The sequence below is a fragment of the Ctenopharyngodon idella genome, chromosome 22, assembly GCF_019924925.1.
Source record: "Ctenopharyngodon idella isolate HZGC_01 chromosome 22, HZGC01, whole genome shotgun sequence".
Classification (NCBI taxonomy): Eukaryota; Metazoa; Chordata; class Actinopteri; order Cypriniformes; family Xenocyprididae; genus Ctenopharyngodon; species Ctenopharyngodon idella.
This window is the reverse complement of record NC_067241.1, coordinates 14,358,407-14,620,525: the sequence shown is the minus strand read 5'-3', so window position 1 is coordinate 14,620,525 and position 262,119 is coordinate 14,358,407. Positions and strand designations below refer to the sequence as shown.

The 262,119-nt window shown below is 36.9% G+C and overlaps 3 protein-coding genes across 10 annotated transcripts; 2 read left to right on the top strand and 1 right to left on the bottom strand.

Annotated features, from left to right (window-relative positions):
* The first annotated feature begins 15,724 nt into the window (after positions 1-15,724).
* LOC127505130 (specifically androgen-regulated gene protein) lies at positions 15,725-25,656 on the top strand. Of its 2 annotated transcripts, XM_051880479.1 has the most exons (4): positions 15,725-15,872; positions 22,180-22,361; positions 22,918-23,104; positions 23,187-25,656. In XM_051880479.1, exons 2-4 carry the CDS (start codon positions 22,257-22,259, stop codon positions 24,731-24,733), a joined length of 1,839 nt encoding a protein of 612 aa, XP_051736439.1. In that variant the 5' UTR covers positions 15,725-15,872; positions 22,180-22,256; the 3' UTR covers positions 24,734-25,656. The 2 variants fall into 2 exon arrangements, with proteins under 2 accessions (XP_051736439.1, XP_051736440.1); XM_051880480.1 differs by lacking the exon at positions 15,725-15,872 and having other exon boundaries at positions 22,920-23,104.
* Positions 25,657-36,062: 10,406 nt separating this feature from the next.
* scube3 (signal peptide, CUB domain, EGF-like 3) lies at positions 36,063-148,342 on the top strand. Of its 2 annotated transcripts, XM_051880598.1 has the most exons (23): positions 36,063-36,556; positions 64,410-64,532; positions 69,258-69,383; positions 80,725-80,859; positions 95,253-95,399; positions 97,576-97,692; positions 107,134-107,184; positions 112,460-112,576; positions 115,978-116,103; positions 125,466-125,582; positions 130,091-130,213; positions 130,442-130,558; positions 130,662-130,757; positions 132,740-132,856; positions 135,488-135,646; positions 136,463-136,666; positions 138,343-138,504; positions 138,876-139,043; positions 139,563-139,724; positions 140,097-140,294; positions 141,080-141,232; positions 141,386-141,465; positions 143,864-148,342. In XM_051880598.1, the coding sequence occupies exons 1-23, from the start codon at positions 36,448-36,450 to the stop codon at positions 144,014-144,016; spliced, it is 3,060 nt and encodes a 1,019-aa protein (XP_051736558.1). In that variant the 5' UTR covers positions 36,063-36,447; the 3' UTR covers positions 144,017-148,342. The 2 variants fall into 2 exon arrangements, with proteins under 2 accessions (XP_051736558.1, XP_051736559.1); XM_051880599.1 differs by lacking the exon at positions 107,134-107,184.
* A 2,114-nt stretch (positions 148,343-150,456) lies between these two features.
* nhsa (Nance-Horan syndrome a (congenital cataracts and dental anomalies)) lies at positions 150,457-255,836 on the bottom strand. 6 transcript variants are annotated; one of them, XM_051880146.1, is made up of 11 exons: positions 255,118-255,834; positions 170,244-170,396; positions 168,510-168,649; positions 168,377-168,421; positions 165,219-165,281; positions 160,321-160,516; positions 158,957-159,004; positions 157,325-157,456; positions 154,327-157,179; positions 154,101-154,224; positions 150,457-154,012 (listed from the first exon to the last, which is right to left on the bottom strand). In XM_051880146.1, the coding sequence occupies exons 1-11, from the start codon at positions 255,395-255,397 to the stop codon at positions 153,394-153,396; spliced, it is 4,653 nt and encodes a 1,550-aa protein (XP_051736106.1). In that variant the 5' UTR covers positions 255,398-255,834; the 3' UTR covers positions 150,457-153,393. The 6 variants fall into 6 exon arrangements, with proteins under 6 accessions (XP_051736106.1, XP_051736111.1, XP_051736109.1 ...); XM_051880151.1 differs by lacking the exon at positions 255,118-255,834 and adding an exon at positions 177,408-177,484; XM_051880149.1 differs by lacking the exon at positions 165,219-165,281 and having other exon boundaries at positions 255,118-255,836.
* Positions 255,837-262,119: the final 6,283 nt, after the last annotated feature.

Sequence of the window (262,119 nt, the reverse complement as noted above, 5' to 3'; positions counted from 1 at the left end):
TTTCAAGAACTAGATTTTTACATTTTCTGATGAAAATGTGAGTGGTGTTTTTTTATTGCGCAAAATGCAAAAAGTGAAAATATGGAAGCTTGTTTCTGCCACTGAATAAAAACAAAAAAAGTAACTGTGACTTTTTATCTCCCAATTCTATCTCCCTACTTTTTTTCTCAGATTTGCAAGTTATGAAGTCAGAATTGCGTGATATAAAGTCGCAATTGTGAGTTATGAATTCTGAATCACGTGATATAAAGTCGCAATTGCGAGTTACAGATTCTGAATTGTGTGATATAAAATCGCAATTGCGAGTTACGAAGTCCGAATTGCTTGATATAAAATCACAATTGCGAGTTATGAAGTCAGAATTGCGTGATATAAAGTTGCAATTGCGAGTTACAAATTCCGAATTGCTTGATATAAAATCGCAATTGTGAGTTACGAATTCCGAATTGCTTGATATAAAATCGCAATTGTGAGTTACGAATTCCGAATTGCTTGATATAAAGTCACAATTACGAGTTATGAAGTCAGAATTGCGTGATATAAAGTTGCAGTTGTGAGATAAAGTCAGAATTGCGTGATATAAAGTTGCAGTTGCGGGTTACGAAGTCCGAATTGCGTGATATAAAGTTGAAATTGTGAGTTACGAATTCCAAATTGCGTGATATAAAATCGCAATTGCGAGTTACGAATTCCGAATTGAGTGATATAAAATCGCAATTGTGAGTTACGAAGTCCGAATTGCTTGATATAAAATCACAATTGCGAGTTACGAATTCCGAATTGCTTGATATAAAATCACAATTGTGAGTTACGAAGTCAGAATTGCGTGATATAAAGTTGCAATTGCAAGTTACGAATTCCGAATTGCTTGATATAAAATCGCAATTGTGAGTTACGAATTCCGAATTGCTTGATATAAAATCACAATTGTGAGTTACGAATTCCGACTTGCTTGATATAAAATCACAATTGCGAGTTATGAAGTCAGAATTGCGTGATATAAAGTTGCAATTGCGAGTTACGAATTCCGAATTGCTTGATATAAAATCGCAATTGTGAGTTACGAATTCCGAATTGCTTGATATAAAATCACAATTGTGAGTTACGAATTCTGAATTGCTTGATATAAAATTGCAATTGTGAGTTACGAATTCCGAATTGCTTGATATAAAGTCACAATTACGAGTTATGAAGTCAGAATTGCGTGATATAAAGTTGCAGTTGCGAGTTACAAAGTCCGAATTGCGTGATATAGTTAAAATTGTGAGTTACGAATTCCGAATTGCATGATATAAAATCGCAATTGCGAGTTACGAAATCCAAATTGCTTGATATAAAATCACAAGTGCAAGTTACGAATTCCGAATTGCTTGATATAAAATCGCAATTGTGAGTTACGAATTCCGACTTGCTTGATATAAAATCACAATTGTGAGTTACGAATTCCGACTTGCTTGATATAAAATCACAATTGCGAGTTATGAAGTCAGAATTGCGTGATAGAAAGTTGCAATTGCAAGTTACGAATTCTGAATTGCTTGATATAAAATCGCAATTGCGAGTTACGAATTCCGAATTGCTTGATATAAAATCGCAATTGTAAGTTACGAATTCCAAATTGCTTGATATAAAATCGCAATTGTGAGTTACAAATTCCGAATTGCTTGATATAAAGTCACAATTACGAGTTATGAAGTCAGAATTGTGTGATATAAAGTTGCAGTTGCGAGTTACGAAGTCTGAATTGCGTGATATAAAGTTGAAATTGTGAGTTACGAGTTCCAAATTGCGTGATATAAAATCGCAATTGCGAGTTACGAATTCCGAATTGCGTGATATAAAGTTGCAATTGCAAGTTATAAAGTCAGAATTGTGTGATATAAAGTCACAATGATCTTTTAAGTTGTTTCATTCCGTGGCAGAAACAAGCTTCCATACGTGATTGGGAATTTGAAAGCGAAAGTGAAAAGCGAGCGTGCGAGTTTATATACCGGTGTACAAGTTTCCTTACCGTGACATCCCTACTTGCTAGGCTGTTGCTTTGGTTTCTTCTGGGTGGCTGCTGCCGTGTTTGTTTAAATCACTAACCTTAAGCATGAGCATTAGTAATAGTTAAGCTGCTCTAGAAAACACCAATAATGACACATAGAATGTGTCCGAAAATCGCCCCCTAAACCCTCATTCATTATTTTCTACATTACTCCACTAATATAGTCCACTTGAGGGAGTGAATGAAAATGAGTGAGTGAATTTGGACACTGAGTGCACTGGAGGGGCTGGTACTTTTGCATAGTTTGTGCTTGCTGTTTAATAATCATTTGAAACTGAGCAAACCGGCAGCTCCACTAGTAATGGAAGGAATTTATACCTGTATGATATTACGCTTTAGCAACATTGGACCAGCAGTTTGGAAAATGGATGGATGGATGATTCAGCTGCGGGCGCTATTCATTCAGCGCACGACTCGCAGTGCATAATGGGTATTCTCTAGCTGTTGAGCGTACATCGGTTGTACACTCGTTATTGCGATGCATTGTGGGATTGAATGAGTGCACTCGATAACGTCCACTATGGTTTCAGACACTACAAATGGCTGTCCCCTCAATTAGTGCCCTATTTAAGGGTATAGGGGGTGATTTAGTTGAAGTGTGTCTTTTATTGTTCTTTCACTGTTGGAGTGATTGGCATCCGCATGTTAGGGAACTCATTTTCACATTATGATTTCATAATGTGTCCTGTGTTAATGACCTAAACGGATGTCTTCTTTTATCAGTTGTTACATTCGTAATTCACTTGCATGTGGCTCTCCAGTGATGCATTCATGTTGTACTATAAAGTTTTTACTACTGTTTTTGAAAGGGAAAGGGTTGATCCTCCTTGTGTTGAACTTGTTATTTTCTTTCTGCTGTAGGGCGTCGTTCTAGGCGTGGACCATTTTGCTGTTCAGATATTCATTTCCAGCAGCCAGATGTACAGGCATAGCAACACCAGTCTCCAAACACCATAACACTGCACATGTGAGGCCAACATCCAATAATGTATTGCTGCATTGTACAAAAATGCACCAAAATCCCCCAATTTTCTGAACCTGTTTTGTATTTTAAAATTGTCACTTGTCATTCAACTCTTTTTATACTAAATGACTTCTTGAATATGTTGCAAACAAACATGCTCATATATTCATAATACATATTCATATTTAATGGGTAATTTGTTTAGTGGACAGAGATGCTTAGAGATGAGAAAAACACAGCTCATGTGAGCAAAAACCCATCCAGACCCCAGCTGAATCTCTGCTTTGTGTTTCCCAGATGTGTATCACTCATTTGCTCATCCGTTTTCAAGTTTTCCGGTTTTAAGTGGATCTTCATTTGAAATATGTGGAGTGGATTTTATGCCCACAGGAATAGAAATTATCTTTGCACAGCATGTACCAGTAACCTGTAGAAAAAGATAAATTGATTGCAATTATAATATAAACCCGATTCCAAAAACGTTGGGACACTGTACAAATTGTGAATAAAAAAGGAATGCAATAATTTACAAATCTCATAAACTTGTATTTTATTCACAATAGAATATAGATAACATATCAAATGTTGAAAGTGAGACATTTTGATATGTCATGCCAAATATTGGCTCATTTTGGATTTCATGAGAGCTACATATTCCAAAAAAGTTGGGACAGGTAGCAATAAGAGGCCGGAAAAGTTAAATGTACATATAAGAACAGCTGGAGGACCAATTTGCAACTTATTGGGTCAACTGGCAACATGATTGGGTATAAAAAGAGCCTCTCAGAGTGGCAGTGTCTCTCAGGAGTCAAGATGGGCAGAGGATCACCAATTCCCCCAATGCTGCGGCGAAAAACAGTGGAGCAATATCAGAAAGGAGTTTCTCAGAGAAAAATCGCAAAGAGTTTGAAGTTGTCATCATCTACAGTGCATAATATAATCCAAAGATTCAGAGAATCTGGAACAATCTCTGTGCGTAAGGTGTCAAGACCAGAAAACCATACTGGATGCCTGTGATCTTCGGGCCCTTAGACGGCACTGCATCACATACAGGAATGCTACTGTAATGGAAATCACAACATGGGCTCAGGAATGCTTCCAGAAAACATTGTCGGTGAACACAATCCACCGTGCCATTCGCTGTTGCCAGCTAAAACTCTATAGGTCAAAAAAGAAGTCATATCTAAACATGATCCAAAAGCGCAGGTGTTTTCTCTGGGCCAAGGCTCATTTAAAATGGACTGTGGCAAAGTGGAAAACTGTTCTGTGGTCAGACGAATCAAAATTTGAAGTTCTTTTTGGAAAACTGGGACGCCATGTCATCCGGACTAAAGAGGACAAGGACAACCCAAGTTGTTATCAGCGCTCAGTTCAGAAGCCTGCATCTCTGATGGTATGGGGTTGCTTGAGTGCGTGTGGCATGGGCAGCTTACACATCTGGAAAGGCACCATCAATGCTGAAAGGTATATCCAAGTTCTAGAACAATATATGCTCCCATCCAGACGTCGTCTCTTTCAGGGAAGACCTTGCATTTTCCAACATGACAATGCCAGACCACATACTGCATCAATTACAACATCATGGCTGCGTAGAAGAAGGATCCGGGTACTAAAATGGCCAGCCTGCAGTCCAGAGCTTTCACCCATAGAAATCATTTGGTGCATCATAAAGAGGAAGATGCGACAAAGAAGACCTAAGACAGTTGAGCAACTAGAAGCCTGTATTAGACAAGAATGGGACAACTTTCCTATTCCTAAACTTGAGCAACTTGTCTCCTCAGTCCCCAAACGTTTGCAGACTGTTATAAAAAGAAGAGAGTATGCCACACAGTGGTAAACATGGCCCAACTTTTTTGAGATGTGTTGATGCCATGAAATTTAAAATCAACTTATTTTTCCCTTAAAATGATAAATTTTCTCAGTTTAAACATTTGATATGTCATCTATGTTGTATTCTGAATAAAATATTGAAATTTGAAACTTCCACATCATTGCATTCCTTTTTTATTCACAATTTGTACAGTGTCCCAACTTTTTTGGAATCGGGTTTGTATTATATACAGTGACTTTTTAAAGCGAGATATTATTAGATAGAGATAAAATTATTTAGAATAATAATATTATTATGCACCTGTTAGTGGGTGGGATATATTGGGCAGCAAGTGAACATTTTGTCCTCAAAGCAGGAAAAATGGGCAAGCGTAAGGATTTGAGTTTGACAAGGGCCAAATTGTGATGGCTAGATGACTGGGTCAGAGCATCTCCAAAACTGCAGCTCTTGTGGGGTGTTCCCGGTCTGCAGTGGACAGTATCTATCAAAAGTGCTCCAAGGAAGGAACAGTGGTGAACCTGCGACAGGGTCATGAGCTTTCTATTTATCAAAGAATCCTGAAAAAAAGTACACAACTGTTTTCAACATGATTAATAATCATAAATGTTTCTTGAACAGCATATCAGCATATTGGAATGATTTCTGAAGGATCATGTGACACTGAAGACTGAGTAATGATGCTGAAAATTCAGCTTTGATCACAGAATAAATTACATTTTACAATATGTTCAAATAGAAAACAGTTGTTTTAAATTGTAATAATATTTCACAATATTTCAGTTTTTTTAGATTTATTTTAAAAGGCAGTGTGTGTGTGTGTGTGTGTGTGTGTGTATATATATATATATATATATATATATATATATATACACTGTATATATACTGTATATATATGTATATAAAGGGCTTTCAGATCAAGCTAGAAAAGTTTTCCTAATGGCAGAATCAGCCATACATTAATTATAGCTGATTTGTTTTGAGCTGAAGCACGTCAGAGCAAGACGTCTTTAAACGAAAGTGATTCACATGGGTGGAGAGCATTTTACCCAGCATCCTTCACTCATGATGAATCACATAGTACATTAGTATGTCTTTAAACGACTTCACAAATGACATTAGGTGATGTCATTCACTAATGACTTCACAGGGCTGTTAAAAATATCTACGTAACATTATTTAACACATTCTAGTATGTTGATATTCAAATTGTGTTACAGGGCTGTTGCTTAGAAGTGCGATTGGGATTGTTATTGTGAATATGGGAATGTTCTGATGGCCGAGTGTAGAAGTGTAAAAAACATCCAAGAGCAGTTCCAGATGTGTTGGGAGGGGAGATGGAGGTCTCTCTAGGGAACTTATGGCCGGGGTCTCCATGATTTCAGCAGCTGCCTGTCCCGCCCTGATGTCACGATCTGAATATTCCACCCTTCAGCTGCCTGCATTTTGATTTCACATGCAACCACAAATGATTTGAATTGGTCAAAGAATCTGATCAAAACAAGATCATTATGATGTAATATTTGGGCTGGTAACAGAGTGCAACAGTCGGGTTCCAGACGTAAAAACAACTCATAAACCTTTAAAGACAGCCTTACTGTGAGCTACGATGATATTTGCCTTAGTTGAAGCCGTCAGCCGTTGTTAAACTTAACCCTCTATGCAACATCGTCATTTATAAATGATGCTATGAAAATTACAATTAAAATACAATAATAATGTTTTTTTTAGTAATATCATATGACATCTTCAGCCAATAAAATTAAAATCTATTTGCCATGTCCTTGACATTTTTGGCAACAAGGAATTGAAGAGGACATTAGCACGTTAGCTCACATTTTGTCATTTTAGACTAGAAAATGCATATAAATTCCATTTAAAAAAAATATCTTTGCGTAAATGACGAAGTAATACATATTTTCTGTGTAGCTGCACTATTGTTCAGTACTGGCATGCAGTATAATAGTCTTTTTGCCTGTGTTTTAGGTTGATGTTATTAAGTTTTATAGAAGACAGAGAGGAAAAGCTGCACCTTTTCCAGAAAGTATTGATGATAGTGACAGCAGTGCATCAGAAAATGAGGTCATAATAAGAAAGGAAGAAGTTGAGGATGGAGGAGGATAGATGCAGTGAGGGTGAGGGCAGAGATGAAGAATACAGGTGCTGGTCATATAATTAGAATATCATCAAAAAGTTGATTTATTTCACGAATTCCATTCAAAAAGTGAAACTTGTATATTATATTCATTCATTACACACAGACTGATATATTTCAAATGTTTATTTCTTTTAATTTTGATGATTATAACTGACAACTAAGGAAAATCCCAAATTCAGTATCTCAGAAAATTAGAATATTACTTAAGACCAATACAAAGAAAGGATTTTTAGAAATCTTGGCCAACTGAAAAGTATGAACATGAAAAGTATGAGCATGTACAGCACTCAATGCTTAGTTGGGGCTCCTTTTGCCTGAATTACTGCAGCAATGCGGCGTGGCATGGAGTCGATCAGTCTGTGGCACTGCTCAGGTGTTATAAGAGCCCAGGTTGCTCTGATAGTGGCCTTCAGCTCTTCTGCATGGTTGGGTCTGGCATATCGCATCTTCCTCTTCACAATACCCCACAGATTTTCTATGGGGTTAAGGTCAGGCGAGTTTGCTGGCCAATTAAGAACAGGGATACCATGGTCCTTAAACCAGGTACTGGTAGCTTTAGCACTGTGTGCAGGTGCCAAGTCCTGTTGGAAAATTAAATCTGCATCTCCATAAAGTTGGTCAGCAGCAGGAAGCATGAAGTGCTCTAAAACTTCCTGGTATACGGCTGCGTTGACCTTGGACCTCAGAAAACACAGTGGATCAACACCAGCAGATGACATGGCACCCCAAACCATCACTGACTGTGGAAACTTTACACTGGACCTCAAGCAACGTGGATTGTGTGCCTCTCCTCTCTTCCTCCAGACTCTGGGACCCTGATTTCCAAAGGAAATGCAAAATTTACTTTCATCACTCAGCAGCAGTCCAGTCCTTTTTGTCTTTAGCCCAGGCGAGACGCTTCTGACGCTGTCTGTTGTTCAAGAGTGGCTTGACACAAGGAATGCGACAGCTGAAACCCATGTCTTGCATACGTCTGTGCGTAGTGGTTCTTGAAGCACTGACTCCAGCTGCAGTCCACTCTTTGTGAATCTCCCCCACATTTTTGAATGGGTTTTGTTTCACAATCCTCTCCAGTGTGCGGTTATCCCTATTGCTTGTACACTTTTTTCTACCATATCTTTTCCTTCCCTTCGCCTCTCTATTAATGTGCTTGGACACAGAGCTCTGTGAACAGCCAGCCTCTTTTGCAATGACCTTTCGCGTCTTGCCCTCCTTGTGCAAGGTGTCAATGGTCGTCTTTTGGACAACTGTCAAGTCAGCAGTCTTCCCCATGATTGTGTAGCCTACAGAACTAGACTGAGAGACCATTTAAAGGCCTTTGCAGGTGTTTTGAGTTAATTAGCTGATTAGAGTGTGGCACCAGGTGTCTTCAATATTGAACCTTTTCACAATATTCTAATTTTCTGAGATACTGAATTTGGGATTTTCCTTAGTTGTCAGTTATAATCATCAAAATTAAAAGAAATAAACATTTGAAATATATCAGTCTGTGTGTAATGAAGGAATATAATATACAAGTTTCACTTTTTGAATGGAATTAGTGAAATAAATCAACTTTTTGATGATATTCTAATTATACGACCAGCACCTGTATAAGTCAGATTGTTGTGGGAGTCAGGAATTTGGGTACATTATCCTAGTTTGGAAGACATGATCCATACTAAAAAGAGAGGTCAGACGCCATTGCCTATTGGCCTCACTTCACTGACAAGCAGGGATGCTCCAAAAACGATGACTGAACAGGTCAAATCGAGTTATGCGTGTGGAAAGTGTCTTGTTGATTTTCACTTGTGCTACAATCATTGATTTGGTCTTCCAAGAAAGAAACAATGTTTTTAATTCTTTTTGAAACACTAAGACATTTTGTGTCAAGTTTTTGACATTTTCACATGTAAGCTCCAAATGAACACTAAGATATTTTCACTCCTTTTAAGATTTTCACTCCTTTTGTTGACGCATCTCTTTAGCCAAGCATTCACATAATGCATCTCATATCAGATCAATTGCACATGACTATCTTTGCTTAATGTTATGAACAGCAACTATGCTAATTATTCTCCATTTGTTTTTCCATTTTACCTCGGCCGTCCCGAGGTGACATTATTTGACGTAGTTGACGAGTTGGCGCTGTCTCTTCAAAAGTGTTGGTCATCTGAGGTCTTCTTAAGAGGCTGGATCCAAACTGAAGCTGATGTACTCTCTCATCAGCTTCAGTTTGGATCCAGCCTCTTAAGAAGACCTCAGATGACCAACACTTTTGAAGAGACAGCGCCAACTCGTCAACTACGTCAAATAATTATCACAATAAGTTAGGCTCCATTGTGTAACAAGCAAATTAAAATGATACACATTTATTATTCACAGTATGGAGAGAGGAAATAAAACATAGTTCATTAAGAGCATGACTCAAACATGCCATTGGGCTTATTCAAGTCCTCTTTTATTTTGTGAGTTATTTTTATCCATTCCGCATCTCCCACGTGTTTTAGCAAGGCAGTCTGTGTTGCAAGTTGGTGAATTAAGATACTTGCCAGGTTACGTGTCACTACTCTGCTTTATTGATTTATCCAGAATAAAACCTGGACACCGCCACACAAATGTGGCTTTTTGTTAATGACTGTCCTACAGGATTTAACACAAAGTAACAGCTCACTACCAGTTACAAAAGACAATGTAACAATGTAACAATTCTAGTTTTTTTTCATCAATTATCCTTTGACTATGTTCTGGCCCACCAACTAGTGGCAAATTTTTTTTTTGGCCCGATGCCAAACTTACTTGTTGACCCCTCACTCAAAAAAATGATTTTTTGATGCTGTTCACTTTATTTAAACAACTTATTTTGATTCAACACCATTTTATTAGTTTTCCGCTTCAAATTTAATTGCTTCATGTTAAATTGACTTGAAACGATTACTTTTTGATTTAACTTGATGTTTTCATATTAAAATAACATGTTTCAATCAAGTAAACTCAACCAGGACTCAATCAAACAGGACTTTCACTTCCCATCATGCTTTGCAAAGGGGCTGATTTGGGAGAGTAAATGTTGAAATAAAGTGTTATTTTAAGCAGTTTATAGCAACATGAGAAAATGGAAAGATTTTTTAATGTTTGCTGTTCTATTATGTTGGTATTTAAAAGTTTCTGTTATGTTAATAGTTTTTGGGGTTACCATTGTGGTGAAGTGTAGAACATGTGCTTGGGTTGAGGACCTGCTAACAACAATTAAAGTTGTTTTAATAATAAAAACAACTATTTTGGGCATGCCATAGATGGAATAAAATCATTTTCTGGCTAACACCTAACAATAAGAGTCTTTACAGAGTAAAGATTGTGTGAAAACTGTTCTTGAATGCATCCACTAAATAATCTAATCAATTAAACTGGATTACTTGTTTTAATTTCTGTTTGATATTAATTTTAGGATAATTAAACTTAATGGTTTTGGACAAAATTAAGAATGTTAACCTGATTCAACTAAATGGCATTGAGTTAACCTTATGTAATAAATTTAAATTAACTGAAATAAATAATGTTAATTAAATGCAACATAACCAAATTATGTGGAACCTGTTGACATAAAAAAATTAAGTAAATCCAACGTATCATTTTTTTGAGTGCTGCTTTAGGGTCTCTGAGGGTGTCGAAATGACTTCTGCAAGATATGTGGAGTTCATAACTGGCCATTTTCAGCTTTGGTATAAAAAGGAGGATAATGCCTTCTGAAATACAATGCACTATGCACTATCCCATGCTCCAAAAAACACCACAGCAATAAAACTGTTTGAAAATATATTTCTACAGCCACTGTAAATGTTTCTCTTTGTGAGGTTTGGTTAGAGGTGGCTGAAATGCAATTTTACACATAACTGCCAGCCTGCATAGAGAGGTTCTTGAGACTCCAGAGACACCAGGAGCTTCAAATACCTGTTTGCTGCTCAACACTGGCTTTTTTACAGCTGTCCTTTTAATACAATTAACTTGTTTGACAGAAACTTTAAGCCTTTATCTGACCGAGTTCTGCTGTGCTCTAAATCACTCACAAATCTTATGATAGTTCCATAATCTCCATTCACTTTTCACACAATATTAGTTGTTTTCATGCCTTTACGTAACATTGCACCATTTCATGCTTTTCATCTTCAGAAAGATCTTTCTTCCTCTCCATATTGCATGAGAACTGTGACTTGCTTAATAATGTGGAACAACATCTATAAGTAGGGTTTCCATTTACCTAAGTAGACCTGGCAAAATATTTAACAAACCTGTCTGAGATTGATACCAGTTACGGAGAAATAAAACAAACAAACACTTTCTTTGAAAAACTAAAATCTGAATGTTTATTGTACTGAAATCCCACTGATACGTCACTTGCATAATAATTTGGAACACAGTGTAATCAACATTTTAAAAGAGTAGTTTTATATTTATCGTTTTTAATTTGATTATGCTGTTCGCAGTGCTTCGTGGGATTGTAGTTCTTTCCCTCACTAAAGCCATTAAGCACACAGTCTTTTACCTTTGTATTTTTGTCTGATTTTCAAATACTTTTTTGCTTCAAATCAAATTTTGTAGTGTTGTGATTCACCTCTCAGCTGGTCGACACTGGTCTTATAACGCTTTAACAAAGACTTTTTTTAAATCCCTAAGGGAGAAATGAGTGGACAAAAAACTTCCAGAAAAAGGAGGGCACTGTTGCAATCTATAGACCTGAAATGTGTTTTTTTCTTTTACTTGTTAAAAAGGTGCTATGACCTACAAATACTGTTTCTAGAATTCACACTAAAGCCTTTTAAATTATATTCCAATATATATTCCAATTATATTTAAATTTTGCCTTGTAACTTGGAATATATTCCAAGTTACAACAAGGTGAAATGTTTATTGACTTATTTGAACATTTATTTTAAAATATTAATATTTTAGAACTATAAATATAATATATATTTATATATACTAAATGTTTTTAATTTTATAATATATACTTTTTAAATATTTTAAATGTTAGGTAAAAATTAGATAAACAAGTTAAAAATTAGTTAATGGAAATTTCTAATCTAAAATTTTTACACAATGATTTTTAATGATTTGCTGAGATATTCATCATGCTGCTTTTAATTTTGTTCTTTCATTTCTTCTCCTCTAGATGTCCCTATTGGGTTCACGGACTAAGGTAAGGAAAAGGTCTTGATGGCTCCAAATCGAGATCCTTCCCATCCGTCTCAATGGCATTTGCTCGGCTGATGCAGGAACACCTATGAATACATGATTTGAAATCTGTGGTCTTTGCTCATATACTTGAGTCATAATAGGGGCTAATGTTTAAAGGAGCTCAGTACATTTTTTAATCTGTATCTAGTTGGTTCTCTATTAACTATCACAAATTAGAAACCCACCCTGATGTACAGTAACTAAAGCTAATGCTGATATTTGTGACTGTTTGTGCTTCTGTTTTAGCTCAACAACTGCCGTGGTTCACTAATTACAGGGATAGTTCACCCAAAAATGAAAATTATCCCATGATTCACTCACCCTCAAGCCATCCTAGGTGTATATGACCATCTTCCTTCAGACAAACACGATCAGAGATATATTTAAAATATCCTGGCTCTTCCGAGCTTTATAATGGTAGTGAATGGGGGGCGCGATTTTGAAGCCCCCCAAAAAGTGCACCCATCCATCATAAAAATAATCCATACGGCTCCAGGGGGTTAATAAAGGCCTTCTGAAGTGCAGCAATGGGTTTTTGTAAGAAAAATATCCATATTTAAAACTTTATTAACTATAATAAGCAGCTTCCGTCAGACGACCGTACGCATACTGTCGACTTGTGCCACAATAAGAGTAACTCCTGACATGATGTATGACGCAGGATGTAGGAGTATCGTAATCTTAGACGCCTCTTGCGGTCCAAACAAATATGGCTGTGCAACAAACTCAAGATCCTCTTCTCTTATATCAAAATCCTCCGACATTTCTCCTTAAAATATCTTGTTTTATACTTCTAATTCATGACCGGTGTTTTGATTTGCTCTATCCTCTGAGCTTCCACGTTCATCATTGCGTCACGCGTCAGGTCAGAGGTCACTCTTCCGCCGCAAATCTATGTGTACGGGCGTCTGCCGGAAGCTAGTGATTATAGTTTAAAAAGTTTTAAATGTGTTTTTTTTTTTTACAAAATCCCATCGCTTCACTTCTGAAGGCCTTTATTAACCCCTAGGAGATGTGTGGAGTACTTTTGTGATGGATGAATGCACTTTTTTGGCTTAAAAACTCCCATTATAAAGCTTGGAAGAGCCAGGATATTTTTAAATATATCTCTGATTGTGTTCATCTGAAAGATGATAGTCGTATACACCTTGGATGTCTTGAGGCTGAGTAAATCATTGGATATTTTTCATTTAAGGGTGAACTAACCCTTTCACAAGCCACAGGTAAGTACTCAAAACACAGTTGTAGTTTCAGCAGGCGGTGGGATTAAGTCACAGTTGGTTAAGGTGGATGGAGAGAGGTTAATTCAGGCTAATCCTTGGCTTGAAACTGTAAAAGAAAGAGTGTTAGGGGTTAATCATGTTGGGACCGGCCTGACAAGAGACATACGCATTGTCAAAAATCGTGGTCTGTACTTCCTATAATAATAAAAATTATTAAATGTGATTTTTTTTTTTTTTTTTTTCCTGGTTTGAATATTTTTAATTTTATACCACGGATGATTTACGTCATTAATAATATTTTCCGACTGTGATTCCAGTTCTTGCATTATTTTTCAATAGTACAAAAGGAACTCTAAAGGGAAACTCCCTTATAATTGCCTGATCTTGTCCTTTGCTTTGTATCTGTGATGAAATCGAGAGTGAGGCCACCTAAAACATATCTGTGACAAATAACATGACCCATACAGTCAAATCTTTATAAATATTCTTTAATGGTTATTCCAGCACCTTAACTTCAACAAAGAACCGCTTTGTCTGATATAAACCTGAACTTACACCCACAACTCAAGGCAGGTTTACATTGATTACGCACCAAAAACTCTGTAACCAAGTCAATGAATGACCAGATGGAATGCCATCGTTAAACAAAAGCCATGAGCTGATTACTCAAAGTATTGCTTCTGTTTGTTTTTGCTAATAGGGAAGGTTGCAAAATATTTGACCTATTTCCCTTCAAAGGAAAGAGCATTTGTTCAGTCCTTGGAAATGAAAATTAATGCATATTATTCTACAATAACAACATAATAAAACATGAATCACAAGTCTGACTCTTTAGGGTGTTGGGGAAGAAGTCGTCTGGCCTGGAATTATTTTTTAAAACGGTTGTGTAATTGAAACACACTAACGAGGTACAGGCATAATGCTTGTACGATAATAACTTGTACAAGTTACTTGCACTTATATACTTATATACAGTCAAACCAAAAATTATTCAGACACATTGAACATTTCATTCATTAATACAGTTTATTCACTATAGTTTAAGAGTTAAACTGTGTCAGAAAAAAAAACAGTCTTAATTATGTCAGATAACACTTAAGCAAAACATGATCAGGTCAAAGTGTCTGAATAATTTTTGGTTCCAAATTTTTTATCAATTTTACTGGTAGTCCACTGTATGAAGAATTTTTGGGTATAATATGTCACAGTTTACTTTATTTTGCTATCCTCACTTACATAAATGAACTATAGTGTCCTGCACCCACTAGTAAAAATATATCAAAAATGTCTGAATAATTTTTGGTTTGACTGTATATATATATATATATATATATATATATATATATATTCAGTATACCAGTCAAATTTTAGGTTCCAGGCTATTTTTTTCTATAACTTGTCCTCTGAAAAACAGATATGAGAATAAAGTTGGAAAAAGATGTTTAGAAAATGTTTATATTTTTGCGTTTTGTATGCATACTAGCGCCTGCATTTAATGCGTTTAATGTAAATCAGGGTTTTCAGGACTTCAACAGCTCCAGGAATCTTCCACCTGAACCACACTATGTACAAAGATTCTCAGCTATGGTATGAAAGATATTAGAGAATGATTTGAAATACTATTTTACTGAAATACTAAATTGGTTTTCCCATTATATACAACGTATCTATTCATTGTCTCTAATTTGCACATTAATCTTTGGGCAACATGTAATGAAAAAAGAAGTAGCTATAATAAGAGATGAGAGTAATAACTTGGCAAGATAATATCTCATATTTCATAGAAATATATATTGATAATTTTTTTCCCTATTCACTTATTATGTCTTCCTAAAATGTAAGTCCTGGTGTATAATGATGCATGTCTCATAACAGAAAGTCATATTCTGATTTGAAACCCCGCTAAAGTTGTCTTGAGACGTTAATTTACGACAAACAATATGAAAATTAGACAGATTTAAATGATAATTACAAAATATTCCGATATTTCCGAGTGCTGAATTTAGACATTCAGTAATATTTAAAGACAAAGGAGAGGGAGTTGTCATGGTGAAACCTACAAACATTTGGGTATGTCTGAAAAGCCCTGAATGTGCTCTTTACATTAAGACTGTGGCTTATATGTTCTCAAAGGAATTTGCTACAATATGTCCTCTACCAGAGGAAAAAATTTCTGAGTGTCAGGGGGATATTTTCAGATAATGTTTATGACACAGTACGCTACTATTTCATTCAAAACAGCAGTGTTTACCGTAAACTGTTGATGACAGCGTGTCACAGGCGTTCAGCCAATCAGCTGCGGCTTTGTGTGTGACGCATGCTCAGATTAGCTCAGAGCGCTGCGCCGTTGAAGAGACTCCCTCACGCGCTGTTTTAGTTCAGAACAGCTATTAAGAGAGTCACGTAGGTGAGCCACTGCAATTCCCGAAGGACAGGTAAGACTTAACTGCCTTTTGATACATTTTTGACGGGTTTTCAGACTCTTATAATGACAGCGCGTTGTATATGTTTTAATAATAAAATAAATAGGCTGAAAACTTAACTATCGTAGCGTAAATGTAGGTAACAGGTTACCTGTGTGTCAATAGCAGTTTTTATGTCAACTGTCATGGCAGTAGGAGTTTATGTGACAGATGTCAAATCCTTATAGGCTACATTATATGTGAAACACTTTGTTTCATAATTAAATGTAGTTAGAAATTAACATTTGATTTAATGTTGTGTTTAAAAAGATCATTACTGCTTAATCTGGTCATTTGGATTTTCTTTATTCAGTATTCAGAAGTCATTTAATCTATATGTACTATTTCAGTGAAGTCTCTATAGTAATTTTTTGTCTGGGCCAGTAAGTCAGAAATATATATAGCATATACACACACAATTACTGTTTACTATTAAATTACTACTAAATTAATGTCTTAGTTTTTATTTGCACGAATAACTGGAAATTATACTGCTTTAATGTAACTCTAATGAACTCAACTTTTGCTGGGAAACTTTTGCATATTGTCCAAAACCTTTATGTGATGCTTCCAGGATTATCATAAGCCTTTCTTGCAAAAGCTCATTTGTTTAATTCGTCTGATGAAGTCGAAAGCGTGTTTCTTGTGGGTTTGTTTAGTGTTCAGTGCACTTGACAGCTAACCAGCCAAGGGCTGGTCATAAATATTTCCATGGCTTAGTGTTGTTAGATGGGTGGTGTGTATGAATAATGGGGACAGTGTATCGAATTATGCAAACAGAGAGGTTGCTGTTTTCATGTGTACTTTGCAGGTGGATTCGGACTATGTGTGTTTGTTCTCTGTAAATGATTGGCCAGGGCCGCAGATGAGTGGCCTTCATGTCATATAGGCCAAATATTTAACTTTTTTCTCTCTCTCGTTTTGTCACATTAAGCTTGTTGAACTTTGTATAATAGTGCAAGTTCTGCATCATTATGCTAAAATATAGATCTTATGTAGCCCCGCCCCCTTTCAGTGCTGCGCTCGTCTTTTGACTTCCGGTTTGTATTTCCACAGCGATCTTACGTATTTATGAATGAACTGCGCGTTTTAAAATCTTCCCGGTCTACTGACATTTGTTAAGACATCTGCTTTAAACGTTACAATGCTCATGATAACTTTTTTTTTTTTTTAACTCTACAATAAGTAAATTCACTTCACCAACTAATTATTCTTTGACAGCGATGACATGGAAATATACACGGCTACCGCAAAAACGGAAGTTCGAAGACAAAATTCTAAAGATGGCGGCGCGCACGTTTCTCTGTCCCATAAGGTGTATATAACCACAGATTGCTGCTATTGGCCAATCAGAATCGATGCACATAAATTCTAAAATGTGCTCAATTGATAACTTTATTATATTATATTCATTTTATTTATATAATATTTTTTTTATCTGATAAGAAGACATGCACATGAACAATTATGGAAACACATTGACCGAATAAATTAAATTCCTCGAACCTTGCCAGGTTTTCACAACAAAACCCGCCCAATTGCTCCTCAAAACTAGCATTCGCATTTCAGGGGGTGTCCCATGGTAAAAAGCATGTAAAAATTCCACGTTTTTTGGCGGGGCTCCCCTGGTAAAATTCACATTCCAGGGGCTAAATATCACATTGTTTGGGGTCAATTCAACCTGTGGCAACAGTGTAAAAGCAGCCCAATTCCACAGGAAAACCGCAGACTTGGCAACACTGCCCTCAATGCACAACAAAAAAACTCATGTGACTTTGCCTCAACAGAGGATGTGATTGGATAACTGGACTGACCAGCGGACCAATCACATCACAGCTTCTCAAATGTTGGTTTGGTCATTCTTAAATGCCTGAGCCAAAGTCTGTCATTAGACAGCTGTTTTGTCTGCGCTCTGAAGTGCAAGTCGTTTACGATGTAGGAAAAAAGAGCCACATTGGCTTCCATTTTGTTTGATATTTCGCATTAATTTTTCAGGAAGTGACGATTTTGTTCTCTTGAACACATGATTTTAAACAACAAATTTAAACAAATGCTGGTTCTACTTTGTCACTAATGTCCTTTTCGCTGGTCTCTTTCTATTTTAAGCTGCCACTCCTTCAAATAATCATGAACACAGTCATTTTATGAAAACAAAAGTGTGTGTGGGCTCAAGGGCAGACCTAATGATACTCCGCAGAACCTGATTACTTCATGCTATTTTAAAAGGTTCATTTAGCTCAGTTGTCTCATATTTGATTTCACTTGTTTGCATTCTAGTCATAGTCAGAGTCAAACCATCCCCATTTTGTTAATACGTGAATAAATTCTGTGAACATCTGGAATTTGCAGCAGATCCAATCAGGCACAGTGGCATTCCAGGGCAAACCCAGCTTTTCTAGGTGTCGGCCGAAGCCATCACCTTCTTCATACTGTTGTTTCTCTCACGGAGTCACGGAGAGGTGTGTGCTTTCGTGATTACCTCACCTCTGTGAGGCACAGCGGCCTGAAATATGCTGAACAACTTGAAAACTTTGACAGTAACAATGGCTGGCATTCACACCTGTTCATGTTTCTCAAGGCACTGCTGTCCTTTTTGATTTTCTGTCTCTCATTTTTTGCTCTCGAGTCTCTTGGTAAGTTAATTTTGTAAGGAAAGTATAGTTAAAGGGTTAGTTCACCCAAAAATGAAATTTCTGTCATTAATTACTCACCCTCATGTCGTTCCAAACCCGCAAGACCTTCGTTCATCTTCTGAACACAAATTAAGATATTTTTGATGAAATCTGAAAGCTTTATGATCTCCCTATATGTCATTACCAATTTCAAGGTCCAGTAAGGTAGTAAAGACATCGTTAAAATAGTCCATGTGACTACAGTGGTTCAACCTTAATGTTATGAAGCGACGAGAATACTTTTTGTGTGCAAAAACAAAAAAATAACGACAAAAATATCTTCTCTCCCATGTCAGTGTCCTACGCAGTTTACGTTGAAGACAGTGCAGAGCTTCCGGGTTCTACGTCAGAATGCTGACTCATTATTGCCCGGCTCCTGCGTCAGCATCACACGCATGCATCGTGCTGATCATGTGATCAGTGTCAGCCAATACTAAGCCCCTGTTCTGACGTAGAACCTGGAAGTGCTGAACGTAAACAGCATTCGAGAATGACACAGATGAGAAGATATTGTTGAATAAATTTGTTATTTTTGTTTTGTTTTTGTGCACAAAAAGTATTCTCGTCACTTCATGACATTAAGGTTGAACCACTGAAGTCACATAGATTTTAAAGATGTCTTTACTACATTGACATTAACGTCCACCAATGATCTTATTAAGATGGAGACAGGAGCTTCGCTGCAGTTTAAACAGCTACAGATTACCCCAAGAGTTGTCGTTGACTGTGCTAAAATCAAATGCTTTTAAGTAATAATATTTTTAACTGGCTGTTTGCAGTCTGGGCACATTGTGTTCTCTGGGCGTAGGCTTTCAGCTGTTTCATTCAGTGTGGTTTTATTCTGATGTGCTCATCTGAACAGGTGTGTCAAACATGCTTATATTTTTTATGTAACAGTGAGCTTGTGTACAGGGTGGATGCAGTTTACCTACAGGTGTTTAGTGAACATCTAGCCATCTGTGCTTAGAGATTCAGTGATGAACTAATCGATTCACAGCCTGTGCAAATTATGCAAAACGTGCAAATCATTGTCAGCAGGGTTGGTCTGCATAACAAACCTAGCCCAGTGGCCCAAAAGTAACCTAATGACAATATCCCAAATATCAAAGCTCAAAATATGCCATTCCCATACCTAAAATACATATTTTGCAGTCACTGTTATGCAAATTGAAAACCACTATATCATAGTGATCATAAACACAGCTAAAAGGCTCCCTACCAGTGGCCAGGGTTAATTTTTATAAAACAAATTTTATGCGCAGCTTCTCAGTGAAGCACGGCTCTGTGATCAGTAGTAAATGCTTCTCCATCAGGGCGCTCTTGCACAGAAACTCCAAATATACCCCGCAGAAGAAAGATATCACACGTCGTTCCAGGAAATCCCTATGGTCATCATACTATCACTGTAGCTGAATAAACAGAAGATTGAAACGCTTTGATTGATTAAACATGACTAATAAACACACGACTACAACAATATATGGTTTGTCCGAGTTCTTCAAGCCTACTCGGGTATTTTCATGATAATAAATTATATTTATAATGCAATGCTAATTGACATAGCCTTTATCACTGTATAGAATACTATGAAATAATATGTGTGCCACATCATCTCACAGAAGGATGTTATTTCAAACACTCAACTGACGTTATGAAGTGAGTTTGGAGTAAAAACATGTTATTAAATGTTGGTTCATAAATGCTTCTCATGTTTGGAAAGATGTTTGACGTGTGCACGTTATAAGCGACTCAAACTCGCAGAGCTTTCAGATGGAGCAGCATTTATTACTGATCACAGAGCCATGCTTCACTGACAATCTGCGCATAAAATAAATTGCAGCCTTCACGATTTCATAATCGCACTAATCCAAATTGGTTTAAGCGCGATTTCAGGATCATTTCGATTAATCGTGCAGCCCTAGTGGATAGTTGGAAATAGGCTTCCTACATCTGATGTCAAAAGCTGTGTGTTCAGTTAAACTGTACAGCATTTTTGCATAAATGTACCTGCCTTTCAGTATAATCTAGTTAAATTATACAGCAAACATGTACAAGATGCATGTGTAACCCCTCTGGTTCTACTCACACCACTCCAAGTGGGATTCGAACTGGTGTTTCCGGCATGAGAGATGGGCATGCACTAACGAGGATGCCAAAGACCGCAGGCTCTAGCATCAGTTGCTAGCACAGCTCTTTTGAGGCCAAGGGAGTAAGGTTTACTCATACAGCTCTTACTAGCTGGCCTCCGATACACTCCCCTGCCTAAACCTCACTCCCATCTGGGTCACGGCACACATGTAACCCCTTCCGGTTCTACTCGCACCGATTTGAGAAGGATTTGAACTGGCATTTCCGGCATGGGAGGAGGGTGTGCTAACAAAGGCGCTAAAGACCACAGCCTCTAGCATCAGTCAATAGTGCAGCTCTTGAGGTGAGGGCAGTGAAGTTTACTTGCACGGCTCTTACTAGCAAGCCTCAGTTACACTCATCCGCCTAGACCTCACTCCCATCCGGGTCACGGCACCAGTGTAACCCCTTCCGGTTCTATTTGCACCGGTTCAAGCTGTTTCAAGTTTCCGGCATGAGAGGAGGGCATGCTAACAAGGATGTTAAAGACCACAGCCTCTAGCATCAGTCGCTAGCGCAGCTCTTGAGGCCGAGGGAGTGAAGTTTACTCATGCAACTCGTACTAGCTGGTCTCCATTACATATCCTCGTGCCCAAAAATATGCAAGATGAAATCAATTTCGACCCAGACTATGTTAAGAATTCGTTTGTGAGCTTGTGAGTCTGTGCCAAACTCTTGACTGTGTAATTGTAACAGTGTATATCACTATTCATATCTGTACAGTGTGGCGTCAACAAGAGTTACACCAGTCATTTTTACCAAGATGATCCTGATAGGGACATTCCCTAACAGAAAAATGCTGTAGCGGTAAAGTGATGTTATGAGTTGGGGAATACCATTATACTTTGAAATAAACCATGGCACAGCACTGAAGAAAATTTGATGTAGGATTTACTTTGAAACAATTTTCACTCAAAAATTGCTAGTAAATTTCACAAATAATTACGAAGAAACATCAAATTTTGAAATAGAAAAACTGACACTTCATCTGAAATCACATACTGTATATAGTAGGTACTACATTTGGTTTGAAACTTACTTCACAGCCGTTAAAAAAGTATATTCTACATAGTATGAATGAAATTCGGACATATTACAGTACATCCACTAAGTGTACATCTGATGTGCACGCTGGAAGTAGTAAGTCATCCGGGTATTTTTCGCCTACTGTTTCTTGCATACTATGTATTCGGACATACTACTCTGTTGGCATACTGTTTTTCGCATACTAGTAGGGAATATTAAAATTCAGACATAGCGACATAGTGTTTTTACATTCTTTGTGATTAGCATAGCCATATACTATGGTATTAATGTGATACTACAAAGTACTTGAAACAAAATCATCATAGTAGTGTCCAAAATACAATGTCTTAAAAACATCATATCATATATAATTATTGTATATTTTTAGTAGTGCTTGCATTATTGTTATTAATATATGTCATCTGATTGTTATTTATTTGTTTATATTTTTATAGATTGGTCCTCTATTGTCCATCATTAAACAAAGCTCCTGAAAGACCTGTGTCACTACCTGACTCGCACTTTTTGTGCGATGCCAAAAAGTGACACCTGGCCAGGGGGCGTTGCCATTGAATCTGTGTCTGGTATGGACAGTGCAGGAAGCTGTGATAGCGTGCTCAGCATCAACTCTGGATTTGTGAGTACCAAGACATTTCCTAGAATATCTTAAAGGGACAGTTCACCCAAAAAATAACACTCATTTACCCACCCATCCACCAACCCATCCACCAACCCACCCCCCCATCCATCCATCCATCCATCCATCCAACCAACCAACCAATCAACCAACCAACCCATAGGTCTTTTCCATACAATAGTGGCCACATCTGTTATGTTCCAAAAAGGATAAAAATACTATAAAAGTACTATAAAAAAAGTTCTCTATATGACTGATTTGAGTATGAAAAGTTGCTTTTTCCTTCAACACATCTCAGAAGAGGAACAAGGAAATGCAATGTGATTTTTGTTATCTTATTCGAACTAAAGTTATTTAAACACTTTAAACACTGACCTTAAGGGAATAGTTTAATAGTTCTGTCATCGTTTACTCATTCTCTTCTTATTTCAAACCTCTCTGACTTTATTCTATTGAACACAGAACTACAAAAATAAGATACTTTTTGAAAACCAAGATACTTTTTGAATAAAAGTATTAATTTATTTTAAAAAGCACACTTTTCTTTGTGTGATAGAGTGATGACAGTCTGGAGCACCTTTCTGCTGAGGAGAGAGCATGCCTTATGTTTCTGGAGGAGACCATTGAGTCTCTGGAGGTAGAGGAGGACAGCGGTTTGTCTAACGACGAGCCCGATGGCCCATCTAATGGCCTGGAAGGAAAAACTGCTCATCACACATCCATCTACCAGAACAATACTGAGGGTAAGCATTAACACTAGAAATATCTAGAGGAATAATGTGGTCTGTTTCAATAATGGCTCATGCAGTAAATGTTCTCTTTCAGAGCTATCAGCCCATGAGGATCCAAACAAAGTGATTGGAAGAGATCATAAACCACCTCAGAAGTACCTTGTGCCAACCCCATTGCTCCTTGCCAGTGGGAATGCTAAGATAATCAGCAAACCAATGGAATCATCTCACATAGAAGCACCTGTGGCATTTATTGATGCACCTGATGGGTTCAGATCAAGCCCTGACCATCAACAACCTGGACGGACAGTTTCTGAAAAAGCTGCTTTGAAAGTAGCAACTGATAAACCAAGAATTGGACTATCAAGTGATGTTGTGGACTTGCCACCTTCTTTCATACCTGAACCTCCAGTTAGAACAAGCTTGCCTAGTGACTCTAAAGCCAAAGATGGCGTTCATAAAAGTTTGGATGTGAAGTCTCAGCCAAAGCAGCAGAAAGTTTCCTCAGAGGTGCCGCTGGAATTCATTCCTCCACCCTCAGACTTCATGGATGAACCAACCAAGAAGATAAGCCTGAATTATTTGCCACCACCTCCACCTGCTTACGATGAGCCACCAGAATGGATTCCCGAACTCCCCAAAATGGAGCCGCATGTTTCTGGTGGATCCATCAAGCCAACCGAGGTGACCAAATCAAAGAGTGTGGACCCAGAAACGTCAAGAGGGCCATTATCCCACAATGATATCGAAAACCTGCGCAAGAAGGCCTCCGTGAAGAAAGCACCTCACTTGACACCGTTAATGGTTACGCAACATTCTGCAGCAGACAAAGTGAATACACCTTCGCCATCATCAGAACATGTTCCTGCTGTGCCAAAAGAGTACAGCGACACCAAAAACCCACCAGCTGTGGCACCCAAACCCAAGAAACTCCCATCTAATATCATCATCAAAAGCCACAAAGACACCGGGACCACGCATCCGTTACTTCTGCAGAGCGAGCGCACTCAGATGGATCCCCAGAAGATCCGAGTGGAGGCTTTGAAAAAATTGGGCCTGCTGAAGAACGAAGAGGTTGAAACAGGCCACGGCGTATCTCCCTCTCATTCACCAACGTTCAAAAATAAAGCTCGTCCACAGTCTCCATGTAACCCAACAGCACATGTAGAACCCGTGCAAGAACTATCTAGACTATCTGAAAGTCCCGTACCAGGGGACATGCAACTACGTGCAGACACTCTAAAGCACCAAGACACAAAAAGCAGGGAAGGTTCTTTGAAGAAGCAACCAATAAGGTCCTACGAAATCAAATCAGCATCCCTGGAGCGCACAGGGATTGGAATGGTCATTGAACCCATGCCACGGATGACAAACCCAGACAGGACCCATGTTGAGTTGTCGCCAGGTCAGTTACGAAAGAGTCAAGCTCGACCTTCATCTCTAGGTAGTGCAAAGGACTTTGGTATTGGCCATCTGGCTGATGATTCAACCAAATCGCTCCACGCTGCTGTCGTTCAGCCAGGCAACGATGCCCAAAAGTTGCCCCGCTCCAATGGAATAAGCGTGATGATCTCCCCGCACGGTAAAAATGGCGAGAACCGACGGGAAGCCTTGAAGAAACTGGGATTACTGCGGGACTAATAGATGGTGGCCTTTCTCTGGGAAGTTATTTCACAGTTTATTTTGGGTATTTGGACCATTAGCATTGAAAGGAAGAATGCTGAAAATGTCTCAATGAAATGGACTTTGACATCATTCAGGATGCTTTTGGTTTCAGCTTGGTGGTCAATTAGCATCCTTAAGTACCTTCTTAAGTAATTAATACAGTTTAATATACGCACTTTCTTCTTAATTGTTTTGGTAAGGCTACATCCACATGAATCTGGATGAATTTGAAAATAGCATTTTCATTTCAAAACGCTGTCCATCCATCCATCCATCCAAAAGTTGATCGTCCACTCGGAAACATCTGAAAACACAGGAATGCTAAATGAAGATTGTACAACTTAACATTTATCTTATCTTGCTACTGGCTTTCATAGTTTTATCTCTTAAGTGTGTCACAAGTAAAAATGTGTCATCATTTTGAAATACCTTCATTTTCAAAGGCCATACTAAAACTCGAAAATGCCATTTTAAAATGGATCCACTTGGGAAAAGCTCTGTTTTTGCTGGACAAAAACATTGTTTCAGTGTGGGCCAAAACATAGAGATGCCTCAAATTTCCTCAGAAGATGTGTCTTAAAATTTGTCCTGATTAATGTGGATGTAGCTTAAGAAAAGGAAATGTAAATACATTTTATTTTGGCACAGAATTAAGATAATTATGGCTTCCAGCTCACTTTCACTTTTTGTATTATGTAAAATGTAAATGTAGTTTGCAGTATTTTCCTCCTAAAGAATTGAAACATTGCATTCCAACAAGACGAATATTCAGTTATTCTATATTCTGATTGTTTTTCAGTGGCTCAAATCTAATCGTTGGTGTATATATTTCTTTGTGCCGTTCTCACTTTTTAAAAAACTTTTAAATAAAAATAAAAGTTGTTATTCTTGTAAAAGAACACTCTCTTCATAAACATGAATACATGCCAGTAATTAAATTCATAATATTTTTCATATTTATGAGGAATTCTTGTTGAAGGTTTAGATTACACTGAAGAGTTCAGACATCTACATTTTGGAGGAGTTGAGGAAAATCTGTAAATATGATACGTAGGCCTGTTAAAGTGTTAGGTTGACATGACTAATTCAAAAATAGGATCCTGTGTGGATCCATGAAATGTTTGGAGTCAAGTTCACTGCACTCGTCTCTGACGCACAAATACCGATCCATGTTTTTCTTGTCAACAGAGTCTTGCTGAGGTAACATTCTGAGAGTTCCTTTCGCAACATCAGCTGCTTCTTTCAGACAAGGCAGGAACTCGTCAAACCTGTCCGAGACAGGAGGGTTTTGTGATCTGGGTGGTTAATGACCTGTTTGTCTTTGTCATCAACCATTTAAGCCTGCAATGAGTTGAACTGATCAGGTTTTCAGCTCATTTACGTGCTTCGTCAAGCATAAGAATATCATTTGTCATTTAAACAGGTGCAGGAGTTTATTTTACAAAATATCATAAATAAAATGGCACAATAAGGGCAATAGCCTATACAAATAGACGGGGCGACAATACAATACTCTGCAGTACAATACAACGGATGCAACGATTTAAACACTGAGGAACAAATGACAAAAGTCATCAAAAAGTAGTTATGTCAGACTCTGGAATGACGGCAAATGAAATGCCTTTGAGAGTGAAAACACGCTTCAGTTGATTTTAAATCCCATTTGACATGAGAACTGATAAAACATACCTGAAATATTTTACGTGTGCACGTTTTGTGTGTTTGTGTTTTAACAAACTTGTAAGACTAGATCTATTAATTATGATTTCATTATTGAAATTCATATAAATTGCACAATCATATATATGATTGTGCAATTTATATGATCCTAGCTGGCCAGTGTCCTGAATATATTCCTCAGTGTCTTACATAGATGATGAGTGATAGTGTCAGGAGAGATCCATGGTGATTTTTGATCATATCTGACTGCAGTTTCTTAAACCTGTGATGCCCTCTAGTGGAAATGTTTATGAAATGATCCATGTGAACAATGTGTCTTCTTACTCATTAGGACATTTAAGCAAGTTTTATAAATGTGCCTTAGAAAAAAAAAAAAAAAAAGAAACATTACTGGTGTTCATCTTGAGACAAAATAATGGCACTGACATATTTTAAGATATGTCAGTGCAAGTTGCTTTAAAACAGCTCAAACATGCATTTTAGCCTAGGACTTGTCTGTGAAAAAGGGGGTTAAGTAAATTGAACTAAGGCCTAATCCTGGCTTAATCTAAACCCTGTCTGTGAAACCAGGCCTAAATGAGCTAAAGGAACAGTTCTTGAACTTTTTTGATTTGTAAAAATAGAAATTAACTTACATTCATGTTTTTTTGAGAATTAAAGATCCCAGTATGCTTTGCATGGGATTTGATTGTGAGCTTAAATGCAAAATTAAGGCTCATCAGAAATATTTTGTGGGCACAACAGTGTGCTGACTTTACTGTAGGCCTACTTTTTATACATTTATGGGCATGTACCTGTGTTTCAGATATTTTGGATGTGCAGGCTTCCTTTTTTTAAAAGTAATAAAGAGACTTGTTAGTGTTTAATGTTCAGCTATGTCGCAGGTTTAGAAGACTTTATATTGGTGTTTTTGTGGTTAGCATTGCGGTCGGTAGGCTACAAGTAAAAGCGTTTGAATATTCATGCGGTAATTTGAACGCATTGATCATTCACTACTTACTCATAACAAAGATTACATATATAGGTAGGCCTACCGTCACATTTATTGTTGCTTGGCGAAATTTCGAGAGCAAAATTAATTAATTAGCTACAATAAGAATCCACGCGATCGGGAGCTTCGTGAGGTCGAAACGCTCATTTGCTATGCTGGCCACCAGAAAGCTGCTTGTTTTGAAAGTGAGTTCTCTGAGAGTTGTGCTTTATACATCGCAGTGTTACTGAGAAGAAATTATGGACCTTTTTGCCCGCGAAAATTTTGCTGAAATATCGCTAATGTGATCAAAACATTAGCCTATTAATATAGTTATATTTAGCTTGCTAACATGTGACATTGCTAGCTATTGTTGTGGTTTCTTCTTTTTGTAAAAACAAAACACTTCTCAAAGATCTTTGATTCAGAATACACGCTTTATTTCAAAGCCGGAGCTGTTATGTCTGCAGAGACAACAACTGCCAGCTCATATTTATACTATGTGATATGAGCTGAGGCCAGGTTATGTGACCATATTTACCTCATTCTTCTAGCCTAAAATAGAATTTTCCATACTTATAGACACATTCTTTAAGATTCATATTTCTTATGTATACAGCAAACTTTTTCTTGGAAACATATGTACAGGCCTTATGCTGTCATGTTCTCCACACATGAACAAGCCTCATACTCTTCATATTATTATAACTGTAAAGTAAAACACATCATATTATGCTATATTATACTCAATTTTAGCATAATAAAATCTTATACACTATTAAACTGAAAAAATTACTGGAGATTATAGCTAATTGTTTTGATATTTACTAAATTCAGTTTCCACGCTTGTTCCACAAAATTTTATTTGGACTTGCTCTTGCTAGGTACAAACTTAAATTAATTTTGTGGAAAAGTTTTCCTCAATTTAAGTTAAGTGAACAAATTATTTTTGTGTGTACACTCCAAAGTGAAAGATGAAACTCTAGGTGCTTAGCTAATCTAAAATGTAATCAATTAAAACAGACTACATTAGAATCTTCTGGGGGTGGATTCGGACTGCCGAATATCTCCGTCAAAGTGAGGGTGGGGGGCTGAAGCGGACCCCCCCAAAAGTGCCCTTATCTCCCCACCCCCTGTTATGGCGCCCCTAGTTTTAGTTAACAATTGCAACACTGGCTGAATTTGAAATAGCATGCTAGCATACTACTTTATTATTTCTGCCATTAAAAAATGGTAGTACTCCATTACAAATGTGCATACTCTCCATAGTATACATGTATACGATAGAGTACAATGCTAGTATGATATTCTGAACAAACAATCCTGACAGTGGAGTCAACACTGGCCAGTTGGTCGCAGACCCTGCAGAGAATATAAATCAGTGTAAATCACCATAGCGTTGTTGTATCCTGGTGGTTAACGGACATGTGTGCTAACCAAAAGTTTTCAGGTTCAAACCTCCCGAGGACTGGTTCATCATTGTGCCCTTGAGCGAAACACCCCAGGTTACTCCAGGAGGATTGTCCTTGTAAAACTGTAAGTCACTTTGGATAAAAGCTTCAGCTAAATTAGTAAGTAGTAATTAAATATCCACAGGAGGTCCAGATGGTCTGTTTCTAGGGGTCAGAGCTGTTTCCAGCCTTGTTAATGATAAATGAAGGGAGAGCAACGTGTCTTTTTTAGGTCGCTGGTGTTCAGTTGTTAAACAGCAGAGCTGATGCTAGCTGTCCCGCTAACTTATGCTATTAGCAGTGGCATTCATCTTGATTCAAGTGAAACATGTACTATAATGTATTGAAATGCTTTAATTGAGTAGCTGTTTGTGATATTTTTATTCAGTTATTCACTTTTTCAGTCTTGGTTTTGTTTTTGGGCTCTACTAGAATAAGTTTTAATGCTTGAATTTTCAAAAACACATTATTTTTCACATATTTGACATTGTTGCAGCACCTCTCTTCCCAGTCTGTCAGTATCTAGACCGGTGTGTTGTGATTGGTCAACCGCTTTGAGCGTGTTTGGGAAATGTCCCGCCCCTTTCCATAACCGTGAATTTCAACACACTGCTAACTAACTCAACCAGGCCCCGCCCCTTTATTTTGCATATGACTTGGGCGGGAATTATTTAAATGAGGAATATTGTGATGTGTTCGTTCTTGGAAGAAAACTCAAGGCTACAATGGAGGCGTTTCAGGGAGTTCAGAAACAGTGACACTGATATAGAGAATTACTCCCGCTGGAGCAGAGCTTTTTTATGCAGAAACAGCAACATTACACACTAAAGAAAGATGAACATGTAAAAAAAAAAAAAAAAAAAAAAAACATATGACCCCTTTAAAATATTTTATTAGGTCTAATTAGTAGAAGAAGAGAACAGTCTGCAAAAGTACATCTGTAATTCGCCCCCCTCCATCACATCTGAAGAAGAGGAAGCAACAAATTTGAAGAGAATGCCTTTTATTGCAACATCCTAGAGCGCTTTAACCACAGAGACTCGGCCACACATCTGGATGAAAATGGTGAATCAGACCCACAGGATGGCGGCGGTGTTACGTGCCCGACTGCCATCATGATCTCCTAAAACAGAGGTTCTGGAGATTACTGCGGTTTGCAACAACAAAGTTACGAAACTTTGAGGTTTACCAGCAAACCCTTCAATGGCCTCCCAGAAGAACTTGCACTAATAATGAAACAGATATTCAGACATTTCTGTGAAATGACTGCACAATTAGATTTAGAGCTGATTTATTTGTTTTTCTGTTTGTTTGTTGATATGCTGAGGGAAGCAATGTCCTATATAGGGAATAATAGTTAAGAGCCAATTATAGCCTGCGTCAACAAAATTCCAACAAAATGCTTTTCATGTGAGTGTTGTAACAATTGTAATAACAATGAAACCGTGCTGTAAATGCCACATGACTGATCATGGCATCATTAGCCTACTTATTTTATATGTATTTCATATTTTATTAAGTGTGTTTATAATATAATTTTTTTTTTCATAATTCTTTGATGAATAGAAAGATCAAACAGCATTTATCGCTTTTGCATCTCCAAAACTGCAGCTCTTGTGGGGTGTTCCCGGTCTGCAGTGGTCAGTATCTATCAAAAGTGGTCCAAGGAAGGAACAGTGGTGAACCAGCGACAGGGTCATGGGTGGCCAAGGCTCATTGATGCACGTGGGGAGCGAAGGCTGGCCCGTGTGGTCCGATCCAACAGATGAGCTACTGTAGCTCAGATTGCTCAAGAAGTTAATGCTGCGTGTGTGTCGCTTACCTGGGGAACACATGGCACCAGGATGCACTATGGGAAGAAGGCAAGCCGGCGGAGGCAGTGTGATGCTTTGGGCAATGTTCTGCTGGGAAACCTTGGGTCCTTCCATCCATGTGGATGTTACTTTGACATGTATCACCTACCTAAGGATTGTTGCAGACCATGTACACCCTTTCATGGAAATGGTATTCCCTCTTTCAGCAGGATAATGCGCCCTGCCACAAAGCAAAAATGGTTCAGGAATGGTTTGAGGAGCACAACAACGAGTTTGAGGTGTTGACTTGGCCTCCAAATTCCCCAGATCTCAATTCAATCGAGCATCTGTACAAACAAGGAACAAACAAGTCCGATTAATGAAGGTCCCACCTCACAACTTACAGGACCTAAAGGATCTGCTGCTAACATCTTGGTGCCAGATACCACAGCACACCTTCAGGGGTCTAGTGGAGTCCATGCCTCGACGAGTCAGGGCTGTTTTAGAAGCAAAAAGGGGGACCGACACAATATTAGGAAGGTGATCATAATGTTATGCCTGATCGGTGTATATTATTTGTTAAGTCATCTACTAAGTCATCTACAGCTAAACTCCACACCCTTGGTGTTTTTCTGACATCCGATTTGCTGACATATCCTTGTAGGGCGGGGCTTTGGGGAAAAGGGTGTGGTCAAAGGAATTGGGTGTGGCTTCTTTGGCAATTTAACAGTATGGCTAACCCTTCATAGCTGCTTTAACTAATAGTTGAAGGCTTGAGGAGACATGTTGTACTAGAAAATCACCAGAGGGGAATGATATCATGGGATTACTTTCCTTGTATGCCCGTATGATCTTTGCAGGCCCAAGTGCCTCATCCTACAGGTAGGTTGAGACCTCGTGAGAACATGTAGGCCTACTTACAGTAGCTGATTACCAGTGCAATCAACAAAGATAATCTTATGAGCTCATATCTTTAGCAATTACCCTCACAGCTATGAACTCAGATTAAACCCTTCTTCAGCCTTAAGGGTGCAACACAATTACAGCTTACTTTGGTTTATTGGCCCATTAGAGACAAATCGGCCTCATATAAGCTGTATTGGAGCTGCTTCATTGTGTTTTGTCTTTATAGTCAGCTGCCTTCTATGGGAGCATGTAATTGAAATGGAATCTAAGTGCTACATAGATAGTGATGCAGACAAGAGACAACAGTTTGCCATTAGTATGCATGCAATACTTGGAAGTATATATATATATATATATATATATATATATATATATATATATGTATACAATTCTAGTTTATTTAAATTAAAAATGCATTTCTTAAACCACTATTTGACATGTATGTGACCTGTGCTTTAATGTACTGGGGGAAAAAACAGCACTGCAGCTGATTCTAGGGCCTATGATGCCTTAAAATGCTGCCTAGGTAGGTTCTAGAACAGAGCTTTAATCTTGGTCAGATGTTGTTTAATTGTGTCCAGAGAATTTTCCACCTAATCTTTTCAGCCCTGATTGTGATACCAGACAATGTCGTGACTATATTCTGGCCAAAACATGTCACATCATCTTCTGATCAAAAACAAACCCACATCTCATAGAGGTCTACATCATACCTGTATCTCCACCAAACACTGACTTGTAACTTATTTAATCCTGTATTTTTTGAAGAATTCATATGGACATTTTTTATGATGTTTTTTTTTTACAGATGATCACTATGAACTGCCACGCATCAACACCCTGCCAAAGACCTGCACATTTTTTGAAGGCGTGTAAATAAGGACAGAATGTTACTTTTAAAGTTTTTTTTTTCTTCACATCTCTATCTGATGCTCATCATCATCAGTTGTATGTTGTACTGCTCAGTACGACCTCTAGATGTCCCTAGAGTGCACCTGGAGTTTCCATCAGATTATATAAATCCGCTTGATACTTTCCGCAATCTTTCGAATCTGTTTCTCCTTTGAAAAGATTAAAGTCAGATGAGTCAGAATCCCATCAAGCAGATAAAGAGGGAGTTGTGTCGGCTTTCTGAGTGTCTCTTTCTGAGATGTAGTGAGACTGCACTTGGTTTAGTCTAATTGCATGACTCAGACTCTAGTATACTCAAGAACTGTGTGGGCAAATTCAGGTTGATGAAGCTTACAAGACAATCAAAATATCCTGCCTGACATTGCAAAACATCTGTCCACTGGGTGGTCCAATCGACCGGTGTGACTAATGTGAAAGTATGTGGCAGAGACATACAGAAAGTCTGAGACCATGAGTGAAAATGCCTCTAATTTTCATTGTTTTCTCATTTATGTTTAGTTACAGATTATCAAGAAAACAATATGAATTCAAATTAAGAAATATTGACATGCATATCTTTCCATTTTGCTTTAATGACAGCAGTAGGCTACTAGGTCTACACATCTTGTCGTGTTCTATAGAATGATTTGAGCTTAAATGGATCTGACTGTAGCCTATAATATATACATTTCTGTCAAGACAACTCTCTGAGTGGTTGGCATGGTAATGGATATGGCAGTGTTGATATGTTTGGTCTAATGCTGCTGCTGTTATTGCTGCTGCTGTTGGTTATTGCTACTTCTGCTGCTGTTATTGCTGCTGTTGGTTATTGCTCCTGCTGTTTTTGCTGCTTCTGCTGCTGTTGGTTATTGCTGCTGCTGTTACTGCTGGTGGTGGTGGTGGTGGTTATTGCTGCTGCTGCTGCTACTGGTTATTGCTGCTGCTGGTGGTGGTTATTGCTGCTGCTGTTGGTTATTGCTGCTTCTGTTATTGCTGCTGTTGGTTATTGCTCCTGCTGTTTTTGCTGCTGCTGCTGTTGGTTATTGCTGATTTTGCTGCTGCTGCTGTTATTGCTGCTGGTGGTAGTTATTGCTGCTGCTGTTACTGCTGGTGGTGGTGGTGGTTATTGCTGCTGCTGCTGTTACTGCTGCTGGTGGTAGTTATTGCTGCTGCTGTTACTGCTGGTGGTGGTGGTGGTTATTGCTGCTGCTTGTTATTGCTGCTACTGTTGTTGGTTATTGCTGCTGTTGCTGTTATTGCTGCTGCTGCTGCTGGTTATTGCTGCTGCTGCTGCTGGTTATTGCTGCTGCTGCTGCTGCTGCTGTTGCTGTTATTGCTGCTGCCATTACATACACTACATGCTGCTGTGAGCAAGCAAGACAAGACTGCTGTACAATATAGCATACATGAATTACGCATAGCAGATCTATACAGGTGGAGCTGGGAAAGGTGGAGGGCTTCTGAAAGCGTGCTGCAACTGCTACAGCAAATGCTGACCAAGTATTTGAAGGTTGAGCAGCGAGCTAATTGACTGCTGATACAGCAGTAACCAATCAGCTGTGCCCTACAGAGAATGATGTGATTACAAGCAGATTGAGTTAAGGACTTATCAGCCTGTGCCATCTAGAGTTTCATAACAGAACTTTGTATTTTTCAAAAGTTTAATAAATGAATATTTTTCTTAAGCAAAGATTCATTAAATTAATCAAAAGTGACTATTACAAATAAATGCTGTTCTTTTGAACATTTTATTCATCAACAAATTTAAAAAAAAAATGTAATGTTATGTCATCACTTTGTATCAGCTTTTATTTAGAGGTTTATGTAGGGAAAACCTACAGTTTTCTCTGATCCAGAGCATCAGTTGTTCATGAAAGCATGCATAGTAACTAAATTAAGCATGCTTTTACCAAATTTCAAAATAAATGTGTCTGTGAGGAATAGATTCTGTGCTGAAGGGAAGGTGTTTGAAAGCTTTGTGTTGTGACCCATTTCTCACATGGTGACAAATGCACGCCACACATCGAGAATATTACAGTGCACAGAGAGGTGAAGTCATGCGAATCAAGCAAGAAGCAGTTCATTTAAAAAAGGTGAAGCATAAACACTAAACAGTAACTTCAGCGAGTGCAGTAATGATGGAGTGGGACAGGCTGAAGCTTGCCTCCGTCTGCCTTTGTTGAACTGTACTGGGGCTTGACAGGACGAGGAAGTTTGGAAAAAGATTGAGCAGAATGTTTAATGAAAGCATGGAATCTGTTATTCCATGAACACTACGGAGGAGTGACCTCGTGTTAACGTGAAAGCCAGAGGAATGCAATTATCTGGCAATATTGAATGCACACCGGTTGTCCTTCCAAAATAAGACTGTGGATCTCATTCACTTTGTTTGGATGTGTGAATAATGAGACGACTTGTTCTCCAGGACAAAAGCTGTGGTAAATTCCCTGTTATGAAACCGTCAGAAAGGCCAAAGGTAAAATCGAGCCATAATCACACCAGATGTCTGAAGTCGTGAAGGACCCTTCAGACAAGGGTGACTAAGTTTCCTTCCAGAAGTTTCTTTTTCCATCTGCCTGTAGTGAAAACGCAAGCAGTTTTAGCATGAAGTCACACCTCTGGCATGCTTTTTTAATTGTTGCAGGGGTTAATTGTCTGCTGTCAAAAACACAGAATCATTTTTGTGTTTGAACAGGCCTGTTCTGACACGATTATTCTCGCGGCCTACAGTCTTTCAGTACGTGGGATGCGGTGCACACGAGTAGCTCGAAAGCAAATGCCTTGAGGACGTGAATCTGGGAGACGGATCGACGCAGCCTAAAAGCCAAAATATGCAACCGAATATTAATTATCAGTTGCCCAACGTGACTCAAGTGCCCCAGAGTATGCAAAGCGTCCCTGCTGCACATAGTTTCAGAAGTTTGTGGTGAGATGAGAGGGAATCTATGAATTGCACGTGGCTCCCGGAGTGTCTGACCTCTGTTGCCCCACGGAAGCCGTTTCCATGGCAACCCCCCACTCACCCGCAGTCCGGCCCGCTGCTGAATGTGAATTCCTGCAAGGTCAGAAAGAGGGAAACTCGTCTATGCACTTGGAGACATTGATAAAGCAAATTTTGTTGTTGTTTACTATGTCGTTAACTGCTAATTATTTCATAATGTACTTTGTGCTATGTAACCCCCCCCCAAATTTGTAACTGAATGTTTAAACTGACAGGATGCGCATTTCAAAATATAAAATGGCGTCATGCTTTAGTAAAGAGAACTGCTTTTGTTTGCTGCCATTTGAACTTAAAAGAAGTATATTTAAGTTTGCTGAAGCAAAATAGTCTATTTGATTATTCTTTAATGGATACTATAACTTATAACGTCGAAGTGACATTCACATCACAATGAACAAGACGAATAACAGCCATTTAGAAATTAGCATGCTAAATAATTATGCAGTTTTGTAGCCTCACCAATTAGCAGCCAAATGCTAATGGTCGCATTTATTTGTTTTACACTCTGGCGTGTTCTTAGATTTAACTTACTGGCAAAAGCATTAAATAGTCTATTAATTCTTTTTTGGAACTTTTAATTTTTTTTTTTTTTTTTTTTTTACATTTACCAATACAGATCCATTGAGTGAGAAAGAGAGAGAGAGAGCAACGCGTTTTTGTGCATCTCTCCTCCCCCTTCCTCTCTCTCTCTCTCTCTCTCTCTCTCTGTCTGTGTCTCCTGCAGGACTGAAGATCATGAGCGCTCTACTCGACCGTGTTTCTCCTCCTGATCTCCGCGCGCACAGTCTCCGCAAGACCAAGAATTAAAACACACACACAGACACACACACAGACACACACACACACACACACTCTCACTCTCTCTCTCTCTCTCATATTCACAGCAGCTCCGTTTCCAGCGCCGGGAATAAAGCTTCATCCACGTCTGGACTCAAAGTCTCGCAGTTGTGCGCTTTTATTTAATTAGTCTCTCTCTGTGAAGGTTCAAGGTGTGTAATATGATGTTCATGTATGTTCTGATGCGCGCTGGCTTTGGATTATTCAGCGTCGCTCTGATCGCCTTTGTCCAGCGGCCAGCCGGCGCTTCTGCCAGCAGAAACCCGCAAGGTAAGTTTCCCTCTCGCCCTCCACATGATATGTACCTTTTGGCTGTGGAATTAGTCGGGGAAAAATAACTGTTTGATGATTTGTGCTTAGCAAGAACAACTTATGGGACACGGTTTTCCCCAAACACAGCGCTGAAGTAGACTTAAACAGGTATTTTTTAACTGTTTATTAGTTTATACTGTGCAGGTGTGCTTATTATAACGCTCTTTTATGCCCGTGGAGAATTTCATGATGGATTCATTTGCTCCTTGACAGCAATAATGATGCACCAAACTGTAAAATATACTGTATATTTACTAGATGTTGAAGAAACCAGTCCTGTCCAGTCATGAGTCGCTTTTGTACGTTTTTGCTCATTGCATAGGTATGCATCTTGTCTTTTTTTGGGTTTTTGTTCTGCATTTTTGAATTTTGCAATTAGGGGTGCTTAACTGGATAAAACTCTAGAATATCTGTAAAATGAAGCTCTAAACCACCTTTAGATGTGTTTTTGAGTAAAGCAAAATCCTATAAAGTTATAATTATAAACAAATAATCACTAAGGGTTTTCTTAACCTATGGGGTTTGTTGCAGTCATCTAAAGCACCTGTAGAACAGGGTCATGCACCGCTCAAACACCTCTAGAATTAAATGATCTATTATTCAAATGACGCAGATTCTTTTCCACTGCAGGGTACTGATGATGTGGAACCATCCCATGCATATTATTAATATGGTATTTATGAATTTTACTAGTTATATATTACATTTCTAACTGTTGCATCGAAAGCAGCCTGTGATGGCATAAAGATTCTGAAACAAATCACTTCAGATGTTCATAAAACTCAAATCCAGCCATGCACTTTTATTTCCCCCATCTGTTTAAATTAAAATGTAAATGGATTGATATGGATTTTATTAGTTATATATATGTTTTCGAACAGTGATGTATTATGGTTTTTTTTGTGAGCAGGTTAATGAAGTAATGTAGTTATGTCAACATTTGGCTGTAAAAACAGACTCACTCTTAAAAATAAATGTTCTTTATTGGCATCAATTAGCATTTAACATCCACAGAACCTTTCCATTACACAAAAGGTTCTTTATAGTGGAAAAAGGTTCTTTAGATTATTAAAATGTTCTTCACACTATTCTTACAAATAAAGGTTGCAAAAGAACCATTTTTTTCTTAGTATGAAGAACATTTTAATAATCTGAAGAACATTTTTACTCTATAAAGAATATTTTGTGCAATGGAAAAACAAAGGTTTCAATTAAGAGGGTTTGCGATGCCATAGAAGAACCGTTTTCGGTTCCCCAAAGAACCTTTCAGTGAACAGTTCTTAAAAGAACCATTTTTTTTCTTATAAGAACATTTTAATAATCTAAAGAACCATTTTCCACTATAAAGAACCTTTTGTGAATTGGAAAGATTCCATGGATGTTAAAGGTTCTTCATGGAACCATCTATCAGGGTTGCCAGGTTTTTTGACAACAAAACCCGCCTAATTGCTACTCAAAACTAGCCCAATCGCGTTTCAGAGGAGGTCCCCCCCGTAAGAATTGCGTCCCATGGGGTAAAATCCATGTTTTTTGGTGTGGTTAGCCCATTCCAGAGGCTAAATATCACGTTATTGGGGTCGCTTCAACCCACAGACATGAAAAACAACCCTGTTAAAGCAGCCCAATTCCGCAGGAAATCCGCGGACTTGGCAACACTGCCATCGATGCCAACAAAGTAGCTTTATTTTAACCTTTTTTTATTTTTAAAATGGTCCTTTTTTTTAAGAACTGTTCACTGAAACGTTCTTTGAGAAACCAAAAATGGTGTTTCTATGGCATCGCTGTGAAAACTTCCTTTTGAAACCTTAATTTTTAAGAGCGTAGAACCAAAACCAGCATCATATTGGTGACAAAGAGGCGAAGAACAGCTCTGAAACTGAGCGATTTTTAGAACACTCTCAGAATAAAGACATCTCGATGTCAGATGATCTAGATCCCAGCTGAGCACTCATTCACCTCCATTCCTCATCACTCACCGACATGCTCTCCGTACAAACAAACGTCAACAAATGGCGACTCCTGGGGCTCAATCCATGCCGACCACATGTTGCACAGTTCCATATGTGGCCGAGAGCTGGAAAAAAGTCTCATGGAGGCTATTTAAAGGTATTTAGCACCATAAAGTCAAGTATTTGACATTCACCTGAGACTTGATCATGCTACAGAGCCTTTGTGCGCTGAAACTTCTGGGTATTTACCATGAGGACTGGAGGAATAGATGTTGCATTTTGTTTCATTTGGAGGTCCCGGCTAATGGACTGGTATGCAAGCGTGACTCAAAGATGTCAGTGGACGCTCGTGTGCTTATGTGCATGTCTGGTATGTGTGCATTTACATTTGGTGATGCTCAAAAGGTTTCCTTTTCCTGTCGCACTGACAGGCCGTGTGGACGACAGAGAGAAAGAGAGGGAGGGAGCGGGCTGGGGGTTGTTGTGCATCTTGGGTGGTCTGCTTCCCATTGTGGGAAAACTCAATATTTACATTTTGTAATTAGAACTGCTTTCACTCTTTCATTTTCCACAACAAGGATTTACACACATCTTACAGGGGAAGGTGGCAGTGTCGGGCCTAATGTCCTGCACCTGTTCATCACCGCTAGACGCTCAGGTCAGCGCTGCATGTGTGTTTGTGATGATGATGCCGAGAGAGAATCATGACGAAGGCTTAATGTGGTTCATAAAAGTTGTTCTGCTTTTTGAGTTTTGTGCTCCAGATGTCATGGCAGAGCTGTTGAGTTTGTGATCTATCTATGTGATCTATCTACTGATCTATATCTATCTATCTGGATCTATCTATCCACTTTGACTTGTCTCTCCTTTTTATTTATTGGTTCTTTTCTTCTTAATTTCTTTCAGTTGTTAATTTACTGTTGCTCTTTCATTCTTCCTTTTCTTTTTAACTCATCTGTTTGCTTTATCTTTTCTTTTTTCCTCTTAATGTTGCTCTGACACCTATGGAAGCTTGTTTCCACCACTAAATAAAAAATAAAAAAGGTATTTGCGACTTTTTATCTCACAATTCAGATTTTTTTCTTGCAATTGAGAGTTATAATGTCAGAATTGCGTGTTATAAAGTCAAAATTGCATTATAAAGTCTTTATAACTCTCAACTCTGACTATATCACACAATTCTGACTTTATAACTTTATAACGTGTTATAATGTCCAATTGTGAGGGAAAAAATACGTTTTTTTCTCAGAATTGCGAGTTTATATGTTACAGTTCTGACTTTATAACTCACAATTGCATGTTATAAAGTCAGAATTGTGAGATTTAAACTCGCAATTCTTAAAACGTCTTTTTTCCCTCACAATTGGACATTATAAAAAGCAATTGCGAGTTTATATCTCACAATTTTGACTTTATATCTCACAGTTCTGACTTTATAACTCGCAATTCTGACTTTATAACTCGCAATTGCGAGAAAAAAAAAAAGTCAAAATTGTGAGATAAAAAGTCGCAATTACCTTATTTTTTATTTCATGGCGGAAACAAATTGCATAGACACCGGTTCGTTGGTTCATTCATTCATTATTTTGGTAACACTTTACCATAAGGCTCCATTAGTTAAAGTTAGTGAATGCATTACATTTGTTACAGAATTTAACATTAGTTCATTATTCAACCGTTCATTGTAAGTTTACATTAGGCCCATTAAATAATATTTATCTGGTCCATTAAATAACATTTATCAGATAAAACTTTTGAAATGAATAATGCATTAGTAAAAGGTGAAGTAACATGAACTAAGATGCTTTATCAGTTCTTTCTTTTTCATTCAGTCTGGAAGTGAACGTTTTGATCGTCAAACTCATCAGTAGCAGATAAAACAGTGAGTGATTAAAGCGTGCCGTTTGTCAGGTCAGTTTTTATTAAATGCAGATGTACATCTCTCAATAAGATGATCATAGTTCATTGCAATAATCATAATTAAGAGTAAATGTAATAAGGAGGCTTTTAAAACCCCATGTATAGTAAATGACTAAAAATCCTCATATTCTTGAGGTGCAGAAGGAGAGCGGCTCTGTTTTACTTTTCGCCGTCCACCACGTCTGAGTCTTTCTGGCTCGGAGCTGCTGGCTAACAGTGCCAAGGCAACCGGCGGTGAGGATGTGACATGCCGCAGCGGGATGTGTGTTGATGTAACCTCTAGTCCGTCTCCCCGTTCACCCCGAGGCAAAACCCCTGCCGGGCAGACCCTGCTGGACAACTCCAGTGTGGGAAATACACATTTCCCTTGAATAGCAGGAGCCCGAGAAGGAGGGGAGAGCAGGAGGCCTGCAGGGGAGGGGTGGCGTGACAGCGGTTTGGGGGTTTGTTTGCTTTGTGTTGCCTTTCACTCAATGAAGTTGGAGTATTCTTTTGTGAGTCTGGAGCAATGGCCTTGTCAGAGGCGGGGACAGATGATCTCTCAGCGCTTCGATTTTAGAGGATATGTGGGACAACCTTGTAAGAGAGAAGTAGTGAATGAGATCTCATTATTTCTGTTGCTTCTAGACTGCCAGATTAAGTGGAGAAAATGTAGTTTTATGCTTCTCGGATGTTTCTCTTGAGGAAATAGACCTCACATGTCTCTAAGATTTTTCAAAGAACATCCTAATGTCCAACATTTTAGAATCAAAAGTCATTTTAATGTTTCTCCTAGACTGCCATGAGATTGAATGGAGAAAATGGAGACTTTTGAGCAAGTTTCATGATTCTCAGATGTTTCTAATGTGTTAGAGTCCATGTTTGTCTTCTTAAGAGTTTCAGAGGACATTTTAATGTCTTAGACTGTGCTTATTTGCCAAGACACTAAAATCTAGAATCAAAAGTAATTTCATTGTGAACTTCAAAAGTGTATCATCAAATTCTCCCCAAAACAAATGATATGAGCATGCATTTGTACAGAAAAAACACTGAGATCTCAGTAAATTTCTCCTAGACTGCCATGAGTTTGAATGGAGAAAATGGAGACTTTTGACCAAGTTTCATGATTCTCAAATGTTTCCCTTGAGGAAAAAGCCCTCAAATGTGCTTCCTAAAGGGTGTTGGAGGACATTTTAATGTCTCAAACTGTGCTCAGATACTAAAATCTATAATAATCAAAAGAATTTCAATCTGAACTTGTTAGTTGTTTCTCCTAGACTGCCATTAGATTGAATGGAAAAAATGGAGACTTTTGCCATAGATGTTTCTCTTGAGGAAAAGAGTCCATGTTTGTCTTTATTTTAGTGTCTAAAATTGTTCTCAGACACCAAAATATGTAACCAAGAGAATTTCAATGTGAACTTCAAAAGTTTATCATCAAATTCTCCCAAAAACAAATGATCTGAACATGCATTTGGACAAAAAAAAGTAATCTCTCATTTGTTTCTCCTAGACTGTCATGAGATTGAATGGAGAAAATGAAGACTTTTGACTGAGTTTCATGATTCCCAGATGTTTTTCTATTGTGTTAGAGTCCATGTTTGTCTTCTAAGGGTTTCAGAGGACATTTTAATGTCTCAAACTGTGCTCAGATACTAAAATCTATAATAATCAATAGAATTTCAATGTGAACTTGTCAGTTGTTTCTCCTAGACTGCCATGAGGCTGAATGGAGAAAATGGAGATTTTTGCCAAAGTTTCATGCTTCTCAGATGTTTCTCTTGAGTTAAAAGAGTCTGTGTTTGTCTCCTTAAGGGTTTCAGAGGACATTTTAATCTAGAAGACAGAGGACACCAAAATCTAGAATCAAAAGTAATTTCAATATAAACTTCAAATGTTTATTATCAAATTCTCCCCAAAACTTATGAGTATGAATTTAGACAAGAAAAAAAAAAAAAACACTGAGATCTTGGTAATGTCTCAGTTGTTTCTCCTGAGTAATAAGACCACAATATTCTCACACACACCTCCTCTAAAGTTTCACAGGAGTTTTTAATGTCTCAAATAATGCTCTTAAAGACTTAAAAACTGTAATCAAAAGTAATTTCACTGTTATCTTCAAACATTTATCAAATTCAACTTATCTGAGCCATCAATTGGAAAGAAAAACCACTGAGATCTCTAATACCGCAGCTGTTTCTCCTAAACAGTAATGACAGTACATTCACAGCAATTGGAAATTTTTTCTGCTTTTCACATTTTCCTCCTGAGAAAAAGACTACAATCAGACATCAGAGATCTCAATATTTATCATCAAATCATTAGCACTTATTAACATTTGTATTTATGCATCTTGTGAACTATATTTTTATGACACCAATTTTTACTTCTTTCTTCCAGGAGAAGCATCTCAGGCAAAGTTAATGCTTAAATAACTGTTCCATCCTGAGCAATGACAGAAATTCCCACTATGATATTTTCATGTATAGTTGTTTTATTGTGCCTTTGGCAAATTTTATTGTGTTTATTTCGTGGATGTTTTTTGTTTAATGCATCTAGCCAGTCGTTTTCCCCCTTATTGTTTAAAGGTTTTAAAAGTCTCTGTTCTTACACAAATGCCTCGCTTTCTCTCCATTTAACCCACAATCCAGAAAGACTCTCACCAGTTTTCTTCTTTTTTTCCTCTCAATATTCCATTTTGTCACAAAGTGGAGTGTGCATTTTTGAGGCAGGAGTTAAAGCGTTGTATAATTGTGTGTATAATTGGCCACATGGCGAAATATGTTTACTGTTCATGTGTTGAAGTGTACAAAACCCGAAAAGCACAGACTTTCTGCTACTATGAGAATTTTTTGTAAGGTTTTTACCGATTGAGGACGCAACAGCAATGAGCGCAATTGACAATGGAAAGTGACGAGCCTTGCACTGTAAGTCGATCAGCTATTGTATTCGTTTGCAATGTTTTTATTGGCGAGGCTTTTTAGGTCAGGTAAAATCTGCAATCTTTGACCCAGCTTGTTTGCTCACTTTAATGGCTGCAATACGCTGTGTTTTTTACCAGCTGGCGTCCCGGTGTTTCGACATACTATTGGGTAAATTGTCAGTGGGCGGGAGCACACAGACCAAAACAAAAACAGATATTCTGACACAAAATGCACATTTCAAAGTAGAATAATTGGCTGTGGCTGTAGCTGTAGTGGAGACATTTTTTTTTAGCATTTTTCCTAAATATCTGCAAACATATTATGGTACTTTTATGCTTTAGTACAGTCAAAACAACAACAACAACAAAAAAAACAGCACCTTTAAGCAATGGAAAAACAAATGTTGTCATGACTTATTGGTCTTTGACTTATTGATCATTTTTTACTGTAAATGTATACTTTGAGATATACACATGGTACTGAATTACCACCATATTCATAACATGGTACTACACCTTTGTACTTCATAAATCTAACAAAACATTTATCTATAGGGAAATTGACTTTTAATGATAACTTATAAACCTTTAAAGACAGCCCTACTGTGAGCTACGAGGTTGTTAATCAATAGTATTTGCTTCTGTTGAAGCTGTCAGCTTGCATTATTTCAACTTATTCCTAAAATAATCGTGTTTAACAGCGGAATTCGTGGTGAAAACTACATTACCCATGATGCTGTACACAAATTCCACCAATCAGAGTCGAAACAAAAGATCTCTTTAGGCCCGCCCACTCCCATGAAGCACTGCGAATGACATAATCGAGACTACACTTTCAAAATATTTCAATATATATGCATATTTTGTAATAAACCTAAAATATATTTATATATATAATGAACATTTTTAAATGAGTAGATTTATATTTCTCCATTTTTAATTCAGTTATGCTGTTCCCAATGCTTCATAGTTCTTTCCTTCACTAAAGCTGTTACATCTTGTACTTTTTTGTCAGATTTTCAAATATTTTTTTTGCTTCAAATCAAGGTTTGTAATGTTATGATTCACCTCGTAGCTGGTTGGCTTCATTCATGGCTTATAACGCTTTAAATAAAGACTTTTTAAAATCCCTATGGGAGAAATGAATGGAAAAATACTTCTGGAACCAGCGTTGCTGAAAAAGGGGGAAATAAAGGTGCACTCTATTCACAATATATTCTCTCAAATATCTCTTAATATCTTACACAATCTTGCTTCTCAAGTAAATATATCTGGTTTAAAAGTATGTTTAGATATTTTTACTGAAAACTAGACAAGATAATAAATAAAATGAAATAAAGATAATAAATAAAATGATTTATTGCAGTGTTTAGAGACCATATCATGAAGAGTTAAGCGTATTTCTTAAAATGAAAGGCAGTTGGAGTGCAACAGCTTTTCTCTCTAATATAATTGTTGGTGACTGTTAGCAGGCAGTCGCAGGCATCGTTAGGAGACAGAAGGAAAGCAAACATGCCTCAGCTAATTAGCGGGTTGGGCTGGAGGTATATACATAGCCTGTGCGCGCTTTATGCTCTAACGTACAATTACTAAGCCAGAAGTGACACTGCTGGGTTTAGATCATTAAGAGTTTACACTGATGGTGCGGTCAGCTTCAGAGGAAGTGTGGAGACCACATCTGTAGGTGTTAGCGAGAGAGCGTGAATGCCTTCCTAGTTAAACGTGTGAATGTCACATGAGGAGGGAGGAAATACATCTTAATTGAAGTCTTTTATGGTGAAAACAGGGTTGGATTAATGCATTAAATGACGGCGCTTTGTGTTTTTAACACCGTGCGTTTTTAGGTGTTCAGTTTAGGAGTAGTAGAAAATATACCAAGCTAACATAAATACTGTATGTTCCAAGAATGTTTTGCTAAGTTATAAAACATTATTTTGGAATGTTCACAAACATCCAGTTTTTTAAAAGTTCTAAAAAAAAAAATTCTTGTTATGCCAATGTTAATGGAACATTCCATTTTATCATTTTGAAAACATTACAGAAATGTTCTTTGGAATGTTCAGAAAACATTTAAAAGTAACAAGTATAACATTTAAAAAAACATTAGATGAACATCCAACGTTTCAGGAAAAAAATGTTCCACGAAGGATGTATTTTTGTGCTAATATTTTGAGATCATTATTAATGACCAGATCAAACAAAGAACGTTCTGTTAATGCTACTAGAGGAACGTTTGTTCTTAACTTTGAGAGAACCTTGCCAGAACGCTCCAAAGTTCTGAGAACGAATTCCCTGTTAGCTGAGTAGTCTTGAACCGTATGATATTCTGAATGTTTTTAACAAAACTTGTCAGTGTCGCACCTCATGCTTTCCTGAATCTTCGCATGCATGTGTAAAATCCAGAGTGTCTTAGACAGGCGTCTATTTTAAGCGTCTCAGTGGCAGGAGTGCAGTTAACACAAGCTTATGGTAAAGACCCCATAAAAATACAGAAAAAAGAAATATGTATTTATGCTAAATATCTTACACTTTTACAAATGTGCAATTTCAGTTGAAATGGCTTTATAAAAAAAAACTCAGATGCTTGTTTTAGGTAAATTAAAGATACTCTTTAGTGTTTTGATGTTTTATGATGTGGTGTTTCACTAGTATATGATGCTTTTTTGCATGACAATGAGATCATAGAGACTAAATACTATAATAGTTTCATGACCAGTTAAAAGTAGCACCACTAAACTTTCTCCAGTCATTGTCAGGTGTGGCAGAAAGTTAATTCTGGACCCTTCCTGTAAGAGTTTCATGAGAGCGAGGCTTCACGTCTGCCAAAACAGATGGCAGGGAGGGAGACGTTCGAGAAACCTGATGTTGAGATCATCTGGCCACAGCTGCTTCAATGAAGTGAGAGAACAAACTGTAGGAGATGGAGCTCTCCTCACCCTACAGGAGAGATGTTCAAATATAGAGAGATGTCCTTTGAGCTTCACTTTTTTGATATGATGATATTCACATTTTCATCTTTGAAATGTCTGAAAGCGTACATGAGGTCACTGTTCACTGTCTGCTAAAGCTGTTCTCCATATTGAGGATGAAATCAGGCAATATGGAGCCTTTGATGAGACTCACACTTGACACGGTGAGCCTCATCAAAGGCTCCATATTGCCTGATTTCATCCTCAATATAGAGAACAACTGTCTGTCTGTTATTTTAAATATCTATCTATCTATCTATCTATCTATCTATCTATCTATCTGTCTGTCTGTCTGTCTGATCATCTATCTATTATCTGTCTATCTGTATCCGTCTGTCTGCTATCTATCTATCTATCTATCTATCTATCTATCTGTCTGTCTGTCTGTCTGTCTGTCTGTCGTTCTGTCTGATCATCTATCTATCTATCTATCTATCTGATTGTCTGTCTGTCTGATTATCTATCTATCTGTCTGATTGTCTGTCTGATCATCTATCTATCTATCTGTCTGTCTGTCTGTCTGTCAGTGAATTGTGCACAGTTTTAAAATATTTTTTGTACATTTTGTGTAAAATAAGGACTTTGTCATCATTAAATTAGCATTTTTTTATATTTATTTAAATGCACTGTTAATTTACAAGGCTGTCAGCAGTAGAACTGATGCTATCGACACTATGACCACTTTAGTTTTTTGGCAGTGTTGATCAACCTCTTAAAAACATAAAATATCATCTAAAAATAGCCAAGTATTGGAAGCTAGTATCCACAGTATGCATAATATACGCAGATACACAGTGCAAAGTAGCAGGCAGCAGAAGTGTTGAAAGAATGAGTTTGTTTTGGTTGTCAAATCTTTAAGCCATGAACAGAATTAAGAAGGAAACATTCGGTCCTCGCTCACCTTGTCTGAACATCCCAGCCTGACTGGCTTCATTTAGCAGTGTACATAAACTCTCAGCCGGAACTAGTCACAACCCTGAACGGATTTAACTGAAAGTGGATAAGAAATCCAGCCTCATTCTCTTTAATTAGGCTTTTCTTGCCTGCCACGGATGGCCGTGTCCTCAGACGAGCCGTCAGAGCCGTGCTGGAATCTGAATTGGTTGTCCGTCAGCGGCCCTGCAGGTACCGGTGCTGTTTGTACAGAGGTGTTTGTGATAATCCCACTCCTGTTAAGAAAACACAAGCAGAGCTGCCGGAGCAAAGCACAGGCTTATTCACAGTGATGTCAGGCACCGAGTGGGATTATACGGCTGGAATGTCAGACATGAGGAGAATCTATATTTAACAAGAATTTTATATATATATATTCCTGTAGAGCCTTTTTGTTATTCCTCGAACATCAACATTTGTAGAAGCAGCCGCACAATGGCTTGTTGTATTCATTTTAATTCTGTTGTAGGTCTGCAACACATTGTTCCCGCTCAAGGGAATTAATTCTTTTCATGAGACTTCCTTCCATTTGTTGTGGCGCATTTATCGATATCAGGACTCAGACGCCGAGGGCTGAGCAGCCGCAATGTCAGTATAAAAACCCTCTGACTCACATTTTCCTTCATGACATCAAATTAATGCCGTCTCGATTCCCAAGAACATGCAAACCATGCACACGTAGGACAAAAGTCTTGCATTAACCTCGATGTGATTGTGAGCACTCTTTTGTATTATTTATAACTAATAGTGGCTGGTTGTTAGCAGTTGAACACTATGCACCAAATGAATGAATAAGGTCAGTTGAGTTGTCAATCATCTAGATGATGATTTTTCATCCATCCATTATAAAAAATAATCCATATGGCTCCCGGGGGTTAATAACGGCCTTTTGAAGCATACTGTGCAGCCAAAAGAGTAACCCGTGACACGATGTACGACGCAAAATGTAGGAGTATCGTCAGCTTAGACGCCTCTCGCGGTTCAAACAAATATGGCTGGGCGACAAACTCAAGTTCCTCTGCTCTTATATCGAAATCCTCTGACATTTCTCTTTAAAATTTCTCGTTTTAGACTTCTAATTCATGAACGGTGTTTTGTTTTGCTCTATCCTCTGCACTTCTGCGTCCGTCACTACGTCATGCGTTGGGTCAGGGGTTACTCTTCCGCCGCAAATCAATGCGTACAGCCATCTGCCGGATGCTAATTATTATAGTTAATAAACTTTTAAATATGGATATTTTTCTTACGAACTCATCACTTCGATTCAGGAGGCCTTTATTAACCCCCTGGAGCCATATGGATTATTTTTATCATGCATGGATGCATTTTTTTTTTGGGCTTAAAAATGCGGCCCCCATTCACTACCATTATAAAGCTTGGAAGAGCAAGGATATTTTTATATATATCAATGATTGCGTTCGTCTGAAAGAAGATAGACATATACACCTAGGATGGCTTGAGGGTGAGTAAATCATGGGATAATTTTCATTTTTGGGTGAACTATCCCTTTAAATACTTTGAACTATATAGAGTGCTGCAGGGATGGTGTATTTTTGTAGGCCAACACCCAGAAACAAGTTGCATTTTAGCACTTCCAGTTCCATCATCCTGAAGTCAATGGTTTTTTTAAAAGGGTTTTTGGTTAAAAGCCTGAAATAAGGTCTGTGGTTAACAGAAGCTCAAGATATTTTCACGTTTTATTATATGACATAAATTACATCAGTAATACCCCCTTGTGATTTTTGTTTGAAGGCAGTTTATGCTTCAAAACAAGACTTATGCTTAAAACAATAAAAAATGTCTGCCACTTACAGATTTTTTTTCTTGTTTTAAGAACATCAGTTTTTGCGATGAATATAGTTCCATTGTCATCATACGAGTAAAGAAAATCTAAATTCAACTGTCAAATTATATATGTATGTATATATTATCTTGACACTATACTATTATATTATTATCTTAGCTTGCATTTCCAAGAACTGTGTTGAATCTTTTGCAAAGGTGGTACATTTAAAGTCAAACTATTCATCCACAATGCCCCATAAGCTCAATATTTCCTCATCTTCCTGTCTTTTTTTCACCTCATTTGTACTGTAAGCATCAGTGAATACACACAAGCATCGAGTCCGGATTCTCCCTGCTGACCCCGGCCTCTCCAAAAGCACATTTATTTATTGCGTCGTAATATAAACAGCATGCCTCAGATTACGTCCGCAATGTTACTCTTCTGGGATTCAAAAGTCTTTTGAGCGTAGCCTCTTTTCTTTTCTTTTTTTTTTTTTTTAGTCCAGATGGAGCTGAAACATGAGACTTTTGGATTTTAGGAAACCGATTCAGTGATGGCCTGTTGATGGTGCAAAGCATTCTGGGAAGGCACTGGGTGGCATATTGATGCCAAGGTGATGGTCAGTGTTTAAAGTAGCATAGTTTATAGAAGCTCACGGCTAGTTTAGCTCATATGATTCAGTACTGTGAACGATGTGGTGAGTATCCGATGGTAATACAATGGCACTTTTTGGCATATTAAACACCATATTTAAATCATAATCAAAGGTATTCAAAACAGTACTTTGTATTACCGTGAGGAAATGTTGATTTAACTAGTTTTTATGAGTTCAGTAAAACTGACAACATCCTTGTCCAAGGAAATAGATAGGCTAAATCTAAGCTTAATTTTGGTTGTTTACATTATACCTTTGTTCAGTTCAATATGAGTTATATACAAATATTGACATTACATTTAAGGCAGTTTTTATGTTAACTTTTTAATGATGCAATTATATTTTTACTCCAATTCGTTGTTGAAATATAAACATTTAAACAGTGATTAATAAAAAACTTTTCTAAATAAATTTATTCAGACATACCATAAATGAGATACATTTATCGAAATGCTCCTCTCTAGAGTTAATAGAGTTTAGAGTTTTTTCTAGCTAACTATCGAGTTTACGGTCATTGAATAGATTTTCTGAGGTAAACGTAACGTTACGTGGCATACGCCTATTATTAATGGAAGGCGAGTTTTGTCCCTGTCCGCCTTCCATAATTGTTTACATGCTGTTTTATTGACGTCTTTCCGCGGTTGAAACGTAGCTACTGATTGAGCGATTACAAGAGACATGAGTCATTTTGGTAAGTTGTACTGTCTTTCAACATGCTTTTTGATGCTCATTCATGTTTATTTCGTGGTCTATTTAGAAGTCGAAGTCATTGCTTGTAGTAAAGCGGAAGGGATGATCATTTCACGTCACGTGCGCAGCGATCTGTCACGTCACATTAAAGAGCGCCAAAACGGTATTTACTGTTTGAATTTCATAATAAAAATTAACAGAATTTGATAGCTTTTATATAAAAACTAACAAAACACAAAACTTATTGCAATTTATTGGATGGGAGGTGCACTGCAAATAATGTTTGATGAAGTTTTGACTAAAGAAAAGCTTGATTATTGGGATTTAAGAATGATTAAAATTGATTCATCCATATTGTCAACCCAGCTCTTATTTGAATCTCTGGATAAAACATGGATGTTTTTGTGTATTCGGCATCAGTTAATGATTTATCAATATAAAACAGACTTTTTCTTTTATTATTTATGGGGTTATAAAGAATGGACAGAAAGTGATGCCTGAGGATTTGACATGAGATAATCATTTAAAACCACTACATATTGACCAAATTATTCACAATGTCTTATTTATTCATCAATGTTGTTAGGGTAATTCAGATGGCGAACACAAAACAGCACAATTCAGACAATGTTGTTGTAGGACAGCAAGATGGATGTGTGTTTGTGTGTGTATCTGAGCAAGTGTGTGTTTGTGTGAGTCTGTTTACAGACTGCATGTGTTTACATTCCGGGGAGCCGGTCCAAGCTTCAGAGACTGCACTAAATGAATGAAAGGAAATGCTTTATTCTGCTCGGTAATGGAAAAACACTCCACAGATTCGGCTGTAGTGAAAATGAAGCTCCGTCTGCCAGCTCGCACCAAGATGGCACGATGTTCCCCGACACCATAAGAGGAGACCCTGGGAAAGGCCGGGAAACTCTTACTAATGCACCTGTGTTCCAAATCCTAGTGTTCCGACTCCATAGGCGGCGTTTTAAAGGCATCATAGGTGTCAAAGGCTTTAAAGGTAGGCTTTGTAAGTATGCTGCCACCTAAGAGACCTTATTTTACCCAAATTGTAGGGCAGCATTGCAGGTTTCCTTTGTGGAGATGAGCTCATTAGAGTACTAAAATAGTAGCTTAGACACGTTAAACAAAAAAGTAGTTTATCAAAAGTAAAATATCAACAAAAAATTCGTTTTATTTAAGTGACTATTTTACCATGTATTTGTGTGTTTTACAGTATGTATTGTTATGCTTATTATACTGATACTGCGATTTTAATGAGTTGAACACATTAGTCTGCATATCGGCAGAAACTGTGAAATTGTAGGATTCTCACATCTCACCTGCCAGAATTGTTTGTTATGAGCAGGGCTTGACATTAACTTTTTTGCACACCAGCCACAGTGGCTAGTGGTTTCACAAAGTTATTAGCCACTTAGCATTTTCACTGGCCACAATTTTGACATTGATGCCATGGAGAAAAACTGCCATATAGATATTTTTAATATTATCTCATAATTTGGCAGCAGGAATATTAGGCTGCTGTCACTTTAAGACCTGGCGCACGGATCCATTATACTGTTAGACATGTGTTTTCTTAACTGTTTACATTCACTTAAAACATAACTGACTGTTTACATGAATAAACACACCAAGACCGGCATTATGACATTATTTTGTGTTTATTTGACTGTTTACGCATAATAAGCAGTGGAAAAAGAACTCAATTTAGTAGAGAGGCAGCTTTACTTATGTGTGCGCACTTTGGGTGTGAGCACAAAATCAGCGGGAACAAGTAAAATTATGCGCAACCCCACGTCGAAATTCAAGCCCTGTAACACCAACAATATTCATCCGGAACAAGCCCTGGTTATGAGCCAAACATTCATTATGAATATATAACTTGCATTTCATTTGCATTTGCGTTCTCTTTCACCATGTGAGAATATCTGTAGGAGTGCACATGCATTTTTTTTGTGTGCGTGTACAATTTAAGTTAACTCGATTAAGAACTGAAAACTTAAATATTTTTGTGTATCTAATGAGTAACAATCAGTCTTGAGTTTAAAATTTCTGTTGTTTTGCTTTTAGCAATTGAAGAACCTCATTCTTTCATCTACGTTTTTTTTTAAAGCCTACTACATGATATTGGCATTATTTGACTGTTAAAACTAGAGGCAAACAAATTACATATATTAAATCCAACAGTTGCAATGACATGCTCATTCACATATTGGATGATTTAGATGTACATCTTTTTAAACGAAGCTCCTGGTTTTATTGTGCATGACCGAATTAATTCCTGATGCAAAAAAAAAAAAAAAAAAGAAGTGCAGACTATTTTTCTTATTGCATATCATTCTTCACTTTGAATATGGATGTAAAATAGTTTGCGAGCAGCATTTCATTTGTGCCTGGAACAACTGAGAGCTGTTGATGCCTCGATTCATACTCTATTCTGTGAAAATGATCTCTCTATGATCTGCTCAGTTTGTCTGGATGCTGTACTTCACCTCTGATGGAAACATCCTCTGGCTCTTTCAGGCGTGGACTCTTTTCATGTCTGGATTTTGGCATTGCTCGTCGTTGTCTGTCGGATGTGCCTCGAGGGCCGTGAGATTATGATCAGTGATTTTGTCAAAGATAACGTTCTTCTTACACTTGGAGATTGTCAAAAGAAAGCCTTTTGTTGCCTAAGCACGCATTAAACATCAAAGTTATGATAAAGTGATACTGTCAGTTTATATTATTAGTATGATGATACGGCTTATGAATGAACCGAAGAGACCAACACTGGAATGGTGTGTTTGTTCTAGAACAAACTTTACATTATTAAAAAAATATAGACATTTTCATTTAAATGCCTATTGCTTAGCAATATAAATAACTTTAAATCTATATAAGACTTTAAAGCATAACCTAAATGCATCTGCAATGTGGGATGCAAACTATGCAAAATGTAAAAGTGACTAATATTTGTGTGTTCTATATATTTAATATTGTTATTTATTTTAGCAACGTTAATGTCAAATTCCATTGGAATCAATTGTTAGGTCAGTTTGGATGCTGCTTTAGAAAGCAGCTGCCTGTATAGAAAGTATTTAAATATGGTAAATGAATGACTGAGTAAATAATGAGATTGATTATATTAGCCTACATTCATTAGATAGTGTGTATTTGTTATAGAACTGTGGTATGCAAAAAAGATATTTTATTTGAATTGCTGTTGCATATTTATATTGCTAACTTCCATTCTATATGCAATTTTAAGACTTTAATGCATAACCTAAATGCTTCTGCAATGATATTAACTATGGTGATAAATATGAATCAAAATATGGCCTTATATCAAGCTCTCAGTGCTTCAGCTTGAACTCAAAGAGAAGTTAATTTGCTGGAAAAACTAGATGGCTTTTGAATGTCCTTAAAGGTCAAAGAACAACAATATAGCACCTTGATTAACTTGCTGATTTCAGCTGTCCTTGAAGCCATTGAAGTTACTTTCAAGAAAAACTTGTTCACGTCAGCAGCTCAACAATTTGTGAGCTGTAAGTATGCTTTGAATCGTTCTTTTGAAGCCCACTTAGATGATCATTTTTGAGACCCTCACAACTGATATATTTTTTTTAGATCGAAAAGTTGACTTCTTAAAGACTCCCTCGAGTCCAAATTGTTCTTAAATTGGCCTGTTAGCTTTGAGGTCATCTATATAGGGTATGTCAGAATGCCGGCTCAGTATTGGGTGACGCTGTTCACGTGAACAGCACGACACGTGTGATGCAGATACAGGAGCTGGCCAATACTAAGCCGGTGTTCTAACGTAGAACACGGAAGTGCTGAATGGAAACAACGTAGGAGAATGAGTCATATACCTCTCAGATTTCATCAAAAATATCTTAATTTGTGTTCTGAAGATGAACGAAGGTTTTACGGGTTTGGAAAGACATGAGGGTGAGTAATTAATGACAGAATTTTCATTTTTGGGTGAACTAACCCTTTAACTAAAACTAAAACTATAAAAAAACAGTTTATTTCAGCTAGTTTATTATTTCAACATTTATCATTTTAATTTAGTTTAACTTGCTGTGCTAAAATAACTAAAACTAAAATACAAATGACTAAAAACTATATGTAGACATACACATAAAAACAAAAACTATAAAAATTATAAAGCACAACAAAATAACTAAAACTTTCAAATAAAAAAAAAAAACACTAATTCAAAATAATAAAAACTATAATAGTATCTCAATGATATAACATTGGCTCAAGGTTTGGCTGGTTGTAAACATGTAAAATCTATATAAACTAAATCTGTAAAAACAATCTGTAACACTTTACAGAAAGCCGTTATATATAATGCATTATAAAAGTATTTTTAATGCTTTGATTATGCCTTGTAAATGCATTACATGGTCTTGTTATGAATAATTGTAACCACAGTTATATGTATTATAATACTTAAGTATTCATTGAACATATCTTTAAAAAGTTAAATGCATTAAAACACATAACAAACAACCAATTTCAGATGCAACAAGGAATCTGCAAATATTATAATGCATTTTAAATTTGGTTGCAATAATTTATGCATTACACATTATAACATGCATTATTAATACCTTTATAATGCATTATACATAAAGGCTTTAAGTGAAGTACTTGAATGTACTAAAAAACTGCCACACTCACATTTAAATAACATATTTCAAACCAGCAACAAAATCTGACATGAACCGTCCCATAAATGCTGTATCTTATGCTCAAATAGCATTAAAAAAGCTTTTATTTCAGACTGGAGCAGCCAATGCGCATGTGCAACCAGAGCTTCTTACGGCAGCTGCGGTGATGCGATGACTTTATCAATCAGCGATTGGCTCTTTTATTTAGAAGGCGGGACTTATTCTGCCATACTGTGCTCTGCGCTTTCTCCCATTCATAAGGGATATGAGTGCACCATCTTTCTATATATGCAGTCCTTGATATAAGTGAGATATGTCCTGCCCAAATTCCTTATTTAAATCATAAATTCATAGGGTCTTTTACAGTTAAATGTTCTTGGAGTTTGACTGGATGTCACTTAACAAGTTGAGCTCAGTTTGGAACGGTCAGAGTTATTCTAAACCGGGCCAGTGGCACTGGGTGCAGATTTTATGATCTGGTGAAAAGACGACAACCGTTAGCAGATCCTCTGCCAGCCCTGAACCTCCACCCCGACCGACTCGTCTGGTAATTCGTCTGTTAGCAGGCTGCTTTTATTCTGACAAAGAAAACCTTGATCACGACCCGTACTGGAGCTTTCCCTGTCTGTAATTAAAGGTTATGAACTGCCATATCAGCATCACGTCATTTGCGTTTTGCATGCACTGCAAAATTTTCTCTGTGTAATTTCAATCATACCAGATTCCTATTGGCTGTTGTTGTGGTTTTTTTTATACAACAGCAATATTTTAAATGCAAGCAGTTGTCTATTTAGTCTGTCTAGACTAGTCTTAGATGACTAAAGAAAATGTGCGGGTTTCACATTTTGAGCATTTCAGCATGAGTTAATTGTATTGACCCTTCGTTGGGCGCCAACTTTTTGGGTTAGTGATGCAAACTCAGACAAGCTTTACAGAACATCTCAAAGGAATGAACTGTAGATTTCTGTGATTTTTCAGTAATATGTACTCATAAAGTGGTAAGATTTTGAATGGATATTATTCTTACATTTGCGGGAATGAACTGCGACATTGCAAAGCATTTTTATCACCCTTTTTAGAAATAATGGTGACACTTTACAATAAGGTTCCATTACTTAAACTAAGTATAAAAAATACTTACACAGCATTATTAGTTAACATGAACTAAAAATGAGCAGTTGTATTTGTATCAACATACTGTAACAAATGTTTTGCTTGTTGTTAGTTAATGTTAACTAATGGGGACTTATTTTAAAGTGTTAACGAAATTGTTAAACTAATGCATTACATGTTTAAAAACAGTGAAACTGCAATTGAGAATCAATTGAAAAGAGAAAAATCTTATTTTTAAAAGTGACTACATTTTTTTTATTCACAGCATGAACATCAAGATTCATTTAATTTAAGACGAACTAGAAAAGATTGTCAGATGATGTTTAAAACAGTTGCTAAATTAATGTTTTTAAAGGGATTGTTCACCCAAAAATGAAAAATCGGTCCAAAACTGTACATGGTAAAAAAAAAAAAAAAAAAAAAATATATATATATATATATATATATATATATATATATCAAAGTTGTAAACAAAACAAAGATTATTGGAGTATATTTTACAAGAATATTTCAGACTTTCAACTTCAAAAATCCATGTTTAATACAATGTGTATACTTGCCGTTTCTTTGTAATTTTTGGCGAAATTTACTAGCAATTTGTGAAAATTGCTTCAAAGTAAAACCTACACCAAATAGTTTTTCTTCTTTGAACATAAAAGTAAATATTTTTAAGAACATTGGGGTCCAAAAAACATTGGACCCCATTGACTTTCACTGTACTTACAAAAAAGAATAGAAGAAAGAAATTCATACAGGTTTGGAAGGACATAATGATGACAGAATTGTTATTTTTGGGTGAACTATCCCTTTAAGACAAGGCTTAAGCAACGGATCAACTGCACTGCAATTTCGGCAGTTCATAAACTCTGAGCTTTAAATGACCGTCGTTGTTGTTTGAAGACAGCCACATTCACTCAGCGCTTACAGTAACACGGCTTTTCCAGTGCGCTAAGGACGCCGGGCACAAATAGAAGCAGGCGATATTTCTTTTACGAGCTGTTCAGAGGACAAACAGTGAGTTCCTTCATTAGATGTAGGCAATCTGGGAAGAGACGGTGGGGGAAGGATGCTAAATTCTGCTCTAATGTTGACGTCTGCATTTCATCAACACCCTTTTTTCTTTCGTCCCGTCTGTGCGTCGCCTAATAGCCCATGAGATGAAGACTTTGTGCTGGCTTTGCATGTGACGGCCTGCCAGCCCGCACAACCAACACCTCTCTCTCTCCCTCTCTCAGAAGCAATTAAACATCGCTCCGCCACATGCTAACGGATGTTTGGCCAGAAATGAGAGGTTGTCTCAGCGCTACTGTATCTGGCTTTCCACCAGCTCGTCGGATTGGCTGCCAAACTTGTGAGGGCAAAGTTAGATCCACTTGCTAACATAATATTGATTTAGTTGGTGGAACTACCTGAGAGTGAGTGTAAAGTGGTCGGGGTGCTTTTGGATTTAGCTTTGGATAAATTTGGATCACTTAATCACTGAATAAATTACTGCATAAACTAATACAGTATTACTGTCAGTTTATCAGGTGTTGTCGAACAGGTTCATTGGTTTTACTGCACTGTCCAGTGCACCCTCCATGGACAGCTGTTGATGCAGTTATTTTATTTCATTTTTTTTAATGTTGCTTTATTTTATTTTATTTGGTTATTTTATTTTATTTTTTATTTTTTAAATATTTATTTTATTATATTTTATGTTGCATTTTAATATTTATTTTATTTTGTGTTATTATTTTATGTTGCTTTTAAATATCTTATTTTATTGGGTTATTTAATTTTATTTAAATTTTTTAAATATTTTATTTTTTATGTTGCTTTCTAATTTTATTTTATTTATTTAATTCGTCGCTTCATTGCCATACACAAATCCACTCCCGTGGCCTCATGGGATAATAAAGTGTCCATCATATGTACGCTTCAGGATCTTGCTGGAAGTAGTAGGTCATCCTGGTACTTTTTGCCTACTCTCTTATGAGTACTGTAACTTCAGAAATACTTCTTTTGTCGCATACTGTTTTTCACAGTATGTGATTTCCAATGCAGCCATGGTACGCGTAGTATGCTTTTTCAAATTCAGCCACCATGTGTTCTTGAGGTGTCTTCAGCCAATCAGAATCAGTTATGTCATGACATCATGTTCCTGCCACTCTTAAGTGATTAGTCACATGGTATTTACAACTCAGGTGATTGACTTGTGAGAAAGCTAGCTGAGAAGCTGCCGTTGAGATGAATGGTAATGCTAACGGTTAGCTCTCAGTTAGTACAAAGAAAGAAATACAAGCCTCAAGCTCTTGAGTCGAATCCTCAGATGTGTTGCTAGTGGAAACAAAATCTCATAAACAGAGAGTTCAGTTACATAGACGATTACAGCAGCCGTGAATACTTTATTGAGGATTCTTAAAGGTTTATGTTTCTAGGTCAGCAGAGGAAAGTATTCATGAAGTCACTTTCATGTTAGCCAAAGTAATAAAAACATTTTATGATCTGGTAGAGCACATAAATCTCTCTGAAGTATGAAATAATGTGGATCTTCACAACATTTGACACATTTGGAAAAGTTTTGACTCGGTCTGGTTTTCTTGTGATAGAGTGGTTGAATTTGAACACAAAATCAACAAAATATTGTTCAAACATCTTTGTCATGAGTTTGAGCTCTTTGAAGGGATAGTTCACCCCAACATTAAAAGATTCTGTCATCATTTACTCATCCTCGTGTTGTTTCATATCTGTATGACTTTCATTCTTCAGTACAGCACAAAAGGAAAAATGTCAAGATTAAAAAAGGAGTCTTCAGAAATAGGAATGCAACCAGGCCTTTAAGTCGGTCGACGATCATTAACAAATCTCTCAGACATGAACCAGATTAACTGATTCTTTTAAAATATCGAACTCAAAAGAATTATTTTTTTGTTGATGAATCTGATTTCTGATTCAGCAACTTCTCTCATTAACTCCCATGAATGTGCCAAGGAGAAAATTCATACAGGTTTGGAACAAACACAAAGGTGAATAAATGAAGGCAGAATTTTCATTTTTTTGTGAACTCTCCCTTAAAAAATCTTTCAGTCCACATGTTTTCTTTATATCAATCAATGTAATCAGTGACTCGTTCTTAAATCTCAGCCTTGGTGTTGTTTCCAGTTTGAAACGCACAAAAGAAAGAACAAAACAGCCAGAAAAATAGTTTGGCATCATGCATCTCTTAAAATATGCCTCCCTTCTCTACAAGAGTGCCGTGGAAGTTTCCTCTAAACTCATAGACAGATTAACAGTGACATGTTTATTTTCTCTGTAAAACAGCATTTGGGTTTACAACCACTAGAGCACTTTGTGATTGATTTAGCAGTAATAAGGAGTCTGTTTCATCCATTTTATTACATGAAAAATTGTTTTCTTTCTTCTGGGACTGAATGGAGACGCTGATTGATTTTGCTGTGCGAGCGTGATTGCAGCTAATTGGTCTCATTGGTTCTGCTGTGCGACTTTGATTGTGGGTAATGGATCTGATTGGCTCTGTTGAGTAAATGTGATTGTGGTCAGTGAAACTGATTGATTATGATTGGCTAGAGTTTTCACTGGTGGACTCAAGGGGTTAGGGTTTGACTGGTTCAGTTTGCCTTTGCTGGTAAATTTTGTAACTACACCATGCTGGACTAACTAGACCAAGCTAACCAGCCACACCATGACCATGATTTTATTAGTTCTGTTGTATAAAATGTAAAAATTGACTAATTAATCTGATTGTCTATATTGTATTATGACTAATGAATCTGTGTTGTGTGGGGATTGGATTGTGGGTAATTGGTTTGCATGTGAAATAGGGTTGTAATTACGTAACTTGTCTTTGAAATCATTTAGGATTTTCCAGCCTCCCTCCACTTAACAAATGACTTTTCATTTTCCAGCTATTGGAGGGTTGAATTGGTCTGACCTTGGTGTTAAAGCCTGTTTTCTCATTTACTTAAGTGTAAAAACTCATTGTTCTTTCACGCTGAACTTCAGCCGTGGTTAAATTGCCATTCCCCAATAAAAGAGCTTTTATTGTTATTCATTTTATATCAAACCAAGCATTACTGTTGACCTGCGAGCAGTTTTTGGTTCTCTCATGTTTTTTTTTTGTTTTTTTATGTGCATTTTAAGATTGCTGCTTTAGTGCCTGCTGGGTACATTTTATCTTTCAGTAGGAATAGTTCACCTAAAAATGAGAAGCAGTCCATTTGCACTTTTCCAAGCATGCGAGTCATACAATAGCTTTGTGTGATGAGCACTGAGCAGACTGAAATTTAAGACGTTATTCAGTGAAAACCTCCTGCAAAGCGTATATGCATCAGTGTTGAAATGCAAAAAATGGTGTGTTGAATGCCATATTTGATGTTATTGATGCCAAATGGCGTTGGTGTTCATATTAAACTGAATTGGAAAAAAAAAAAACATTTTGGTACCTTGAATAATGGCTTTCATTTTAGTCTGTTCCTCACACAAAGCACTTATATAGATTAAGGGGCCATTTACACAATGCATATAGTTGTCATGTAAACGTACCCTAAAAAAAGACTTTGTGCATAAGTCATATAGACTTTTATTGTGTATTTTGTTCTTTTTTAAACTTGACAGACGTGGCCATTATGAGCTGTCGTTGTACTGTATGTAAAAAGCTGTATGAGGATTCTTCTAAATTTCTCTATTTGTGTTGCATGGAAAATAGAAGGCATAAAGAAAGATATGAGGTGAGTAAATGATCGTTGGTCATGGTCTTCAGGATTGGGCATTTGGACTAATGGGTTTCTGACTTTAAATGTTGCTAAATGCATCATTTTCCTTTTTTTCACTGGCTTCAGCATGAGATCTGATGAATAGTAGGTTTTATAGTATTAGGGCTCTTAAAGAAAAGAGCCAATTTGTTGTCTTTTTTCTGCAGAAGACAGACACTTCAGTAATGAACAAGCGCTCTGGGTGCTCTACTAAACCACTAAAAGCTTTGTAATGTAAACAGCATGTGAGTAATTCAATGACTAATGCCACCATAAGGAAAATCCATTGCTTTCCGTCAGCATCAGCAAAGAGATTCTCGCATTTGTAATGATTTCTTTAGAAGAAATGTGGGACATCTGTGGATTCTAGAGTGAAAACTGTGGATGCGTTAGAGGTTTCAGCTTGATGTGATATCAGTACCAGAGGCGGCCTTTGCAATTTGGAGGCCCGTTTCAAAGAAACATCCGGAATCTCCACCCCCCAGAGGAAAAAAGACACTAATATTGTGCAATGCGACTGCAGTTACCTTATCTCTGTTATATTTACAATGTTATCTCATATTTCGCTCTTAATAGTCTATTTATAAACACATTCTATCTCTTTAACCAGAACTATTGTTACAATCACGACTGAAAACAAAAACAGCATTTAAACGTCTACCCTCAGTCCCTCAGCTAAAATGCAATAAAGCTAAAACCACCAGTAGGTGGCGGCAAATCATTGTCTTAACGAGTTAGTCATTGTATCATTCAGTCAAATGATTTGTTTAAAACGACTGATTTATTCAGGGACAAAGCAGAAGTGAGTGAGTTGTCGAGTCATTCCTTAGAACGATTTGTTCAAAAACGCGGATTCATTCAGTAATGAAACTGAAACTGTTGCTTGGAGATGCGCAATGGCTCTTCTGTTTGGAACTATTTTTGTTGGCAAAATAGAGGAAAAACAGACAATATTGTGTCTAAAATGTAAGTCACGTAATAGCCCGACTTATTGTTTATTGAATTGTTCTATAAAATCAATATCACATTTACAAACGTGCTGATATTCGGGAAAACAGCACTTTTGCTTGTGTGATAATACTTATAAATATCAAAACTAGAACTTTTACTGAGTTTTTTTTGCACCATATCTTTTTGGAAGCATTTTTATTCATTTGGTAGCATTTTTGCCGCAATGCCCCCGTTAATTTACGACCCTGGTGTGTGTGCACTGCGTAATGGCGGGGCTCTTTTTCGAGTGCAAGTGGAGGCCCCTTATTTTGCAAGGCCCTTTTCAAGTGAAATGGCTGAAACATAGCAAAGGCCATTATTGATTAGTACTAATGTTGGCCGACAAGTGTTCAAATTAAATGGTTGTCATTTCTTACCAGCAGCTTCAAGGAGACTCTGTGGAAACTGGTTCAAGATTGTTGGACCTCTAACCCTGTAATAAGCAGTCTTCTGCTATGGGCATCTGTTTTCTAACAGCATTCACAGAAGACAAGAGCAATGAGACAGAACTGTGTTGTGATGGATTCCAGAAGGAGAAAGACAGATTTGACTGTTGAAACCATGTGAAATCACATTTTTTTCCTCAGCCAATGCCAAACAGTTTTGTAGTTTAGTTTGATTTTGCACAATAAACCCTCATGTTCAATGCATACTTGCCAAAGAGCTGTTAGAATTTATGGCATAATTCAATTTATGGCAGGGTGGTATGACTTGGGCCTGGAAGAAACCACCCAGAACATCCTTGAAACTGTGGAGTACCTTAGCTATTTCATAGCAGTGCAGCTGTAACTGCATAGCAACAACCTGGCAATCACCAAAACACCTTAGCAGCTGTACAGCAATATGCTGGCAACCAACCCAAAACAACTTAGCAACTGTATAGCAATACCCTTGCATTCACAAAAAAGAGCTTAGCAGATGCATCGCAATATCCTGGTAACCACCCAAAACACTTTAGCAAACTGCATAGCAACATCCTGGAAACTACCCAGAACACCCTAGCAACTCCCTGGCAACCACTCAAAGCACCTTAGCTACTACATAGCAATGCACTGGCAACCACCTAAAACACCATAGTAACTGCATAGCAACATCCTGGCAACCACCCAAGGCACCTTAGCAACTTCATAACAACACACTGGCAACAAAAACAGCATAGAAACACCCTTGGAACCACCTAAAACACCTCAGTAGCTGCATAGCAACACCCAGGGAACCACCTTAGCAACTGCAAAGCAATGCCTTGACAACCACCCAAAACACTTTAGCAGCTGTACAGCATTATGCTGGCAACCACCCAACACAACTTAGCAAGTGTATAGCAACACCCTTGAAACCAAACAAAAGTGCTTAGCAAATGCATAGCAGCATCCTGGCAACCAGTCAGAACACTTTAGCAAACTTCATAGCAGCGTGCTGGCAACCACCCAGAACACCTTAGCAAGTCCTTGGCAACCACTCAAAGCACCGTAGCTACTACATAGCAATGCACAGGCAACCACCCCAAAACACCATTGTAACTGGACTTAGCAACTGCCCTCGCAACGTCTTGGCAACCAGCCAGAACAGCCTAGCAACTCCCTGGCAACCACTCAAAGCACCTTAGCAGCTACTGTACATAGCAATGCACTTGCAACCAAACAAAACACCATAGTAACTGCATAGCAACATCCTGGCAACCACCCAAAGCACATTACCAACTGCATAGCAACACCCTGGCAACAAAAACTGCATAGAAATGCCCTTTGAACCACCTGAAACACCTCAGTCTGCATAACAACATCCAGGGAACCGCCCAGAACACCTTAGCAACTGCACAGCAATGCCTTGACAACCACCCATAGCACCCTAGCATCATCCTATTGAATTTTACATGAGCAATAACACTCTTTTTGTTTGGAAAACATAAAGATCTAGTTTTAACTCTGTCATGGATTGCAACAGCATGCCATGGTAGATTTATAATTAGATTTGTATATTTTCTGAAGAAAAAGAGTATTAGAAGACTGTCTTTTGTTAGGGTAACCATGACAATGTTATTGACCTTTGATGGGGACAGAATGTATTCTTGTTGTTATGGTTTAGTCGAAGCGATACGTAGCACCAACTGAACTGCAGGAAATGCCAGAGCGCTGGTGAACTATCCTAGTGCGGGAAATGTTGGGTTTGGCTTTAGTCCCAGAGGTCACAGGAATATGAGATTCTGAAGGCCTTAGAATTGCGTCCTAACTGGGAACAGCTCTGTTTTGTTCTCAGGTCTGGTTTGGAGATGCTGGTTTGTTGTCTCTCCACCTCTGACATGGTTCTTGGTGGAATTGTGAAATTCATTTGTTGTCACATTACTGTTATTCCATGCTGGATCATCAAGTTTTCGCTTGAGTGTTTCTATGTACTTGCCTGAGGCAAAAACATGTGTCGTTTTTTCTCAAAATAGAGCATGCCAAAGCTCTTCTAAGCCTCTTGATTTCCTTTTCTCTCTGCAGATGTGGACGAGTGTGTCGAAGACAAGGACAGCTGCAGTTTGGATGCCATCTGTCAGAACACCCTCAAGTCATACAAATGCATCTGCAAATCAGGATACAAAGGTGATGGAAAACGCTGTGAAGGTAAGAAACCCTTGCCAAGAGATAAAGATACAAAAACATGCAGGACTTGTGAGGTCAGAATAATGAGACAAACACTTGATTCTGTATGTTTAGAATACACACTGCAAAAACATTTTACTCAGTATTTTCGTCTTATTTTAGAGTAAAACTATTAAAAATACAGTGAAGTTGATGAAGCTTTCTTGTATCCAAGCTTAAAGGGATAGTTCACCCAAAAAGAATATTAGTAAACTGTCTGTACTTTATTTTGATGGTGCCCCAACAGATATTCTACTGAATACAAGTAACTTTGCAACTACATGTCAACCTACTAACCTAAACCCTAACCTAACAGTCTTCTAATACTCTAATGAGAGTTAGTTGACATGTAGTTGCAAAGTTATTTATAGTTAGTAGAATGTCTAAAGTGGACTATAGAAATAAAGTGGAACCAACTGCTTCTCTTGTTTTAAACACAAATTTAACCAAACTTGAGATTTAAAGCATGAGAAAACAATTTGCCTGTGGGGAAAGAAAAATAAACCTATCTCATATCTTAATTTCTTGTGCTTCTCAAATATATTTATCTTGTTTAAGGATAGTCAGATATTTTTTACTTGGAAACAAGACAAAATTACTCATAAGAAACTGTTGTTTTTGCTATGTAGTCTATAATAAGATCACTCTGGTTGATTGTGTGTGTGTGTGTGCACGTGTCTGTGCGTGTGTGTGTGTGTGTGTGTGTGTGTGTGTGTGTTCAGACACTTCAAGGTCTAATTCTCCAGGTCTCATTTCTGCAGTTCCTTGGCTTCATTTTCAGACTTACCTGAGGGAAGGGAAATAGGTGTTCAAATGCAAGATTAAAAAGATGACAGATTTAATTCTTTACCCTTTGGACGTGAAATAGAGCATGAAATATCTTACACATTACCGATAATGACTTGGCCTGGTAATTACACAGAGATGTTTCCACCACCAAGAGCAGCTTGCATTTCCAATCATGTCAATGTGAGTTAACAGCGCTATATTGCTCGATGATAACCATATCTTTGAAAATATTGTTTTCTTGTGGCCGTTTGCCTTGGGGGAAGTTTTTAAAGCTCAGTTGTATTTGGAGAGGTGTATGCTGCTTTTGGACACACTTAGCCAAAATGATCCTTTCTGGATACAAACATCCTAAGCCCAGGCAAAACATTGGAAAGTGAATGGGTTCGGAAATGTTTGTGCTGTGTTAAAACTGCGCTCATGACTAAACTGGGATAAGGACGTAAAACCATTGATATGGTGTGGAAACACAAATGTATGCTGGGGAGATATGAACATCGTTGTTCAAATATACTTCTCCACGCGCTGAATTTCTGCACACACAAAAAGACAAGCACCAGAACCGGATCCTAATCCTCTGAAAGCTATTGCAAAACTCTTGATAGCTATTTGCTACAAATAACATGGGTTTGGAGTAAATAACAGTCCTTAGCCTTGAGAAAGCAGCACTCGCTGGTTGAAAAGAACGGCACGGCTGGTCACACTTCTTCTCAACTAGCTTAACCAGCAAGATTTTTATGTCTTTATATCTTTTTTTATTTAAATTTAGTCACAATTTATATATCTAATATCTATAACTAATATCATGCCTTTTAAGCATAAAGAGCTTAAGAAACAATTTCAGTCCAGTACTTAAGCGCTATATATATATATATTTACAGTATATTTATCTATCTATCTATCATAGATATGTTTTTTTTTAACATGAAGTATATCATGTCACACTGCAGGACACTTCTGTCACTTTTTGAATCGTCATGTCAACTAAAAACCAGCGTTAACTTTAAAAATGTTGGTCTTTCAGCAGGCCTATCCATGCAGACAGTTCTAGATGGTTTTCAGGTTAATTTTGCATTGTTTAACCTTTACTGTAAACTCCATCATTCGAGTCTTAATAGGCTATTTATTATTTTTCTTGGATAAGGAAAGAACATTTATTCCACATCTGCAATCATCTCAGCATGACACGAATGACCCGTAAACAATACAACTGTAATGAACTGCTTTTTTCTTCCACTTCTCAAAATTGCTCGTCCAGTAGATTGCTTGGCCTCACACGGAGACGCATTAGTGGATATAAAATAGCTTGTAATTTGATGGAGTGAAGCTGGTGTTGCTGCTGTGCAAAACCGAAATAAAAATGAAAAGTGCAAAGACTTTGTACTGTGTTGGAGGTGGGATAAAAAGCATTCAGGAATAAAGAAAAATAAAGCGCTGTACTCCAGGTTGTGAGTGCCTCTCCATACTCACTGAGCCCCGACAACTACAAAGCAGAGCAGAGGAGTCTGGGTAATTAGTGCTCAATTGGGCGTCAAATGAGAGGGGATGGCCTGCGTCCCCCCACCACAGTCATCCACTTCTCTCTCTGGCTCTGAGATGTTTATTCAGCTGCTCTCGCCATCCAAACATAAGGCATAATTCACTATAATCACCACAGTTACCGGCACACAGAAGCTCATATTGACCAAAATAAATTAATTAGGAACAATTTAAAGGAGTTTGAGCAGACAGTTTAAAGGGGTCGTATTCTACACATTATAATTCAACTTATAATGTTAGTCAAGGTTTTATCGGCAAAAAAGCTTTTTCAAGCCCAACCTATTTGGTTACTGTACCTTTAAGGGCCGTTTACATGACACCGTTTTCAACTAAAAAACTTTTTATGTGTTTTGGCCGTGACAATGGCGTTTTGGGGGCCTGAAAACGCAAACTTTTGAAGACCAGTTTTAAAGTGCAAATGTTTGGAAACTATACCATTTCCAGTTCCCGCTGGATTTTGTCCGCCGCATATAGTAAGCTTAATAAAGCATGAACCTTGTCGTCGGTCCATCTGTCATATTTTTAAACTCCAATGTTGATTCAAATAGCAAACAACTCTTACTGCATGCATCGCAACAGACTTTTAAAAATGGTGGTTGAAATAAAATGCAGCATTGAGTCAACCAATCAAAATGCTGCATGAACTCAACCAATCAGCATGTTCAACGCCCAAGTACCAACCCCGAAAGTTCCTGAACTTTGAAAAAGTACTACCTCACGTAGAGGGACATTTTAAGGGCAGAATCTTTTTTTCCGGTTCCAGTTAGACCCTGGTTCCTGTGGTTGAAACCCACCGAGTACCACCCCAAAGTCCCTAGTTCCTGGGGCAGTATATATATATATATATATATATATACTGCCACTTTATTAGGTAAACCTGTTCAACACCTTGTCAACTGCCAATCATATGGCAGCAACTCATTTAGGCATGAAGACATGGTCAAGATGATCAGCTGAAGTTCAAACTGAGCATCAGAATGGGGAAGAAAGGTGACTGAAGTGACTTTGAATGTGGCATGGTTGTTGCTGGTCTGAGTATTTCAGAAACTGCTGATCTACTGGGAATTTCACACACAACAATCCTAGGGTTCACAGAGAATGGTCTGAAAAAGAGAAAATATCCAGTGGTCTGCAGAAGAGCATCTCTGAACACACAACACGTCCAACCTTGAAGTAGATGAGCTACAGCAGCAGAAGACACACCGGTGACAATCCTGTCAGCTGAGAACAGCAAACTGAGGCTACAATTCACAAGGCCTCACAAAACTGGACAATAGAAGATTGGAAAAACATTGCCTGGTCTGATGAGTCTCGATTTCTGCTGCAACATTCAGATGGTACGGTCAGAATTTGCCTTAAACAACATGAAGCTTGGATTTATCCTGTCTTGTATCAACGCTTCAGGCTGCTGGTGGTGTAATGGTGTGGGGGATGTTTTCTTGGCACACTTTGAGCCTCTTAGTACCAGTTGAGGATCATTTAAACACCACAGCCTACCTGAGTATTGTTGCTGACCATGTCCTTCCCTTTATGACCACAGTGAACCATCTTCTGATTGCTACTTCATCTCAAACTGGTTTCTTGAACATGGCAATGAGTTCACTAAACTCAAATGACCTCCACAGTCTCCAGATCTCAATCCAATTGAGCAGCTTTGGGATGTGGAGGAGATTCGCATCATGATGACAAATCTGCAGCAACTGCATGATGCTATCATGACAATATGGACCAAAATCTCTGAGGAATGTGTCCAACAGCTTGTTGATTCTATGCCATGAAGATTTAAGGCTGTTCTGAAGGCAAATAGGGGTCCTAGTTTAGTCTGGAGTCTAGTGAACTCATATATATATATAGATATATATTATATATATATATATATATATATATATATATATTATATATAGATATATAGATATATATATATATATATATATAGATAGATAGAGAGAGAGAGAGAGTAAACTGTTTTTTTAATGTAATATATTTTAAAATGTAATTTATGATCAAAGCTGAATTTTCAGCATACTCCAGTCTTCAGTGTCACATGATCCTTCAGAAATCATTCTAATATGCTGATTTCCTGCTCAAGAAACAATTATTATCAATGTTAAAAACAGCTGTGCTGCTTAATATTTTTGTGGAAACCGTGATACATTTATTTTCAGGATTCTTTGATGAATAGAAAGTTCAAAAGAACAGCATTTATTTGAAATAGAAATAATTTGTAACATTGTAAATGTCTTTACTGTCACTTTTGAACAATTTAATGCAGCCTTGCTGAATAAAAGTATGAAGAAAAAACCCAAACTTTTGAACACTAGTGTGTGTATATATAGTACATGATATGACCCCATTATCTTTAATTTTCCATCTGTACTACAGATATCGATGAGTGTGCCAGCGAATCTAATGGAGGATGCGTTCACGATTGTATCAACATCCCTGGAAACTACAGATGCACGTGCTACGATGGCTTCCGTTTGGCCCACGATGGACACAACTGCCTGGGTAAGCTATCGCTTCTTTCATAGTCATACATTTGGGCCAAAACTGCTGAAAAATATCCATAGACATTCAGACAAAACCTTTTGCTAGTGGGTCAGTAAGTGTGTGTGCAACCAAAGCAAATCTCCGTCCTCTCAGGACTTTATCCCACACAAACCATACAAACAGAAGTTTGTGGGTCTTGCCGTCATTGCTGGAACCAAACTTATAATGGTTGATGTTCTTCAGGCATGTCTAATCAAACTCTGCACTGACCGCCAGAACGCTGTCACTCTATCCTCCGTGTCAAAATGAAGTGGGTTACGCGGTTAACCAATAGGAGAGGGCGATAAATCCGTCAGATTTGTGCGCTAACTGCTGAGCACACTGTTCTGTGGTATTAATTGTATTTTCAGACTGCGTGAGCTCACGTTTTCAACATTCGGTGGCTCATATGCCCAGTCGTTTCCAGGTCAGTTAAATCAATCTAAGGGAAATGTGTGTGTTTGTCTGGGAGATTTACATCGGGTTACAGTTTTATACTGACCCTGGCTCTTTAACTCAAAACAGATGTCCGGTGCTTCGAACAATCGGCCCAATGAAGATGTGCTTTTTTCCAATCGGTGGTTTTCAGTGAGTGTTTGTGTGGGTTATGTGGGTTTACTCGCACTGCGTGGTGCTGAACTGCATAACTGAACCCTGGTATTTTAGCCCTTCGTAGACATTTAAAGGTCCCGTCTGCAGTTTTTAGAAACACATTTTCAAGTATTGAGGTTTTCTCTGGCAGCTTTAGCGCTCTGCTGGAGTAACTGGATCGACTCGTCACCTGCGGTTCTTCTGAAGAGTTCAAACAATCTGATTTTTATCAGAATGAGAGTTAGGCAAAATGCTGCATTCGAGAACTGAATCCCATTTGATTCATACCTTTGAAGCAAATTTAAATTCAGCTGATTATGTGACAATTTTGCATTGGATTTTAATGAAGAAAAGTTTACTAGAATGCAATTGAAAGAAATTCTAAACAGAGGAAATTTTGTGTACTTCAGTGGACCTGTTACCACAATTTAAATGCATGGTTGCAAGTTAAAAAATTCTAATTTGTTGTTTTAATTAAACCTTTTAAGTTGCAAGCATTATTTTGTTGAGTTCTGTTGATGTTGGTCATTACATCAGCTTAACATTGTCTGTAATTTAAACTGCGTTTCTGCGTTATTTCTGCATTAATTGGCTTTATTTATTTATTTATTTTTAAATTTGGTTGTAGTAATGTAGTAAACCTAATGAAATTAGGCAGTTTCTAGTTCTCAGCATGTTTTACTGTATAATGAGAATAAATGTTGAAATGAAGTGTTCATTTATTTGTTTTTAGTGAAGGGAAACACCTGTTAGTGTTTAATGCTGTTATGTTTGACATTTAAGAGAGTTTCTGTAATGTTGAAGTTTATGTGGTTATCATTGTGCTGAAGAGTAGACACATGAAGGTAAACACTACATTGACTCTATAAGCAATGACTGTGCTAATGCCAATGACAAGAAGTATCTTACTTGTTTATTAAATATACATGTAAATAAGTTGTTAGCATGTACTATGATAGCTGTTGATTTGAACTGAAATAGATAAGATTCATTGATTCCAGGGCTACAACTAGGTAGTTGGAGCGACTTAATTTTTTTTAAGTAATCAACTTGAAAATTTGTGTTCATGCTACAAATTAAGTTCCTCTAACTCAATGTAGCTTGTTGGTTGAACATAAATTCACTCAAAACTGCCATAACTAAAAAAAAATTGATACAAACTGTTGCGTTACATTTATTTTGTTGAGCCAACATTATTTTTTTAGCGTGTGGGAATAAATTGACAGGATTGATTTGTATAATGTTGTTCAAGCAAATTTAACTGTAATTTAACTCTAACTTTCTAAATAAACAGTGCCACTGCATTTTTAGATTTCATGTTTTTAGATAACTTTTATCATATTAAATTAATATTTGGGGCAGAATCTACTGTATTAAAGTAAAATTTGGGATAAATATAAAATAGTGAGCACTATAAAATAGTGCTCAGGGTGAATATATTGTATATATCAAATAAAAAATGATTCAGACATTTTTGATATTTTTGATGTATTTTTACTAGTGGGTGCAGGACACTATAGTTCATTTATGTAAGTGACAATAGCAAAATAAAGTAAACTGTGACATATTATACCCAAAAAATCTTCATACAGCAAACTACCAGTAAAATTGATAAAACCAAAAATTATTCAGACACTTTGACCTGACCATGTTTTGCTTAAGTGTTATCTGACATAATTAAGATTATTTTTTTCTGACACAGTTTAACTGTTTAGTTCTTGTCATATTGTATTACCATTTTTTAAACTATAGTGAATGAACTGAATTAATGAATGAAATGTTCAAGGTGTCTGAATAAATTTTGGTTTGACTATATATATGTATATATATATATATATATATATGTGTGTGTATATATATATATATAATGTATGTATATATGATGGAGGAAAAAATGCATTTCCCCGATTTATCGTGTAAAGTTTTTGGAAGTACCCCATATGCTGTGTATAATAACTCTAATTAATATTTAAAATATATATTGAATATAAATATTATATTATATTAATATTAAATATATTCAGATTAGATATATATGATAGCATGTTTAATTCTCAAAAATGTTCTGGAATCGCTCTTGCCTCATCTTGTTACACACACAGATGTTTTGTTCCAATCGATTTAGCGTCAGTCGCATGTTTTGCCGTGGATCATTTGTGATGCTGTATGGATGAGCTGTACTCATGTATGTGGGTCTGAAATTATCTATATCTGCTGTCCCGCGGCCCACCGCGGCCTGTGCTTTTGATATCTGAGCCTGTCTGTTATCTTTCATACACCCTTCACTAACTCTTTTGTAACTCTGCGTTCTGTTCTTCACAAATGAATGCTTTACACAAATGAACTGTGGGTAAAATAAACAACCCACTTCTAGAGTATCTTTATTCTATTGACTATGAGTCTCTCCCATCCCAAGGTTTCTTTAGGATACCAAATAACTTTTGCTCCAAGGTTAGTGTGATCTCGGTTTGACTCTGATCTCGCACAGAAGAAAGACTGAAAATAACATGGTGTTTTTTGAGGGAAGGAAAGTCTAAACTCTTGTATCTATGCAGAAAAAGACTCTTTTTGTGTGAATTTTGGACCCATTTGCTCTTAATGTTATCTTTGCTTACCTTCATACTTAAGGCAAAATAAATATGACCTTGCTCATTGGTCTCATTTTTTATTATTATTCATTAAAGCAATAGTACTTGAGTACTCAACTCTTTCTCCCTTTAATGGAGTCTCAACTCAACTCAGTTTCGAAAGCACTCTCAACACCATGATAAAGAGACCTATTAGACTGAAACGGACTGATTAAGTCAGAAACATATCTGATTGTAAGCCATGCAAAGCTTCAAAAACATATATCAGCACTTTGTAATGAAATATGTATCGTATAGCACAGGAGTAATCTGCTCTCTCTTCTTAATACAAGTTAAAAACCTAGCAGCTGAATTCTGAACAATACTCACTTACTCACACCCAGATACAATGCATTACAATAATTCAAGCGGGATGAAACAAATCCCGCTTGATGCGTAATGATGATTTTCTTCTGTTTATTTCATGCAATCATTGTGCAGGTTGCTCCTGAATGGAGCATTTAACGGATTGATTTACAGATTGATTTGCTCACAGATGCTTCTTTGAGAAACCGTCTGATTGCAGCGCTTGTGTTGTATTGATGTCCTCGTCCTTCACAATCTTCATCAATTATTTCAGCTCGAACAGCACTCTTTTCAAGCTTTTTGTAGATAATTTCAGCCGTAGCTGTGCCATCTCTATTTTGTGCTACATTTAAAAGAAATTCTATGATTATAATTTGAAAATCTCCCACTGATTTTTTTTTTTTTTTTTTAAATTCATCCATCATTGATGGCAACAACATACAGTATCTCACAAAAGTGAGTACACCCCTCACATTTCAGTAACTATTTTAGTATATCTTCTCAAGGGACAATACTATAGAAATGATACTTGTATATATTTTAGAGTAGTCAATGTGCTGCTTGTATAGTAGTACAGGTGCAGAAGCTGGCTTCAAAAAACAGACGCATGAGTGCTGCCAGCATTGCTTTAGAGGTTGCAGAAGCGGAAGGTCAGCTTGTCAGTGCTCAGACCATATGCTGCACACTGCAACAAGTCAGTTTGCATGGCTGTCGTCCCAGAAAGAAGCCTCTTCTGAAGCTGGCTCACAAGAAAGCCCGCAAACAGTTTGCTGAAGACAACCTGTTCAAGAGCATGAATTACTGAACCATGCCCTGTGGTCTGATGAGACTAAGATAAACTTGTTTGACTCAGATCCCTTCAGAAACTGGGCCAAACGGCAGTTTTCCAACATGATAACGACCCTAAACACACCGCCAAGATGACAACTGAGGATGCCTTGCTGAGGAAGCTGAAGGTGAAGGTGATGGAGTGGCCAAGTATGTGTCCACACCTGAACCCTATTGAGCACCTGTGGGGCATCCTCAAGCAGAAGGTGGAGGAGTGGAAGAGGATCCCAGCAACAACCTGTGCAGCTCTGGTGAATTCCATGCCCAGGAGAATTAAGGCAGTGCTAGATAACAATTGTGCTCACACAAAATATTGACACTTTGGTCACAGTTTTGACATGTTCACTTAGGGTGTACTCACTTTTGTTGCCAGTTATTTAGAAAATAATGGCTGTATGTTGAGTTATTTTTAGAGGACAGTAAATCTGTACTAGTATACAAGCTGCACATTGTCTACTCTAAAGTATATACAATTTTCATTTCTATAGTATTGTCACTTGAGAAGATATACTAAAATGGTTGCTGAAATGTGAGGGGTGTACTCACTTTTGTGAGATACTGTAATATCTGCATAATGACTATTGCATCTTTTTCATCTGCTTTAACTAGTCTATTTTGTTTCACCTGACAGACAAAAATACCAATATCAATTTAATTTATATTTATTTTACATCAATTTATTATTATTATATTATTATTATATTATAAGTTTATGTAAAACTAATATAAAATAAATTGATATTGCCATAAAAGGCCATTTTAGCTGTCAGCAGAAACAGAAAATAGGCTACATAAAATAGATGAAAATGCAGTATTCAATATGCAAAACACATAGTTTAGCCAATAAATACATTTAAATGAATGAATAAATAAAATGAATAAATAATTTATTTATTTAAATTTGTTTATTGGCTAAACAGTGGGAGAAGAGCTTAATATTCGCATATTAAATTAACAAAGTGAAGAAAGTGAGCAAAGACAGTCAGGGTTCCAGACTGCGACCTTTCTTCCTGCCGGTGCAACTAACCACGTTGGCCAACTGATAAGAGCTGCCATTTCTGCTGCATACATGGAACATCAAACGACAAATGAAACAAAAATGAAATGAAACCACGCTACTTGTTTCAGCCGTGCTGTGCGGACCATTTACTACTGTTACTACACACTGCATAGAGATCCAGTAAGAAAGCGTTTGAATTTGCCACAGAATTAACAACATCGCAACGAGATCTAGAGAAAAGCATTCAAATTCAGCACAGAATTCTCTGTTATAAACCATATCAGGTCAAACAGTGCTGAAGTGGAAGCCAAGAGAAACATGAACGGACAAGTTTAGAAGGCTTTTCAATCCACAAATCACCAACATTCACCATGGATTTAAAAGCAACGCTGACTGTAACCATGGTATTGTGGCAGAAATAGTCTAATGTTTTTACATTATTCATTTCATGGTTTGTACAACCTTTTAAGAGTGAAATTCATGCACTTTACAAGGGCTTTCAAGTGCTTCAGCACTTCAAAGCTCTAAATATTATTAAATTTGAATGTTAATTTAATGATGATTTGTAAAACTAAAAGTTTAAAGATCTAGGAAAACTAAAACTTTGTGGCAAACAAACACTTTTATTTTAAAAAAGGACATGGAATTACCACTATAACCAGTAGATGGCAGCAGAGGAGCACTTATTGACTTATTAGCCATTTACACTCCCTAATTTATGGGAAAAAAAGTAGGAAGCCACAAAGTCTCATGAAAAACAAAAACTTTTCTTCAAATTGTGAATGAATTACACAGAAAACAAGGAAAGAGCGCTCCTTTTATAATCACTGAAGCTGTCGGTCAGTTCAGTATGATACAATAAAGGAACAATGGTACATTTAATAAGAGTAGAATATTTACATTTTCCCTATAAAAATTTAGGTTTTTGCATGTTACTGTTGTTAATAAAAGTTAATTTTATCTGCATCTCAGTTCAAGCTCTGTGCTTTACTGTCAAATTTCCAATAAACAAACATGCAGTATTATTAGTAACTGCACTTATTAATGCAAAACAATAGTAATTTTATGATTAAATTAACTTTATGATTAAAAATCTCCCCAGCGCTGCCAAATCAGGTGCTGGCGCCACCAACTTAACCTCATAATCTCTTCCTGAATTTCAGTGATTGATTGTCATTCAGTGAGGCACACAGGAAGGGATAGAGTGCGGAAAAGGTAAGGAGGGACTGACTGCGGAAAAGGACCGGAACGAGGTATAAGAGAAAGAAAAAGAGAGGAATTTTTCAACACTGAGGAGTCCTCTCAGGAGAATTTTTAAGAAATGTTTTAAGTGCAAATAGCATGAGCTCTGCTCCGGGTTTCACCAGAATCCTGTTCCTTTTCCAAATATTTGCTTTGGACGCCGGCCGCGGCCTGCACATAACACATGTCCCTAATGTAGTCCGCTGACCAGGAGAGCTTCACAAAACTCAACGCGGCAGGAAATCATTGGTTTGTTTATGCTCCGCGAGCAAGGTGTTTGGGGTTTGAAGCGTGAGGGTCTCGGTGAAGTTCTGCACATGCAAATATACTAATGCAAGTTCTGTGGAAACGTTTAACAGTCGTTAAGGATGTCGCCATTCGTTAAATGGTTTCCAAATGCTTGGAGGGGCGACAGATAAGTAGACACGCACCTGATTGCCGTCGATAGTAATACTTCTATGCAAATCTGTAAATATACCCTGATAGAAAATCCAGGTTAAGCTCCTAGCTGTGTTTTGTAGCTGCTTTTGATGCTCAGTTTCACTCATGGTGTTCTGATATGTCAATATGCAATTTGTAATGGAACACAAGTGCGATTTCATTCTCAGCACTGCTAAACTGGCGTAAAATTGTCACCGTTTACTGTCCGTTTTCTCATTGCAGAATATATTACTCGTTTATTGACTTAATAATAACAACAGATAAAATATTATGACACATACATTTAAAGGAAACTCTAGCACCCTGATTTTTACTGCTTCATTAATAAAAAATGCATGTTAAGACAATGCGTTGACTTTTTGTATTCGCATAGAGTACATTTCTGGCCTTTCTAATTCTGATATGTTTGATAGCCACGCCCACAATGACATCTGATTGGTTCAGAATCCTGCACCACGCAAATTAAACATCCAGTATGCTGATTAAAATTGATTTTTGTCTTTTCGGCATTTTCACTTCTAGCGAGGACAGAAAAATTTGATGCAGGTAACTTTGTGACACAGTTGTCCAATGACGGGAATGTGAGACTGTGTGTGTGTGTGTGTGTGTGAGTGAGTGTGTGAATGTAGGAGAGTGAATGAGAGCGCTGGGAAATGGTTATATTCCCCCCCTTGGCTGGGCTGAAAATGGTCTAGATTGGAAACTCTATCCCAAGGCCTTAGTAACATTGGATAAATAGACAGAAAATTAGTTTCACATGAGGGTTTATTAAGCGCAAGCTTGTGTATACAGCCTGACACTGATGCAACGTATCTAAGGGAGAGATCAGGTTGCAGTCTCATCCTCAGAGAGGCAGACGACACACAGAAACGTCTGGAATGAGAACAAACACACACACATACACATTTGTCAGTTTGACAGGAGCCAAACCTGCTTTTAAAGAACACAGTTGAGTTTTAGTAGTAAATGGGCTGAACTTGATGCAACACCTGCTGTCAGTGGTACTAAGGTCTCTCATCATGCATTATACAGAGTGTTTACATGTCTATCTATCTATCTATCTATCTATCTATCTATCTATCTATCTATCTGTCTATCTATCTCTTTGTCTATCTCTATCTCTCTGTCTGTCTGGAGGAAAAGTGTTTGGGACATGTTGCTTTAAAATAATAATAGTAATAATATATATATACACACACACACACACTGATCAGTCATAACATTTTGAGCACTGACAGGTGAAGTGAATAACACTGATTATCTCTTCATCACGGCACCTGTTAGTGGGTGGATATATTAGGCAGCAAGTGAACATTTTGTCCTCAAAGTTGATGTGTTAAAAACAGGAAAAATGGGCAAGAGTAAGGATTTGAGCGAGTTTGACAAGGACCAAATTGTGATGGCTAGACGACTGGGTCAGAGCATCTCCAAAACTGCAGCTCTTGTGGGGTGTTCCCGGTCTGCAGTGGTCAGTATCTATCAAAAGTGATCCAAGGAAGGAACAGTAGTGAACCGGCGACAGGGTCATGGGCGGCGGAGGCTCATTGATTTTGGTAGAAACATAGTTACCACAGTAGTTTTCAAAGAGGCTTACTGTAAAATCATGTATCAGTCAAAGACAGACTAATCCCTAAAGATAATAAAATAATTCAGTTGAAATGTTGATTTAGGATTAATCCGAGATAGGGAAACTGGCCTTCATGTCATTTAACATTATACTGCAGGTTTAAATGTATTGGCTTTTAATCAGCTGTTGAATGATCACGTTATGTAATAATATACCATAAAGCCCAAACGACGACGAGTCTATCAACACACACAGGTTTGTTTTTCTATCACGGTTGGACTTTGCATTGACCTTTGTTGTTTTTATACTGAGCTAATGACATTTCTGTCCCCTAACCCTCATGCAACCTCTCTGCATTTGTTACGTTTTCATTAAGACATTATTTGTTATGAAGTTTTCCTTGTGGAGACTATTGCAAAGCAGAGGTGCCAACAACATCAACACGAACAGAATCAGTGCAAGTTCACACGAGCAGGTCAGCAGTATTTGTAAGCCAGAACATATACACACTAAAGTTCACACAGACTGGCAGAATGAGAGACTGTATCTACAGGACATACTGATTAATGATCCAACCGCGTCCGTCCTGAGCGAGTCACATATCAGCACCACAAATACACATCAGAGCTGCAAGAATGTATCAAAAAAACTCTGAAAAATGTCTCTGTGGACTGTTTAGACTGAGATAGAAAACAAACAGCATCAGAGAGATGTTCAGATTCATGAGGTCTTACCCTGTAATTCACTCTTAATCAAGATTTTATAGTAATTTAGTTTCACATGAGCATTTTTCTATATGTAAATGAGTTCTGTTATGATTGGCCACCCACTTTGCATGTGAAATGAGAAACTACACCACAACCTAATTGAATAGGCGTTAATATGTAAATGTGAGTGGTCAATAATAATAATAAATAATTGATAATAATAATTTGTAGTTAGGATTATTTCTGAATGAGGCATTTTTGCAGTTTTATAGCTTCAATAAATGTTTTATATTATTATAAATGGAATAATAATTTTATACTTAATTTTATATGCCCCTTCATTGGAATGGACATTATGTGATTTTTGGTTTAAACCGAAACAATTTTTTTATAATATGAGTAATGTCTGGTCACTGATTGGCCCCTAATCAACCAATCACAATGAAGAAATGACCCCTAACTTAATCTGATTGAGATTCAGGCATCACAAAAGACAGGCATGGTAGCCTCATCAACTAGCATATTATAATTGTCATGGTATCAAGTGATTAGAAGATCTTTCAGAGTTGTAAAACACAGGATTTTTTTGAGTTTAATGTCCATCACAATAGACATCAGGTGTTGAAAGATATCAGCAGGACCCTCATCATTTAGTTGTGTGCCAGGCTGTGAAATTTGTGCAAGCATTTCAAAGCTTATAAAAGGGGACCCATTATGCCCTTTTTCACAATATGTAAAATAAGTCTCTGGTGTCCCCAGAATGTGTCTGTGAAGTTTCAGCTCAAAATACCCCACAGATCATTTATTAGAGCTTGTCAAATTTGCCCCTATTTGGGTGTGAGCAAAAACACACCGTTTTTGTGTGTGTCCCTTTAAATGCAAATGAGCTGCTGCTCCCGGCCCCCTTTCCAGAAGAGGGCGGAGCTTTAACAGCTCACGCTTCGGTTGCTCAACAACAACAAAGCTGGAGAATCTCACGCAGCCAAAATGAGGATTGTCAGTAACGGTGTTCAGCCTTACATTGTTCAAACCGGAGTCGACACTGATGGAGAGACTCAGGAAGAAGTTACAACTTTTAGAATGAAACTGGACGTTTCTGAATGGTTAGTGGATAAATTTATGTAGTTGCTATGGAGTTGATTCAACTCATCGACTAGCATGTGCTGTCATGTTAATCTTTTGTGCAAATCCAGCGTTGAATTGACCCTCGTTTGTGAAGCAGTCCGGCGTAAAATGACGGCAACAACTCTTCCTCTTCTCTAAAGCAGCCCAACATGGCCTCACCCCCTTTGTTGCGTGTTCCCGGGGGGCGGGGTTTATGTAAATTTGGGGGTTGTGATGTCACTAACCCAGGAAGAAGCTTGTTGTAGTCCCTACCAGCCGTTTGTTGTAGTCCTTAAAAAGCGATTTCTGTCAAAGAAAATATCTCTCTTAGCATTGAACTTTGACCGTCATAACTTTGCAGATGTTGTTTATGCTCAAACAGCAACATTACACACTAACTAAAGTTAAAAAAGTGAAATCATAATCAATAATCATAATCAACAATTCTGACTTTATAACTCGTAATTCTGACTTTGTATCACGCAATTGTAAGAAAAAAAGTCAGAATTGTGAGATAAAAAGTCACAATTACCTTTTTTATTTTTTATTTCATGACGGAAGCAAGCTTCCATAGAGAAAAGCAAATATCAAGTGGTTATAACATTTTTTGCTCAGTGGAAAAAAATCAGGTCTGAAACTGGAGGAATGATGCTGAAAATCATTAATGAATAAATTACATTTTACAATATATTCACATGGAAAACAGTTTTTTGAATTATAATAATATTTCAAAAAATATTAGTGATTTAACTGTATTTTTGATCAAATAAATGCAGATTTGGTGAGCATAAGAGACTTCTATCAAAAGCATTAAAAATATTACAGACCCCAAACTTTTTATGTATATATTTATAAATGAAGCATAATTATAATGATGTGACTGTTTTTGCATCTTGTCTCCCGTCAGATGTTGACGAGTGCGCAGAAGGAAACGGCGGTTGCCAGCAGATCTGTGTCAACATGATGGGGAGTTACGAATGTCGATGCCGTGACGGATTTCTCCTGTCCGACAACCAGCACACCTGCATCCAGAGGCCCAAAGGTGAGAGCATGATCAGCTTGAATACAGTCGTAGTTCAGAAGAGCATGATAACAGGCTACTCTCACTATTTCTGCAGTGTATAGTACTGTATGTATACTGTGCACAGGATGTCTGCTTTCTGTGGTCATAGAAAATTTGGATGACCTACTAAATTTGTTTAACGGTGTATTATACAACAGAGCAAAACTGCTTGGCACACGACTGTATCTCATAATGCAATGCGCTCAACTTGATGAATCTCTTTTTTGATGCATTATTTGATTGGAGTATCAAATCAAAGATGTAAAAGAACTATTTCATTTGCACAATTAATTATCTGGAATCCATGATGCAATGGTCGTGTGACAACCAGTGTTATTTTAGTATTATTTATATACTATTTAAATATTTATTAATATTTTGATTTCGCTTTTATTTTTATATGTTATTTTTCATTTTAGTTTTACTTTAGGTTTTTAGTGGATTTATGTTCTTTTGTCATTTTTGTTATTTATTTGTATTTTTTATATTCTATTTAGCTTTTTTATTTCAGTTTTAGATTTAGTAATTTTAGTACTTTAACTTAAACTTATTATATTTCAGTTGGTTGTAAAGGCAACATTTCTAACATTCATTTAAGATTTATAAGTATAGGTTTTTCATCTATTTTATTTTATTTTATTTTATTAATTTTATTTTGGTTTGATATATTATATTATAGTTTAGTTTAGTTTGGTTTATTTTTTGTTTTATTTTTTTATTTTTTGGTTTATTTTATTTAATTTTTAATTTTATTTAATTTTATTTTATTAATTTATTTATTTTATTTTATTTTATTAAAGTATTTTATTTTTGGTTAGATTTTTAATTATATATTATAGTTAAGTTTGGTTTGGTTTGGTTTTATTTTTTATTATTTATGTTTTTATTTTATTTTATTTTATTTTATTTTATTTTATTTTATTTTATTTTATTTTATTTTATTTTATTTTATTTTTAATTACTGAAACCGGTTTTTAATATTTTTATTATTCATTTTAGGTAACAGTACAACCCTGGTGACAGAATGCTGTTTTTTCACTTGTTATTTTTAAACAATAGTAGTCTGTATACATGACATACTGCTCAGTATACAGTAAGTAGTATGTATTTCATTCTGAACACTGTGCCGTTTACGTTGTGATTTAACAATGTCAGTGGAAAACCGCTGCTCTCTTCAAAGCCGAATCTCAGGAGATGCTTTTGGCCCGCTGTACTTGTCAATGTTTGCGTTTCATAAGCACACTGTTATTTGAGTCTTGGATCGTATGTTTCAGACGCTGCCCCTCTGATTCAAGGCCTTTATTGTCTATATTCTGTCGTTTTTTTCCCTGTTGGAATGAGTTTGATAAATACCGTTGTTAATCCCTCATATTTCATGTTAATATTAGTTTTATTACTCTCAGATTAAAACCTCTTGGACGGAGAGGTTAAGGCACCATAAATCCAGAAACGTTTCGATTTCGAAAAGCCGTATACTTCAGTTGTGATCAGAAGGAGAGCCTGTCATCTGTTTGCTATTACAGTTATTGTTGCAGCACAATGTGCTTCAGATAATTGCGGTCAGGGAAGAGATGGTGTTGGACAACCCGACTGCGAGAGTGACGTAATTCATCATCCCTGGTGATGACGGATTGACGGATAGCATGTGTAGATGATAGTCAAACAGAAAGCTCACCCAATCAACACTCCTGGAACGAGAGGAATTGAGTTATGTGAACGTTGTACGCCACTGGTTTATTTTCTTTAAAAGCAGGGATTCCCAAACCAGGGTTCATGAGTTGACAAAAAGCTAATAATTAATAAACATCATAAAAATGTTAAATTAAAATAAAGAAATCATTTAAAAATAAAAGTAATTTAAGAATAAATAATTTTAAAATGTATATTTTATAAAAAATAAAATAATGAATAAAATAATTTGAATATGAATAATGAATAAAATAATTGTAAAACGTTAAAAACAATTTTTTAAAAAATGATATTTTAATTTAAAATGTTTTAATTTAAAAATAAAAAATAATGTTTTAATTGTTTACCTGCATGAAATGTGGCCATTAACCAGCATTAGAGAATACTAAAATTATTGAAATATTAATATTATGGAATATTTTAAACTTTTTAAATATTATAAATATTCTCAATATTAATATAATATTAATAATTATTATTATTTTGCTAATATTTTATAATATTAATAAGCAACTTTTATAATATTAATATTACTTTTTAAATATTAATCTTACTTTTTAAAATACTTTTATAATATTAATATTACTTTTTAAATATTAATATTAATAATTATTACTTTTTAAACAATTTTCAAATATTATAAAAACCTTTAACTTTTTACATTTAAATTGAAATTGTATTATTAAAAATTTCACTTTTAAAATATTTTTTAGAATATTAATATTACTTTTTAATATTAATAATTACTCTTTAATTATTTTTATAATATTAAAAAATAAGTTTTACTTTATTGAAATATTAATATTATTAAATTCTTTTCACTTTTTTAATATTTATATTATTTTTAAATATATTTTAGAATATTAATATTACTTTTTAAATATTAATATTAACAATTATTTGTATATTTTATATTTTTATTGAAATAATGTTATCAAAACTTTTTTTTATTGTTTAGCTTGTTATTTTGGTTGCTAGATTAAACTACATAATTACTACGTAAATGTTTCTTCAATTTAAAAAAAAAAAACATAAATTCGTAAATGCTTTTAATGAAACAATTCAATCTCAGATGTTGCAAATAGGGACGTCTGCAAGGAAATTTATTGGTTGATATAAATCCATGTTTCTAATTTTCTCCCAGATGCTTCTGTCAATGATCTGTGTTTTGCAGATGAATTCCAGACATATCAATCTATTTTTTTGCGTATAGAATTTGTTTTGACTAGTCATCGCAGCTCAGTTGATACCTGTGGTGGTGTGCGCTGTCTGGTTGTCTTCACAAACACTTTCTTAAATCACAGAGAAAGTCTTTCAGATGGACGCAGAGCAAGTGGAGAATAAACCTAGAGGAAATGAAGTCCCTTTAGTGCTTCAAGCTGTGCAGAAATGTCACAGGAAGTACTTTCTAATCAAACAAAACAACGTTCACTGGGTGAAGCTGCAGAATTGCGGTTCTGGTGGGTGACGAATGCAGAATTGGGGTCTGTTCTGTCACGGGCCGCAGGGAAAATGCATCCTATAGCTTTTGTTGTTCATGTCAAAGGTCGTGCGCCCAATCAAACTCTACGACACACATTCATCTTCTCTCGGAGATGCTCTGGAGGGTGAACTTGACCTTCAGCATTCACGCCTTGGTCAATAATCCACTGCAAACTCAGGACTATTTAAAAAAAAAAAAAAAGTTTTGCTAGGAAATGTTACATTATAGAAGGAATAAAAGGCTTGCGAATGCCATCATGTCGATTTTTGATTTGTCTCAAGTACTTATTACCTATGATGGCTTTTATCACAGTTTTGTGACTTTCTGACTATGTCCAGCAAAAAGCTTTTTCCTAAAGCCAGTGTATTTTTTCAGTCGTTTTCAATGGGAGCACTTGCCATTTTTTTCCAGACGGCGAGAGTTGAAAAAAGACTTTTGAACAGTAGTGTATGTTCACATGTTTATTGTTTGTAATGTATGAGAATAAGTATTCATGTTTTTACCTGATTTTTAATCTTTCATAGTGTGATTTTTGGTGAATTGTATTGAATCCAATTAGGGTCAATTTGACCCCCTCCATAAAAACCGTACCCAGAATTTGAGCCCAATACAATAATAGCACTAGAGTTTCACACAGTCATGGTCTATCAGCTCTGATTGCTTTAGTTGATAATGCATCACAGACACGGTTACAAGTTTTACTGTAGGTCCCGTTTTGTTGCTTTTTTCCTCAGTTTCTCACACCTGCACAGTACAAATAGCTTTTAAAGTTCATGAATGTCAGCCCATGTGTTTTTTTTGTTTTTTTTGTTGCAGTGGTCTGGGAAATGTTTGCTTAGTAATAAAAAACTGCTTCCTTAGTCTTAAAGTCTCGTTTGTTTCAGAGGGTCTCGCTGGACGTATGGCTTACATAAGCACACACACACACACACACACACACACACACACACACACGCGTAGTATTGTTCCGTTTAGTGGATGCGTTTCCATAAACTTAAAGAAATTGAGAGACTTTTTGTGATTTCATGTTGATGTTAAGTTGCATATTAACAGATTGATTAAAAATTCTGTGCATTTACAACATGAAACTGCATTCGCAACATTTAACTTCTGTAATGTGATGTTTTGTTGCGTACAAAGAGATAGTCATTGGTTTTTGAATGGAGAGGAGAGAATATGTTTGGCCATGATATAGTAGTGCTGATGGTGCTTATAGTATTATAGTTTTGCGCATATTTTGTCATTTGAGCTACACAGATGATTCTTCAAATCATGTGTCTTGTTGAGCAGAGATGTACTTTTACTATTGTTAGCGATATGACTTAAGATTTTCACCTGGTGGACATCTAACCAACAGACTTGCATTGAAGAAGGGACCTGAGCCATAAAATATTTTGATTTTGCCAAATGATGACACTTTTTTTTGCACAAAAACTTCTGCACAATAAGACCAGGGGCATTGATGCAAAAGCAAATGTGAACCAGTTCGTTTTGAAATCTGAGTGAAGTAATGGTGTTTTTTGATACTGAAATTTTCTGCACCAGTCATATGAATATAATATAGCAAATTTTGCTGCTTCATGACTGACTCTATCTGATTTAGACTTGGCGATTCATCAAATGTTATTTTCAATTATGAATTTGGTTTCCAACAATTATGATAACAAGATAAGCGAGATAAAATTATTATAGTGCCACTGTCTGGTTTGCAGTAATGTTCTCGATATGTCTTGGGGTATAAATCCTGTACACCCCTTTCTTTACAGCGACACACTTTCATCACTCCCTAAATGTTTCACTGTTCTCAGTATTTTTTGGAAACGCACTATGGTTAATCTCAATTATTTTGATTGAAATTTCCTTTTACATGTTTAAAAAAAAAAAAACAGAAAAATCTGTAATATTGTGAAACATTAGAATTTATAATAAATACAAAGTTCTGTCATGAAACTCTAGATGGCACAGGTCCTTAACTCAATCTGCTTGCAATCACATCATACTTTATAGGGCACAGCTGATTGGTTCCTGCTGTATCAGTAGTCAATGAGCTCGCTGCTCAACCTTTAAATACAGCGCTTGCTTTAGCAGTTGCAGCACGCTTTCAGAAACCCTCCACCTTCCCCATCTGCTATGGGTAATTCATGTATGTTATATTGTACAGCAGCAGTGTGTAGTGTATGTATTGGCAGTAGCAAGTCCCGTACTTGCTCTGCAGTAGCAGCAATAACCAGCAGCAGCAATAGCCAACAACAGCAGCAGCAGCAGAAGCAATAACAGCAGCAGCAGCAATAAAGGCAACAGTGTAGCAGATCTATTCCACCAAGTCCAAACATATCAACATTGTCATATTGCCAATTGTCATTGTCAAACACTTAGAGTTGTCATGACTGAACTCTTTTCTATGTGAATATATTTTAAAATGTAATTTATTCCTGTGATCAAAGCTGAATTTTCAGCATCATTACTCCAGTCTTCAGTGTCACATGATCCTTCAGAAATCATTCTAATATGCTTATTTGCACAAGAAACATACTATATATTTTTTTTTTTTCAGGATTCTACTGACCCCAGACTTTTGAATGGTATATATTATGCTTTATTTATCTAATTTTATAACTTATATAACAATAGATGCATGATATTTCCAAAGTAAATGAGCAATTATGGTCAATAATTGTGATCTCACTGTTGACCAAAATAATTGCAATTATGTTTTTTGTCATAATCGAGCATGTCTAATATGCACATGCAATGTTTTTTGCACATTGCCTATTCAAGAAAAACCCCAGTGAGTGTTTCCGAGGAAAACATGTCTTATCGGGTCATTCCAATCGCAAATATTCCAGCGACGCAGGCTGGAGTTCAGATCATTACGAAACCATGTGAGGATTGTTTTTGGAATGCATTCTGTATATAAATAAGTTCATAATTGATAGGCATCAAAGGTGCTTGTCACATGTAATCACAGAATTTCCAGGATTCCGTGCTAAACCAAGCCTGCAGGACTCCAATGACCTAAACGTTAGTCAAACTCTATGCTGGAAATCTAAGTTTACCTCGATCCCTGAGGTGTCAAACAGAAACCTAGTCATTTTTTTTTTCAGATTCATAACCTCATCAAACTGAAAAAGCCCATTGCTTTAGGCTAGAAAGAAGAGGAGATACAGCTCTGCCAAGAGCGAATGGCTTCTGATTAAATGCAGTTCTGTAACTTAGAGTAATCAAACCGAAATGCAAATCAAATATCTGTTTTCTTCTGTTATGTCCTTGTAGAATCAGATCTGCTGGTGTATTTGTTGAACAAACATAATTTAAATGGTGGATAGGCTTTTCTGCTGTCATTTTTTTTTTATCCAGATAGATTACACTCATCTAAATGTTGTTTTGCTCCTTGCTTTCTGTGGAATTGCTTGTAGACAGAAACCATCCAATAACAGTCTCTTCGTCTCCATGTTTCCACTCATTGGCATTTATATCAACTTGTTAAATGTTTAATGGTCCATTAGAATTGTTTAATTGTCCTAAAGTCATGTGCTAGATGCTTTACCCCTGCGTGCCGTGCGCAAATTTTGACCTTTACAGCTACATTAACCTTTTCCATTTGATTACAGCGACTGTCGTCAGCTAGGCCTAATAAATGTGTTTTCAAACGTTTTCCAAATGAACATTAATTCGTCATTTAGCCTAAAATACATGTAATACATTTAATATATATATATATATATATATATGTATTTATGTATATATATGTATATATATGTATTTTTATATATATATATATATATATATATATGTGTGTGTGTGTGTGTGTGTATATATATATATATATATATATATATATATATAAATATAAAAATATATTAAAGATTATAATAGTAATATAAATATTTAAAAGAATTAAAATGATATATATTTAAAAGAATATAAATTATATTTTGAATTTTTTATTTTTAAATATACTATAGTATTGCATAGTATATAGTGTATTATTATAGTATTGTATATAGTATATTTATATTTTACATTGTATGTATGGATTATATAAATATTTCTTACAATAATATTGCTAATAGGATTAAAAGATTGATCTTGACACATGCAGTTACCACTTTTTATGTAAAAAAATGTTGTATATAAAAGGTTGTATGCCAGAGTAGTTTATCTATCTAATTAGTTTTGTCTACAGAAAGCATTGTTAGACTTGTTACAGGTTACCACAGTGTACTCTATTCTTGGAAACTGCAGCAGACTGGCCTCAATATAGTTGACGTTTTACAATATACACCCCATAAATTAAATTTTATATGCTTCAGGAGCAAGTGTTGGGGTTTAACTGTTCACAGGTAGTGTTAATTACTTCATCTGTAAAACTGTGAACTGAGACTACAGCAGCTAAAGTTTCACAGAGGAATATATTTGTTTCATACCTGCTAATATGTTATGTTTATTTGTTCTTTTCTTATGTTCTAGCTGCATAATAGGTCAATCAGAACATGAAACAGTTTCTGTGCTGTTGAGCGTACTTCGATTTGGCCTTTCATGTTTGTTTGGAAACAACTTTGTATTACACAACGCACACAAAACACTCCGCAGGTTTGTTGTTTGGCTTGTGGGAAAAAGCATGTCTGTAAATGAACTATATATGGTTCAGGGGACTTGAGAAGAGTCGTGTTTACACATCAGCCAACGACCAATCAGTGCAGCTTTTCACTGCGCCAACTCTTCCAGAAAGGTGCTAAAAACCTGAAGCTTACTCAAGAATACAAGGACGTCAGAGAGCGTCCTTCATGTCAGATCGCTGTTATTGTTGGCAAGCCGATCTGAGACCTGGATCTGAGAGTTCCTTAAGAGATAGCTTTGATATTACAGTGGAATTTTTACTCTTTTCTTTGCAAGAAGAAAATATGCCTTAGGCTCCAGGTAATATATTGCAGTTTCCAAAGGGAAGAACTGAGCTGTTTAGAGATCAGTTAAAAGAAAAAAGCCACACTCTAAAAAATGCTGGGTTAAAAACAACCCAAGTTGGGTTGAAAATGGACAAACTCAGCAATTGGGTTGTTTTAACACAGCAGTTAGGTTAAATGTTTGCCCAACCTGCTGGGTAGTATTATTTAACTCAACTGTTGTTTTAAAAATGACCGTATTGCTTGCTTGAAATGAACCCAAAGTATGTTGGAAATCAACATTTATTAAAATGTTTAATAAATGAACATTGAACAATGAATAATAATTAAACAATAAACATTTATTAAATTGTTTATTATTAAAACGGTTATTTCCTGTCCCTGATAAAACACGGTTATGACCGCTTCACTCAACAGTTCTGTGTATCACTACACAACACCGTCAGCAACCACTCTTGGCAACGTAAACTGTATGTTCTCAATTGATATTGTTCATTGAAGCTTACTGTATTATGTAGAAGAGTGTTGTGAGAAAGAGATCGAGTGAGCAAGTTTATTACCTGTATTCAGATTTAGCATTTTCCTTCAGGTCACTCCTATGTTTGTAATAAAAAATCTGTTTAAAAGTCTGATGTATTATCTTGTCCTTTTAACAGTTAAGGGGTTTTCCGTGACTGACAGCGCTAGTCGAAGCATTTGTCAGTTGTGTCTTGTTCCGTGTTCACAACAATTCAGTCTTTTCAATGTAAAAGTCTTAGCTACTGACTGACACACTCATAAAGACAGTCTTTGCCGCCATCTAATGCCGTAATAATGTAACTTCTGTTGCTGTTCACGGTCAGGGACTATTTTTTCCGGCGGAAGGAAGGCTTTTAGAGAAAGTTTACTTCATGAAAGTTGCATTGATACATATTTCTGGCTTTAATATTTGTATTGTGTGGTAACCGTTTTATAAAAGCAATAAGGCACTCGAGGCTAGTGCTGTATCGTGAATAAGTCACGGCTGAAGGGGTTGTAGGCACAATGCTTACTTAATAAATGTACACCTGTTGATTATTATTGTTGCCTCTAGTAATTATGTGTCTGATTTTTAATTTCCAACTTTTTTTGGGTTCATTTTAAGCCAGCCATATAGTGATTTTTAAACAATAGTTGGGTTAAATAAAACTGCTCAGCATGTTAGTCAAGCATTTAACCCAACCGCTGGGTTTGTCCATTTTCAACCCAACTTTTTTACAGCATTTTTTAGAGTGTATTCCCACATGGCTTCAACAGTTCAAGTTTAATGTGTCATTTCATTATCTGTTGCACTTTCTTTGTTCTTCAAGTCTTTGCAAAGTCTCATAATTACGGTAATTCTATCATGACGCAAGATGCAACATTCTAGAGCCTTTGATTTTCTATAATTATCCGTGAAAAGCCTTCAGAGTGAGTGCATTGTGACTGTTTGATCTAGAAAATTGAATTAAATGCAGTTTTTCAGTGCTCTACTGTGAAATCTTGTACATTTGGAAGATTTCTCAAGCTCGCATCCCTGGCCGTCACTCAATAAAGTGTCTCGGCATATTTCACTCCCCCCCCCTCCACGTATAGACACGTTTAACAGGCTTGTATTTGTTTTAACAGGCTGCAGACCCTAATCGGCCACTTTTTATTCCCTTCAAATGGCTTTCCCATCGTTTTTTCCGAACGCTTGTGTGAATTTCTGCCTATTTCCGATCATTCAACTCCATTTTTCTTAAGCCGGGAGTCTCGGGAGAGATTAGAATAACGCTCGTAATGATAAAAACGGCAGGAATTCGTCAGGGAGTTACAGGGCGACCTCAGAGGGTGGGCTGCACCTCGGCATGGAAAAAAAGGCTCATTGTATCAGCACTTGAGAATTTTACTGCTCTTTTGAGAGTGTTCGGGCCCGGTCCCACCTGAACCTGACCCGGCCGTGATGAATGGGTCTGTAGAGGCTCTCCTGATGTAGTTGACGAGGTCTTAGACCCTCGGTAAGTGATATGACTCTCCTCTCTCTCTCGACTGTTTTTGAACTTGCATGATTTACGTCTCATTTTTTGAGGTCTACATAAAGTGACCTGCACACCTTTTTCCAAACCTTCTTTCTCTCATAAAGGCCTTTTGCATGACTCTGTGGAAGATGAAAAGCGTGGAAGATCTAGTCATGAAAAGGTGGTTTTATAAGATTGCTAGGTAGCAGGAAAGTGTGCACAGTAAACAGTGAAAACATGTACGCTACTGTTTAAAAGTTTGGGGTTGGTAAATCTTGGCTGCATTTATTTGATCAAAAATAAAACATTTATCATCATCATCATCATCATTGTTGAAAATGGAAACAACATTTTTTAAGGATTATTCGCTGAATAGAAAGTTCAAAAGAACTAAAATAAAATAAAAATAGAAAATTATAAATGTCTTCACCGTCACTTTTGATCAGTGCAATGCATCCTTGTTGAATTAAAGTATTAATTTCTTTCAGAGAAAAATATCCTATTTACCCCAAACTTTTGAAAAGTAGTGTATTTGAGCTCAGAACTGAAAAATGTTAGAAGCAGCTGTCATTTTTGCCTGATTTTTATTCATAAAAGTAGTACAAGATCATTTTAAATCATTTGTGCATAAACTAATTAATATTTATGAGCAAAGGCTTTGCAAATTCATGACATCACACATCACAAACTTATGTACAAGGTACATTGCAATGCAAACAAAAAATGCATGTCATTCATATTGTCCCGTTATTGGTTGTATGGAGTATGGAGTCGGTGGTTTACCAACAAAAGAAGTTTCTCCATCTGTTTGTTTTTCAAGGAATCGTGCAAGTATGCGGCACAACGAGCCTGAGCCGTTTATTCTCAAAGCTCAAATTTTGTTGGGGGATGACGTTCAAACGCTCAGCGAAACATTATCATTCACTGCCGCAGAACAGGGCAGATTTAGACCCAGAGAATGAATTAGAGAAATTGGAAAGTTCCTCAGACATCAGTTCCCAGGAGCGCGAGAATAAAAAATGGTCCGATTTTGTTTTCTGGCAAAAGAAATGGAAAACAAAAGGTTCTAATTAATCAAAGTGATGTCGGCAGATGTGAAAGGTTGTGAATTACCAATTGAAACCAAAACATTCAGTCCTGTCGCCCCTCTGTCCACATTTGTCAGCGGTTTTCATGTGTGGAGGGGAAAGGTTTCCTGTAAAGCTGCTAAAATACTGGCCTCAGGGCCTACGTGTGTGTGTGTGTGTGTGTGTGTGTCTTTAAAAGTGTATTTCTGCTCTCTGTGTTTGTTATTTGAGGCCTAAGCTGCTACATTTTATTAGCAGCATTTTGACTGACCAAACATGTTAAGAGATGGGCTGTGCTTGGAACAGCACACTAGTTACTCCTAAAAGTTGACTGAATAAGCAATTAGCAGATATGCACATTTAAAATGTACATTTATTGGCTGTGTTGGGAATAGCATGTTACCTTAAGCCCTGGGTATACTTCGTTTCACAGTCGAACGCACAGTCTTGCAAAGTATACTTCATTTGACTCGTACACATACACAGGCATGCGCAGTTTTGAGCAATCTCTTGCCACGAGTTACAACCCATGTAAATATATATGTATTCTTTCATGCTAAAGTTGTACAAATGAGGGTACTTTCTAACCTCTTGGCACAATCTGTCGTCTATGTAGGCCTCCATTGTCACTATAGCTTGCATGCATTCCGGTCTGTTCTGTTTATGCAGTTTTTCTTTGACTACAGTACCTTGTGAATCGACGCCCCCAGGGCACGGTTGCCACCTTATGGATAAAATAATTACTGCAAAAAAATTAAATGCGCATGTGCGACCTGCGTGCATAAAGTACATGTGGTTACAAAAATCCGGCGTTGCGCATACAATCCGTGCATACTATTCTGATGATGAAATTCACATCACACGCACTGTACGCTGACCCTCGCGTACGCGTAAAAAGTATAGGCTTTGGTCTTCTTACTGTATTATTGTGCAATTTTTTGTATGCATGGAATACATTACCGAAATGTGGAGTACAATAAAATACAACTTATTTTATTATTATTTTATTTTTAGTTAGTTGCCAAGGCAACATTTAAAAAAAAAAAAATTAAGTTTAATTTTTTCATCTAATATTTACTTTAAATTTTATTTTAGCTTTATTTCAATTAACGAAAATTACTTTTAAATAGGTTTACATTTAGTTAAGAATAACAACACTAAATTGGATGCCACTCACATAATTACACATGCGCGTGATGAGGTCATGTGACAACAATGTACAATCATACTACTGTAGAGCTGCACGATTCTGGATGAACTGAGAATCACGATTTTTTTGGTTTCAAACAGAGATCACGATTCTCCAAAGATTCTGATCAGACAACTAAACAAAATAACATGTAATTTACTAGAGGTTCTGACAAAATGTTAATTGCTGCAGTCTATTTAAAATGTTTAATTAATCTGAATAAATTATTATTTTTTTTAAAATGAGTGAATGATTCAACGACTCACTCATAAATACTTCATTGTTTCATTACTGTATACATTAGCTTTTTTGAATGATTCTTTTAAATGAAAGATTCAGTGACAAATATGTTTTTAACAGACACTTGTCGCCACCTACTGGCGTAACGATGTAATTGATACAATCGTTATTTGAAATGTTAAATTACTTTCAAAAGGTGATTTACTCTATTTTGATTGCTTCCATAGACATCAGTGTTTATCCAAATATCCAAATTATAAATTTTTATCCCAGTTCTTCTGTGATATGAATATTTGAAATAACAACACCGTGTGGTTGAAAAGTGGTTTGTGAAGCTGTTTCATGCCTAAACATGACAACTGCTATCTCTGGATAAGTGGCAGTGCGAGCGCAGATTTGAACGTTTAGGTGTGATTTTGTCAAAGTTTTAATAGACACAGGCGAACTGTGGGTGAGTGTTTGAATCGAGATCGCGATCTTTTAAAGATTAATCGTGCAGATCTATACTATTGTTAAAACTAGTATAACTGCATAATGCATTTTGTTTCACATACTTTACGAAAAAGTAAGTAGTATGCAGTTGCAAGGCATTTAGAATACTGCTATGTTTTCCTGTTCATGCTTTTACTGTAAAGGTTCAGTTTTTAGGTTTTGTCTCAAGGTTTGGCTGCATATATAACTGACCCCTGTTGGATAAATGTGATATAAGCTGTTTTCTCATATAACCTTGGGTATAGACATTCTCTTCAGCTCCTCGTGGCTCTTTCTGCTGCTTTCCCAGGGTGCCACGGGTCTGTTGACACAGATGCATCCTGGGGTCTGAAGTCAGTGGGGTGCTTTCATTCTCCTCTTACTGTTCAAACACTGATGAGCATGATTCTGATCTGGGGTCAGTCAAAGAAAAGCAACACTCAACCGGTTCCTCTGGTTCTGAACGGCTGATACAAGCCGAACCAGACGTCCAAATGCTCATAATGAAATCAAAAATTAAGTTTCTTTTTATTTATTATGAAATATTGCAGTATTTATTATAAATTATCTATCCATGCACATTTTTTCATGTGTCCCTCATAATCTTGAATCAAAATAACTTCCCCTCCTTCTTGCAGTGACATCTCTTCTCTGATGACAAAGGCGAGCAACTTGTCACTCACATGAGATCCACCAATAGCAAACCACAACCATCAAATCAATTCCCCATGTACAAAATCAAGCCCCACCCTACATTTGTTCTTGTTTTAGGAGTCGTTTCACTCTGATATACGTCACAATAGAGAAGAAAAGACTATCGCATCTTTCCTTTCATGATGATTTGAAACAGAGCTAGAAATCCTGTGTATGCTTCAAACCGAATTTGCTTGAAGGAGTATAGTGATACAATGGTGTATGCAAATTCTTGGAATACATTGGAAAACAAACACAAACACAAACTTGTGTACATGTTAGTATATGTTCACAGGTGTGCTGGTATACTATATGTGTGTTTGGGTTCAGATTTGTGGGTAAACTGAAGGAAATCCCTAAGCTGCTTTTCCTGAGAGTAATTTAAGTGTTTGTCATGCATCAGTAATCAAACTGTTTCCTAACCAGAATTGAGACTTCTTTCAAAAACATTAAAAAATCTTACCGACTTGAAACTTTGCCCAATGAGATTTCACTGTGGGTGGAGCTATCTGGAGCAACGTGACAAAACTAGAATCAAAGAATTATAAAGGGATTTATTGCATGATATTGTAAACATATCAGACATCTCTCTTCTGTAAAGTAATCATGCTTTCTTTCTCCTTTCTTTATGTTCTGCAGTGCGTTTTAATGGAACTAAAGAAGCACCCACCTGCATGGATAAAAATCACGGCTGTGCCCACATTTGCAGAGAGACGCCTAAAGGAACCATCGCCTGTGAGTGCAGACCGGGATTTCAGCTCACCAAGAACAACCGAGACTGTAAACGTGAGTACAGTCACTGTTTGTCAGGGATAGATAGATGATGGATGGATGGATGGATGGATGGATGAACGATAGATGGAGATGGATTGATAGATGGAGATGGATGGATGGATGGATGGATGGATGGATGGATGGATGGAACGATAGATGGAGATGGATTAATAGATTGATGGATGGATGGATGATGGAACGATAGATGGAGATGGATTGAGAGATGGAGATGAATGGATGGATGGATGGATGAAAGGATAGATGGATTGTTGGATGGATGGATAGACGGAACAATAGATGGAGATGGATTGATAGATAGAGATGGATGGATGGATGGATGGATGGATGAAAGGATAGATGGATGGATGAATGGATGGATGGATGGAACAATAGATAGGGATGGATGGATGGATGGATGGATGGATGATGGATGAAAGGATAGATGGATGGAACAATAGATGGAGATGGATTGATAGAGATGGATGAAAGGATGGATGGATGGATGGATGGAACAATAGATAGAGATGGATGGATGGATGGATGGATGGAACAATAGATGGAGATGGATTGATAGAGATGGATGAAAGGATGGATGGATGGATGGATGGATGGATGGATGGAACAATAGATAGAGATGGATGGATGGATGGATGGATGGATGGATGGAACAATAGATGGAGATGGATTGATAGAGATGGATGGATGGATGAATGGATGAAAGGATAGATGGATGGATGGATGGATGATGGATGAAAGGATAGATGGATGGAACAATAGATGGAGATGGATTGATAGAGATGGATGGATGGATGGATGGATGGATGGATGGATGGATGGAACAATAGATGGAGATGGATTGATAGAGATGGATGGATGGATGAATGGATGAAAGGATAGATGGATGGAACAATAGATGGAGATGGATTGATAGAGATGGATGGATGGATGAATGGATGAAAGGATAGATGGATGGATGGATGATGGATGAAAGGATAGATGGATGGAACAATAGATGGAGATGGATTGATAGAGATGGATGAAAGGATGGATGGATGGATGGATGGAACAATAGATAGAGATGGATGGATGGATGGATGGATGGATGGATGGAACAATAGATGGAGATGGATTGATAGAGATGGATGAAAGGATGGATGGATGGATGGATGGAACAATAGATAGAGATGGATGGATGGATGGAACAATAGATGGAGATGGATTGATAGAGATGGATGAAAGGATGGATGGATGGATGGAACAATAGATAGAGATGGATGGATGGATGGAACAATAGATGGAGATGGATTGATAGAGATGGATGGATGGATGAATGGATGAAAGGATAGATGGATGGATGGATGGATGATGGATGAAAATATAGATGGATGGAACAATAGATGGAGATGGATTGATAGAGATGGGTGAAAGGATGGATGGATGGATGGAACAATAGATAGAGATGGATGGATAGAAATAGATGAAAGGATGGATGGAACAATGGATGGAGATGGATTGATAGAGATGGATGGATGGATGGATGGATGGATGAAAGGATAGATGGATGGATGGATGGAACAATAGATGGAGATGGATTGATAGAGATGGATGGATGGATGGATGGATGGATGGATGGATGGATGAAAGGATAGATGGATGATGGATGGATGGATGGATGGAACAATAGATAGAGATGGATGGATGGATGGATGGATGGATGGATGAAAGGATGGATGGATGGATGGATGGAACAATAGATAGAGATGGATGGATGGATGGATGGATGGTTCAATAGATGGAGATGGATTGATAGAGATGGATGAAAGGATAGATGGATGGATGGATGGAACAATATATGGAGATGGATTGATAGAGATGGATGGATGGATGGATGGATGGATGGATGAAAGGATAGATGGATGATGGATGGATGGATGGAACAATAAATGGAGATGGATGGATGGATGGATGAAAGGATGGATGGATGGATGGATGGATGGAACAATATATGGAGATGGATGGATGGATGGAGATGGATTGATGGATGAAAGGATATATTGATGGATGGATGGATGGATGGATGGAACGATAGATGGAGATGGATTGATGGTTGGAGAGATGGTTGGGTTGATAGATGTCAACAATTAAAAGTTAGTGATCTCTAATCTCTCATGTTGTTGTTCCTGTTTAGTGACGTGTAACTACGGTAACGGCGGCTGTCAGCACATCTGTGAGGAGATGGACCACGGGCCCAGATGTTCGTGTCACATGAAGTTTGCGCTTCACTCTGATGGGAAGACCTGTGTAGGTCAGTCAACACACGACTCCACCTGACCCGGTGCTTTACCTACACTAAAGACCAGTTTAATCACACTAAATCATCTGGACTGGGAAAAAGTTGTTCCTATGAGAGTTGATGGGAAAATAAGGGCGATTGCTGACGTCAACCTAAAGGAAGAGAGTTTTAGACATTATTAGATTTGTTGAACGATTATGAAGAACTTATTTAATTTACACACGTTGACTTTAGAATAGTCTTAGTGAGCTCCAGACACTGTTAAAGCACAGACATTGGCTTAAGTGACTTCTAATGGAAACTCTAAACTTAATGTTCTGTCAAGTCCAGAGTTTGGCTTGATTTTATGCGGTGGAACCAAATCTCAGAGTTTCACTCAACATACAGTGAGAAATGGGCTCTTCTCTGCATCTCAAGTGTTTTACAGTGAGCACATTGTCCTTTAGTTACGCTTCATTTACATACATATGTTAGTGTTTCCATTAGTCTAGTCATGGATGAGGATTTACAGGCATCGTGGGAGCCATAAACAGAAAGTTGAGCGCAAAAAGACACTTGCGCTTGAGGTATAAACTTGATGTATTTGACAATATATCAAACTTAGGAAATCAAGATCACTGAATGTGAAGAGTTATGTGCCTTCCTGCTCTATTCGTCTTTTTTTCTGTTTAACCTTGCTTGCTTGATCACATTTCCCTTCCGACTTTTCACGTTCTTAAAGAGCACCGTTTGGTCTTAATGCTGTTTAAAGCTGCAGTGTGTAATTTATGAGCCTTTAGCATCACCAAACGAATTTGCAAAAAAAAGCTGGTTTTCTTATAGTTGTGTCAGCATAATTAGCATTATTTTAGTATTTTAACGTCCAAAAAAACATTACACACAGCAGTTTTATGACCTGAATAGTAAGTGTGTGTATGTCTGAGTCAATCAGCTGTTCTGTGCACCTCTTTAACCAATCACAGCTTTGCTTTGTATTACTGCAACCAATCACAGCAGACCTCTGATTCCTGAAGGACTAGCTATCCACAGCAGACTTACAGCTGTTTACGCCGAGCCTGATTAACGTCATTTAAAATCTCTGTGCCAGAACAAATAATTTTGTGTATTGTGTGTATTTGTGTATTTTTTTATTCAGAGAGTAGAACATTTTTTATGAAAAATTACCCCAAATCCCCCAAAATAAAATATAGATTTTGAGTTAAAGTATGTCACGCTCATACATTTCTTGACAGCTAAAAATATAATAATAATAATAATAGTAATAATAATTGCAGTAGTACTGATGAAGATTTTATTATTATTATTATTATTATGGTATATAAATTAGTTTTTAATGTTTTTAGATCCGTTATGATTTTTGTGCTAATTTTTCAGCATAATTTATACTAGTGCTGTCAAACGATTAATCACGATTAATCGCATCCAAAATAAAAGTTTTACATAATATAAGTGTGTGTACTGTGTATATTTATTATGTATATATATAAATACACACACATACATGTATATATTTAAGAAATATTTACATTTATATATGTGTGTGTGTGTATATATATATATATAATTTATATTATATATACATATAAATATTTAATATATATAAATATAATATATTTTTGTTAAACATAATATGTGTGTACTGTGTATATTTATTATGTGTATATATATATATATAAATACACACACATACATGTATATATGTATATATATTATATATAAATATAAATATAATATATTTTTGTTAAATGTATACATGCATGTGTGTGTGTTTATATATACATAATAATTATACACAGTACACACACTTATATTATGTAAACACAGACTTTTATTTTGGATGCGATTAATCACGATTAATTGTATGACAGCACTAAATAATGATAATAATAATAATTTTGCAAATTAATTATTTTTTTCTATTTTTCTACATGATCTAGATATTTGTTTTTGAGAATCACCTACAATTTTTTTTTTTTTTTACAAAAAATTGAATATTTAATACTTTGTTGTTTATTAACATTGAATTCGATCGCCTTGAAGCCATTATTACGGCTAGTCAGTGACAGAAACTGATGCTCATATGAAAAGACACTTTTTATCTGTGTTTGCGTAAGCTGAAGCTGAAAATGGACCATGGGAGCGTTGGCCGTAACAGCTGGAAAAGTCATAAAACAAGCGGACCCGCAGACTTCAGGATGGCATTATGAATCCTTAAGTTAGCAACCGGCCTGCAGTCTCCTCTTAGCGGCCATATCCAAATAGAAACAAACATACACACTCTTGAAGACAGACCATTAAAAGCACAATTTCAGCAGCCTAAATATCAGGGACCTTGTTTCCCGACTGAACGGTGGTTAGTCTGGCTTCTGATGCGTTTTTTTGCACTCTCTCCCCGACTGGATCCAGCTCTTATGTCAAGGTCTCACTCAGACGCCCTATTATTACCCCTCTGTTCCCCAAAACCTGCCAGCAGCTCCGCAAATGAGATGTCTGGCTTGTCTGACGGGCCCCGAAGACAAAACTGAAAGAGTAAAGCGCAGGCCACAGAGGCCAGAGGGGTGCGGTGAATCTGTCAGGGTCGCACATTTCCCCCACAGGAATCCAGATGGAGCGCGGCAGCCGAAGGCTGGGTTGCGGTCGCTGCCGCTGCCGGCTAGGTCGCTCTCTCACAAGCTCTAATAGGCCAGAAAGCCACAATAAAACAAGCTGAACTTATTAATGAGCCCCTGTTGAGCGATGGGCTGGAGTCACAGAGTAATTGATGTGGCCTACCCACAATCCCCTGAGGAGATGGTAACTGTTGGCATGATAAGAGAAGGTGAGAAGAGAGGGTAGATGGATGTTTCTTCAACGACAGGCACTTTTATGTCTTGGCGGTCGATTTTTATACACTTTTTGTGCTATCAAAGTCACATTTAAACTTTTGTGGAAACTTTTTTACTGTGCCTTTATTGTGCATTTATTTGCTACTTTTCAAACACAATAGTAAAATGTACTGTTCAGAAGTTTGAGGTCGGTAAGATTTTTAATGCTCTTGAAAGAAGTCTCTTCTGCTCACCACGGCGGCATTTATTTGATCAAAAATACAGAAAAAACAGTAATATTGTAAAATATTATTTCAATTTAAAAGAACTGTTTTCTATGTGAATATATAGTAAAATGTAATTTATTCCTGTGATCAAAGCTGAATTTTCAGCTTCAGTGTCACATGATCCTTCAGAAATCATTCTAATATGCTGATTTGATGCTCAAGAATCATTTCTGATTATTATAAATGTTGAAAACAGTTGTGCTGCTTCATATTTTTGTGGAAACTGTGACATTTTTATTTTTTTTAGGATTCTTTGATGAATAGAACATTCAAAAGAACAGTGTGTGTGTGTTTAATTGGCATAAAATTATGCAAAGAAACAAAAGGAGTTAGGCATTTTATTTTAAAGTCCCCCTCTAGTCAATAATTGTATCCCTTAATACTCATTTATGATCTCCAAAATGACATATTTAAAAGTTTTTTCTTTATGCCTTAAAATAGCTTGAATGTAACTCGACACCCTTGCTTCATTTAGTATATGCGGAACCATGAATATGCTAATTAGCCCCGCCTCCACTCTCTCGCACCAGCTCAGAGATCCACTTGGACAACTTACTGAGGTAAACGCTGCACAATAGTATCGCTCTTTACAACGTCAGACACATAACGGTAATATGATTAGCCTTTTGCTTGACTACGTTACCAAACAGCTAATAATGTGTTGCTAATGTTACACAAACCATGTTTCCGTTTGCCATCTCAGAGACAGCTGTCTTCTGAAAATCAGTATCCTTACAAATGTTTTTAACAACTTAGAACGTCAGTGGAGAAAGGCATATAGTTCATCATAACATCGTAATATATATCATACACCCGATATATAGCTAAAAAATAAACAGGGATAACCTTCTCTTGAGACTCCCCTGCTTCAGAGCATAGTAATGATATGCTAAAGCCCACCCCACGTTGACGTGATTGGTTACAAGGTAGTTTGTGATGTCAGAAACACCAGTGATTTCAAACCGTGTTTTTGAGACTGTCTAGAGATCACTGCAGTTTTAAAGAGAAAATACTCAGAAATGGTGTTGACTTATGAATTTGAACATGGTTTGTCTTAAAGCATATTAAAAACACCACATAGACAGATATAAACAACATTAAAAACTTGATTTTCCCCATAGGGGAACTTTAAAAAATGATGCGGTGGGAATAAAATTTGTTGGTTCAGAATAAAAATGAAAAAATAAATCAGTAAATGAATAAAATAACATAATTCTTCCACTGTTGGCAATTGTAAGTTGACAAATGACTTAAACTGGTCAGTGTTTTTTAAGGGAGTTTATTTTCTAAACATCCACACGGCCAAAAGTGTCCTAGTCGAAGAAACATTCAGCACAAGCTTTCATTTTTCATTCTTTTCAAGTCTTGCCATCCCCCCCTCACTTTGTTTACAACATATTAAGAATAAAATGGTTCAGAGGAGCAGACGTAGCATGTGTTAAAGACATTTTCAGATGCCATTGCAGTGATTTGGTCAGTGACTGGAGCCTGACCAACACTTCAGCATCTCTGGTTGGATTTGCTCAGACAGCCTCGCAGAAATAGCTCAGCGTTTGCATCAGTGCATCGGATCGCCTGTATTTTTGTTAGTCAGACCTCATTAATACGATATGGATCCTTATGAACAGGTGTTAACAATTTTGCTTAAAATAGCTTCTAAGTTATCTCTTGTCATTTTTAACCTAACATCCTTTGATTCGGGCCTCTGCGCAATAGTTCTGGGACTTTAATCTTGAAATGGCACACTGGTAGAGTAAAATCAATCACTCTGATCTCACTGGGTGGCTTTTTGTGTTCCTTGAGCTGCTTCATCTATTCTCTAACCCCTCTCTCTTCATCCTCATTGACTGCTTTTCTTCAGAAGTGATGGATTTCAGCCGCTCTGATTACTTTTGCACTTCCATCCTTCACAATCTGTCACCGAAGTTTTGCTTTGGCAGGTTTAGCAAAGGGGTTCGATTTGAAACCGCACAGTGAGCAGATGGGATAGCAATAAAACAAACACTATCCGTGTTTATTGACAGATAATACCTGAAGAGAGAAATGTGTTAGCATTCCCATTCATCTCAATGGCAGTTGCAGTTGTACACAGTCCGGTTAGCGACTCTCCAAAGTGGTGACAAATTTGGGCACTGGTAAAACATTGACTATATTATATTATGAAATAAATTGACTATTTATTTATTGACTATGTATAGAATACATGACTATTTTTGAATAGTCATCAATGGATAAAGATGCTCTTTGTAGTTACAGCATCTGTATCATTTTTATAGTAATTTTCTGTTTATGATCATATGATCCTGAATGGCAATTGACCCTTCACAGGGAGTTTGATTGACAGGCGATCTAACCAGTCATAACGCCGCTTCTGCCATTTTGTCAGACAAAGCAGTTAGTAGATTAGATCAGTGGATTTGAACTTGAAAAATGATGTGTACTGATGTCTTTCCGTGGTTGAAACAATATTCCTTCTGATGTTCATTCATGTTTATTTGATACTATAAATGAACTAGTAGGAAGAGATGATCAGTTCACGAGCGGCTTGAACTGAGGCGCTGCAGCGATCTGTCACGACACATTAAGATCCACAAAACGGTATTATTGTTTAAATTTCTTTAAAAATGACAAAATTTGACATATCAAAAGTGTCCTACTCTGTCTTATCTGTCGACGCGTTTCAGTGTCCTCTTTGCTTCGCGATGCATTTTTCATATTTTTCAAATGATGTGTGACGTAATAGCGGCATGGCATGTCCGATGTAGCAACAGTAACTAAAGGGGGCGGGTCTTTGCGAACGGTCAATTGTTTTGAAACTTGAGGTCAATTTTTTTAAATTGAGATTTATACATCACCTGAAAGTTGAATAAATAAGCTTTCCATGTATGGTTTGTTAGGATAGGACAATATTTGGCCGAGATACAACTATTTGAAAATCTGGAATCTGAGGGTGCAAAAAAATCTAAATATTGAGAAAATCACCTTTAAAGTTGTCCAAATGAAGTCCTTAGCAATGCATATCCACTTACAAAAATATTTTTTTTAGATATTTACGGTAGGAAATTTACAAAATATCTTCATGAAACATGATCTTTACTTAATATCCTAATGATTTTTGGCATAAAAGAAAAATCGATAATTTTGACCCATACGATGTATTGTTGGCTATTGCTACAAATATACTCGTGCGACTTAAGACTAGTTTTGTGGTCCAGGGTCACATTTGGGATTTAAGAACCATCAGTTCTTCTCGTACCTACAAGTAGAGAACTGCATGGGACGGATTTTTCAGTACCGCTTCTGCCCGCTTCTGTCCCACTCCCGCAAAAATATGTTACCTTCTCCTGCTCCCACCTGCTGCATTCATGTTTTGTCCCGCACCCGCCCGCAAAAGCCCGCAGGTAAAAGTATACACAGATTTTTTCAGTACGTACATGAAATTTCCATGAAATAGTTTCAAGTTACATGTCACCTAGCCACAAGCTACACATCCCAACATAAACACTCCCAATAAATGATTAGTTATTAGAGGGATAGTTCACTCAAAAATGAAAGTTATCCCATAACAAGCCATCCTAGATGTATATGACTATCTTCTTTCAGACGAACACAACCGGAGTTATATTAAAAAATATCCTGGCCCTTCCAAACTTTATAATGGCATTGAATAGAGTTTTTGAAGCTCCAAAATCCATCCATCCAATGCATCCATCCATCATAAAAGTAATCCATACAACTCCAGTGGGTTAATAAATGCCTTCTAAAGTGAAGCGATTGTTTTTTGTAAGAAAAATATCCATATTTAAAACTTTATAAACTATAAACTCAATGGCTTCTTTTATAACTTGGTTCAACTAAAAGAAGAAAGTCATATACACCTAGGATGACTTAAGGGGGAGTAAATTATGGGATTATTTTCATTTTTGGGTGAACTATCCATTTAAAGCATCTACATTCACAAACTGCTGTAAAACATGTTGTAAAGAGAAACCTTTGATGGTCTCAAGAGCAAAACACAGATACGCACTGGATCGCTTGCCAAATCTGTTTCGCCAACATGCTATTATTACAGAGAAAACTGATTCTAGACCAGCAGTTATGGGTAGCTTTTCCCTTAATAAAAACAATCAGAAGCAGCAGCAGGCACGGGAAAGCTAAGCCTTACCTATGCTTGCTCGTGTAAATTGTTGTTTATTTTGTATTAAACTTTTGAATGATAGTGTAACTTAAATGGGTTGTTTACCCAAAAATGAAAATCATTTACTCACCCTCATTTTGTTCCAAACCTCTATGAATTTCTTTCTTCTGTAGAGCACAAAAGAAAATAGTTTGAAGACAATTTTTGTCTTTTATCAATGCAGTGAATGTCAAAAGGCTCTTTCATTGTATGAAAGCTTTGGAAGGACATGAGGGTGAGTAAATGATGACAGGATTTCATTTTTAAGTGAACTATCCTTTAAAAAACACAACCTGACATAGTGAATCTGCCACAGCAATCTTAACAGTCGTATGTCTTCTTGTAGGCTGTACACATGCTTTGCACCTTTTTCTTAGTAACAAGTAGTAAGTGATGCTCACTTTCCAGTGGAATTTACTCTTAATACATCTGAACAGAATGTGAAAACGCTAACAGCTAACCGCTAAGTGTTTTTCCACATGGGTCGAGGCATCTTCATGTGATCCTACAATCAAACGACAAGCATAAGCCAGTAGATTTGCACGAACATTTCCACAGAAGACACTTAGCAAACAAAAGGGTTGTGGAGATTCTTAGCCTGAGAGAGATGCTAATCCGAAACAGATGCTCACATCTGGCTGGTACACACAATCCCCAGGCATCATATTGTTTAAAATGTTTGTTTCATAAGCAGCTCCCCAGCTAACAGGGAACGTTCTCAGAACGTTCTGGCAAGGTTCTCTCAAAGTTATGAACAAACGTTCTTCCAGTAACGTTAATAGAATGTGGAATAGTTTAATAATGTTCTCAAAAGAGTCATTGTTTATGGAACATTTTAGTTGGACGTTTTTTAAATGTTACTACCCTGTTTCGGAACATTCAGAGAACATTAAAAAGTAACAATCCTGTAATGTCTGCAAAATTTATTTAAAAAAAAATAACGTTAGTAAAACATTCTTAGAACATATTTTTGTTAGCTGGGTCAGTGCTGTGCCTTTTGGTCAGACAGACTTTGTTTACTTGGTAGTTTGTTTATCTGTAGATTTAAACTGAGAAGTCATAGCACAGGTAAGTGATCGAATGTCTAGATGAACTGCAGCGGGAATCATTGCCACAATTTGTCTCTGCATGACATCAATTCACGCCTTCCTGCTCATTTTGGATGTTTACCATGAAGCGTCTGGTTGTAGTCAGACGCACACTAACCGGTCTGCATATACACTGCAAAAAGTGCTTCTTTCTGAGCATTTCTGTCTTGTTTTCCAGTACAAATATCTAAACATTCTTAACAAGACTTAGCCTAATATCTTAAGTCATTTTGAAAATGTTTAGATATCTGTACTGGAAAACAGACAAAAATACTGAGGAAGAAAATCATTTTCGCAGTTTACTGCTCTCTGCTCCGTGTCGATTCACTCTTGTACATGAGAGTGTTGTCTTGTCGGTTCATGAGAAGACTAACACTCGGCCTTGTTGTTCTCTGTACAAAAGTGTACAAAATTGGTTCAAGTGCTGAAAACATCATCTGAAACCAGCCTGAGCAGGTTTCCACTGATCAGACTGGCCTTGTTTGATGGTTTAAGTGAGTTTTGGGGCTCTAAATCAGCTTAAACCAACTATAATCAGTACCTGCAAACCTTGGATTGGTTCTTCCTCAGTATTAATGTCTTGTTTCCCAGTACAAATATCTTAACATTGTTAAATCAAGATACATTTACTTGAGAAGCAAAATTACTTACGATAGTCTTATTTTCTGAAAAATCTCTCAAACTGAAGTGACTTTATGCTTAAAACAAGAAAAAATATGCCAGTGGGGTAAGAAAAATAAACTTAATTCAAAAGGGAAACAAGTTTATTTTTCTGAAATGTTTTTAGCGCAGTCACTTAATTTTGATACATTTTTCCGAAAACAAGACTTAATATCTTATGTCATTTTCCTTCCCAAGTAAATGCTTCTTGATTTAAGAATGTTTAGATATTTGTACTGGAAAACAAGCCAAAAATACTGAGGAAGAAAATCATTTTTGCAGGGTAAATTGCTCTTGCAGCCTCATAAAAGGGTCAGTTTGTGCACCAGGGTTACTAAAAACACAAATTTGACTGGCCAGGGTGTTTTATAAAGTTTATAAAGTCATTCTTGGAAGACTAAGCAGTGTTTTTGTAATGTGTGTGTGTGTGTATGCAGAGGAAAGGAGTGTCCAACAGCAGCCACTGCAGCCACAGCTGTTACCCAATGGTAAATATGTCAATTTCTCTAGCTTGATTCCTATTGGCTACTTCTTTCCACAGTGGGTGTGGTTATGCTGGAACTCTTACTAACCTTTATTGCACCAATTTCTTGGGTTGTGGGTCCATTCTGGCAATCAGGAGATCAACAAAATGAACTTTACCCATGTTAAAATGGTTATCCTCTTGAATTGCCTGAATGAAAACCTGACACCAATCTTGCTTGCAACCTCCTCATTAGGAACCGCCCATTTTTTAATCAGAAAGCATGTCTAATGAGGGTTTAACAATGAAGTCGCTGCAGCCTCCTATGACTCTTTATGATTATGGGACAAATAGGTCAGATTTGGCCCACATTTTTCCAAAATATGACATAGGATTAATTATTTTAATGGAATTCAATTGGACTTGCTGTAACACGTCAAAGTACTTCCTACTTTGTTGCTTACACTGAATGAAAACAGAGTTAAGGCCCGTTCACGCCATGAACGATGACTATAGTGATAACTATGTTAGCATACACACCAATGCATGATAGTTCTGTTTATTATAAGCACGTGCTGCTTCTTTCAAGCAGGATGGATTCTGATTGGCCGTCAATGTTTTTATTGTTCATCAGCTGGGGAAAAAAATCGATTCCAATGGTATCGTTCATCTCTGCCATTATCGTTATTATTATAGTTATCATTCTTGGTGTGAATGGGCCTTTATTCTGCAGAGCTTTGATATTTAGAGAACACATATACATATATTACATTAGAATACATATTTTTCTTCTAATGGAATTCAATTGGACTTGCTATAACACATCACTGTACAAAGTGCATCATGCATGACTTCAAACTGTGAAAGCGTTTTGTTTTGGGTTTGCACACTTTTGATTGCACAGGGCTCTGAGGTTATAAAGGAGACTGATCCGTTCTGGCACTAAATCTGCATGCTGGCTGTCGGTGTCCCGGGATCCTGTTTATTCGGCCTGAAATAAGCACACGGCAAATACTGTACACCAAAGCCCAAGGACAACCTTTGTCCCAGTACCAAAATCTCATCTCGCTTTGTTTCTCTTTCTGTCAGCTCATGCTATTTTCTCGCCCTGGAAAGCAATGGCATTTTTGAAAAACGAGCTTGTTTGCACGACAACCTTTTAACATCAGAGTGGATTTAATGGGGACCGATGTGTTTGGTCGAGGCTGAGAGAGACCTGTGCCAACAGCTGTCATATTTAGCAAATAGCTCTACCTCTGGCGGCATGTTCCCGACTTGTTCCAACCCTTACAGAAACCAATTGTGCCAACATTTGCAATTCCTGAGCACTAGCTGAGCGTCAGAGGGTGGTTTTTCTTAAAGAGAACCCATTATGCTGTTTTACATTGTTACCTTTGTGTAATGTTGCTGTTTGAGCATTTAAAAAAAAGATCTACAAAGTCCCTCCAGCGGGAGTTATTCTCTATATCAGTGTCAGTGTTTCTGAACTCCCTGAAACGCCTCCATTGTAGTCTTGAGTTTTCTTCCGGGAACGAATACGTCACAATATTCCTCATTTAAATAATGCATATGCAGAATAAAGGGGCGGGGCCTGGTTGAGTTAGTTAGTAGTGTGTTGAAACTCACAGTTATGGTAAGGGGTGAGAAATTTCCCAAACACACTCAAAATGGTTGACCAATCACAACACACTGGTCCAGCCGACCAGTCAGAGCACATTGTGCTTTTCAGAAGGAGGGGCTCTAAAAATGCTGGGTTAAAAACAACCAAAGTTGGGTTGAAAATAGACAAACACAGCGATTGGGTTGTTTTAACCCAGCGATTGGGTTAAATGTTTGCCCAACCTGCTAAGTAGTTTTATTTAACTCAACTATTGTTTAAAAATTACTGTATTGCTTGCTTAAAATGAACCCCTAAGTATGTTGGAAACTAACATTTATGAATATGTTTAATAAATGAACAAGTTTAATGAATAATAATTAAACAATAAACATTTATTAAATTGCTTATTAATAAATGTCCACCTTTTGATTATTATTGTTGCCTCTAGTAATTAATTTCCAACCTATTTTGGGTTCATTTTAAGCCAGTCATATAGTGATTTTTAAACAATAGCTGAGTTAAATAAAACCGCCCAGCATGTTAGGCAAACATTTAACCCAACCGCTGGGTTAAAACAACCCAATCACTGGGTTTGTCCATTTTCAACCCAACTTGAGTTGTTTTTAACTCAGCTGCACAAAATGTATAATATGTGAAAAAATTATGTTTTTTTTTTCAACATTCAAGCATTAAAACTTGTTCTAGTAGAACCTAAAAACAAAATCAAGACTTTGAAAAAAGGAGTAATATGACCTCTTTTAATTAGTTGAATCATGCAATTACCATAATGGTGGTACAAACATGCCACCAGAGTCTAGGGTTTACTGTACATGCATTATTGCGCAAAATACACATGCAAAATGTGTCTTTCTTTTTGTTCAACAGCTGTCTTTATTGGTTAAAGTTTCAGTAGTCAGAATGGCAGAAGCGAGATGATGGGATCTCTGGGGAAAACATTAAATGTCCTAATTGCAATTAACTGAGTGCAATCTTGAATTTTGCCTCAGCAGAAAATCCTTCTCCCTGAACTTCCCTTGGAGGTGATTTTTACATTGCAGCCTGCCTGCTGGGTACTAGTTAATGAGTGTGCTTTCTCTCAACATGAAGACTCAACAGTGAACTCCTCTCAAAGAGTGCCGAATAGAGAGAGTTTATGGAAATGATGTCTGTGTTCAGATTCCTAAGTGTTGGGATGCAACCAAAGCAGAGTTGTTCATTTATGTATTCTGACACGAGTGAAACGGGTTTTGAATGGGTCTCGGCATGCACAGGTGCCTCAAAAACCAGCCGCTGTTTCGTCTGTGTTGCCTGAGGAAGGTGTTAGATGCTTGATGTTTGAAGTGCATGATTGAAGTCTGAAAAGAAGGTCTTAACATAGTTTATTTGTAGCCCTCTCCTCTGAGAGGAGCCTGATATCTTTGACAAAAGACATCATTCTTAAAGCTACAGTATAGGTGGAATGATAATTATATCTGGATGATGTCTACTTTGGTTCTAAAGCTAGAGCTTAATATTTTGTTTAAGAATATGTAAATGGTGCTTGCCCATGAAAATTATGCCACTATAAGTTCTATAGTTCTTCAGAGCTTTGTCCGGAAGATAGATAGATAGATTAAAGAGTAAAGTGCATGTAATTACGAGCTGTTTTAAAGGGAAAATTCTGTCATTAATCACTCACCCTCATGTTGTTCCACACCCATAAGACCTTTGTTTGTTTTCAGAACACAAATTAAGATATTTTTGATAAAATCCGATGGCTCACTGAAGCCTCCATTGACAGCAAGATAATTAACACTTTCAATGCCCAGAAAGCTACTAAAGACATATTTAAAACAGTTCATGTGACTACAGTGGTTCAACCTTAATGTTATGAAGTGACGAGAATACTTTTTGTGTGCCAAAAAAACTAAATAACGACTTTATTCAACAATATCTAGTGATGCGTGATTTCAAAACACTGCTTCATGAAGCTTTGAAGCTTTACAAATCTTTTGTTTTGAATCAGTGGTTCGGAGCGTGAATCAAACTGCCAAAGTCATGTGATTTCAGTAAACAAGGCTTCGTTACATCATAAGTGTTTCGAAATTTCAATGCTTCACCACTGGGGGGCGTGAATTTGGCAGTTTGATTCACGCTCCGAACCACTGATTCGAAACAAAAGATTCGTAAAGCTTCAAAGCTTCATGAAGCAGTGTTTTGAAATCGCACATCACTAGATATTGTTGAATAAAGTCGTTATTTTGGGTTTTTTTGGCGCACAAAAAGTATTCTCGTCACTTCATAACATTAAGGTTGAGCCACTGTAGTCACATGAACTGTTTTAAATATGTCTTTAGTAGCTTTCTGGGCATTGAAAGTGTTAATTATCTTGCTGGCAATGCAGGCCTCACTGAGCCATCGGATTTGATCAAAAATATCTTAATTTGTGTTCCGAAGATTAACGAAGGTCTTACGGGTGTGGAACAACATGAGGGTGAGGAATTAATGACAGAAATTTCATTTTTAGGTGAACTAACCCTTTAATATTAATGAATAATTTCATGGTAAAACAGTTTAGAGTGATTTACTACATCAGCGGACCAGTTGAATGTTAAAGTAACACCATTCAGTGTATCAATGACCTGTGAAAGACTCCTTCAGACAGTCGGCCAGATAACACAAGCTTTGGTTTCATGGTTAACTTTGCCGCTGCTCTGCTCACTGCATGGATCATTAGCGTTTATTGGAAAGCGCGCTTCAGTAACCGCACAGGTGTCTTACAGAGTCTGTCAGCGAATCAGACACCGCTTATCATCTCCTCTATCAAAAGATTATATTTATATCCACTCACACAGCTGAATCAAATCTTTTCAGATGGTAGAATTTACCCACACAAAGGGGAGTGTTTTCTGTGTGAGCATTTTTCAGCTCTCAAAGCCAACCATGTCAAACATTATAATCAGAGATTGATGCAGTTAGTGAATCTCTAAGTGTTTCAGAGGCATGTTGTGACACAGACCTGCACCCTGGCACACACAGCCAACATATCTATCTATCTATCTTTCACTCTTTTATAAAGTTGTTCTTTCTGAATGGCAGCAAAGCTTTGTGCTAAACCCTTATTCATGACAGTTATTGTGCTTAGATTTTAAGCAGTATAAGGAAAGAAAATATATTGATGTTGCATTTTATTTATTTGTTTATTTACATCACTATATAATAGATTATAATTGTGTTACTTTTAGTTGGTAAACAAGGTCTGCAAAGTTTCAAACATCAAAGCGCAGATAAATGGAGTTATTGGGCCTTATTCATGAAACAAGAGCTGAACGAATTTTTGTGTAAATCATTCGTAAAGTCATTAATGGAATAGTGTTTTTTTTTGTTTTTTTTTTAAGAAACTTGCGACTTTCGATGATGCAACATAGTTGAGACTAGTTCAAGTTTATGTAAATTTGTAATACTTTAAGCGTCATGGTTATTGTGAAGTATTAATATCCTGCTCAACAGATGCTTCTGCCCAACGCTGAGCTCTAACCCTCTAGGTGACGCTCTTAAACTCACTGCACAGACGTTTGCTGCTCACTTGCATGTGCTGTGTTCATGACTAACTCATCCAGAGCTGCTCAGAGTCGAAGTCTGAGCGCAAAACAGGAGCTCCGTGAAGTTAGATGTGCACAAACATGGTTCCTGTCCTGACTGCTGCTGTGTGTGTTTTCAGAGACGTGTGCGGTCAATAACGGAGGCTGCGACAGCACGTGTCATGACGCCGTGACTGGAGTGCGCTGCAGCTGCCCGGAGGGATTCACCTTACAGCCGGACCGCAAGACCTGCAAAGGTACAAACACTCACACTGAGATCCGTGAGATCATCAGATCATCTGAAAGATAAAACTAATCTAACAGTCCTGGTTAAGAGCGACATGCATCAAAGAGGCGATAAAATCCCCGTCTGTCTGTCTGTCTTTCTGTCTGTCTGTCTATCTATCTATCTATCTATCTGTCTATCTGTCTGTCTGTCTGTCTATCTGTATCCGTCTGTCTGCTATCTGTCTGTCTGCCTGTCTGTCTGTATCTGTCTGTCTATCTATCTATCTATCTATCTATCTATCTATCTATCTATCTATCTGTCTGTCTGTCTGTCTGTCTGTCTATCTGTATCCGTCTGTCTGCTATCTGTCTGCCTGTCTGTCTGTATCTGTCTGTCTATCTATCTATCTATCTATCTATCTATCTATCTATCTATCTATCTATCTATCTATCTATCTATCTATCTGTCTGTCTGTCTGTCTGTCTGTCTGTCTGTCTGTCTGTATGTCTGTCTGTCTGTCTATCTGTCTATCTGTATGTCTGTCTGTCTATCTGTATGTCTGTCTGTCTATCTGTATGTCTGTCTGTCTATCTATCTGGATGTCTATCTGTCTGTCTGTCTGTCTGTCTGTCTATCTATCTGTATCCGTCTGTCTGCTAACTATCTGTCTATCTGTCTGTCTGTCTGTCTGTCTGTCTATCTATCTATCTATCTGTCTATCTGTCTGTCTGTCTATAAGCATCACTATATAATAGATTAAAATTGTGTCTTTTTTAGTTGTTCATATGTTGTTAATGTTTTTAATGACTATTCCAAACCCTGAAAGTTAAGTATAATAGTATAGTAAAATAAATTGAACAAACAAAAAATAAAATAAAAAATAAAATATCAACTTACAAGGTTGTTTATTCATACAGCAGTTTCCAGGAACAAAGTCACTGATAGACATTTCATTTTTTAAAATGAGAGTTGGCCGTGATCATTCCAGGAGCTTTTAGCAGATTTTGAATTCAATCACAAAACACCCACTCAGACTCATTATTGTATGCCGTCATTTCAGAATTACCATAATTATGAGTTCTCAACTTGTAAACAACAGTCACATCTTTGAAGATCTCGTAATTACAATTTGGGAACTTTTCATGAAAGCTCAGACTTCTTTCACTTGACCGTTTCTATGAGCATCACAATCGGTATCATTTTATAGTAAATCCTCATTAGTTAATGTCTAACCAAACATGAACTAACAATGAGCAACACATCTGTTTCAGTTATGTTAACTGATGTAGTTAACTAATGTAAAAAAAATAAAATAATAATCTCTGCGTAGAAGGCCACAAATAAAATCTGAGTTGTTGAGATTTTCAGCCACCAAGATGAAATTTCCTTAAACGTTCCTCTTGATCGCTAAAAGTGTATATGAATGAATTAATGCTCAAGAAAATCAAGAAGTGCTCAACAAATAAATGTGGGAGAACACAAAAGAGTTTAAGAAGTATAAAAGAGGCGAAGAGCAACTGGAAGTGGTTGTTTCGGCCAAGACTGGGAGCCTGTGTCGCCTCTAGCGCTCATAACGTTACGCTAACAAGACCGATAAAAGAACATTGAGTTTTATTAGTTCTGCTGTAGAAGAAACAAAGAAAAACATCCCCAGACAGCACTGGCACGAGAAGACATGGGCCCAGAGCGAGAGAAGGAGCATTTTCTTCTGCTCCTAATGCCGTTATTTTATCCAGATGATGCAGCCTCTCTCTGAGATGAACGCCTCATTTACTCAGATGATTCAGCTGTAATCAGAAACATCCAGCGCAGCTCAATCAAAGCCTGTGGAGAGCAGGAGAAGCTGATGATATATTGATCCCCAATTCTGAGAGAACAGGCCAGAGGAGACGTGATCCTGAAAGACTTCCTCCTGTTGAAGCCCCGTGAGGTCTAGAATGTTCCAGCAGACGCACATTCACTCCATGTGTGTCCGGCTACACTCCATTCGGAGAGCTCATCTTCCCTTTCTCTTATTCTCCTCTCATGTCTGCCCGCTTCCCCCATTTTCTCGCTTCTCTATATACTTTGGTCTTAAACCTCGTTTAGTCGACTATTAGGGGGCAGCCCTACATTTTTCTGACCCCAATTGGCAGATTTTTCTCTTGTTTAAGGCACTTTTCAGAAAACATGCCTTATCTTAAAGGGGTGGTTGATTATGATTTCACTTTTTTAACTTTAGTTAGTGTGTAATGTTGCTGTTTGAACATCTGCAAAGTTACAACGCTCAAAGTTCAATGCAAAGGGAGATATTTTCTTTTACAGAAATCGCTTTTTAAGGACTACAACAAACGGCTGGTAGGGACTACAACAAGCTTCTTCCTGGGTTAGTGACATCACTAACCTTAAAATTGACATAAACTCCACCCCCGAGAACACACAACAAAGGGGGTGAGGCCATGTTGGGCTGCTTTAGAGAAGAGGAAGAGTTGTTGTTGTAGAGTGTTGTTGCCGTCATTTTATGCCGGACTGCTTCACAAACGAGGGTCAATTCAACGCTGGATTTGCACAAAAGATTAACATGACGGCACATGCTAGTCAATGAGTTGAATCAACTCCACAGCAACTACATAAATTTATCCACTAGCCGTTCAGAAACGTCCAGTTTCATTGTAAAAGTTGTAACTTCTTCCTGAGTCTCTCCATCAGTGTCTGACTCCGGTTTGAACAATGTAAGGCTGAACACCATTACTGACAATCCTCATTTTGGCTGCGTGAGATTCTCCAGCTTTGTTGTTGTTGAGCAACCGAAGCGCGAGCTGTTAAAGCTCCGCCCTCTTCTGCACTTAAAGGGACACACACAAAAACGGCGTGTTTTTGCTCACACCCAAATAGGTGCAAATTTGACAAGCTCTAATAAATGATCTGTGGGGTATTTTGAGCTGAAACTTCACAGACACATTCTGGGGACACCAGAGACTTATATTACATCTTGTGAAAAGGGGCATTTTGCTTTTCAACTAAATTTATCTCGATTAAAGAATGTTTAGATATTTGTACTGGAAAACAAGACAAAAATAAAATGCATTTCTCTGGTAAATTTTACTCTGGTATAACTTTATTTTACAGTATGTGTAATATATGCATTAGCATATATTAATATGTTATATATTAATAGCTAATATAATGTTAACAAATGAGACCTTATTGTAAAGTGTGTTAAAAGGTCTTCCATTTTGTATACATTTCTATAAAAAAGTGAGTTGATAGTTTAAGCCCAGACAAATCTCTCATATTTGCGGTCAATCACCCCTTTACCTTTTTATTATTTCACATTCATCCTCCCCTCCTGGTTTGAATCATGGTAAACTGAACTAATCCTGTGCATGTGTATTTGCTCAAACTACCCAGCGTTCATTCCAAACTCTCTCTCTCTCTCTCTCATTACAGACATTGATGAATGCCGCATGAACAACGGAGGGTGTGACCATGTGTGTAGAAACACGGTGGGCAGCTTCGAGTGCAGCTGCAAGAAAGGATACAAACTTCTGACCAAAGATGAGAGGACGTGCCTAGGTATACTAGACAGGGAAAATGATATGTCATTATGTTTGAAGCATAAACCTCACTAAATTAAATGTGAAGAAGGGGGTTAAAATATCTTTTTGCTCTCCTCGTTTGCTTGACGGTTTCCCTGCTGCTGGTTTACTGCTCTCAGTGATACTGTGGGCAGATTGTTTGTGATCCTGCGGGGTTTATGAGGTTTATGAGCTGGCAGTTAGTTTGGTCAGGAAAGCTTGGTGTTAATACAGGAGCAATCCCTCAGAGAACATTTAAGGTAATACTACCCTGCCAGTCTTCATAAACGCACTCCTCCGATCCTGAGTCCCCTCGCTGGTCTTAAAATGTCGATCGACACTATTGCACACACCCGGCCTGGGAATATTTCTGGAAAAGATGGTTTGATGTCAGTCTATTCTATTGCTCAATATAGCCTTCTGTTCATCTCATTACAGAGTGAGCCATTTCTAAGACAAACACAGCGTGCATTCTACAAGACAACACATTTGTCAGACGCTAGGCTCTGTTGTGCAACGAATCCTCCGCTATGGTCTTGTCAGTCATCTTGCCTTACTCTCGTGGCACGAGATCCTGTCACACCCCTAGTAATTATTATATATATTATTATTCTTATTATCGAAAATAAGTAGCAGTTGAATATAGTAATTTAGGCTCTGTTGTTTATTTTACCTCTAAATGAGAGACTTCCTAGTATAGTTTAGTTTATAGCATTAGTTCGGAGAGATTTTTCAAACTATTAGTATAGGCAGATATCGTTCTGAATAAAACAAATACCACTTGGTATGACAATGCAATAAGGTTTCATTAGTTAACACTGGTTAATGCATTTACTAACATTAACTAACAGTGAGCAATACATTTGTTACAGTACTTTAATTAATCTTTGTTAACCTTAGTTCAACTCTTCATTGTTAATGTTAACTAAAGTAGTTAACTAATGTTAACAAATGGAACCTTATTGTAAAGTATTACCAAACAAATTTATTTAAAAAAATTGTGTATATATAAATAATTCCTACATGACCAGGACCAGGAGAAAAATCATACATTTTGATTCCATGTTGTCTGTCACTTAAAGTTGTAACATCTTCTTAATCGGAGCTGATGTTCTCTTCTCCCAGTTTTTCCTGTTTCTCAGATTGGGTGAGTATGGGAACGGTCTGTGCTCAGCACTTTGACTGCCCGTGTGCGGGTCTCTGCGGGGCTGGGAGGGCATCTCCTCCTGTCGCTTAAAATGCCCTAACCATTGTTGTAAGGAATGTCAAAATGTCAAGTGATAAAATAATCCATGACCTTTTGCCCTCATCTACAATAGCCTCCAGAACTGGGAGAACCAGAATTGTCTGGCATTTGCTGGTTTATATCAGCAGCTTATTTTTGCTCATACTTAGGGTTAGAAGTTTGTTCAAATCACTTACCTTAAGTACTTTAGCATGTCAAGTCACCTTTAAGTATACAGTGATTCATACAATAGAGATTGTTTCGAAGCAGCTTTGCAGTAATGAAAAGGAAAATAATGATCAGTGATGCAAACAAAATTCAATTCTGCTGTAAAGCAGCTCTACAGAAGACAATAGTGCCATTATTCAGCTCAAGTGTTGATTAATTCAGTTCAATAACAGTGTGTTGCAAAAAAATCAAATGTTGCAAAATTCATCAATTATGAAACACATTCAGATATAAAGCAGCTCAAAGCAGACAATAGTGTCATCATTCATTTCAAATTTAGTTCTCATCCGATCAAACTGATAATATTATTGAAGAGCCAGATTTGCTAAACAGGGGAAATTAGCGTGAATTCCAAAAAAGTGCCGATAGTGGAAAGTTCTGCGTGTGAACACAGATTCAGCCGGATCATTTCCATAATGACCAACGCAAGAGCAGTGCAAATTAGCGTCATGCTTTTTTGGGGCGGTAAATAATGGTGCAAATACAAGTAAATTGACTAGTGCAAACCTTAGTAAATCTCCTTGCATGAGTCATTTAAATACTCCCAAACATTTTTGCATTTGAAAGGGAAACTCCTACAAATGCATATGCAGGTCAGCCGCAAAAAATAGCCCTGTCCACGCCTATTCAGCGCTATTTATATATATTTTTTTTTATTACAAAAGAGGGTTTGCACTGGCGTAGGTGGTTAGTAAATCTGGCCCTAAAAAATACTGTCAGGATTTACTAAAGACACACAGTGAAAAATTAGCACTGAAAAGGCATAGACAGTAATTTTTGCGGCTGACCTTATTGAATATGCATTTATAGAAGTTTCCCTTTCAGACACAACATTTGAATCATGCAAGGTCATTTACTAAGGTTTGCGCTAGTCAATTTACTGGTATTTGCGCCATTATTTACCGCCCCAAAAAAGCATGATGCTAATTAGCGCTGCTCTTGGTAGATTGCATTGCTCATTATGGAAATGATCCAGTTGCATCTGTGTTCATTAATTTGGGCGTCGTCAATAGATCACGCGCAGGACTTTCCACTCCCTTTGGCGCTTTTTTGGAATTGCGCTAATTTGCCCTGTTTAGTAAATCTGGCCCTGAGTGTACATGTGACACTTTGTGCATGAATTATTAACTGATGAACTATATAGCATTTGACAGTTCTAAAACTCCATCTTGCACTATCCAAACATTCTTAAATCAAGGTACAATTACTTGAAAAAAATGTAAGTATGCTTAAAGGATTAGTTCACTTCAGAATGAAAATTTCCTGATAATTTACTCACCCCCATGCCATCCAAGATGTTCATGTCTTTCTTTCTTCAGTTGAAAAGAAATTAAGGTTTTTGAGGAAAACATTTCAGGATTTTTTTCCATATAGTGGACTTTACTGGGGTTCACCGGGTTGAAGATCCAAACTGCAGTTTCAATGCAGCTTCAAAGAGCTTTATCTAGCGAAATGATCGGTCATTTTCTAGGAAAATTTAAATTATATACTTTTTAACCACAAATGCTCATCTTGCACTAGCTCTGCGATGCGCCACGCATTACGTAATCACGTTGGAAAGGTCACGCGTGACGTAGGCGGAAGTACTGCAGTAAGGTGAAAAACTCCATCTCATTTTCTCCTCCAACTTCAAAATCATCCAATATCATTGTTTTACCTTTTTTTTTTTTTGTAAAGGACGTGTGACTTAGTCTTTGCACGTTCGCTTTTTAAACACTTGCTCGGTACTTCAGCCTACGTCACGCGTGACCTATCCAACGTGATTATGTAATGCGTGGCGCACTGATGCTGCACTGAAACTGACATTTGGACCTTCAACCCACTGGTAACTGTTGAAGTCCACTATATGGAGAAAAATCCTGGAATGTCTTAATTTCTTTTCAACTGAAGAAAGAAAGACATAGACATCTTGGATGACATGAGGGTGAGTAAATTATCAGGAAATTTTAATTCTGAAGTGAACTAATCCTTTGAGAATGTTTAGATATTTGTACTGGAAAACAAGGAAGAAAATCATGTTTTGCAGTGTAAAAGCTCTTGATGATTCGCAGAGCATGTATAGTTACAATAAGAAATAAGGAAATCCCTTTGGGCTGGGAGAATGTATAACCTGTTGTGCATTTTTCTTGCAAAATAATCATTCCATCAGCCCTTCAGCTACAAATCAGATTGCATAGTTGTCTATGTGTATCCTTCGTGAGGAAATGAGAGGCTGAGCCGCTGCCACTGAGTGAATGCTGTGGGTGAAATGTGTAAACAGAATATCTGCTCTGTCTTAGGATTAACAGCCTCAGTGTTCCCCTGCTGTCATCAACCTAAAGACCATCAGCGGGGACGGGACTTGTCCTTCAACATCTCTAAGAAAGGCTGGAGACATTCCTTGGTCGCTTAAGAGGTTTCTGAAGTGTGTTTAGGGGGAGGTGTTATCAGATCCCCAGTGTTTTTGAGGTGGGAGTTTGCTGATAAAGCCCCTATCTGCGCTCTTTAAACAGACCAGCTGTCATTTTACTCTCACAATGCCATTGTTTCAAACTGTGAGATTAAGTGGGACCTGCATGCCTATGTCTGTAGGGGTGAAAAAGTCAGAATATCTCACTCATTTTTCTTGGTAAGTGGTGCTTGCTGAGACTATTGCCATTGCTATTGCTCGAAACCGAACAGTGAAATTTACTAAATGAAATGAGTTAATTTCACTCAAATATTACTGAAAGTTCATCGCACTTAATAGAAAAAAGTTAATATGAACTCAGTAATTGATTATATTAAGCTGAACTTAAACTGAACGAGTTGAAACAGATTTCTAGTTCTCAGCATGCTTTGCGTCAGACTGAGTAAGGAGAATAAATGTTGAAATGATTTTTATCACAAGATTAAATGCCCTGATGTACTTATAGCAAAGTTCTTTTTTGTAAAAACGTGGTGCGCTTTCCGTGGGGCGTGATTTTGAAGCCCAAAAAAATGCATCCATCCATCATAAAAGTAATCCAATAATAAAGGCCTTCTGAACCGGCTAGCTCCCTTTTCTCCAATTGTGTTTGTCTAAAAGAAGATAGTCATATACATCTAGGATGGCTTGAGACTGAGTAAATCATGGGATAATTTTCATTTTTGGGTGAACTATCACTTTAAGAAAGCATCTGATCATAGCGATGTGGATGTTTGCACCAGATCTGCAGTTCGACTCTCCAGTCAAGTCACTTCATGTATATTTATATAACATTTTCTGCAATGTATTGCTTCAACAAGTTATTTTTCTTATCCCATTAGCAGATATTTTTTCTTGTAAAGTCACTTAATTTTGAAACATTTTTCAGAAAACAATCAATGTATCTTGATTTAAGCATGGTTAGATATTTGTACTGGAAAACAAGGCAAAAAAACTGAGGAAGAAAAATAATTTTTGGCATCATGGTGGTGGGTTTGCACAGACAAACACTCTTCAGAAAATCTTAATATTTCAGATATAACTAACCCCCCTCAATTTTGCCCTTTCTGTTTTTCAGTTTTTCATGTTGTTTTTTCATGGTACCCACTTAGCACAGAGAGCTGAAATGCAGCGATAAAAGAGTGAGAGAATGCGGTGCTGCACGTACACACACCTGCTGTCAGTCCTCACATACTAACGGCCAAACGCTCTAAAAAATAAGCTTTCTGGCATCTTAGCAACACAGTCTGACCTTCAAAAAGTTTTTATTTTTTACATTTAACACCTGTTGTTTTAAATCTGGTGCTCTGAAGCAGGTAAGATTATAATTGGATAGTTGACAAATAACATGAACATTTCATTCAGCAATCAATTTTAGGTGCTATAACTTTTTTGCACTTTTTCTAATCATTTTTTAATGACGCTACCAAAGTCTGGACACATAAAAAATGTTGTTTTAAATTGTTTTAGATGAAGTATAGCATGTCACACTAGCTATGTTTCCATCCACCTATTTTTATGCACATTTTGGGATGTCGCATAAAAAAAATGCTGGATGGAAACGTCAAAATGTGCACATTGTAAAAATGTACATAAAAAACTTACACGCTCAGTTAAGGCAGACAGTTTTTTTTATCTGATAAGAAGACATGCACATGAACTATGATGGAATCACATTTACCGAATCACATAAATCCCTCGATGCGCAACAAAAACTGACATGACTTTGCCTCAACAGAGGATGTAATTAGATAACTGGACTAACCAGTGGACCAATCGCATCACACAGCATCTCAAATGTTGGTTTGGTCATTCTGAAATGCCTGAGCCAAAGTCTGTCATCAAAATGATTTGGTTTAATTCCTTCCCAGAGCATCTCACATGATTGTAGTGTTGGGTTTGAGTCCACCTGAGTCGAGTACGAGTTCAACTAAACAATACTGTATTTCATTGTTGATATCTTTTATATAAAAAATCCTTAACAACTCAATAAAAAACAATGTCAGTTTTAACAAACAAATGTACTAAAATCAAACCTCTATTTCATCTTGCCATTTTCATGTTTGATTTCACATCATCTCATAATTAGTATTCTGCTCAGCAAACTTAAAGTCATGTAATGGAAGTTATGGCCGACTTCTGTATTGTGACATATTTCTGAGTGAAACAGCTTTTCGAATGTAAAAAGCTATAGGGCGGGACTTGACTTATCCATCGATATAAATGTATGAACTCCAGGCAGTCGGGTTTAGCTTGGTGAATGGAAAAAGCCTATTGGGACCTGAAGAGCCGAAAATGCACCTCTTTACTCTCTGTTTGAGGCAGTGCTTTTCGCTTGGTTTTATATGACAGGTTGTTAGACCTTAGTCAGGGTAGATGCCATATTGAATTTTTTTTTTGTGGATGAAAATGAGGCTGTGAGGGGACATACCTACAGTCTTTACAATGGCATGCACTGTGTATAAAGGTCATTTCCATATCTCAGGGCCAACTCAAAACTGTTTCATTTTTCAATTCATTTATGATTTATTTTTCTTTGAAACTAGAAGCTGCCTTTTACAGAACTCGCTCTTCACCCTTTTCCTATCACATATCAGATCGGAAAGGCATTTATTTTCAATAAAAATGAAGAAAATATTTGAAAAGTGGAAATTAAGTGCCTAACCAGTGTTTAATAATAATGTATTTATTGGGTAGGGTTAGGGGTAGGAGTAGGGACGGCTTTATTGTCCCAAAAAGGCGGCATCCATCCAAATAGTATCTGCCTGTAATGATTAAGTCCTCTGAAGGCGAGTTGATGAACCCAAGTGCAGTTTATTGAAATAAAGTGAGCAAACAAACAAAGCAACCATTAGACTTGGACATAAACCGACTTTATGATGAGCAGACTTGAACATGAGCAGACTAGACTTGAACAGACTTGAACAGACTTGAACGTGACACTCACCAACAGCAGGGGTACATTATCAATACACAACCAAGTAACATGGAGAACAAGAGGCTTAAATACATGAACTTAGTGAACACATGACTAAGAAAACCAATGGCCAATTGACACAAGGAACAAGGGAACCAATGACAGACAGAACACAGAAACCACATGACCATAAACAACTAATCAGAACATGACACATTGACTAAGGGAACACATGAGGAGCAAGGGAAGCATGACAAAAACAAGCAACAAGAATCAAACTACAAAATAAAAGACATGAAACATGAAACAAAATTATATATTACACTGCCACTACTTATAACAAGTATAAATAGCATCTTAACAACTATTTGCACTTATTGCAAAGAACTGCTGCTTTTATAGTGTAATTAGAATATATCGCTATTGTCTCCTAGTGTAAATAGCATCTAATGCTAGTGCAAATAGCCGCTGCCACAAATTAAAAATCATCTTCACTGTATGAATTATATATAACAGTTACTCAGTCAAGACCAGTGAATCAGTTTCTCTTTTTTTTGTGTGTTGTTTGATTATCATTAATTACACAGACGGCAGCAGGTTTATTAGGCTGTTGTCACTTTAAGATCTAATGCACAGATCCAATACACTGACACATCTGATTTTCTCCCAACTGTTTACGTTCACTTAAGACATAACTGACTGTGTTTACGTGAATATTCACTCAGACGGGTATTTTGACATGCAGTAACTGTGTGTATTTAAGTGTGTAGAAGCACAATAAGATGCGAAAGAGAACTTAATTCGGCATTTGCATGCTGACTGATAGGCGCTTTCTGTGAGTGTGAAAGCAGTACTGACCCAATCTGGCCAGTGACAATTCCGTCAGCTGTCCCCAGCATATTTCACTGAATCCCTGGAATCCATTTAACATTTTTCGAGTTGTAAATGCTCGAGTCAGAGAATGCATCCGAGTCCACGACAAGTCCAAGTCCACGAAAAGTTTTACTTGAGTCTGAGTACCCCAACTCTACACGATTGTGTTCCCAAACACCAGCATCCAAACGCAAGATAACATGACAGCATTTATTGCATTTTGTCTGCACACTCTGAAGGTGATGATAGACGGGACAACTTTTTGAGCAGTATTGCCGAGCGATCTTGCCTGGGCACTTTCCCATTGAGAATGGGCAACAAATTTTGATCTAAAGTATCCAGACAGAAATGTGTTGCCTATTCTCAATGGGAAAGTGCCCAGGCAACATCAATCGGCAACATTGCATTGCATCACCTTAAGATGCAAGTCATTTATGATGTAGGAAAAAGAGCCACAGTGGCTTCCCCGATTGCAGCAACATTTTTATTACAGATATTTTGTGCCAATGTCCCAGGAAGTGACTGTTTTGTTCTGTTGAACAGATGGGATGAAAACGCTGCTTATTTGCAAATGTTTATGCGATATTCCAATTTTGCGCATAAGTTTAAATCCCAGCTTTTGGATGGAAACATCTATTGATACTGCTTGACATGTCATTTCAACTGCCCAAATGTATAATTTAAACCTCTTAGAAGTCCATGCCGGTCAAGGGTGTTGTTTGGCTTCAGTTGCCTTTGGAAAACAAGTGAAGTCTGACTTTTTACACTAAATCCAGGCAGAGTTGAGTTTCCTCAGAAGCATGTGGGGTTATTTATTTTTGCCTGTGGAGTCTATAAAGCCCTTCAAAGTTATTCTCCAACTGAGCAGTTGAGTGATATCAGCCCCACTGCAGTCACATCCAATCCCAGAATTGATGTTCACCAAAGGCAAGAAACAGTGCAGACACCAGCGAGGTGATTTGTTAGATTGAACAAGAGTTTCTGGGGCGTGTATTGATTGTCTAACCTTCATTCATGGAGCAGTGCTTTCTCAAGCCTCAAGACTGATTACGCTGCTTCTTGGTACCACACTTGGAGGTACTTTAACTTGAGGACAATGTGGCCTGAACTGAACTGATCTACCAAAACGCTAAAGGCTTGTTAATAAACTTGAGTTAACCTTGTTAACTCATTCACACACATAGACTACAACTTTGCATCAGTGTCGCTATCATTAAAAAATATGCAATTTTGGGGTGAAATATGACCTAGACATTTTTTCATGGGATTCACCTAGGCATAGATGAGGTGAACAGGGAACTTCTGCAGTAATGAGTGAGGTGGCAGTCAACAAAATCCAGAGACCAACCCGAAACGGTCTTAAGTTATGACACATGCCGTAATACAGCAGACGGGGGAGCGTTTAAGGGTAAATCATTTCCATATGTTCTGAGGAAATAAGGATGAGGGGTTTAAATACCTTGGCTCTAGCCAGGTAATGTGTGTTAATGAACAGCAGAGGGTTTATTAAGGCCTAAATTGGGGATTACACTGAAATGATTGACATCAGATGGAGTTGAGGGGAAGGACGCCACATGGTACTGTTCATCGTGGCTACCGCTCTGATGTTTTGAGGGCTTCAAAATTTTCCATGCTACAGTGTGAATTCAACAGTTATATGAATGAAAGTGCTTGCGTTTGATGTTTCTGCAGATACAGACGAGTGCTCATTTGACCGGACTTGTGACCACACATGTGTCAACTCACCTGGAAGTTTCCAGTGCTACTGCCACAAAGGTTACATCCTCTACGGCGTGGCTCACTGCGGAGGTACGTGATGCATTATGGGATTTTTATTGAGAGTTTCTGTGTTTCAAGAATATCTAAACATTCTTAAATCATGATATGTTTACTTGAAAAGCAAAATTACTTAAGATATTAAGACTTAATTTAACACTTTAATTTTAAAAGACTTTTTAAAGCGTAAATTCATTTAACGTGTTATCTAAAAAGTTATCTAACATCATTTGGCTCCTCAAGTAAATATATCTTGATTTAAGAACAATTAGATATTTGTACTGGAAAACAAGACAAAAATACTGAGGAGGAACTTTTTGCAGTGTAGAGAAACTTCTTATAGGAAACTCATGTTGGTAGACCCACTAACTCTTCTTGTTAGGATCTTGGGCAAACACATCCAATGAAAACTGAGACTTTCCCATATAAATGCTCTTTAGTTTCCTCGGGCAGCAGTCCCTGAACAAATCTTTAAAAGATATTCAGAGGTTGGTGTAAGGCACCTAACTAGATAAAAAGCAAGTAACATAGATATTTGCAGGTATATCTGTGAAATAACTGATACTTATTACTTTTGGATGGTCAAGATGAAGGTCTCTTGAAAGTCTCATACAATGCAAAAAGCAATTTTCTTCCTCAGTATTTTTGTCTTGTTTTCCAGTACAAATAGCTGAACATTCTTAAAGGGATAGTTATGAAAATTAAGTCATTTATTCACTTTGGTGTTGTTTTAATGCAGTTTGTCATTCTTTTTCTCATCCATATAATGGCGACCTGCATCAAGCTTATTAAAATAGAAACAAAAGCATCACAGAATGATCCCATGCGACACATGCTGTATATTCCAAGTGTTCTGGGGGTATACGATAGGGTTTGGTGAAAAACAAACTGAAATTTAATGTATTATTTAACAAAAACACTCACCTTGGCCGTTGGTCTTCTGTGTTCACTCCGACTCGCCCAGAAAATCAAGATTAATAAATATGCAACATAAAAATACAACACCTAGAAATCCCCAAAAAAGCAGAATGAAAGATGTGAATGCGATAACTTTTTGTTGTGATGAACACAATGGATATATTCACCTCAGAGTACATGGATTGTATTTCATGTCATGTTTTTGTTAATCTTGATTTTCTGGGCGAGTCGGAGTGACCACAGAAGACCAACAGCCAAGGTCAGGGTATTTGTTAAATAATACATTAAATTTCGGTTTGTTTTTCACCAAAACCTAGCATATACCTTCAGAACACTTGGAATATACGGCATGTGTCGCATGGGATCATTCTGTGATGCTTTTGTTTCTATTTTAAAAAGCTTGATGCTGGTCGCAATTCACTGCCATTATATAGACACTTTTTTAAAAATTCTCCGTTTTTGATCTTAAAAAGACAGAAGGGCATACAGCATTAGGTCAACACCAGGGTGAGTAAATGACTTTATTTTCATTTTAGGGTGAACTATCCCTTTAAATAAAGATACATTTACTTGAGAAGCAAAGTGAGTTAAGATATAGAGTCTTGATTTCTGAAAAATTAAGTGAATTTATGCTTAAAACAAGAAAAAATATAAAAATTTTCCCTTTGAATTTAATTGATGGCCGGCTCTCAGCCAGAATTGGCTGCTTCAGTGCACTTGTTTTAGGGTTGATTAAGCAGATGAGGACAGTTCATTTAGTGATGTATATGTCTTACTATTGTTGAGAGGACCAGAAATAATGAATGTGTTTCTCTCTGTTAGCTTTTAGATAAACCCAGATTAATGAAGTTCTCTCTTTTGTTTCCAGAGAATGGTCATCAGTTTCCCATTGACGGCTTATCTGCAGGGAAATAGATGTTAAAGAGGCCATATTGTGTCCTTTTTCAAAGACTTGATTTTGTTTTTGGGCTCTACTAGAACAGGTTTTCATGCTTGAATGCAAAACACATTATTTTTCTCATATTTGACCTCGTTGCAGCACCTCTCTTCCCAGTCTGTCAGTAACGCTCTGTTTAGTTCAGTGGTTCTCAAACTTTTTTGGTCACTCCTCCCTTTAAACCTTTTAAAAAGTCCTCAAATCACCTCTGACTATCAAATAACTTTGCTAAAAATAAAAACTGAAAGTTTTTTTTGTAACGCTTTAGTTTGGGGAACACATATTCGCTATTAACTATGACTTATGCCTCAATAAACTCTTAAATTACTGCTTATTAATAGTTAGTAAGGTAGTTGTTGTAGTGTTTAAGTTTAGGTGTTAAATAGAAAAAACCTGCAATAAAAAACACTTCACATTTATCGTGTCTATACCAGACGTGAGCAGCGCCACACAATGTGACTAAAGACACATTATATTCATTGATGCTGTCTACAGTGGATGCAGTGTGGCGCGGCACAACAAATCCCTCAAGTAAACTGATGCCTTGTTCTGTTTCTGACATATTTCATGGTTGTGTCCGGTGTAGACACGATGTTTGTGCTGTTGTTAAAGGGGAGCGGCGAGTTCACAACAGCAGCTTTTGATGCCGTCTGCTGATGAGGTGCTTTTCTGTGTCGAGGATCTTCTGTGTCGGGCTTGTTTAGATGGTGCAAAGTCAATGGTCTGAAGAAGGATATTTTAGGAATTGGCATTCTGTGCCGCTTTATATAAGGCAGTGAGCCAACTGCATTCACACACTCGAACGCTGTTGCCACAGATTTTTTTGTTTTTTCTCCTGCTGATCTCCTGTGCCCCCTTGCAGTACCTGTGATTGTTGCAGAGTTTACAGTAATAGTACAGAGTATATTCTGGTTTTGGTCTTTCTTCATTCAGGTTGATGCGAGCTGGGCTTGCATGAATTGAAAATAGCTGCCTGATGGTGTTACCAAGATGGTCACCAAGTGGACTGACCTGCCCTAAAAAGGACTTTTAGCTATAGACGTGTCAGCCTAACGTTGATTTTCTCTTTCTTAATCTTTAAATTAATGAAGGCTTGGGATCCAGACAGGGAAAGGAAATGTGAAAGTCAAAGGTTTAGCCTGGAGCTGGTTCAAATCTGATGGGGAACAAGAGAATGACAAAGAGAAGGGAAACCAGACTAGCCTAGCAAGCAAGCTCTTTATTCTTTAAAGAAACACTCAAAAACTCTTGAAACTCCCACCTTTCAGAAAGCGGATTTGTTGAAACACACTTTTCCTCTCTGACTCTGTTTCTAATACACTCGATCAAACTATCTTCGTTGTTTTCTTCCATTAGTCTTTGGTTTTCTTTCTTTGTTTCTTTGCTACTGGTTTTTTTTAAGTTGTAAATAAAACAAAGTTTATTAGAGTATGTTTTACAAGTATGTTTTCTACTTTAAAATGTCACATTTAATTCAATGTTACTTGCCATTTGTTTGTAATTACTTGTGAAATTTACACTTCATGCACTGAACTCTCACAGATTTAATTATGTAGTGAAACTCGTCACACTGGAAATGGAAGGTCAAATGGATTGCAGTGCGTTGTGGGATACAGTGTGGGCTGTTCTGGAGTACGTTCAAGCTTAAACCGGTGCACAACATTTTGCTACGGTTTCCGGGTTGAATGACATGTTTCCTGGAAATGGTGTGCAACGGTGTACAGTGGGGTTTGAGATACATTTTCTCTTGTTTGGTGGGTGTGTCAAAAATGTCAGCCCAATCAGCATCAACACGTATATAAACCACACGGTATTAAAGAGACAGCTCGCACAATGTGTCCAAGTAAAGTCAAATGTACAAATGTGTTCTCTTTTATTCTGGATGGCAAGGACAGTGACTGTAACATTGAGCGTATTTTGCAGTATTAAACACGTATTTATACCGACTGAATCAGGCTCCGAAAATTCTTCAAAAAGAAAACAAAGAACGGCCTTCTCAGCTGCCATAGTTGCAACTCTTGCATCATCAGAACAGGGTGTTCAACGCACCACCGTTTCCATTTTAAAAAAAACGATTTGCAGCGTTAAGTGGGGGCTGAATGCAGCCCTGGTTCTATACTGCAGTCAGTGTTGCCAAGTCTGCGGTTTTCCCGCAGGATTGAGCTACTTTAACACTGTTGCCGCAGGGTTTTTTATGTCAGCGGATTAAAGTGACCCCAAATAACATGATATTTAGCCCCTGGAATGTGAATTTTACTGGGGGACCCCACCTGAAATGCGATTGGGCTAGTTTTGTGCTAGTTTTAAGTAGCAATCAGGCAGGTTTTGTTGTGAAAACCTGGCAACCCTAGTTTATCCAGGTAGTGTGCATACAGTAAATTCAGCTGAATGGCCATATCTTTCTTTAAATCAATCAATCAATCATTTATTTTAATGTAAAGTGAAAACAAAGTTGAAAATTGTGCTGAATAACATCAAATAAAAGTTTTAGATAAAAGACCAAAAAGATTAAAAACATTCAACGATGTATTTAAATGCTTATATAAGCTTCATTTAGACTTTACTATAAGCCTTCTCAAACCTCAAGATTAGTTTTGCTTTGAAAACCTATTATGTCATTATTGTTTTAATAATTGACCTTTATAACATAGATCAGTTATTTGTTATTGTTTGTTTTGTTTTGTAGATATTGACGAGTGCAGCATTAACCGGGGCGGCTGTAAATTCGGATGCGTGAACACTCTGGGCAGTTACGAGTGTACCTGCCCTCCTGGTTACAAACTGCACTGGAACAAGAAGGACTGTATCGGTATGTGGACAAGAGTGCCACCTAGAGGCCATTCAGATGCCACTATAACCTAACTGAAAACTTATGGTTCAGATGCAAATGCCAAAGAGTGCTTTCAGTTCCATGTGTCATAAATGTGTCAACTGCTTGTCTTTGCAAAAATTATAGGACCAATAATTTTAATGCATACTAATACAGGACAAATTCCATGTTATTGAGTCAAACCTGTAGTTTCTGCACATCATACAGAGCCCGTGAAATGTGCGTCCAATCTGGTGGCCCCCAAAGCCACCCTCACTTGCAGTAAGATGGGGAAAAAAGAGAGCTGCTCTCTCACATGTGCGTCCAAAGCACATTATCTATCAGGTACATACTAATATCCCAAAGAATACCTAATTTTAATGTTTGTAACAGCATAACACACTTGAACGTTCAACTCTAATGCCAGTTTTCATTGTACGTTTCACAGAATCAGACAACAGTTATTCCGTTAGCTGTGGAATACCCATCCTGCGAGGTAAATCCCAGAGCAAATTAAACACAAGCAGCATCCAGAGCTGCATAGGTAAGATAATACACACGTCCTCTAACACCTTCCTTATCTCAAGAGCAAATGAATCTTGATGACTAATGGTCTACAAATAGGGTACACTTTGCTGTCTCACTGTATTTCTTTTTTAACAGTATAAGTACCCATACAGGTTGTAAATACGGTTTGATATGTTATAGAAATTATTAAATATATTAACTATGTGTGTGTCAATAACTACAAACCAACATTTGGCCATAAGCTAGCTAGATTCTGTTGAGTATCAGCTTAAAGGGATAGTTCACCCAAAAATGAAAATGTTGTCATCATTTACTCACCCTCAAGTTGTTCCAAACTTGTATGAGTTTCTTTCTTCTGTTGAAAACAAAACAAGAATGTTGGTAACCAGACAGTTAATGGCACCCATTGACTTCCATAGTAGGAAAAAACAAATACTATAGAAGTCAATGGGTGCCATAAGTGTATAGTTACCAAAAATATATTTAAAGATATTTTAAATATCTTTAAAATATCTAGTTTTCAACAGAAAAAAAGAAACTCATACAGGTTTGGAACAGCATGAGGGTGAGTAAATGAAGACAAAATTTAAATTTTTAGGTGAACTATCCCTTTAAGGCAAGACACTACAGGCAAAAATATATATTTTTTCCATCCGCCAGTCAAATTTGAAATTTTAGGCTGTTTGGCTTTTTGAAAACATGTTGTTTCAGGCCAGTGGAAAGAAAACATCCAAAATTAACTTTAAGTGTTTATTTTCTTCCACTTTATCTATTTGCGTCTGTAGATTTCAATTACAATACATATCTTTAAAGGGTTAAAAGTTTTTTTCTCCACTTCAGCAGCACTTACATACACCAAAATTTACAGTTTTATTTCTAACTATATTCTGAAGGTTTTTACTGAGGGGTTTGTTCATAAATCATTATCATAACATTTTAATCCTAAAAACATGGTGAAAATGTATTTTTTTCTGGCTGTTCACATTGTTTTCTGATTCATGGCGTAATAAAAAGAGATATCCAAAATATCTGTAAAAACATTTAACACTAATATGTCAACAAAATGAAACAAGAATTTTGAACCTGGCTTTATTCAATGTTCAGATTTTTGTTCTGGAATTTGATGCAAATTAGTGCACATTTAATTAGACCGTGCCTCATTTGCACTGTCTAATTAAATGTGAAAACTTGTAATACAAAATATTATCATCAGTTAAATTTTTTACCCTGTTCACCTGTGTTATAATGCCTTAATTAATGCTAAACTTGCAACACTGTTACCTGCAGGCAAGTTTTTTTTTTTTTTTTGTCTGATTAATTTTGTTGTTTTTAATGGTAATATATCAAACAAATCACCCTCAAAATATTCCCCATGGTAATGGATGCCACATATAAAATAAATAGAAAATAAAACAAATCATATATTAATTTATCTCCTGTGGTTAACAGTCAACATTTTTTAAATGTTAAGCTCCTCAATTTCACTGATCATTAGCTGAAAATGAGGGGGAAAAAAACATTTTCTAAGACATTCAGGCCCTATTTTAGTATTTTGTTGAAAGTGCCAGCAAACAGAACCTGGAAACCGATGAGACGTTTCTTTTGAACAGCTGCAGCCGATGATTCCGAGAAACATAATGACAGATACATCACAGCTGTCCAATTACATGATCACTTTATGCGCTTGGCAAATTAGAAACTTATTTACCATGCCTGATGTTTGTTTTGATGTCAGACTCGTTTCACATTAGGATGCCTGTCACGGCACACTATGATCCCAAATTGCTGTTCCTCATAAGTGTTCATGAAGCTAACATGAATCTGCTTCAAATGTTCAAAGACCACAAACCAGCCCAGATGGTTTTATTTTTTCAATCAAGCATGTTTAATGTAGTGAGCTAGCAGCTGTGAATGAATGTAGTTAGCTAGTAGTTGTCAGTAAGGGCTTTATATGAATCATGTCGGGTTTTGTGTCAAGGCCTCTTTGTTTGGTTGTAGAGACTCAGGCTCCTCCAGTGAAGCAGACGACATCCTTTCGGATCAAGAACGCCAAATGCCACCTGCACCCGAAGCATAAGGGGAGGGCAGAGGACAACGGCAGACAGATCGGGCCAGGTCAGAGGTCATAGGGGCCAGGAAATGAAGGGTACCATGTCATTTTGATGGTCCCTGTAGTGGAATAAGGTTGTAAACTATTTGTTGAGGGAGTTGCGTTCTTGTTTTGCTACATAGACAATGATAACTGGGACATTAAAGAGATAGTTCTCCCAAAAATCAAAATTCTGTCATTTTTTTATTCACCCTCATGTTTTTCCAAACTAGTAAGACTTTGGTTAGTCTTCGAAAACACAAACTGAAATGTAAGGTTATAACCAAAAAGGTTACGGTGGCATTGTAAAATGAATTCATATGAATTGAGTGGTTTAATCCAGGTCTTGTAAAGACTCACTTTATATTATGAACCATTTTAATTTAGGCTTTTATTTACATCTAAACAATAATCGACGCACATACATACACACATGGTAAACATGGAAGCTTGTGTGTCTCATGCTAGAACAAACCTCATAAAAACAAGTATAAAATGTCTCTCATGGGATAAATAAACTCTTTAAATCACTGTAAAATGTAATCAGTTGAGTTCATTCAGAAAACTTGTGGAAACTGATTGCCTTAAATTTAGCAAGTAAATTAGCTCATCATTTTTGAGTTGATAAAACTTACTACCACTTAGTACAGGTAAGTAGAGTTAAACCTGAGTATTGGTAACACATTTTAGAAGTTGAGTACCTAGTTCAGTCAGCTTAAAGGTCCCAGTTTGCTGGCTTCCATGGTTGCAATAAGCTTTGTTTTCCATCAGACTGGCAACCTGGAGTGTCGGAATACTATTGGGTAAATTGGCAGTAGGCGGGATCACACAGACAAAAAAAAAAAAACAGACATTCCGACATGGAAAACACACATTTCGAAATAGAATAACTGGATGTAGCATTGTTTTTCGGAGAAACGAGTATGTGAACTTAGCATGTTTCCTAAATATCTGCAAACATATTATGGTATTTTTATGCTTTATTACACGCTAAAAAATGCTGGGTTAAAAACAACCCAAGTTGGTTTGAAAATGGACAAACCCAGCGATTGGGTTGTTTTAACCCAGCAGTTGGGTTAAATGTTTGCCCAACGTGCTGGGTAGTTTTATTTAACTCAACTATTGTTTAAAAATCACTATATGGCTGGCTTAAAATGAACCCAAAATATGTTGGAAATTAAAAATCAGACACATAATTACTAGAGGTAACAATCAAAAGGTGAACATTTATTAATAAGCAATTTAATAAATGTTTATTGTTTGATTATTATACATTAAACTTATTAATAAATGTTCATTTATTAAACGTATTAATAAATGTTCATTTCCAACATATTTTGGGTTCATTTTAAGCAAGCAATACAGTCATTTTTAAATGATATTTGAGTTAAATAAAACTACCCAGCAGGTTGGGCAAACACCTTTAAAGATTTAAGTACACTGAACTTAAACAAAAAGTTGTAAGTTGTTAATACAAAGACATACAAGAGTGTTGGGACAATGAAAATGAACAGTGTTTTTATTAAACTGAAAATACTTTTCAAATACTGTGAAATCTAAAATTGAACTGAAATTACTGTAATTAAAACTAAAAACATCAAATAAGTAGCTAATAGACATCACTGCAACACAGTTACTGCATTTTAAATAAAGCAACATGCAGCATATTATCAATACTTCTGGTCTTTTCCTGGACTGAAGCACAGGCTCTACTCTTCTAAACCTCACAAAACACAACAGAAACCCTTTAAATCCCAACAGAACATGAAACATCTTTCAAGATCTCAACATAAGATGATTAAACAACCCCAAAACAGCTTCACTTGTTACAAACCAAAATTTACTTTATTTTCATATGTGCACAACAGTTCTTATTTAGAATAATCATAGGTTTAGATGTTGATGATTTATTGAAAATAATAAGTTTGTTGTCACATTATGGTGATCAGTGTTTGCTTTAGTTGGGCTCTTGACACTTGACTTTTTAACACTGTTTTTTCTCTGTTTTGCTCTGTAAGTGTGTGTTAATTAGAGCTAATTTACTTGCTAAATTTAAGGCAATCAGTTTCCACCAGTTCTAAGTGAACTCAACTAATTACATTTTTACAATAATTCTGTTTATTTTTCTGACCCCATTTTCTTTTAATTATCATTGTTTTAGGCATGAAGCCACTTAATTTTGATCAATTTTTCAGAAAAAAAGACTTCCGCCGTTTTGCTTCTCAAGTAAATATATCATGATTTAAGAATGTTTCGATATTTGTAAAGAAAAACAAGACAAAAATACTGTGGAAGAACATAATTTTTGCAGTTTACTGAAGTTTGTTCTAGAGCGTGATGCACAAGCTTTTGTGTTTATCATATCTATGTACAGTATCTGTGTTTATGTGAATAAATGCCTTTATATGATGATGTGTTCACCATAAAGTAATCATATCATAACCAAAAACTTAAAGGCTTGGAAAAACATGAGGTTGAGTAAATGATGACAATTTTCATTTCTGGGTGAACTACCTTTAAATCTCACATATTCTAAATTTCACTTAATATATTTAAAACAGTTATTGAGTTGTTGACATAATCAATTAACAATGCCACTCCAAAATGTGAAACTGACATTTAAATGTCCTTTGTGTGAATAATAACGTGATTTGTAGGTGGTCAACCATGCAACAACTGCCTAGTCACATTTGTTAACCTGAAGTGTGACTCGTCTAAGAAGGCCAAAGGGCGTCGAGCACGTAACCCGTCAAGCAAAGAGGTCACACGCATCACTCTAGAGCTGGAGGCCGAAGTCAAGCCAGGGGAAACCACTGGTGAGTCTTGCATCCTCCGCCTGAAATAAACACCTAGGGGGCAATCATGGACTAATGGTTAGAGAGTCAGACTGGTAACCCAAAGGTTGCAGGTTCGATTCTCAATACCAGCAGGAAATGACTGAGGTGCCCTTGAACAAGGCACCTAACCCCTCAATCTCTCCCTGGCGCCACAGAAAGAAAAAAAAAATGTGTCCACGGTTGGCAGTGTGTGTGTGTGTGTGACAAGAATGAGATGAGATTTTTACATAGTATTTTTAGGAAATCCTCAATGATGAAATACATGTCTAGAAAAATACTATACATCGGAAATAACTAATCATCTTGTAATGAATTATCGAACTCAACTGACTGGCTTCTCTCCTGCATTATTTCATATGAGAACCGCACTCTCGGTTTACTTTCACTTTCAATTTTGTGAATAGGGAGTGGCGGTGCTGAGCACGCATTCTACAAGATAAGACGTTTGTCAGACACTAGACTTTGTTGTGCAACAAAACCTCCGCTATGGTCTTGTCAGTCATCTCGTCACTTACTCTCGTCACATGATCTGTGAACTCTGATTCCTGCTGCACTACGTACGACTCTGCTGCTCGTGTTGGATGAGCTGGATGGGATTGAAGTGACTGTTATCCAACAGAATTAAATGGTTTTTATATAACAGTAGTGGAGGTGTAATGTAAACGTAGCGGTGGCATATTCTATCCTAATTTCAATTTCGCGAGACAGCAGATCTCATCACACCCCTAGTACAGACAACTGCTCAGGATGAACATGGAAGTGCACTGCATTAAAGTTAATCTTGTTCTCCTGTAGGGAACTGTAACATGATGTGTCAAAGGCAGCGCATGGAGCAGCAGATGAAGTCGTACATTAAAGCGCTGAAAAAGTCCATTAACCAGGAGCGTTTCCTCATCCGCGTGGCTGGATTGGAGTATGAGGTCGCACAGAAGCTCCCCCAGGCTGCATTGAGGCAGGAGAACTGCGGACCAGGCCGAGAGAAAGACAGCGGCCGCTGTGGTAAGAACGGAAGAGTGAGTGGGGTCTGTTATTCATGAACCCCCTTTTCCACTGCAACTGGATGCAAGGGCTTCATAGAGCTTAAACAGTAGAGCATGGTGCTAGCAACGCAAAAGCAAGAACTGATAAAATGTAAATGTATACCTTGAATGCAGAGTCACTTTGGATAAAAGCGCCTGCCAGATGTATAAATGTAAATGTAAGAGTGCCATATCATAAAACATAGTATCAATTCATAAGAATGAACAAGAGCATCTACTAAAAATCAAACAAACTCAAGATATAAAAACTTGCATGGATATATTGTAAATCATAGGTCTTCAACCCTGCTCCTGGAGGCCCACTGTCCTGCAGAGTTTCGCTCCAACCCCAATCAAACACACCTGAACCAGATAATCAAGCTCTTCAGGACTGCTTGAAAATCACAAGCTGAAGCAGGTTGGAAGTTTGCAGGGCAGTGGGCCTCCATGAGCTGGGTTGAAGACCTCTGTCATAAATGAAATCAGGAGAGCATTTCATACTGTTAGAGCAGAATACAAAGGAAAAAAGAAAATAATCCGGAGAAAAAGAATGCAGCGACTCAAAAGAGGTCTTGCCATAGATATTTTTGTTATACCATGTCATACCATAAGCTGACGTCTGAAAATAGAACATGAAGGAAATTGTACCGCTCATTCAGTCAAAGTGAAGGATAAGGATTATTTCTAGCGTAGGCTTATGATTTGAAATGATTTGTTTCAGTCTTTTTGAGTCGAACTTCCCCAAACCGGAATTGCCTCCCATAATCTAACACCCAGTGGGCTCATTAAGAAAAAGGTGGATTCATTTGAGACTTAAATTAGACACTTATGAAGTCTTTAGGTCTACAAAGAGGAGCTATTTCTGAGAATATTATGACAGTGTTTTTTTTTTTCTCTTTGAAAATGTGTTGTTTGCTTTTATATTCCATAGAAGGTTTTTTTGCCATAAACATATGAAATTTACATAAACATATGAAATTTTTCTGCAGTAGTGTTCAAAACACTTAAAGGCACAATATGTAAGATTTTTGGATTAAAATATCCAAAAACCAGTAGAACAATGTTATATATTTTGTTGACTTGTGTACTTACATTATCCCTAATGTTTCCAAGAATGTTTAAATCCAGAGAAGTAAGCAGAATATGAATATCCATGAATATGATTTCCCGTCGGATTCCTTTTCACTGGCTGTAGATGTGAAGACAACACCTCCCATGATTCCGCGAAATCAAGGTGTCATTAAGCTACACCTTTGTTTTGAACAAGTGACCTCTAGTGGCAAAAAATGACATATTGTGCCTTTAACCTGTAGCATATAGAAAACTACTGCCACAGTGGATTTCACTGGGACTCCGTTTGCCTAAACTTGTCTGGTTTTATGCAAAATCTGTAAAATGAACAGAATTTGGTGTCAAAATGCAATAGAAACAAAACAAACTAAATCAAAGTTTAGTTTATTAGGAAATATTTGCTATTTAGTAATAGTAAATTATTGCAAAAGTCTCTGGTTACAAATTATAGCATTTTACATTAATCGCTTGAAACTACAGGTCTTTAGAGTCAAATTTCAAAGTCAAACTGCATCTGTCAAAAATACAAAGATTTCAGAATTTCAGCTTCCTCACTGCTGCCCCCTGCTGGCTGCTCTCTCTTAGTCAGATGTTTGCCTGGGTCATACTACCATGGTGAGCAGGAGCGCTGCGTCCAGTGCCCGCCTGGAACGTTCCAGGAGCGTGAAGGTCAGCTGGCCTGTGACCTTTGCCCTGGAACAGACCGCCATGGCCCACTAGGGGCCCGCAACATCACATCATGTGCAGGTAATTAGCCTTAATCGATGAGCCTTCTACTATTGATGTAAATGTGTCCTAAACTAAAAGTATGTGCTTGATTCATTTTTCTTTTAAGAGTAAAAAAGTTTTATTTTATTATATTTGCTGTCTTTGCTGCCTTGTTTTTATTAAATGTTCTTCTTTCTTTTATTTCTCATGGAATGCTGTCCATCCATACATTGTATTGTATGATTAATCCACTATTGTATAACCTTGCCCTACTTTTCTTGGAAGTAACTTTGTTCTGTTTCTCTTGTGGCAAGGACCTTTTTATTAATAATAGATATAGAATAAATATTAATGTGTGTATGTGTGTGTGTATATATATATTGATATCAATCAATGGTATCTTTTTATAGGTCAATGTCCACCAGGGTATTTCTCCAGCGATGGGTTCAAGCCCTGTCAGTCGTGCCCCCTGGGAACGTACCAGCCCGACCCAGGACGAACTCTTTGTTTCCCCTGTGGAGGAGGGCTTGGTACCAAAAGAGAGGGTGCCAGCTCCTTCAATGACTGTGAGGTCAAAGGTCAGGCATTTTGACTCTCTACAGTGCAGTGCACATTTACATCAAGCTAGACAGTGTTTATTTAAACCACTGTAATATATTTATAGCTTTTGGTTGTAATTTCCAGTCGAAGGGCAACAAGAGAAGCGATGCAAGTCTTCACTGCTTTACTAGCGAAGTTGTGAAGAATGTGGGCGAATAAAACTTCCTAAAGATCCGCATCTTTGTTCTCTTCACTTTAGCCCTGATGACTTTGAGGCTTTTAGCTGAAAGAGCTTACAGTTGCTGATGGATATAAGTGTATGCTTTAACCAAATGCCGCGGCTGTTTTAGTTTAGTCACAAAACCATTGAAAACATGCAAAAGTGTTTTCCTCAAGTGTAATATGGTTCAGATATTCAACAAAGAATTGATTACACCACCAAAACTGGACAAATGAAGTCTTTAATTTACTAAAATTAGACTCCTGTAGCCCATGTGTGCGTGAGGGGAAGCTTCATGCTAAATCAGCCCATGTGATATCTGTGTTTGTGTGTGTAGTGTTGTGTTCTCCAGGTCATTATTATAACACCTCAGTTCATCGTTGCATCCGCTGTCCTCATGGAACCTACCAGGCTGAGTTCAGACAGAATTACTGCATCTCCTGCCCTGGAAACACCACCACAGACTTTGACGGGGCCATCAGCGTCTCTCAGTGCAAGAGTGAGTCCGTTCATCCTTAAGCACAAGTGTGGACTTCTTATCAGTCCCTTATCACTATACAAGTTGATTGGAAATCTGGAAGAAAAACAAATGGCATTTTAAGTGAAATGCTCATTTTACGGTGTCGCTAATAACAAGAGTTTGTGAATTCTACATATAGCCCCTTTAAATGAGGTCCGTGTCCATCATCTGGATCTATTGAAATTCATCTTCACCAAGTCACTGCAATGATGGAAGAAATGTGTTTTAAACTCATCATGCTCTTGAAATAAACACGGAAATATCAGGGAATTAAAAACATTCCAAGAACTGAATGAATAAATGTCAGGTCTTGTAACGTTATATATTTGTTTATTTGTTGGTGTGTTTCAGATCGGGAATGTGGGGGTGAAATAGGAGAGTTCACCGGATACATAGAGTCCCCCAACTATCCAGGAAACTACCCAGCCAATGTAGAGTGTGTCTGGACCATCAACCCTCCACCCAAACGCAAGATTTTGATCGTGGTTCCAGAGATCTTCCTCCCATCTGAGGATGAATGTGGAGACGTCCTAGTAATGAGGAAGAACTGTACGTTTTTTGTGCTTTTCCAGGTTTAGATGTTATAGAGTGAATTAGTGCAAATTTTTTTTTTTGAGATTTTAAAAGTGTTTGTTAAACCTTTATAAGCTAAAATCCAAACCAACCAGTTACGAGGTGAATCAACATTACTAACTTTTATTTGAAGCAAAAAAAAAAAAACTATTTGAAAATTGGGCAAAAAGTACAAGACTGTGAACTTAACAGCTTTAATAAGGGAAAGAACTACAATCCCATGAAGCATTGCGAATGATACAAACATTTTACGTATTTTGAGAGCGTATCAAGACCAACTCGATTACGTCATTCATGGTGCATCGTGGGAGTGGGTGGAGCTTAAGAACTCTTTTGGCGAGATTTGCTTGCCACGACTCTCTGATAGGTGGAATTTTCTTCACAGCATCATGGGTAATGTAGTTTTTCACCAGGAATTCCACTTTTAAACACACACACACACAAAATAAGTTGAAATAATGCTTCAACAAGAGCATATATCATCGATTAACAACCCTGGAGCTCACAGTAGGCCTGTCTTTAAAAGTTTATACATTATCATTAAACATCAATTCCCTTATGGAGAAAATTAATGGTGTTTTTACTTACGGAACTCAACTGTTGCACTCTATATCAAGTGTCAAAAAACTATTTCTCACTTTAAGTATGTTGTACTGAAAGTAGTGAACTAGCGTTATCATCTTATTAATCTTTGAAATATTGACTTGAGTGGTGATGGTTTCTTTAGCTTTGATTTAAACACTAACGTTTTTTCTTCTCAGGGTCAGCAACCTCCATCACCACCTATGAGACATGTCAGACATACGAGAGGCCGATCGCATTCACGGCCCGATCGCGCCGCCTCTGGATCAACTTCAAATCCAACGATGTAAACAGTGCTCGCGGGTTCCAGATTCCATACGTCACTTATGATGGTACGGTCTTGAGTTCAGTCCAAATTTATTTATGCATATGTAAAAAATGGTCAGGATAAATGAAAATGTAAATTTGATCAAATTTTAGATGAATTTCTGTCCATTCTTTAGATTCATTGTCACTGAAATGTGCATGATTTTCATTTTCTTTAGAAGACTATGAGCAGCTGGTTGAAGACATTGTAAGAGATGGAAGACTTTATGCCTCTGAAAACCATCAGGAAATACTCAAGGTCAGTTTTGTAACTAGTGAAGTCTGTTTTGGCTGTAGCAGTAATGAGTGTGTTTACTTTTTATGAAAGCCCTTAATTGTGTTAATTTTGTTAACAAAATCTATGACGAAAAATGTTCGTTGACGACCTTTGTTTCCATGACTAAGACGACATGATGAGACGACACCAACGACATTAAACGATTACTGTGACTATATCAACATGCAATATCATTGACGAAAAAGACGAAACTAAAATGTAGTTGACAAATTTAAACTTTCCCAAAAACCAAAAGAGGAGACCTCTACGAGCTTTCATGCTTGCGGTTGCCAGATGTCGAGTTTAAATCCCCCAGTCAGAGCTTTTCTCTTAAAAGGATATATTTTCGGCAGCGGCTGTTTACACTAAGTGCAAATGACGATAGATGCTATTTACGCTAAGTTAAAATAGCAATATATTCTATTTACACTAAGTGACAATAGCAGCATTTTCTTAACGATATGCTATTTACACTAGGTGAAAATAGCGATAGATTCTATTTACACCATGTAATATCAGTTCTTTGCAATAAGAGTAAACAGTAATAAGATGCTATCTATACTTTATATTGGCAGATACTATTTGTACCTCTGTATTTTTGTACATTAATAGGATGCAATAATATCATAGAGTGTAAATGATAATATTTATTAAAATTATTAAATGGATGCTGCCTTATTGGGAGAATAAAAACCCTCCCTACACCTTCCCCTAACCCTACCCAATAAACACTTTTAATATTATTAAACACTCGTTTTCAGTTTATTTCCACTTTTAGAACATTATTTTCATTTTTATTGAAAATAAATGCGAGCTTGGCAAAAGGTGGATTCAAACCTGTGTCGATCGCGTTAAAAGACTGAAGACGTTGACTTCCGCACGTCATTTTTAAAACTTGAGTGGCCCAATCAAACCGGAGCTAGTGTAAATAGCGATTGCCAACAAGGGACGCTATTTGCACTTACTGTAAATAGACACTCTGCATATTTTCTGCCTGATGTTTTACTTAATCTTTGCAATCTGGCAACCATAAACACTCTACACTGTGGAAGAAGCGCAGATGAACTGAAAACACAGACAAACAAGTAACAACCGGAGTTTAGCGATCTTCACTGAGATATTCTGCTCAAATGAAGGTGTAATAGAGGCTGTGTTCCTTCACGAGCCACGTGCGCTGTTTGCTGCAACTAAATCTGCGATCAAACCAGTGATGAATTGTAATAAATCTAAACATGGATCTCGACTTTATTTGCGATTGTGGTTGCGGAATGCACTTATGCAACTTTTGTGTGACAATATAAAGTTGTTGTTGTTGTTGTTGTTTTTTTGCTGTTTATATTTTAATATAAAAACATCAATGTACTTTGGAATTAATGGAATTACTATTACTATTACTAGGCCCATTCACACCAAGAACAATAACTATATTTGCGTCCGCACCAATGAACGATAACAGTCTGTTTATTCTAAGCTCACGCGCTGCGGTTTCAAAGTGTGTACAACATGTCCTTGTTGCATTTACACAGCTTTAACCAGCAGATGTCCTCAGCACGCTATGTTTCGAGTGTATAGCTAGTGTAATCAATCTAATCTAACAGTGAATTTAGCTGTCGTAGTCAATATAGTGGAATAAAAACAACGCCTAGTCCTTTTCACTGCAACTTCAAAGGAAGCAAGACAATGTTGTCGAAACTAGCGCTGGATACCTGAGGTAATTTTATTACACTGTTTGCTAGCCTGACATAATCGTTAATGCTTCTCATCATTTATTCCGAGGGTATGACCGATTGTTTTCCATATATCCATTTTCTTTAAAGTATCCTTGAAAAGGGGGTTTGACTTGTCAAACAATGGTGGACTTCAGTGATTAACTTCTCCGCAATGTCATCTGCCATTTTAAATGTGCTAGCCCTTAAATTAGAACGGATTCTGATTGGTTGTCAATGTTTTATCGTTCAACAGCTGGAAAAAATCATTCTGAAAGTGATCCCAACGATATCATTTCTTTATATCATTATAGCTGTGGTGTGGACAGTGCTATTCTTTTATATTTAGAACAATTTTTAGAACTTTCTTTATATTTATTGTTGTTGGTGTGAACAGGCCTTAAGCCTTGTCTGTGAAACCGGGGGTAAGTCGACTAAACAAAAACAGGACAAAGTTGACTAATAGGATAAAAACTAAAATGTACATTTCACACAGGACTAAGACTAAGACAAAATTAACACTAGCTCTGTGTGTGATTTTTGTCGAAAGTGTGTTTAAGCAATAGAAAGATTGTTTAAACTGCCTACCTCCATACAATGACCATACATGATGACAAAATTTCGTCCATTTTATGTCAGGTCTCATTTGATTCTTTTTTTCCTTTTTGTTTCAGGATAAAAAACTGATTAAAAAACTGTTCGATGTGCTGGCTCACCCAAACAATTACTACAAGTACTCACATCGGAACTCCACGGAGATGCTCCCGCGTTCGTTCATACGTCTCATCCACAGCAAAGTCTCCGCCTTCCTGCGTCCATACAAATAGTCCAAAAGCGCCGTCCGCATCCACACACCTCCAGTCACCTGGCCTCGAGTCAACGGGATCCTACACACATTTAAAGGAAATACACAAGCACACACATATTCAACAACACACACACAACCACACTATGCAGATTTCAGATGTTTCACTTTACCTTTTACTTTTCGTTTTCTTGTCCGTCATCTCTGAGGGGGAAAAAAGCTTCTGTGTAGTCTACATGTAACGCAATGAACGTGTTTCCTTTCTCTACGTGTCGGTCACCGTTCTGTGCCGTGTTGATGTTTTTGTTCGCTCATATAAACGTTTGCACGCTCAGTCCTGAGGCGTCCCGTAGAGGAAGACGATGGTTTGGGTGGTCCCACAACCACCCGAAAGAGTTTAAACACACGCCTGGTTTTCATAGACACGATAAAGAGCGTGTTGTACAGACAAAAGAAAGTTGTAGCATGTCAAAGAAAAGAAAATCTATTTGTCGAACTGGAGCTAGCTGTGATTGTGCTTTAAAAATAGGCTTCTTCCCAAGTTCCAGCTCTCGTAAACTCTACTAGTTCTCAGAATAAATGTACAATCTTTTGTATTTCTGTACTTTTAGTGTGCTCTTGGTAAGATCTAATTCATATCAAGCATTTCACAATGTTAAAACATTATATTTGAGCTCCTAGAGCATACATGTAATCTCTAAAGGTCATGCTGTTAAAACAGTAATGTTTCGTTAAGGTCTGCCTGTTCAGATTGTATTATTGTCAACTGCATATTCGTCTATTTCCTAATATTTAACAAAGCATAGAAGATGTGCGTTATTGGAAAGGCTCGGGTGATGAGAAGGTCGGTTGGTATTTTAAGAACAGTGGACTGTTAACACTCAGTTCTGTGAGTTTTTTGCAGGACATGCAATTGCTGCTTCTTCAGAAACGTCACTTTAAGCCTTCGGTTTTGCCTAATGCAATTCAAGACATTTCCTACAGAGAAGAGCAGTCGAGGGGCCGAACTCTTTCGCAGGTTGGAAGTAATGTTTTCATAATGCAGACACGAATCACTGATAAACGTAAACCACAGGTCGACGTGGATGGACTTTTCAGTCACGCGCAAGATGAAATGACAGTGTTTTGAGTTTGTTTTGCACATTATAGAAGGACCCAAAGAGATGCAGCGTTCAGGTTACAAGTGTTGGGTTTCACCGGACCGCGGTTAGATTTGCTTGCAAGTGCCTGAAGTGCAAACGTGTTAGGATAGGCCTGTGGATGTCAACATTTATGAGTGTTTCCTGTATTAATTATGAATGAGTATTCCTCATGAATGTGTTCATAGGTAGAGCCCTTCACATAAAGTGTGAGAACCAAACTTCGAGAAGGTCAAACCATAGCCAGTTTTTATATGTAAACAGAAAAGGACTGGTCAGAATGGTAGTTTACTGTTGTCTCTTTTTTTTTGTATGTTGTAAATATGAAATAAACGTAGACTAATTGGAGTCTGAGAGAGAAGTCCAAACACAAGTTGTTCTCCCAAATTTTCCGCTGTACTATCCTCCATTCCAAAGGCGGACGCAAAAGAGGGTGTGTTTAGACATCAAGCATCAAGGCCAGAAACAGTCTACGCAAGTACGCAAACGCTTGTCCAACATATTGCCAGCACAATACATCACGTACATCGTACGTACGTGCCTCGTACATAAACACGCATCTTGCATTGCTGTGACGGTAACAAGCCTCTGGGCTTAAGGGGGCGATAGTTGCATTCGTTTGTTTGTTCTAAACCAGGAAGCTAGCTATACACGTCGACTTTAACTTGCTCAACAAGATCTCAGTAGCTGACCTGAAAGACAAAACTTACAGTACTTGCACATTTCTAGAAATGTTTGCATTTACATACTTGTGTAGAATGTTTTGGGACCATTTCTGTGCTGGGAAAAAAAAGGCAATGTTGTGGTGTTGACTGAAACGCTGGCTCCACATTTGATCAAACGTGTCTATTTGTAACCCTTGACCTAACATTCACCCAAAAAAGAAAATTCTGTCATTAATTACTTACCCTCATGTCGTTCCAAACTTGTAAGACTTTCGTTCATCTTCTGAACACAAATGAAGATCTTTTTAATGAAATCTGAGCAATTTCTGTCTCTCCATTGACAGCTACGCAACTACCAGTTTGACGCTTCAAAAAGTTCATAAAGAGATTGTAAAACTAATCCATATGAATTGAGTGGTTTAGTACGAATTTTCTGAAGAGACTTGATCACTTTATATGATGAACAGATTTAATTTAGGCTTTTATTCGCTTATATTAACTCACACATTAGTTATGGTAAACGGAAGCTCAAGCATGTTTGCTTGACGCGTGCTAAAACCATTGAGCTTCATTCTCGTGTTACGCAGGTTCAGTTAAGCTTCTGTTTATGTTCGCTGATCAATGTTTATATGTGAATAAAAGCCTAAATTAAATCTGTTCATCATAAATAGTGATCATGTCTCTTCAGAAAATTCGTACTAAGCTGCTCAATTCATATGGATTTGTTTTACGATCTCTTACCACAGATTTCATCAATCTTAATTTGTGTTCTGAAGATGAACGAAAGTCTTACAGGTTTGGAACGACATGAGGGTGAGTAATTAAAGGGGACCAATGCCAATTTTACAAGATGTAATATAAGTCTCTGGTGTCCCCAGAATGTGTCTGTGAAGTTTCAGCTCAAAATACCCCACAGATCATTTATTATAGTTTGTCAAATTTGCTCCTATTTGGGTGTGAGCAAAAACACACCGTTTTTGTGTATGTCCATTTAAATGCAAATGAGCTGCTGCTCCCCGCCCCCTTTCCAGAAGAGGGCAGAGCTTTAACAGCTCACGCTTCGGTTGCACAACAACAACAAAACTGGAGAATCTCACGCAGCCAAAATGAGGATTGTCAGTAACGGTGTTCAGCCTTACATTGTTCAAACCGGAGTCGACACTGATGGAGAGACTCAGGAAGAAGTTACAACTTTTAGAATGAAACTGGACGTTTCTGAATGGTTAATGGATAAATTTATGTAGTTGCTGTGGAGTTGATTCAACTCATCGACTAGCATGTGTCGTCATGTTAATCTTTTGTGCAAATCCAGTGTTGAATTGACCCTCGTTTGTGAAGCAGTCCGGTGTAAAATGACGGCATGACAACAACACTCTACTACAACAACTCTTCCTCTTCTCTAAAGCAGCCCAACATGGCCTCACCCCCTTTGTTGCATGTGCCTGGGGGGCGGGGTTTATGTCAATTTTAGGGTTTGTGATGTCACTAACCCGGGAAGAAGCTTGTTGTAGTCCTTAAACAGAGATTTCTCTAAAAGAAAATATCTCCCTTTGCATTGAACTTTGAGCGTCGTAACTTTGCAGATGTTGTTTATGCTCAAACAGCAACATTACACACTAACTAAAGCTAAAAAAGTGAAATCATAATCAACCACCCCTTTAATGACAGAATTTTCATTTTTGGGTGAACTAACCCTTTAAAGTTAATCAGTATACAAACACACAAGGATGTCCCACCCCATTTTTTTTTTTTTTTTTTTTTGAGTGCAGAAAGTCTAACCCTAAAGACTAGATCCTAAAATCCAGAACTGAAAAGAACTGAATGTGTGTGGGTGATTTTTTGAAGCATTTATTGACATTTTAGGTATTTTGTACATTTGTCATCTATAACGAGGGTCACTAATATAATTGTCTAAATGTATAAATATGATACAATAGAAACAAAAAGAGAAAAAAACAACAACTTGGGTTAACCCAAGAAGAAGTGAACTGTCAATATTGCCCCACTTGTAGAAACCAGTTCAAGTCACCGTCTACTAAACATGTTGCAGCACTGCAGGTTGGATGTCTCCGTGAAATAAAAAGGATGGGTCATATGTGAAATAGCCATGATTGCCAAGAATGAAAAGTTTGTGGCAAAGCAGTCAATGTTTTGTTGAATGTTCACTAAAAGAAATGCAGAGTATTTGCTACTCTAACTAGTCAGTGTCATTGGCGGTCTGTGACTGCTGCTTTATTTTTTATAATTTCCCCTTGTCTTTGCTCTACCAAACCCATTTCAAACATCGATAAATGTAAATGATCAATCCATGTTTCTGTTCAATTTTTTTTTTGGTCTGTGTTTTTCTATTGTCTTTTGTCTTTTCCCCATTTTTCTTTTTCAAAATGTCTTTTTTTTTTTTTTTTAGAGAGAAAATGAAATGACTTTGCCACAATGATTCATGGAATGGGAAATGGTATTTGCACTTGAAATTTGTTTATGCTCATGTAAAAATGTCTGGATTTTGTATTGTCTTTTTAAATGAAAGAAATTGGTGTTCTTAAAGTTGTCTGTTTTGATTTCTTCATTTTCAGGTATACAGAAAAAAAGCCAATACCAAAGGTAGATTATATCAAGTCAACAATAGCTAAACTTGTGCCTTCATTATTTCAGAATAGTGTATTATTTTGGAGTTAAACTTAATACATTTATTTGTCATTGTCACAATATTCTGACTAAACATAACTATAAAAAATTAAATACTTTATAAATATTATAAATTATTGCAGGTGATGTTGGCTAATATAAGTGGTTTGAATCACTGATCATAATACATTGATGATGCATTACTAACCCTGTGTAGCGATGGGCGATTTCGATGAAGCTGCTTCATGAAGCTTCGAAATCTTTACGAATCTTTTGTTTCGAATCAGTGCTTCGGCTCGTGTAGCCTATCAAACTGCCAAAGTCACGTGATTTCAGTAAACAAGGCTTCGTTACATCATAATTTGTTGTTCATTTTAACCTTTAACAATACTAGCTGGCAGGACTCCCTGTATTTTTTTTAACAGCATTGGTTGAGAGATTTTTTCCTTGAGGAAAATTAACATGTCCGTATGATGTTTATCCAAATAAACTGATATTGAATCAAGATCGGGATCGTATTGCAAGCTCGAAATCATGAAATTGGTGTCAAGCACTAATAAAAACAGTTTAACTGAGCCATCCATGGAATAAACAAGCCCTGATTGATGCAATTGAAATTGATAAAAGAACACATATTACACAGACACTTGATATTTAATCTTATTAGTTGATTTGATAGATTTTACTTTAAATAAAACATTTGCAATGGGTTTGTAAAAGTTTTAGTTGCATTTACACTATTCTGACCAACAGAGGTCGCCAACGTGTAGCGTTTCGAACGCTTTGAAACAGTGAATCATTGGTTCAATTGATTCGAAGCTTTTAAAAGCTTCGTTTCTCCCATCACTACCTACCTCAAAATCTGTTTATGTTTAGAAAGCGTATCAGACGCGCTCCTGCTTCTTTCATTCAGAGCAAGAAACTGAATTGCGCGAAGCGTCATTTTATATAACAGGTTAGTGTGCTTAGTAAACAATGCGAAATAATATCTATTTCTGTATTGTAAAAAATAACCAACGAAAAACAATTTCCATTTTTCTTACATGAGATTTTGGGGTAAAGTAGGCTACAGGCTACTCATTGCTAGTTCATGTTAGCTCAGGTAGGCTACATTATTAGGCTAAATAATATTAACATACGACTTTAAATTATTAATGTATTAGTAGTAAATGTTGAAATTAACATCAACTAAGATTAATACATGTACATGCTTTAGAAATATTTTTATTGTTAGTCTTATTTATTGTATTGTTAGTTTAATGGTAGATCTACAGACCAAACTTTTTTTTTGTCACACAAATCATACTCTCAATAGTCATACTCATTCCTTCAATACTTCACACATGAAGTGGTAACTTTAATTGAAACCTTATACTGTATATTGCATTATATAGCCTGTTACTGTATAATGCATTTTGTCTTTTCATAAATGACAGTTAAAATGCATTACAATATCTTCAGATTCCTTGTTACATCTGAAATTGGTGGTTTGTTATGTGTTTTAATGCGTTTCTTTCTAAAGGTGTGTTCAATGAATACATAAATATTATAATGTATTATAACTGTGGTTACAATTATTTGAGAGATTGCATTATAATGCATTTTAAGGAGCATTACAAGGCATAAGTAATGCATTTAAATACTTTTATAATGCATTTAATATATATATAAAGGCTTTAATTAAAGTGTTACAGCAAAGTTTCACAAATGTTTTACCTGCAACACCTGGTTTCACTAACTGACCAAAACCACAGGAATTAACTCATTAGTAGGTTACAAGGCCCACACAGAACTAAAACGTGGTAAAAAAAAAAAGTTTCAAAACCGAAAACTACAAACACCTGTCAAAGTGGGGCATGTAAGACAGCTTCTTGAATTCTAGTGGACACATTAACACTTCAAAAGCCATTAATTTTATTCCACCACAACATCTTGAACTCAGTTTGAAAACCATAGCATTATATTTACTATGTTAAAAAGTAGCATAATTTACCAGACTTCACTTGATTCAGCATATTCACCACACAGAGACATTTATGTGTTTAAAGCAGTCACATTTATTGGCCTCTCCTATGCACATTTACTAAACAGCCAGACAAGCTGGCAAACGATTTTAGAGACATTTTACAATGGGACTTTCCACAAAGTTTACTAAAAAATAAATACAAGACTCAAAGTGTTGCACAGATCAAAAATATACAAAGGCTTATAATTAATGTAAACTTTGAAAACATTTTACATAAGAAACACCCTGGAAACAATTTTAAAAGGTATTATATTTACAAATTTGTACAAAAAAAAATAATAATAATAATTTTAGTTGCTTGAAGACTTCAGTCTAGTACCAGAAGAGATGTCACATAACTGTGTTCAGTACAGTGTTTGTCCAACTCTGAAATCCTTTGGTACACAAATCTTTGCATGTTACCATTCACCAAGCATGCTTTAACAATATTAGATTTTTTCAATCATAATTGATTTTGCCTATGTGCTAACTATTTATGTTTAAATAGCCTTAGGTACAGCAATAGACAATGTGAAAACCTTCACAAACATACTACATCAGTGCAAATTTTAAGGTTAGACTTGTGTCAATGTTGGAATGGTAGCTTACAAAATCGTTTACCTCTGTCTTAGAGATGGATAGTGATGGAAGTCTTAAGATTTGTAATTGTGTTTTTCCCTTTGTATAACATGACCTAAAGCTAGATAGTTGTTAGTGATCAAATAGCTGTAGAAAGCTCAAATACTTGGTCCTGTAAATGATCCAAAGACTGAATCTCACACCAAGCAAGGTAAGTCTCAAAAACACCAGGTGAGAAAGGAGAGAAATGCCAAATACACCACTGGACATCATTAGGTTTCGAAGGATCATTAACACGGTAGCTTATGTCATTAGTATTTTTTATATTATTTATAAGTGGTTTTATTTTCTGTGTAAGATCAATCTCTTTTAAAACCAGTGTTTTCCCAATAAAGCTTAACCTCTGAGAAAAAAAAAAAAAAAAGTCCATAAATAAATCTGCAGTCATAAATTGATCAAAGCCCAATATTTTATAAAAGCCAGCTAGACACTAATAACTCTTGCACTTTCGTACCAAAATGAAAAGCATGAGGTGGATCTTGGAAACTGATATTAAAAACAGATAAGAAAAAAAAACGGCAGTAGTGCAAACCCATGTTTTTGTTCATCTCTCCTTTGCAACCTTTTTTACAACCTCTTTTCTTTGATTTGCACCATTTTCAGCACATCCTCATACGCACAGATTTATTGTTGATCCAGCAAAGAAATATTCTATATGTGACTTTAAGACGCAAACCCCTCTTACTGCAGACTTGCTCTGTCTCTCAGTCTGACGTGACTCTACACCTCTGTAATCTTTCTTTGGATATATTTTATTGTCTGTGCTACTTGTTTCCATCAGTGTCTAGGACAATACCCAACTTTAAGTCCTTCTTGTAACTTTCCTCATTGCCCTCTCAACATCTCAAATTCAAACCAAAAGCAACACAAACTGCAAAAGCCTCCTGACCAAAAGCACTTTCACTACACACTTCTAAAAACTTCTACTTGTCCTTCTACCTTTGTTATTCTGCCATAGTCCATTTTACTACATATTAATGTCTTTGAAAACGATTGTCAACAGTGTTTCAATCTGATATTTTAAGACAAAAACAGATCATTACATATTTGACATATTGATGAGGCAAATTCATTGAAGCTCTGAAAACATGATGTGCCAATATCGGCTCCTCTCTGAAGTTTTATTGCATGCAGTTAAGTCAATCTATTAAAGTGAAATATATAAAAGCTACAACCACTGCGGTAGAGGCATAATTTCAAGTTGGCTGTAAAAAGCTTGCACAGTATTAGTCCTGCTGTGTGGGTCAGTGATCAATAACAAAAAAATCACTTGACAATGAGCAAAATCATTAATATAAGAGAAACGATTGGTACGGTATTCACAGAATACATCTAGTGCCTGTGTTGTTGTTTTTCTTAGATCAATTCATTGATATAGAAACAATGGGTTGATTTATTTATTTATTAAGAAATTTGCTCAAAAAAGATAAAATATTGAATGGAAGGGAAGAATCAAGTGGTCATTAGTGGTAGAATTGCTTTAAAATTAGATGTCGCGTTAAAATATCTTAAAAATGCCAAAAAAGGACACAATTTGCCAGATAGTAAATTACTTTTTTTTTCCAAGATAATCTCATTAAAAATACAATTTTTAAAAAATTCATATTCTATATGTAGATATTTATTTTCATGTCACTTTTTCTTTTGTGGCATTTTACACGATTTCTCAAAAATGTCTGACATTTTCTCAGTACCAAAAGAAGTGCAAAATAGTGGTTGGCCATCAGGATATTCCAACACAGCTACATCTCTTGCCCGATAAGATCCAGTTGCGGGCTAACTCAAAATTACTTAGCCTATTTATGCTACAGCTAACTATACAAAAGGCCACTCTTTGATTGTCCCAAGCTGTTTGCCATAAACAGTATGTGTTTAAGGTACAAGAAAGATTTTCCCTTCTTTTAACACCTTCTGGACCCATTTTCACAGTTACCCCAGTACAGTACTGTTTTTGTTAATCTTTCTAGACAATACTAAATGTGTGTGACAAAAGGCATCCGCATCGATGCACTGTGAATAATTACAAAGTGATGGATTTTTAGTATGTAGTTTTCTCCACTCTCATTCTAAAATGAAAGGTACACAAACAAAGCATTTACATGAAATAAATATGCTCATGGAAGTTATTAGAACACAACCACTGAAAATCATCATCAGAATGTTTTGTTCTTTTTGATACAAAAGGGTACAGACACTACTAAGTTTGCCTATGGTTTACGGTATTCTTAAGAACGGATACTTAAAAATATTTAGTATGCCAAGTGCCCAGCATTATTCAAAGATTGTGTCTAGACTTAGTTGATGCTCAAATTCGAAGATGCATTTTTCAGGAGGAACGGTCATCGTGTGGGCTTCCATCTGAGTTTTCTGTTTCCCCTTCTGATATGGCCTGCATGGGAGCAGTGTACAACCGACTACGTGTACTGTAGCGGCTACTATTTGCAGCTGGCGGCATCCTTGACCGGCCTTGTCTAGATGAGGCAGATGTGGGAAAAGCTTTTGTGGAGAAGCCCTCAGCATACGGTTTTGGAAAGGGGCTGTGAATTTGCTCAGGAGTTCCCTCTGGAAATTGCTGCTGTAAAGGAGAAAGTGGCTCCTCAAGTGGTCTAGAACCCTCCATCAGGAGCTCACCGGGGCTTTTGGGTGCAATAGGGCTCTTTAGGATCTCTGTAGCTGACATACGATAACTGGAGTCGGACCGACTTCCCTTTTTCAACAGCAGCAATTTGAACTCTTCATTCGAGGTACTGGACTTTTTGGCACTCCTGTAAATTGGACCCGGGGTTTTCTGAGACCCAATTTGAGTAGATGGACTTGCAGGGATGTTTGGGGTGCTTGGCGAGGTTGCAGGATTAGTTGCAGAGCCATTCCCAGAGACAATGGGTAAACGGCTCCGCACTGACATTTCTCCAGAATCTTTCCTGCCCAGCATTTTTCGCTTTGACCTGAGATGGAAATACAAGAGACAATAAGAATTTGGGGATTTTTAATATTTTTTATGATCATCAAAAATATAGCAAACTTGAAACACACCTGTGAATCATGGCAAAGAGATCCTCTGTTGTGCGACTTTTACTTGGTGAAAGAAAAACACTATCATCCTCAGATTTGGATTCGTCTGTCAAAGGGGACACAGTTGGATCACTTGGTGTGGACTCTGAAACAGAAACTCTGAAACTTATTCCAGTTCAAAAAGTTAAAAAAATTAAACAATATGGCAGCTAGTTTACATAGTAATGGAAAGAATATGCAAACATACCTCTGCTAAAATAGTCCTCTGTGTCTGGTGTTGACCCTTCCTCTACATGTTCCTGTGAGGCACTTCTGGTTGGAACACCTGATGTTACAGATTCTTCTCCAGCACCGCTAATTGGATAAGCTTGCAATGTCTCTGATCTTTGATTGACAATATCAGGCACTTGGTCAAGAATATCTGACCTCTTTGCTAGACCATTCTGACCAGGGCTACCCTCGTTTGGCTCAGATCTCAATAGCTGGTTTTGCTCTACTTCCAGTCTACTCTGGGAAAAGAAATTATTTGAGGTGCTCACCTCTTCTGCAACTTCTTGAGAATTCTCCAACGTCACTTCATCCATGTTCACCTGCTCAGACTGGGCCTTAAAAGCAGTCATGCTCCAAAGAGGGGATGGGGCTAATCGGTCGTATCTATTTCTTGCACCAAAATGGCTTGCTATATTCTTAGCAGCTAGTCCATCTACTGGGGTAAACAGTGATTCACAATTGTCCTGAGAGGAAGGTTCTGTGAGAAGGGGTCTATAGGGTGGAGGTTTCCTAGTTTCATGGGGTTTATTGTGAGTAGGTGGGGTGATGATAGTCACAGTGGGACACTTAGGCCTAGTGGCAGTATCAGTGCTAGGTCGATCGTGGCTCCCTTCTCCAGATTTGCCAACTGAACGTAGCTGAACTGAACGAAGAACCGTAGGAGTGATGGCCAAAGGACTAGTGGCTGCCAGCTCATCACTCGAAAGACTCTCATGCTTGATTTCTGCTGAAGCTGCTGCCTTGTGTTTGCTCTGGTGCAGGATGTGCATCTGGTTTTTGTGAATTGAAGGCTTGCTGACATTGGGAAGGGCACTTAGGTTAAGGTGAGTGGGAGGTATGATAGGCAATTCAAGGTCCCTTTTTGATGAGTACTGCTGCAAAGAAGCAAGTGAGGACTTCCTTTCTGGGACTTTGGGTTTCCTCTTGCCACCAGGAGGGGACATAGGGTGAGCGTTCGGGAAGAAAGCCGATGGAAGAGAAGATGTTGGTGTCTCCGACTGGCTTGAGTAGCCACTGGAAGGTGATGCTAGACCCACCAGCTTTTCTGGTGAAGGCAATCTAAACTCGCTTTCCACTGATGGTAGTGAAGGAGTAGTGGCCCTTGATCCTGACTGGGAAGTCTGGGATTCTGAGCTCTCCTGTGATTTAATGCATTCAATGACAGTGGTACCCGTAGCTGTGCTGGAATTTGACAATGATCTGTAAGGATCATTGGATTTCAAGTCATTAAGAAGCCAGAGATCTGCATAGTCTGACTGGACAGCTCCCTCATCCTTGAAGGAATGCGTTTCTGTGGAGCCAAACAAAGCAACTTCTGGAATCTCAGTAGAACTCTCAACACCCCAAGCCCCCAGTGGCTCCTCACTCTCCAGCTGACTCGAGGAGCCTCCGTTTAATCCCACATGCTGTGTTCTCTCCCTGGAAGACGTTGATTTGTTCTGACCACCAGCAATCTTTGGTTCGTTCTTGTCAATGGGAGGTCCAACATGGCTGCTTATTGTCCTCAAGGATGAGCTACGTTTTGGTGGGGATGGCTTCACCTTTGGTTTCCTTAGAGAGAGACTGTGTCTCCCAAGTGTGTTTGTTTGATGTCTATATTCTGCCTGCTGCTGGTCTACAGATGCATAGTTATATGTGAAGCTTTTGCTACCTTTAAGACCACAGTCAAAGTGCATGGAGGTATAGTAGCCCTCTGCATCTACAGAATAGTGTGAGGCGGTGTCTGCCTTTTCAGAAGGTGGCCTATCTGTTAAACTTTCAAAAGTGGCTATGCTAGCAAAACTGGGAGATTCTAGGATGTTCTCCACCCTAGAGTGCTCAGGACTGAAGTCAGGGTGGCAAGGCATGTTGTGCCTGTAGTGGGGATAGCTCCACTCACCCTCACTGGCAGTGCTGACTCCAGCATCATCAAGCATGTCAGTTGCAGTGGAAGTGAATGAACCTGTCCTATGGCTACGGAGGCCTTGTGATCGGTCTCCAGGATATGGATCAATAATGAAGCCTGTGGAATCATCATTAGTATTAGTAGCTGCATTCAACGATAGCTCTGAATCACAGTGGGATGATCCGGTGAGTGGGGGTGAGGCTGCAGGTGGAATGGTCTCTGATGTCTGGGAGGGACATGTAGAACTACTACCACTCCAGTTGCCGCTTGAGGACTGGTGATCCTCCTTGTGGTCCATCTGGCTAGTCAGCACACCAGCGTTGGAAACGGAGTGAATGGGGCTACTGAACGTATCAGAACTGGAGGAAATCTCACAACTACCCATGTCAGCTTTACGAGGCAGACGGGATCGACCCCTCTCCATCCAGTCATGCTCTGTACTTCCAGCAAGCTGCTTGAATTTTAAACTGTTATGCTGGCCCTCTGGGATTGCCTGGTCGTCAGTGCTTTCTTCATCATCTTTTAGAATATGTTCCCCTGGGACTGGTAGGAAGTCCTCTGCCTCAAACGGGGACAGTTCTTCCTCATCCTCATCATCATCCTCATCACTGTCATCATGACCTTCATCTACCAGTCGCCCCCCCTCACGTGGGAGGCTCCGGGAACGTATACGGGAGCCTACTGAGGCGGTGAACATTGTGTCAGAGTTGTCAGGCAGAGAAGATATGTTCCCCGTTGAATGGGACAGTGACACAGTCACGCTCTGCCCCCTTTGTGCTCTGATCCGTCTACGTGAGGGTGCAGCCCCAACAACCAGGAATTCTTCTGTCTGGCAACCAGAGTCCTTGGTGTTGAGACGAGAGAGCGTGAGATCCTCTTGGCAAATTTCAGGGTTGGTGTGGACTATCACGGTACGTTCCCTGGCTACTGGAGATTCATCAGAATCTAAAAAATGATGAAAGATGTTTTTAGTAATACATTTTATTTACGTGACATTTACTATTATCACCACATGCCATATCTAAATAAAACAAATAAACAAGTAATGAAAACAAAAAAAATGATAGGAGAATGTTAAAGCTTCACACACCCAAATCCTGCTGCACTCGTCTGGGAATGCCAGTGATCGTTTTCCGTCTCCTTAGCTTCCTCCGCCGTTGAAGCACTGACTGCGAATGGACTAGAGAGCAGCGCACACTGGCCTCTCTGTTGAACCCAACCCCTGCAAAGAGCAACAGACATGTGAGAGGCTGTTGGGTGCAAGCCACTTTTTTCTGCTTCTCCCTACCATGTTTCTCACATTCGTTTTTAATGCTAAATACAGTATTTTAGTCATAATATTTATTAAAAGAATACATTTATGAATTAATATAATATTTTTCTTTAACAATAAATTCTTGAAAATTATTTAAAATATATATTATAAATTTAATACATTTTTATATTTATTTATAACATTTTACAGTATATAACAGTACTTTAACAAATCACATATAAAAATCTAAATTTCTGCTTAAGTTTAACAATACATCTCAGCAGAAAAAAATGCATGTATTATAAAATCATAAATGTAACAAAAAAAAAAAAAAAGATGGTTTCAGTCATGTTAAAATATTTTAACTGACACAAAATTACATCAGACAATACGCAATGTCATGCAAGGTGAAAGGAGCGACATATTCAGGACATCAGAACAGAAAACAACCAGGGTTGAAAATGGGAGTATTACTGTCCTACCCGACCCCAGCCTTGCTCTCTAGACTGCAGCCTGCTGCTGTACTCTTTATTTGAAGCTCTATTTGTTTTGATGTTTGTGCAGTGTCATGCATCATGACTCTCATGTGATTGCAGGCTTGGCCCTTTGAGCACCAATTACACCACTGCGCCTGTGATGTACAATTTCCAGTCAACACTGTCTTTGACTCAATCCATGCTGACACGCACTGCAAAAGTCCTGTTCCAGTCAAGCCTGGAGTAGATATATTTGGCCTCTTTGTAATTCTAATGCAACTGATTAGCATGCACAAAACGCATTCTTGACTCTTTGCATTTCCTGGCACAAAGAAAGTTACCAAGACAACTAAGAACTTTTTTGTTTAAAATTTTATGACTTGCAGATTTTAACCTACTTTCCAGTGTGTCTAATGCTGTTATTATTCTAATGTATTTCTTTAGTTTGGCCACTTTTGACAAGTTGAAAAATGAAACTTCTTCAAACCATGTTTCATCTGTGTTAAAACATTTATCACATGTCATGGAATAAAGAAGATCTGATCATGGCCTTGTTTAACCTTCAACTGGCAAATGGCCTAAAAGTCTAAAATAGCAAAGGTCTAAAGCAATTATATTTTACCGTTTGAAAACAGAATGAGTTTTTTAAAAGTGCTTTAACAACATCATTATAGAGGACAGAAAGTTTCCCTACCTGAAAAACCTTAGCCATCTATGTTTCAGGACTTCCAACTGTTTATTTATTAAATTAGTAGCCACTTAGCACCAACTTATAGTAGCATGGGCTAGTGATGTGAATAATCCATTATCCTAACTGCTTTTTGCATTAAATTAGGAAGCTACAACCGCCACAATAAGAGTGTTTATATAGCTGAGATGCCAACCCCTTTCTCTCTCTCTCGACACTTTGTTCTAAATGGTGATGGTTAGGGAATGAAGTGGCACTGAGACTGAAGAGGGAAACTTAATGGACATGTAAAAGATCTCTCACTTAGCAAAGCTGAAATCGCTGAGGGGGAAGTAGCGTTGGCGCCCTCCTCTGAAAACAATACACGCAAAATTCAGCGTTCTCACAAGGTGATCCTTCTGTTCATTGATGCCAGAGGAGAACTTTGGTCAAGATGTTGATGCTTTCATATGCATTTAGTTATGAGATGTAACACAGACTGTTTCTGATTTATGTTAGCACTAGCAAAACTTCATAGCAAAAATATAGGCAGGTAAAAGCCAATATCTTGTCATTTCTGATCTGATACAGGGATTATGAAGGCTGAAATGCTAATGCTAAACATTTTGATCAGCCGTTTTTCAATGGCCAATACTGAGAGTTGATTATATAAACTGTATAACATGATAGTAAATGAGAACTACACAAAACAGCTAAAATTAAAGTCTTATTTATAAAAATAATAAAATGTATTTAAAAAAAAAAAAAAAGGCTGTAGTTATATTCTGGACCTACCAGTTCAGTTAACCGGCCAAGCTACCGCCCAAAAATGGCATTAAGGGTGTGTTCACACTTGTCAGGTTTGGTTCGATTAAAATGAGATTTCTCTGTTAGTGCGGTTCATTTGAATAAGTGTGAATGCTGCCATCCGAACCCTGGTGCGCACCAAAAAAGTGGACCGAGACCCCTTAAAAAAAAAAATGGGTCTTGGTCCGCTTTCAAACGAACTCTGGTGGGGTTCAACTGAAATATCAATGTAACACGGACCAAAGACATTTAAACAGAACATGATGCCACAAGATATGACTCTAAAAAGGACACCAGTTTTTTCTCATAATAGTCGCGATGTTGCCTATCACAGTTCGGTACAGGCATCAGAACCGTGTCTCCTCGCAGCATTGTTTTGGATGTTCGACAAGTTCTGTTGCAAAATATACATCACAAAAGCCTTTTTTTTGTTTTGTATCTTTAGGTTCAGTGTTAAAAATGGCAATGTGAATGCTAAACGAACCTGGTCTAAATGTATCATTTTCTTTGAGAACCAAGAGAACCGAACTACAAGTGTGAACACACCCTTAATCAAGAATTGGCACAAAGCTCCTGGCATTATCTGTTATCACTGCTCTTTAGGATTCCCTTACATACTAAATTCGCACACTTTTACAACATCACTAGATCCTAATGGACCAAAGTTCTCCTTCAGTAGTGACAATGTCACCAGACTTGAGCCCAATAGTATGCAGTTGAGCAATACTAGAACGAAAGTAGCTTTTCTTTAATTTTCCTTATTATAATGAAACTTTCCTTTACAAAAAAAAACATTTTAACTGCTATGAACTACCATTTAAGTGTCATACTCAGTTCTGACTCGGCATGCATTATCGCCAGCAAACAGTAGAGGCATTTACCTGTTACATTAATGGGAACAATGCATGAGGTGATGACTTGAGAGTCTGTCTTCATCTTCTCTTCTGGGGTGGGTAATGGTAAGAGTCCAGCCCAGTTTGTCTGTTTGTCCAGCGTTGAGGGCACGTTTGGGATCGGGCACTTCGGCCAGTGGCCCAGAGCCACTGCCTCTGAATCTGAATCAACTGGAGGAGCAACCTAGAAGAACATTTTGGCAAAGAATATCAGTATGAGCTTTCTGCGGTTGGATGTGTCTATCAAATTAATGATGTTTACAATTGCTGTAAACTTCAAGACCCCATGAATTAAATTGATAAGCGCAGTTAAAGGGTTAGTTAATCACTCACCCTCATGTTGTTCCAAACCCACAAGACTTTCGTTCATTTTTGAACACAAATGAACATATTTTTAATGAAATCTGAGAGCTTTCTTTCCCTCCACAGACAGCCTATGCAACTACCACTTTCAAGGCCCAGAAAGGTAGTAAAGACATTATTAAAGTAATCCATGTGACTCTAGTGATTTAACCTCAATTTTATGAAGCGAAGCAAGTGCTTTGTTGGAGATTAATATTTTCTAAATAAAGTGGTAAATTATGTTTTTTTGCACAAAAAAAGCACTTGCGTCGCTTCATAAAGCTGAGGTTAAACCACTATAGTCATATGGATTACTTTAATGATGTCTTTACTACCTTTCTGGGGCTTGAAAGTAGTTGCGTAGGCTGTCAATGGAGGGACAGAAATCTCTCAGACTTCATTAAAAAGATCTTCATTTGTGTTCTGAAGATGAACGAAAGTCTTTCGGGTTTGGAATGACATGATGGTGAGTAATTAATGATATCATTTTCATTTTAGGGTGAACTAAACCTTTAATGTTCCTATGACGTATTTCCCAATGAAACAGGAAGTTGGACCTTTTTTCTTTTAAATAGCCAATGGTCTTTACTTACGTCAGTGATCATTTGCTAGGGATTTTTTGCTAGTCTTTAGCTAGTGGCTAAAGAAATATTTAAAAGTTGGATACATTATTAATACTCTTGGTCCATATTTCCTGGAGAAGAAGATTGTATGTTTTTCTGTGTCTATCTGCTAAAAGTTAACTTTTACAGTAGAAAACTTCAATGCTAACAGACATAAGCTAAAAGCAACAAAAATCCTATTTTGATTTCATGAGGTCTGTGAAAAAGGGGAATAACTTACTTAAAATTGAAGAACATTTAGATTTTAGTTACAAAAGATACATGCACATGCATAAAGAAGCGTTGATGCATGCAAAGCAAATGACAATGAAGATGCATTAGTGTAAAACAGTTTCAGGAAAAAATTATAAGAAATGAAACAACCCAGGAGGACGCATATCTACATGAAGCACACAACACAACACTTCAGTGTTCAATTCCCACTTTTCAGCTGTCATCCACTGCACCAGCTGAAGTACACTCACTAAATCCTGTCAGTTAACTTTGCAGCTAATCTAATGAGTTAAAACTACCGTACAAACTTACCTTGTGGAGTTTACAGAGTGTAAAAGGTTTGAAGCGTTCAGTGGCTGTCACCCAGCCACATATGAACGTGCACAGTGTTAAAGAGAGCTGTGATATTGAGTCTATGTGTGTCACTTTCCCAGCCGCCCAATGAGGATCTCACAATAAACAGCAGCCAAAAAAAAGTGTTACCACGGAAACTTCTCCCAAAACCAGAGGAGGAGGAGGAAAAGAAAGAGGGAAGAGGCACAAAAACAGACGGACAGAATCAAAGGGAGTTTATGGCCTTTTTGTTTGCCGGCGCTGAAACGAGGGGCAAGGGGTGAAGTGGAGTATTGGAAAACACAGGATCAAAGCAGAAAAAAAGAAAAGGAGAAGGAGTGTATGGAGCCAAAATTGAGCAGGAGAAGAGGGAAAGTAGGGGGCTGGGAAAGAGCCAAATGTGACGGTTTGATTTCTCCATCTGGCTCGTGTTCAAAAGCTATTTTGATTAGAAAAGAAACGAGACATCAGGGGAATGAAAGAATGCCATTCATGAAGTTTAAGAGCAGAAAGAGAGAAAGATAGAGCGTAAAGGAGTGCGAGGATATCTGAGAAAGTGAAAGTTATAGTATATGTCTACAAGACTTATGTTTATGGTCCAAAATGTACATTTTGGCAATCTTCCAATGGCAAGTGATTAAATAAATAAGTACAATACTAGTCAAAGGTTTCGAATTGCTAAGATTTTTTAATGTTTTTGAAAGAAGTCTCTTTTGCTCAACAAGGCTGCATTTATTTGATAAAAAATTACAGTAAAAACTGTAATATTGTGAAATATTATTACAGTTTAAAAGAACCATTTGCTATTTGAATATATAGTAAAATGTAATTTATCCCTGTGATCAAAGCTGAATTTTCAGCATCATTACTCCAGTCTTCAGTGTCACATGACCCTTCAGAAATCATTCTAATATGCTGATTTGATGATCAATTATTATTTCTGCTCACTTAATAACAATGGATTCGTCGATGAGTTTCAGATTATTGTTTTTATCATTCGACTTAGAAACATGCATTATGCTGCAGTTCCACGTTACCAGCTAAACTTACAGGTCACAGCTGGTCACTTTATAAGGAACAAAGACGATTTTTTATTTGCATTCATTTTTGACCCTGCATATGTCTTAAAATGGATCAGAAAAGACAGACAACAAGAAGTGTGAACTGAAGACAAAATTTCAATAGGGAACTCATGACAGAGTGTCTCTGTTCTCGTGTTCACTCTCTAAGGCATCTATCTTGGAGTCAGGCACTCAGGCAGGGGTTTGTGGGTAAGCCACAGTGCCGGGAGTTGATGGGCAATTATATTTTTCTGCCACAGACACACACATGCAGTCAGACAGCAGCTCTACCCTGGAAACCCTGTCATTAGGAAACCTCAGACTAGCGCACTTCCGTGTGTGTGTGTGTGTGTGTGTGTGTGTGTGTGTGTGTCGTAGACATTCCGCACATACTGTTTCTGGAGCATAATGCTGGAGAGAGCATGAGAAGGACAGTGTTTTATTAGTCTGAGCAAGTGTTGATTTATACAGCATTGCTAGGTCTATACCAGGGTTAAATCTGGGCAAAAACGCATTTGTAGTGAATTTCACTTGCAGAGATTTTTAGTTTTTATTTGAGGATTTAAAGTATTAGTTCACTTCAGAATTAAAATGTTCTGATAATTTTCTCACCCCCATGTCATGCAGGATGTTTATGTCTTTCTTTCTTCAGTCGAAAAGAAATGAAGGTTTTTGAGGAAAACATTCCAGGATTTTTCTCCATATAGTGGACTTCACTGGGGTTCAACGGGTTGAAGGTCCAAATGTCAGTTTCAGTTCAGCTTCAAAGAGCTCTACATGATCCCAGACGAGGAATAAGGGTCTTATCTAGTGAAACGATCGGCTGTTTTCTGAAAAAAATATAAATTTATATACTTTTTAACCACAAATGCTCATCTTGTACTGCTCTGGGATGCGCCACGCATTACATAATCACGTTGGATAGGTCACGCATGACGTAGGGGGAAGTACCGAGCAAGTGTTTACAAAGCGAACGTGCGAAGACCAAGTCAAATGTCCTTTACAAAAAAAGGTAAAACAACAATGTCAAACAATTTTGAAGTTGGAGGAGAAAATGACATGGAGTTTTTTGCCCTATCACGATACTTCCGTCTACGTCACGCGTGACCTTTCCAACGTGATTACATAATGCGTGGCGCATCGCAGAGCTAGTGCAAGATGAGCGTTTGTGGATAATAAGTATATACATTTTTATTTTTTTTTTAAAAACAGCCGATCGTTTCACTAGATAAGACCCTTATTCCTCGTCTGGGATCGTGTAGAGCTCTTTGAAGCTGCACTGAAACTGACATTTGGACCTTCAACCTGTTGGTAACTGTTGAAGTCCACTATATGGAGAAAAATCCTGGAATGTTTTCCTCAAAAACCTTAATTTCTTTTTGACTGAAGAAAGTAAGACATAAACATCTTGGATGACATGGGGGTGAGTAAATTATCAGGAAATTTTCATTCTGAAGTGAACTAATCCTTTAAAGTCACTGCAGAAACTGTGGATGTCATATAGGTGAGGGAAGATAATAGGGGTAATTCAAAGACACTCAGATTTGCAAAAATACAATCTGACTTCATGCTCATTTTTTAAATTATTTTATTTATAAATAAATAAACGACATGATGTGTGCTTTTATATGCTTCATAAAAATAAACTACCATTCAAAATTTGGAGTCAGTTTTTGAAAGAAGTCTCTTTCTATGTGAATATATTGTAAAATGTAATTTACTCCTGTGATCAAAGCTGAATTTTCAGCATCATTACTCCAGTCTTAAGTGTCACATGATCCTTCAGAAATCATTCTAATATGATGATTTGATGCTCAAGAAACATTTCTGATTATTATCAATTTTGAAAACAGTTGTGCTGCTTCATATTTTTGTAAGATGCCCTCAAAAACCAATTCCCCCTTAATGAGTTCCTGACACTGGTCTACAACTATTTTCTTTCATTCAGACTTGCACACACATGCACAGAAGATCATTTTGATGTTGTCATAACCAGATGAAAGGTCAGGCGTACTGCTGATGTTAGGAACTAAAGAAGGTAGTAGCATCAGAAGAGAAGTTATAGATGTTAGACAAAGCTTAAAGAACCCTGTTAAGATTTGGTTTTCATTCAGAAGTTAACAATATCTGAGTAAATATTTATATTAAAAGCTCATAAATGTTAAAAAGTTGTCTTAAAGATTCTACCAAACCAAATCTTATTTTTGTCAAAGGTTCTGATCTGGAAGCAGTTGATTATGATTTGATTAGGGATGCAAAACTGTTTCTAGATCAGCGTGAAAGTAGAATCTAGGAGACATTTGGGGTAAAATACCTTTCTGCTCCACGGGGAAAAATGACAACACTCAGTAGGGGAGGAGGACCGGGTGCTTTGGAACTACAACACACACAAACACAAAGATGGACATGAATATGAGGATGAACATGAACACAGATATGAACATAATGAGGGAATCACAGTCTGGTGCTTGTGTATGCAAAACTGTTACAGTCATTTAAACTGACAGAACAGTCATGATTCATTGTGCTTGTCAAAGCATGATGGGATGATATAGATGTAGGCGATTATATATAATTAAGAAGTCGTTCTCAGTTCTGCAGCACCGAAATGCCGTACATCCCAATTCACATACATATATAGTGTGCACTAAAAGTAAGCTCTGCTGTGATGGAAAAGTACATACTAGCACAGTGCAATTTGGATCTAGAAGTATATTCCCATTGGTCACAAACATTTAGCATACTATTTTCAACATACTATAATTTGAGATGCACTAATTCTACTCTTGCACGCTATGTAGGACGGATAGTATGCAAAATGGGACGCAGCATGTGTCCTAACCGGGAGCAAGGCATTTCAGAAGTAACTTTTCGGTCACACATGGCAAATAAAAATGTAATGTTTAATATGCAGTCATGTTGAGGAGAATTTTGGACCAATCAGAATTCACAGTAGGCGGGACTACCCAATGCAAACAGAGGGTTGATGTATTTTTGCAGGCCAAAACCCAGAAATGAGTTTTTTGAATGGATTTTTGGTTAAATGCAGTTAATACAAGCACATCATCCGAACAGATAAACTCATCTACTCACTAGTCGCTTTCACAGCCTTGTTGTGTTTATAATCGCACTCTAACAAACTTTCAGGGAAAATATTTTTAAACAAAGACTGAAAGAGTTGTCAGAAGTTTATTGATGGCGACATTGAAGTCATGTACATTTAGCTTTTTACTTCTGGAGTTTGTATTTAGGCTTCAAAATTCATAAAAGCTGTGTTCATTTGTGAAGATTATCATGATGAACAAAACGTGCAACAATCATAAGCTTTCACTGGTCACAGAGCTTATTTTCTGTCATTATCCAAAAGCCAATGGAAAAATCCTATTGGCTTTTTGTCGAAATCAAATGAACATGAATAAGATGATATTGTGTGTTATCACCTGGTTAGGTCATGTGTACTACTATAAGTAAAGATATATAATCCAGCACAGCTGACTGAACTCCTGTCAGCAACCTGAAAACATCCTGAAAAAATAGTGTTGTTATAAGATGTTTAATAAAGAAATGAATGTTGTTTGTCCTCACGGCTGCAGGGTTGGCTGCAAAAGAGGAGTTAATGACCAGCCTGGTACAAATAATGTCCTTACGACACGTCATCCAGAGAGATGACGTGAGTTTGGATCAGCGGGATCAAAATAATCATTAAATTTAAAAAAAAAAAAAAAAAAAAAAAAGAAGAACTGAACTGGCAGCCTGGCCGATATAGATGATCACCTGCTTCTGCTTTATTTAAAATGTGTCAAAAGATACAAACTGTGAGACCGAAAAATGAATGAATAATGTAGCACCATCATGATTTCATGAAGAAAAAAATACTCTACATTACTGTAAACAACTTGCATATTGATTACATCCTTCACAAGGTATGAGCTATGGACGCTTGTTTCCGCCATGAAGCAAAAAATAAAAAAGGTAATTGCGACTTTTTAATCTCACAATTCTGACTTTTTTCTCAAGATTGCGAGATATAAAGTCAGAATTGTGTGATAAAAAACTTGCAATTGCGAGAAAAAAGTCAGATTTGCGAGTTATAAAGTCAGAATTGCGAGAAGTCAGAATTGTGAGAAAAAAAGTCGGAATTGCAAAAAAAAAGTCAGAATTGAGAGAAAAAAAAGTCAGAATTGCGACAAAAAAAAGTCAGAATTGAGAGGAAAAAAGTCAGAATTGTGAGATAAAAAGTCACAATTACCTTTTTTATTTTTTTATTCAGTGGCGGAAACAAGCTTCCATAATGAGCCTTGTAAAAAAGTGCACTTAATTGTTTTTAATGTGCGCTTCAAATCTTAAAAGTATATTTTAAAAAACTGTTCTTGCAGATAATATACCATATTATTGAGATAAAAAGCTACTGAAGTGCACTTACAGAAAGTGAACTTTAATCTCAAGTAAAAAGTTTTACTTTCAAGTACATTTTAAATCACTGTTTTAATAATATTTTGTCATGCATTACAGAAATACTCATCTGATGTGTTTACTAACATACTAAAGCACATGTAAAGTCAGTTATTCGATATTACATATAAAGTTTATATATTTTAAATGTACTAAACTGCTACTTCATCATTACATATGTTCACCATAAATGCTATTTGCCAAATTTCAAAGACAATAGAAGCAACACTAAAAAATGCTGGGTTAAAAACAACCCAAGTTGGGTTGAAAATGGACAAACCCAGCGGTTGGGTTAAATGTTTGACCAGCGTGCTGGACAGTTTTATTTAACTCAACTATTGTTTAAAAATGACTATATGGCTGGCTTAAAATGAACCCAAAATAAGTTGGAAATTAAAAATCTGACACATAATTACTAGAGGCAACAATAATAATCAACAGGTGAACATTTATTAATAAGCAATTTGATAAATGTTTATTGTTTAATTATTATTTACTAAACATATTAATAAATGTTCATTTCCAACCTTTTTGGGTTCATTTTAGGCAAGCAAAATAGTAATTTTTAAACAACAGTTGAGTTAAATAAAACTACCCAGCAGGTTGGGTCAAACATTTAACCCAACCGCTGGGTTAAAACAACCCAGTTGCTGGGTTTGTCCAAATTGGGTTGTTTTTAACCCAGCATTTTTTAAAGTGAATTATGACTACATATTTAGATATACTCAAGTCCTACTTAAGTGGGTCAAAAAACACTCTTAAGTTCCAGTAACTGCATTTAATGTAAATTTAAAGTGTAATACATTTTATTTAATTGCAATTAACATGCAATAAAGTGTCCGAAAACATTATCATATGTTTTTAAAAGTATGCTAAAGTGTACTTCTCTTTCACAAGGGGATATTTGAAGACAAAAATACACAAATAAAGGACAACAGTGGTGGATTGATTTGGCTAAAATGAAATGTCTCCATGCAGTGCAGCGTGTGAGGTTTGTGTGACACACAGGCGTGTGTTTACCTGTGTTTGTGTTGTCTGAGTTTCTATGTCTCTCTCTGTCCTTTCCTAAACACACAGACACACTATCATCATCATCACACCGTCTACAGGAAATCACACTATAGCTCAGGTCTCCAGCACGGCAGGTGTTTACCGTTGTCAGCGGTCTCTCTCTCTGCTGTCGTCTCCTGTGCGTGCGGGGCGACGGGTAGCTGGGCATCATGGGCGGAGCCATGGAGATGGAGATGGTCACCCTCCGCTGTCTCTCGCTGACCTCCTGCCTCTGCTGCTGGTCTGTGTGCAGATCCACACACAAAAGAGAAATCTGTAAGTCATTTCTAATCAACAAGACACATGATCTGAGGAATAAATCATGTCTGGAACACAAACGCTGAAGTTTAATACTTGTTCAAATCACTAACCTTGACTAAGAGCAGTATAATAACAGTGATGCTTTCAAGCACCACTAGTAATTAGAAACAGCATAGTGTGAGTTTATGAAATCATAATCCACACTTTTGAACATATAATGTATTTGTCCTTTTTTTCAATTGTTTTAACTTTTTTTGACATTTTTTATTGATCTGTAAAGTGAAGATTTAATGGTTTCAATTTTATTATGGTGTGTGGCTAATTATTATGTCATTTGACGTTTTTCATTTTTGCTTATACATTACAAATAAATCTCTGTTTTAGGAATTCTAATTTTCATATTATAGTTTTAATAGTTCTATCCTGTCATGTACAGTGTTGTTATGAAAACTAAAACTATTAAAATCATTTTCGTTAATTGAAATAAAGGTCAAATAAAATAAATTATAAATATTAGATGAAAAACTTAAAAAAACTTAAAGAAATTTAGAAATGTTGCCTTGGCAACTAAATGAAATAAAATAAGGTTAAGTACTAAAATTGCTCAAACTAAAACTACAATAAAAATAAATTAAAGCTGTAAAGAAACATAAAAAAAATAAAAAAAAATAAAAAAAAACTCAAATTAAAACTAAAAATACTATCCTGTTAAAGTTTTATTGCTAACCTAAACTAAAACTACAACTACTAAAAAATTGAAATAAAGCTGAAATAAAATAAAATATAAATATTAGATGAAAAAAATTAACCAAAAATTAGAAATGTTGCCTTGGCAAGTAACTGGGGGAAAAAACAGTTTAAGTTGACTTAAGCACTAATTACTAAAACTAAAGCTGAATGAAAAAAAATAAATGAAAGCTATTTAGAAATATATAAAAAAAAAGAAAAGCACTGAACAAAATGACTAAAACTTAAACTAAAATTAAAATGAAAATATCCTCATATTTACAGTGTTGTTATTGTTGACTTAATCTAAAACTTAATCACTTTTGTTAATTGAAATAAAGCTGAAATGAAATAAAATATAAATATTAGATGAAACATATTAGTTGCCTTGGCAAGTTACTGAATTAAAAAAGTTTAAGTACTAAAATTACTAAAACTAATAAAATAAATTTAATCTACATAGAAAAGTTTAAAAAATAAAATAAAAAAGCACAAAATTACTATAACTTAAACTAAAATTAAAATGAATACTGAATTAGATTAGAAATACTCACAAATACTATAATATATTACTATATTATACTAATACTATATATATATATATATATATATATATATATATATATATATATCCATCCATCTACAATAACATTGGGCATTTAGCACTTCAGACATGACACATCCATCTTCCTCCACTAGAGGGCGGTAAGCGTCTACCGCCCGCCACTGAATGGAGGATTTTGAATAACTTGGCCTAGAGGAGAAGTGATTGTCAGAAGGTGTTCACAGGATGAAGGAATGACTCTGGTGATTGATAATCGACCGGTATTGATTTGTAAACGTCTCTAACCTCTGTACAGTGCCCGCAGACTCTGTTTGGCATTTCGATGCAGCTCTTCCACACACGCGGGCCGGGTCGACGGCAGGAACACGTTTCTCTGCAGGTGCCACGGAGCCTGATAATGTCCACTCAGCTTACTCTCAATGTCCAGATTAGACAGCGCTGCAGATAGAAGAGAAAATGTGTTACAAAGACATCATTCATATATTAGTGGCCATATGCCCTTTTTTTTTCTTTTTTTTACATTCATGTAGACTCAATAGTAGAAAAGGATAGCACATATATTGAATATTATAAGCCTATTCATATATATATATAGCCCCAAAACAGTCCCCTCCCCCCTTTAAGCATAAACCTCAGTAAATTTTGTTAGATTAATGCTTTATCACACATTGTCTTGAATTTAAAAGATTTACCAAGACAGACAAAGTGAAACAATAGGCCTAGTTGCTCAGACTGAGACCTTTGACTCTTAACTGAGCCTATAAACCCGCTCTAATCACTTCCTCAAATGCTCTCAGAGAAGCTAGCACTGGTGTGAAGTGCAAATAACCTCGGCGGCTGATCAAATAGCCAAACATTAGCAAAACAATGCTGCAATCTGTCAGCGGCTAATGCTTCAGTGTGTGAGAGACAAAAGGTCTTAATGGAACCAAACACCTGATTCATGATGAGCCTAAAGCAAACATCAGTCCTCCACCTCACAGGTTCATCAGGGTACAGTCTATTTCAAACTAGGGCTGCATCCGAAATCACATACTCTCAAGTAGGTACTTATTTTGAACTACTTCACGACTGCTAAAAAGTATGTTCTATATAGTATGAGTGTGTGTAGTCTGAATTTAATCTGGATGTACTACATTCGCCATGTTGTCATTATCATGTGACCTACCAGCGTCAGTTATGTCACTTCACTACCATTCACAAATCCTCTCCTGTGGCCTCATGGGATAGTAAAGTGTCCATCATATGCACAATTCAGAATCTCACCAGAAGTAGCAGGTCACCTGGAGACTTTTTGCTTTATGAGTACTGTGAATTCGGACACAACGGAATATGGATGACCTATACTACGTCCGGCAAGATTCTGAAGTAGGCTGCATCCGAAATCGCATACTTCCCTATATAGTAGGCGATAAAGAGTATGTGCAACTGACGCTGGTAGGTTACATGATAATAACCACATGGTGAATGCAGTGCAAATTACATTCATACACACACATTCATATTATATAGAACATATTTTTTAAGAGCTGCAAAGTACAACATAAGTACATACTCGAGGGTATGCGATTTCAGACGCAGCCCATAACTATAGTTTTGGCTTGCAGATCCAGTTAGCTCTTGCTGGTAAATGCCATACCTACACCATTCAGGGGCCAAAACTATCTTTCTTTCCATGGACAGACATTCAAAATTAGCTGTGCATTCTGATTCAGACTAAACCATTTGTAAGAAACTCTTAAATTATTACTTAATTCTTGTTCGCAAGCTCATAAAAACAGGAAATTGATTTTTATTATGATTTTTTTTGTTCAAACAGATAAAAACTGTTCAAAACAGCTTATAGGATAATGGTAAAATGAAGGCCTTGGGACATATATATATATATATATATATATATATAAATATATTTTTCTTAATATATATCTTTAAAATCTATATGACAGACCCAATGCACTTCCATTATCAACCCCTAAAGAGAGCAGTTGTGCTTAAAAAGTAAATGCATGTGTTCTGTGTTTACACATATATCGCGCACACACACACACCTCAGTTATGAATAGACACAGAGGGTCTGTCTGGCTGGGATGCTGCAGGCAGTTTTCACTATAATGCGAGTGAATAGACGTTCAGCTCCTCTATGTGAGACATTCCTGTCACCAGCATTAATGCAGAGCAATCTAGGTCACAAACTCAATAGAGCACAACTCTGTGTGTCTCTCTAAGTCTGACAGACAAACACACACACACTTAAATATTCTGCAAACGTTTACAGCAAAATTACAAGTTATGATGCAAATAATAATGAAATGTGCTTTCTAGTCTATAAGGGTTACAATGATTTCATATTATAATGAATTCTGAAGGATCATGTGACACTGAGACTGGAGTAATGATGCTGAAAATTCAGCTTTGATCACAGGAATAAATTACATTTTAACATATGTTACAATAGAAAACGGTTATTTAAAATTATAATTATATTTTACATTTTTTTTAGCCTTTACTGTATTTTAGATCAAATAAATGCAGCTTTGGTGAGCAGAAGAGACTTCTATCACATGCTAAACTGCAGAACAATCTTCTACAACCAAAACCTATTCCAGAGACCTCTTCCGAGATAATGCATCATGGACCTTGTGTTTACCAGACAACAGGCGTCTGCTAAGCATTTCCGTCCAGTTCCTGCTCTGTGTCGTCCTGGACTTGGCTTTCAGCTCATATGCCTGTTCTGCAGACCACCTCTGCCATCCCATACCCCGCTTTCCTTTGTAGTTTTGCCAGATTATTCCTCTCATTTCTGTCCTCTGAGGATTTCTCCCATCTGGGAGTGGATTCAAAGGTTTCATTTAAGGAGAATATCTGTCTGGAAGCGAGCTGGACCGGTGTCCTGGGCCAGTTCTGAGTCTTGATCAAAGACTTCTGACTGTGAAGATGAACCGACCCTTAGATGTAATAGCCGCCTTTCACTCTGAAAACCATTTCACAGCTTTATGTCAAAGGAGAAGCTGTGGTTCAGAAACAAATCTGAAGAACGTAACATCAAGAATTGTTCTCCAAAAAAAACTTATAGTACTCAAGAATCCTACAGAATGAAAGTGTTTTTAATTTAAAAAAAATCCCAAAAACCCCAAACTTTTGCACAGTAGTGCATACTGTTTTTCTTTCAAATTTGTCACAGTCTCCTTTAAAGGTTCATTAATTGAATCAAAGTAGGTCATCTCTGAGAGATCATTAGTGACCATTGTTTGAAGGGATAATGTGACAAATCTCCAACAGCACATCCATTTCTGCTGTTTAATTGCACTTGTCTATATAGATGAGGTGAAAATTGTCACTTGATTAATTAATTTACAATTCGAAATCACGTTTATTTACAGTGCAACTTATGAAATTTAGGGATGAAATGCTTCTATCCATTAATCCAAGATGACTCTTCTGTGAGGGCCGCAGCATGTTAAGTAGGGTGAAGTGATGGCGGCTGGACACTAAGGCCATGTTCAGACTGCCAACAAAAATCTGATATTTTGCATATCCAGATTTTATAGGTTTTTGAAAGTCTGGACAAAAAAAACCCCCACATAAAATCAGATTTTTTTCAAATCTGATTCAAACCATTTATGGAGGTGGTTTGAAGTGTTATACCAATCAATTTTTACAGATGCATCTCAGTCTGGACGCTCTGGCTGCTCAAATCGGATTTCAAACTGTCTTTTGTGTCACTCTTAACGCAACACAATGATAACGTAAAATCTGGTGATGGAAATGCAAATGGTATGTCCAGATTTCAGCATTTTGCTGTGCGATGGAGGAGTTCTGCACTGCAACTCGACAGGCACTTATTTGGAGAGTGAGATGATGCACCTCCATTTTTCCTACATCTGTTTTGAAAGCCTCGTCACATATGTTGGTATGCCTACGTTGTTACCAAAGCAACCCATGCAGATAGGTTGGTTATGTCTGGACACACAAATCTTATTTGATCACTTGCAATTAATAGTGCGGACAGTCTGCCTGAAAAGATCTGATTTGAGAACAAATCAGATTTGCCTGCAGTCTGAACAGTCTTAGTGTGATGGAAAACATGGGGAAGGTTTAAAGTGGGGTTTCCAAGTGTGACCCCTGCCGAGGACTGAACTCTTGCCCTTCTCGGTTCCCTTTACTCAGACAGACACAGCTCCAGTTAACCATGGTGATGTAGCATCGCAGCCCATCAACTCACCATCAAGATGAAAACCACTGAATCACACCACGCAACTAAACACAAAAAACTTTCACACAAACAGTTGAGTGCCGTGCCAATTTTTCCATCAATCTCTAAGAAAAGTTTTTTTTTTTACAAATCTAATATAATCTAAAATATATAAAGTCAATATTCAAAATTTGACGTGACGAAATGTGCAATTTGCACTTGTTTTAGATAAAATGCATACAAATGATACTATGGGTGGGGTCAAATGGGGACATTGCATAAATAATAAAGTGCATTATTGAATGCATTAAAAACTAATGCCAATGGTGAAAATGACCTAGCAGAGTTTGTATGAAATCCATCTGTACCATTGTAGTAACACAGTAGGGAACTCACAAGATCTCCCTAACCTACACGTTCTGAAAAGCCATATTGATTCTCATGCTAAGACTTATAAGTGCTACTTGCAAATAATGTTCAATTTCATTGATTAGACTGAAAATATATGCTATAGAAATGGCTTTTTTAGCCAAGCAATCCTTAAGCTCAGTCTGTCGGTTGATTCAGGACAGGGTAGTTGTGGGGAAGGGGGTTGGGAGGTCTCTTCCTTATAGAGCTGTTTGGTTGTTAGTTGTTTAGCAGCATGGGGTAAAGAGCAACCCAGCAGTGATCTCTAACTGGAATAACAACTCTTTCTTTCTATCTCTCCACAGTCCAAACACCTCAGAGAGAGATGGGCATTTGTCTATGTGGGTCTTTTCAGCAGCTGTTGCACCTAATTGATAAACACCCTAAAGTGTTTCCACACTAAACTGAGAAAAAGAAACAAGAGGGGTGAATTCAACACTTTTGAAAACAGCAGTGCAAAGGAAATTTAAAAGAGTCTCTATCTCTACATTTTCTAGTGATCATGGCAACAGTTATTCATATGATAGAGATGAACATTATAACTAATCCATTAATTCATTTATGGAATCAAGCAAATAAAATGTGCAAATAAACATCACTATCAACAGGCACAGTTCATTCTTGGTGAATTCCCCCTTGTCCACAGAAATCAGAGAAATCTCAAAGGCGGTAAAAACAGGCCATCTCCAATGCCTGAGTAAAGTAAGACATGAGTAAACAGCTCCCAAAAACAACAGAGATGGTTCATGGAGACCGCTTGTCTACTGATGGTATCACCTGAGATAAGCCAACAGGCTTATTCTGGCATGAGAAGTGGAGATGGGAAACAGAACGGGCTTTATCATTAAACCTTTTCCTTTCCTGATCCTTCTCCCTGTTTTCTTTGCTATCTTTCCAAAGTCAGTGCCATTCTTCTATCATCAATGCTATCTGTAGATTAAACATGTAAAACTGCAATTTTGAACACCACAGTTGGAAAGTAAAACTGAAGTTGGAGGCCTTGGCGCCAAATCATTGCGGATATTCCAAAACCTCAAACATTCAAATTTAATGGATACTTCAACAGAACATTCTTTCTGAACATTTCATGTTGGATTTCATTATAGTTCTTTTACTGTACAGAATCAAACCTTTAGCCCTGTAAAGGGCCAGTGATTTGCATCAACAAAGTGACAGCAACTGTTGCTGATGCAACTATATTGAGCCCAAGTTTATGCAAATGTATGATGTCATGCAATACGGCAACTCCCAATGGGAATGCAAAGAGTGTTGTGATCATTTTAGGTTACATTATAATGTAAAGTATGACAAATGCATATTAATTTTGAAATTTGCAAAAGATTACATTTACCAGTGTTATTAAATTACTAGTGTTTAAAAAAATCCAAATCCTAAAGGCTTTAGGAAAGTGTTAGATTATGGCAAAGGTAATCTAAATGTAAAAGTGGATGAAATGAGCATGCACAATTAAATATCCAGTGTTGACCATACCAATATATCATGCATCCCTAGTAAAAACTCCTTGCAAGAAAAAGTATAGTGACCCCCAGTAATTTTAACTGCTGTCAATGGGAATGTACTTTCAGGCTGTCCTGTTTCTCAAGCTCAAACCCACCATCTTCAGTCTACAGTCACCCTCTAATCACCAGCCACTGGTTGAGACACGAACCCTGAGGCAAACCCTGACCACTGACATTCCCCAATACAAACACACACCTTCCGACGTGGGAAAGTCTAGCCCTCCAAATGTTAGCCATTCATTCCAATGACACCACACCTCACTAAAGACCACCTTCCCTCCCCATCAAGTCACAGCACATTTGGTATTACCAAGTCAAATGTTTGGTTTACTTACAGAGGAGCCTAAAGAGTGTACCAATCTGGCAAATCTTCCAGGTACACAACATCACAACCACACAATGCTGTTAATAAGTCAACTGGGTCACCAAAGAAGCAAAGTAATGCACATTTCACATTGTAAATATGATGCAAAAGTGCATTTAGTAACATTCAAATGACATGAGTTCACTTAAGTCAGAGTTTCTAGGCTATAAAACAAATGACATCCAGGGATAAGATTGCAAAATGGGGTTTGACAGTTATGGATCAACTCTAAATCACTGAACAGCCATAAGAAGCTACAAAGTGTAGCATTCAAGATGTCACTATGACAGGAGACATCTACTGTACCTTTAGACCTCAGCGGCATGCAGCATCCGAGAGCCATTACCATGGTGGAGTGTCTCAGCCGAGCTGGTCAGCAAGGGATGAGTGTGTCTCTATCTTTCTTCTCGTTTTTTTTCTCGTGTTTTCATTTGCCTTTCTGCTTCAGCCCCCTGGGGCTTGTTCATCACCCCATGGAATCACAGCACACTTCTTTCTCTCTCTCTCTCTCTCTCTCTCTCTGACTGACTGACTGAGACCTCAGGCTACTTTCAGCCCAGCTTTGCTGCAACATCTGCAACCCCCCACCCCCCCAATCTCCACCCTGTTACCCTAGATATCCTCTAGCCCCTATTGACGGTGCACATGGTTCAGTCCGGCCACAACTTGGGCCGCTGTAATCCTGTTATGCTTCACTGGAGCAGTCCAAAGGAAGGATGCACAGGGTCACTAATCCACACCGCTGGCCAGTTAATGCTGTTAGTTGCACAGACTCATATATGCATGATCGATTCACACTAATCAGCAATTCAAGGCAACTCAAAAATCAATACCGAAGAAGTTTAACGCGCAGAAACAATAACTAAATTGACATTTACAAAGCATGTAAACACTAGGGCCATTTCAAACCTTTGAAATGTAAACTTCTGGCTCAATCAATGTCGTGAATTTGAGGGCGGGATTACCTGTTTGTCCAAATAATTGTAGACAGAGGTGTTTGGGAAACCTAGGAAACCATCAAATCTTGCAATTTCTTCTAGTGGCACAGTAATTTCAACTGCTTTAAGGAGAAACAAAATAACTATGTAGGGGAAAAAACACAATGTTACATATTTATATTTCCTCTAAAACATATTTAGAAAACATTAAAGGGATGTGCTAACAAACAAACTCAGATTTCCAGGCTGAAACCATAAAAAAGTTTCCAAAGAAGTTTCTCGAACTTTAAACTAAATAGACTTCCACTGCCATTTGCTGGTGAAGCTGACTGGGGACACCAATATTTCATCAGGGTAGCCCCATCCACAACAATTAGATCTGTAACTTTTCCTTGGGCACTAGTAAAATAACTGCATCCTGTCTATTGACAAAGAGTCCAATACTGTAAAGAGCCCCCCCAATGAAACGACCCATAAAACAAGGACTTGCGCTCCAAGATCTTCTTATCACTCTGAAGAAACCAGTATGCAATTTACAACCTATTGTTTTCAGACACAAGGTTGAAATGGCTCAGTTACTATAGTAAATAGGTTGCCTTTACTGTGAGTTTTGGCTAGTGTACTAACAGACCCATATATAGGCCTGTGTGTGTGTGTGTGTGTGTGTGCGTGTGTGTGTGTGTTATGTTAGCTGGTACACTAATCACTGCTGTGTCATGGTGGTGTGGAAGAGTCAGAGCGGAGGCAGATGGTAAACACAGATCGGCTCTTTAACCTGGTCCGTATGACAGAAAAAAACAAAACAAATGACATCTCCTTAGTCTCTCAATTGTTTCTCCTACACCAGTGGAATTAAATCGAGAGCAAATGGAGACTTTCCTGCTTCCCTTGGGCACTAAACTCACATGTATCCTTTTGAGTGCCAGAATAGATTTAAACAATGTCTCAAACTCAAATGATCAAAGTCTGCGATAGAAAGCCAGAGATTCTAATCAAATAAACTTAGCTATATGCTATCCAAATTAACCGTATAGCTTTATACGATTATGCTAATACTTATTTAATTTTAGGAGAAACATCTGAGACAAAGTTAAAACTTAAAGAAGACATAAGAGAAAACAATAATGCTCCTGAGTTTTAAAAGCAATGAAATTTCCTTTCGGAGGTTCTCATTTACATAATTATTGCTGACTAAATGTGAGGAGATTTCATATGCAAGGCTTTGAGACATTTCTCAGAAAGTGTTGATTACAAACACAATTATAGAGAAAGGGAGCGACAGAGAGAGAGAAAAATACCAGCCTCCGTCTTAATCTCCTCTAATCCGACTCACTCTCAGCCTCTGCTGACCTTGACGCCATCATGACCAAATGCCGGAGTGAGACCACAAAAACTGAGTGTTTAAACACACAAAGACCTTACAGAGCTGATAACACCTGATACGAGAGAGGTGGATGTGCGTTTATAGAAGTTAAAAATTCCTTGCATTAGCATAAAACATTTTTACAGCATTTCACAACATTGCATTTCACTTGCAGACAGGTTCCATTGCAGAGCACTGTACTGAAAACCACAGCATAAAAAGAAGTCTCTTCTGCTCACCATGGTGGCATTTATTTGATCAAAAATACAGTAAAATCAGCAATATTGGATGGAAGCTTGTTTCCGCAACTAAATAAAAAAATTAAAAAGGTAATTGTGACTTTTTATCTCACAATTCTGAGTCTCAGAATTGCGAGTTATAAAGTCAGAATTGCGTGATATGGTCGCAATTCTGACTTTTTTTTTCGCAGTTTCAAGTCTTTATCATGCAATTCTGACTTTATCTCACAATTCTGACCTTTTTTCTCAGAATTGCGAGTTATAAAGTCAGAATTGCACGATATAAACTCGCAATTACGTCTTATAAAGTCAGAATCGTGAGATATAAACTTGCAATTCCGACTTTTTTTCTCAGAATTGTGAGTTATAAAGTCAGAATTGCGCGATTACATCTTATAAAGTCAGAATCGTGAGATATAACCTCGCAATTCTGACTTTATAACTCACAATTCTGAGAAAAAAAGTCAGAATTGTGAGATAAAAAGTCGCAAAACCTTTTTTATTTTTTATTTCATGGTGGAAACAAGCTTCCATAATATTGTGAAATATTATTGCAATCTAAAAGAGCTGTTTTCTATGTGAATATATAGTAAAATGTAATTTATTCCTGTGATCAAAGCTGAATTTTCAGCATCATTACTTCATTCTTCAGTGTCACACGATCCTTCAGAAGTCATTCTAATATGCTGATTTGCTGCTCAAGAATGTTTTTTTACAATATAGCTGTGCTAGCTGGGTATTACATGTAGTTTTCCTTTCCAGGAAGGTCATAAATGATTCATTTGCACCGACTAAAGACTGAATGAATGAGTGAGAATGAGGGAAGGGAGGAGCTTTAGTCTCAGACAGCAGGTAGATGTCCAAAAATAACACGTCTAATGAGTCAGCTATAATTTGCCTGGGTTACCCTGAGTCTGAAACAAAGCCAAGAGTCAGCGAGACATAAGGCTGTTGTAACTGGTGGGTCAGTGGATCTGTTATGAGTGCTAATTCATCACTGTTACTAAAGTGTGATTAACTTTTCAACACTCTTGACACCGTGTCCTAAAGTCAGCATGTTTATATTTAGCTACCTGGACATTTGAAGGTAACTCTATCGCCCCCTTGAGGTTTGTTACTGCACACTTGAGATTTGCTGGTTAGGTATTTGTGTACTTCCAGGTCATAGCCGCAGTTTTTTTTTATTCTTGAATATCTTCACCATGATCTCAGCACAGGAAGAAAAGCTTTCCCTCTAATTCTCTCTGTCTTTCTCCTGATCTTTCACTCCTTCCTCTGTGATGAAGCTCTTTGATCTGGTCGGAGTAGGTGGAGCTCATAGCTCATCCTGGAATGTGATTGTAGGTTTTATAAAGCCTGCGTCTGCCATCCGCTTCCAAGACCGCCGCAGCCCCGCAGGTAAAACTACACTCATCATCATTCCACGGCTTTCAATTCCAACTTCCTTAAGACTACAACATATATTTAGAATTAAAAAATAAGCCAAAGAAAATATATGAGAAGGTTCATAATATAACAAGATCTTTCATGTGAGTAGATTTATGTATGCTATTTTTAGTATGTGAACCGGTATGCATAAAATTTCAAACACTATATTGTTGTCACATGACCTCATGTGCACATTTAAGAATGCGAAATTTATTATGTCTGATATAAAAAGTGGTTATTTTAGCAAATTTTAGCCTATATAAATGTATCAAAATTCCACATCATCCTTCAGAATATATATATACTAAAATAAAAGGTCTTGTTATGTTTATTTTTTTTTTTAAAAACAGCCTTGTTAAATTGATTCTATTCAAATTATTGCTCAAATAAAGTCGACTAAACCTTCCATCTGCGTTTGAAATCAGCCGGTGAGGAAGCGCAGGACGTCTTTTCTCCTCACTCTTAAACTAACACTGGATCGGGCGACCTGGTTTTTGTATCCAGCGCTGAATTGCAGTGGTTTAGTGTGTGACATACCGTCTGACCGCTACAGCTAAGTGCACACACGGATGGTATGCTCAGTAAGAATGAATTAGACCAAAACTGTGCGTATAACGCTGACTGGATTAAACTTTATATTCACAGCGTCTTGTTTTCATTAGCGGGATGCCCGTACCGAATCATTAAAGAATCAAGTGATGTGGTTAAAAAGACATTCCCTTTCCAAACCAGAGCCTGTAACACTGCAAACTGAACTCTGACAGAAATTAACTTCATTAGACATTTCGGTCAGAACTGTCGAAGACCATCAGCATCAACTTGTTTTGAAATGTGTGACTTTTGCCAGCATGAAAGTAAATTAAAATTGTGGTATTTTAGAAAGTGTGTTTAAATTGCCTATAATGAAGAATTTTGTTTGCATTTTTTTCCGCATGCAATTTTTCTCCCTTTAATAAAACAACAAATTCAACACCTTTATATTTTACAATATTATATATATATATATATATATATATATATATATATATATATACACGTATGTATTCTCTATTCAAGAATAGACATTTCTATAGAATGATATACTATATTTACAATTCTCTTGCAAAAATAGTCACCAATTTAGATGTCAATTTGGATATTAAATGTGATTAATACTTAAGTAATTTTCAGATTTATATAGATAAATACTTAATTTGAATTATAATTACATATAATTGCTTTTACAGGGCTCCTAGATAGATAGATAGATAGATAGATAGATAGATAGATAGATAGATAAGACAGACAGACGGATGGATAGAGGGATAGATATAGGGATAGATAGAGTGATAGACAGACAGAGAGATGATATAGATGGATATCTATAATAACCCTGTACCAGGGTGTTGCTATGCTGTTGCTAAGATGTTGTGCATGGTTGCTAGGTGGTTTCTTACTGACTTCCCTCAAGTCTCTGTGATATTCTGGTCAATGTAATTTCATGACATTTTCTGCACTCATTCTTTCATCTAACAGGCAAAGATCAGTCTGTTTGGCAGGGATCTGGTCTCTGTAACTGCAGCAGCCCTGCATAGCTGCTCACGCACAGAGCCGGACCGGAGGAGCACAAACACAAACTCATCAAGAAGCACTTATCCAGCCCATGGGAACACGTTCCTAAACCTCAGATCTGTGCATCTATGTCTTTAAAACTCCCTAAAAACAGCAGGCGCGCTGGACGCTTTCACTTTCTAAACAAAAAAATAACACTTATCCTTTACACAAATCAGCAGAAAGTGACTCTCAAGTCCCTCATGGGCAGCTGTCTAATTTCAGAAGTGAACGCAAACCCCAGAGTCCCTGAGAAAAACACTCTTCAAAGGCTGACAGAAGGAGTAGAGCAGAGCGTTCGCTAAAGTTTAGACTGATCTTTTGTTTATCCAGCTGTGATGTATTACTCTGCCCTTTGAATATTTTCCACCTTCAGAGTTCATGACTGCATTTCCCTAGTACTATTGCTCATACTGTACTTACGGTTAGTGACGTGACCAAACCCCTGACACTAACTGAACTTAGGCATGTATCCCGTATCATATACTTTTTCACCTGATTGTTAAGGAGAGGAGTGCTGTTACTTTACTAAATGCTCAGATGCAGCATTTTCTTTTGCTTGATGATAAAACAGATGAAAAAAATTCCAAAGACTTGCACTGAAGGAGGGACCCAAACCATATCTAGAGACCAGAAGATCATAACATTGTAGTGGCTTACAATAACATTGTAGTGGCTCATATTTATCATTTATTTCTTTAAAAAAAAAATATAAAACTCTATTCTGGAAGTAAAATGCTACTTTAACACATTGATTTTGAGGTGAGTCAAATATAATACCACGACATCATAAAGGCATGTTCTGTGTTCAGGACAGGAGATGTAATGCCCTCTAGTGGTGTATAAGTTAATACCTAGTTACAGATACTGAACTTCATAGAATCTCCACAGCCAGGTAAAGAACAAGATCTCAAACTGTATTTGAAAATAAGTATTTTAGTAAGAAACTATAACAATGCATGGTCATAGTTGACGGTCAATTATGTACTCCTTGACAACAGGTTATTGTAGATAAAGTATTGATAAAATGACAGGACAAGTACAATAGTGTGTTCAAAATGTCCAACAAAGAAGAAAATAACATATGATGATGATCGCATGGTGTTTAGTTAGTTTTTTAGTTGCATAGTTTACAGAACTTTTGGAGACAATGAACAAAGCAAAACATTTTCTTTATTTAAAGAAACATTTCTTTCATTATTTTGAAACCAATGGAGACCAGAAACTCATTTCTAAAGAAAATTGATAGAAAAATATAAATTTTCATCACTGGTTATGGAATGTACCCTAAATTAGATTAATAAAATAAATATTAATATTTCACAAAATATTCAGGGTACCTATTGTCATTCAAAAACCTTGAAATGTGAGGAAATTTTAAGATTTCCAGGCATGTAAAAGTAATGGAAATGTAATAATATCAATCATTCTAGTTGCGCTCAGTTCTAAAATATTTTGTTGGTGAGAAATTACTGTTATTGCAATCACTATAATTGAAGAAAAAAAGTGATTTCTTCAGTAATCATGAATGGCTAGAAGAGCCATGGAAAAAAAAATCACTGTAATTTATAGGTCAAAAGGTGTGGGAACCCTGATTATTACATTCTGCCACATGTTTTCACTTAACGTTGTGCTGTACTCACTGTACCTTTGAAAAAATGTTTTACTCCACATTGTGTCTCTCTCTCTGTCTGATTCCTGCAGGGTCATTCTTGTGTGCTCTGGGTCAAAACACACGGATGCACACACTGGACCTCCCACTGGCCATTTATCTGTACTGCTCGGGGTCACAGACATCACCACCTACATTCACAGACTCGACCTTTGACCCCCAGCCACCTCATTACAGCACTCCTAACAGACCCAGAGATCTCTGATCTGAGGCAGACTGACTCGAGGGGAAAGGTCAACTACTGGCCATGGTGATTTTCCTGTAATTAGGCTCAATGCTGGAGACCCTTTTGAATTCAACTAAGCAAAGGTCGAGTTTCATCCAATCACCATTAAGCTCATCATCACCTGAATACCTCATTCAGCCAAACCAGTGTGCAAATTACTGAAGGGGGGGGGGGGGGGGGGGGGAGCAATTCAAAGAAGGTAAAAACAAGTGTTCTGTATATTACATAAGGGAATGCTTCAGCAATGTTTTAGTAAGAACCATAAAGGTTCAATTAAAAAAGTTAAAGCACAACCAATCAGCTGTGCTCTATAAAGAATAATGTGATTGCAAGCGGATTGAGTTAAGGGCCTATCAGCCTGTGCCATCTAGAGTTTCATGACAGAACTTTGTATTTATCACAATTTTATCTAAAAAATACTGGTGTTTGTGTTTTAAGTCTGTGTTTGCTTACAACTCAGGTTGCGCAATCTGAAACTGAACAGAAAGTCTGCATGCATCTGGATTTTCACAGGCCTTTGAGTCAAAGTAGCAGAAGTTACAGATGCTGACTGAGATCCATTTGGCTCATGGTCTGGTGGAGTTGTTTTGGAAGGGAGACGTTATTGAGAGCAGACCTCCGTCATTGCTTCACATCCATTCATGCAGATTGTCTGCCAATCCTGTAACTGCTGTGTTTTGTGAGCACTGTAGGTTTGGCGGGATTCAAGGGGGTTTTGGTTCTGAGCAAAGCTCTTCTAAGTGTGTGTTCTCCACAACAAAAAAAAGCTCATTTTAAAAATGATTTTTATGACCCATGAAATGTTGAACAGTCCATGAGAAAGAAACTCATTTGGCCTTACAAGCTCCAAAAACAACTTGCTAATCTCAGCGCAGTTATACTAACACAATGGCCACGAAAAAAAAAACAAATGCAGGCCTCGTGAATGAATAAAGCATTAGCTTTGGCTTGAAACAACACAAACATTCTGTTCTAAAGGTGGAAAATCATCAATGAATCAATTTCATCAAGAAGTCAACACTGATGATACAATAGTTAAACAAACTGATTATACAAAAGTCAGTAGACTCAACTAAAATCAAATCACGCTTAGTGAATTGCATAATTATCAATGCTGGCTAACCATTAATACTAAATATTAAAATTTTGTGTGCTACAGACATGAATGCAGCTGACAACGTTGACATTGCAAACATTTATTAACAGTCAACAGTCAATCTAGCAATCTCTAGCATCGTAGTGGCAACTTTTGTATTGCCAAAACAACACTGACATTTCTTCAAAAATGTAGGCTATGTAGTACACTATACTGTTCAAAAGTTAGGATTCAGGTCGGCGACAATAGCCTTGTGGGTAGAGCGCCAACATATAGTGCAGTTGCAAGTTTGATTCCCGGTTCGAGGTCTTTGCCGATTCTGTTCCCCTCTCTCCCTGCCCTATGCGTTCCTGTCTCATCTGCACTGTCCTGTCTAATAATGCCACAAAAAGGCCCAAAACCTAACTGAATTTTCACAGCCGCTTGGTTGAGAAAACTGTGATACATTTTTCAGGATTCTTTGATGAATAAAAATTTCAAAAGAACAGCATTTATTTCAAATACTGTAGAAATCTTTTGTAACAAGAGCACTAGAAGTATTTAGAACTCAAAGCCACTAACTCTCCATGTTCTAATTCACACTTTTCACCATCTGCATCACAATAAACACGAGCACAACTTCATATGAGCCGGGTGAAGTTCGCACCACATATGTGCCATCGTAAAGCGCTGTAGATAGTCTGCGGTCAGGTGTGGAGTCTGTGGACGCGCTCACACATACAGAGAACTTAAACCTGTTCTCATACGCTTCTAATGGATCTCCCAGTGAGTTCTGGCCTGGATCCACTGCTCTCCACTGCCTTTGAAGTCCACAACACACACACAATAAGAGATGTTGTGCAGTGTAAACCCTTTTTATCATGCCAATAAAACTTGATCATGAGAGAGATATAGATGCTTGCTCTTGTGCTTTACTTTCCACTCTAACATACTTCACATGGTAAAATTATGATACTAAAGTAATACAGTGAGGCATGTGCCATGCCAACGCTAAAAAGTACCAAAAAAAGAATTGACACGTTCCATGGTACTATCATTGAGGTACCAAATGAATTTTGTTCCACATTTTATTTAAATACTTTTTGTAGTGGAAGTTTTTTACAGTTTTGTATAAATTGATACCATGTTTTTTGGACATGGTACCATGGAAAAATACAATGTTTTTTTAGACATGTGCCACTTTTAAAAAGGTACCAAACAGTACCATGGTACATGCGAATAAATACCATTGGACATGAATTATACTAAAATTGAGTACCGTATGTATTTACATGGCATTCCAACATACTTTAAAGAATACCATGGTATTACCAGTGTTTAATATTATTTATATACTTTTATTGTATTTATTCATATTTTGAATTAGCTATTTTTAGTTTTCATTAAAGTTTTAGTAATTTTATGTCCTTTTGACTTTATTTATTTAATTTTTTTTAATATGTTTATTATAATATTTTTATTTGTTATTTCAGTTTTTGTAATTTTAGTACTTCAACCTATACTTATTAATCTCAGTTAGATGCAACGGCAACATTTCAAATTTTCGAAATTTTAAGGGGTTTTTTTTTTCACCTAATATTGTTTCAGCTTTATTTCAATTACTGAAAACATTTTTTAACATTATTTGGTTTTAGTTTTAGTAAACAATAAAAACCCTTGCTATTACCATGGTACATGTCCAAAAAATGGTAGAACTATGTTACTTTTTTGGTGCTATGTTACTATGTTACTCTTTTGTGTTGCATTATTTATGCCTGTTGGATTTTGGGAACTCCCAAACCACCACTTTACCTCCATGATCGTGGGCCGGAGGAGCAGTATATTACTTTTTTGGATAATTAAATTTGAGAGGGCGATTGTGAATTTGGGGAGTCCCCATCTCTAGCAGGTGGGAGTTTCTCTTCCCTGGAAAATCACGGGCGAACAAAGACACCGCTGTTACGAAGAGAATCCAAGAGATCCCAACAACAACATTACGATTGAGAGTTCACCATCCCGAGCTGGGAAAGTTTGTGCCCGACTGAACAAGCCCAACCTGAGAGCATCTCTCCCTCACGCCATCCACAACAGGAACAAAGTCATTTGTCCCAGAGCAAATCAGACATGCTTATCCTGGTGAAACTGGGAGGAGGAGTTTTAGGTTTGCCCGCATGAGGGACCTGCCAACTAAAACAATGAAGAGAATAATACAATAAATCTTTCATCATACAGTTTGAGTGCCAAACAAGCCTACCTCAACGCCAGTTCTGTTCTCTGATGTCATCTGTGATGAGTTATCGGAAAGATGTACTTCACATCGGGTGAATTTAGAGTTTAATGAAAGCATGACTGAGGAATGCATTAGATTATAGTGCTTTTTGCATTCAAACAACTGTAAAATGCAAACCTGCACTGCACTGTAGCAACTGTAAACATTAATTATGCTAAGTCATTTTACTTTGCATTTATTCTTAACCTTAATATTATTAAATGTAATATTGTTGAACATTTGTGTATTTTATCATATTGCTGCCATTGCCTTTTTATAAAAGCAATCATCCACTTGGGTAAAACACTAAATTCAGTCATGCAGCATAAACCGCTCAGATAAACCAGTAAAACCCAATCAGCCACTGTAGAGTTTAAGAATAACAGAAACTCCTCAAAGATGACGTGTGTATTATTTATAGTGTATCAAAGTTCATGTAAGATTAGTATATGTGGAACAAAAGCATATGCCGCTCCTGTATACTTAACAAATATTATTAAATAGGGACAAAACATAAAAATAATTAATAAATAAATAATCATTTTATTATTGTTATACATAAGAAAAATATTTAATTATTGAACTGATCTACTACTATCCTAGGACATGTTAGAAATATGCTAACCTGTTAACAAGGTGTCAATTCAAGCTAACAACGTATTAAATCATGTTAGCAACATGCTACTCATGCTAGCAACATGTTAGCAGACATGCTAATCATGCTAGCAACATGCTAAAACATGCTAACAATGCGTTAAATCATGCTAAAACATGTTAGCAAATGTGCTAATTCATGCTAGCAGTGTTAAAACATGTTAGCATTGTGCCAATTCAAGCTAGCAATGTATTAAATCATGTTAAAACACATCAATCATGCTATCAACATGCTAATCATGTGAACACACAATGCTAAAACAAATGCTAACAATGTGCTAAAACATGTTATCAACGTCACTCATGCTAGCTACATGCTAAAACATGTTAAAACATGATAGCAACATGTTAAATCATGCTAGCAACATGTTAAAACATGTTAATAATGCTAGCAAAATGCTGAAACTCACTAGTGATGTTAAAACATGCTAGTAAAATGCGAAATCAGGCTAACATGCTAAAACATGCTAGCAATGTGATAAATCATGTTATCAACAAGCTACTCGTGCTAGCTACATGTTAAAAAATGCTAAAACATGTTAGCAGTTTGTTAAAACATGCTAGTAACATTTGTTGACTTTCACTGAGTAAAACCTTCAAACTTCTAGCTTTTCAAAGTTATCTTAAACTTTCAGACCAGGCTTTGTCAAGCCAACATCAACATTTGTCATCAAGCTTTACTCATCTAGTTATAATAATTATTATTTATTTTAATTATAAGCAATATTATTAAATAGGGCAACCCCATTAATTTACATATTTTATTAAAATGTATTTATTTTATTTAAATAAACAAATACTAAGTGACTAAAACTAACCTTATCTAACCAAACTAAAACTGACCAATTAATAAATCAGCATCGAAATGAACTGACCTAATCAATCAATAAACAAATGCTGAGCTTCAAGAAAGGAGAAATATCTCATAAGGTCACGTTTCACTTTTCTAACAAGATTTCCATCAGTTCCCCAGTTCCAAATATGCATAAATACTCCCGCTGAGGTCACAAAATCCTTCATCTCCCTCATACGGCGTCATCTCGTGTTTTCCACGTGCAGCGGTGGGTCCAGCGCGGGTCATCTGGAAAACACGGCCTGTGATTCTCCCTCCAAAACTAACACGCTCTGTCCCACTTCCCTTTTATGAGCCTCATTCTACAACCCACAAATCATTCAGCACAAATCAGTTTATGTACACACAGCAGCGTTTACGTCCAGACATAACTTTAACACAAGAAAAATGCCTTTCAGGCCTGAGTTGATTGCGTTAAACCAACCGAGCTGGCTGGAGAAGACAGAGGAACAGATTTACGTGTGAGTGCAACGGATCGCCCACCGCGCGTGCCGTGTGAGATACACGTGATACGAGAGCCGCCCTTTGATTCAGGTTCTCCAGACTGCAGAGCGACGGCCAAAATCAGCTCATACGAAGGTGCCTGTTACGCAACCACCTCACTAGTGCGATCATAAGAGCGTTTCTGCCCGCTGAGCCCTGAGTAAACACACACATACAAAGAGCCGCATCCAGTTTCAATGATTCCCACAGTTGTCACTCAACAGCTCTTTGCACGCCCACAAACACGAGGCTCGGCCAGGTAAAAAGTTTGAAGGAGGTGAGAGCGAGTTAAGAAAGCAAGCAAATGCGGATGTGAAGGAAAAGAGACTTATTTAATGCACTCCAGAGGGCCTTTACATCACTCTGTTTCATCATATTCATCATAAACAAGCTGTAGCCACTCCCGTCTACTTCTGAGGAAATGTCAGTATTCCCAAACCTCACAGACTGCCTACAGCAGAAGAAGCACAACACATGGTAAAGCCATCATAACGCTCATCTGTCAGTCAGAGAAATGAGGCGAATGTGGAAAAATGCTGCCTGACGATCCGAGCAACAAATCAGTGACAACAAATATTTGCAGACACGGATTGACGCTGTTATACAATCAACAAACAAACTGAATGACTTGAAATAGTACACCGTAAAAAAAAAAAAATAAAATAAAATAGGGTGAATTCAGGGTGATTGGGACACTTTTTGCCATTGAAATGACTTGGAAAAACTGTCCCAATCAACCTGAATTCACCCTAATAATAATAAATTGGCAGTTGTAAATAAAACAAGAGATTATTGTAGTATTTTTTACAAGAAAATACTATTTAAGTTTTTCTACTTCAAAACTTGTGTGTAACAGAAGTACGCTTTGTAATTACTTGTGAAACACCATTTTTTTTCAATATATAAATCTAGAAAATTAAAAAAAATGTATGTTATTTTTAACAGAGCTAGTAGAGAATGTACAAATGAAGCTTCATAGGTCATGGTACCAAAAGGCCAATGTATATTATTAAAGAGATAGGGCTGCCCGATATTGGAAAAAAACACTGACATTGCGATATTTTGTTTTTCTGCTATATATATATAGCGATATGAAAAACATTTCACCAGATGACTTGAATAGCTCTATTTGGAAAGAATTACTCATTCTAGAATGACTAGGGTGATTTTCTAGGGAAGTGAATCTGCATTGAAAATAATAAACAAATTACAAGAATAGATAAATACAATAGAACAAAGATACAAATGAAATAAACAGTGCTTTATGTTTTTCAGGTAAGAATGTAAAATTACACTGCATAGTCTTCACTGTATAAATTAAATGTTTTGTTAAAGGTACAATAGTGATTTTCTCTTTGTATTTTGTTGTTTGATTAACATTAATGACACAGACGGCAGAAGGAATATTAGGCTGCTGTCACTTTAAGAACAAATGCACGGATCCAATATACTGATACGCATCCGTTTTCTTTCTCAATTGTTCACGTTCACGTAAGTCATAAGCGACTGTGTTTATGAGGATACTTCCCGAGACGGGCATTTTGTCATAATTTTACGTGTATGTGCCCATTCATGCACAAATAGACAAGAAAAAGAGTGGAATTCAATGCATCTGTGCGGCTCTGTGTGCGCGGACAGAAAATGGCGCGCAAGTTCCCAAACGAGTTAGCTTTCGCATTTTCTTGCACTCAAATGGTTTAAAATCACTTGAGAGTTTAAACTGACAGGACCTAAAACACATGCATATGATAAACTTTCGCTATAGACCTTATGTGCCAGAGAAACAAGTCTTTATAATTTTGTCTTTGAACTTCTGTTTTTGCGGTAGCTCTGTATATTTCTATGGTATCGCTGTCAAAGAGTAATTAGCTGGTGAAGTGGATTTCCTTACTGTAAAGTTAACGAAAGTTATCATGAGCATTGTAATGTTTGCAGCAGATGTCATAATAAACGTCAGTAGACCGAAAGGTTTTAAAACGAGCAGTTCATTCATAAATCCGTAAGATCTTACCTTCATGCTGTGGAAATACAAACACAACGAGCACAGCACTGAAAAGGGGCGGGGCTACATAAGGTTTATATGTTGGTTAAATTTTGCAATTAATCTGAGAATCACGTGCGTTTTGAACCGTGGTGCCTGGTCTGTACAGATCAACTACAATCCCTATACTTGACATCCCACATCCTGCAATGTGAATATCGCAGGTGCGCACATCGCGAGATCAATACTAAAACATATCATGCAGCCCTACAAAGAAACAAGTTTCTACGATACTCTCATCTTGTCTGCCATCTTGAATTTATCTTTACACTGAGCTCGGCTCAATCAACGCTATCTCACGACCAATTCATACGAATTTTACTAGGTGGCTAATTCGTACAAATTTGTACGACCTCACTCGTACGAATTCATATGATTTGTCTAAATCCCAGTAGGTTTAAGGACGGGGTTAGAGGTAGATCATTCGTACAAATTCATATGAATTTGGCAAATTGTAAAATACGTACAATTTAGCAAAAAAATTATGAATTCGTACGACCTCACTCGTACGAATTCATACTAATTAGCCACCTCGTAAAACACGTACGAATTGTCGTGAGATCGCGTTGGCTCAATAATTCTGGGGTGGCCTTATTTGTTAAGTATAATTTCAATGCTGCATTATTAATTTGGCTAAAAGACATTAATTATTCTATCTCTTTTTTGGTACACTATGACACCTTAAAAACCCTATGAAATCTCTTAGCAAACAACGTATTTCATATTAAAAAAGGAAGTTTGAGAGAGCAAGACGAGTCACCAATATTGCTCGAAAATATACCTGCAAGAAACTGAAAGCATACATAATTTGGTCAACATTAGCCTCAGAGCTTACAGACATGAACTAAACTCCAATTGTGAGTACAGTTTCTGCCGCTTTTCTGAATCTGTTTGTGTAGAACACACATTTTGAGCGTTTCTCCACAGTCCTAAATCAGAGGATGTGCTCAGACGTTTTCGCAGACAGCTGGGTTTAAAAATAAACTCACTGGACCTTCCTGCGTTCATCACCCCACACTACGTCACAGGGCGTGTGTGTGTGTGTGTTACGTCCTCCGAGCGCATCATAACATTCGGTGGTTGCGGTGCCAGCAAATGGCACAGGGAAAGCCGTCTCTGCCGTTATTTTTAACTCGTTGTCTCCATGGAAACTGCCACATACGAGAAGACCCGCACACTCCTGCCAACTTACATGGGAGTGTGTAAATCTTCTGCATGTGAGTGTGTGTCTGATTTCAGGCCACACCTGTAAGGCTCATATATTGTATCTGGATCTGTGTATTTAAATAATTTAAAGATATAATATTCACCATGGTGCTATACAGATTATTTTGGGGCAGGTTTTGCAGGAATTAATCATGGTACAAAAGTACAAACTATTAAGTTTCCCTCCAGATTCTAACTGATTTTAAGACCAACATTGTGGTTCAAAATAACAAACATGAAAACAAACTAACTCAATACTACTTTCAACAAAATCAACTTGTATTTTTCACTTTAGACACAATAAACAGGATTTAAAGCATTAGAATTGTTACTTACCTGGAGAAGATGAAACAGAATTGATGGAGCAACAACATGGAAGAGAAAAAGAGAAAGATATATTTAGTCAATTGACAAATACTGTAAGTGTAAAGTGTAAAGTTTGGGGTCAGGAAGATTTTTTTTTAAAAGGAATTAATACTTTTATTCAGCAAGGATGCATTAAATTCATCAATATTGACAGTATTTTTGACATTTTTGAAACTTCTATTAATCAAAGAAAACAAATGCTTCTTGAGCAAATCATATTAGAATGATTTCTGAAGAATCATGTGACACTGAAGACTGGAGTAATGATGCTGAAAATTCAGCTTTGATCACAGGATATAAATTACATTTTACAATATGTTCACATAGAAAACAGTTCTTTTAAATTAAAATAATATTTCACAATTTTTACTGTATTTTTGATCAAATAAATGCAGCCTTGGTAAGAATAAGAGGTTTCTTTCAAAAACAATGCAAAATTATACATTTGAAATGGCTAAAGCTGCTATATGTACACTTATATAATTATTTAACCATCAACATGGTATGGACTAAAAAAAGACTTTAGACCTGCGTTCAGTTTGAGGTTTAAATAACCTTTAAAATAGCTGCTCCAGGGATTGAAACATGCACTTTTCCCCATTATATGTGAGGAGTGTACTACAGTGTTTGCCGTCAGCGTCTTTATGTTTTGACAATGCATGAGCTCAAAGAAGCCATTTTGTAACTCATAAAGGGAAACCCTCCGCTGGAGTCTCTATATGTGAGGTCATTCATTTCAGGTCAACTGCACTTCACTATGTGTGACAGAATTTATGTGAGAAACTCAATATGTGCTCATATTTTTTATAACATACTAAAGTGTGCACACAGCAGGTTTAAAAAAAGACACCTCACTGCGAGCGAATCGGGTTCAGTCAAACTTTCAGGTAATGTTGAGATGACTGGGGAAAAGTGTCCCATTCAACCTGAATTCACCCTATATATATATATACATATATATATATATATATATATACATATATATATATACACACATATATATATATATATATATATATACATATATATATATATATATATATATATATACACACACACACACATTTCTCCTACAGTCTTGAAAGTAAAAGTTCTTTTTTTGGCATCTATAGTTCCATAAAGAACCTTTTACATCCATGGAATCTTTCCATTCCACAAAAGACTCTTTATAGTGAAAAAAAAGGTTCTTTAGATTTTTAAAAATGCTCTTTGCACTGTGAAAAAAGAGAGGTTCTTTTAATAACAATTTGCAGAACCTGATTTCACCAAGTGCAACATGTTCCTGGATCAACATATTTGTTGATCCTGGAACAACATTCCAATCAACCAATCAGATTTGAGGGAAGTTTACAATTTATGTCAAGTTTAGGCTTACGACCAGTGTTATTCACTTAACATTTACCTCTGATTTTAGAGATAAGTTATGGGCAGGGTTAGGTTTAGGGGTAGGGATATGTTTAGGATTAAATTTTCGGACTGGAATGTTGTTCCAGGATCAGCAAAGTATGTTGACCCAGGAACACATCTAACTCAGCAAAAATCAGGACGTGCGAACGATTCACAGAAAGGTTCTTTGAGGAACCAAAATGGTTCTTCTATGGCATTGCTGTGAAAACCCAGTTTTGGAATCTTTATTTTTAAGAGTGTAAGTAGTTTTAGGAGAAACATCTGAGATGAAGTTTCTACAGTGCCTAAATGCAACACAATTGAAAACTCCATTAAGTCTCCTGAGATATGAACGAGCAATAAATGTTCCTCTGGGATGCTTCATTCAAAAAATATCTGATGTGCTGAGAGCATGCAGACAGTTTCTGTCTCTCTCTCTCTCTCTCACACACACACACACACACACACACACACACACACACACACATCCCAGAGGCACATTCACACACACTCACTCGTAAGCCACATCATTACTCGTCCTGGATTCGCTGTCTCTGATTGGTCGAGAGCGAATGGATGGGTAGCAACAACACAGACTGGCACACGTGGTCGGCCCTCTACGACACACTCACACACACACTTTCTGTCTCTCGCAGGCAAACACGAAAACATTCATCCTCCCTGTCTTCAACAAATACACTCATTCACTGCACCATCTTTGTTTCTCTCTCTCCATCATGTTGTCATGCTGCGGGAGAGAATGAGCAGGAACAGCCAATGCGACGGCCTGTCATTCATACACACACACACACACACACACACACACACTGACCAGCCTCACGCTACTCAAAGCCTACGAGAATGTAGGTCAATTTTTTTCCTCTTGATAATAGTTAAAGAAAGATATCTTCTCTGTAAGAAACGCACTACAGCATTCAACCAGAATGTGTAGTATTTGACACAGGATCATTTTAAAAGGATAGTTTACAAAAAAATTAAAATTCTGTCATTCTCTGTTCCTCATGTCGTTCAAAACCTGTATGACTTTCTTTCTCCTGTGGAACACAAAAGAACATGTTTTGAAGAATGTTCATGCTGCTCTTTCTATATAATAATAATAAAAAAAATCACTCTCATTAAATTGTCAAACAAAAGAAATCAAATGCCAACTAAAATGGACTAGAGCCAATATTTCCAGTTAACTATAATTCCTTCATTGGAAATGTTGACATGAAAGTCATGAAATAAGCGTAACAGAATGAGAAAAACAAAACAGTAAGATGTGATATGGCTCATGATTCTCACGGTGTTGAGTTGTCGCCACGGGGCAGAAAACCAAACAATTCACCTGCAGGTCAAGAAACAGCTTGAAACAACAAACAATATGTGTTGAGTGTTGTGTGGAAGGCTAATCTGTCAGGATTTTCAGTAAATGTTTGAGAATGTGACACCAAAACATCTATTAATCATCTTATGCTCATTTATTGCATGTTATAGATCCACAAAACTCATGAGTTCTAGTAAGAGTCATAAAATATCATTCAGATTTCAGATATGTGCAGTACAATGTTCATCCACTAGCTAAACATCCAACTCTATGAGTCTCACCCGCTTCACTACTCCATCCTTTCCTGGCTTTTTTTAAGGGAAATCAGGAAAATGGGGACTTTTTTCATTTTTTTGTGGAAGCAGGTCAATGTAACAGCCCTTTTCTGCATGCAGTCATTAAAGAAAACTGGCACGATGTCAGTGAACTCGCCCACACACACAGAGTCAGGATCATATCGGACCACCGTGACGGCACACATAGGAGGAGGAGTGTGTTTCTCAATCCCCAAATCAGAAGAATTCTCCCCACGCTTTTATATCTGGCCTAATCTGCAAGTTTCTGAAGTCTTATCGCTGCACTGGTCCTATGACCGTCAACAGAAATGCAATAAAGTTTTTTTAGGCCCTGATTATGAGATGGACAACATTTCACCATTTGGAATTGAATCTTTTAAATTCAAATTCAATTGCAGGGATTTTTAACTAGAAAAGCAAAGTTTGTCATGGCAAATATTAAAGGGGACATATCATGACAATTCTGCGTTTAAATGCTATAATCGGGTCCCCGGTGCATCTATCAACCCAGAAAATGTGAAAAAGGACTCAGTAACTTTGTTTTGGTAAGCCTTTCTCTTCAAGCATGTGAAAAAACGAGCCGCTCAGATTTCGCTCCCCTTGTGACATAGGAAGGGGATCTTATTATAATATTACTGCCCCTTAATCTGCACATTTCCACCCACAATGCTGCCATTTTGTTTTTGCAAGCAACAACGTTGTACCAGTTCTAACGCCATGGCAAAAGTTCAAGCAAAGCATGCTAACTGTTCTGTCATTGGCTGCACAGACGAACACAGAACACTATTTAGAGTCTCGTTAGCTTAAATAGCCTGCAAGTTGACCCTGGCAAGATTGATTGCTAAAAAAGGAGCGTTTCTGTCCGAGTGAAAATATTAGACCATTCACAGCATTTGATAGCAATCATAAACGGTAGCCTGGTGTGTATGGCTCTGTTTGGCAAACAGGTACGCTATGTATAGTGGCCGTCCATACGGGTTTTGCACAAAAGATTAACATGACGGCACATGCTAGTCGATGAGTTGAATCAACTCCACAGCAACTACATAAATTTATCCACTAACCATTCAGAAACGTCCAGTTTCATTCTAAAAGTTGTAACTTCTTCCTGAGTCTCTCTATCAGTGTCGACTCCGGTTTGAACACCATTACTGACAATCCTCATTTTGGCTGCGTGAGATTCTCCAGCTTTGTTGTTGTTGAGCAACCGAAGCATGAGCTGTTAAAGCTCCGCCCTCTTCTGGAAAGAGGGCCGGGAGCAGCAGCTCATTTGCATTTAAAGGGACACACACAAAAATGGCGTGTTTTTGCTCACACCCAAATAGGGGCAAATTTGACAAGCTATAATAAATGATCTGTGCGGTATCTATCTGTCTGTCCATCAGGCCTATAAACCTTCAAACTTCAAGGATTTTTCAAAACTTTCAAGCCTGGGTGTGTCAAGCCAACATGTAACATTTGTCATGACAGACAATGCTTTTTATAGTTAACAAGTAACATGAATTTCTTAATTCATATTTTGATTTACTTCCTTTACATGCACATTTGAATTGCAAATGAGCATCCTATTTAATTCAACTTCAATTCAAATTCAGCAACTGAATTGGAATTTAAAATGCTTTCTAAATTCAGTTCTGAATGGCGTATGACCCTCGAATCTCCTGGTCTTTGAAATGCGTCCGGTGCTCTGAACCGCAGCACAGATTAAAAACCCCCGTCTGAGGGCAGCAAGACCTCATTACCAATTCAAAACATTCCTGAGCGTATTCTACGGAAACAAAGTGCTGAACGTTTCCTTGAAGTTTTACATCAGCTTTGGGCTGGATAGAACACAAAAGGAAGTCCAGGTTTGGACGCATGACAGGTCCACGAGTCGAGTTCACGGAGAGGCACCTGTGGGACAATAAAAACACGGCAAGCCACTAAATCTGCTCTCCATTAGTTCCCGAACACAAGAATGCGAGTCGCTACATCTGCGTGCAGAGACCTGCAGTCTTTAAATGACCCTGCCTCAAGGCCGGCTCACCCTCTGCCCGTAAATCATGGGTGGAATAGGTGGTGTCCGACCCCCTCATTCCAATCCTCATCAGTCCACCTTATTTCCCAGCTAAGAAAACATTCAGAGCGTGCCGGATTGACCCGGGGTGAGGGTGTGTCGCTGTACGTGTGTGTGTTTTATTGGCATTGTTTCAGGCGTACCCCATTTAACTGCATTCTTAAAAACACACGTGCACTTAGCAAATAAACATCCTGATTGTTTCCATATGTTTAATGGTTTTTCGCTGGACGTGACCGCGAATATCGTTCAAACCGTCGTCTCAGAAGACTTTTTAAAAAGAAGCACCTGCCTTGCCGCCTCCTTTTCGCCCTGGTGAGGTAATCGCTCGCTCGAGTTTCGATTCGTTACTCTGATCTCAAAGATATTGGGTGACAGTTTTGGATGAGGAAACACATCCGTAATCTGCTTTCAATTAGACCTCCCTCTCTTCCTACAATTCGTCGCAATCCCAATCGTAGTAGAAACTAACCGCATAACGTATGTTCTGTAGAAAAGCGCAGCGCTGGGGAAGTACAGTCGCTGCACATGGAGGGAATTATAGGGAGAGTCTGGTGCTTGTGGATCTACACGTGCTCCAGTTACAGTCTGGCATTCGGACAACAGCTAAAAGGCACCGCATTCATCTAGAAGGGATGGAGGTATTTTTGCGAGCCCTAATGTTGAGTATTGCTAAAACACAAGGACGGAAAAGAGTAACTAAATACATCTGCCGCCACTAGCCATTCTGGGGTCTGTCGAGGGGTCTGTCTGTGACTTTGGACAAGGTTTTGGCACACTGGTGCCGCACTGGTACTCATCTGAGTGAGTGGGGCTTTTTATTTAAAGGGATAGTGCATCCAAAAAAATGCCAAAAAAGATGCCATTCAGAACCCTGGGGTTTTTTTTCGATCCACCTTATTTTTCAGTGGAGTATTGTGAATGTGCATTTTTGTTTATTGTAATCAAATAAAATGATAACAAATCATTTTATTGCACGTTACGCCCAAAACACAGCCATGATTCATTAAAAGACTAGGTACAACACTTTTGGACCATGCGCCTGGTGTGCCGATCATTTTTTCCATCGTTTAACTAGCAAAAGTGGATTTGGACACACCCTAAGTGCACTTGCGCCGTGCACGTCAGACCATGAGCTTAGATCGTTAAAATAGGGCCCTTAGTGTCAGGTTTGATGTCAATGATACCAAATGCCACATGTTTTTGAGTGTCCAGATTCATTTTCATAGGGAAAAGAAAAGTGTGAATATTCTGTCCGACATCTATTTAGTTGTGATGCATGGAAAAAATAAACTTGTACAGATTTCAATAGATATGTGGTGAGCAAATTATGAATTATGTCAGAAATTTTTTTTTTCTTCTTCTTTTTTTTCCTCGGTGAATTAACTTTTTAAAATGTGAAGTAATTTTAGTGCCACTAGTGGCATCAACCAGAATTGCAAAAAAAGTGATTGTTTTCAAAAAGCATTCCTGTTATTGTCATTGGTAACACAAACAGCTATTCCGACCCACATTCATATTAAAGGGATAGTTCACCCAAAAATGAAGTTCAGCAGAAGACAGAACTTCATTTTTGAGTGAACTATCCCTTTAATATGAATTTGGGTTGGAATAGCTGTTTAGAAAAAAATACTATGGAAGTCAATGGAGCTCATCAACTGTTTGGTTACCAACAATCTTCAAAATATCTTCTTTTGTGTTCAACAGAACAAAGACCTTCATGCAGGTTTAGAACAACTAAGTGATAACAGAATTTTCATTTTTGGGTGAACTATCCCTTTAAGCCAAAAATCGACATATTGAGCGGCTGAAACAAACCGATCAATGCGTTCAATGTGCCACAGAGCGCTCACAATCTTCCTGAGGTAAACATACATTAAACTGGGATACAATAAAGTATTACACCATCAAAAACATTCACCTTTAGGATATCAAGTTCCTTCCAAGAGTACTCCCAGCGCACTTTTGTTTATAAGGACGGGGCTGTATGTTCCTTCTCAGCGGGACTAGAGAGCTTTGTCCCTGTACGCCGCCAATGACATTTCTCTCACAGTGAGGATGACATCATTTGTCACACCGTGGGCCGCACACCAGTGCAGAGGCTCCTGGGACAGTGAATCATTTCTACATCCGTGAGTCTCCACAGACATCACACACACTGACCCAGTTAAAAGCCCCCGACTCGCGGCAGAGCAACAACATGTCAGCTTCAACAAACGGCATAAAAACCAAGCCAGCAAAACGTCTCGATTCGGCTTTTTACAGACCGCTGAATTGCTAGTAAATCCTTTACAAATCAATATTTTGATGAGGCATTATTCTTATATAAACAGAAATGAAAAAGCAGTGACAGACTCAACAATGCATCAGGAAAAAGGACTTTTCATTCACGCAGGAGGTGAACAGTCTCTTCTGGCCCCCAGGAAAACTACAGTATCTTCATGGAGACAATTGTTGTTATCTTACAGTCATGTGAGCCAGGCCTCTGATTTGATTGGTTAAGCAGATTCCACATTAACCAATGAGGATGCACATAAAAGTTCCTCATCTCTTCTCATCCCTTCTCAGCAGAACACCACAGAAAAACACTGTACTTCTGAGTAGGAATGGGAATCATGAGGAATTTCACATTTATGCATTTGTCAGGTGCTTTTATACATGCATTGCCTGGGAATCAAACCCATAACCTTGGAGTTATTAGTGCCATGATTTACGGGTTGAGCTAGAGGATTTAACACTGAACTGTTATGGTTTTAATTCCATTATTGATTCTTTTAGTAGGTGACTTTACTAGCAACTTTACTAGAAATTTACAAGCAACTTGAGTAAAAATTGTTTTCTAGGGTTGATGATAAAAATGACTATATGGCTGGCTCAAAATGAACCCAAAATAGGTTGAAAAATCAGACACATAATTACTAGAGGCAACAATAAGGTGAACATTTATTAATAAGCAATTTAATAAATGTTTATTGTTTAATTATTATTCATTAAACATATTAATAAATGTTCATTTCCAACATACTTTGGGTTCATTTTAAGCAAGCATCCCAGTAATTTTCAAACAATAGTTGTGTTAAATAAAACTAGGCAAACATTTAACCCAACCGCTGGGTTTGTCCATTTTCAACCCAACTTGGGTTGTTTTTAACCCAGCATTTTTTAGAGTGTAGTCAGGCATGGAGAAATATATGCAAACATATGAATATATATGCAAATATATGCAAAAAAGAACAATATTTAAGTCTCATGATTAAGTAAAAACTTAAGTATAGCTTAACACAGTTACAGATGTCATTTAATTTCAAGTTGGATATAAAAAAAACAATGGCATGCAGTTTAGTGATTCAGGAATCACTCCATATGATTCAGTTTGAGATTCATATTCAAATCAATGAGTGATTTTTTGAGTCAATGGGAGCCAGATGAGACTCTTCACTTCTTGTGTGAATAAAAAGTGCTTCCTTGATGCGTTGTCATGTCACCTTTGTCATATTTTTAAACTAAAATCCTCACTTAACCCTTCGGTCACACAAGATTGAAACAGCTCATCGGATTCATTTGTTCAAGAGTCAAACTGCATGTAAATTCTTGCTTGCAACCAGCAAGACGTCTCAATACAAAACAAGCATATCTATTTATTTCTCTGTTATATTTTGCAGAGCTCAACTAAAACATTTATTTTTCTTCTAAGAAATAACATGCAGGTTTGAACATCAAAGCTCAACCTAGATACTTCAATCGTGTTGTTCTTTCATATTTCTCTACTTTTATCTTCAAATCACACCAATCCTTTTTACCTTATATAGATAACCTCCCCTCTCTCTTTCTCTCGCCCACTCCAAATCATTCCCTGTTGTTATTCAGTTGGGCAAAATGTTGGACAAAACCTCTGTAAATCCTTCCAGCAGGTTCCCATATGAGGCAGCTGTGAAAATCTGTCTGGAATTTAACAAAGGAGAGGGAAAGCACTTCTAAAAATATTTGCAAAAGACATAAAGAGTAGCCATACACTAGGTAAGGTCATAAATAAAACGTGACAGGACTAAAAGTTAGTTATGGTGAGTTTGTCTCGCAGTGTTTATTTTAGCCAGCTAACCCTCTCATCATTCTTCTTCACATGTCATCCATCGACACTGGCCGGCGCTTGTTTACTTGTTTTCTTTGATGCTTGCATGGGGGGGAAGCCGTAAATAAAACCTCAAGTCACTTTCATTTTACCATACAAGGTGAAGCAGTGAGCGCTGTTGAATCTCGCCCACGTTGTTATGGGTAACCCCGTCTTTGGTTTGGCTTAGTGCTAAACACTCTTTAGCCCACAATGACCCACTCAAAGTCAAAGTGCAAAGTCGACTGGGTTTTTAAATATACAAAGTTGGCTGTTACCATGACAGTGTTTGCTAAGGAGCTTCTATGAGTTTCACAGGGTGTTACAGCTGGATCTCCCAGACTGTGGTATTTGGGGTTTTTAAAGGTGTTTTAATGCTTGGTCCTTCTCACACTGTAAGAATTTTTGCTCAAAACGAATTCAGACACGTCTAAAGCGAATCAAACTCCTCTACAACAAAGTGCAGTTTGCTGTGAAGTTCGCTTATAACTTTAATTGTAAAAACAGTTTGAATTAAAATCGTAATGAGATTCTATCGAACCAAAAGTGGAACAGAAACTAATTTGAATCCACTTTAAGGTCAGGTGTGAATGCAAAAGAACCGGTTTCTTTTTTACTCGTTGGTCCACTTAAAGAGGTCTAAAATTATTTTATAGAGAACTGAAGTGTGAAAACACCCTTATTTATCCACTTTTATTTCTCCTTACAAACTGTATATGGGTCAATGACGTGACGGGTCATTTTTTTGTCCAAAGGCCTAAATAATATTAAAAAACAAAGATATGACATCCAAAGTATGTAAGGTAGTACAACTAGATCTCTTTTATTGAATCCAAAAGGTTTTAATTATATTTTGCTACATATAAAGGTATTTTAAAGATTCTGAAGTGTCAAAAGGTCATTGGTTTAACCATCCAAAGGCCAATACAGCCAATTCATTTGTGATTAAAATATCTTAAAATGTAATAAATGTATATATTTTTTATTCTGGCATGATTTTATAACATCATATATCAACATAGTCCAAAATGGTATTAAAATTATGTGTAGAAGTCGTTGCTTTGTTATGAGAAAAAACGGTAAAACTGAAATTTTGGTTAAACCGAATTACTTTTTTTGTGGCAAATTTTGTCCATCTTGTAAAAAATGACAAAAGCAGTATTAATTGATTATAAAAACCACATAATCTCATTGTTAACATGTAATAAAACTTTAAAATTAATTATATCTCCATTAATTTTTTTTACACTTTTAAAAACCATTCGTCAATGACCCATATACATTTTGGGATAGTTGCGAAATAAAGTTAATAATTAATTGTCATTTTCATTTAACTCTGGGCAGAAACAAGCTTCCATACAAAACAATTCATTCACATGAACAGAAGAGACTCAGAAACAAAGTTTCAAAGGTTTTTTCCCCATACTGCCACTAGATCCTATAAGGCAAGATATGAAATTCAAAAGTGTGTTTTAAGAATAGTTTTCTTTGATTTTATTGGGGCAGTACGCTTATGAGGTTCATTGTGAATGCAAAGCATTTTATATTCACTTCGTTTTCATTGCTTAATTTCAAAAACAGTATGAATTAAATGCCTAATGAGTCCCCAATCAAAACTACAGTGGAGCAAAAACAGATCTGAATCCACTTTTAAGGCCAGGAATGGTGTGAATACAAAAAACTGTTTTTTTTATAACTTTTTGGTCCACTTAAAAAGGTCTGAAGTTATTTTATAGAGGACTCAAGTGTAAAAACATACTTATTTTCCACTTTTATTTCTCCTTACAAACCATATATGCATCTGAGAATGTGTCCTTCTGAAAGTAACAAAACTATAGAAGTCTGTTGCCTCCTCTGAGTTAAAATAACATCATAATGTGAGATATAAAGTCATACCGGTGACATAAAACAAATGCAACTGCAAGAAATTAAGTTGCAATTATAAGAATTACATTTTGAGGTAAAACTTCACATTGTGATATACTAAAGTGGCATAAGACAAAGTTATCTTCCATACAAAACAATGCATTCACAAGAAGAAAAGACTATTTTTCCCACATTACCACTAGATCCCAGAAGGCAACATATGGAAGTCAATCTGTGGAATCATTCAGCTCCAAAAACACTGAAGAATGTTCAATAAAAGCACTAAACGCACACCTGCCCGTCTTTAGATCCTCTAAAGGTCTTTCTGTGCAGCCCTGCAGCTTAGACAAGAGCCGAGCTTGAGGAATTATCATGGAAAATATGTGGCAGTGAAAGAAGGATTTACATGCCAAGAACCCGACAGAAAGACTAGCAATACTGCAATGTGCACACCTACGGATGAGAGAAACCAGAAACGGTGCAACATTACAGTAAATATGCTGAAACGCCCTTATTCATCAGTGATATCAGTTGCATCTGTGGTCTACAGTAAGTCGGTTAAAGAGCTGTATGTGATATCAGTATAGGCAGAAGAAAAAAGAAAAACACAATATAGAGTTACACAAGCTTTGACATGCAAAATATGAATGCCTCACATTCATAACTCATATCTGGATTACACATTAACAGCCAAATGATGTAAAGGTGTAGGTATAGTATAAAAAACACATTATTTTTCACATATTTGACATTGTTGCAGCTCCTCTCTTCCCAGTCTGTCAGTAACGCTCTGTTTAGTTCCTGTCTCTATGAAGCCCCGCCTTCTGAAACCACCATGTGCTCTGATTGGTCAGCTGGACTAGTGTGTTGTGATTGGTCAAGCACTTTGAGCGTGTTTAGGAAATGTCCCGCCCCTTACCATAACAAGCAAGTTTCAACACACTACTAACCAACTCAACCAGGCCCCGCCCCTTTAATCTGCATATGAATTATTTAAATGAGGAATATTCTGACATGTTTGTTCCTGGAAGAAAACTCAAGGCTACAATAAAGTTCAGAAACAGTGACACTGATATAGAGAATAACTCCCGCTGGAGGGAACTTTGCAAAGACAAACATGTTTCCTTTGGAATAACTTCCAAAGAAATGGCATTGATGAATCATTCACATTTAGACTAATCAATTTTGAAAAAATTACAAACTCAAACTGAGATTGCATGTGTTTGACACACGTCAATGAAGGTCTGGTTAGGCTAATATGCCTCTAGTATGAGATGGATGTGCTGAAATTACAGATGCCCTTCGCCCCAATCCATTAAACCAGATTAAAACCAGATGAGCACGAGTGTTGCACGTGTGCTACATGTGTCTGTGTGAGTCTATCTAGACGATTAGATTTGACAACGTGCAATCAAAGTGAGCTTGTAAGTGAGATGACCCGCACAGAACTGTTTTACATCTCAATGCAACAGTAAACATTCAAACATGCAATTGTTTTTAGAGGTCTAAATTCATCACGCTTTACCAAAACTGCTTGGATATGCATTTGATGTCATGAAATTGAGGGGGGTTTGTTTCTTACTTTGAACGATTCATTACTGCATGTTAGTCCAAACTAGGGCTGGGTATTGACTCAATGTTCACGAATCAATTCGATTACAATTTCGATTCGATACAATATAGATTATTTTGGATGTAGTATATCAGTTACAGTACATGGCAAATTTTCTAGAAGAAAAAAATCTCTCAACTAATGCTGTAAACTACACATGGGAGTCAGTTGGTACTACTTTACTATAATATTGAAGGTTAAAATTAACTTATTTATATACAAACACTTAAATTACACTCAATTATGTTTTTTTTATAATAAATAAAGTTTAGAATTGAAATATAAACATTTAAATTGTGGCTGTCATAACTGATTTATTCAAACATGCATTAAATATTGAAGAACATTATAATGAATATGTAATGGTGCATAGCTATATTTATCAGAATGCTGCTTTCTAGAGTTCACTTTTCTAGCTGACTAAAGAGTTTATGGTCACTGAATATGTTTTTCTGAGCTAAATGTGACGTTACGTTATTGTTTACAAGCTGTTTTATTGACGTCTTTCCGAGGTTGAAGCACTGATTGAGCTATTACACGAGACATGATACGGATTTTGGTAAGTTGTACTGTATCTTTTAACATGCCTTCAGATGTTTAGTCATGTTTATTTCACGCTGTAACTGGTATTAAAGCGGAGAGGATGTTCACATGCGCTCCGTGCTGCCGCTTCTCTTTAACTGAGGCGCTAAAGTGATCTGTCATGTCATATTAAACAGCGCCAAAACGGTATTTATTTTTTTGAATCTCATAATAAGATGGACGTCATTTGAAATCTGAGACTTCTGAGGTGCGCTACATGTTCTGTTCATTCATCAACTGAAAACAGACTAGACTAATCGATTCTTGGGATATAAGAATCGATATTCGTAAAAATGAGAATCGATTAAAATCGAGAAATCAATATTTTTTTACCCAGCCCTAGTCCAAACAAAAAGTTAGTCTTCATAATCTTTTATCAAAATGTAAGACGTCGATCCAAAGTTGTCTGAAACAATGTTCCTTTAAGGCTGACGTCATTTTCTTGGTGATTATAGTCACAGAGTCTTTTTTGTTGTTGTCGTTGTTGTCAGCTCGTTCTTTCAACATCCAATCAATTCTTAACGGACAGTGTTGGGGGTAACGCATTACAAGTAACTTGAGTTATGTAATCAGATTACTTTTTCAAGTAACTAGTAAAGTAATGCATTACTTTTTCAATTTACAACAAAATATCTAAGTTACTTTTTCAAATAAGTAACGCAAGTTAGAGTGTTGAACTTCTCCTGTTTCCTATTCTTCTTTAATCCAGAATGGCAGCACAGCTGAAAGGTTTGTTTGAGCTGTGCCCTCTACTGTACAGGAGTAAATGTGCATTTCCTTCAGCCTGAGGCTTATTCATTTCACTTTTGGTGTGAAAGGGCCTTTACATTTGCCAAAAATAGAACTTTTTTTGTTGTTATTAAAAAAGCAAGCAAACAAGTCTAGCTCAGAAGAGAAAAAGTATCGCAAAAGTAATGTAACGCATTACTTTTCATAAAAAGTAACTGAGAAACACAATTAGTTACTTTTTTTAGGCAGTAACACAATATTGTAATGCATTACTTTTAAAAGTAACTTTCACCAACACTGAAAAAGGATACTTTTTTTCTCGCATCTTCTTTAACTCGGAGATCAGAAAGTCAGAAATAATTACAAAAATAAAATCTGTAAAGTCTGTAAACTAAAGAATGTTTTTAATATTTCCAGCTGTTAATTAATGAAAACCTTCAGCTTTGACAGACGAGGTGTGATTATCACATTTAGAAGCTCTCCAAGTCTCCAGTCCTGGATTCTGTTCATTTCACACCGCCATAAAAACTACAAATGTGATTATTATTACTAGCTCTAAATAAACAGGTTTTACATACTTCAGGGACTCCAGGACCTGCCAAGTATTCAATAAGTTAATAAGAAATTCCTGTGATCTTAAAGGCCTAAACGGAGAAAAACAGACACACAAACATAAAGAAGTTCTGCAAAACCTAGAGAATGTGAGATTGTAAAGGTTGTGTAATGACTATAATTATGCTATTCAAAAGTATGGGGTTTTTGAAAGAAATTAATACTTTTATTCAGCAAGGATGTATTAAATTAATCAAAAGTAACAGGAAAGACATTTATAATGTTACCAAAGATTTCTATTTCAAATAAATGCTGTTATTTTGATCTTTCTATTCAACATTGATGATAATAAGAAATGTTTCTTGAGCAAATCACCATATTAGAATGATTTCTGAAGGATCATGTGACACTGAAGACTGGAGTAATGATGCTGAAAATTCAGCTTTGATCACGGGAATAAATTATATTTTACAATATATTCACATAGAAAACAGTTATTTTAAATTAAAATAATATTTCACAATTTTACTGTATTTTTAATCAAACTGGTGAGCATAGTAAGAGACTTCTTTCAAAAACTTTATAAAATCTTACCGACCCCAAACATTTGAATGGTAAACTGTATATACAGAAAGTGTGAGCCCTAATTAGCCATAAACATTTCCCAGAATTCATTTGTGAGTCACACATTGACACTGTGACAGCTTTGCTCATGGGTTGGATTGTACCCATGGACTCAATCAGTTCTGAAAATGGCAAGCGCAGGAGGAGGAAAAAAGATAAAGATGACGACCAGAAAAACATCTGTGACTAAAAGAGCACAATCATCTCTTCAAAGTAAACATGGCATCAGAACTGACCGTTTACTTTCTTAAAGGGACAATTCACCCAAAAATTTTACATGTCATCATAATGGAATTAAAATGGATTGTGAACACCGTTATTATGATGACTTTAACAAGCATCTAAAAACACAAATTATGTTTATAAACAGATGCTCAAACAGACACAACACAGCCCAGGCGAGTCAAAACAACAGAGAAGGGGAAAAATCTTATTGGATGAGGCAGGATTACACAGATGCAGCATGTGTATTGTAATTCAGATCAAAACAGGCTGTGATTGGATGGAGAAGCATGTGCTGGCAGCCAATGGCCTGGTTTTGCATTGTTTGTGTGTGTGCTGTCAGTCTGTCAGAGCTCAGATTATTCCAAACCTTCTGTTAACAGTCACACAAAGTCTGTCAGGGACTCATCTCTCGTTTTCTCGTCGTCTCTCTCGCTTCCAAACAAACTTTCTATCACAGTATTTCACTGTGTTCCTGTGTCTGTGTCTTTCTCTCTGTTTTAAAGAGGTCTGAATGGACTGGTTCCGGAATATTCCAGTGAAGCTATCCAAGCAAAATGATTTCATTGTTTAGTCCCATCCACTCTCCCTGGTGCCCTCATTACGATACAACCCTCATACACACACACACACACACACACGGCTTCCTCCACAACACCCTCATCAGCCTAAAAATACACAGACACACACTCCAAAAACAACACACCCACCATATATGACAGCTTACAAGCACTTGATCTTACCCGAATGTAGTTTGAAATATAGTTCACATTATATTGCAACCCCAAATCAGAAGAAATAAATTAGAAATCATATTTTGCATAAAGAAAATGCAGACTATTTTAGGATCATTAAAATTATTTATTATTTTTAGGACAATTAAGCAAATTTCTCCTCAAAATTTTCATTAATGAAATGCGAAATAATAACAATCATCAGCATCATCATCATCATGGTGGTTTTGTTGTACTGTATATAATTTATGCTGAAAAATTTTAATGTGATAGATTACAAAAAATACTGTTTTACAGTAATAATAAATTATATATATATATATATATATATAAAAACTATTATTATATTTTATTATGTCATTATATAACGTATTTCATTATATTATATTTTAATATATTTAAATAATATATTATATTTTAAATATAATTATTATTATATTTTATTGTCATTAATAAAAAATTAAATAATAATATAATATATTTCATTATATTAAATTATATTATATTACATTACATTAATATATCTAATAATAATATAATTATTATTATATTTTTTATTTTTTGTCATTAATAAAAATTAAATAATAATAATACAATATAAAATGTTCAGATATATCAGATAACAGTGATGAGAATTTGGAATAAAATAATATCAGAATTTAAAAACTTGAACAAGCTTTATTTACCAAGGCAATTTGAAAATAAAAAAAGAAATGTTTTCCAAAAAAGGAAAATGTCCTTGACACAATGATTAGTTCTGTAAAATGCAGATCCTTTTTTCAAAAAGGATATAAAGAGAGGTCATTTCCTTAAAAGGTTAAAGAGGTCAAGCAGGAAAGGCATTAAGAGATCAGCTGTCAATATAATCAACAGATATAGAACAACAGGGTTATGCATATTTTTCCTAAAGATGATTAATTTTTATATTAAATGGATAATAATGGATTCCAGTGTGTGTTGTAAAAAAATCTCTCACTCTCTCTCGCCACTCTGAAGCGGCAAAAATGCGACTTGGCAGCTTGGGCGCATCTTGCCTGGCAACACAGAGGGCAGCGAATCCGCTCCGGCGTCCCCGCCAGAGTTTGCGTCCCGCTCCGCTCGTGGCAGCCCAACTGACTCGGCAACAGTGCGAAGCTCCCAGACTAAACTGTGACAGGTTGAGTCAAGGTAGCCGACGGCCGAATCTGGCTGCAATTATGCCTACCACCTTCATCTGAAAATGAGCTGCTTTAACAAGGGCACTTATAATTTGGAAAAGCCTCCTACCTTCAAACGACCGTCGACAAACATCTGCCCAGACCTTTAAAAATAAATTGTGAGGTTTGGTTCAATTACAATCTGATTTCACCTTATTTGCCTGCTCCCTGAACAAACGTTTTATGGGGCTGCTTTTCCCCCTCATAACTTTCCAAGCTGATCTTTTTTCCCCCAAACAAAAACTGCTGATTTATCCCATCAAAACAGAGACGTCTGAAGGAACTATGAACATTAATCTGTTTTTAAAGGTACGGTTTTTGTGTAATCTGGCACAAAGGTCTGCAGATGGTCAATTTAGCATGAGGAAACTCGAGGCACAAAGACCTTGGTGAGGAGATCTTTAAACACGGTGGCTGAAGCACAATAGTGTGATTATAATTGATTTGAATTACTTGAAAAGACCAGCTGTGGGATCTACTGTTTCCTAAGACGCTATCTGATTAGTTTAGATTAGTTTAAAAGTCTCAAGTTCGCTAAATTATCTTTTGGCTCAAGATAATTCAGCAGACTCACTGATTTAGATCCAGATAGAGAAGAGCTGGAAGGCGGTTTTCTGTCCGGGTGGTTTCTACAGGAAACGTGTGCGTACTTTCACTACAGGCTAATGGAAGTCAAATCGCTGGTTTCACTGAGAGATCAGGAGTGTATCTGCCAAAAAAAGAGGATTACAGATGAGACTGCAGGAGACAAAAAGAGCAGGAGAGAAAGAGAGATTGTGTGAAGAAAGAAATCTACTGATTATTTTCATGCTCCAATACACTGAAAATACTTTCAAACATGCATTTTGTTCTTCGGAACATAAAAGAAAGTTTGCAAGTGTTATTGCAAAATTACTTTACCTCACAAGCTAAAAAGACCATAAATAATATATATAATATATTATATAAAAAATATAATATATTATATAAAGATATATTATATAAAAAATAAATACTTTTACAAAAATTGCAAAAAACAGTTGCAGCAAAATTGCTAAAATTAAATTAGCACTCATTTTACACATTATCTAATAAAAATAATTATATATAAAATTATTCATTGTTATGCATTATTAAACATATGTAACCATTTAAAACAAATATATATAAAATATTTTAAAAACATGCATGCACTTTGCATGAAATGCATTACTCATGCATTAATAATATAATAATGCATGAAATAATGTATATTTTCTGAGCAAAAAAAAATATTGTATTAATTTTGTACATCATTTTTTGCGTGTATATATACTGTATATATATATATTGTAAAAATGTGTATATAATATATATGTATAATGCATATGTATATATATATACATTGTATATACAAAATGATGTACAAACTTGCTAATACATATATATATATATATATAAGCTAAAATATTTATGTCATCTGTATATAACATATAATAACTTTTTATATTTAGCAATTAGCCTATGTGTATGTCATAAAATACTAAATATAAATACATATACTTAAATATAATTAGTGCTGTCAAACGTAAAAATAAATATACACAGCACACACATATATTATGTAAACAAACTTTTATTTTGGATGCGATTAACTGCAATTAATCATATATATATATACTATATATATACTTATCAGCATTATAATGGCCATCTTGTTTTCTAGACATCAACATTGCCATAAAAAATGCATATCAGTCGACCACTACTTGAATTTAACAGGAACAAAATGAATTCCCATACTACTCTGGGCTGGTTTAAACTGGTTTAGTTTGTGGTCCTGTATAGCTATACTGTTTACAAATAAAGCTTAGCTGGTGAATCGTCCAAAATGGTAAAGGTGGTTTTCCAAGGAAGTCTTCTTACTAAAGCCAATTAAGAAGCTTCCAGTGTTGAAGATTATAAACACACATATCCAGGCTAGTTACTGTAGTACAGGTTTGGTGCTGGTCTAACTGGTAGACTAGCAAAACATTGTGAATCTAGTGAAGATGTCTGTCTACCTGGTTAAAGCGATGCTTTGGTATTTCAGAAGAATCACAAATCATATATGATAGTGAGTAAATGATTCGAGTACACTGTTCCTTTGAGATACCCAAGCATGCACACATCAAACCACCTCTACAGCCACAGCTCTGCTCGAGGAGAATTCTGAGAAAGGTAAATATTTGATGCCTCAACTGCTTGTTACTTCTGCTCCACGGGAACGGACATCTTGTGTGGGCCACCGTGAGTTCCCAGCAAAAACGCCACAGCAAGAAACGCTTTTAAACCGAGAGAGAGCGAGTTTGACACACGATTGTGAGCGATGGGTCTGTGATGTCTCTTCAGTCTTAGAAGAAAAGGTTCTATATAGAAACTTAAAGGGAAACTTAAAGGGAAACCTAATGGGGTCCGCCACATCATATACAGTATGAACAGGGGTTTCCATCATGGGATCATTTTTAACATTTAAAAAACTCCAAGCCCAGTCGAGAAGACGCTGTTTTCTGGAATTGGTATGGAAAAATTGATTGTTCGTATCACTGTGTATCAAGGTAGGGAGATCCGGAGCTGAAATTTAGATGGTAATAGGTGTTTTGTTTCCGACACAATCTGTAAGTGGTAGACCAATCACAACAGACTGAGTCTTCTGACCAATCAGAGCAGAGTAGACCAATAACAAAAGACTCCAAAACAAAACAAAATTTCATTAACAATGAAATTTCAGTCATTATTTATTCATTTAGATTTTTGGGTGAACCATTCCTTTAACACAAAAACAAAGTGCAATCCTCAGGTAAAGAAAAATCCCCCCATTTCTAGCAAAACGAACGTCATGCCAAGTACCACATAAGGTCTGGCTAGAGAGATTTTAGGCCTCAAATGAATGAGAGAGACTTCAGTCATGCTAAATTAGATTCTGCATACAGCAGAAATGTGGCTTATTTCGTTTTCTTTCGCTGTGGGAACTGAGTTCTGTGGGTAATACGGCTCCACAGGGTATGACATCAGAACAGAGAGATCCAGAAAGTGAGAAAGACAGATAGATAGAGAGAGAGAGATAGAGAGAGAGAGACAGATTCACTGCAGAAGACTTGAAGTCGTGTGAGTTACATTGAAGAGTGTTAAAAAGAAAAGAAGACGATGCCAAAAATGGAAACTGGAGGAGAGAAAAAAGAGGCACAATCAAAGGAGATAAGGGTTTTGAGGAATTTTTAGAGTCACTGGTTGTAAAGAAAGAGAAAATAAGAGAGAGATGGAAAGAGAATATCACGTATGACAGCACTGAAAGTGACGTCAGACATCCCTAATTACATTAGCATGTAACGAGGCTGATGACATCACAATGAGCCCCTCAATCAATCACATCCCACTGAGATCTAATGGAAATCCTATTGGATTGCATAATTGGCACCCAGAGTCCGATAGGAATCCAACTAGGTAACTGTACAAAAACATTGAAATAAGAAATAACGAACAAATAATATTTTTACAAGAAAATGTATTACATTGCATTGTGACTTTTTAAAAGGGCACCTATAATGCAAAATCCACTTTTACATGGTGTTTGGACATAAATGTGTTGGCAGTGTGTGAACACAATCACTCTACAATGTAAAAATGCAATCCCCATTAAACCAAATCAGCTTCATTAAACAAGCCTTTTTGATTCTCTGAGCAATGTGACGTCAGACTACTCAGGCCCCGCCCATGACCGCTGACTGACAGTCCTGCGTTACCACAGTTTCCGCCCTTTGTAAGTTGTAAGCTGTCCGCCATTTTGTCCGCGCTCAAGCAGCTGTATCGACAACAATGTCTGGTAAGTAATTGAGATGTTTTGTTGTTGGATGTAAGAGTGAACATAACAGTCTTCATTTACTGACATCTGAGCCGCTGAACGCAGTGGATTAGTTTTATTTTTGAAGGGAATGCGCCACAGATCTAATATACACATACGATTTCTTTAACGTTACCTGCTGTTTACATTCACAGACATAACTGACTGTGTTTATGTGTGTGTTTTTGACAGAATCTTGTGTGTATTTGACAGTTTAAACAACAAAAAATGTGAAAGAGAAGTTACTCACGAGACTTGCAGTCTGATCCATCCGTCTGTGTGCGTGTGCTTCAGATAAGTGCGCTCAGAAAATGATCCATTAGAAATTTAAACTGATATAGCTTTAAAACGAAATAATAAAGTTTAATTAATGATGAAAGAAGAACTATGCTATCCGTGAGAGTGATCGCGATATAGATGATAATCAAAACCAAGCAGATGTCTTGTTTGTATTTGGCAGAGAATCCGATTGAGGCAGGAACTGTGATCGTAGTAGAGAGGGGGCGGGGCACAGCAGCTCATTTGCATTTAAAGGCACATGTACGAAAACAGCCTGTTTTTGAGTGTATTTAGAAATGGGTATTTACAACATGGATTTATAAATAATCTGTGAGGTATTTTGAGCTGAAACTTCACAGAAACATTCTGGGGACACCAGAGACTTAAATTACATCTTGTAAAATGGGCATAATAGGTGACCTTTAAAAAATCCTGTAATATTTTTTAAATAAAATACAAAAAGAAAAAGAAAATATAAAAAAAGTCATTTTTATAGAAAAAACACTGTAAAAATGCTACAGTAAAAACATGTTCATTGGTTAACTTTTACATAACATATACAGTGAAAAACTGTAAATGGTTTAACATTACATTATATGTACTTTACTGTAAAATACTGTCAAATTCATGGTTTATGTAAATAAAAATGATGAATTACCATACAATTTATGGTAATAAATAAATAAATGGACATTCCCAGAAGTCAATGTGTTACATCACATACTTTTTTTTTAAATAAATAATTTAGTATTTTCTTATTCTTATCTTTTTCTGTTCATTTATGTTAGTTATTTATGCACTTATGATGATTCATCATGTGGCTTTCTATTGTGCTTCCTGTATTATTCTGGTGGTTATCATATGGTTATGATGCATTTTAAGGTAAAAAAGCAGATTTTGCTAGTTAAAGTAGGTATATTAATATTATATTACTTAATGAAATATTTGGCTATAAGTTGTAAAATATACAGGCATTATGTAAATCTGAAAACACTGTCAGTATTTTTACAGTGTAAACCACAGCTGCCAGTTTTTTACTGCAATTTTAACAGGTTATTTGTACAGTAATTTTTGTGCTTGTTTTGCATTACAAAAATGACAGTTAAGTTTTAATGCATTATGATACTCAGAATGTTGGGTGAAGTAATGCATTTTAATTAAAAAAATTTCGCAATGCAAAAACTGTACTTAAAAAAGAGAACCGTTACGCAAAATATATTTTTCTTTTTATTATTTAGGGGTCAAAAAAATGGAGTTTTGTGAGATTCACTACTCATGGCCATGGCCCAAATTGTGTCATCAGGCCTAAAATACACCGAGAGTCTTTTCTGAGAGGATTTTCTGATATATCTCAAGAAGTTCGAGTGTGTTAAATGAGAGTATTATGTTCAGTTCCACAAAAAAAGCACAAGGACTGACCTCATCTAAGAAGTTTTGCTGAAGAGCATAAGTTATGATGGGATTGATCCATAAAAGTTTCATTCTCATTCTTTTCACTCTGTCTTTTACTTTTTCAAACTCTTAAGAGGCTTATGAAATGATAATGAAAGTTCACTGAGCGTGAATGTATAACACAGTGAGTCACTGATTTTGACGTAATGTTCTCGGAGAAGATCTGCAAGACATTTCAGCCAAATAGGATGAAGCGTACACGCATCTGACAGCCCCTGATGTCATATATGATTAAATTAACTTCACATTTCAGGGATGGGCTAAAAATTACTCCGCAATACAAAACAGGGGCCGGATTTTCATGTCAAATTTAATCCTACTCGTTCTGCGGATTTGAGATCTAAAAAAACAAACAAAGCATGAGTGATTATTAAAGCTCCTTGGAAGCAACCCATACAAATGAGTTATGCTGATTATATTACAAACTGTGTCACAAGAAAGGCAGCAGGTCCTTCTGAAATGCAGTTTCTGTTATTTCACTAAAACTGGCTTGTAATACGGGGTCATATGATGGTGCAGTGGAAGATTACATGAAAACATTTAGGGTGAATCTCATGAAATTCGTAAATTTGGGAGGGAAAATGTTTTTCTCACAATGCAAATAAATTTAATTTTAATAAAATATAATAACATTTTCTACCTAAATTCTCATTCCTGTAATTTTTTTTTTTAAATAAAACAAAACAAAACTTTGGGTGAAGAAATTAATTGTTGACATTATTGAAAATAATGTTGCAATGCAAAAACAAAAAATGTAAAAAGGAACATTTTTACTCAGAAAATGTTTTTCTCACAATACAAAAAAATCAATAAAATAAATAAAATTAAAAATAAAATAATGATTTTGGGGTGAATTATGACCAAGATATATTCAGATGCTCAGTAGGGTTGGAAATCAAAATTGGCCAGGAATCGGATATTTGTTATAAAAGTAAAATTTAGATTCCTCTTATCGATTCCTTTGTGTGCATTTTAATGTGATTTTAAACCATTTAAGCTCAAAAAGACTCGCGCAAAAAAAGCCGCCTCTCGTATAGTGCACGAATACTGAATTGAGTTCTCTTTCGTGTCTTCTTGCACTTGAACGGACAGATACACACAAAACTATGTCAAAATATTCTCATGAACACAGTCGGTTTTGTCTTAAGTGAACATAAACAGTTGAGAAAGAGAATGCATGTAACAGTATATTGGATCCGTGCAGCTCTTAAAGTGACAGCAGCCTAATAAACCTGCTGCCGTCTGTGTAATTAATGTTAATCAAACAACAAAAGACAAGAAAATTAATTCGCTGATTTGACTGTAATGTATATTTTATTTATAAAGTGCATTGTTATTTTACATCTGAAAACCTGAAAATCTTAAAACACAGTTTATTTCATTTGCATCTTTGTTCAGTTGTATTTATTTGTGCTGTTGCTAATTTGTTTATCTGACCTTACGTTATTTAACTGCTGAATGTTTACTTGTCTGCTTGAAATGTATGAAATGAATGCTTGAAATGAATTTTTGTTAATACCGTAAGCAAATGTTTCCTGTGTAAGTGTTCTGATGTTTCGCAAAAAAAACGTAGAATACATGTGAATCATTTCTAATTTTTTTTTTTTTAACCATTTTTGGAATCGGAATTGCAAATGAAATTGCTAAAATTCAAACGATACCCAACCCTAACGCTCAGTCACAAGTAGTGCCCCAAAATACAGCAGAAGCCATTGTGTGTGCGTGTGTGTGTGTGTGTGTGTGTGTGTGTGTGTGTGTCTTGCTAATGTTAATGAGACCAGTCTGTCTGGGTCTGGATGAGCACAGAAAACCAGAGCAGATTACAAGGATGTGACACAAAGAGACTGTGACCCCCAAAAAGAGATTACAGAGAGAATGAGGTGACGGAGAAAATCACACAAACAACACAATGTTCACAAAGTGTGTTGCTCAATATCAAGTTCCTCATAAGCAACTAAACTTATTGGTAACACTTTACAATAAGGCTCCATTTGTTAACATTAGTTAACATGAACTAACAATGAAAAACAATTCTAAAGCATTTCTTCATTTTATTTAATGTTATTCCCAATATTTACTAATGCATTATTAAAATCAAAAGCTGTATCTGTTAATATTATTTAATAGACCTGAGCTAATATGAACTAACAGTCAGCAGTTGTATTTTATATTACGATTATATCACGCATTAACTAACATTAACAAATTGTACCTTATTGTGTTACCAAAATATTCATTCACTGAATTGTTTATTATTTAGTGCATGAATACTGAATTTAGTTCTCTTTCGCATCTTCTTGCACCTGAATGGACAAACACACACAAAACTATGTCAAAATATCATTGTAAACACAGTCGGTTTTGTCTCAAGTGAATATAAACAGTTGAGAAAGCAAACGCATGTGTAACAGTATATTGGATCAGCGCATTCGGTCTTAAAGTGACAGCAGCCTAATAAACCTGCTGCCATCTGTGTATAAAACTTTGGGTGAGGAAATTAATTGTCATGAAAATAATGTAAAAAACGGAAAAGGAACATTTTTACTCAAATGTTTTTCTCACAATGCGAAAAAAAATAGTGCATGAATACTGAATTGAGTTCTCTCAGAAAAAATGGTCAAAATATCCTCGTAAACACAGTCGGTTTTGTCTCAAATGAATGTCAAGAGCTGAGAAAGAAAACGCATGTGTAACAGTATCCGTGCATTCTATTTTCTGACTGTATCTTTCTACTGAAAGGAGTTTTTAGAAAAACAAACAACAACTGAGACAAAGTTAATAAAACAACCGAGAACATCTATAACAGAGAAACTTCTCAACAATGAAATGTTCCCTCTGGGTGGTTGTGGAGTTACAGAAAGCATGGAAATTTTCCACAAACTGTTAACTCATCCTCCTGGCTCACTCCCCGAGTGTGTGGTGTAAAATCATCCGTCTGCTTGTTGTCGAGCTCAAAGCGTCTCATTCAGAGATGCTCCCGGCGGGAGGCAGAGATTACAGAGGAGAGCCACGCGCGCACATGCCGCGAGACGAGGGGAGTAGTCGTTTGTTCCCATGGAGACAGTGCAGGGAAAGTCGGGACCTCCAATAGGGGCACATGCTGGGTGGGAACGTGCGGAAAGGGAGGGGAGAGTCTCTTCCAAAATCTGCCATCAGCAATATTACACGTGGTGTAGCGTCTCAATTTTCCCTCTAAGCATCCGTGATTATGTTAAGCCACTCCAACACATGAGAGAAAGACAAAGGCAATGTTTTGGCTGTCAACGTCTGTGCACTGAACATGTGATTCACTGTCAACTCCATAGAAATATCAAATCCAGGTACACACACGAACACATTCTGAGTGTAACAACAACAAAATTGAACTCTATCCATACCCCAACTCAGAGTCTTGCAAACAGACACATAAGTCATTTTCCCAACTTCATTTGTAATTATTTCTGTAATTTACTAATTTACAATTTCTGAGTGAAAGTATCCAAGTAAGTTACATAGTTTTTTTCCAGTGTGGGTGGATATTAAATATTGTACTGGCAGAAACCTGCCAAAAATCAAGCATTCAACAATGGTATAAATTAAGTTAAATTAAACTAAAATAATTGTAAATTTTAAAATTGTTAAAATAAAATGATTAAATAAATAAATAAATAAAATCTATTAAATTACTAAAATTATTACAATTATTAAAATAAAATTAATTAAAATTAAAGTAAAAATTAAATAATAAAAAATTAAATTAAAGATAAAAGTAAAATTATTAAAATAAAAAATAATAAAAATTAGAATATATTAAATAAATTAAAATTATTCAATTTATAAAGTTATTGAAATAAATGATTAAAATTAAAGTAAGAATTAAAATTAAATTACAGTTAAAAGTAAAATTATTAAAATAAAAAAGAACAATTAGAAAAAATTAAAGTAAAAATTACAATTAAATTAAAGTTAAAATTATTAACATTTATTTTTTTAATTTTTAAAATTATTAAAATGAATAAATTATTACAATTAATAAAATAAAAATTATTAAAAAACGTAGAAATTATAAAATAGAATAGTTAAAGTTAATAGATTTAATTATTAAAATTAAAAATAAAAATAATAAAAACAAACATTTATAAAATTATTAAAATGATTAAATTTGATCAATTATTAAAATAAAAAAATATTAAAATTAAAGTAAAAAATTAAGATAAAATAAGTTAAAAATAAAAGAAATTAAAAGTAAAATCTCTACAAATTATTACAAATATTAAAATAAAAAATATTAACATTAAAGTTAAAAAACCTTAAAATTATTAAAATGAAATTTAACAAAGTAAAAGTAATTATATGCAGACACAGAACATGAAACCTTACCATACACCTGCACAAATATTCTACAAGCACAGGCAATATTTTTATATAAAATGAACATATGAATATGTCAAAAAAACAACCCTTAAATATGTCTTCAGAACGGAAAATAAGTGTATACTTGCTCACACGCGACCACATACTAACATGCCCTAGACACTCTCGTTTCAAATTCCTCCCTGATTGATTTAGCATGAAGTTTGCACATTAGAGTTCATCTGTGTCTCTCCCTCTCCAGCAGATGCTGAGTAAACATCCATCAGTGCGGTGAAGATCACCAATACAGTCATTAGGCCGGTTAGCTGACAAGAAACCTCCTGCGGGACGGTTATAAACACACCTCGCTAATGCTAATCTAATCAACAGACATAAACACAATCAATGAAGCCTAGAAGAAACACAGGGCTCTGACTGAGCCGTAAACTGCGTCTAAAGCGTCCTTTAACTGGTTTACGGCCTCAGTAAATGACGGGTCAGGGAATGAGAGGCGTCGCAGCCGTGGATGAGGAATGTGAGTGGACATGGAGAATTGGGAAGTGTGGGACATTGCTATTAGACGTGCAGTTCTCAGGTGCTCACATTAGTCGTTTACTCATGCAGAAAGTAAAGACACCAGTCTTCTAGATGACAGATTTCATATTCTTATATGACAATACAGATATGCAACATGATTAAAAAATGATAGAAAATGTCATAGAAAAGGAACAGAGTTCGTACATGAGACAAACTTCTGTTGTGAGTTGTGGTGTAACTTGTTAATGCTCTACTTAGCATGTGTTGCCATATGGATAATTAATTAGCGCTTCATTTGAAGTCCATAGAGAAGCTCTCTCTTAGCTCGCTGAAGACCAAAAGATGTACACAATTATTAATTTATGAGTATAAACCACATTCTATTTGCATACACAGTTTGCAGCGCTGCACTTTTCAACCCCACGGCTATATTTAACATTCTGGAAATGTGCATTACTTCCAAATGCTCACACTAACATAAAAGTGCCATTGTATCACTATGCTTTTGTTAACATGGTGTCATGCAAAGGAAAAAAGTCCCATCTGATATGATCAAAGAAATTTAAAATTGTTAAAATTAAAATTATTAAAATTAAAAAATCAAAATTATATAAAATTACTAAAATAAATTATTAAAATATTAAATTATTAAATTATTAAAATAAAATTAATTAAAATGTAAGTAAACATTTAAATTAAATTAAATAAAAAATAAAAGAAATTAAAATTGAAGTTTAAAGTAAATAAAAATAAAATAAAATAAATAAAATTATTCAATTATTATTAAAGTAAAAATTAAAGTTAAATTATTAAAGTTTAAAGTAAAATTATAAAATAAAAAATAATAAAAATTAGAATCTATCAAATTATTAAAATTATTAAATTACTAAAATAAAAATTATTAGATTTAAAGTAAAAAATTTAAAATAAATTATTAAAGCTAAAAGTAAAATTATTAAAATAAAAAAATAATACAAATTAGAATCTATAAAATTATTAAAATTGTTCAATTATTAAAATCATTAAAATAAAATGAATTAAAATTAAAGTAAAAATTTAAATAAAATTAAAAAATAAAAGAAATTAAAATTAAAGTTGAATGTAAAATTATTAAAAAAATATATAAAAAAATTTTTATACAATTATTAAAAGTATTCAATTATTAAATTACTAAAATAAAAATGATTAAAAATTAAAGTAAAAATCTAAATTAAATTATTAAAGCTAAAAGTAAAAGTATTAAAATAAAAAAATTAGAATCCATAAAATTATTAAAATTGTTAAATTATTAAAAGTATTAAAATAAAATTAAAAAATAAAAGAAATTAAAACTAAAGTTGAAAGTAAAACTATTTAATTAAAAAAATATATAAAATAATAAAAATTAGAATTTTATAGTTATTAAAAGTATTCAATTTTTAAAATTATTAAAATAAAAATGATTAAAAATTAAAGTAAAATTTATAAAAATTAGAATCTATAAAATTATTAAAACTATTCAATTATTAAAATGACACAAAGTTGTCAGTTTTCATAAAGCTAAATAGAAATTTAAAAAAAAATCTAATAAAAATTACAAAAGAACATGAAATTACTAAAACTAAAATGACAATGAAAACAGAAAGTTAATAAAAATGGAAGTAAATACTATAATAGTATACAAATAATACTAAAATAACAGTGATTCACTAAAAAAAGCTAATGTAGTTGTACTAAAAAAAACTTGACTTGATTAACTGAGAAGCTCTCTGAAACATCATGCCTCAACTTCCTGTTTCAATAGGAAATACTGCTGCTGGCATTCTGCTTCTGGCAGGTCACCCAGAGTTTGCTGAGGACATTTTCTAAACGTCTGTGTACAGCACACACACCCAGACTGAAGAGATAAAGTCTGCTAATATCAATAGTGAGGCTCAGTGGACGGGAAAATGAACCAATGATGCCATGTGTCATTAAAGGATCAGAACACAAGCAACACTAAGACAATCCAGTGAGAAAACATTGTTTATGGAATTAAAAGGCCTAAATGATTCATCTACATCAGTTCTATTGCATTTTGAGTTTCCAAAACATTTTGACAAGACATCATATATCAAAATACCCAGTTGGATGCCAAACGATACATAATACACTTGATATTTCCTGGAGCTTTGATTGCAAACCCAGCAGAGATTGCTGATTCTTTCACCTCACACACACACACACACACACAGTGTTTGGCCGGGACAGTAAAGTTTTACCACACAGATTGTTCTCGACTGATCACATGACTCTGTCTGAAGTGAAACCCGAGCCTCAGAGGCCAATGTTCGGAGCCAGTCAGGCGATTCCTTCTGCACTTGTTGAATAACGACTAAGATGAGGTACACAGGAATGAAGAGATTTCAGGAGAAACGGCATAATCAGGAAGAGATCTCTTTACAGTTTGTCACGCCCCGCCACAGATACCTTGAAATTCATTTTCCCTGGACAGACAGATCGACGGCAGAGATCCTCGCACGGTGCCAGCCTCTGTCAAAACATCTCATAGAGCCAGGAATCATTAACTTACATCTGTATTTCCCAGAAGGAATTAGTTTATTAAGTAAAGGTCTGGCTAAAATGTCACCTGAGCGCCAATACCAGTGTACTGTAGAGCCCATTAAAGACAGGAACGACTGATTGACTGCTTCCCTCAAGCCTAAACTCAATAGAAGAAGTCAACAAACAGCGCAGCAGCTGTTAACCATTGACAATGTGATTCCCCTGTAGGATATTGAATGGGATCAAGACAAAAAGCTGGACTTGAACCTGCGTCACTTACTGTACATGTGCACCACAGTGTCATTGTGTCAATAGCACTGCTGCTCTAATAAACTAGTGACCTCTTGTTCAACTAAGTCAAGTTTCCTGTAATGCAATTTAATGAATAATCTGGGCTGTGTTTCCCACAAGCATCGTAAGCCTAAGTAGATCGTAGAATATAGCCACCAATGGCCTCTATGATCAACTTTGCTTACGATGCTTTTGAGAAAGGTTATTTAATAAACATAGAGTCACATTGAGATGTTGGATCTTTATGACAGGGTTTTCAAACTTTTGGATGCCAAGGTCCCTCTAAACATGACAATCACGCTAAAATATAAAACCACGTGTTTTCATCTAGATGGACCTATTTGTACTGGGAAAAAGAAAAAAGGAAGGAAAGGCATATATGTGATAATCCACGAATATGCTAATTAGCCCCGCCTCCACTCACTCACATGAGCTCAGAGATCCACTCGGTCAACTTCCTGAGGTAAACGCTGAACATTGGTATCGCTTTTTACAACGTCAGACACATAACGGTAATATTATTAGTCTTTTGCTTGACTATGTTACCAAACAGCTAATAATGTGTTGCTAATGTTACACAAACCATGTTTCCGTTTGCCATCTCAGAGACAGCTGCCTTCTAACAATTAGTATCCTTACAAACGCTTTGAACAACTCAGAACATCAGTGGAGAAAGGCATATAGTTCATCATAATATCGATATATATAATACACCCGCTATATTGCTAAATCTTTCATATCAACAGAAAAATATACCGGGATAACCTCTTGAGACTCCCTTGCTTCAGAGCATAGTAATGATATGCTAAAGCCCGCCCCCACATTGACGTGATTGGTTATAAGGTAGTTTGTGATGTAATAAACACCAGCAAATTCAAACCGCGTTTTTTTCACTGCAGTTTTAAGGAGAAAATACTCAGAAATGGTGTTGACTTATGAATTTGAACATGGTTTGTCTTAAAGCATATTAAAAACACCACATAGACAGATATAAACAACATTAAAAACGATTTCCACCACAGGGGGACTTTCAGTGAACTTAAAATGTTACATCTATAATAAAAATAAATCAATTTTAGATATAAAGATATGGAAACTCATGTATAAAATTGTACAGTCTCTTCAGACCCCCTAGAGCCCCCAGTTTAAAACCCACTGCTCTATGATAATAGAGTCTATTGTGATTGAACTAGGTCATATGTTCACTGTAGAAGTGAATGGTGACCACAGGAGCCCTCCTCAACCCCTCATCAAACTGTAAGGTGCTTATTACTGTAATCCGCCTGCTGAGGAAATATAGAGCAATGGGCTGAGGTAGATCATTGTTTTTTGGGGCAAGAGAGGCCCTTATATCCCCCACCCCATATCTGTTTATCAGTTTCACTTTTCTCAGTCTTTCTCTGTGTTGTTTGTGCCAAGGATCGTGCCGTTTCAGTCGTTCTGGCCGGGCCCCATTGTCAACAGCAATACACACAAATCACATATCGAGGAAGCTCCTGACAGACAGTGTTTTAAGTTATTGACTTGATGTGACTTGTTCACTCGTTCAATGGAAACATGCAAACAAGTCAATGAGCGAACAAATAAACAGGTGGTGAGGTAATGGGATTATGTAAAACCTGTACTACACCTTCTAAGGCTTTAAAATAACTGTTTTCCATGTGAATATATTGTAAAATGTAATTTATTCCAGTTGAATTTTCAGCATCATTACTCCATCATGATCCTTCAGAAAACACATTCATAAGGGTAAATATAACACTTCTTATACAGACCTCTGGCACTGATCAGGCCTTCATAGATCAGATTAGACCTTCCGATTCCAGACCAGACCCAATTCAGGTCAGACATGACAGACGACCCAGAGACAGGCAGGTTGAAATGCTCTGTTAACCCAACACATCAGCCATCTGTGCGGGACAGATGGGACCCCACGCCCCCCTTTAGCCCGAGGGCACTTTCAGTTGCATTCTCCCACACTTAAACTCCCACACTCTCAGTCATGAAAGGACAGGAGGACCGGGAAGACAGAAACACGAGAGGAGATGAAACAAGAGATTTATTGGAAGAGGAGGGAAAATCGGTAGATTCAAACAAAAACGAGTTGTTTCGTATAATGTACTTATCAAGTTGCAAGCTAACTTCGACTAACTTGGTATTAAAGGGGTGGTTGATTATGATTTCACTTTTTTAACTTTAGTTAGTGTGTAATGTTGCTGTTTGAGCATAAACAACATCTGAAAAGTTATGATGCTCAAAGTTCAATGCAAAGGGAGATATTTTCTTTTACAGAAATGGCTTTTTAAGGACTACAACAAACGGCTGAGCTTCACCAACCCGAGCTTCTTCCCAGGTTGGTGACATCACTAAAATTTACATAAACTCCGCCCCCGAGAACACACAACAAAGGGGGTGAGGCCATGTTGGGCTGCTTTAGAGAAGAGGAAGAGGTGTCAATCCTCATTTTGGCTGCGTGAGATTCTCCAGCTTTGTTGTTGTTGAGCAACCGAAGCGCGAGCTGTTGAAGCTCCGCCCTCTCCTGGAAAGGGGGCCGGGAGCAGCAGCTCATTTGCATTTACAGGGACACACAAACTGTGTTTTTGCTTAACTTAAAAAATCAATTTTAACATTGAAAAAGAATGAGGTAAGATGGAAGTAGCAAAACATTTAATATAATATCGCAACTGTTTTGCAATAGAAATGTTAAACGACCAACAGTAATATCCAGCAAACTAACTACTCGACTTTTGTCTCAAATATGGCCATTTTAAATAGGAAAATATGATATCATTTCTGTGATTCATGTAATTCCTAACTGAATGTGACAAGACGAGAAACGTATTTCATTTTCAACATATTAGACATACAAATAAAAGTGAAATGCGTGCATATTTTAAAATATTATTTGCAAATAGTTCACTGTTCTATTCCTTTATACTTAATAAAAAATGGAAATGACAAACTGCCTGTAGAATGAACATTTCCTCTTGGATGACCTGAAGGACTTTCCAATTTGACTATACTGGCATCCCGGCCTTGACCCCCGCTGACCTCTGCTAAGACTGATCAGGAAGACAAACTATCCCCTTTAAGGCACACCAATAGTTCCCAAACTTTACCTGACTACCTGACCAAATAGACTCCATTTTTACCCTAATCATCCTACACAGAAATGAGGCTATGATACGGATTTATACACTTAAAATGCGCCAACATGTCTTTTTTTGTCCGCTAGAAATGATTATAAAGACATATTTTAAATGCGTCATCAGCTAAATGATCAAACAAGGTACACAATCTACAAGGTACAGCATTTACTGTTTAAGATGAATTCTGTTTTGTGAAAATAACAGTGGTGGCTTCTAATCTGGATAAATCCCTTTCGCTTTATTAATGAATGTGTTTCTATGGTATATAATTACACCCTCCGTCCCTGGGAATAAACAACCGAAATCCCCCTGGGACATGGCCCAAACTTCAGCACTCACACGTCTTTCTCCTCAGGCCGCCAGCTGCTCGACCGCTCACCAGAGAGAAAGAGAAACAGAGAGAGGACAGAACCAGAGGCCGCAAGCGGCCGGTTGCAACATCGGCTGTGCAAACCTGCTTTGAATTAAACTTGCACAACCACACGCTCCTCTCCGCCCCCCTTTTGTTTAGGGATGCCTGTCCTGCCAACTCTCCTTCTAAACGCTCTCTCCCACTTTCTGTCTCTCACAACAAAACGAGCCGTCTGTGGTGCTGACAGTCGAGGGGTTTTCCTAGTGCCGTCTGGCTAGTGCTGGAAACGCATTCAGAAATGTGTGAGAATTTGCTGGAATCAGTGAGTGGGTTTATTTAGTAGTAATTCAGGGACAGTATTATTCCCAGAAGTTAGACAAACCTAACAAAACCTCCCTATATGGGAACATCGTAGGTTTCATTATGGCACACATCACCCATGAGACGTAACAGTAAGCAAGATGCATGTGTGAATTGTTAGCACTTCTCATGTAAGATGAATCACTGTTTGTATTCTTCGTTTGTAAGCTGCTTTGGATAAAAGTGTCTGCTAAATGAATAAATATAAATATATATGTAGAATTTACACCATAATACCAGAGTATCTTCTTTTCTAACAAAAGCAACAATGCAACAAAATGTGTTACTTTTTTTAGACGTAACATTAATTCAATATGTTATTCTTAACACCTGAGAATGTAACGTTATTTCCTGTAAAAACTAATGGCACAAATTTTGTTAGAAGCACCATTAATGTAGCTTATAACTTTTTTTAATTTACACCACACAAATTTAGTTAACCGGATTTCCTATACAAAAACAACAATGAAACAAAATTTGTTACTTTTTATTAGAAGTAAAGGTAATGTAACATGTTATTTTTAGAATTTACGCCAGATCACCTCAGAACGTAACATGTTACTTCCTGTAAAACAACGTCACAATTTTAGTTACTTTTTAATAAGAGTAATAATAAAGTACAAAAATAAGTTACTTTTCGAATTTGCACCATACCATTCTTGTTACCCGTTATTTCTATACAAAATCAACAATGAAACAAAATTACTTACTTTTTATTAGAAGTAACAGTAATGTAATGCTTTTTTTTTTTTTTTTTTTTTAGAGTTTACGCCGGATCACCTCAGAATGTAACATGTTACTTCCTGTAAAACAACAATGTCACAAATTTAGTTACTTTTTAATAAGAGTAACAATAAAGAAACTTGTTACTTCTCGAATTTGCACCACTCTTGTTACCCGTTATTTCTATACAAAAGCAACAATGAAACAAAATGTGTTACTTTTTATTAGAAGTAACAGTAATGTAACATGTTATTTTTAGAATTTACGGCAGATCACCTCAGAATGTAACATGTTACTTCCTGTAAATCAACAATGGCACAAATTTAGCTACTTTTTAATAAGAGTAACATTAACGTAACTTGTTACTTTTTGAATTTGCACTATACCACTCTTGTTACCCATTACTTCTATACAAAAGCAATAATGAAACAAAATGTGTTACATTTTATTAGAAGTAACGGTAATGTAAGTTAGTTACTTTTAATAAGAGTAACATTAACGTAACTTGTTACTTTTCTAACTTTTCTAACACTTTTCAACAAGGTTTCATTTGTTGGCATTAGTTAGTTAACATGAACTAACAATGAAGATGTCATCAGTTACTTTTAATGCTTCAACAGTACCTTGACTATACATAATCCTGCTCGATAAAGCTGCATGTTAATATACTTATAGCAATTTGTATCATTTTGTTGTTACTTTTATAAGTAAAGCCACCCAACATTGCATATCACAGACTTTGTTCTTAACATAAAACAGACTGTTTAAAAAAAAAAACTCCTTTCACCACACACACACACACAGATTCACAGAGCGCCTCTCCTGAACACAGCTGATGTTGAGTCTGCTTGCAACAGCAAAACGACAATTCTATGCTGTGACATAACATGCACACACACACACACACAGACAAAAACATACACACACTCTCACACGTTTCCCGAAAGTGAGTCAGCAGGGTTTCACTTTTTCCAAGAACAATATCAGAAAAACAAAGGCAGCAGAAGCCACAAAACAGAGTCAGGTCACTGGCTGCTCAGACTGGGCGTAACAGTGTAACAGCGAAAGCGTAACTAGTGCACTAAATTGCAGTACATCTGAGTGTACCGTGACCATGTTTTTACCCAAACATAAAACAACATTCCCGTAGGATTTGAGATTCCTCTCTGATGAACAGCCAAAGCTAGATGCATTCAACGGATGCTATCACTGCCGTCTCCCTCTGTCTCTCAGACACATACGTATGTTCATCTGTTTATCTGACTGTGGTAACACTGTTTATTTTGGCCAAGAGCTGCCAGAATGTTGCTATCCATTACGCAAATAGCATTACTGCTGGAGAATGTGAATGCAGTGCTTGTATGTGTCAGCTATACACCTAAAAGTAACGGCCGCCTCCACATCATTGTGTCCACCCCATTCATGCCTTCTGAGTGAATCTAATCCCTACATAACAACCAACCCGTGAGCTCCATACCTTTGCATGACTAGTGGTGAAGTTCTCATTCATTCCCGTCTCTTTTGCACATGAATAGCACGCAGCTGTAAACGCTACGTCATTCTCCTCTGACAGGTTTGCCTCTAACTATAGAAGTTAGCACCATGAAGCTAAACACAAAGCTGCGTGTCACGCCACTCGTGTCCTGTCACATCCTACATAGTTGGCTTCTCTTTGCTTGTCAAAATAATAAAGGAATATTCTGGGTTAAATATAACCTAATCTCCATCCATGTTATGCTGCTGATGATTTCAGAAAACAAAAATGTGTTTTATTGTAAAGTGCTAACAATGGAAGTCCACAAACGATATCACATTTGAAAGATCTAAAACTATCTATCTATCTATCTATTTGTCCATCCATCCATCCATCCATCATCTATCTATCCATCAATCCATCCATTTATCATCCATCCATCCATCCATTCATCATCTATCCATCCGTCCATCCATCCATACATCCATCCATCCATCCATCCATCATCCATCCATCCATCCATCCATCCATCATCCATTCATCCATCCATCCATCCATCCATCATCCATTCATCCATCCATCCATCATCTATCATCCATCCATCCATCCATTCATCCATCCATCCATCCATCCATCATCCATTCATCCATCCATCCATCATCTATCCATCCATCCATCCATCCATCCATCATCCATTCATCCATCCATCCATCATCTATCCGTCCATCCATCCATCCATCATCTATCCGTCCATCCATCCATCCATCATCTATCCATCCATCCATCATCTATCTATTCATCCATCATCCATCATCTATTTATCCATCCATCCATCCTCCATCCATCATCTATCTATCCGTTCATTCATCCGTCCGTCCATCCATCCATCCATCCATCCATCATCTATCTATCCGTTCATCCATTCATCCATCATCCATCCATCATCTATCCATCCATCATTTATCTATCCGTCATCCATCCATCATCTATCTATCCGTCCATCCATTCATCATCTATCAATCTGTCCATCCATCCATCCATCATCTATCTATCCGTACATCCGTCCATCCATCTGTCCATTCATACATCCATCCATCCATCCATCCATCATCTATTTATCCATCCATCCATCCATGATCTATCCGTCCATCCATCATCTATCTATCCATCCATCCATCATCTATCTATTCATCCATCCATCCATCCACCATCTATCTATTCATCCATCTATCCATCTATCTAAACATTTTAAAACTTTCAAACAAGTTATGTAGCTACAAGTTTTCTAGCTACAGTTATGTGAATTTCTTAGAATTTTAATTCTACTTAATATTCAAATTCATGTTTGCTACCTCAATTCATATTAAGGAATTGAATCGGATAATTAATAAAAGGCATTCTCAATTCAATTCTGAATGTCTCACAACCCTATACATGAAAACATGCAACATCAAATGCAACAGTTGTCTAACAGTGTCCAACTCAAGGTGTTTGTGTCATTAGAAACAGTCTAAAAACTCTTAAAGACTGTCTTTATGCAGCCACTGATGAGTACAAGCTTTCAGGCGTGATGACAAGTAATAATGTTTCATTCAGCCTTGTAATGTGAAAGCCTCCAGACAAGATGTAGATCCAAAGGCAAGGATAATACTGGGACTGCACGCTGTCTCAGTCAAGCCAAAACCAAGACTTATGTATTCATAACTGTATTGTGCATATGTGTGTGAGAGAGAGACAGAGAACCACACGCTCTGATCCTCAGTGGAGCCCAAAGTCTTGCTTCTCATGCCAAACTGGCTCATGGGAGTCATTCTGAACAATGTGCCGAGAGCTACAATGCCAGTGAGTGATTTCACTGCCTCTGCGCCGCTTTTCAAGAATCATACTCTACTGTATTTTCAACATGCTTAAAGTGATAGTTTACCCAAAAATCATTTACTAATGTAACAACATATCGTGTTACAATATATCAAAAAACAAAAATGCAATAATGTGTACAGTGTTTTTGTTAACTCTTTATCATATGTCTCAGAACTAATAATTAAAAAAACATTCCATTTTAATTCTATTTAGTCTTAAAATATCATGAGATCACTATGTATTGAACCAAAAATGGCAAAGTCTCTTTAAGTAAAGTCATTTCATTTGGCGGCCATCTTTGAAATGCCTCTCAGCCAGCTATTTCAGTCATGTGAGTACAGCTCCTGTCCCTTTGAATGGGGAAACATCAAATTCTCCAAAGCTGTTCACCAAGTCTATGAATAAATTTCATATTTAAAATCACCAATGAAATCTGACAACTGTCTCATAAATTTTGTTTCTAAATGCTCAAATCATGACAAAAATAGCAGCATTATTCAGGATGGATGCACATGTGCAGTCATAATTAGTGCAATCATGACTTTACCAATTGCTGATTGGCTCTTTTATTTAGAAGGCGGGACTTAGTCCGCCATATTAAGCGTTGCACTTTCTCCCATTCATAGTAATATGAGTGCACAGTCTTTGTATCTAAAGTCTTTGGTGTATTGTTACACCCATATCATATACTCACTCTCATGTTGTTCCAAACCTGTATGACTTTCTTTCATCTGTGGAACACACACACACACACACATACACACACAAAGATGTTGGTGGCTCAATAACATTGGACCTTACTGACATTTATATATTTTTTTAAATCCTTTTTTTTTGTCAGAAGAAAGAAAAACATTTGGGTTTGATATGTTATTGCATGTATGAAATTCAATCAGGTAGCTTTCTTTAATTCTCTTCAAACGGTTGCTTCATCATGACAATAGAGGATTTGACAGACAAAACTGACAGTTTACGTTAACGCCCGCTGCATTTTGTCAGCAAAGAATGAGAATGCAACGCTTTAAGTCTCAGTGACAGGGTTCATGTAATTGCATATGAGAACTTTTCGGCTTTAGGGATTCTGAAAGCACACAGCTCAATTTGTGGAGCGCCAGAGACAACATGAGCTTTGACTCCAGGACATTTTCTTGCGGTACACCATCCATAACAGTTCCCTCCTGTCCTACGAAAGCAATCAAACCGAATTAACTAGATTAAAAAATGACAATGATCTAACTCATCTCAAAGCATTCCATATATGAAAAACTGATATCCTGCTGTCCTCCTCCGCTCTGATAAAACAGAATCCACATGTCTGCCCAATCAAATTAAACGAAACGCTGAGTCTTCCTTCATATTGGATTATGACAGTGGTCTGTTTCTGTCCCTCTCCCACTAAAAATACACATACAACACATGTAACTATTTTAGTTGTGTTTATACTGTCCCTTATGTTGAACTACGATTTTTGGTTTCCAGAAACATATCCAAGCTACGTTCTAAAGTTTGAGAAACCAGGAAAACGAGAGAGAAAAAGAGAAGCAAAAACCCTGTTAACGTCATGTTTTGTTGGCGAACTCCCCGGGGTGCTGTACAACCACATTTGATGACTCTAATAGAGTATTAATGGTCTGGAATAAAATGAAATACATGGTGGTTGTAGTCATTCCGTTTTCCCTGCCCTCGTCTCCACTTCCTTTGATCTTAGCTGTTTTCCTAATAGTGGGAGAGCTCATAGAGCAGACTCGACTCAATATTGAGTCCTGGGAATCTGCTTCGCAAGACCTGGGATACTCAGCAACAAATACAAACAAATAAAAGAGCAACTAAATGTAGCAGAAAACATTTCAAACTCAAATTTAGGCATACTCCATCATTTATAACACAAAGCTTCCAATCCAGTCCACTTGGATGATCTATGAAAACTATAATAAATACATTTTTGCAGTGTTTTTTGTCCTTTTTGGAGCTTGACAGACTTGACCATAGGCTTTTGTTCTATGGAAAAGAGCAGCTTGAACATTTTTCATCTTCAAACCAAACTTAGGTCTTCAGCCGACAAAGTTTAAATCCCATCTGGCTAGCACGCTTCCCATAATGTTTACACATTAGGTCAGTAGACAATCTTTAGTGGCTGTTCAAGCACATTCAACCACATGAGCGTCTACACTACGAAAGCAATCCGGCTGAATGCATTTTCAATTACCTCTGGAAGTGGTGTGGGAGTCGGGCGCTCTAACAAGGAGGCTAAAGACCACAGCCTCTAGCGTCAGTCACTAGAGCACCTCTTGAGATCAGAGGAGTGGGGTTTACACGCACAGCTCTTACTGGCCTATGACAGTTACACTCACCCCCCTAAATCACAGCACCAAATGTAACCAGTTGTACTGACCCGCTCCGAGCGGGATTCGAACCGTGGTCTCCTGTGTGGGAGTCGGGCGATCTAACAAGGAGGCTAAAGACCACAGCCTCTAGCGTCAGTCACTAGAGCGCCTCTTGAGATAGGGTCACATGCACAGCTCTTACTGGCCTATGACAGTTACACTCACCCCCTAAACCTCACACCCATCCGGGTCATGGCACCAAATGTAACCAGTTCTACTCAACCACAAATCATGGTCTCTGGTGTGGGAGTCGGGCACTCTAAGAAGGAGGCTAAAGCAACTACGTCAACTAATTCTACTTACCCAAACCCTAATACCTAACCATCTACTAACACTCTACATCAGTCTACTAATACTCTAATGAGAGTTAGTTGACATGTAGTTGCAAAGTTACATATAGTTAGTAGAATGTCTAAAGTGGAGCATCGGAGGAAAAAAAAGTAACCTAACCATTCCTTTAATTCCAAATTTAACTGAAGAATATCCAATGAGAAAATGAACATTGCGGTTATCGGGACGCCAGATGCTTGTGTTGTGGGAAACTCCGAGGCCTCGAGGGGAACTTTGTGAAGTTACAGCATGTCATCACATCGGCCAACATGAGAACAAATAAAGCAATGAGAAACAGAATAAGGACTGTGTGTATGTTTGTGTATGTGTAAGAGCGATCCATCAGCGGATGGCTCATTACGCTCCAAATTCACCAACAGCTCCAGTAGGGTGTGAAAGCGAAAGAGCGAGACAGACAGAAAAGGACAAAAATCCCCAGTTTAGCTTCATAGATGATCCGTGATATTAGTATGTGTCTCGGATATCTTGGGAAGTTCCCATATGATTACAGCACACAGATGTATGTGTATATGTGTGTTATGGAGCATATGGGAAGCATTGCATGGCTCTTCTCCAGTTTCATATTCAAAAATCCACCATATCACTGCATGAATCAAAAGATTAGCTTGCTAGTTCGCTTTTGTGCATGTGTGATTTCAACGCAAACATTGCTGAAATGCTGCAACCGTTCACCACTGATTCTGTCCCATATCATGTTGCACATAACACATCATCATGAGCATCAGTGCAAAAAGACTGACAGGAAGTGGACATACAGACAGAGGCTAATGCATTTATAATGAAGGGTTGTTCTGGTGCCACGGCCGCAGAAGGAATGACAGAATCGGAAAAAGAGAAATGGAGCATTGAATGTAAAGCTAAAGAGAGAGCAAATGTTTCAGAGAATGCACAAATAAATCTTAATCTTGGAAAACGGGATTTTACTTGCTGTTTTGCAATGTAAGATTTGACATTCTGTGTGAACTTACTCATTCACAACTTTGTAAATGCAATCTGTTTAAAAACCCTCTATGGTACGGTGTTGCCTCCAGGCAACATGATCTATTTTAGTTTGTTTTTAATAAATTAAGGCACCAATTAATTGATCAAACGTATCTCAGGACAGAATAACTCAATAAAAATGCAAAAAACACCAAAACATGACCAACAGGGGTCCATTTTGTGTCCTGTTTCAGCATGGCTCCATATTTTCGCCAATGAAAAGTGCTTTTTTCACTTGTTTGTATCCATTTAATCACCCACAAAAAATACGAGTCACCTTCACTGGCAAGTAAAGAAGTATTTTCAAGAACTTTACATTATATATCATCAAATGTTTTAGAGAAAATAACAAAAAACTGTGTGTTTCCTCAAGGCAACATTGTACCATAATGGAATCACATAAGGCCATACAGGCATAATAGGTTTGAATACAAATGTATTATATTTGTAAAGAAAAAGAGTTAGAATTATCTAAATATATTTGCATTTTCACATGATTTTGTAATACACATATCTATTATATCTATTATATATATTATGATCTGCACATTTTCTATAGCACTTCATAAAGGTGTAAAACACAGGTAGCACTGGCAGTTGATGAGGGTGATGATGAGGGGTCATACCGTGATGAGGAAGATGAAATCATAGTGACAATCCATCAGGGAGAGAGTGAGGGTGAGAGAGAAGATGGAGATGAGGATGAAGATGGATATGATAACTTGATATAATAACATAATAATATGATGGTTTGGTAATACTTGTGTTCCACTATGGTACAATGTTGCCTGAGGGCAACAGCTGGATATAAAATGTTAATTTTTATTAAATATGAAACTTTTAATTCATTAAAAACTGGATAAATTTGTTTGTTCAAGTGTCTAGTTAAAGAAATTGATGTTTTCAATAAATATATTTATTTTTTCTACATGAAAATGCCAAATGTTTCAATTTTTCCATTGTGGTACAATGTTGCCTCGAGGCAACGAACTTATAAAAAATAAATAAATTAAAAATTTATGAAAATGTTTATTGATTTTGTTAAAGTGTCCAATTTTAAGCAGAAAAAAACAACACAAATAATTTTTTCCTCATTGATATCATATTGGATACCATAAACTTTCATCCCAAAAAATGTCATAGTTATAAATTGGTTAAAAGTTACAGGAACCCTGAACTATGCTGGTACACAGATAGCTCTTTTCCACCAGAATAGTGAAGCCAGAGCCTTTTCTTAGCCAGGCGAACTGGAGCCTGTCGCGAACTGGCCGCGTGTTTCCACAGACTTGAGGAACGGAGGGTGACATAACGCTGCTATATGTTGTTTACCTGACTATAAACAGTTTCAAAACAAACAGTGCAAATCCCGATGTTTGCGCAGGCAGTGCGCCACTTCTGTATGCTGTTCACAGTATGAGAAATCGAGTCGCCCCCCCCCCGCAGGAATCAGGTCTCCTTTAGAAGCCAGGCGGTAACGCCTGATTAAAAGTTGAACCTATTTCAGTATTTTATGATGTTTATTTCATTAAGTGCACAAACAACATGCTTGAAATCTAAAATGATTGCATAATAAAACATACTGGAAACACAACCATGCCTAAAAATTTATTTTTTATTGATTGTTGCAACATACTATGTTCTGTAAAAGTAATTTAATAATAATGTTACACAATAATAGCAATGTGGTATTGTATAATTACTATTATAAAATTTTAATTAATTAATTGTCATGCTAAGTACCCACAAACATTAATTTGAATTTTCGCACTGTATTCTAATCTAATCTAATCTGTAAGGACACATATATTTGGAGATATACTGAAAAGAGCCAGCAAATTGAGACCAGCAAGTTTTTAGGGCCGGAGTTGAACCAAACTTTCTGGCCCGCAACCTCCTTTTCTGCAGTGGAAATGCACAAAACGGTTCAAGAACGGACAAAGGCCGGGAACCCGCACTGGAACTATGTCAGTGGAAAAGGGATAAGAGCCTTAAAGGCAAAGTATCAAAAAAAAAGCTTGTTTAAAGGATCTGAGAGACTAGAAAATGGTGCAAGAAACCTTGGCTAACGCGATCAATGGATTTCAAGGCCAAAATGTAACATTACAACAGTAGAATATGAGAGTGAGAAAGATTAAAAAACACAATGTGAAGTTATTGAAAAATGCATGAATTTAGCTTATGTTTTCTCTCTTTCTCTTCTTTTATCTAAAGCAGTAAAATCACAAGGAGGCAGAAAATTCCTCCTCCTGTTCGCAGGAGTTTGACACTTGACACCGTCATTCAGACCACAGATAGGGTGAAGAGGGTTCTGCTGATAACAGACGGTCTTACAACATAGAGATTTGTTTATATGAGGGCTGCAATTTGAGGCAAAGCCTGTGTGTCTTGTATTAGAGAATATTACAGACAGAATGGGTTTACACGTATCGTGAGACTCACCCTACGATGATCATCTGCCCATTACCGGGTAAAGTAATCTAAGTGCATATGTGTGTATGGAAAGGCGAATCCACTCGTGTGGTCTGGCATCTGTTTGAGTGGAAACAAGTCAGTTTGAACCTCATAGCAGTGGAATCGTCTATCAGACATCCTGCGCAGAGGCTTTTGAGACACACATTTAACTGTTGGGCTGATTACAGACCCAGAACCAACAACAACAACATGTCCAGAGTCACATTCAATCAGGAAACTGTTAAGTTCGCCTTCAACAGGAACATGAACGTGATAGGGTCAAATGGGCACATATTCACACACAACACATGGGGTCAAAAGGTGAGAGAAAGCGTGTTAGATCTCATAGGCTGAACAAACAGTGCTGCAGATAATCTGACAACAGAGGAAAGACTGAAAGAGAGAGGAAAAAAAACAGGAATGTTGTTGTGGCTCAGACTAGCAGGCAGCCAGCATTTATTCATATGGGCCGACTCCTGAGACCGGGCGTAAGGGATGCCTGAGACAGCATGGTAAAAAATGTACACCGCCTGTCAAACCCGTGACTGACCACAGAGTGTCCAGTCGCTGATCTGCTGGAGTTTTGAGATACCGCAGACCAGTGGCGTACCGCAAATCTTTGAGGCCCTTCTGTGAACCATGAGACCAGGCCCCGCCCACAAGCAGTGACATCATACACAACTGTTTTTATATATAGGTGAAACAATATCACCTCTGGACACAGACAGTGATGTTTTTCGGGTGATTTTGCCCTCTCTTCAACACTTACCTATTTCTATGGCATCTCTGTTGAAGAGTAATTCGCTGGTGAAGTGGATTTTCTTATTGTAAAGTTAACGAAAGTTATCATGAGCATTGTAATGTTTGAAGATTTTAAAATGAGCGGCTCATTCATAAATCCGTAAGATCTTACCTTCATGCTGTGGAAATACAAATCGGAAGACAGAACACAACGAGTGCAGCGCTGAAAAGGGGCGGGGCTACATACGGTTTATAGTTGTTGTTTTTTGTGAAACAAAAATCAAATAGACAATTTAACGATAATTTAATAATGGTTATTACAAATACACAAATTTACTGAAGAAAATTCACTGAAGCTCTGGTTAAAAAGAAGCTTCAACTGAGTGTTTTCCCTCCCTCTTTTCTCCTCAATTCCACAGGTGTTGTTTTTCGGTCTCGGCACTGGTTTGCTCATAAAAATGATTTATAAAGACGAGCTTTTAACTCGGATGAAAAAAAGGGAGTTCGCTTTATTCCAGAGACCCACTTACTGGCACCGTGGGCTGGGTTACGAGTAGTGAGGGCCCACCTGGTTTAGTGGGATTTGAGACTTTTAAAGAGGACATATTCCACACTTTTGTAGCATTTTATGCCTTTAAGTCCACTTATATTGTTAGTCAAGCTTTCTTGCTCCAGTTTCTTAGCTGAACAGCCAGGTAGTTTTCAAGCATAAATAGCTGTGCTCAAAATTCCCCTAAAAGAGCTTAGGCTGGTTTAAGCAAGTTTTCCATCAGAATTAGAAATAAACAGGTAATTTAGATTTAAACAGTCATGATAAACAGTAAACACAGGGTTGCTGTGTCAACGGTTTGACTCTGCTAAAGAGCTCATTTATCATGTGATGACATTAGAGAGATATTGTGGGCTGGAAGCGTGTGTGTGTTTTATCAGATGCACGTTACTGACACTGGCGAGTCGGTTGGTCGGTCGCCCTTACCCAAGTACTCTGGAAATTGGAATTCCTTGTAGCTCTTAAATCCATCCCTCCCTCTTTCCTGCACTCCCATTCCTCATGACAGGCCTCTCTGGCTGCGCTTTCCAGCACTTATTCCAAGGAAATGTAAAATGGAAAGTTTTACTGTGGCATTATGAGAGTGTTTTCACGTTTAAAGTGTCTTCACTTCTGACTATAACCAGTGAGCAGGGCAGGGTTATGACAAGCTGTGTTTTGTCTGTGTAATACGGTTACATAACGTCTCTCACAGGATTGCGAGAGGGAGACAAAGCCAAACATCAGGGAGGAGCCGTTCGATTCTCATCTGTTTTAGGCCGGAGTCACAGCACTGTTTGAAGACCCTTTGAAGACGAGAGGCGGCGGGATGCGGAGAAAGAGACGAGGGCAGGTGGGCCGGCTCCAGGGGTGCGTGGAGGTCAGGAGGGTCTGAGGGCTTTTATGAGAATAATCTGCTTTAGACGTTTCTCAGTGCTGCCATGGAGAGACAGACTCCACTGAAGAACAACCGCAGAAATCACTTACAGCATGAGACATCAGACATTCAAAGGACTAACGTGAGAACTAAAGGACTTCTACTTCAAGTAAGAACTGTAAGAAGAGAAGAGAATAGCTGAGAAGAGACGAGACAAGAAGAAAAGCCGAGCTGAGAAGTGGCTAGAAGAGATGATAAGAGACAAAAAAAGATGAGACCAGAAGAGAAGAGAAGAGAAGAGAGAAGAGAAGAGAAGAGAGAAGAGACGACAAGACACGAGACAAGATGAGCCGAGCCGAGACGAGCCGAGGAGTGACTAGAAGAGATGATGAGACGAGACGAGACGAGAGACGAGATGAGATGAGACGAGACGTGAAGAGAAGAGACGACAAGACACAAGACAAGATGAGCCAAGCCGAGACGAGCTGAGGAGTGACTAGAAGAGATAATAAAACAAAAAAGAAGAGAAGAGAAGAGAAGAGAAGAAAAGAGAAGAAACAAGATAAGAAGACACAAGCCAAGCCGAGCCAAGCCAAGAAGTGACTAGAAGAGATGAGAGACAAAAAAGATAAGTTGACAAGTGACTAGACGAGACGAGATGAGACGAGAAGAGAATAGCTGAGAAGAGAAGAGACGAGACAAGAAGACACAAGCCGAGAAGAGAAGAGACGAGACGAGACGAGACGTGAAGAGAAGAGACGACAAGACACAAGACAAGATGAGCCAAGCCGAGACGAGCCAAGGAGTGACTAGAAGAGATAATGAGACAAAAAAGAAGAGAAGAGAAGAGAAGAGACAAGATAAGAAGACACAAGCCAAGCCGAGCCAAGCCAAGAAGTGACTAGAAGAGATAAGAGACAAAAAAGATAAGTCGACAAGTGACTAGACGAGACGAGAAGAGAATAGCTGAGAAGAGAAGAGACGAGACAAGAAGACACAAGCCAAGCCAAGCCGAGCCGAGCCAAGAAGTGACTAGAAGAGATAAGAGACAAAAAAGATGAGAAGAGAAGAGAAGAGAAGAGAAGAGAAGAGAAGAGTCGAGACAAGAAGACACAAGCCAAGCCGAACCGAGCCAAGAAGTGACTAGAAGATAAGAGACAAGATAAGACGAGAAGAGAAGAGAAGAGAAGAGAAGAGAAGAGAAGAGAAGAGAAGAGAGATACGATGTGATAAGATGACATCAAATGAGACGAGTAACTCTATAAACTTTTAACCTTGTAAGTAATATTATACGTGGACTTAACACTACGACAGTGCAGAACATGGCCACTTTAAAGTCTAGAAACCCACTGAGCTGTATTGAGAGTAAAGGAGAGAGTCCTGCTGTGAAGACATTAAACACATGTAGGGTAATTAGAGGTTCGCTGGAGGTCTCAGAAAGACAGACGACACAGTCTGAGTTATGAGCAGCAGCGTTCATAATGACACGTCTGAGGACGCAGCCCTCATTTTCATCAATCTAATCACAGAGAAGAGCATGTGTGTGTGTGAGTGTGTGTTGGGCGGGCAGATCTAACAGCACGGTGAGCCGGAGGAATGTCTTTGATGTCACGGATGGAGTATGCAGGGCAAAGTCATAACAGTCATTTTTTAGAGGGAAAATTGCACAGGGGCTCCATCGACATCAACCCCTGAACAACAGCATGAAGTCAGTCCAAGCGGCAGCTTTACTGCCCGGAGAGATCAACCGCCAGGAGATGAGCTGTCATCATCACAAAAACACATTGAAACAACACAAAAGAAGCGACAAAAATACCTGACAGCACTGAAAGGCATTCCAGAGCCCGGAGTGTCGCTTCTAATCCTCAGATATTTCACACTTGTGTGTTATGCTGGAGCGTGATTTCAACAACACACGCAAAGTCCGAGGAATGATCATAACATTCATGAATCACATTACGTGACATAAAAAAATTACAGAGATGATTGTCTCTTACAGTTATAGATTTTCATAATGTAAGTGATTTGAAGAAACCTCTAATTTTAAGTATTACACTTTAGCATGCAACTCATCGACAAACACCAGAGGCAACAACATAACGGTACAGCAACATGCTAACAACTACTTAAAACACTTTAGTAACTACTTATCCATAAATATGACCAGAAAACATTAGAAGCTGCTTAACTGAACAGTGACATGCCAACTCTAGGAACCATTGAGCAAGATGCTAACGCGTGCTCAGAACACCTTAGCAACGGCTTAACTATACAGTTATATGCAAATAGACACTTCAAACTTCTTAATAAGCATGCAACTGTATAGCAACATGCTAACAACTACTTAAAACACTTAATGTTTAAACTTAAAACTGCTTAATCATACATAAAGATGGTAACGACCACTTCTTAGCAGCTGCATAACTGTACAGTGACATGCTAACTCTAGGAACCGTTCAGCAAGATGCTAACGCATGCTCAGAACACTTTAGCAACTACTTGTGACACTTCAAACTCCCTAGCAATCACATAACTGTACAGCTACATGTTAAAAACTACTTAAAACACCCTAATACCACTTAACTACACAGCAAGATGCTAACGACAACTCAAAACATCTTAGCAACCATCTAACTGTACAGCAAGCATGCTAACACACACTGAAAACTCCCTAGCAATCACATAACTGTACAGTGACATGCTAACAGAAACTTCAAATTCCCTAGCAATCACATAACTGTACAACTACATGCTAAAAACTACTTAAAGTACCCTAATACTGCTTAACCACACAGCAAGATGCTAATGACAACTCAAAACATCTTAGCAACCATCTAACTGTACAGCAAATGTGCTAACACGCACTGAAAACTTCTTAGCAACCACATAACCATACAGCTGTATAGTTATGTGGTTGCTAGGAAGTTTTCAGCGTGCTAACAACTACCAAAAACACCCTAAGAACCACTTAATCATATAAAAAGATGCTAACAACACTCCACATTAACAATTGTATAACTGTACAGTGACATGCTAACAGACCCTCAAAACTCCGTAGCAAACAACAACATGCTAACAGCTAACATCCAGGAACCAATTAACTACAGCAAGATGCTATGCATGCTCAGAACATCTTAGCACCTGCATAACTGTACAGTGGCATGCTAACAGACACTCAATACCCCCAAGCAAACTGTACAACAACATGCTAACAACTATTTCGAACACCCTAGGAACCAATTAACCATACAGCAAGATGCTAACGCATGCTCAGAACATCTTAGCAACTGCATAACTGTACAGTGACATGCTAACAGACACTAAAAACACCCTAACAAACCACATAACTATAAAGCAACAAGCTAACAACACTCTAAGAACCACCTAACCATACAGCACACGTTAATAACCACTTAGAAAACCTTAGCACCTGCATAACTGTACAGTGACATGCTAACAGACACTCAATACCCGCAAGCAAACTCTACAACATGCTAACAACTATTTCGAACACCCTAGGAACCAATTAACCATACAGCAAGATGCTAATGCATACCCAGAACATCTAAGCACCTGCATAACTGTACAGTGACATGCTAACAGACCCTCAAAACTCCGCAGCAAACAACAACATGCTAACAGCTAACACCCAGGAACTAATTAACTACAGCAAGATGCTAATGCATGCTCAGAACATCTTAGCACGTACCTGCATATCTGTACAGAGACATGCTAACAGACACTCAAAACTCCCAAGCAAACTGTACAACAACATGCTAACAACTACTTTGAACACCCTAGCAACCAATAAACCATACAGCAAGATGCTAACGCATGCTCAAAACATCTTAGCAACTGCATAACTGTACAGTGACATGCTAACAGACACTAAAAACACCCTAACAAACCACATAACTATAAAACAACATGCTAACAACACTCTAGGAACCAACCATACAGCATACGTTAATAACCAATTAGAAAACCTTAGCACCTGCATAACTGTACAGTGACATGCTAACAGACACTCAAAACTCCCTAGCAAACCTCATAACTGTAAAGCAACAGGCTAACAACACTCTAGGACCCTCTTAACCATACAGCAAACGTTAATAACCACTTAGAAAACCTTAGCACCTGCATAACTGTACAGTGGCATGCTAAAAGACACTCAAAAATCTCTAGGAATCACTTAACCATGTAGCAATATGCTAACAACCACTCAGAACACCTTTGCAATCACCTAATTGTACAGCAAAGTGCTAACACACACTAAAGCAAACCCATAACTATACAGCAGCATAATAACAGCTGCTAAAAAAAACTCATAGGAACAGCTTAATCTAGAAAAATGCTTAGCAACTGCATAATTGCATGGCGTAATTCCACTTGCGAACAGATCATTATATGTTTGTTTGTGTGTCAAGGTGTGTTCTTCGCTATTATGCTGCTGAGGTGTGGAAAACAGAAGAGTTGACAAAGCTCAGGAACTCACCAGTTACAGATTCCAGCGCACTCTAACAAAAACCTCACACACGCTACATTCCCTGTCGGCCTTACAGGACACTAAACTACAGGTGTGAAGGTCTGTACTGATTAAATGAAATGGCTAAAGGGTTGGTTTTCAGGGAATAATGACTTAAATTTCAGTCTTTACCTCACACAAATCTATCATATGGCATTATATGACGTGTAATATTAAGGAAAAGTTATATGGACTATTTTACATTTCTTTTTGGTCATTTTGGGAGCCTGACAGCCCCTGGTCAACGTTTACTTTGTCTGTAAGGAAAACACCCAGTACATGGGGGTTACATCTCCTTTTGTGTTCCACGGATGAAAGAGATTCATACGGGTTTAGATAGACATGCGGGTGAGTAAATGATGACAGAACTTTCATTTTTGAGTGAACTGTCCCTTTAAGACATTTCAACACCAGTGTGTGTGTGTGTATGTTAGAGAGAGGAGAGAAAGGCACCTGGGTGACCTCCATTGCATTAAGAAACACACCCTTACAACAAACAGGTGTTGAGTTTCCGCCCCGCAGTGTTGGATCGCACAGGAAATGGGTGTTCGTCCCCGGTTCACCGTAAGTCAGAGCATTCATGCACAGGAGGGAGGATTCAGTGTTTATTACTTACGGAGATGTGCAATTACAGAGATTATGGGATTAGGACGGAGATCTGCCTGTCTGGAGGTGTGTGTGTGTTGTATTAACATAGATCATGGGTGAGGGCAGCCTGATTACTTCTATGACACACATACACACAAACACTAGCTGAGAGCTGCTGTCATGAGATTTCATTGGCAATTTTCTTGGGATCACAATCAATAAGAGAAATGCAGAGGAAACTTTGCGATTCTTTTCTGAAACGCTAAAGACATTACTGGGGTCTCTTTTTCAGTAGAAAAAAAAAGTAGTCTCCATTTGCTCTCCATTTAATATCATTGCTGTCAAAGGAAACACAATTGAGATATTAAAGAGTAAATCAGTACAAGTAGATCTCATTTATGACTGTCCTGTGGGAATAGACATCTACTTTAAACGGATATATCCCTACACAAAAACAAACATCAACTCCAAACAAATCACAGACTAGTCTGAGAGGTCATGACCTTTTCCAAAGTCTTGTCTTGTCTTTCAAAAGCTCTCACTCCCTTTCACACAACACCATTAGAATGGAAACTCAAGCTTCACAGACATTCAAAAATATAGATGATTTTATGCATATACATAGCTAATTTCATCTTAACCATAATCTTCTAAAAAAAAAAAAGTTTTGAATTTTTAGAAAAAAATAAACATGTACTTTATAAAGTAAACAGGTGTTTTTTGCCTCAAAATGAGATTTTTTTGTCAGATTTAGCTGACTTCTGTGGACATTTGTGGACTGAGTGATATATAGATTACTCACAATACATGTTCACAATTTTGCTAGTGAAATAAAATTAAGAAACATTGTGAATGTCATAATAACATTAATATGATTTTAATTTGAACATTTTCCTAAAAACCTGGACAAAAGAATTGGACCAAATGTGTGATTCTTGAGAGTATAAAATCATCAAACAAATGCTTATATTAGCATCTCTGATATAAATAGTAAACAAAGAAGGTTAAAAATGATATAGACATATATTGCTTATCATTATGTACCCTATTGATGTATATACATTAAAATAATTTAATAAAGTCTGTGTGGAAAATATGTCCACATTATTTTTAACTAGATTTTTTTTTTTTTTTTTTTTTTTTTTTACTGTATTTAACTTTCTGCATTGAATTTTGAACATTTTCAATCTATTTGACAACAATGACCATTTCTAACTATGGTTTCCTGATTTTGAAAAAGCCCATTTTAAGCAAATACAACATCACATACATCAAATAATCCCAAATACCCAGAAAATGTTGAAATCTTCATTTTTTAGACATTGGCCAAACCCTACTCTAAAGTATTTCACACATACACACTTTGCTCAAGCTCGAAAAACTCTCAAAGTGTAAACACTCCCAAATCCTCCCTTTAACCTTTGACCTCTCCCTCTTTCCCCGTCATACCGATCATCACTCTCGGTTTGGAAATGGACTCAGCCTCCCTGAGGTGTAAAACGTGTTTTCCTGTAAGTCAGCTGGATTTAAAACTCTTGATATGACTGAACAACCCTACCGAAACCACATCAAACAGACAGACGCTTCCCTTAAAAGACCAAAACCATCCAACCGGAGACCGCCGATGACTTTGGGTTCACCCTAGTGTGTGAGACAAAGCCAGGAACCGCCAGTCTATGATTCATCCCCTACCAAAGAAACTTTGAAAAAATACTACCTGGATTAATTTCAGCACTTAATTTCAGTGCAATTAAAACTACTAAGGGAAAACAAGACGTACTAATTTTCAGAAGCATCATTCTTCCTGCAGCAGACATGAAGTGTCTTTTTGACACCTGTTTTTAGCCGGAGGCATATGACCTCAGCCCTGAGAGACGTGCATGAAAAAACCAGCATCGGTGCATCAGGCCTGTCTGCAGACACATACTCATACTCATAAAAGAGACGGGTCTTTGATTTCCAGCTATAATTAACAACCATATTTTATCAGCTCACAGTCATCCAGACCTGCATGAGGCTTTTAACAGAGAGATAAAAATTCACCGAGAGAATGTGCATTAGAGTTCTGAGTTGATATTGCATGCTGAGAGGCTTGATAACATTGTAGCGTCTGGATAGAGTCAAATCATAGGGCTGTTTAATAGAGCTTCTTATTGAGGGTTGCAAATTGACTTCTATGGGAATGGTGCATCATAAGGACAAAGTGACACTCTGTCAAAACCAGAGACTTTACGTATGTAAGTTAAGAAAAAGGATGAGGTGTAGAAGGAATATACTGTGAATGAGAGAAAACGCAAGTACAGTCCTCAATGGGAAGGTTAGACGCGTTTCACCTCTGGGCTGTTACTATGCAGACTTTGCGGTAGAGCGTGAGCAAGAGAGAGAGAGAGAAAGTTGTCTGCAGCCCGCTGGCCTACTCTAAATGTTGCATAACAAATGCGCTCGCTGCGTTCCCTGTTTAGCTTGTTAGCCCGGAGACGCGTGACAACACAGAGACGCTGCCTCCCACCCTCCACCTCCCAAAAACAGCCGAGGACCAATAACAGCTGGATGAGAACAGAATGATGCAAACGGACAAGGTGTTTGTTGTCATTCTTCCCCATCAGGCGATTCAGCCCTCCCAAAAAACAGCGCAACCGGTGCATGTGAGATCGGGGGAAACTCGTGCAGCGCGTAAGGAAGCGTGCAATGCATAATACATGTGGAGTCTCCAGTCACACCCTACATAAGAGCTGCATTAAACCACCACATGCTTCAGCCCCACGCCGTCATATATAATGCAACAAATCTGAGGTGAAAAACACACTGAAGCACAGCAGGGATTTGCTCGCCATGTCTAAGACATCAATGCAAAAGCACAGAAAGGTGATTGACTTCAGGACTTATTTATATAATATATATGAACACTTCAGGTTTTATTTATATATAATATATCTATTTTTCAATGAAAACATCTCTTTTTTTTGTTGCTATTTTATTGACAGGTAAAGTGGATAGATGAAAGTAAATGATGAGGAGAAGATAAGGGAAATTCAAACCTGTTTGACAGCATTAGCACCACAGTTCAATGTATCAACTCAAACTAAAGGAGATGGGGATAGATAGATAGATAGATAGATAGATAGATAGATAGATAGATAGTCGGATAGACAAATACTCAGATAGATAGATAGATAGTCGGATAGACGGATACTCAGATAGATAGATAGATAGATAGTCGGATAGACGGATACTCAGACAGATAGATAGATAGATAGATAGATAGATAGATAGATAGATAGTCGGATAGACGGATACTCAGATAGATAGATAGTCGGATAGACGGATACTCGGATAGATAGATAGATAGATAGATAGTCGGATAGACGGATACTCAGATAGATAGATAGATAGATAGATAGTCGGATAGACGGATACTCAGATAGATAGATAGATAGATAGTCGGATAGACGGATACTCGGATAGATAGATAGATAGATAGATAGATAGTCGGATAGACGGATACTCAGATAGATAGATAGATAGGACAGAAAGTGAGACAGAAGCAGCTCACACCCATCTAAAAAATAATCCGCTGTCATATTTCGGACCCGCCCTGTCCATCTCGATATCAAAGCATCTCACAAACACTCAAATCATTCACCTGCACACACACACACACACACCTGTGACATTATGTTGCCAGTACATTCACTATTCCTCTCACTATAGATCTCTCTTCTACACAAACAGGGTGAAAGAGCTCTAGATCTCAGTGTCCAGTAATAAAGACTCACTGATGACCCTCAGTCTATCATCCACAGACCTGCACTGGTAGAAAACGTCCCGACGGCCACAGCGCTGCCGCTCGAGCACGAGTCAGTGTCCTCAGGGACAAACTATAGTCGCTGTGGAAGTGTAATACACTCTTTTTCCTAGAACAGGTTTTCCTTAGAACTTCCCAAACTCAACAAGCCATTAAACTTCACTGGAAAGAAATACACAAACATGACAGGCAGGACTGGAACGTGGCTCACGGCCAACCGCGTGTGTTCCCGAGGCCTCTTCTGTATACCTATAATAGTCCTTTACTGTAGCAACAAACATAGGATATATTGGGAATGGAATACTAGCATGCTTCTTACTGCATATACTGTATCTGCATACTACTTTTCTGCCTTGTTGTTATACTGTATTTCTGTGACTCAGGATAACTCAATACTCCCAGCACTGGCTCTGATCAGAGAAAACAGACATTCCTTGGGAATCATGGAGTTTAAACGTGTGTGTGTGTGAGAAAGAGAGGGTGTGCTTCCTGAATTACTGACATACCTTATCAAAATAAACCACCCAGAAGGCCTGAAATGACAGGACAAAGTGAGACCAGAGAGGAACGAGTCTGACAGCAAGGAGACATACCAGGTTTAACCCTCATGTCCCGTCAGGATTGACTTCACTTCTGTGTGAGGTCTCAAAAAAGACCTGTAAGCTTCATATGGAAAAATTATGTTTAAATAATTATAATAATGTATTTCATGATTATTAACATACAAAAAAAAAGTTTCTTTTCTGCTTATGTCAGCAAGACTGTGCAGGAAGAATAATAATAATATAAAAAAAAAACTATTTCAACTACTATATTATTAAATAATAATGAAAACATAATTTTATATTTTAAAAAATATTTGATAATTTTATAAAATATACTATAATCAGATTATAAAGAGCAGCTAGGCTCTCGGCAAGGTTCTCTGTCAGACCCCAAACAGGACGTGAGGGTTGAAGACATGCACCTTATTAACAGCCAGCCTTGAAATGGAAATGATGAGGAGTTTCAGCTGTCCTGAGGAGGTTTTAGTGAACTGAGAAAGGAACAGTCATGGATGACCCGCCTCATTCACAGTTTTTGTCTCGTTACCACGGAAATGCTAATCTGAAAGAGCCAGACACACTTCACTGCCTCACAGTCATGCGTCCTCCTGTTACGTTAACAAACACACACACACTCACACACACACACACACTTGACCATTTCTCCAAAAGTTTTTACCTGCTCTGTGGCATTAGGAGCCAAAAAGATGATCCAATGTTTTCTTCATAACCCTGTGTGTGTGATTCAGGTAAACCCTATGTTATGGGGACAAAATGTCCCCACAGAGATGGCAATTTCTGAAATCATTGTCCTTGTGAGGACATTTTTTGTTGTTGTTGCTGTTGGTCCCCATGAGGAGAACAGCTTAAAAATCACACTAATTGATGGATTACATTTTGAAAATGTAAAAATGCAGAAAGTTTTCTGTGACAGGTAGGGTTAGGGGACTGAATATACAGTTTGTACAGTATAAAAACCATTACGCTTATGGAGGTCCTCACAAGTATAGCAAAACAAACGTGTGTGTGTGTGTAAATGTTTGTCAAAAGTGCAGTTTCCATCGAAATTATTCTGAACAACTTTTCCAAGGAACTTTTTTCCCACAGACCTGTCTAAAGTACCGTGAAGATTAAGTCCGATGATGTAGGACTGCGCGACTTTCAAGTTCCCACTGGATTTCGTCCTCCGCATATAAGCTTAATAAAGCCTGAATCTCGTCATCGTCGTATGGAAACGCGGCTAAAAATGTCCTCCACCTCTCAAATGACAGAATAATATCAACAAAATAAAATCATATCCTACTTCTTTAAATGCTTATGAACAAAAATCAAGCCCTGTCCTCCATTATTTCCTTCCGAATGTTCTTTTTCCCTCAAAAATAAATCTCGTTACAGATGTTAAAGAGGACCTATTATGCCCTTTTCACAAGATGTAATATAAGTCTCTGGTGTCCCCTGAATGTGTCTGTGAAGTTTCTGCTCAAAATACCCCACAGATCATTTATTATAGCTTGTCAAATTTGCCCCTATTTGGGTGTGAGCAAAAACACGTTTGTGTGTGTCCCTTTAAATGCAAATGAGCTGCTGCTCCCGGCCGCTTTCCAGAAGAGGGCGGAGCTTTAACAGCTCACGCTTCAGTTGCTCAACAACAACAAAGCTGGAGAATCTCACGCAGCCAAAATGAGGATTGTCAGTAACGGTGTTCAGCCTTACATTGTTCAAACCGGAGTCGACACTGATGGAGAGACTCAGGAAGAAGTTACAACTTTTAGAATGAAACTGGACGTTTCTGAATGGTTAGTGGATAAATTTATGTAGTTGCTGTGGAGTTGATTCAACTCATCGACTAGCATGTGCCGTCATGTTAATCTTTTGTGCAAATCCAGTGTTGAATTGACCCTCGTTTGTGAAGCAGTCCGGCGTAAAATGACGGCATGACAACAACACTCTACTACAACAACTCTTCCTCTTCTCTGTTGTTTCATGTTATCTTTGACCATTTTGACAATATTAAGACTATTATTAGCATTTAGACAATGCATAATTAAAATTTGAGGGCATGTTTATGTGAGAGAGAATGTTGAACAGGGATGTGGCTTAGGGAGCATGTGTTTGACCTAATTGTGTCAGCATCATGCCTGATATCAAACACACACACACACACACACACACACACAGAATACCATGTGCAGCGCAAGCAACGTAAACAGATCCTAATGTGGCCATGCTGAATCTGAATGGTACCACAGACCCTTCCAAAGCCCACACACACACACACACACACATTTGCACTAATTCAGATTCATATTAGCTGCTCTGTTGTTAAAGCGCACAAGAGACAATCACTCTGAAAGGGATGATGGAGGGTAATTAGGGTGCTGGGGGAGGGTGTCCACAAATCTATTCAATATCTATCATTACCACAACAATAACACAGACTTCAAAAGTTCCTCTGATAGGAGAAACCAACATCATACAACACCAGCTGTTCGCTCAGAAATCATTTTCACATGTTCTGAAGAAAATATGAGTGGCGATTGGCGTTATAAAAATCACTGTCACAATGCTAAGCTGTTTCTTAGCTGTTAAGTTTTACAGCTTAAATAAAATGTTGACAAATGTGTATAAGATTATTAAACTTCAGTTATCTCAGTAGTCTAAACATAGGTTTTATTCTACATACTATTCCCAAAAAATCCCAAAAAAAATCCCCAATTTTTCTGATAATATACCTGATTTTTCTGATAAAGATAGTGATAAAAAAAAATATCCAGGTTTGCTGTGCTTGTTTAAAGGACTGAACAATTTGGCCAAAAATATATGAAATATATATGGCTATAAAATAACAATATATATACCATATATACCATATTACCATATATATATATATATATATATATAGCAAAAATATGGCTATAAAATAATAATAATAATAATAATAATTATTATTATTATTATTATTATTATTATTATTATACTGCATAGGCCTACTGAATAAAAATAGAAAAATTACTAAATAAAATAAAATAAAATAAAAATATTTTTAAATGTTTTTTTAAATATTTAATCACATTTTTAAGGCAGAAAAAAATTGACAAAAATTACTAAATAAAATAAAATAAAATAAAATAAAGAAATTACTAATTACTACTAAATTTTTGTAATAATTCACAGTAAAATATTTCTAAATATTTTAAAAAATATTTGATCACATTTTCGATGGCAGAAAAAAATTGACAACACATGACAAATATATATAAGTTATTTAGTACACTTTTTAGACTCTCTTAAAATGAAGAAGAAAAAAAAAAAAAAAAAGTTTATGGGGTCAGTTTGATGGATTACCATAATTATGATGTCATGTTTCAGCAGACTGACACAAACAAAAGATCCCAATCATTTTGATTAACGACAAAATCTGTCTGTCTGAGCAGAAATGACCCACAGGTATTGCTGACTAGAGCCGGACGAGGTGCATTAGTGACCTTTGACCCCCAAACGACAGGTTAAACAGGAACAAGAGGCTGAAAACACAAGCACTTATTAGACTGCTGGAACAGAGACTTCAGTCTCATGGATTGTCTATAGGGACCTGGATTACAAAAGTTAATATGTTCTGAACTTTGCTCAGGATCTTCCTCCTCGACCCCTAAAGCAGTCACACTGAGAGAGACAGGACCGCATGAGGAAAGTGTGTGAATGAGACCTCCCAGAGTAAAACAAACTATTAGAGGCTAAATAAAGAAAAGACAGGGACGGAAGGAACGCTGGAAGGATACGCCAGGCTGGGTGTTATTACATAAACACCACATACTCCAAAAATGAGCCTGAAGATCAGGAGATTCAGACAGAATGAAGAGACTAGATGTCCTGTAATGGGTCTTCTGCTATACATGGAAGCTTGTTTCTGCCACTGAATAAAAAATAAAAAAGGTAATTGTGACTTTTTATCTCGCAATTCTGACTCTATTTTTCGCAATTGTGAGTTTATATCTTGCAATTCTGTTTTTTATTATTTACAATTCAATTTTTTATTTTTTATTGAGTGGCAGAAACAAGCTTCCACAGAAAACTAGTTTTACAGAATTTCACAGCTCTGATTCTCTCCTGTCCATTATAGTTGACATGTGTTTTTATTAATATCTTAAATATCATACATGCTACTGTATTAAGTCCAGGTGTCTCTTAAAGAGAACATTATGGACTTTTCCACAATGACACATATTTTGGTCACAATGATAACAACAACAATATAGGTTTTATTTTATTATGTTTTATATTTTGTATTATTTTATTTATATTTATTGTTTAATATTGTTTTAATATTTTACAAAATATTTATTATTATTATTATTTTACAAAATATTTAAAAGAAATATTAAATAATAAATACTGATAAAATAATAAAAAACAATACATTAAATTATTATAATTAATAATTATTATTATATCTGATTTATGTTATTGTTTTATTTTATTGAAATTTTATTGTTTAATATTCTAAAATATTTTATAAAATATTTATTAATTTTATTTAATAAATATTAAACAATAACATAATACAATTCAAAAAATAAATAAAAAATATAAAACATAATACAATTACTATTTAATAAATATTAAACAATAAAACATCAATATATAAATATATATATATAAACATAATACAAATTGTCATGATGTAAAAAAATCCAAGTCCAAAGATTGCAAAAATATTTATATTATTATTTAATAAATATTAAACAATAAAATATCAATACAATTAAAAAATAAATTAAAAAAATATAAGACATAATACAAATTATTATTATTATTACTATTATTATTTAAAAAACATTATCATGATGTAAAATAAATCCAAAAGTCCAAAGATTCCAAAAATATTTATATTATTATTATTTCATAAATATTAAACAACAAAATATCAATACAATTAAATATATTATTAATATGATTAATATATATATATATATATATAAATCATAATACAAATTATTATTATTATTTTAAAAAACATTACCATGATGAAAAAAATTGATGAATATATCATGATGAATATTCCAAAAATATTTATATTATTAATAATAAATATTAAACAATAAAATATCAATACAATTTAAAAAATAAATTAAAAATATATATAAAACATAATATAAATTATTATTATTATTACAAAAAAAATAAAATAAAAAATACTATCATGATTTAAAAGAAATCCAAAGGGCCAAAGATTCCAAAACACTCTCAAAACAGAAAAAAAAACTTTCTCTTTCAGTCTTGCGGCTCCATTTGGAGTTCATTATACATGAGGCAAATCAGCAAACAAACACACAAAACAATCTAAACTTACTAAACTAATTATAGCCTTCCACATAAACTAAGTTTAACTGCAGCAGAAACACCCGCGCACACAGCAGAGAGGCTTGTTTCACTTTCACGTGTGCATGAATGACAGAATCTGTTCTTATGCAACACGGAAATGATGTTCTCAGTAACAAGAATCAGATTTTCCCAATGACATGTGGAGTGAGGAGCACACAGCCCTGGATAAACCAACTACTCTCACTGCATTCTCCAAAGTGACTCACAACCCTGCTGACAAGACTCGAGCTGTGATTTCAAACCACTGATATCATGCTCCACAAACCTGCTTGATCAAGATAAACCCACTTATAAGCTGGATTTAAGCAGGGAGCTCACTTAAAACATGTTTCCTTTAAAGTAACCCGAGGTCACAAGTGTTTGATCAAGGCTTCAATGTGGATATGAATCACTTCATACTGGGTTCGTCACCAGCGCACTAGAGCACTCCAGCCACGCGCGCTAGAGGGGAGACAAGAGCGCGCAAAAGTAAACAAATATTTGCATTATTACATAACACTTTCAGGGCTGTTTTCTGATGTACCTGAGGGGTACAACATCTGGGCTGGTGAGATCGCAAGTGCAATCGAGTGCAGAAAGACTAAACCTTGAGAACATCAACTGTTCATCACAATTTGGATAAGAAAAAGACACTCTTGAAATGGGGTACTCACGCACTGCCTCCTGCTTGGGGTCGAGCGCACCGGTGGTCTCCTGGATCCTGCTCATCTTCTCCCGGAGCGCGCAGACGCGCCGGTTCGTGGTGAGCAGCTCGTGCTCCAGCTCCTGGAAGAGCGAGCAGGCGTGTTTGGCCAGATCCGACAGCTGGCGCAGGGTCCGGGACAGAGCCACATTACTGAAGGCGCACAGGTCCTGGAGCAGGAGAGCCTCCTCGTCCGCGTCCGCGCGTCTGCACAGCCACTGGGGCTCCACGATCCGCTTGGCAAATGGCATTTTGTCATGTAGTGTTTCAGTATAAAATCCACCTTTGGAGGAAAACACAAACAGGTTCCATGTAAAAAGCAAGACCCCTTCCTCCTCCACCACCTCCTCCGTTAGTCCAGGGTCTCTCGCGGCTCGTCCTCCATCCTCCGCTCGTTCGCTCCGGACACACACGCACTGAACCGCACTGAGATCCGCCTCTGCCGCTCTGATCCCTCTTCCACTCACTGGTGTGTTTTTCTGCGCTTTAAACTCCGAATGCTTTTAAGGAAAGTCGGTGTGAAAACCTGGAGCGGAGCGAAGAGTCAGCTGGATCCGGAGCAACAGCCTTCCATTCATGAGACAGACAGATGTTTTCAGTCACTTTATGTGTAGGTAAATATTAAATAAGAGCTCTTTAACTTTTTTCGTCCCTCATATTTTAATAAAATATCAATGTTAAATATTTTAAAATATTTTTTAAAAGTTACTTACTTGCTATTATAGTATTTATTAATATTATCAGTTTTTATTTTAAATTTAGTTTACATTTTTTTGTAAAAAATTTTGTTTGTCATTTTTATTAGTTGTTTTTAATATTTTTTTATTTCAATTTTAGTAGGTTTAGTTCTTCAACTTAAACCTATTTTATTTCAGTTAGTCACAAAAGTCTTTTTATTTAAGCTTTTCATACACACACACACACACACACACACACACACACGCACACACACGCACACACACACATATATATATATATATATATATATATATACATATATGTAAAATTTATATTTTATTTCAGTTTTATTAAATGTTAAAAAGAGAGTTTCGGTTAAAGTTCTAAACTTAATTTTGTATTTTTCTTCAATGCATGTTTTCATTTTGCTGATGAAGCAGTAACTGCTGGATCCACTGCTTTAAAGTCTGGGCTAAATTATATGCTTTTTAATGAGTTTTCAGCTAAATTTAAACAGAAAAAACCCCAAATATGAATATCCAACGAACCAATAAACTAATATGATGCAAAAGAAAGCAAAAATGGAAAAAGTAACCCATTGTTTTGGCTCACAGAAGCTATAATTAAAATTACAACATATAAAACACATGGAAACCTGTCTTGACGTGTATAAAACTTTAGACTGTTTTCCCTTGTGACAACTTCCCCATTTTGACAGCTTTCCCTGTTTTTTACTATAGAACAGAACTTGATGCTTATGGTAAATATTAGCCTGTTTAATAATCCACAAACAATAACTCACCTTTTAGTGGACAAACATTCTTCTTCTCAGATTGTTGGTGTGAAGCATCGGTAATGTGTTTCCACACTTCAGTCCATGTGTGTGTGTGTGTGTGTGTGTGTGAGAGAGAAAGAGAGAGAGATTCCTGTGGGGACGCGTCACTGAGAGCGTCCCATTCACATTTGCTGAGTGAGGATTTCACTAAAGCCTGATAAGAACAGAAGAGCTCGCGTCCCTAAAGCCCTTCCTACTGCCGGAGTACTCACACAGAACTGCCATCGCTGCAAACACACACACACACACACTGATGAATGGATGAATGAAGGGCAGTGCAGGGTCGTGGCTGCATGACTGGATGAAAATCAATAATCAGACTGATGTATTTCATGGATTCATATAGTATCATCAGAAGGTCTCCTGTAGCAGCTGGATTGCTCAGTGTCATCAGATCCCTCTAGTGGCAGATCATCACAGACGTGTGTCATGGTCAGAACTTTACAGAGAAGATACTTTTTATATTAGATCTGGATGGATGGATGGATGGATGTTGTGGTTCACAATCAGGGTGCGGGGCCAACAAGCTTCCAGTATTATTTAAAATAAAGTAATCTAACTTCATTAAAATGCTAAAAATACAGTGCGGAGGTTTGCACAGACTGAATTGATGTTCATGCATCCACTCTGAATTTTACTCTGCTTAATTTCGGTTCCTGCCTGATCAGTTTAAGCAGAGAACTGAAAGCTGCAGGTCATATGGAATATAATAAGGTGACAAAACATTCTACTGACATTTTTTTTTAAACTCCCATTTTCTCATAAGCTGCTTTCTGCACGCTCACATCTGCAAAATGATGTGTCTACTTGTTGTGCACTGTCAAACCAATTTTTTTTTTTAATAAAATATAAATATTAAATTAACAACAATAACATAATATTTTATAAATCAATACATCTTTTATTAATAACATTTAGATAAATATAATAAATGTGAATTATAAATTAATTGAACTGTATACCCTAAATTAATAAATAAAAATAAAACAAAATATTTTATTACTAAAATAAAAAATATGAATAAATTTATTTATAAATGTACATTACCCTGGATTAATAAATAAAACATAAATACATACATACATACAATTATATATACAGGTATATTTATAAATTAACATTAATCTGGATAATAATTTTTTTTATTTTTTTATTTTTTTTTACTAGTTCATGATATAATGGGTTACTTTTAATACATAATAAAAAAGATTAATAAATAACAATAAAATGTAATATTTTATTATGAAAATAAATACATCTTATATTAATAAAATATAATAATAATAAAATAAATGTGAATTATAAATGAATTACTAATAAATTGAACTAAAAGAATATTTATAACAAAAAACCCATTACGCTACATTAATAAATAAAAATAAAACATAAAATAATTTATTACTACAATAAAAAATATACTAATAAATTATGAATATATTTATAAATGAACATTACCCTATATTACCCTAATAATAAAACATAATAAATATTTTATTAAAATAAATATAAATATATTAATAAATAAATAATACAACTGTGAAATAACAATGAACAATAGTATATTTATAAATGAACATTACCCAAAATTAATAAATAAAATATAAATAAAACATAATAAATGTACATATTATGATGTTACATAATAAAAAACATACATAAATGTATACAAAAATGAAACAAAGTAAATACATAAAAAATAAATCTAAATAAAATAAATACATACACAAATAAATAAATTAAATAATTTGTGTATTTATGTATTTATTTTATTTAGATGTATTTGTTTATTTTGTTTTATGTATTTATTTTGTTTCATTCATGTATGTATAAATTATTAATACATGCATACAAAAATAAATGCATAAACCATACAACTATATACTGTGCAGGTATATTTTTAAGTATACTTATAAATTAACATTAACCTAGAATAATAAATATTGTAACAAAGTTTTGTTCATTATTAGTTCATGATACAATGCATAAACTAATGTTAATGAACTGAACTTTATTGTAAAGTATTAGCATTAATATTCTACAGTGGCATCAAACAGCAACCAAAAATTAAATAATAGACTTACATAACACTTCAATATCAATGAATATCACTGCATTAGATATGTACAAAATATCAAAGCAAAGTGCATAAAAAAGAAACAGTGAAAAGGATGACAAAAGTATGGTGTAGTGAGACATGTTCATATAGTAGTTAACGCGGTGAACTACACCTGTGTGAACTTGAGCAGAACTGACATTGTACATGTGAGAGAGGAACACGACGGCCGGGCCGCAGGTTATTCTGGGTACATGGAGAGAGTGGAAGCCTCAGTCGTTTGACCTCTGACCTCTACAATGATTGTGTCTTTCTGAAACCAGCACAGCTGCCACAAGTGAGTGTTTCTATATATGTCTATTTATGCGTGTATGTTTGTCTAAATATACGTCTCTCCGTCTCATCTGTGACTCCAACTGCTCCAGACACTTAACCCTGAGTCCTGACCGCGAGAAAACTCATTCAGAGGCGCTGTTTTACATTTTTAATTCATTATTTTTGCGAACAAAGCAGGCCGAGAGGAAAACACAGAGAACAGAGCTAGAAAGAGAAACCGAGAGCTGTTGTTAAACTGGATTTGAACTCATTTAAGGCTGTTCATGGATTTGTAATCTGTCAGAAAGGAGTAAAAAACTTTCACGTGACCTAAATCCGTCTGTACTGATGCGATTGTTTGCTCTGGGGGTTGGGCGTTCTGCACGCTCAGTATTAAATATGAATGATTGATTCAGAAAAAAGGCAGTTTAATGACCCTAAAAAGTATTTAGATGCTTGATTCACACTTCAAAACGTCAACATGTCACTGCATATTAACAGCAGAATATCAAAGCAACTGCTTTCTCATCATTTTTGCTCAATGTCTTAGTGTTTTACAGATTTTTGTCTTCATTTTCAACACTAGAACTATTGTTAGCACTTCTTTTCCTGAACAGTTTTGCCTGAAAAGTGAGCCTGTGTGGTCTTTCTTTAAAATAAATGTTACTTACTTTGACGTTTTCTTATCTAATGCAATGGTATTCGTACATTAAGTGTGATTTAAGTGTCCAAATATGCTGTGGAGTCTCTCGGACTGGCTGTGGACGTGAGGCCCAGGACGTGGTTTATGTCATATGTTTTCATAAGCATGTCCCTCTCTATTGTCCTGTTGTTTGGCCGATCTGCTGCGGAACAATGATGCCGCTATCAGACACTGAGGTCAGACTCACATCCACACGATCACACGCTCAATCCAAACATTTACCCGTACATATGTATTTATTCTATTATTTATCTGGACTGATTTGTTTGTTGTTATCAGGCCTGTTTGGAATCTGTGCCAATGGAATTCTGCATTTGAATGTCTGTCATTCATAAATCCTACAAGAATTCTAATGGAATTTGGAATCAATCCTAAAGCGATCAAGTAAGAATTCAAAGTTCCATACTGGATAAACTGACATTCTGACAGAACAAACTGAGTTCTTGGAATTCCCGTTTATCCAGGATCTTAATTGTCCAAATGATAGGATTTCGACTAGCATTCCTTTAGGATTTTTTTGACAATTAAGGTACAGATCTCTCATAGCACCAATCGCACTATTTAACACATTTTACTGTATTAAAATCCATTCTATATAATTAAATTTAAAAATTTTTATGTTAATTATAATATTTTCCCAAATATTTACCACAAAATTAACATACATGCATATGAAAATGTTTTAGTTAGTTAATTAAAACTTTATTGTCTGCTCCCGGCCCCTTTTTCAAGAGGACAGAGCTTTAACAGCTCACACTTCGGTTGCTCAACAACAACAAAGCTGGAGAATCTCACACAGCCAAAATGAGGATTGTCAGTAACGGTGTTCAGCCTTACATTGTTCAAACCGGAGTCGACACTGATGGAGAGACTCAGGAAGAAGTTACAACTTTTACAATGAAACTGGACGTTTCTGAACGGTTAGTGGATAAATTTATGTAGTTGCTGTGGAGTTGATTCAACTCATCGACTAGCATGTGCCGTCATTTGTGCAAAACCTGTATGGACGCCCACTATACATAGCGTACTTGTTTGCCAAACAGAGCCATACACACCAGGCTAACATTTATGGCTAACATTTATCAAATGCTGTGAATGGTCTAATATTTTCGCTCGGACAGAAACGCTCCTTTTTTAGCAATCGATCTTGCCAGGGTCAACTTGCAGGCTATCCAAGCTAACGAGACTCTAAATAGTGTTCTGTGTTCGTCTGTGCAGCCAATGACAGAACAGTTAGCACGATTTGCTCGACCTTTTGCCATGGCGTTAGAACTGGTACACCATTGTCGCTTGCGAAAACAAAATGGTGGCACCGTGGGTAGAAACGTGCAGATTAAGGGGTGGTAATATTATAAGATCCCCTACCTACGTCACAAGGGGAGTGAAATCTGAGCGGCTCGTTTTTTTTCACATGCTTGCAGAGAAAGGCTTACCAAAACAAAGTTACTGAGTTGTCCTTTTTCACATTTTCTGTGTTGATAGATGCACCGGGGAACCAATTATAGCACTTAAACATGGAAAAAGTCAGATTTTCATGATATGACCCCTTTAAAATCAACTCTTTAAAGGTGTGCAGATTGTGGGCCTAGTGATATTTGAGCGTTTTATAATAACATCACAAATAGAAATAAATCTGACCAGTACTCCACAACTCTACTCACATACAGGTGAACACCTTCATGACTACTTCTTCAGTTCTTGTTTTCCGTGCCACATGGTGTTATCTTGTCCCTGTTGAGGGAACCTATCAATTTCCAACACAAACAATCTGAAACACATGAGATTAGGCAGTGAAACAAGCTCTCGAGACAAACAGAAGAGGGTCATCAGAGGTCACGACCTGTTGCTCCACTCGCCATACCTGCACAATTGATTCTCTGCGGTCTTCACGCTTGAGTCAGATATGAGAAAACCAGAGAGATGAACTCACGGCTAAAGCGTTAGGAGTTTCAGGTCTGATACAAGCTGACTATGTATAATCTATGATGTGCATTCATTTACCACAGAAAATCATTTCCACTCATCCTTCAATTTGCAAAAACAAAACTATTTAGTGTCAGGGTTTCTTGCAGGTTTCATGAAGGTAAATTTAAGACGTTTTTAAGACCAAGTAAAGATAATTTATGGAATTAAATTGAATGGAGAACACAGTATGTCAATATTTTCTCTAAATGTAAATGTCTTGGGAGAAACACAACACTTCAGAGCTTGAAAATACAACTTGAATAGCTTTGCTCTCAACTACTAGAATATGGAAATAACTTTTACAGTTTACCTTCTGATCACACTGCAAAAAAGTGATGTTTTTTAGTGCAAATGATTCTTAAATCAACATACATTTACTTGAGAAGCAAAATAACATTAGATAAGTTCCGTTTTCTGATAATTT

Excerpts from the sequence above, each read along its gene's own strand:
- nhsa (XM_051880146.1), bottom strand. The coding sequence starts at position 255,397 with ATGCCATTTGCCAAGCGGATCGTGGAGCCCCAGTGGCTGTGCAGACGC. Across the intron at positions 165,282-168,376 it reads CTCAGACAACACAAACACAG|TTCCAAAGCACCCGGTCCTC; the intron begins GTAAACACACGC and ends TGTGTGTTGTAG. Across the intron at positions 160,517-165,218 it reads TTTCCCCGTGGAGCAGAAAG|GTTGCTCCTCCAGTTGATTC; the intron begins GTATTTTACCCC and ends ATGTTCTTCTAG.
- LOC127505130 (XM_051880479.1), top strand. The coding sequence starts at position 22,257 with ATGCCAAAAAGTGACACCTGGCCAGGGGGCGTTGCCATTGAATCTGTG. Across the intron at positions 22,362-22,917 it reads TCAGCATCAACTCTGGATTT|AGTGATGACAGTCTGGAGCA; the intron begins GTGAGTACCAAG and ends TTTGTGTGATAG. Across the intron at positions 23,105-23,186 it reads CTACCAGAACAATACTGAGG|AGCTATCAGCCCATGAGGAT; the intron begins GTAAGCATTAAC and ends GTTCTCTTTCAG.
- scube3 (XM_051880598.1), top strand. The coding sequence starts at position 36,448 with ATGATGTTCATGTATGTTCTGATGCGCGCTGGCTTTGGATTATTCAGC. Across the intron at positions 36,557-64,409 it reads TGCCAGCAGAAACCCGCAAG|ATGTGGACGAGTGTGTCGAA; the intron begins GTAAGTTTCCCT and ends TTCTCTCTGCAG. Across the intron at positions 130,559-130,661 it reads CAAAGCACATTATCTATCAG|AATCAGACAACAGTTATTCC; the intron begins GTACATACTAAT and ends TACGTTTCACAG.